Genomic DNA, 284,203 nt, shown 5'->3' on the forward strand with positions numbered 1-284,203 from the left:
AGCTCGGACTTGTGTGTGATGGGTCCCTGCCCCTCTGCAGGTCTCAAGCCCTCTTCTCAGGGCTCTTCCCCTGCCTTCTTTCACACCATGCCCGCTGCAGGGCAGGCCTCTGAGGCAAGGTTTCCTGCCTGTCATCACATGAAGAGAATTACCTCGGAGATCCAGCAGCAGCCGCGGGCAGCCCCTCATCCCATTCCTCGCCCCACGCCCTCGCCCCCACCATCGGCCTGAGGGCTGCAGTTGACAGGCTGGCCCTGGGGAGGGGGCTCCCGAGATGTTTCCTTAGATGTATAATTGAAATTGCACTGCTTGGTAATTAGGAGATGTGGCACACTGCTCTATAAATGACTGTAATTATAGTTACTTTCTGCAGCCAAACCAGGAGTTTTGGGGATCACCTGGGGGAACCAGGTGAGAGGGGGAGGGCAGGAGAGGTGAAGACTTGGTTGAGGAGGGTCTGCCATGGGCCAGGCCCTCACCTCCAGTTGACTATACTCACAAGGTCCCTTCCAGAGACCCCTAGGGCTCTAGGTAACTGACTGGCCTGGAGACCATGTAGTTCAAGGCCCCAGTTAGACAGAAGGGAGAAGTCTGGAGAAGAAGGTGATGGTTTGGTTTAGTTGCTGAGTCGTGTCCAACTCTTGTGACCCTATGGACTGTCATCACCAGGCTCCTCTGTCCATGGGATTCTCCAGGCACAAATGCTGGAGTGGGTTGCCATTTCCTTTTCCAGAGGATCTTCCCAACCCAAGAATCGAACCCGGATCTCCTGCATTGCTGGAGGACTCCTGCATTACAGGCAGATTCTTTACCGATTGAGCTACAAAGGAGGAGACTTGCCCAAAATGAGAGCGGCATCACCCGAAGAACCTGCACTGGATCCTAGCCTTCCCTCTGGCAGACTGAGCCTCTCACTGGGGGTTTTGGTCCATGCCAAGCACTTTCTCCTCTCCTGGTGTTTCCCCTCTACCTGCTTCAGCCTCACACACTTCCCTCCCTTCTCTCTGGGCTATATCAGGTCGCTGTGTGATGGCACCTCCTCTAGGAAGCCTTCCCTGAACTTCTGGGCAGGGTCAGAGCCTCCTCAGTTCTCCATGGCCCCAGTGCTTCACTCTGTCCTCCAATGACAGTCCTACCCTGTGGACCTGTCTTCCTTAGAAATGATGGTCTTGAGGTCATGGATCCCATTCAATTCCCAGCAAGGAAACAGAGATGGCTTGGACTGGCTTCTGAAAACTGGTGGTTAAGTGTTCAGGAATTTTGTGAACTGGGTGTGAAATGTAGCCATTGTTAGTGATTAAATTATATAAACCTATAATTAATTTCATTAAAAGGGGAAATACACATAAAACCTCATCACTTTCTAATTATTTTACTGTCTCCTATGCTCATAAGGTAATAGGGTGGTGGGGACACCCTCTACTATGGAGTGAACCAACCCAGCCTTCAGCAACATCACACTGGTGACTGGACCCCGGCCATGGTAGGAATTTTGACACCACAGAAATGGGTAAATTCCACACATCTCAGAGAACTGGTTGTGAAACATTTTCCAGCTTCCCATTCAATTCATCTGTGACCGCCTGCCTTGGCACACAGCAGGGGTCAGTGGAGGGCTGCCCAACAAGAGGGGAGAAAGAATTATCTGCTTCCAGCACCTGCCACCATTGCTGACTCTGGCCACTGCCCTGTTTTCCCCTCAGGGCTCTCAGGGAGGAAGGCACAGGCAAGACCTAGGGCGGGGGCCTGCATCTTTGGGCACTGGGGCAGAGAGGTGCCATATTGCCCAAGACAGGGCTGAGGGGCCCCAGAGAGTCGGCAGGTGTGGGCGGCCTTGGCAGGGCTCCTGGAGAACTGGGCCCAGAGGAGATCCTGCTATTTCCTCTCCCAAACGGTCATGGCAATGTGCCACCTTCCTGCATGCCTTCCAGCCTGAGCAGGAGCTGGCTTCAGAGAGGGTGTCTGAAGTCCCATCTCCAGCCGCACTTTGGGTAAGAGTTGGTCCTTTCAGGTTCTTTCTTTAAAGTGGCACTCCTGGACTTCCTTGGTGGGGCAGTGGATAACAGTCCATCTGCCAGTGCAGAGGACACGGGTTCGATCCCTGGTCCAGGAAGATCCCACGTGCTGCGGAGCAACTAAGCCCCTGCACCACAACCACTGATTTTGCACTCTAGAGAATGTGAGTTTCAACTACTGAGCCCGAGGGTCTCAACTACTGAAGCCTGTGCACCTGGAGCCTGTGCTCCACAACAAGAGAAACCCCTGCTAGCCACAACTAGAGAAAGCCCACGCAAAAGCAACGAAGACCCTAGTGTAGCCAAAGATGAAATAAATAAATATTTTAAAAAAGAGGTACTCCTCTCTTTGAGGAGCAGACCCTTGAGACTCCCAGGTCAGGGATGAGGAAAGCGGGGAAGCTGAGCACTGCCTACCCATTGCCTCACACGCAGCAACCCTGCTCTACCCACAGTCTACAGAGGGCGGTACTGACGAATTTGCTGTTCAGCAAATTCCAGGATTTCCTATAGTTCTGCAATATAGTGATTCTCAACCAGGGGCAACCTTGCCCCACCTTCCACCCCCAGGGCACATTTGGCAATATCTGGAAGCATTTTTTTATTGTCACAACTGGGAAGGTGGTGTTGCTGGCATCTATTGGGTGAAGGCCGTGGATGTTGTTAAATATCCCACAGTGCACAGGAAATGTCCTCACAGGAAAGAATGATCCAGACCAAAATGCCAATCATGCCGAGGCTGAGGAACCCTGACCTGGAAAAATGTACCTGGGCACACATAGGCATAATGTCAGAGGCCTCTTCAGGTAAACAGCTTGTTCAAGGTCACCCAGCAAGTTCTCCTTATGACCCATGCAGTCAGCATAGAAACAGCACACAGCAGCAGCTCAATGAATGGTTGTTAAATCAGGAAGAAAGCCAAGAAAGGACTGGACTCTGGCCGAAACTCCTCTCTAGGTGGTCCTGGACAGGACCCCCAGCAACGTACTCTTGATTCTCATTGGACCCCAACTTCTGAGCAGCCATCACCACTCTTGACCAGCCCCTTCTTGACTGCGGTGAGGAAGACTGAGCCAGGCTGATGGTGGGGCAGGTAGGGCTGTCTGAGGATGAGCAGAAGGGTGGGTCGAAGCCAGCATCACACAGTTGAACCAAAGAGGCCACGCGGTATAGGGGTACACCGTGGAGGTGGGCACCCAGGGGTAAAGGAGGGCTGGGCCTTGTTGCAGGTGGTGATGAGAACTGGTGTTGCCTCCCCATGGCCCTGTAGAGGGAAGCTCGGACTTTCTGACTTTACCCGACAGGTGCCCCAAGGTCCTTAATTAGCTAGAAGCCTTGTCTGATGCCTGCATCTGGAATGCACCTTGGAAGACACACTGGGGTTATATGTGTAAGGACCTCAGCTGCCCCCTCCATTCTCCATCCTCGTCACAGAAAGAACTGCACAGTGTGAGGCATGCAGGCTCCATAGCTCTACTCCAGGGATTATATCTGGGATTTACTCTCTACTGGCTCTGTGACCTCAGGCAAGTTACTCAACCTGTTTCCTCACCTGTAGAATGGGGTTAACACAACTGTATCGGTCTCATTGGAGAAGGAAGTGGCAGCCCATTCCAGTACTCTCACCTGGGAAATCCCGTGGACAGAGGAGCCTGGCAGGCAAGAGTCCACGGTGTTGCAGAGTCGGACACGACTTAGTGACTAAACAACAAGCTGTCTCACAGGGTTGGTGGGAGGATCGAATGAGGTAGTTCTTTACAAAGCACTTAGAAGGATGCTTGGCCTCGAGTAAGCACTCAATGAATGTGAACTATTGCTATATTTTTTTCATTACAGGTGCAGGTGGAAACTAACCAATGGCTCTTCCCTCTGGCATCTCCATCTCTCTGCTGCCCTCTAGTGGCTACTGACTGCACTGTTCTGAAGGAAGGCAAGGCGGTTAATTTGCTGTGTCCACAAAGACAATGTCTTCCTTTGGATTTCAAAAGAAATCTGCTTTTCATTGATTAATGATTGATTCTTGGATAGAGTCAAACAACTAATTTCTTCCCCTTCCTCCCACAGATGAGTAACTCATCTGTGGATTGGCATTTGCGTATTAGTTTGCTTGAAGCAGTACCCTGCTATAAGAGGGCACTGTATATCTTCTTGATAGTTAAGATAATTGACCATTTTCTGCTTTTACAGGTGTGATAAGCTTTGACCCCAACACATTTCTGCAAACGTCCTTATCCACCGGCTAAGGCTAACATTGCCCACCCACACCCCCAGTGGTGGGGCTTACCTGTCAGTATCCTTAAATTCTCTCTCCCCGTCCTACAGCTTGATGTGTAAAATAGTAGAGAGAGTGTCTGTTTTGCTCAAAGCTCTATCTCCGGTGTCCGCCCACCACAGGCTGTAGCACATAGTCGGTGCTCAGTACATGTGTGTGGAATGAGTAGTGCACTCATAGTAACCAGGTGGCCATGTTGTTCCCCTCTCCATCCTCCCCCTCTGCAGACACTGTGAAAAGCGAAAGGACACCACTGAAGGTAGGGGTTCTGTGCTGGGCGCTGGCTGTGCAAAGCCAAGTACGATGTATCCGTGAACCCTGGGGAAAGATTCTTTTAAAAGGGAATGATGAAGGTAAAGGGAGGGCATGGCTGCTGTAAGAGGTGGAGGGCAGGTTGGAGAAGGTCTGGACACCTATCTGGTTCAGCTGATGGTAGGTCAGTGAGATCAAGGAGAAGGGCAGGCAAGAGATCCAGGGGAGCCCCCTAGTTCTGGAAGTGACAAGGCTGCCAGAGGGAGTCTGGAGCTTGGTCTTCCGCAGCACACCTGTGCTTGGGGACAACGTGGCCGATGCTCACCCCAGGTGCGGATCAACTCCTGTATCTCTGGCCTCAGAGCAACACCTGAGGTCCGTGCATTGTCCCGAAGCGTTTTTCTTCGGGTTTCACATCTCTCAGCCACGCCCTTGATCCCACCCCCTCACCCCCAGCCAATGCGAGAACCCCAGCAACCCCCCACGCCCAATGCGGAGCTTCTAGACCGAAGCCCCGCCCCACCGCCTCCACCTGCCGCCGAGGCGTGTGGATTGTTCTGATTCTGGGTCAGCCGCGGTCTTTCGCAGAAGCTCGGGCCTTCGCTTGCGCCACCGCGTCCCACCCTAGGGTGGCGGAGGGCCCAGCATCCTTGTGCCTGTGCCAGTCGTAGGCCCCGGGGCCCAGCGGGAGCTGCCCGGGATTGCTCTTTCTGGAGGCGGCACCCTCTCCACCGGCAGGACACAGATTTCAGGAGCAGGGCAGGGGAAGGAGCTGTGGCGCGCGGGCTGTAGCTTCAGCCGACTCCTGGATCCCTTTGACAGGCCTCAGGCTTGTCTGACAAATGGGGTTTTTCGGCTGCCGGGATCCGCTCTGGGACCATATAGGCATTACTGCTAGAGCAGACTTCATAAACCAAATAGGCTGGGACCGGCTGTCCTGTGCCCTCCCTGGCTCTGCGTAGACTCAGCCTCTCTTCTGTCCTCTGCCTCCCGAGCCCACCGTCCTAAATCCTGGCCACTGAGAAGTCCCAATCCCATGCTGTTGCCGTGGGCTTTGGCTCCACCTAGTGGCACAGTGTTTAACTTCAGAGGTGCTGACGTTCTGGGGCGAGGGAAGCGGCTGGTACACTGGGTACCTTAAAGAGATGGGGGGAGGACAGAGTGACGTTTCTCTGCCTCAGCCCTGGCTGCAGACCTGGCTGAGGGCTGCCTCAGCCCAGGCCCTCCCTCCTGTTCCGAGGGGAGGCTGGGGTACTGGGAGAGGTTCTTACCAACCCCAGATGCCCCTGCAGACCCCTCTGCCTCTGTGTGGAGGAGGCTTGGGTAACACCACGCGGGTGTTCCGAGAACTAGTGCCCCTGCCTTTCCTGGCTACATCACTGCCACCCCCGCCTCCATCCCTGGGTGACACCTAGCTGCTGCTGCTGTCCCAGGGCCACCCCCAGTTCTGGGAGATCCTCCTTCCCTTCCCCTGAGTACTGGCACACAGTCCAGCTCTCTTCCCACCTTTCCGCCTGCCCTCATTCCAGCTCCTTCTCAATGATTTTCTCTCCCCAGCCTCTCCCTCCTCTCCTCTCTGCATCTACCCCAACAGCCCTTTGTCTGTCAGCCTTTCCACATCCTCCCTGTAGGGCACTGCCTTTGTGTCAGGGAGAAACCTCACAGCCCACTAGTCCTGATGTCACCTTTCTGGAACACGGAGGCCGTAGTCCCCAGATACGTTCAGGCAGCTGATCTGTGACTGGCTGTGAAAACCAGGGCAAGTGGTCCCCTTCCTTCTGCCCCCTCTACTCACCCTCCTTGGGAGGGAGGAGGCACCTGTGCCAGCTTCCAAGGCTGGCTTGTCCCAACCTCTGTGCCCTTAGCAGGTCCAGCCACTGGTTGTAGTAAGGAAGTTCTTTCTTTTATGATGTATGATGTGACATGATGTGCCCCTGCTTCCATCTCTGCTCTTAAGTGGCCCGTTGTCTTCTTCATTGGGAGCTAGACTCTGACTTCACAGTCTAACCAAGGTCATGTTTGTCGTGTGTGTGTGTGTGTGTGTGTGTGTGTGTATACAGGGATGTATGCTTCAGGTGGAGGATAGGCAAGATGTATTGGCCCAGGTTGCTCATATATTGCCCACAAGAGCCTCCACAGGGGCATTATTTGAATATTTGACAGCCGGAAAAAAATTACCTGCTCTAAAATAAGAACACTGCAAAATTGAAATCAATAAATCCTTAATCAAATGTCCAACTGTAACATTATATCAACCTCATTAATTGTTAAATTTAGTATTCATGAAACTTTCATTACATTTGAAGGAATGTGTGGGTTGGGTTTTTCTCATTTTACAAGAATTCCCCAATTGTAATTTAAATCAGTTACTCCTAGCCAAATGGTTTCAAGAGCAAAATTATAAATATCCTTTCAATAATTTTACAGAGGATTTTTAATATTTTAATATGTTTGCACTGATGTGGGGTGAAGCCATCAAAAATAAAAAATGTCTGGTCTTATAAAGGTCCAAAAACTGCGCTTTGTCTTGCAGGAGGCAGTGAGGCTGCTGGGGTGGGGGTGGGGCACAGGAAGGCCTGGGGACGCAGGGGGTGGAGTGGGGGGATGGGGGCGGGGGAGGGGTGGCGAGGTGGGGGGCGGACAGTGATGGTGGCAGAGAATCTGGCAGGGAGTACCCTGGGCTACTTATTCACCTCTGGAGTTGGGGTACAGGGCTCCTCTATTTACAGGAGTCTTAGGGGTGCTAGAAGGGGCCCACAGGGTAGATGAGGAAAGAGCGGGGCTCAAGCTTGCGCTCACTGCATGGGAAGTCCCTGTGGGCTCTCAGTCCTTGGGGAGTATGTTCTTATAGAGGGCTGTGATGGTTGGCACTGGGGAGAATCAGTCCTCAGAGATGCACTTTGCAGGGATCTCCAAACTGGAAACCTTCCTCTGTTGAGGGCTCTGGGCCCCTGGCTTCCAGGTCTCATCTTCCCTCCTCCACCCTAGTTTACTCTTACGCCCAAATTTCCATCAACTCTGTCCCATATTTTCCTTCATTTCACTCTCTCCAGTCAAAAAGAATAGCCCAGGATCCATGAATAGAAACAGTTTTCCAAGTGGGGTCCCTTTCCTCCAGGGCATGAAAATTCAGTCTTTGTCAACCTTCATGGCCAGCCTGGGTGGGGAGGACAGATGTCATTCCTTCCTGGGAAGGTCTCCTGACCTTCAAAAGACCATATGACCCCTCCTAAGGTGAAAAAAAGGCAGGAAAGAAGCGGGGGAGGAAGGAAGAGTAAAAGGAATTTAATGCTAGTTTAGTAATAATAATAAAAAAATGTTCGAGTCATTTTCCATTCCTCAAGATTAGAAAGGTCATAACCTTGAGACTTGTCTCCATGGCTGACTTCTCTCCAAACATCTCTAGGTCCTTCCCACCCTCTAATCCAGACTGTTTAAACTATTAGAGTCAGGGTGGGGTTAGAACATAGAAGATCACTCTGAGGAGGGAATGAGGCAGCAGTGGGGTATGGTTTGACTTAGTGACAATTTGACACAGCCTGAATCTGCATGTGAAAGAAACACATCATCCTCATGAATGACATCCACACCCGAAGCTAAGTCACAGCAGGTACTAGAGTGCTATCAAATGCAAAGAAGTTAGGTGGGCTACTTTGAGAAGCCATGATATTCGAAGTGCTTTATTATCTTACTTACTTACTTCTTGCAACAACACTGAAGAGCAGAAATGATTATCCCCATTTTTTAAAAAAGAAATTTTAAGTTTTTATTTATTATTTTTTGGCCACACTGTATGACTTGTGGGATCTTAGATCCCTGACCAGGGATTAAACCTGGGCCATGGCAGTGAAAGTGCTGAGTCCCAACCACTGGACCACCTGGCAACTCCTGATTATCCCCATTTTAAAGATGACAACATGAAGGCTGAAGTAGCTTGTCCAAGGCCACATGTTCACTCAGTGGTTAACCTAGGATTTAAACCCATGTCCATTTGGCTCCAAAATTTTGCTTGTTCCACAGTGCAAAATAGTATCACTGTGCCTGCCCAGTGCCTCCTTGCATTGGAGACTGTTTGATCCCCATCCTGAGGCCCCGTCAATCACAGAGCTGCTGGCCCCTGGCTGCAGAGCTGGGTGGTGACGCATGCCTGCCTGTCAGGCTGGGTATAGTGGCCCTGTCCACTATGTTTGACCAACAGATGGACATGTGACCCTGGTTGGCCAATCAGACCTCTACTGTAAGAAGTGTGGTTGTTGAAGGGGGCAGGGGCATCCCTCTACCTATAGGCGGGTGAGCTCTGAGGATCATGGAGTCTGGAGTCGCCTTGGCTTCTTCTTGCCCTATGATGGCAGCCACAGGAGGGCACAGGCAACATGGAAGAAAGGAGAACCAAGAGTCAGGGAAAGAGCTGCAGAGAGAGAGTGTGAGCCCTGAAACGCCATCAGATCAGCAGGTTCTGTCCTGACTTTTCAAATTTATGTTCGTGAATTTTTATTTATTTATGGGTTTATTTTTGTTTTAGCCAATTTGAGCTAGATTTCTGCCACTTGTTACTGAAAGAATTCTAACAAATACCATTCTATAATTAAATGTGTTATAAATTCGGAAGCTGTTCCCTGCTAGAAAGGGAAAAGCAGTTAGAGTTATTGATGGCAAGTGACAGAAACCCAGCCTGAGTTGGGTGGCACAGACAGGGGTTCGCCTGAAGAAAAGAGGCATATCTGGGCCTCTGGGGCTCTGGGAACAGAGACGAGGTCTTGGCCATGACCTGTGTGTTCAGAGTTCTTCTCTGAGTTTCTCTGACGCTTTCATTTTCACTGACTTCTTCTCTCCCTCCCTGACTCCTCACTGGTTGGCCACCAGGGAAGGACTGTTGCTCTCTCCTCACATGGGCTTCAGAAAGTTCTGGAAGGGACCATGAATGGCTCAGTCTAGGTGAGTCGATACTCAAGTAGAACTGTCCTCTGTGGCCAGAAGGGAGGGTTACCCATCTGTGTGTTTTTGGGGTCTTTCCCAGAGAAGAAGTGGTTCTCATCAGACAGGGAATTACCACACATTGTCTACCACAGAAATGAAAATGTCATTGTTCAGAGCTCAGTCATGTCTGACTCTTTGTGACCCCATGGACTGCAGCACACCAGGCTTCACTATCCTTCACCATTTCCCAGACTTTGCTCAAACTCATGTCCGTTGAGTTGGTGATGCCATCCAATCATCTCATCCTCTGCTATCCTCTTTCCCTTCTGACCTTAGTCTTTCCCAGCATCAGGGTCTTTTCCAGTGAGTCAGATCTTTGCATCAGGTGGCCAAAGTTTTGGAGCTTCAGCTTCAGCATCAGCCCTTTCAATGAATACTCAGGGTTGATTTCCTTTAGTATTGACTGATTGGATCTCCTTGCAGTCCGAGGGGGACTCTCAAGAGTCTTCTCCAGCACCATAGTTTGAAGGCATCAATTCTTTGGTGCTCAGCCTTTTTTATTGTCCAGCTCTTATATGTACATGACTACTGGAAAAACCATAGCTTTGACTATATGGACCTTTGTCAGCAAAGTAATGTCCCTGCTTTTTAATATGTTGTCTAAATATTTGTCATTGCTTTTCTTCCAAGGAGCAAGCATCTTTTAATTTCATGGCTGCAGTCAACGTCCACAGTGATTTTGGAGCCCAAGAAAATGAAGTATGTCATTGTTTCTATTGTTTCCCCATCTCTGTGCTGTGAAGTGATGGGACCGGATATCATGGCTTTCATTTTTTGAATGTTGAGTTTTAAATTAGATTTTTCACTCTCCTCTTTCACCTTCATCAGAGGCCCTTTAATTCCTCTTCACTTTCTGCCATAAAGGTGGTGTCATCTGCATATCTGAGGTATGAGAAATGAAAATACTGTTCATCTATTCTGTGCCAGGCATTGTACAAGAGGCAGGGGATTTCTGAGTTTCCAGGCACATTCCTGCCCCCCACCCACCCCCGCACACAAGTTCTGCAGTGATTAAGCAATAGACCCAGATGTTAGACAGGGTCAGATTTTCAGCTTTCTTTTTCAATGAAAGAACCAGGCTTCCTTCCCATTCTTCCTCCAGTTGGCTTAATTTACTGCAGCCAAGACTTGGTATGTTACCACCAAGATAAAAATTACATTTCCCAGTCTCCTTGTAGCTAGGTTCAATCATGCAGGTAAGTTCTGGAAAATTAGAAATAGCTGGACTTGTGTGGGACCTCCAGGAAGCCTGCATAGATGGAGCTGGTTCAGCGAGGATGGGAGGGCTCTTTTTGTCTTCTTTAGTTCTTTCTCCTTTTCTGGCTAGAAGCCTGAGTAGAGTTCTGGCAGCATCTGGGACCATGACATGTGGCCACGAGGCTACAAAGCCGTTGCTGTCATGCATGGAGACAGAGCTTGGGTTTTCCACAGGACTGACAAACTAGACCTGGACTGCCCTATATGTGAGAGGAAATCCACTCCTCTTTTGTGTGAGCCTGTGGTTTGGATTTTCTGTTTATCTATCCAAATCTGATCCCAGTCAATATATTCACCTTCTTTGTCATAGGCAGAATTTTGCATGCATGTCCAGTTACTTAGTCATGTCTGACTCTTTGCCATCCTATGGACTATGCAGCCCACCAGGCTCCTCTGTCCATAGAATTTTCCAGGCAAGAATACTGGAATGTGTTGCCATTTCCGACTGCAGGGGGTCTTCCCGACTCAGGGATTGAACCCACGTCTCCTTCATTGGCAGGTGGATTCTTTACCATTGAGCTACTTGGGACGCCCAGGCAGAATTTTAGATGGATCTAAATGTGTACTACGCCCACTCTGAGAACTGCAGGGTAGTTCTAGAATGTCAGAGGTGATGGGAAAGGAGAGAAAAAGAGCTTGGTGAGCCCTGGCTGGCTCTCCTGAGAGACCTAAGAGGGGTTTGAGCTTGCCTGCCCATGAGTCCAATTGCACCCCTCACATACCCCTTGTGAAGGACTTGGTGAGGATGGACCTTAACTTCCTGTCACTTTCAGTTTGAGCACTGGCAGAAACAGAAAAGGAGTGAAAAAATGATACAATAGCCACATGTATATATAATATATATAGGATTTCCTTATTTCCTGCAATAGTTGGTGAGCTGGGTGCTAATTTTTCCATGAACAGATGAAGCGGCTAAGCATTTGCCCAGGGCCCCATCCCTGATTGGGTAGATAGGAATTCAACTATATACTTGTCAGTTCTTAAAATTGTTTATGAATTCCCACTCCATGCAAGTGTTGAACTGAGCTAGTAGTTGAAATCATATCTAGAATGACCTTCTGGAATTTGAAGGATCTAGGACCCATCAAGGCCTGAATGCCCCAAACTGATCTCATTGCTGGGATTCAACTAAGAGGTCTCCCAGGGTTTGGTTTTTGATCTTAAAAATCTAGTGTTTGAGCATTCTGTCTGGGAAACAAAGTGAGCGCATGCCAGCTGTGTGAACGTCCTGGAGTTTCTTCTTAATCAAGTCTCTCCATCAGGTGGTGGGCGCTTCTAGGCTGATTGGTACTTAGGAAAGAGTTCACTGACCCTGGTGTGCAGGGCAGCCCAGGGAGTGGCTGGGGCATGTCCTGAATCCCTGCTCAGGTGCTGGAGCGGGGGATTGTCCTTGAACTATACCCCGAGTTTGGAATTCCCTTCCAGGGAATTCCATGCCCTCACTGCCTGGATTAGGAAGCATTCAGTTTCAGACAGTAGAAACTATAGTTTTATAGAAAGTTTCCAAACTAGCTGAAACTATAAAGAGGACTTGTCGGCTCATATAACTGCAAAGTCTCCAAGTAGACTTGGTTTAGAGCTGATCTAATTCTGCATTCCTACAGTGGCCTCAAGGGCCTGATTTCTTTACATCTTTCTAAAACCTGGATCCCCCTTTGTAATTGTGAAGATAGCTGCCCAGAATTTTGGGAGGTGCAGGCTTCCTCAGTGAGATTTAAAATATGTCTACAAATTTAGAAGGTACAAAGCCAATCCCCTTCTCTTTGAATGGGGCTAGACTTGGGGGCTTGCATCTAACAACTAGGAAAAAGCAGAAGTGACACTATGTAAGTTCAGAGACGAGGTGGTGCGAGAACACAGCTTTGTGCTGCTGTCCCTGAGATCACTTGCTCTGGGGAAAGCCAGCTGCCGATATGGTGAGGACACTCAAGTGACCCTGGAAGAGGCCTCTGAGGTGAAAAACAGACCTCTGACCAATAGCCAGGGAGAACTTGAGTCGCCTTACCAACAGCCACTGAGAGGTCTTGAGGAAGGGCCGGTTTAATCCAGTGAGCTTGGAGGCCAATCCTTGGCTCTGGCCAAACCTCAGGTGACAGCAGCCCCTCAAAACAACCTCTGAGCTAGCAGAATTATTCCTGGATTCCTGGCCCTCAGAAACTGTGAGGTAATAATTATCTGTTGTGTAAAGCCACTAGGTTTTGAGATAGTTTGTTAAACAGGAATAGATAACTAACATAGTTATCCTTGCCCAAGGAGAAAATACGCTTCTAGAAATTCTTTCAGGAAAGTGAAGAAGCCTTTGTCCCAGAAGCGGCCAGCAAACCCTTCCTCATGTCTTATTGGCCCAGACTGATCACAGGCCTATTCTTCAAGCAATGACTGGCCAGGGGCTCAGAGGAGGCCAATAGCCTCTGGCCTGGGCCACTCCTGGGGTCAGTGCCCAAGAGTATGGGCTGAGGGGGAGGGGTGGAGGCCTGACCAGAGTTGGGGTGCTGCCAAGAAGTGGCCATTCATGCTCCTTCCACAGAGGACTGTGGGGCCACTTAAAGAGACTGGCTTCAAGGCAGAAATCCACAAATTTCACCTTGGTTCTGAGAGTCTATGAAGAGAAACAAGCTGACTGCTTTTCTTTGTGAGAGTTCATTGCTCCAGTGCCGCCTATAAGACTTGACCTTCCTGGGCTGATGTCATCATTCCAGGCTCAGGGCCATCGGTGAGGCAAAACAGGTTCCCTCCAGACTCTCTTTATCAGAAAGTCATGCCTGGATGGGGCAATGGTTACCCCCCCTAGGAGACAACAACCACTCTTGATAAGTACAAAGAGAAAAAATATATAAATGCAAAATATACAAGTATAATATAAATATAAAATTTTAAAATATATTTTTTTCTAAAAAAAAACACCAAAAAACTGCTGCTACAAATTTGTTGGAAGTGGTCCAACACTGTTGGAATCCTAGGTCAAGTGACTGTGTGAGGACAGCTTTCACTGTCCGAAGTGATCTATGGGCTGATAAACATAACAGAAGGGTTTGGAGGATGTCAGCTTGTGAAGGTATTAGTGTGTGTGGTAACAGCCTCGTTGAGATGTCACTCACATACTACACCATTCGCCCACTTGAAGTGTACAGTTCCATGGTTGTGCAGACATTACAGACATCATTTTAGAACATTTTCCTGCTCATCACCTGCCAGAGAAACTCCATTCCCTTCAGATATCACCCTCTCAGCTGGAAGCAACTGCCCCTCTTTCTCTTTTATGTGTGCTTTACATATATGCTTTGCCAGCAGATAAGATTTGGGGGGAAAAAAAGAAGAAATATATTGTCCATTGTAAAACATAAGGTACAGTGTAGATATAGTTATCAAGTGCAACGCGTGGTGTGTGTGCTTCCTAACAAATATACGTTTATCAAGTGGGCTGTAGTTTTTCTAAAAAGAAGATTTATTTATTTTTATTTTTAGTTATTTTGGCCGTGCTGGGTCTTTGCTGCTGAATGCTGGTTTTTTCTAGTTGTGGTGAGCAGGCGTTCTCTTCCTTGTGGGGCACAGGCTTCTCATCGCAGTGGCTTCTCTTATGGCCGAGCATGGCCTCTGGGCACGTGGGCTTCAGTAGTTGCAGTGCGTGGGCTCAGAAGTTGTGATGCGTGGGCTTAGTTGCTCCTCAGCACATGGGATCTTCCAGTACCAGGGATCGAACCAGTGTCCCTTGCATTGCAAGAGGGATTCTGAACCACTGGACCACTAGGGAAGCCCAGGTTGTAGTTTTGTTGACTGATGTTGTACGATTGATCCTTGTTGTCTGGGGAAGTGGTGGATGCAGGGGGAGGGTGTGTGTGTGGGGGGGCTGGGATGGGTCTGGGGTGTGGTGTGATGGGGAGGGTTGTGGAGGCAGGTCAGTGAGGGAAACAACAGAGCCAGTGCATGGACAGGAGTTGACATCCTGACTTCAGTGGTATGCCAAGTGGTTGGCCTGATTTGCCAAGATTTTGGAGTAAGTTCAAAGTGGCCTGACCGCAGACCTCAGCTCAAGGGACCCAGAGCTTCATCTGAGTCAGCCATGTTGAATCACAGCCCAGATCAGGGCCAACTGGGGAGGGATGACACAGATTGAAGTTCAAGGTGAAATTCCTTTGTTCAAGTTCTTCCAAGGCCTGGTGTAAGAAAGACTTTCTCATCACCTCTTCCTCTTGCTCTGACCTTACCGCCTGTCATCAGCCAGACACCTACTCTCTGGAAGTCTGCAGTGGGTGCCCAGCTGGCCTTTCACAGGGCAGGCTCAGGGGATGGGCCAGCCATTCCTTTCCAGAATGGCCACTTCTGATTGGTCCCTACAGGCTCTTTAAGGGGCTCAAGGCCTAGTTTCAGGCCTACTTCGGCTCCTGCCTTGCTCTAGTAACCCAGGGTAGGGCTCTGCCCTCTCTGGACCTCAGTCTTCCCATCTGTACAACAGGAGACCAAAGAGATGACTCCCAAGGGCCTTTGTAGGTCTTTCCGCCTAGACCAGTTAGAGTAACGTCATCATCGCTCTGTGGTTTGCAGGGTTTTGTCACATTATTATGCTCTCACTGGTGTCCTCAGGCTCACTTCTCAGGGTGCGGAGAGCCCAGGCCTGGGAGAGGGATAACCTGGGTTTGAAACTCGACTCTGCTTCTGGTTAGTGCAGTGTCTTTGAGCAAATACCCATTCTGTCTATGCCTTGGTTTCCTCATCTGTAAAATAGGGAAAGTATTAAAACCTACCTCATAAGGGAGGTGTGATGACTAAGTGGATTAATGCATGTAATATGCTCTGTGCACACTACACATTCACTGTGTCCTATCAATACCGATAGGAGGCTGGGATGAACATAAATATATTACTATGTACAGTAGGCTTCCCTGGTGGCTCAGATGGTAAAGAATCTGCCTGGCAATGCGAAAGACTGGGGTTCAATCCCTGGGTTGGGAAGATTCCCTGGAGAAGAGAATAGCAACCTACCCCGGTATTCTTGCCCAGAGAATTCCTTGGACAGAGGAGCCTGGTGAGTTATAGTCCATGGGGTCACAAAGAGTTGGACGTGACTGAGTGACTCTCTCTCTCTCTCTCTCTCTCACACACACACACAGATAAAATAGTTAACTAATGAAAACCAACTGTATAGCTCTGGAAACTCTACTCAGAGCTCTGTGGTGACCTAAATGGAAAGGAAATCCAAGGAAGAGGGGATATATGTGTACAAATGGCTGATTGACTATTCTGTACAGCAGAAACTAACATAACATTGTAAAGCAACTATACTCCAATAAAAATAAATGAAGCTTATATGTGTACCACTACCACCACGGTACCACCAGAAAAAGAAAAAAATACAGACAGGAAAACTTACAGGGCTTGTCCAGGGCAGAAATGGAAAACCAGACTCTTACTGATTTTGCTTGGGTGGCAGGCTGCCTGGGGGCACACCTTTCTACTTCTGCTGGGGCTGTCTGCTTGACCCCCATCAGTAGTGTGCTGGAGGGGGCTGTGAAAAATTCTGGAGCTGTGGTCTTGGAGGTCAGGATGACACAGAGATGTGGGGGGCCTATGGGGTGAGTGTCAGGCAGTAAACAAGGCTGTGCACTGCTTGCTGGGGACTGAGTCCTTCCCTCTAGTTGGGGTGCCGTGTGGGGAGGGCAGGGCCCCAGTGCCCAGGAAATCATTTCCTTCTTGCAATTGGTTTTTCCCCTCCTTTACCCTGATATCTTTCACTGCTGGACATGGCGTGACTCCAAAAGAATATTCTCTGGAGCTGATCACCTTCCTTCCTCACTGGCCTTGTCCCCACTCCCTCAGTGCCCTGGCACCTGGTCTCAAGGCCCTGCCTCCCTCAGCCTCTCCTTTTCCCTCTGGTCCTCTCTGCCTACACAGGTTTCCCTTATGCTGTGCTAAGTCGCTTAAGTCATGTCTGACTCTTAGCAAACCTATGAACTGTAGCCCTCCAGGCTCCTCTGTCCATGGAATTCTCCAGGCAAGAATACTGGAGTGGGTTGCTGTGCTCGCCTCCAGGGTATCTTCCTGACCCGGGGATCGAACCCATGTCTCCTGTGTCTCCTGCATTGGCAGGCGAGTTCTTTACCGGTCCCTGGGTGGTGACTTAAGCGATACCTGGGAAGCCCCATTTTTTTTTTTTGAAGTCGCTCAGTCGTGTCTGACTCTTTGCGACCCCATGGACTGTAGCCTATCAGGCTCCTCCATCCATGGGATGTTCCAGGCAAGAGTGCTGGAGTGGATTGCCATTTCCTTGGTTTCCCTTATTTTGCCCCAAAGAAGGAAAACAGAAAACACCCTGACTGGACCTGTCTGCCACATCTGGGTCCTGTCCGGGTTCCTTCTGCCCATCACTTCACTGCTCCGAGGGAAGGTCCATACCCACGGTTCTAGAGTGCAAGGCTTCTGCAGAGGGCTCTGAGTACTGTGTTCTGACTGCAGATGACCCTTTCAGATGGCTCATTTTACCAATTGCAATTGGTTTTTCCCCTCCTTCACCCTGATATCTTTCACTGCTGGACATGGTGTGACTCAAAAAGAATATTCTCTGGAGCTGATCACCTTCCTTCCTCACTGGCCTTGTCCCCACTCCCTCAGTGCCCCTTTACTCACTCTCAGCAAAGATGCATACATGTCGTGGGTCACCAGCTGGTAAAATGTAGAGCCATAGTCAACCTGGTCAGCTTGATGCCAAACTGTGATCTTCCTTCTCCCTGTCTCTTCTCTCCCATTCCCTTCTCATTAGTTCTCTGGAACTGATCCTTCATCTGTTGCCTTGGAGAGGAGGAAATTGGCATGAAATCAGCAGGCAGTGGGTGGCCCTTCACTTAGGCAAACCCCTCGCTGATCTAGCCCTCCATGAGACTGTCCAGTGTCAGGAAACCAAAGGCACAGACATTCGAGGAGTGAAAAATGCCAATACTGGGACTTCCCTGGTGGTCCAGTGGGGAAGAATCCACCTTCCAATGCAGGGAACATGGGCTCGATCACTGGTCCAGGAGCTAAGATTCCTATATGCTGAGGGGCAGCTGAGCCTCCATACTGCAACTACGGAGTCCATGGTCTGGAATCCATGCGCCACAATTAGAGAGAAGTTCATGTGCTGCAACGAAGAGACTGCATGCAGCAACTAAGACCCAACACAGCCAAAAATAAAATAAATCCAAGCTGGGAAAAAAAAAACCCCAAGAAAAAAAGAAAAATGCCAATACTGACAGACCCAGACCATAGCCCCCTCCCTTGGGGAGGTTTGACCACCTTATCTGCTCTCCTCATGAAATCTGCTCCCCTTGGCTTTCTCCTGGTTTTCTCCTGCCTCCACTACATGCTTCTCCTTTGTTCTCTTTGCAGATTCTCATCTGGGAGCCCATGGGGGCCACCAAGCCTCAGCCCACAAATCCTACTTCAACCTCCTCTTTGTAGGCCAGAGTCCATCTAGTCCTTCCCTCCCTCAAGGCTTTCTCACTGCCTCCCCTAATTGTGCCCTCCATGGGGTAAGGGCCCACATGGCCTTTGGACCACCCCCCTCTCCACCGCAAACCATTGCCTGGCCCAGTGTCTGGAGCAGAGATGTCAAATGCTGCAGGTGGCAAATAAGTAAAAGCGCCAGCTTCCCCTCCCCCACCTCTTGGTTGTGACCTGGCAAAATCTGGCCCCACCTAATCACCCAAGTAGACCTCTGAACCTCAGAGTTTTGAACTTAAAAGAACAAGACACGGATAAACTCACTCACAGAATGTGATGCAACTTTTCTGAGAGACAGTTCAGGGGCATTTAATAACAAATGAGAAACGCATATGAAGATGTTGACGACCATGTGGCAGCACAGAAAATTGTATAAACATAATGATCATAGCTGGGTGCACAGGATATCTGGAGGGTTTCTGGGTCAATGTGTTGAAGTTTACTCCTTGGATTCATTGAACCAAGAAGGCTCTGGGCCTGGGGATACCAACTGCAATGAAGTAAGTGAGATGTCTTGTACTGAAAATGTACAAGATTCTTCCTTAGGGAAAATGATCAGCCTAAGTGAAAAGTCTTGTAACCGCTGACACTGGAGATCTGTCAGAGTCCTCTCTCATGACCTTGCCCTGAAGCCACAGCTTGGCAAGCCTTGTTCACCTGCTCCAAACTGGACAGCCTTGTGTGTGTGTGCACGTGTGTGTGTATGCTCAGTCATTCAGCTGTGGCTGACTCTTTGCGACCCCATGGACTGTAGCTTGTCAGGCTCCTCAGTCCATGGAATTCTCCAGGCAAGAATACTGGAGTGGGTTTCCATTTCCTACTCTAGGGGATCTTCCCAACCCAGGGATCAAACCCAGGTCTCCTGCCTTGCAGGCAAATTCTTACCCTCTGGGCCACCAGGGAAGCCCCAGCCTTTCGGGTCCTGATCGTTAAATTTGGAGTCAAGGCAGGACTCCTAGGGAACTGCCAAAAATCAGTAGACATTTGAGGAAACTTCTGACATGAAAAGTACAGACTGAAACAAATAGAAAAAGGAACTCAGAGGAAACAGAGATAGTACAGAGAACAAAAGGAAATTGAAAACAAAAAAACTTAAAAAGCAACCCTGTGATTAGTATCTTCAGAGATTAGAGAAGCTGTCAGGTCCGTAATGTGTCCACATTCAGACACAGGAAAGGGCCCGAGGGAGCTAAACAATTGACTGTTGTTCAGTTGCTAAGTCATGCTGACTCTTTGCCACCCCATGAACTGCAGCACTCCAGGCTTCCCTGACCTTCACTATCTCCCTGAGTTTGCTCAAACTCATGTCCATTGAGTCAGTCATGCCATCCAACCATCTCGTCTTCTGTTTCCCCCTTTTCCTCTTGCCCTCAATCTTTCCCAGCCTCAGGATCTTTTCCAATGAGTTGACTCTTCTCATCAGGTAGTCAAAATATAGGAGCTTCTTCAGCTTCAGCATCAGTCCTTCCAAAGAATATTCAGGGTTGATTTCCTTTAGGATCAACTGGTTTGATCTCCTTGCTGTCCAAGGGACTCTCAAGAGTCTTCTCCAACGCCACAGTTCAAAAGCATCAATTCTTTGAAGCTCAGCCTTCTTTATGGTCCAACACTCACATCTGTACATGATTACTGGAAAAACCATAGCTCTGACTAGATGGACCTTTGTCGGCAAAGTGATGTCTCTGTTTTTTAATATGCTGTCTAGGTTTACCATTGCTTTTCTTCCAAGGAGCAAGCATCTTTTAATTTCATGGCTGTAGTAGCCATGAGACTGGAAGTTGAAGGACAGAGTCTCTCATTGGATGGAATGAAGAGACAGAGAAATGTAGTATGGGAGAGAAAAGATAAAAAAAAAAGAGAGATAAATCCAGGAGGTTCACATGTAACAACTAGGAGATCTAGAAATAGAGAAAAGAGAAATTGAAAGGGAGAAATTATGAAATAAATTATACAAGAAAATGTCCAGGAATTTGAGGATGTGAGTTTCCAGATTAAAAGGGCTTACCAAGGATCCAGCCCCAGAACTAATGTGACAAGATGCATTGTGAAATTTGAAGCAACCAAAATAAAGAGAAGGTTCTATGAACAGTTGAGGTGGGGGGTGTAGAAAGAAGGCAAATGTGAAGGTTCAGGAATCAGAATGGCTTTGGACTTCTCAACAACAGTTCCAAGATTCTATATCCAGCTAAACTTGCCATCAAGGTTGAGAGTAGAATAAAGGCATTGTCAGAATAGCAAGATCTCAACATTTAACCTTCCATGCACTCCTTCTAAGGAAGGTCCTGAAAATCGGATGAGGAGCTAGGAAACAGGACTAAAGGAAATACATCAAAGTGTTTGTCCACTATCAAGTTCTACCTACAGTTCATCCTGGAAGGAATTCAGGGCAAAGATCAAGAATGAGGCAGTCTGTGGTCTGGGAAAACAAGTATAGGAGGCCTCCAGAGGTTAGATATTTTGAGAATAAAATTGTCTGAACACAGATTCCTCCACCTTGCATACTTACAAAAGAACTAATTTACTGAGATAACATTCCTCGTGACTTAACAGTAGCCTTCTAGCGAAATGTGTGTTTGATTACATGTACCCCTTCTCTAAAATCACTTATACACTGACTTCTCTCCTTACCTCTTTGGCACAGTTCTTCAGAGCTGTCTGAGAGGCTGTGTCCTGGGCTATAGTCCTCAATAAGTCTCCCAATAAAACTGACCTCACAGCTCTCATGTTGTGCATTTTTTTTTCTTCAGTGGACATTTGGTTTATGTTTATCTTAGTTAGTGTGATAGAATGACAGGTATTACAGTGGCAGTCCCCATGACAAACCCATGGCCCCCTGTTTTCATCAAACACCACTTTGTTTTGCTTCTTGGCATTTTTTTTTTTTGGGCGTCCCACAACATGTGAGATCTTTGTCTCCTGCATTGGAAGTGCAGAATCTTAACCACTGGGGCACCAAGGAGGTCCCTCAAAAGTACTTTGTTATGAGACCTTCTCTCTTTGGTTCCCGGAATATCTCCATAACAAATCATAGGGGATAAATTAAAAGTAAGATGATACAAAATGGTCCAACCTAGCTTTATTAATTTAGGTGTAAGTGACAATTGACATGTAGGAGTGTGATGGACTTTTACCAATATAGTTCAGTTTAGGTCAGTCGCTTAATCATGTCCAACTCTTTGTGACCCCATGCACTGCAGCACACCAGGCCTCCCTGTCCATCACAAACTTCTAGAGTTTATCCAAACTCATGTCCATTGAGTTGGTGATGCCATCCAACCATCTCATCCTCTGTCATCCCCTTCCCCTCCTGCCTTCAATCTTTCCCAGCATCAGAGTCTTTTCCAATGAGTCAGCTCTTCACATTAGGTGGCCAAAGTATTGGAGTTTCAGCTTCAACATCAGTCCTTCCAATGAACACTCAGGACTGATGTCCTTTAGGATGGCCTGGTTGGATCTCCTTGAAGTCCAAGGGACTCTCAAGAGTCTTCTCCAACACCACAGTTCAAAAGCATCAATTCTTCAGTGCTCAGCTTTCTTTATAGTCCAACTCTCACATCCATACATGACTACTGGAAAAACCATAGCCTTGACTAGATGGACCTTTGTTGGCAAAGTAATATCTCTGCTTTTTAGTATGCTGTCTATGTTGGTCATAGCTTTTCTTCCAAGGAGCAAGCGTCTTTTAATTTCATGGCTGCAGTCACCATCTGCAGTGATTTTGGAGCCCCCCAAAATAAAGTCTGCCACTGTTTCCACCGTTTCCCCATCTATTTGCCATGAAGTGATGGGACCGGATGCCATGATCTTAGTTTTCTGAATGTTGAGCTTTAAGCCAATTTTGTTTACTATTGATTCATTGAGAGTGCTTAGTTGTCAAGAATAGAATTCACTCCAGCTAGTATTTCTCAGGGAAAGAACTTATCAAGGGTTACTGTGTCATTCACAAAATCTCTCAGAGGGAAGTTAATCAAGCTTGGATGCCACAGTGTCAGAAACATCAGTTGAATCATATCCCAGGGCTGCCTTGATGGCCACCCACTGATCCCTGCCCATGCCCTTCCTCCCCCTGCACTCCCCTCTGCCCCAGGCTCACACACTGCAGCTGCCCAACCTGGAGGTCTCTGCCACAACAGGTGCCAGATACCTTCCACATGGTGCTACCTGTCCATGTCACTAGCTTCTCAACTAACATTTCACAAAGGTGGCATTTGATTGGTGGAGCCCAAGTCATTGGCCTGCCACCAGGCACAAGGGATGCTGGGAAAGGGAGCTTCTGGCTTTTGCCTCTAAACGGGGTGTGGGTTCTTAAATGGAGAATCTCTAAAAAGAAAGCAATGTGTGGGCATTTGTCCCTGGGACAGCAAAGCCCTGGATGCCCAGCAGTTATTTTGTTTTTTGGCTGTCTTGAGTCTTAGTTGTGGCAAATGGGATCTTCCATCTTCACTGCGGCATGTGAGATCTTTTTATTTTTAGTTGCGGCCTGTAAGCTCTTAGTTGCTGTAAGTGGCATCTAGTTCCCTGACCAGGGATCAAACGTGGGCCTCCTTCTTTGGGAATACAGAGTCTTAGTCACTGGGCCACCAGGGAAGTCCCCCAGCATTTTTTGGATAAAAGATGGTTTTTGATTCATTGGCTCCATAAACAGTGAGTCTGATGGCCACTTTCTGGGCCAGCAGGACAGATGTTCGGGTAGGGCGATGCTGTCATCCTTGCTGGAACCCACTGGGTGAACTGCTGCCCTTCCATACCAGAAGGGCGGTGCTGGGCACAGCTTCTCAGGACCAGGGCTTCCACTACCCTCCCCGGTCTGATCGTCTGTGTTCTGTCTGCAGTGCTCACCCTCAGCCAAGGACTTCCTTCCACTCTGCCTAAGGATCTGGGATCTGCTTGATTTGGATTTAACTCCTACTCGGTGAGGCAGTTTCCTCTTTGCAAAGGCCCATTCTTTTTCTTTATATTTTAATTGTGTATATTTCATATAATACTAATGTTGCAAGTTGTTGGCTCAGGTGAATTTTTACAAATATAAACACACAGATTAAGACAGATAACATCCCTGGACCCCAGGAAGTTCTTACATTCCCTCTCCTAGTTACTATCCCACAAGAGAACCACTTCTAAACGGCACAAATTCTTTTTGCCAATTCTTGAACTTTGTCAAAATGGAATGCAACAGTATATACCCTTTCATGTCTGGTTTCTTTCACTCCACATGAAAGGCTCAGGAGATTTCAATTTTTCTTGTTTGTCCTTTTCCTTAGTGTTCTACAGTGAGCAAGCATTACTGTAATTAAGTTTAGTTTTTACAGATCATAATATCTTTAAAAATAATCACAATACCTGTCAATTACAACATTTTCAGAAAGTATAGGCATTTTTTTTTGTGAGCAGAAAAAGTAGAACTTGAAAAATCATAGAACTATACAAAAATAGTTGATAATCATATGCATAGAAATAATGAGGTGGCAACTAAGATGTATGTCATCCCAAAGTTGCAAGGTGGCTCCAATCTCCTCTTGGGCCCCTCATCATTAACCCCAACACCAGGCTGTCTGCACAACCTTATAGATTCCTGCAGCAGCTAGCATTACAGAACCAAATTTGGGTCTGCCTGCCTGACTTGCACCAAAGCCAACCTGCTGACACCAGGCTGTGGTGAAAGAAAGTACAGTGGTTATTTCAGGGTGCCAAGCAAGGGAGTGAGATACAAGCCTCAGAGCCACTCTGCTTGGTCTTTGAGTTAGCGGTTTTTATTCATTTTGTTAATTAACTAATTAATTTTAGTTTGGGTTGCCATAGGACTATGTTGCTGTTCACGGGCTTTCTCTAGTTGCGATGCATCAGCTTCTCCGTGCAGTGGCTTCTCTCATTGCAGAGCCTGCACTCTAGGTGCACGGGCTCAATACTTGTGATGCTTGGGCTTAGCTGTTCCTTGACATGTGGGATTTTCCTGGACCAGGGATCAAGCTTGTGTCCCCTGCATTGGCAGGTGGATTCATATCCACTGTACCACCAGGGAAGTCCAAGTTAGAGGATTTTTAAATGGGGACAAGCAAAGAGGCTGGAATGAAGCATGGTCTTGTGACACTTATGTGGCATTTCTTGAATGTAGTTTTGGGAATCAAGATGTCCCTGGTGTATAATTCTCTATGGCTTGGGGATCTGTTAGCTTATCCTGTCCTGAAGAAACAACTTGAGTTTTTACGTTGATGATGATATCTAGAACAGCAGATTTTAGTACATTAATGATGTTATCGACACTTATTCATTTAACTCTGTTTAGCACAGGATTGAGGTCAGAGGGGATAAAGAAAAGGAATAAAGTTTTAGGCATAAAGATTAATCAGGGACTTTCCTGGTGTGGTCTAGTGATTAAGAACCCACCTTTCAATGCATGGGACTCAGATTTGATCCTTGGTGGAGGAACTGAGATCCCATATGCTGTGGGGCAAATAAACCTGCACGACACAGCTAGAAAAAAGCCCAAGCACCACAACGGAGATCCTCTGTGCCACAGCTAAGACCTGACGCAGTCAAATACATTAAAAAAAAGAAGATTAATCATAAACTCAGTAAGGGAACTCAGTTTTAGGGGGATTCAGTTCCAATAGGTCCCACAACAGAGATGGTTAGCAAAGGGCCCCAGTAGAAGACAGGCGTAAATCTGAACCATTTCTGTATCATTACAAGGGCCCACTGGGGCTGGCACTGAGTTTAGAGACACAGGGGTCTCCTGTGCTTTGCGGAGCCTCTCTGACTACAGGAATTCCAGGTCAAGCCTTTGTACTATCAACTGAAAAAAAAAAAAAAAAAGCACACACACACACACACAAGGTGAGAACAGTGGATTTCAGTTTTATTTTGGGACTTACCTGAAGACTGTTGAGAGGAAGAAATTTTCCTTTACCTTTTTAAGTTCTTCTGCCTGGTATAAGAATGAAATTGACATGAGACAGATTAAGAGGAGAAAATAAAAAGAAGTTAGTAACATGAATACATGGGAAAGACCCAGGAAAACTGAGTAAGTCGCCAAAATGGCTGAAACCTTCACCATAGATACCATCTTCAACTGAAGACAAAAGAGGATGCTGAAGAAAGGAGTTTAAGACTTTGAAGGGGCAGGGAGATAGAAAAGCAAATGCTTGGTAAATAAATGTTTGATGGGCCATATGGCAACCCACTCCAGTACTCTTGCCTGGAAAATGCCATGGACGGAGGAGCCTGGTAGGCTGCAGTCCATGGGGTCAACACAGAGTCAGACACGACTGAAGCGACTTAGCAGTAGCAGCAGCAGAGACAATGGGATGGAGTGGTCTCCTATCTCCAAGCATTGCCCCCGCCCCCATGCACATGCTGGTGCTTGCATGCGAGCCTGCCCAGTTGTTCAGTATTGTTGGACTCTGTGACCTCATGGTACTTAGCCTGTATTCTTTGTAGATGTTTCTGATAATAAGTCTGTTTCTGAAACAGACCTTCTATCTAAATTCTTCAGGGAATTTGGGAGAAAATTAAACACTTCTACCTGAGTCTTCTGTTTCCATCTTGAAACAATATGCATTTCAGAGATATTTTGGGCATGTTTTGCTTCCTTGCAGTCCTGCCTTTGAAATTTTTCAGAAGTTTCACATTCCAGAAGCTGAGTTGGTGGATTGTTCCATCTCTCTTAGTCCTGATAATAGGACTCATTTTAGGAGATGCTGACACAGGGGGATTCTCAAACTTAGGTGTATAATGTGCTAGCAATCAGGTATTTAATAAGAGACATTTCTGTGGAGGAAAACAAAGGTTAGTGATTGGAGCAAATTATTAATATAAACCCTGTGTCTGAGTCCCGAAAGCTACCCGTCAAGGTTTCTAGGTGTGAGGGTCGAACCACCTGCTGAAGTTTGAAATGTCTGTGACGATGCTGTCAGGTATTTAGGTAAACTTTCTGAGTGGCCCCAACAACAAGAGAAGTGAAAGCTGTTGTGGTGATTTCTCTGAAGTTTCTATCCAATCATCGAGCTTTAGTTTGCAGGGCTTCAGGAAAAAGGACGGTTTTAGTTCTCAATGATTCCAAGTCAAAGTAGGAAAAAATTGGAAGAGTGTGGAGAGCTGTAGTCAAATATTTGAGGAAACCCTAAGAATTCAGGATCCAGTCCAGCTTACTGATGGAAAAACAAAAACCTCAAAGATAATAAACAGAACCGGAATCTAACATCCACAACTGCTGTGTTATAGTTTCTGCTGAAACACTTTTTTTCTCTCTGTAAAATCACCCATCATCCCAAGCGATTTTTCATGCTGATAGATTTTGTAACAGGGATAGCATAAGCTTATTTGGCTTGTGGTAAGCCTAAGTACAATAAAAGTTTTACATTTAATGCTGATAACAGTAAAAACATGCTTATTTTAATTAAGCCAATAATTTAACATTTGCTTTTATTTACTAAAGATTAGTCCTAGAACCCTTGGAGTAGGAAATGGCAACCCACTCCTGTGTTTTTGCCTGGACAAGTTTATAGACAGAGGAGCCGCAGTTCCTGGGACTGCAAGGAGTAAGACACGACTGAGCACGCACGCGTGCACTAGTCCCAGAACGTGTGAACCTGAAAAACGTTTGGATTAGTTTCTGTTACACTTTTGAGATTTAGAGTTATTTGATTTGTAAGTGTTTACTTTGAAGCCCATTAAATAGAGATCTTTTACAAATTAATTTTGGCAATACATCCAGAGGTAGAAAACTACCACATCTATAATGTACACATTTAGACTTAAAGACAGACACAACCAGAGACCTTATAGCTTGCATTTAAAACTTTTAGTCGTGAATCAGACATAACAGTATAAAACTCATTAGTTTATAAATAGCAATTGGAATAAGTTAAGTTTATTTGCTCTGATGGCTAAGGCTTTTCACTATTTGTGGAAAGGAATTTTAATATTTGTATTTGTCCTGAATAAATCCTTACGTAGGCTGTGAACTAGTATTTTGAAAATAATTTCATTTATTTGCTTTTGGCTGTGCTGGGTCTCCGTTGCTGCGTGCAGGCTTTTCTCTAGTTGCGGCGATCGGGGTCTACTCTCTAGTTGTGGCGCGAGTGCTTCTCTTTGCAGTGTCTTCTCTTGCTGCAGGGGGCTCTAGGTGGCCCAGTCTTCAGTAGTCATGGCTCATGGGCTTAGCTGCTCCTCAGCAAGTGGGATATTCCCAGACCAGGGATCAAATTCACTTCTCATGCATTGGCAGGTGAATTCTTTAGCACTGAACCACTAGGGAAGCCCTGTGAACTAGTTTTTGGGTAAGGGAGAACTCCAGCAATTTATATTTTTTAAAAGGTCTCTTCTTTGCTTTCAAGTTTTACCCGATCCAAGTTAACTAGGCTCAGTCTAGTTATATTTCTGACTTTGTAGAGTTTTCAAGACAAAGACAGTTACTTTCAATTCCCCAAAGAAGTGGACTGATGTCTAAATGATATCAAAAGATTGATTTGCCCAACTACGTTTTTTCTCACTTTGCTTCTTTATATTAGTGAGAGTTTCAACTAAATGGGAAATCAAAAGATTTTTATGTTCTAAAACTTTAGAGCTCAGTGTACTATGCCTTCAAAAGTTTGCACAAGGCATTCAACAAAGACCCCTTTTCCAAGCACATAAATCAACCCCAGATCAATTCACCCTATGGGCAAAAAGCTTTCATTATTGCTCATTTTAACCCCTTGATATTAGTAGGGGCAACTGAACCCACACAATGTGAATCCCCAGTTTTTACCTCACATTGTATGGGTTCAGTCATCCCTACTAGTTTCTTCAGCGTGTTTAATTAACATTGCCTGAGGCTGGATTTCTGCGCCCTGTGTTACAGGTGGGGAAACATTTCCCAGTGAGACACAATGTCTGTCCCCACGACTGTTGTTGTTCAGTTGCTCAGTCGTGTTTCACTCTTTGTGACCCCATGGCCTGCAGCCTGCCAGGCTCCTCTGTTCAAATCAGGCAAAAGAGATGCCATCTTACAAAGAGCCCATTCAGATATTTCAGTTTCCCTAGAAACTTTCATCTCAATTCTGTTAACTCCTACTCTTTTAACCATAGCCTCCATTAGGACCCCATCAGCAGGTCCTGGTCTTACAGCTGCTACTGAACCAAATTTGGGTTCCTTTGCCTGACTCCACTGGAGAAGGCAATGGCACCCCACTGCAGTACTCTTGCCTGGAAAATCCCATGGACGGAGGAGCCTGGTAGGCTGCAGTCCATGGGGTCTCGAAGAGTCAGACACGACCGAGCGACTTCTCTTTCACTTTTCACTTTCATGCATTGGAGAATGAAATGGCAACCCACTCCAGTGTTCTTGCTTGGAGAATCCCAGGGACGGGGAGCCTGGTGGGCTGCCGTCTATGGGGTCGCACAGAGTCAGACACGACTGAAGCGACTTAGCAGCAGCAGCCTGACTCCACAGCAAAGCCAATTTACTGACATTGGATTGTTGTGAAAGAAAGTACAGAGTTTATTGCAGAGCACCAGGCAATGAAAGCGGGTAGTTTTTGCTCAAAAGACCTGAACTCCCCAAGGGCTTTCAGGAAAGTGTTTTGAAAGGCAACATTAGGGGTGATGGGTGCAGCTTGTGGACTTTCTTCTGATTGGGCTGGTTGTGAGGCAACAGGGTGATATTTCAGGAATTTTTATCATCCACCTTCTGATTCCAGCAAGTCTGGGGTCCATGTCCTTGTGGTCAGTGAGTCTCCTTCCTTTGCCAGGGGAGGGTTTTAGTTTCTGCAAAACAACTCAAAGCTCTGAATCAGATGGTTATCTAGAGCCCTTGAGGAAGAGCCAAGATTCTTTTATTACTGAACTATTTGTTTAAGTTACCATTCTTTTTCTTGATGGACAGCTTTTCATTTGATTTTGCATTCCCTCACTTCTCTAGTTACTAACTTCTTGAACCTGCTGTTTGGAACTCAGGGAAGGTCTAGGAGATGAAAACTTTTTCTACAAACAAGAAGTGGGGGACACAGAGGGGTCTTGTCACTGGGAAGGTCTGACAGGATCTTGCTCAGTTTTAATCTCCTCTTTTCTTTGATATTCCTCAGTTGTGGGGGGAACAGGAATGGGACAAGAAAGAGAATAGCGTTTTGGACAGAGAAGTTAATCAAAAACTTGGTAGAGGAACTCAGTTTTAGGGGGGACTCAGTTTTGCAATGAGTCCCAGAAAGTTTTATCCTCTGGCTATTTTTAAAAAACTTTTTAAAATATTGGAGTATAGCCAATTAACAATGTTATGATAGTTCCGATGTCCCCTGGTATTTTGTCTACTCCAATGTAAAAGGCTTTGGGTCATCACTGAAGGATGGAGCCAAGGGACTCAGGTTCTTTGGTCAGTCTTTAACTTGACTAATTGGTCTAGCTGTTGCTGTAAGTAATTCTGGTCAGATGTTTCAGTGTATAGTTTTTTCTTCCAGTTTTTAAATTTTTCTAAACAAGTCCACTCTGTTTACTCCCATTTTAGAAAAATTTAAAAACTGGAAAAAAAATACACTGAAAAATCTGACCAGAATTTCAACCTCAAAGAAAGGCAATGCCAAAGAAAGCTCAAACTACACCACAATTGCACTCATCTCACACACTAGTAAAGTAATGCTCAAAATTCTCCAAGCCAGGCTTCAGCAATACATGAACCATGAACTTCCAGATGTTCAAGCTAGTTTTAGAAAAGGCAGAAGAACCAGAGATCAAATTGCTAATATCTACTGGATCATTGAAAAAGCAACAGAGTTCCAGAAAAACAGCTATTTCTGCTTTATTGACTATGCCAAAGCCTTTGGTGTGTGGATCACAAGAAACTGTGGAAAATTCTGAAAGAGATGGGAATACCAGACCTGCCTCTTGAGAAACCTATATGCAGGTCAGGAAGCAATAGTTAGAACTGGACATGGAACACAGACTGGTTCCAAATAGGAAAAGGAGTACGTCAAGGCTGTATGTATATTGTCACCCTGCTTATTTAACTTATATGCAGAGTACATCATGAATAACGCTGGGCTGGAAGAAGCACAAGCTGGAATCAAGATTGCAGGGAGAAATATCAATAACCTCAGATTTGCAGATGGCACCACCCTTATGGTAGAAAGTGAAGAGGAATTAAAAAGCCTCTTGATGAAAGTGAAGGAGAAGAGTGAAAAAGCTGGCTTAAAACTCAACATTCAGAAAACTAAGATCATGGCATCTGGTCCCATCACTTCATGGGAAATAGATGGGGAAACAGTGGAAACAGTGTCAGACTTTATTTTGGGGGGTTCCAAAATCACTGCAGATGGTGATTGCAGCCATGAAATTAAAAGACGCTTACTCCTTGGAAGGAAAGTTATGATCAACCTAGATAGCATATTAAAAAGCAGAGTGGAGATGGTCCTAAGATGGCGGAGGAATAGAATGGGGAGACCACTTTCTCCCCGACAAATTCATCAAAAGAATGTATGAATGCTGAGAAAATTCCACAAAACAACTTCTGAATGCTAGCAGAGAACATCAGGCACCCAGAAAAGCAGCCTATTGTCTTTAAAAGGAGATGTTTTATCAATGGTGCTGTATAGATGGAGAAGTCTTGATGCTACTGTAAAAATAAGACTGAAAAGCAGAAGCAGGAAGCTTAAGTCTAAATCCTGAGAACACCAGAGAACTCCTGACTCCAGGGAATATTAATCGACAGGAGCTCATCAAATGCCTCCATACCTACACTGAAACCAAGCACCATCCAAGGGCCAACAAGTTCCAGAGCAAGACATACCACTCAAATTCTCCAGCAACACAGGAACATAGCCCTGAGCTTCAATATACAGGCTGCCCAAAGTCACTCCAAACCCACTGACTTCTCATAGCTCATTACTGGACACTTTATTGCACTCCAGAGAGAAGAAATCCAGCTCCACCCACCAGAACACCCACACAAGCTTCCCTAACCAGGAAACCTTGATAAGCCACCTGTACACCCCACCCACAGCGAGGAAACTCCACAATAAAGAGAACTCCACAAACTGCCAGAATACAGAAAGGCCACCCCAAACACAGCAATATAAACAAGATGAAGAGACAGAGGAATACCCAGCAGGTAAGGGAACAGGATAAATGCCCACCAAACCAAACAAAAGAGGAAGAGATAGGGAACCTACCTGATAAAGAATTCCAAATAATGATAGTGAAAATGATCCAAAATCTTGAAAACAAAATGAAATCACAGATAAACAGCCTGGAGACAAGGATTGAGAAGATGCAAGAAAGGTTTAACAAGGACCTAGAAGAAATAAAAAAGAATCAATATATAATGAATAATGCGATAAATGAGATCAAAAACACTCTGGAGGGAACAAATAGTAGAATAATGGAGGCAGAAGATAGGATTAGTGAAGTAGAAGATAGAATGGTAGAAATAAATGAATCAGAGAGGAAAAAAGAAAAATGAATTAAAAGAAATGAGGACAATCTCAGAGACCTCTGGGACAATGTTAAATGCCCCAACATTTGAATCATAGGAGTCCCAGAAGAAGAAGACAAAAAGAAAGACCATGAGAAAATACTTGAGATAATAGTTGAAAACATCCCTAAAATGGAAAGGAAATAATCACCCAAGTCCAAGAAACCCAGAGAGTCCCAAACAGGATAAACCCAAGCTGAAACACCACAAGACACATATTAATCAAATTAGCAAAGGTTAAACACAAAGAACAAATATTAAAAGCAGCAAGGGAAAAACAACAAATAACACACAAGGGGATTCCCATAAGGATAACAGCTGATCTTTCAATAGAAACTCTTCAGGCCAGGAGGGAATGGCAGGACATACTTAAAGTGATGAAAGAAAAGAACCTACAGCCCAGATTACTGTACCCAGCAAGGATCTCATTCAAATATGAAGGAGAAATCAAAGCTTTACAGACAAGCAAAAGCTGAGAGAATTTAGCACCACCAAACCAGCTCTCCAACAAATGCTAAAGGATCTTCTCTAGACAGGAAACACAAAACAGGTGTTTAAACTCGAACCCAAAACAATAAAGTAAATGGCAATGGGATCATAATTACCTTAAACATAAATGGGTTGAATGCCCCAACCAAAAGACGAAGACTGGCTGAATGGATATAAAAACAAGACCCCTATATATGTTGTCTACAAGAGAGCCACCTCAAAACAAGGGACACATACAGACTGAAAGTGAAGGGCTGGAAAAAGATATTCCACGCAAATAAAGACCAAAAGAAAGCAGGAGTAGCAATACTCATATCAGATAAAATCGACTTTAAAACAAAGGCTGTGAAAAGAGACAAAGAAGGCCACTACATAATGATCAAAGGATCAATCCAAGAAGATATAACAATTATAAATATATATGCACCAACATAGGAGCACCCCAATATGTAAGACAAATGCTAACAAGTATGAAAGGGGAAATTAACAATAACACAGTAATAGTGGGAGACTTTAATGCCCCACTCACACCTATGGATAGATCAACTAAACAGAAAATTAACAAAGAAACGCAAACTTTAAATGGTACAATAGGCTAGTTAGACCTAATTGATATCTATAGGACATTTCACCCAAAAACAATGAATTTCACCTTTTTCTCAAGTGCACACAGAACTTTCTCCAGGATAGATCACATCCTGGGCCATAAATCTAGCCTTGGTAAATTCAAAAAAATTGAAATCATCCCAAGCATCTTTTCTGACCACAATGCAATTAAGACTAGATCTCAATTACAAGAGAAAAACTATTAAAAATTCCAACATATGGAGGCTGAACAACACGCTTCTGAATAACCCACAAATCACAGAAGAAATCAAAAAAGGAATCCAAATATGCATAGAAATGAATGAAAATGAAAACACAACAATCCAAAACCTGTGGGACACTGTAAAAGCAGTGCTAAGGGGAAGGTTCATACCAATACAGGCATACCTCAAGAAACAAGAAAAAAGTCAAATAAATAACCTAACTCTACACCTAAAGCAACTAGAAAAGGAAGAAATGGAGAACCCCAGGGTTAGTAGAAGGAAAGAAATCTTAAAAATTAGGGCAGAAATAAATGCAAAAGAAACAAAAGAGACCATAGCAAAAATCAACAAAGCCAAAAGCTGGTTCTTTGAAAGGATAAATAAAATTGACAAACCATTATCCAGACTCATCAAGAAACAAAGGGAGAAAAATCAAATCAATAAAATTAGAAATGAAAATGGAGAGATCACAACAGACAACACAGAAATACAAAGGATCATAAGAGACTACTATCAGCAGTTGTATGCCAATAAAATGGACAATGTGGAAGAAATGGCCAAATTCTTAGAAAAGTACAATTTTCCAAAACTGAACCAGGAAGAAATAGAAAATCTTAACAGACCCATCACAAGCATGGAAATTGAAACTGTAATCAGAAATCTTCCAGCAAACAAAAGCCCAGGTCCAGACGGCTTCACAGCTGAATTCTACCAAAAATTTAGAGAAGAGCTAACAGCTATCCTACTCAAACTCTTCCAGAAAATTGCAGAGGAAGGTAAACTTCCAAACTCATTCTATGAGGCCACCATCACCCTAATACCAAAACCTGACAAAGATGCCACAAAAAAAGAAAACTACAGGCCAATATCACTGATGAACATAGATGCAAAAATTCGTAACAAAATTCTAGCAATCAGAATCTAACAACACATTAAAAAGATCATACATCATGACCAAGTGGGCTTCATTCCAGGGATGTAAGGATTCTTCAATATCCGCAAATCAATCAATGTAATACACCATATTAACAAATTAAAAATAAAAGCCATATGATTATCTCAATAGATGCAGAGAAAGCCTTTAACAAAATTCAACATCTATTTATGATAAAAACTCTCCAGAAAGCAGGAATAGAAGGACCATACCTCAACATAATAAAAGCTATATATGACAAACCCACAGCAAACATTATCCTCAATGGTGAAAAATTGAAAGCATTTCCCCTAAAGTCAGGAACAAGACAAGGGTGCCCACTTTCACCGCTACTATTCAACACAGTTTTGGAAGTTTTGGCCACAGCAATCAGAGCAGAAAAAGAAATAAAAGGAATCCAAATTGGAAAAGAAGGAGTAAAACTCTCACTGTTTGCAGATGACATGATCCTCTACATAGAAAACCCTAAAGACTCCACTAGAAAATTACTAGAGCTAATCAATGAATATAGTAAAGTTGCAGGATATAAAATCAACACACAGAAATCCCTTGCATTCCTGCACACTAATAATGAGAAAATAGAAAGAGAAATTAAGGAAACAATTTCATTCACCATTGCAACGAAAAGCATAAAATACTTAAGAATATATCTACCTAAAGAAACTAAAGACCTATATATAGAAAACAATAAAACACTGGTGAAAGAAATCAGAGAGGACACTAATAGATGGAGAAATATCCTGTGTTCATAGATCGGAAGAATCAATATAGTGAAAACGAGTATACTACCCAAAGCGATCTATAGTATCAATGCAATCCCTGTCAAGCTACCAACGGTATTTTTCACAGAGCTAGAACAAATAATTTCACAATTTGTATGGAAATACAAAAAACCTCGAATAGCCAAAGCAATCTTGAAAGAAGAATGGAACTGGAGGAATCAACCTGCCTGACTTCAGGCTCTACTACAAAGCCACAGTCATCAAGACAGTATGGTACTGGCACAAAGACAGAAATATAGATCAATGGAACAAAATAGAAGGCCCAGAGATAAATCCACGCACCTTAACTATGGACACCTTATCTTTGACAAAAGAGGCAAGAATATACAATGGATTAAAGACAATCTCTTTAACAAGTGGTGCTGGGAAAACTGATCAACCACTTGTAAAAGAATGAAACTAGAACACTTTCTAACACCGTACACAAAAATAAACTCAAAATGGATTAAAGATTTAAACGTAAGACAAGAAACTATAAAACCCCTAGAGGAGAACATGGGAAAAACACTCACATAAATCACAGCAGGATCCTCTATGATCCACCTCCCAGAATATTGGAAATAAAAGCAAAAATAAACAAATGGGAACTAATTAAAATGAAAACCTTCTGCACAACAAAGGAAATTATAATCAAGGTGAAAAGACAGCTTTCAGAATGGGAGAAAATAATAGCAAATGAAGCAACTGACAAAGAATTAATCTCAAAAATATACAAGCAACTCCTGCAGCTCAATTCCAGAAAAATAAACGACCCAGTCAAAAAATGGGCCGAAGAACTAAACAGACATTTCTCCAAAGAAGACATACAGATGGCTAACAAACACAGGAAAAGATGCTCAACATCACTCATTATCAGAGAAATGCAAATCAAAACCACAATAAGGTACGATTTCACGCCAGTCAGAATGGCTGCTATCCAAAAATCTACAAGCAATAAATGCTGAAGAAGGTGTGGAGAAAAGGGAACCCTCTTACACTGTTGGTAGGAATGCAAACTAGTACAGCCACTATGGAGACCAGTGTGGAGATTCCTTAAAAAACTGGAAATAGAACTGCCATACGACCCAGCAATCCCACTGCTGGGCATACACACTGAGGAAACCAGAATTGAAAGAGACACGTGTAAGCCAGTGTTCATCACAGCACTATTTATAATAGCCAGGACATGGAAACAACCTAGATGTCCATTGGCAGATGAATGGATAAGAAAGCTGTGGTACATATTACACAATGGAGTATTACTCAGCCATTAAAAAGAATACATTTGAATCAGTTCTAATGAGGTGAATGAAACTGGAGCCGATTATACAGAGTGAAGTAAGCCAGAAAGAAAAACACCAATACAGTATACTAATGCATATATATGGAATTTAGAAAGATGGTAACGATAACCCTGTATGTGAGACAGCAAAAGAGACGCAGATGTATAGAACAGTCTTTTGGACTCTGTGGGAGAGGGAGAGGGTGGGATGATTTGGGAGAATGGCATTGAAACATGTATAATATCATATGTGAAACGAATCGCCAGTCCAGGTTCGATACATGGTACAGGATGCTCAGGGCTCGTGCACTGGGATGACCCAGAGGGATGGTATGGGGAGGGAGGTGGGAGGTGGGTACAGGATGGGGAACACGTGTACATCCGTGGCGGATTCATGTTGATGTATGGCAAAACCAATACAATATTGTAAAGTAAAAAAAATAATAATAATAGAAATAAAAAGCAGAGACATTACTTTGCCAACAAAGGTCTGTCTAGTCAAGGCTATGGTTTTTCCAATAGTCATGTATGGATGTGAGAGTTGGACTATAAAGAAAGCTGAGTGCTGAAGAATTGATGCTTTTGAACTGTGGTGTTGGAGAAGACTCTTGAGAGTCCCTTGGACAGCAAGAAGATCCACGCGGAGCATCTTAAAGGAGACCAGTCCTGAGTGTTCATTGGAAGGACTGATGTTGAAGCTGAAACTCCAATACTTTGGCCACCTAATGCGAAGAACTGACTTATTTGAAAAGACCCTGATGCTGGGAAAGATTGAAGGCAGGAGGAGAAGGGGACGACAGAGGATAAGATGGTTGGATGGCATCACCGATTCAATGGACATGAGTTTGGGTAAACTCCAGGAGTTGGTGATGGACAGGAAGGCCTGGCATGCTGTGGTCCGTGGGGTTGCAAAGAGTTGAATACGACTGAGCAACTGAACTGAACTGAATGTTTGGGGAGACCAGTGGAGGGGGGATCTCATTGACCCACCCAGTGTTAGGTAAACCTAACACCTTTGTTTTAATCCCATCAATGTCTGTTTTATTTACCCGATTAGTTAATAAATATCTAAAGATTTTCATTCTGCCTGAGGGGTCCAGTAACTCTTCCCTTTTGATTTCTCTTTATTCTACCACTTACAATATTTGTTTTATTTATCTTATTTTTAAATAACCCCTTAAAATTTCCACCTTGTTCCCCATGAGGGAAAACTGAGACACCAAACTCCTTAAGGCTTTCCAAACTCTTTTTGGTTTTGTTTTCCTTTTTTTCTCATCAAGGATTTCTTAAAGTTAGTTGCTATATTTCTTTGTATCTACCCTCTTAATTTATTCTTTTTAATAGGTACCAATAAAACAGGTACTTATGATGAGCTCTGTAAAATATTTTATCACTTTAGAAGCTTTTCCAATTTAAAGGATCCATCATCTGGCCATTGACAAGGATCTTAATAGTGACTCAAACCAACAAAATGCAAGAGACATCCCCACAAGGGAGTGTAGAGAATTCAGTCTTCACAAGATCCAGAAAGTTCAGTCTCAAATATAGTCTGAGAAATTAAAGACTTTTGTTACCTCACTAATAAAGCAATGAGGGTTGAGATAACACAGGCCCGTATGGACTAAGACTCCATATGACAAAGTCCCCTGAGAATTGGCACAGCTGGACCAAGAGACTGCTAAGAATCCCAGTCTATTCAGCTGGCTCCCAAGTGCACACTGGTAGGTGCACCTTGTGAGAGCTGGACCATAAGGAAGGCTGAGCACCAAAGAATTGACGTTTTCAAAATGAGTTGCTAGAGAGGACTCTTGAGAGCCCCTCGGACTGCAAGGAGATCAAACCAGTCAATCCTAGAGGAAATAAATCCTGAGTATTCATTGGAAGGACCGATGCTGAAGCTGAAGCTCCAATCATTGGCCACCTGATGGGATGTGTCCACTCATTGGGAAAGACTCTGATGCTGGGAAAGATTGAAAGCAGGAAGAGAAGGGGGAGATAGAGGATGAGATGGTTGGATAGCGTCACCAACTCAATAGTCATGAATTTGAGCAAACTCCAGGAGATAGTAGAGGACAGAGGAGCCTGGCATGCTGTAACCCATGGGACCACAAAGAGACAGATTAGACTTAGTGTCTGAACAACAACAGCAAAAGTGCACCTGCCAGAGATGGTAGAGAAAATAGAGAGTATTCTCACTGGTTTACAAGCCAAGCTCTCAAGACACAGAACAAGACGAAAGGAAAACCTAATCAGATGAATGATTTTCTTCCTTAGGACAAAGGACACAAAAAACAGACAAGGAGAACAGTGACAACTTCTGAGAGGAAAAGAATCAACAAATCGAGAGTACTCTGCCAAATTTCAAGCCAAGAGTCACCAAATCCAGTTAGCCCTATATCTGTTTTCTCCAGATAATCTATTTTAGGAAAGAGAAAAACTTACCACTCTTGTTTCCAATAGATCTAGAAGATAGAGATTCAGGAGACAGGCATCGTAAGAATTCTTAAATTTTGTCAGTCATCCTAGGGTCTCTTAACTGTAGCAGCTTTGAAGTGAGTAGTGTCCAGCCAGTAAAGCTGCATCCCACCCTTGTTGCCAGCTCTTGGGGAGGAAGAAATTTCCCTCTGCCCTTCTAGGTTCCTCTCGCGGGTCTAAGAATGAAATTGACATGAGAGTGAGGTCTCATCAGAAGAAAATAAAACGAAGTTTAACAACACACATAAATGGGAGAGATCCAGAAAAACTAACACTCTGAAATACTTGAAACTGTCACCTTAAATACTGTCTAATTAAAAAATAGTCATAACCTAAAAGTTGAGAAATATGTTTTTATTTGGTGGGAATTTTTAGGACTTTAAGCCTGGGAGACAGCATCTCAAGTGACCCTGAGAGAACTTCTCTGAGGAGGTGAGGCAAGGAGCCAGGTTATATAGAAGTTTTGTAACAAAGGGCATGTAGTCTGAACATCAAAATGATATAATTAAAGGAAACCAGATATCCTAAGTTAATGAATTTAGCACTTTTCTATACATGGGAAAGTTAGAGTCTACTTCTGCTTCACTGACTATGCTAAAGCCTTCGACTGTGTGAATCATAACAAACTGTGGAAAATTCTTAAAGAGATGGGAATATCAAGCCATCTTATCTGCCTCCTGAGAAACCTGTATGCAAGAAGCAACAGTTATAACCGTACCTGGAACAATGGACTGGTTCAAAATTGGGAAAGGAGTATGTCAAGGCTGTATATAGTCACCCTGCTTATTTAACTTATATGCAGAGTACATCATGTGAAATGCTGGGCTGAATGAAGCACAAACTTGATTCCCGGAACCAAGATTGCCAGGAGAAATATCAATAACTTCATATGTGCAAATGACATCATCCTCATGGCAGAAAGTGAAGAGGAACTAAAGAGCCCCTTGATGAAGGTGAAAGAGAAAAGTGAAAAGCTGGCTTAAAACTCAGCATTCGAAAGATGAAGATCATGGCATCCAGTCCCATCACTTCATGGTAAATAAATGCGGAAATCATGGAAACAGTGAATAACTTTATTTTCTTGGGCTCCAAAATCACTGAGGAAGGTGACTACAGCCATGAAAATAAAAGACACTTGCTCCTTGGAAGAAAAGCTATGACAAACCGAGATAGCCTATTAAAACCAGAGACATTGCCGACAAAGGTCCATATAGTCAATGCTATGGTTTTTCCAGTAGTCATGTATAGATGTGAGAGTTGGACAATAAGAAGGCTGAGTGCTGAAGAACTCATGCTTTTGAACTGTGATGTTGGAGAGAGTCCCTTGGACTGCAAGGAAATCAAACAAGTCAATTCTAAAGGAAATCAACCCTGACTATTCATTGGAAAGACTGATGCTGAAGCTGAAGCTCCAATATTTTGGCCACCTGATACGAAAAGCTGACTCATTAGAAAAGACCCTGGTGCTGGGAAAGGTTGAAGGCAGGAGGAGAAGGGGATGACAGAGGATGAGATCGTTGGATGGCATCACCGACTCAACGGACATGAGTTTGAGCAAGCTCTGGGAGATGGTAAAGGACAGGGAAGCCTGGCGTGCTGCAATCAAAGGGCTTGCAGAGCTAGACACAACTGAGCGGCTAAACAACAACAACTATAAGAGTCTGGGCTCACTGAAATAATTTTTTTCATTTGTATCTCAGCTATCTGGGGCCAGTATCTTGTGTTTTTCCCGTAAAAGAAGATGTTGGAGGTAGGGGCTTAAGGGGTTTGAAGAGGCATGGAGATGGAATAGCAAATGTTTGGTAAATAGATGTTTGCTGGCCCATGCAGAGATAATGGGATACAAAGGGGTCTCATCTCCATCTCTAAGCCCATATTCTCTGCAGATGTCCCTGGTGATTCCTGAAACAGGCCCTCTGTTTAAATTCTTCAGGCAGTTAGAGGGAAGGTCAATTTTTCCTAAGTCTTTTGGGCTTTGATTGTTTTCGTTTTTAAGTAATCTGCATTCTAAAGAGATATTTTGGGTGGCAGATTTTGCTCCCCTACAGGACTTTGGCCTAGGAGACTGCTCTCAGCCAGCTCCAATGATCTGTTCCAAAGAAGTAAGGGAAAAGATAGCATTTATATCAATCTTTTTTTTTTTTTTTTGCCGGGAGAAGGGGGATGAATATGTAGTCAAAAAAAGATTACTGCTAATCCCAAACAACAGACACCTCAAGTGAATGATTTTAGTGTTTTTCTATATATGATGTTGTTCAGTCACTAAGTCCTGTCTGACTCTTTTGAGACCCCATAGACTGAAGCCCACCAAGCTCCGCTGTCCATGGGATTTTCTAGGCAAGAATACTAGAGTGGGTTGCCACTTCCTTCTCCCTGGGATCTTCCTAACCCAAGGACTGAACCCTCGTCTCCTGCATTGCAGGTGGATTTTTTACTGACAGCCACCAGAGAAGTTATATGTGCAAGAATCTGGGGTCATGGAAATTTTCCCTTAGATAAACATCTTACCTAGGGACGAGTACAATGCAAATGCTTTCTGTTTTTCTTCATCCTGAAGTCTCCTCAGGGTGCACTGAGGGAGGGAGTTCCCTCAGGTAGGTGACCACTGTGGCTGATGCTTGATGTTTGTAGAACTGGAATGATGGGCTACATTCTTTCCTTTACAGTACCGAGTCTGGGAGGAGCTGTGTGGGCTGGAGTCAGCTGGAGGAAGCTGACCGCCCTGTCAGCTTCTCACTTAGCCTTGAGCTGGTGATTATAAGCTGGGTCCCAGGGCCCCAGGGCCAGAGTCACATGCTGCAGTACGGGCAGGGACAGCGGCAGCTGTAGGGGCAGCATGCTGGCCAGGGGGCTTCCCCTCCGCTCAGCCCTGGTCAAAGCCTGCCCACCCCTCCTGAACACGGGCAGGGAGGGCTGGGGCCACCACAGGGTGGGCACTGGAGAGGGAGCTGGCATCTCCACGAGGACCCCTCGCCCCTACAGTGAGATCCCCTCCCCTGGTGACAATGGCTGGATTAACCTGTACCATTTCTGGAGGAAGAAGAGCTCACAGCGAATCCACTTTCGCCACATCGAGAACTTCCAGAAGTATGGCCCCATTTACAGGTAAGCCTGGCAGAGGATGGGGGCTGGCGGGATAGGGAAGCCGGTGGTGGCCCCCTCCCTGAAAGGTCTGCCTTCCCCTTCCAGGCTCTGGTTCACCTCTGACTTTATTTCTTCCTGCCTGGGGTGGCAGGAGTAGAGTTAATGCTTCCCAGACAGTGGGTTCACTTTCCAGCCCTGAGGCCTCAACAGTCCCCGGGCTCTACACCTTTAGAAACTTTGGGGAGGTGGGGAGGCCAAGAGAATAAGCCCCGGTACCTCCATTATCTGCAGGACACTTTGCAAGGTGTGGTTGTCATCCCCATTTTCAGAGGAGAAGGAAGTTCAGAGAGGTTAGGACTCTAGCCCTGACCACTCAGCTAGAAGCCCGTCCTGCTAGGGTGCTGGTCTTGTCACCCCTGGGCCTGTGGGGCTCTGAGTGGCTGATTGGTCCCTTCCATTAGGCCTGGCTGCCGTCCCTCTTCCCCAAACATCTGCCTTGCATCCAGCCAGGAGGGAGGGCCTTTGGTCTTTTGGCCTCGCTGTACCCCACCTTCTTGCCCTGGGGTGGGGGTGAGGTCTGGGGGCTGCCCTTGGGAGGGAGGCCTCACTTGTTCTGGTTTAGCAGTTTCTAAGGTAGGTGGGCTTCAAGAGACATTTGGGTTCCTTTCTGAGAGCATAGGTGAGGGGGATTAGAGGTGGCAAAGGTGATGGTTGAGGGCAGGGAGGGGATATGAGGAAGGATAACGCTTTACTTTTACTTTATTTACTTATTTATTTTTTGGTGGGGGGGATGCACTGTGTGGCCTGTGGGATCTTAGTTCTCTTCAGGGATGGAGCCTGTGTCCCCTGCAGTGGGAGTGCTGAGCCGTAACCACTGGACTGACAGGGAATTCCCCCTTTTACAGTTATAAGCGCTTTTTTAGAACTGGTTGGAGACAGGGCACCCCCTTAGCCCCAGGCTGAATGTTAGGTTTGGAAGAAGTTTGCTCCTTAGTCTCTCTTCTTTGTCTGTCTCTTTCTCTCCCTTCTAAGCCTCTCTCCCCAGTCTTACTCCATGGATTTTTTCATTATTCCCTACTTCCTCCCCTCCTCCTCCTTCCTGTTCCTAGCCCCTTGTAGGAACTCTTTATTTTATAAAGCCCTTATTTTCCGAGTCACTTTCATTTGAGCCTTGCAACCTGTCCTTAAATTTGGCATTATTCCCAATTCACAGATGGGAAAACTGAGACCCAGAGAGAAGGGTCTTGCCAAGGTCACACAGTTCATCAGGGCAAAGCCAGGGCTGGAACCCTGATTGTTTAGCTTCCAGTTCAGGGTGTCAGGCTTTCCAGGGGGCACTAGTGGTAAAGAATCCACCTGCCAATGCCAGAGATGCAAGAGATGTGGGTTTGATCCCTGGGTCAGGAAAATCCCCTGGAGGAGGACATGGCAACCCACTCCAGTATTCTTGCCTGGAAATCCCATGGACAGAGAAGCCTGGCGGGCTAGAGTCCATGGGGTCGAAAAGAGTTGGACATGAGTGAGCACACATATTATTATATTATTCAGGGTGTCAGTATTTTAACTAGAGCCTGGAAATAAAAACTTCTAAATGAACATGAGGAATTTACAAGTTTCATGGACTTTCCCTTAATACAAGTCTATTCCTGTTCTTTATTCAATAGTTTAGAAAAATTGATATCAAATACAATCTCAGTTTTGATAATATTTATGTACCATTCAGAATGTGAATGTATTTATATGCTATTTTGTGTTGTCCTATAACAATGTACCAAGGACTTCTTTTCTCTTTTCTCTCTTCAATATAATTTTAAAAGGCAGCATATTAGCCCATAGTATGGATAAGGCATATTTTTTTCAGCTAGCTTTTTAAAGTGGATATTTAGACCACTCTTTTTTTTTTTTTTTTAACTATTAGACATCCTTATCCATTTTTTTTCTCTATGAACATTTTCATCCATCAGGCATCACTGATGTCAGATAGCTGCCTTGGGCTAGATTCCCAGAGGTAGAATTGATAATAACAATAGCATTTCAAGGACTCTGCTTAGCTGTTTTTAATGGAGTCAGTGGTTTGAGGATGTGTGGCAGCTGGAAAAACACTGAGGGGATTTTCTGGGAGGACATGGTCGGCCAAGGAGACTTGGGGAAGATAGGCCTGGGCTCTGTGGGTTAGTGGCTAAAGCCATGCTCTCTCCCACTCCCCAGCCTCGCCTTCTCCCCTTCCCCTCTCTCTCCATTCTCAAGGGAGAGGAAGGAAGAGAGGGGAAGGAGGGTAGAGAGAGGGAGAGAATAAGAATTTGGCTTATACTTGTATGCTTTTATATTTTACCTTGAAGTGTATCTTGAATTAACTTTCTTATGCAAAAGGCAGATACAAGTGAGAAGCAGAATTTTCTGTTGTTTCATGACAGTTGTACATTAATACTATGCAAAGTGTCTTCAGGTATATTTATACCTGGGGCTTGATGATTTAGCTCTGTTTTATTTTAATAGTGACAGAGTACTTTGTTGGGCGTCTAATTCCTGGGGGAGGGTGACCAGTCCCAAAACATCAATCCTAGAGCTTAGAAGGGACTGCCTGGCCTGGTGTGTGACCTGCTAGCAAGCTACGTGGAGTCACTCTAGCCCAGGGTTACTCCCAGCTGCCATGGAAGTGCCATGTTTCTGAGCTCTGCATAGGTGAGAGGGTGGAGGGTGCTGAGAGTGTAGACACACAGGAAGAATGAACACTGGACGGCCTGATGATCCAGGGGAGGCCCTGGGTAGGGGTGGCCTTGGTCCTGAGGATGTCTAGGAGTCACTGTGATGATAAGATGAGCACGAAGCTGTTACTTAGAGTATGTCTTCCCAGGTGGCACAGTAGTAAAGCATCCGCCTGCCAATGCAGGAGACACGAGGAACAAGGGTTCAGTCCCTGGGCAGGAAGACCCCTTGGAGGAGGGCTTGGCAACCCACTCCAGTATTCTTCCCTGGAGAATTCCATGAACAGAGGAGCCTGGTGGGTTACAGTCCATAAGGTCACAAAAAATCAGACTGAGCACAGACACACGCAACAGCAGTCACACTCATAGATTTCATATCATCCTGTTCCTCAGCAATCCTGTCGGGCAGGTACTGTATTTATCCCCACTGAAGAAACTGAGACTCGGAGGAGGAGCCTCAGGTCGTACAGCGAGGAAACTAGGGGCCAGGATCCACTCCCAGGCCCGTCCGCGCTGTGCTGTCAGCCGCAGGGTGGTTACAGAGGAGCTGAGTCCTGTGCCCTGATTGCTCAGGGTCTGCGGGACTCTCCGCAGATCCTGACTTCACAGCGCCCCTCTTCTGCCCTTCTAGGGAGAAGCTCGGCAATTTGGAGTCAGTTTATATCATTCACCCTGAAGACGTGGCCCATCTCTTTAAGTTCGAGGGATCCTACCCACAGAGATATGACATCCCGCCCTGGCTGGCCTATCACCAGTATTATCAGAAACCCATCGGAGTCCTGTTTAAGTGAGTCCTGGGCCCTCTCCCAGGGGCTGGAGGGAGATGCTTGGTGGCTGGGGCAAGGGCAAAGGCTGGGGGTGAGATGCTGGGGCCGTGCTTGTCCTGCCCTTTCTGTTAACAGCTGGGCCTCTAGACAAGTCCCTGTCATCTTCCTGCCTCCATCAAACAGATGATGGGGAGGATGAACTGCCCTGCCAATCTTCAGGAACATGGTCAGGAAGAAGATCTTACTGAGTAATTAAAGACCTTGAAAAGTTCTCATTCACTGGTTCATCCAGTAAGACCCATTTTATTGAGTGCCTCATATGTGCCAGTCCTGGTGCCGGACTCTGAGTGACAAGTAGGGCAGGGCCCTGCCCCTAGGAGAGTCCCTTATAGTCTAAAGGAGCAGTAAGAAGCATGAACAAATCAGTGTATCTAAATGCAGTAGATACCATTTTCCACCAAATTGCTCATCAAAAAAAGAAAATGTGACCATAACAAATGTTGATGAGGATATGGAGCAACTAGAGTGCTCCTAGCTTGCTAGTGGGACTGAAAACCGATGTCACCACTTTGGAAAATGGTTGGACATTACTTCCTGCTGTTGAATGTTTATAATGCAGCCATTATAAACCCATACTTAAAATGCAGTCATTCTGCTCTCAGGAATATACTCCAAAGAATACCCCCACCCCACCCACCGAGACAGATATGTACTAAGATGTTTGCAATGCAGTTGTTCATAATAGCAAAAACCGGGAAGTCACCTAAATGCCTAACAGGAGCATGAAACGAGTGACGGTGGCAGGCCCCAGTCAACAAGAACAGACTCAGTGTCTCACAACAATACAGATGATACTTAGAGATATAAATTGAGTGAAAAAAGCAAGTCATGACAGCTTTTATAAGAAATTGAAAACAAGCATGCATTTTTTTAAAAGCACGTTTTGGAAATATATGTTGATCAGATAAAACTATTTACAAAAGCAAAGAAGAGATTCAGGTTGGGAGGCAGGGAGGCAGGATGTGGGGGGACCGGGTTGGCATCTGAAAGTTATCATCAAGCTTCTAGTATTCATGTTGGATTGTGAGTTTATAATAACATTCTTGTAAACATAAAAAGCCCCCAAATAACAAAGAGGGCTTTGCACGGATCTATTTTCAAGAAAGGGCTGTAAGCTGTGAATAGGAATGGGTATTAACCCAATTCTGGGCACCTGAGATTCCCCACCAATGAAAGTAATGAGACGTGCTGGGGGTACAGAGGTTGGTCAGTTGTGCAGGGGCCAGAAAAGGTGATGTAGAGGGAGCCTTGAATGGTAGGAGGTGAGATTGACCAGGAGGAAGCAGAAGTGGTGGGGAGGGCAGATCTGTAGCAGAGGCCAAGACTAGAGGGCTTGACAGTTACTTAAAGGCTCTAAGAATAGGATTTCCATCTTGTTTAAAGCAGCAGCAGCAGCAGAGGCAGTCGAGCACGGTTGGGGGTTTGATCTTCAGCTTTTTTTTTTTTTTTTTTTCTGTCACACAAGCCTCCCTATTCCCTCCCCTCTGTCCTGCCTAGGCCAGGCAGAAGCTGGGAGGAGGGTAGGGCAGGGAGGGCTGTGGATGTGAGCGCTGGACTTCGAGCTGTGGCTCAGCCTCCTGGGAAAGCCTAGTCAGCCCCCTCTGTGTTTGCTAGGCCTGGGGTTTGTGACCATGAGGGCCCGAGGGCCCATGTTTTTCCAGGAAGTCAGGAGCCTGGAAGAAAGACCGGGTGGTCCTGAACACGGAGGTGATGGCTCCAGAGGCAATAAAGAACTTCATCCCACTGCTGAATCCAGTGTCTCAGGACTTCGTCAGCCTCCTGCACAAGCGCATCAAGCAGCAGGGCTCCGGAAAGTTTGTAGGGGACATCAAGGAAGACCTGTTTCACTTTGCTTTTGAGTGTAAGGAACTGGAATCTACCTGGCCACAGTCCTGGGGATGGGAGAACCTAGCATCTCACCTTGAGACCCAGCATAGACTCTGAAGAAGTGTCAGGATTGGTTTCTGGGAGGAGCCGCTGAACACATTCTCTGTCATCAGCTACCCGGGGGAGAGCTGCACACTCTCATCTGATTCATGATATGGGGGCAAGAATTTCTAAAATGTGGGTCCCTGTCACCAGTTTCCTCCAAAAGCCAGGGTTTGACTTGGCCTTTCATTCAGCAAATCTCTCTCTTGGGACAGAGCTTCCCTTCGAAGTCTGGGAGGAGAGGGGAGGGTTGGGTGGGTAATTGAAACAGGGTATTGGAGGATGTGTAGGAATTTTCCAGATGGAATAAAGAGGTTGGACAGTGCAGGCAGAAGGAACAGCACATGCAAAGGCCCTGTGGCTTGATGGGGGTCATGTGGTCACTGCAGGAGACTTGGAGTGCCCAGGGTTTGGCATAAAATTCCTGACCCAAGAGGCAGGAAACCCTTGAGGGTTGTTGTGACTTCTTATGACCAGCCAGAGTAGGCCCTGGATGGCCAGTTACTGGGGACTAATGTCCCCCCAGGCACCCATCTGACCTGTTCCAGGAAGTATTTAGCCACTCTGGTCAGTTGTAGATGAGAAGTCTCTCTTCCCAGGAGGAAAGCTGAGAGGCTGCTGGGGGGCGCTGGTGGAAGGGGGACAGAGCAGTTTCCGCCCAGCCTGAGCCTTTTCTCAGCCGTGCTGGAGGCTCTGCCTCCCACTTGAGGGATCCTTTTTTAGGGTCTGTCCTATGACCCTCTGAAGGGCCTGATTGACTGCCACAAAGGCAGCTTTCCTTATTCCTACAATCTCAGCCCTTTGGGACTCAGCTCTCAGTTTCTTTACTGAAGGAGGCTAAGGTTGGATGCAAGGGCTTCCATGTGTTGGGGAGGGGCGGGGGGCGATAGTTTCCTGGGAGCTGAGGCTGTCAGATGGTCAGGTTGGATGAGACTCTTCAACTTTGCAGCCATCACCAATGTCATGTTTGGGGAGCGCCTGGGGATGCTGGAGGACACAGTGAACACCGAGGCCCAGAAGTTCATTGATGCCGTCTACAAGATGTTCCATACCAGTGTCCCTCTGCTCAACCTCCCTCCAGAACTGTACCGTCTGTTCAGAACCAAGACTTGGAGGGACCATGTAGCCGCATGGGACACAATTTTCAATAAAGGTGAGGGCTGTACCCTGGGCAGTCATAGGTGGGAGCCAGGAGAGTCCTGTCTGCCTCTGGAGATGGGAAATCCAGGCCTGGGTTGGAAGGTTGAGGGTTGGGGGAGTGGGGAGAAAGACACAGAGGGAGAGAGAAAGTCAGTTGGGAGCCTCAGACCTTGGCCTGCCGCTTTGTCCCAAGTTACGACTTGCCGCATAGAAAACCCACGGATGGCCATCAGGAAGGACCAGGAACCCCTGAATGTGGTAGGCAGAAAGCTGGCTCCTGGGGATGATCAGATTTTTCTGAAGAAAGAGGATTAAAGAGGTCTATTGTATTCTTCCAAGGAGCCTGGGATTCCCAACATGGGTTAAAGATCAGCATTTCAGACACAGCTGTGCTTAGTGACAGAGCAGGGCTTTGGTGACAGGGTGGAGAAGGCTGACTGGGATGTGGTGATGATGCCAGGTCTGGAGTTAAATCCTGCCTCTGCCCGGACACCCTTGTGACTTTGTGCAAGTTATTATCTTAGATGGACTTCTGTTTCCTTATCTGTAAAATGGGCATGATAGCATTTACCCTAAATAATTAATAATTAAAAAAAAACAAACAGGTATGAGGAACTTTATAGAGCGTGCTCCTCAAAGAAACAGCAGCTAAGAAAGTGCAGGGCTCCAGAATCCTCAAGCCCTTGTGCTCCTTCTTGCCCCTCTGCGAGAGCCTTGCTGCTTTTTCCTTTTCTTCTTTTGGCCACCTGGAAACATGTGGGATCTTATTTCCCTGCCCAGGGATTGAGTCTGTGCTCCCCTGCAGGAGAAGCATGGATTTTTAACCCCTGCACAGCCAGGGAAATTCCTGGCCTCTCTCTGTTTTCTTTCTTTCTGCCCCACAGCTGAAAAATACACTGAGATCTTCTACCAGGATCTGAGACAGAAAACAGAATTTAGGAATTACCCAGGCATCCTCTACTGCCTCCTGAAAAGTGAGAAGATGCTCTTGGAGGATGTCAAGGCCAATATTACGGAGATGCTGGCCGGGGGTGTGGACACGGTGAGGACCCAGTGAGGTGGCCGTAGGGGTACATCCGGTCCCTTCCTGCGCCCCTTCCCCACAGCCTTCCTCATTGTCTGAAACCCCTGTCCATGAAGGCTCCATCTCCCCCTCCTGACCCCACTTCCTAGATGCTAATCTTCTGGGAGAGGGAGCTCAAGTCAGTCATCCACTGAGCGTGCCTTGAGGCTGATCCACCATTTTTCCTTTGCTAATGAAGAGGGCGTGACTAGGTTCAGGTGGGTGACACAGCTCACTTGGTATCAGGAAGGCAGGCAGGTCTCTGAGCAGCTGGGAGCCAACCAACCAGTGGAATTTGCCCTGGGCTTGCCCTCCAAATCTTTTTGTTGCCTTCCATGCCCCCTCTTCCAGACCTCAGTCCCCCTTGATGCCCCCAGTGTCTGAAGGCATCATGCACGGTGTCTTCCAGAGGTCCACAGGTAGAATAATATCCAAGAAACTTCTTTTTTAGTATTTATTTTACTGTATTAATTTAGCTGTGTCAGGACTTGGTTGTGGCACGTGGGATCTTTAGTTGTGGCACGTGGGATCTTTAATTGTGGCCTGTAGGGTCTGGTTCCCTGACCAGGGATTGAACCCGGACCGTCTGCACTGGGAACGTGGAGTCTTAACCATTAGACCTTCAGGGAAGTCCCAGAAGCTTCTGTTCTTGAATGTCAAAATTTCTCTGTCCTGTGTGCCTTCCCTTTTCCTAAACCTTAAACTTCCTCAAGCGAATGTGATGGTGAGGGTTAATTCATTAGCGTTTCTTGATTGCTAGTTATGATTCAGGCCCCAAGACTATAAAGATGAATACAGCAGACCTCAGATATCCTAAATGGCTCAGACAGGAAGCATGTATAAGTTTGTGAGAGGTACCATGATAAAGTAGTACAGACTGGGTGACTTAAACCACAAAAGTGTAGTGTCTCATAATTCTGGATCAAGGTATCAGCAAGGTTGCGTTCTTCTGAAGCCCCTCTGCCTGGCTTGTTGATGGCTGTCTTCTACCTACATCTTCATATGATTTCCCCTATTTCCTTCCTTTTCTTTTCAAAAAAATATTTATTTATTTGGTTGAGCTGGGTCTTAGTGGCAGCATGCAGGATCTTTAGTTGCAGCATTTGAACTCTGATTCCTTGCTTTCAATGTAGGGGGCCTGGATTCGATCCTTGGTTGGGAAACAAGATCCCACATACCTCAACTAAGAGTTCCTGTGCCGCAACTAACATTTCCTTTTCTTCTTACATGGACACCAATCCTATTCGATTAGGGACCCCCCATATGACCTCATTTTACCTTGTTTAGTAGCTAAGTTGTGTCCGCCTCTTTTGCAACCCCATGGACTGCAGCCTGCCAGGCTCCTCTGTCCATGGGATTTCCCAGGCAAGAATACTGGAGTGGGTTGCCATTTCCTCCTCCAGGGGATCTTCCTGACTCAGGGATCGAACCGTGTCTCCTGCATTGGCAGGCGGATTCTATACTGCTGAGCTACCAGGGAAGCTCTTGTTTTACCTTAGTTACCTTATTAAAGGCCCTCTCTTCAAATACAGTCACACTGTGAGGTGCTGGGGGTTATGACTTCAACATATGAATTTGGGAGGGACACAATTCAGCCCAGGACAAGGAGGCAGCATGGGCCCAGACGACCACCTCTTCACCTTATAGGGCTGGATGACGAGGTACTGGGTGCTGACAATGCTAAGAAGAGGGGAGAGACCATCGTGGCCTTGCAGGACAGGGAGAGCACTCCACAGAGCAGTCAACGTCTCTTCCCTCTTGTGCCAGGAGGAGAGAGAGGAGATAGCATTTCAGGACTGGGGAGAAGCCGGTGACAAAGCCCCTGGGTGAATAACTTCATTTCCTAGGTATTCTATTTACATTGTGCTCTAACCTCTAATGCAGGAGTTTCCATTCCTGGGCTGCAGATGGAGACTTTGAGCATATTTTAAACATAGTTCATTGTCAGTCATGTAAAAGGGATTCCCCGCTAAAAGCTCACCTGCACCAGAGCAGCTGTTATTCTTGGGTAACATTTATAAAGCAAGCACTATACAGCAAGCAGGAGCCTAAGCTTTTCACATTAACTCTTTTAACTCGTTTAGCATTCACAAACAACACTTTGCAGTATGTTACTGCTCCCCTCTGTTGAGATGAGGAAACTGGGGCACAGAGAGGTTAAGGAACTTCATTAAGGTCACACAACCAGTAATTCAGGTGAAGGTGAAAAGTGAAAGTGAAAGTCACTCAGTCATGTCTGACTCTATTCCACCCCATGGACTATAGCTCACCAGGCTCCTCTGTGCATGGAATTCTCCAGGCAATAATACTGGAGTGGGTAGCCGTTCCCCTCTCCAGGGATCAAACCCAGGTCTCGTGCATTGCAGGCAGATTCTTTTACCATCTGAGCCACCAGGGAAGCCCTAACTTAGTTGAATACAGCCAGTAGTCTCTCTCCTCATTCTCCAAAAGCCATGTCGGTCTCCTCTTTTCTCAGTGTTGTCAGTACCTGATGCCTTGTGATTCAGCCCTGTTGCTTATTACACAAGTATCTCTTGAGTACCCACGCTGTGTCAGGGCTTGGAAGGAGTGAGACAATTACATGCATTTGATCTGAGCCTTAAGGGAGGGGTACACACCTGCTTCCAAGGCTGGGGAAGGGAACTGTAGGAAAAGGGAATGGCATGAGGAAGATTTCTGGGCTTCAGGAGCTGCGTGTAGCTCAAGGTGGCTGGAGCATGCTGGAGAGAGGTGGCAGTGGGCTGGGAGCAACCGGCAGCTGTTGGAGGGGGTCCATGGGTCTGGTCACAGCCTCTGGACTTGATCTGGGGACTCCAGGGATCCAGGCAAGGATTTCAAGCTGGGAAGTGACTGGATGGCATTTTTTTTTTTTTTCACGATTGCTTCCACTGAGAGGAAGAGGAAGCATGTCCAAACCTCTTGGACCAAAATATGATCCTTGGCAAGTTAATATGCCAACACTGTGTGTCTAGCCCTAGGACATATTCCAGTTCCATCACTGAAGAATCTGTACTATGGGGCCTGAGGAGGATCACTCATACCTCCAGTGAAAGTTAACACTCACTACATTAGCTCTGAGATTAGCTGGTCAGTCTCAGTATAGACCACATGCTAATTGCAACTCTGACATAAAAGAGGTCTGGTTGTTCTGGTTTCAGCATTTTTGAGCATCATTTTATGCTATACTACTATAGGCAGATGCTACATTAGAGGGAAGTTCTGCTGGAGAGAGGGCTGCTCATTTAACAGGCATTTCAAGAGGAACGGCAGTCATCAGGAGTACAACCATTACAGAAGTAGGATTTGGCCTCTTAAGGCCTCTGGAGTCCTTTGGAAGAAGGCATTAATTAGGGGATGACCCTCTACTGGCTGGGAAGATGAGAGGGCTCTGGTGATGTGAGTAGGGAGGGCAGGGATAAGTGCTGCCCCAAACATTCCTGCTTGGACCACAAGAAAAACTTCTTGGACATTTGCCTTAAAAAAAAAATTTAAAAAAGTATTTATTTGGCTGCACCAGGTCTTTGTTGCAGCATGCAGGATCTAGTTCCCTGACTAGGGGTTGAAGCTGGGCCACCCCTGCATTGAGAATGCAGAGTCTTAGCCACCAGATCACCAGGGAAGTCCTGACATTTGCCTTCTGAATTGTGGTTTGCTTTATGTGGATAGTGGTTTCTAGGTCCCCAGACAAGGGTGAGGGGAAGTGTTTGGCAATGAACTAGATGCCGCATGAGTAACCAGCCCTTTGGGTTTTCTGCACCCCCACACTCTCCACCAGACATCCATGACGTTGCAGTGGCACTTGTACGAGATGGCACGTAGCCTGAATGTGCAGGAGATGCTGCGGGAGGAGGTTCTGAATGCCCGACGCCAGGCAGAGGGCGACATAAGCAAGATGCTGCAAATGGTGCCACTTCTCAAAGCTAGCATCAAGGAGACGCTGAGGCAAGTCCACTCCCACCTATGCCTGCCCTGCCCCACCCTACTCCCTCAAATCCCTGGGCAGGGATAGGGTGCTGCCTGAGCACAGGGTTACAAGGATGGGCTGGTGGAGAAAATGGGTAGCAGAAAGTGAGGAGTCTGGGGAAGACAGCTGGGAATGGGGAGGAGGGGTCCTGCCTCCAGAACACCACCCCCTGCCGGGGTGCTGCAGCTGGAGCTGAGCTGCCATGCTGGGGGCCGGGCCTTTGTCCAGGCCTTGGGGCACCAGCTTCTGAATGCTTTCCACTGGCAGACTCCACCCTATCTCCGTGACCCTGCAGAGATACCCTGAAAGTGACTTGGTTCTTCAAGATTACCTGATTCCTGCCAAGGTAGGTGTGGCAAGAAGGCTGCAGGCTCTGTCAATCAGACAGGGGAGGCCAGAGGCAGACTGCAATTGCATAAGATAGTGGCAAGGAGGGCTTCTGTCCTGCCTTTCTTCCTGGGGCTGGCTGGTGGGGTCCTTGGCAGCAGTGGTCCAAGTGTGAATGAAGGGCAGAAGGGATGGTCACAGTGGACGGTGGTTTTGGGATGTTGCTGGACTTCTAGGTTAGGAGGGAGATTCCACGGGCTGCCTGGGTTTCTGAGGGTCCTCTGGGACTGAGGAAAGGGGCACGACAATCCCTTGGCCCATCCCCAGCCTAGTGTCTTTGGTGGTGCCCGTTGGATGGGCGAGGCTCAGGGAGAGGTGGGGCCTTATTCAAGATCACATAGTGGGTAATATGCTGTGCTGGTATTGTTCTGGGTGTGAGGAGGTAAGGCCTACTCAGACCTCAGCTCACCTTGTCCTCAGACACTGGTGCAAGTGGCCATCTATGCCATGGGCCGAGACCCTGCCTTCTTCTCCAATCCGGACAAGTTTGACCCAACCAGGTGGCTGGGTAAAGACAAGGACCTCATCCACTTCCGGAACCTGGGCTTCGGCTGGGGAGTGCGGCAGTGCGTGGGCCGGCGGATCGCCGAGCTGGAGATGACCCTCTTCCTCATCCACGTGAGTCTGACCTGGGGACATCTGTCTCCCAGGACTTGGTCTCCCCTCCCCCACAGCCTCCTGCGGTCTCCTTTGGGGGCAAATCCACTCACCATCCACGGGGGCTCCCTGGCCATAAGTTCCCACAGAACTTATGATGGGAGGAGGGTGGGGTGGAAAAGGTTTCGTAGAAACCAAAGTGAAAGCCTGAACCAGGGGGACAGAGTGCTAGTGGTATTTTCAGGCTCTGCACAGGGTTGAGTAGGAGCTGGAGGCAGACCCACTTGGAGCATCTCACATCACACGCAACTGCTCCCAGGTGAATGAGCCTGGGCTGGGGGAGACAGACCTGCCCCGCCTCTCCCCTAAGCCCACTACCCCTCTTTCTCAGATTCTGGAGAACTTCAAGGTTGAAATGCAGCAGATCGGTGATGTGAACACCATCTTCAACCTCATCCTGACTCCGGACAAGCCCATCTTCCTTGTGTTCCGGCCCTTCAACCAGGACCCGCCCCAGGCGTGACCGGAGAGGGCGGGCACTCCCCTTTCCACCAATCCAGCTAGCCAGGGTGTGGGAGGACGGCCCGAGGGGGTGGGGCCATGGAGGTACCCGCACCTCCATTGCTCACTCAGTCCACACCCCTTGCACCTTTCTGGCCAGCTGTGACCAGATGGAGCTGGCACTCAGGGGTCAGCTGCTTCCGCTCAGCTGAGGCACCCCTGTCTCACCCTACCTCTTCCCCCTCTTCACCCACCCTATGAAGGCAATAAACGGGTGAACGCTGCAAAGTGCTTTCGTTTTCCTTCTGACCCCCTAAGGCAGTCATCACTCCTGGAGAGATGCTCTCTGACCCAGGTCAGCAGATAGATCTGAGCATGAATGGAGAACTGCTGCCCTTGAAGCCTTTTCTGCCGGGACCCACCCACCTATATCAGCTCCCTGTTGTCCTGCTGCTTATGAGGCAGAGCAGATGGAGGGCTATTGCCATTGCACCCCTGGAGCAGCTGGCATAGGGATAAAGAACTTGGCAGAGTTCTGCTGAGAGAACAGAGCAGCCTGAGAGGTGTGGGCCAATCCTGGCTCCTGGGGCAGGCCCGCTTATCACGGATGAGGCGCCTACAGTGCTCTGCTTGGCTGAGCCTTGGGTGGGAATTGCCTGTGGGGCTATGAGGACTTCCTGCCAAGGGCCAATGAGAGTCTCGAGCGTGATATCTGGGGATAATGTGGTGAAGAGGATGTGGGTGAGGGGCTGGTGTGAGGTGACTGACTCTGGGAAGAAGAGGCAGCATGCTTCCTCTACCCCACCTGACTACCCTTCTCTGGGCTTCCCCAGGCCTTAACTTCCAGCACCAGTGGGATGGGCCCACAGGTCCAAGCTCTGGGCATTAGGCAGGGAGACTGGGGCAGAGCCTCTGGTGCATTATTTGGACTGCCCGAAAATGGTCTCATTTTTAACCCCCTTGGCCCCCTCTGAGTTCTGTGACTCCTGACTTGACCAGGTACCTGCTCCTCCCTGGCCCTTGGCTACCCAAGTCCAAGTCAGGCAGACATAAGGGGCTAGTGCTGCTCAGGATAGCAGCACAGATGGCTTGGCCTCTTCTACCAGGATCTGCAGGTTCTGAATTCACTCTTGGAGCCCTTCTGCTTTTCCTCATCACAATCCTCTTCCTTGTTGTCTTTCTCTCTCCTTCCTGCTTCCTTTCCTTTCTCCAGGCTTGAGTCATTTTTTGCTTGGAAATGATAGAGCTGGAGGGCCTTACAGTCACAGATGTTAGCCCAGACAGGTTGTTTGGGTCACACAAGGTCACACAGCATGCTTGTAGCTAGAAGCCAGGCCTCCTAACTTTCAGTGGAGGGCTCCTTCTTCTAGCCCCTTCTGCTTTTCTGTCCCTGGATGTGTTTAGACACAACACTCCCAGCTCAGCCTATCCCTTGTGAATGGAGTATTTCATACTAACATATAACTGATTGTCACAGGCAGGCTTCAAGTCTTTTCCTTCCCAAGAAACAGATAAACCAAACTTGAAACAAAGGATTTCAGATGTGATACATGTTGAGGGGCAGGTAGAAAACCCCAGCCTCTCTTACCAGCTGACCTCTGGTGGTCTCAGTTCTTTTGGAGGTCTGAACGGGGCTTGTCTCCCTGGTTCATGCTTTGAAAGGCCTCTTCCCTCTCCCTGCCCACCCCTGTCCTGAGTCCACTATGGCATTTGACTCTTTAAAGAGGGTAGCTCCTGGGACAGGAAGGAGGCTATAGGGCTACAGCAGAGGGCCCAGACCCAGAGTGGGGTCTGGAAGGAGGAAGCTTAGGTACCCCAGGCTGCTCTGCTCTGGGAAAAGGGTGAATGCTCACCGACATACAGCATTTAATAAAGTCAGTTTAAGGGGGTGGGGCTGAGACTCCAGCACACAGAGAGGGAGGCTTGCTAGGAGTCAGTCTGTTGAGATTTCGAGAGCTTGTTGAGCTTAGTCTCTGAGCTGGGCATCAGGGATCCAACTTGGAGGGTTGTGTTTGGTCCTTGGAAGGGTTCTGTGGTGGCAAAGCGAGATGAAGTGAGTATGCCCCTGCTCCCAGAGGAGTAATCCAATAAAATGCATCTTTCCTGGAAAGTCATGCCTCAGACAATCCGAAATCCAGTGGGTCATGACTTCTCAAATATTTCCAAACCCATTTAACCACAGTAGGTCATATCTAATTTCTCTCAGAGTCTCCAGGGCTCAGTGGGTGAGTCTACTAAGGTAGCCCGGTATTCCTTCCAGCCCCCAGCTCCCCCATCCTTTTCAGATCTGTCCAGAAGCCAGGAAAGAAGCAGAATACTGATAATTCAAGAGCAGGAGCAATCAGGGGGTTTGCTTTGTGGGGCTGGGTGGCCCAGGGCCGAGCTTGAGGGGCCTATTTGTTCTTGGGAAGCTGGCGAGGTTTCTCTCTGGCAGCACGATCCCATCTCTGGCAGGTCTGCAGCACTGCACTTGCCTGAGAAGGGCTTGTTCATGGGTGAATCTTAGGCACTGTGGGGTGGGGTGGGGCCACAGCTACTCTGCCCATGAGCAAATCCAGTCCTAAGGTATAGCCAGTGCCAGGGCATTCGAGAAATGCCCTTGTGGGCAACCTGTCAACCACAGCCATCTCATTGGTGATACTCATCACTACCTGAAGGGGAGGGCATATCTTGGCAGGACTCACTATTCCCCTTAGATCGGGGCATTGAGATGGGGCAAGAGCTTCAGCTGGCACTGAGCAGAAGCTGAGCCTGGGTCTTCTGACTACCAGCCAGGAAGTAGGACCCCCTGGACAGTTTTTATCAGGGTCCAGTGACTCTGGAGGTGGGATGGCTGTCAGACCCACCACCCAAGCCCCAAGAAGCTCCCCCATGGGGATCACTCACGGGCATGTCTGTGGCGACCATGTTGGAAGGGTGCCGCAAGCCATATTCTTGTTCCTGCAGCCGTGTGGCCAAGTCCTGCTTCTCTCGTCCCCAGCGCCGAGCTGAGTCCTCTAACTATAGACATGAAGAGGCATAGATGGAGAACCACTAGGCAGCAGGGCCCCTCCCTGAGAGCTAGGACAACCTACCTGAGCCTGCTCTTTGGGGAAAAAGCAAAACCCTGGGTCATGTGGGCTAGCTACCCTCCTTAGAGACCTCAGGGTGACAAGAGTGGGTGAAGAGGGACTAAGTGACAGCTGGACTGTGGCTGATGGATCTTCTCTTAGTTCCACCAGCAGACTGAGCTCAGACACTATTACAATGAGTCCAACCAATCCTCCACCACAGCGCTCCAGCCCTCCTTATACGTACGGGAAACCCTGTCTCACCTCTACCATTGTCACGAGTTGAGCCCCCAAACTCCTCATTCACTGAGCCCCAAACCTGGTCACACAGGGAGCCCTGATCCTGATCACAAAGTGAAAGTGAAAGTCGCTCAGTTGTGTCCAGCTCTTTGCAGCTCCATGGACTGTAGCCTACCAGGCTCCTCTGTCCATGGATTTCTCCAGGCAAGAATACTGGAGTGGGTAGCCGTTCGTTCCCTTCTCCAGGGGATCTTCCTGACCCAGGGATTGAACGCAGGTCTCACCACCAAGGAAGCCCCCTTGATCACAAATGGAGCCCCAACTCTCTTGACACACAGATCCCAGACCCTCCTCACAAACTGAGCCACCACCCTGATCACACACGGAGCATGGACACAGTCATACATCACACTCGGACCCTGGTCTAAATGGAGCCCAGACCCTGGATACAGATTGAACCCTGACCCTCCTCATGGAGCTCCGACCCTGGGTGAGCACTGAGTCCTGAGCCTGGTCACACATGGAGTCTCCACCCTCCTCACACTGAGCCCCAACCCTCCAAACACATGGAGACCTGACCCTTCATACAAGGAGCCCCAAATCAGGTCACAAACGGCACTCTGACCCCAGATGGAGACTGAACCCTGAGCCTCCTCACTGAGCCCAGACGTGGTCACACAGAGAGCCCTGACCCTGGACAAACACTGAGCCCAGATCCTGGTCACATATGGAGCCCCGACACTGGTCATATACAGAGACCTGACCCTCCAAACACACAGAGCCCCCGCGAGGCTTTACACATGGAGCCTCAACCCTCCTCACGCCCTGAGCCCCAACCCTCTTCTGACATGCAGACCTGACCCTGGTCACCGGTGGAGCCCCAGTTCTTCTCACAGAGCTCTAACCGTCCTGAAACACAAATCCTGCTCACAAAGCAAGCCTTGACCCTCTTCACACTTGGAGTCCCAACCTCCTCATACAGGGAGTCCCGACCCTAGCAAACACCGATCAGCAGTGCTGGACACACACAGAGCTCTGACCCTGGTCACACAGGGCATTCCCACCCTGGTCACGCATGGAGACTGACCTGAGCCCTAGCCTACTCTAACGTGCAGCCTTGACCCTGGTCACAAAGGGAACCCCGACTTTCTTCACACACTGAGCTCTGACACTCCTCACACAGGAAGTCCAGACCCTAGACCAAAACTGATTACTGAGACACCAGTGTCATCCAGCAGTTGAGAATCTGCTTTGCAACGCAGGGGACGCAGGCGAGCTAAGCTCCCACATGCCTCGGGGCAACTAAGCTCGTGTGCCACAACTACTGAGTCCATGCTCTCCACAGCTAGAGTCTGTGCCCTGCAAGGAAAGATCCCGCATGACACAATGAGGACCCCGTGCTGCAGCTGAGGCCCGAAGCAGCTGAATAATAAATATTAGAAATAAAGCCATCCATCACCAACCCTCGACACACACAGAGCCCCCACCCTGATCACACACGAAGCCTTGACCCTCCTCTCATACAGAGCACTGACCCCAGTCACACACCAGGCCCTGGTCACAAAAGGGAGCCCCCAGTCCTGGTCACAATGGACCCCTGACCCTGGATGCAGATTGAGTGCTGACCCTACACATACACACTGAGCCCAAATGTCATTAAATAGGGAGTCCTGATATCTAAATACAGGGAACCCCAGTCCTGGTCATGAATTCAGTCCTGACCCTCCTCACACATGCAGCCCTGATCCTTTTCAAACACAGAGCCCCGACTCGGCCACAAATGGACCCAAACCCTCCTTGAACTTGGAGTTGACCCTCCTCACACATGGAGCCCCAGCCCTCCTGAACTATAGAGGTGGAGCCAGGTCTCTGACTGCGTGGAGCCTCCCTGGCCTGTGAGACCCCTTCGCCTCACCTACCTGGCTTTCCAGGGACAAGATCCGGCTCTGAGCTCGTTCCAGCTTGGCCAGGAGGTTAAACTTGTCTGAATTACTGGCAAGGAGATCCTGTGGGCACAGCAGAAATTGGCACATGGTCCCCGTCGGGGGCTGCAGCTGTGTGAGCTCGGGAGGCCAGGTGATGCTGAGGGGGAAATCAGCCAGGTCCAAGCTCCAAGTTCAGCTCCCAGTGCAGAGCCCCGGCTGTGCTCTCAGTCGTGTCCGACTCTTGGCAGAACCTCAGACTCAGGGCCAAAGCCCCTGTCCAGGGTTTCACACTTAGCATGTGGCTTTTTCACAGCTGTTCTCCCCACGTATTTTGAGTGTATGAAATTTTTGTACATCAATTAAAAATGTAAAAATATACTAGGGAGGGCTTCTCTGGTGGCTCAGGGGTGAAGAACCCACCTGCCAGTGCAAGGTGCACGAGTTTGACCCCTGATCTGGAAAGATCCTACATGCTTGGAAGCAACTAGGCCCATGTGCCACAACTATTGAGCCTGCGCTCTAGAGCCTGGGAGCTGCAAATACTGAGCCCACGGGCCTAGAGCCCATGCTCTGCAGCAAGAGAAACCACGGCAATGAGAAGCCCATGCACCACAACAAAGAGTAGCCCTTGCTCACTGCAGCTGGAGAAAGCCCACACACAGCAACAAAGACCCGGCACAGCCATAAGTAAATGAATAAATCCTTTTTAAGAAAAAATGTATTAATACTAGGGAGCACTAGGTTAGTGCACAGAAGGGAATCTTGAGCTGGTGGGGGGGTGGGTCTTTGTAAAGTAAAGGATCCGTTTGTAAAGTGAGGGTTCCCCGTCTTCCGCACTTTACCTGGATGTCCACACATCGAGGGTGCTTTCAAACAGAACTCACCTCCTGCAAATCCTGGGATGAAGAGAAAAACTCTGCTGTGCCCAGCCCATCTGGCTTGTAATTCCAAATGTTCAGTCTCTGGGTTTGCATAAAGCACGGACACCTGTAACAGCCTTGGAAGGAGGGAGGGGCCAAGGACACCCACCTGTGTGGGCAGGGTGCCCCTGGAGTGGCCCGGGGCTTCTGTCTCTTGTAGGCTTTCTGCCAGGTCTCCTCTTGCTCCCAACTTCCCAGGGTCCACCTGGAATCAGGGAAAGGTCTCTCCAAGGTTGTACTAATCCCAGGAAATGCTCCAGGATGGAGTTCTGAGAGCCCTGTGTGGAGCCCACTGCAGGCCAGCCAGTGGCAAATGGGCTCAGGGGTCAGCTAGGGGCTTGCTTGCTCTCCCAGGATACTAGATGAGGGTAAGGGTGAAGCTTTCAGACTCGTAGTGTTCTCCAGGGGAAAAGAGCCAAGGCCCGAGAACTAGAGACTCTCCAGAGATTCCAGGCACACTGAAGACCCTGGGAAACCTAGCTCCTGGTCTGGGGCTTCGCCTCGGATTGTGTGGTGAGCGGTTTCTGGGCACCTGGTGACCTGGGTAGGCAGGCCCAGGACCACGCTTGTGCTGGTGGCTCTTACCGGCAGGGCTTGCGGCTGCAGAATGATGGGGGCCGACTGGTGGCGGTTCTTATCCAGCTCTGCCCGCAGTCTCGAGTTTTCCGTGAGCAGCACTGAGTAGACGTCAACAGGCAGATTCTCGCCCGTAGGACCCAGAGGAAGGCCAGAGGCCCAGAGCATGGGGAAGCCTGTGAATGTGGCCATAGATGTGCATGAGATAGGCTTTCCTGCCTCCATGTGCCTGGTCCAATCTGCCTCAGTGTTTTCCTTCTTTCTGCTCGTCCTCTGCTCCCTAGCCTGCTATGGCTCCCTACTGCCAGTGAGATCAGGTCCACACGCCTCCAGAGGCCATCGTTCTAGGCTCTTTAGAATCTGACCTGGGTGATCTCCCTAATCACTGCCCCACCCTTTTTCCTGGGTCTGTTTCAGCTCCTCATCTCTATCTCTCCTCCTTTCTCTGCTTCTGGCATCCTTACTCCCTGAGCCAGGGCCTGGCTGTTTCCTCTCCCAAGATTGCCTTCCCATCTCTCATGCTAACCTCAGGGTTCCTGAAAGGCGGGCTCAACTTTCATTGTTTGTTAAAGGCCTTCAAAAATGCCCCCTCCCCACTGACACCTCCATGCAGTGAAGGCTGTCACAGGGCTGGGCTTACGGGGGTCCCCAATGAGGTGGCACAGAAATCCTCTGCTTGGGCTGACCTGATCCCGTGTGACCTGGTTCTCTTCTGCTCATCAGAGCTGCCTCGGATGGGCAGTTCTGGATGGCTTTGGTTAACATTGATGGAGAAAGCAAATCATGGACTTCACCAAAATATTTTTTTTCTGTTTATTTTATAGAAGCAGACTCTTTGAAGATACAGGGAGATGAACTTATAATTTGAAGGGTCCTGGAGTTAAGAAGTTGGTAACTGCTGCCTGGAAAAGCCCCACTTTGCAGGTAGCCCATCTCTGTTCACTTCAGTCTCAGAGCTGCTTCTGGAAGGTCAGAGCCTCTTTCTAGCATGTTTCACATGCTGTGTCCCCTCCCTTGTGTTGAGGGGCTCCCTGGCAGGAGAAGAGAGTTCAGGGAGCCTCTGAAAGTGCTGAGTGTCTGAATGAATGGGGAACTAGCACCCTCTGGGCAGTTTGAAGGTGCTGCTGAAACAGAGGCTCCAAGAAGGCAGGGCCTCCAGGGGCGGGACGACAGCTGGGGAGCAGACTCACGCATGCTGGGCTTTCCCTGCGGCTTGTCCTGCAGGGGCTTGCCCCTCTTGCGCAGCTTGTCCTGCAGCACTTGCTCCATCTTCTCGATCACCTGGAGGGCAGAGCACAAAGGCTGGGCTGGCCCGGGGGCACCACACCTTCCCCTCAATGGCCAGGTCGGGCAACCTGGCCTTTCTGACACCTGCCTTCTCCTGGTGCCTCACGGTCTCCTCTAGTGCCTTCATCTTCTGCAGCTTGTCCTGGTAGCGCTTCAGCAGTGCAGCCTGTGGCTGCTGAGCCTGGTGTAGGAGTAGCAGCTCCTTTTCTCGATCATTCTTCTGATGGTGGGGGGCGGGGGAAGAGAGGGGAGAGAAGGGGGAACAGGGGTGCCCCTGGCTCCGAGGGTCTACCCTAGCCCCCTCTGCTCAGTCTTCCACTGCCCTGGCCCCCTGGCCCCTATGTCCCTCTCCCTTCTACTTTTAGACACTCCCTCCTGAGCGCCCTTCCCCTCTGCACTCTGAGCCCTGGCTTACTAGAATCAGTTCATTCTGCAAACGCTGCACCTTGTCCCTCAGCTTCTTCATGTCCAGCTCACTCAGCAGCAGTTTCTGCTTCATGGATGCTAGTGGGGGTGGAGGAGCTGGCTCAGGGAGGAGGCACCTCCCTATTCAAATTGGAATACTTGAGGGTGGGCAGGTGGGGAGGGCAGATGTCTCTCAGTCCTGGGGCTTGAGACAGGACTGGACTCTCAATTTCCTTCCCTGAAGAGACCCCAGACTCCTATTGGTTAGCCTGTGTCCCGCAGCACGCACACCTGGGAGAGGCCCCCACCTCCCTGTTCCCTAGGTGGCCTGCACGCCCTCACCCAGGTTCTGGGCCTTGTCAGGGCTGGCTGACTCCTCTTCTACCTCCTTCTGGGCCAGCTGGTTTCTCAGCATGCGGTTCTCTGCCTCCAGGATGCTGGTCTGTTTCCGCAGTGACAGGATGTCCTCTGCCATCTTCTGCATGGCCCGCCGGTAGTTGTTCATCTCCTGCGGACCCCGGAGCTCAGAGCTGAACCCCCAGCCCCACTGTGGCTGCCACCCAATATCGACATTCACACTTAGAGGTCAGCGGGTCACTCCCGAGGCCAAAGAACAGAGAGAATCCCAAGCTGTGCCCTCAAGTCTTAGCAACTCCTTGGAGAGGTGGTCATGACAGGGTCTTCACCCCTCCTGGTCAGTGAGAACAGCTGTGTAAATGTGCTCTTCTGGGGGCTTACATCTTTTCATGAGATGCCTTCTAGGGGGGACCCAGGCCTCAGACACCATTGAGGAAGCCCCTGAGCGATGGAGACTTGAAAAGCTCCGGGCCAGCTCTCCAGGGCCTGGCTAAATTTGGGCCATTCTCACCTTCTCCTTTCTCCTTTCTTCCTTCTCTAATCCCTCTTCTTCTTTGTGTCTCTGAGAACCCAGGGAAGACTCTCTCTGAAATCTCCCTGAAGGCCCCTTGGGAGCTGCCCCTGGGCACCAGCCTCCCAACCAGCCCAGGGGTCTTGAAGGGACCCAAGGTAAGCCTGGGAGACCCAGATAAGGACTCAGGGTCAGCGCTGGGATCCAGCTATAGGATCCAGGGTATGAGGTGGGGCCAGGATGCCAGGCTCTGTCATTAGGATTGGATTCACAGCAATACTAATATCTGGTGTTCATTGAGCATTTACCATGTTCTAGGTCAGGCCCGCCTCCTTCATTTAGCCTGTGAGGATGGGTTCTCTTATCATCCTCATTTTACTGATGATGAAGACAAGGCCCAGAGAGGTGAGTAGCCTGCTCAGTCACAAAACTAATGAGCGGCAGGGTCAGGGTCTGAAATCCAGGCCTGCTGGCCCTTGAATCCTTGTTCTTAAGCACTGTGCAATCCTGTCACGATGCCCCATATAGGGAAACTTCACAATATTTTGAGAAGTGATGAAAACAGATTGTTACAAAGAATTATGATTTCAACTTGTGAAAAAAATTCATGTTTACCCTTGTGTGTACATAGGAGAATTCATAGGTTATATTTACACTATTTGTTTTATAATCAGAAATTCCCTACTGTTATTTACAAACACTTTTGTGAAGGTAGCTTCTTAAATATAAACAGTACAACAAAATAGAAAAGAGAGACTCAAAACGTGAAGCCAGAAAGTTCCATGGAGGGGGAGGAGGGAGGAGCTAGGTTGGGGGTGGAGCAGGAGGAGGGAAGCAAGGCCAGGGGGAGCTTGTGGCCTGTGACCTTCCTGAGACTGTGCAGGCCTTGCAGGCAGGGGGTGGGGATTCCAGCCAGGAAGGGGCTCCCAAGTCCTCAGGAAGCAGAGCTCGGTCCCCAACTCCCACCTGGGCCCCATGCTGACTGGGGATATGGCCTGGCTCCCAGTCACTGCCTCCAACCTGTTGCATGGTGGGCTGCTGGCTTCCCAGGGCAGGGTTTCCAGACAGCAGGGGCTCATCAGATACCACTTGTCACCTGTTGCTGTCTAGCCTTCTGGCTAGACTGCCTCTGAATGGTGCCAGCGCTGGGTCCGTCTCCCCAGCACCTGCCCCAGTCAAGTTTCAGGTCTTGGCTCCTGTAGATCTGCCCATCTGGTGCCCTCAGACAGCTACGTTAACTAGGACACTCAGCCCAGAGACTGCACCCCCTCAGGGCTTTGTGGTCGGGCCCCAGGCAGAAGCCCAGCTTGGCTACTGACTCACTGAGTGAGCTTGGACAAGCCCCTTCATCTTGCTGCCTCAGGTTCCTCTGGCAGGAGGAGCATGGAGTTGCTGCAAGGTCAGAGTTCAGGGTCCCTGCCTCAGGCAGGCAGGCCTTGGAGGCAGCAGTTCCCATCCCACCCCATCACTGTTCTAGTACCAGCTTTAGGTAACAGGCCAGACCCCTTCCTCTTCGTCCTTGCTACCCCCAGCCTGGGTTCCCTTGCTCCCTCCCCTGCTGTGCTCTACATCTTCAATGTATAGCAGCCCCTTGATGGACAGGGGTGTGGGAGGCTCAGCAGACCGTCAAGAGGAATCACATGATATTTTTGAAAAAGAAAATTCATCTCTCCTTTCCCTCCCTAGCCTAGTTCACGCTCTTCTCATGTCTTCTCTGAACAGTTACGGCAGTATCCAAGTGGGTTTCCTTGATTTAGAATTATCTTTTAGAGAAAACACAGCTTGTCCAAGAAAACAAGTTCAAGGATGCTCCACACACTGCAATGTGTGATTTTATTCTAGGAAATGCTCAGTCTCTGGATACAGGCCGTACTTACAAGGAATGACCTAGATTCAATTGTTCTGAGGCAGAGTTGTCCACACTGTATTTTTAAGTTAAAAAAAAAAAAAGTAGCAATGTGGCAAATTAATATGATCACATCCACAACTGGTATGTGTATATGTGAATGCATGTGTGTACATGTGTGCATGAGAGCATACATACAGATGTATAGTAACAGTAGTAACTGCTCAGTTTGGGAAGGAAAAGGAACACTTGCTTAATCTCTGCATTTTTCTAAGAATTTATTCATGTTATTCATCTAATTAAAAATAATTTAAACCGAAATACATTGAGGGCTATACCATGTTCACAGAGTGGAAGACGAAATCTTTAAGGAGTTAGTTCTTCCTTACACTGATTCATAGACTCAATGTATTTTCAATTAAGATCATAACCCTCTTGTATATGTGGAGAAACAGATGAACTGGTTCTATGAGAAATAAAAAGAACAAGTATCGCCAAAATGCTTTTGAAGAGAAACAGGTGGGAAGACTTGCTGTATCAGCTGTCAAGGTTTATGATAAAGCTACAGTAATTAAGACAGGGTAATATAACTGCAAAGTCTGACAAGCAGGCCAAAGCATGAGAGAGCCCGAATACAGATCCACGCATATATGGACCCTTAACATATGGTGGTGTTACAGGGTGGTAGGGAAAGGACAGTCATTTTAATAAAAGGTGCTGCATCGATTGATATCTATCTGGAGAGAAGGGAAACTTGACTCCTATTACATACCATAATTAAAAATAAATCCCCCCCCCCAAAAAAATCCAGAGGGACTGTAGATCTAAGTGTAAAAGGTAAAACAATAAAGCCTCCAGGAGATGAGGATAAGAACATCTTTATGAACTTGGGGTAGGGAAAGGTATTTCAAAACAGGATATCTCCAAAAAGGGGAGACTTCCCTGATGGTCCAGTGGTTGAGATGCTGGCCTTCACCACTGTGGACCCAGGTTTAATCCCTGGTCAGGGAACTAAGATCCTACAAGCCACACAGTGTGGCAAAAAAACAAAACAAAACCCAAAACAACAAAGAAAACCCCAAACCAAGATATGCCAAAAAAGCACAAATCAGGATGGAAAAGATTGATAAATTGGTACATTTAAATTAAGATATTGTATTCATGTAAAGACATTATTAACAGGGTGAAATGCGCAAGAAAAGTGGGAGAAGATACTTGAAACAAACACAACCAAAGATGAGCTCATATTCGGATATAAAAACAACTTCCAGGCTTCTCTGGTGGTTCGGTGGTAAAGAATCCACCTGCCAATGCAGGAGACACAGGTTTGATCCCTAGTCCAGGCAGATCCCACATGCTGCAGAGCAACTAAGCCTCAACTATTGAGCCTGCGCCCTAAATCCCGGGAACCACAACTACCGAAACCCAAGCACCCTACAGCCCACGCTCCACAACAAGAGAAACCACAGTAGAGAGGAACCCATGAACCACAACTATAGTCATCCCTGCTGAAAGCAACTACAGACAACTCTGCACAGCCACTAGGACCCAGCGTAGCCAGTGAATACACAAGACATAAATACATAAAATTATAAAAAAGCAACTCCCACAAATCAATAAGAGAAAGACAGACTATGCAAGAGAATAACAGGCAAGAGATTTGAACTGACCCTCAACAAAATAAGCCAATAAGCATCGGAATCAGTGGCCACCCTCATTAGTCCTTTAAAACCAAAAAGATTCTGCTATACGCTGCCACACTGACTAAAACAAAAACAAAACAACCCCGAGCATACCAAATATTGGTGATGATGTAGCACAAGTAGGACTCTTAGTCCCTGCTGGGGGAACATGAAGTGCCACCATCCTTTTACAGATCTGTTCAGAAACTGGATCCTACTGAAGCCGAATGCCTGCATAGCCTATGATCTGGCAATTATACTCCTGAGTATATACCACCCCGCAAAATGCACATGCAAATGCATCAAGAAGCTGGTTTAAGAACATCACTAGTAGTATTATTTGTAATAATCTTAAGCTGGAAATAACACAAGCACCCATCGCAGTAGAATGGTGGGAGAGTCATACAGTAAGATGCTACTCAGCAACACAAATGAATGAATGGCGGTCATGGAAAACCACATGGAGGAATCTCTCAAACTAACTGTGAGCAAAAGAAGAAAGACACAAAGCCCCTGCTCTACAATTCCATACAGATTTTCTCTAAAAGCAAGTATACTTGGACGAGTTAGAAATCAGGGTATTAGATCCCCTCGGGAAGGTAGAGAGATGATGAGGGCATGAGGGAGCTTCTGGGGTGCTGGGAGTGCTCTTCTTGACCTGTAGGACCTGTAGGGGGTTACATGTGTGTGTTCACCTTGCGATGATTCATTCCTTGTATACCTTTATGTTTTGCGTGTTTGTTTGAATGGGTGTTGTACTTCACATTAAAAAGTTAAAAACGTTAAATGAATTAAAAAAGAAAGGAAATCCTGGTCAACTTCAGTTAAATACAGGAAGCCTCCACATTTCCACCCCTTTGGAGATCATCCTGGTTCTCAGCAATAGTGGGGTCCTTTCCAGCCCTGAGCTTTGGGTGCTCCCTGTGGGCCCTGGTTCTGGGCCCTGATCGCAGCCTCTCCACCCTGTGAGGCTTATCCAGTCCTGCCCGGGAGAAATGGCCAGATCTGCTCTATCTCCCTGGTAGGGCCCTCTGAGAGCAAGCAGGCCGCACGCTGACCCTTGTCGAGGGCCTAAAGGATGCCTCAGAACATCCTATGAGACTCAGATTAATTCACGTTTCCCATTGCCTGCAAATGTGAAGCGAGCCTTTGCACCCAGACCCTGCTAAAACCTGTGCTGTTTGCACCTACTGGATTGAGGCAGGTTGGGGCTTCACCCAGAGGGAAGAAGACTGGGATCCTGCCTTGACAGTAGCTGAGTCTGTCTACAGAAATTGAGGGGCACTGATGGGGGTTGTGGCCAGCACAGGCACCGGTGTCCATATGATGTCCCAAGGTCCCAGGGTACCCTCTGTCCCTGATGCCAAGGCTGCCTGGCATGGAGATGGAAGAAGGGCATCCCCAGCCTGCTCCTCAGGGAGCCAGAAGTGCCCAGGTCTCCCTGCATTGGGACAGGTGGGCATGCAGCCTGCTTAGCACAGTGAGAAAACTGCTGGCCTGATCCCATTGCTGCTTCACCAGCTTCTCCTTCAGTAGGTGCTGCTCAAGGTAGAGGGGCAGCGAGAGAGGCGCTGGGCAGGGAAGAACCCTGCTAGATGCTGAGGTCCGGGTACCTTAGTCTACGTGTGTGCGGATGGGGAAGTGTGAGATCATCACGGCTGTGGTTCAGAATGAGTGCCTGCGGTTTGGAGCAGCTTTCTTCCTGCCCTACTTCAACTTAGAGGCAAAATCTGAGGCTAGGCATTCAAGGCCTCTTACAAGCCATCCCCTTATGCCCATCAACCCCGCCATTCCCCTCCAGCACTCTTATCTCCCCCTTCACATCTCTACTCAGGCTGAACTATTAATATCTGCAGAGAACCTCTCTCCCATTTCCACTACCTAATCTTTGATCTTTTATAGTCCACTCAGTAATTTGTAGTCTAAGGGACTGCAAGGAGATCAAACCATTCAGTCCTAAAGAAAATCAATCTGGAGCGTTCATTGGAAGGACTGATGCTGAAGCTGAAGCTCTAATATTTTAGCCACCTGATGCGAAGAACTGACTTATTGGAAAAGACCCTGATGCTGGGAAAGATTGACGGCAGGAGAAGAGGATGAGGATGAGATGGTTGGATGGCATCACCGACTCAATGGACACGGGTTCAAAGCTCCAGGAGATGGTGAAGGACAGGATGGCATCACCGACTCGATGGACATGGGTTCAAAGCTCCGGGAGATGGTGAAGGACAGGGAAGCCTGGCTTGCTGCAATCCATGGGGTCGAAAAGAGTTGGACATGACTGAATGAACAACAACAATAGTAATTTGTAATTGCATGAGGACTGGTAGTGTGTGTGCTCCTGAGTGTGCATGTGTGTGCACCTGAGTGCACATGTGTGTGCACCTGTGCACGTGTGCGTGGAGGGAGTCCTGGGGAAGGGGCTGTGACCTTGGCCTGCCCCACGGGTCTAATCAGCTCCTCTTCTTATTGGGCTCACCCTTTCTAATGCTCTATTACCTCTCACTCAGGAGTCTTGAGGGTGAACAAAGTTCTATTCTTAACACCCCTCCTCCTTGACAAAGAACGAGAGATGAGGTCCAGAGGAAGGGAAAAACAGAAATGGAGAAGGACAGTGTGGCTCCTGCTGAAGTGGGGAGGCCTTACATCAGCCACATGGCTGATGGGTTCTTGGAGGCTCCATCCCTCGGAGGTTAGCCCTATTGAGCTTCCACAGGCCCCACCACCACCCCCAGCCAAATCTCCCCTGGAGGGGTGGAGAGGGACCTGGCCCTGGATCACCCACCCTCAGGCTTTACTCTTGCTGGCTTCCTCTATCCCAGGGGACCCAGAGGGGCGGCAACCTCCCTTCCTCTCCAACTCCACTCACCCCCACAGCTGAGCTGTGCTTCTCGACGGCAGCCCTGACCTCTCCAAACAGATTGGGCTGGGCTCCCGGCTCAGGGCCACGTTGTGCGTCACAGTGCAGCCTTGAGAAAACCCAGGACACCACGACCCAGATTCCTGTGGTGTGCTGGCCCTCCACTTGCCCCCTCCCCCTCCAGCTCCCAGGCTGCTCTGCTGTGGGGGTCGTGGGCAGGACGTCAGCCTCACTCCTATCTCTCTGGGCCTGCACATCCTCTAGAGACAAGGACTCTACCTGTGCCCGACCCTGAGTGCCCACTGTACCCCCCTCACCCACTGAGACCCCAGCTCTCAGCAGCTGAGGTGAGAGGCACCAGGTGGCCCTGGGTTCATAACTCCCTTGCTACAGGGTGTTGGTGGCCTTTGCTGCATGCACCTCCTCTCTGACTCTGGAAGGGTAGTAACTATGCTCTGAGCCTCAGTGTCCTCATCTGTGGAATGGGAAAATAGTCTCATCTCAAGCGGTGGTTGTGGAATCAGGAAGTGTGATGAGGGCCTGCCTGGCTCTGGTATATAGGCTGCCTGAAGACACCACATCCCATCTTTGTTTTTTTGGCCACCTTGGCTTGTGGGATCTCAGTTCCCTGACCAGGGACTGAACCTGGGCCACAGCAGTGAAAGCCTGGGATCCTAACCACTAGGCCACTAGGGATCTCCCTCTACCTCCCATCTTTGTACCACTTTTGATAACCTACAAACTGGATACAAAGTAGAAATCACCTTACACATATAAACAGCAGGTGAGACAATGAGGAATTATTGGACATAGATTAAAAAAAACTATCTGTGTGATAGCCCTGAGTACCGAGTCCAGAAGGTACGATTATCTGACTGCTCCCATTTTACAGAAGCTGAGGCCCAGCATCCACCTCAGCCTCCCTCACCTTTAATAAAAGAGGAGGGGTGGTGGTGATCTTTCACAAAAGCCTGAAGAGGGCAATGCTTGCCCCTCTCCCCCACAAAGAACTTTTTTACGGTGGAATCAGAGGCACTTCAGCCATTTGAGGTTGTTCAAATACCCCTGTGGCCACAACCAACTATGTGGGCCAAAGTTGACAGTGAAAGTCGCTCAGTTGTGTCCGACTCTTTGTGACCCCATGGACTATACAGTCCATGGAATTCTCCCGGCCAGTATACTGGAGTGGGTAGCCTTTCCCTTCTCCAGGGGATCTTCCCAACCCAGGGATCAAACCCAGGTCTCTTGCTTTGTAGGCGGAGTCTTTACCAGCTGAGCCACAAGGGAAGCCCAAGAACGCTGGAGTTGGTAGCCTATCCCTTCTCTGGCGAGTCTTCCTGACCCAGGAATCAAACTGGGGTCTCCTACATTGCAGGCAGATTCTTTACCAACTGAGCTATCAGGGAAGCCCAGGTGCGCCTTATACCTTCACTGTTCAGATGGGGAAGCGGAGGCAAGAAGGCGGCAGTGTGCCCAAGGTTGCAGAAACTCAGTCATAAAGCCTTGACTGGAAGCAGCTCAGCAAACATCCAGTCAAACAGCACTTGCTGAGTGCCACATGTGAGCTATGCTGGGGCCTCAGAGCCCAGAAGAGTCCAGACTGTTCCAGGAACGTGGTGGGCTCCCCTCTACACTGAGGAGGTGGCAGGAAGTGCCTGTGACAGAGGGAAACTCAGAGTCTTATTCCAGTCTCGGGGCAGGGTGGGGCAGGAAGGCTTCCTGGAGGAAGTGATCATCTGAGTTGACTCTTGGGAATGAGCTCTCTGGAGGTGGAGAGAGGGCTCTCCCGGCAAAGGCGTGTACACTGCTCAGTCGATCAGTCATACCTGAGTCTTTGGAACCCCATGGACTGTAGCCTGCCAGGCTTCTCTGTCCATGGGATTCTCTAGGCAAGAATACTGGAGCGGTTGCCCTTTCCTCTTCCAGGGGATCTTCCTGACCCTGGAGATGCAGAGTCTCTGCATCTCTTGCATTGGGAGGGGGATTCTTTACCACTGAGCCACCTGGGGAGCCCCTGGGCAGAGGAGATGCTGTGGCAAAGACAAGGAGGTGAGAGAGTGAGATTAGGAACAAAGCAGGTGAGAGCAGGGTGCAGGGAGGAGAAATAGGGGTTCAGCTGGAGAGGTAGTTGGGCAGACAGAAGACGGCCTAGAAGGCCAGTCTCAGGGCCTGGGACTCCGTTCTGAAGGCCACGGAAGGGCCTAAGCTGTGGGGCAGGGGGTGCCTGTGATAAGACCTCTCAGGATGCTGAGCCCAGAAGATAAATCAGGAGAATGAAGGCTAAGAACAGCGAGCCAGGTGAACTTGTTAGGACCTGTATCAGGGGTACGCAGTGGGTCTTCAGGGGAGGAGGCGCGCACATGGAGTATGGAGGCTGAGGAGTTGGCCTGAGGTGCAGTCAGGCTGGGTGGGAGGTACCTGTGTGGCTTCCAGGTGAAGGTGATGGTGGTAAGCTAAAGAATCTCAGCTGGAGATAAAGGGGTGGGAAGACAGCCTCCCAGGTGTGATGGAAACCTTGACGGGGAGGAGATTTTCCAGAGTCAGAGGAAGTGTAGGGTGGGGAGAGGGATTCAAGGACAAAGGAAAAGGGTGGTGGTGGGACAGGAGCCTTCAAGTTCAGGGAAATTGCCAGAGGGGTGGGAGGAAAAGGGGTGGGTGCAGGCTGACTTGGTCAAGGCCACAGAGCTTTAGAAAGGAGGGGAGATAGCCTTCTGCTTTGGCAGGTCAGGAAGCAACAGTTAGAACTGGACGTGAAACAACAGACTGGGTCCAAATAGGAAAAGGAGTACGTCAAGGCTGTATATTGTCACCCTGCTTATTTAACTTATATGCAGAGTACATCATGAGAAACGCTGGGCTGGAAGAAGCACAAGCTGGAATCAAGATTGCCGGGAGAAATATCAATAACCTCAGATATGCAGACGACAGCACCCTTATGGCAGAAAGTGAAGAGGAACTAAAAAGCCTCTTGATGAAAGTGAAAGAGGAGAGTGAAAAAGTTGGCTTACAGCTCACCATTCAGAAAATGAAGATCATGGCATCCGGTCCCATCACTTCATGGCAAATAGATGGGGAAACAGTGGAAACAGGGTCAGACTTTATTTTGGGGGGCTCCCAAATCACTGCAGATGGTAATTGCAGCCATGAAATTAAAAGACGCTTACTGCTTGGAAGGAAAGTTATGACCAATCTAGACAGCATATTCAAAAGCAGAGACATTACTTTGCCAACAAAGGTCCATCTAGTCAAGGCTATGGTTTTTCCTGTGGTCATGTATGGATGTGAGAGTTGGACTGTGAAGAAAGCTGAGTGCCAAAGAATTGATGCTTTTGAACTGTGGTGTTGGAGAAGACTCTTGAGAGTCCCTTGGACTGCAAGGAGATCCAACCAATCCATTCTAAAGGAGATCAGTCCTGGGTGTTCTTTGGAAGGAATGATGCTAAAGCTGAAATTCCAGTACTTTGGCCACCTCATGAGAAGAGTTGACTCATTGGAAAAGACTTTGATGCTGGGAGGGATTGGGGGCAGGAGAAGGGGACGACAGAAGATGAGATGGCTGGATGGCATCACCGACTTGATGCACATGAGTTTGGGTGAACTCTGGGAATTGGTGATGGACAGGGAGGCCTGGAGTGCTGCAGTTCATGGGGTTGCAAAGAGTCAGACACGACTGAGCGACTGAACTGAACTGAACTTGGATAATGGCACATGCAGCAATATAGACCAACTATCCCTGTAGATAAGCTGCAAAGCTGGATACAAAGTAGAAATTACCTTCTTAAACATATAAAGGACTGGTGTGACAGTGAGGAATTAATGGAATAGGTAAGAGAGGAGGTTGGGGTGGGGTGGAGGAACCCATACAATAGAATACTATACAACAATGTGAAAGAGGACCCACAGCACCCCGCAACCATACAGATGACTCTCACACATAAAGCTGAGCAAATGAACCATACACAAAATAAAACATACATGACATGATGCTCTTTATAGAAAGTTAAAAACAGGGCCTATTAGGCCATAGCGATGAGGCAGATGTACGGAAGTGTCGATAATATAAAGAAATAAAGCAAATGGGACTTCTCTGGTGGTCCCGTGGCTGACTGAGCTCCCAGTGTGGGGGCTTGGGTTTGATCCCTGGTCAGGGAACTAGATCCCATGTGCGGCCAACAAAAAATCCTCATCCTCCAGAAAACCCCCTCTCCATCCCTAGGTCTCTTTTCCACCCTGTATCCTCAGCTAAGGATGCCACATGCCACAACTAAGACCCAGCGCAGCCGAATAAATTTAAAAAAAAGAAGCGGGAGCAGCAGAGTAGAAGACATGAGCGGGTCCAGGGGTCACGTCTAGGAGATGAGCAGCACCAGGGCCTTGGGGTGCTGGCGATATTCCATTTCTAGACCTGAGTGCTGGTTTCATGGATGTTTACTTTAAGATAATTTGGTTGTGTTTAATTTTTCTGTTCAGCACAACTGTCTCCATAGGGGTTGTATTTCACAAATTAAAAGGGTTTTGATAAAAGGTGGGGTTTACTAGCTTTCCAATCTGTACAGGAAGCCTCTGGGCGGGACCTGAAGGAAATGGCCCCTGGTGACCTTGGCCAGCACTCTGAGTGCCAGGAGGAGGGTGTGCAGGAGGAGGACAGAGGATGAGAAAGGACAGAGGTAGCTGGGGATACTGGGTAGAAGAGAGACCTGGGGATGGAGAGGGGGTTTTCCGGAGGATGAGGAGACATGAAGGGAGAGGTGTTTAGGGGTCATGGATTGGAGCATGGGGATTTAGGGCATTGGCGGGGGCTTCATGCTCCAAGGGGAAGGAAGAATCCTGGGGTGTCCAGATCAAAGGTGGCATGGGTGACAGGGCTCTGCAGGGGGTGGAGTGGGTGCAGAGGGTGGGTAGGGAGGCCCAGCCAGGGGGTGGGTTTGCAGGGTTGGGCATGCACCCTTCCAACTTTGCCCTTCCCTGGGGAACCACCCAACATCTGGGTCCCCAGGCCTCAGGGATCCCTGACTGGCAGGCTACCTGCAGTGCGGTCTGCCTTTGCAGCCGGCAGAGGGCACTCGCCTTCCACAGATGCTCTGGCTTCGGCCTGCAGTGGGAAGTATGGCCTGAGTGGGCCCCGTGCTCTTGGGGAGCATGTCTAGGGGTGCTGTCCAGCCGCAGGCACACACGTTCTTCCCCCCCGGTAGTCTAACCTGCCATCTCACACCTCCTGCCCCAGAACTCTATCTAGGAGATTCTGCTGAGAACTACCCATGGAGACCAGAGAGGTGCAGTAATTTACCAGAGGTCACACAGCAAATCCTGATCCTCAGCTGGGACTTCTGTCCTGAGCCAGCCCCAGGGAAAATGATGGGGTTGAGTAGGGAGAGATGGGACTTGAGACAAGAGCCATTTCAAAGCACTGAAGCGACCCTGACATATATACACATACATAGCTGACCATTGTGGCAAAGGAACAGTTGAGAGGGACTTGGGTGCAGTTTAAAATGTGTACGCCACGCCCTCACGCACACACCCCAAAGCCTAAATCTTTACAAGTCCTCCATCCACCCAGGAAGATACACAAAGCCCAGGTTGACCTGTAAGGGTCACGGAGCCTCATGACAGCAGCTCCCCTTTGTTGAACGTGTGTCACTGGCCAGGCCCTTTATGTACTTTTTCTCTGACCTGAGCAATGAGTCTGCAAGGGAGGCATTTTCAGACCCAATTTGCTGAGGAGGAAGCTGAGGCCCAGGGTGGGAGGAGCTGAGTGATGTGTTCAAGGTTGCCCCACTCTCAGAGGCAGAGCTGCAGTTCTACCTGGGGCGCTCTGGGCATTGTGGAGGGAGGCTGCTATGGTGCCCAGGAAGCCAAGCCTGGGGTAGGGTTTACTGAGCTGCTGTCTCCAAGGGGACAGGACGAGCTGCCACCCTGCCCTTGACCTTCTCCATTCTCTAAGGACTGGGGCTATCTCCTAGGCAACGTGTCTGCCTGGGGGTGGGTGTGTGCACATTCCCTTCAAGCAAGGTGTTTTAGGAGCCCTTAGAAGCTGCTTTTTTGAGTCAGAGACAGAAAGATTCATTCCTACCCACACACCCCCTTACCGTGGTCTGGCCAGGCCTTGGTGTTCCTGGACTCCTACACAAGCAAGGAGGGCCCATTTCTGTCCCCTCATAATCCCTCTGCCTTTGTGTGTGTGTGTGTGTTCAGTCGTGTCTGACTCTTCACGACCCTGTGGACTGTAGCTTGCCAGGTTCCTCTGCCCATGGGATTCTCCGGGCCAGGATACTGGAGTGGGTTGCCATTTCCTCCTCCAGCAGACCTCCCCAACCCAGGGATCAAACCCGTGTCTCTTGCATCTCTTGTATTGGCAGGCAGGTTTTCTTTACCATTAGGACCACTTGGGAAGCCCCCGGCCCTTGAGAAACCAGCTAAGACTGTAGGTATATCCACCCTCCCCTCAGGAATTCCCTCTGCCCAGAAGGGCACAGGGATGGGGCAGCCTCCTCCACTGCTCCTGGCTGACTGGTCTGATCTCTGGAGCCTTCTGCAGGCAGGCCTCATGGTTCTCCGCTTCTCTTACATTTGGTCTTTCTTTGTGCTCCCTCAATACACAGCCTACCTCTCTGATCAATGAAAGAGGGCTAGAAAGGCTGTGTTCCTCCTCTTATTGAATCTAATCTCCCTCCTCGTGTAACTGGATGAGCTTCAGAGACTTTGCAGAATGGTACATTGCAAAGTTCTGGGACTTCTCAGGCCAGGTCATCAGAATCTTCATAGCGTCTGCCCTTCCTCCTGGAAGCCTTGCTGTTCCCCCAGAGAAGAATGTCCACTACCCTGAGGTGGCCATGCTGTGAGGAAGCCCAAACTAAGTGTGTGGGAGAGAGATACCTGCCTGGCCCCAGCCTCCCTGGGCTGGGAAGTCATGGCGGCTGGGAACCCACATATCATGGATTGAGACCAGGCCTCCCTGTTGTGCCTTGGCCTAGCTCCTGACCCGCAAAACTGAGAATGATAAAAGAAGACATTACTGCTTTAAATTCGGGATGCTTATTATGTAGCAAGAGGTAACTGGAACCTTCTGCCTGGCCTCAGGAACCCTCCAATGGCTCCACGTGCCTGCATAATAAACTTCCAACTCAATTTCAAGGCCATCTGTCATAGCATAACCATATCACCTGGCCACTAAGTTCAGGGGCCAGCCTTCCTGGGCTCCTCCCTACCTCTGAAATCTTACTGCTCTGTCTAGAAGACATCCTTGACCTCCACCCCCACTCTAGTTTGGCACTCCTTATCCTACCAGTCTCTGCTTAGCTCCTGGAAAGTGTCAGTAGTTCGGTCATGTCCAACTCTTTGTGACCCCACGGTCTGTCCATGTGATTTTCCAGGCAAGAATACTGGAGTGGGTTCCCATTCCCTTCTTCAGGGGATCTTCCCAATCCAGGGATCGAACCTGGGTCTCTGGCACAGCAGGCAGATTCTTTACAGTGTGAGCTACCAAGGAAGCCCTTAGCTTGTGGAAGATCCTGACTTATGGAAGGACCTCTCCTCCTCTCCACAACCTCTGGTTGCCATTCTGAGTTGGGGAAGTAGGGTCAGGAAGACCCCCCCGCCCCGCCCCAACCCTGGCGTGGTGGCCAAGGACCCTGCCAGATTGGTCATCATTTGATGGGCAGAGCTCCTATAGGTCCCCTCAGGATGTCTGAGAGGTCACTCTTAGCTAATCTGTAGCTTTAAGGGGAAATTAACCACATTTCTTTAAAATGGAAACACTCAGTTTGTACAAATTGGTGTCATTTCTGTAGTTCCTGAGATCAGAAGTCTGAGCAGGGGAAGCAGGGGAGAGGACAGAGGTTGTGCCTGACCACAGCAGTCAACAGCAATTCCGAGATGCTGGACCTGATCTGTGTGATTATCTATAGTGTTTTTGTGGTCTTGAACTTTTGCATATGAATCAGAAGTTTTTTCTACCATGAGCATAAGCCTATGAAGAACTTCAAAATTAATCCAAGTGTTGGATTTATGGTCAATTACCAATATGACCAGTACTTCTTGGTGGATTTCTCCTCTCTGAGGCTCTAATTGGATAGCCCTTAGGAAATTTGTTCTAGAAGAAAGAAGTTGTAGTTCTGTCTGAGTCACTATTGATCTTACTAGATGGAACCCACTTGGCCAATCAATCACACTGGCTTTAAGCAAGATCTTTAAATTTACTCAGGCTCAATCAGAGAAATGACCTAAATTTCAATCAAAGAATACAACTTCTCGATTATTAGGAGGGACCCCCTCCCTCAGTTATGGGATGGATTTATACATCAGGCTATTATGGCTTAAATTGAAGGGACCCCCCCCTCCCCTTATGTCAGGGACAGTTAAATCATACTAAGGATAATCAGCCTAATAACACTAGGAAATTGGGGCTGGATGCCTTATGAACAGGACCAATACATCATTGCCCTTAAAGATAGAGATGGATACTAAACAGATTGGGTCAGCTGACCCGGGATGTACTGGGCAGCATCTAATGGAGGTTCTTGGCTTAAATTCTTACTTATGACCTTATAAAGCCTACTAGTTATATTGGAGGAGGAAATGGCAACCTACTCAAGTATTCTTGCCTGAAGAATTCCACGGACAGAGGAGCCTGGTGGGCTACAGTCCATGAGGTCTCAAAGAGGTCAGACACAGCTGAGCAACTAACACTCACTCACATATTATTATATTCTACCTATTTTACAAGATTATTATTTCTTGTATTCTCCAGTGTGTGACAGCTACTGATAAAAATGATGGCTGGTGACTTGAAATGACCGACCAGATAAATAGATCAATGATTGCAATAGTGTAGTTGCAGATATGGGAAGAAGCAACAAGAGGGAATCTTCTCCCGGACCATAACAGATTAGTTAGACATGTCCAGAGACTTCTGGGTGTGTTTAACAGGGTCTAGTCCAGTAATAGTCCATCGAGGGACCTAGCAATGGAATCCCTGCCCGACTCAGCAACGACGATATCTACTAAAAACTGGTCATGCAACGCCTCCCAAACCTTGGTCGAATTTGTGAATGTCCCTAATCCAGTTCCATGATAGTACACCCTGAAAGAAATTCAGGGCAAAAATCAGGAATGAGGCACTCTGTGCTCTGGGAAAAAGAGCAGAAGAAGCCTTCAGATAGTTAGGTACATTTTCAGGAGAAAATTGTATGAATCCAGAATCTTGCATCTTCCCCTACTTAGAAAAGCACTAAAACCACGAACTGAGATATCTGTTCCTCGTAACTAAGAGCAGCCTTCTACCGAGGTGAGTGCTTGGTGGCACGGACCCCTTTCTCCACAGTCACATATGTGCTTGCTGACCTCCCCCACTACCTCTCTGAAGGAGCTCCATCAGAGCTACGAGAGAGGCTGTCTCCTGAGCTATCGTCCTAAAACCCTACATAAAACTGAACTCACAGATCTCAGCTTGTGCAATTGTTTTTCCAGTTGGTGCCTCCACCCGACACCTCCACACCTCAGATGTCAGCTGAGCCTCCCAAACACAAGCAAATCTGTGCAAATTGCAGTTCAAAACAGGTTCCCTGAGGGGGAGGCAGTTGCCTCTTTGTTCAGCCCAAGGTTACAGCAATGAAACGAAAGGAGTGAAATTTCCTTTCCTTCTGCTCTTTCTTTTCCTTCCAGTGGCAGCAGAGACGGCGCCTGGAAAGCTTTTGTGTTCAGCACAGTGAAGCTTGGAGGGGTGATGGCAAGGCCTTGGTTGCTGACCCCAAGCTCTGCCTAGGTGGCCCCTGCCGAGTCAGCCGGCTAATTGAGCAGGGCCTGGACAATGGAGGGGGTGGGGCTGGCTTGGGGGAGGAGCTTCCTGAAGGATGCTTTCTCCCATTCCCATTTCCCTTCCCAGGCCTCCCTGTGGACCTTCAAGGCTCCACTCTGGACCCTCCTCCTCCAGGAAGATCTCCTGGGCTACCTCCATTATACCTCCTCAGGTCTGGAGATCAGAGACCTGCCTCTCCTAGACTCAGCTTGGGGGTGGCCTTTGACCTCAGCCCAGGGAAGTTGAGGAACAGGCACTCACGGCATTGGTGAGCAGACAAATCCCTGCCCTGGCTTTACAGGCTCTGCTTACTCTCCCATAGGACCCCTTCCCCTGAGCTCATGTCCTGCCAGCCTCCTCCCTGGTTAGAGCTTTGCTGTCCCTGAGTGCTCCATGTGGGGTGTGAGGAGAGCCCTGGTTGGAGGCCACAATCTTGGGTTTTAATCTAGCCTCTGCTCAAATCAGCTGTGTGACCCTAAGCAAGGCCCTGACCTACTCCAGGTCTCCTGATCTGTGGGCTGGAGATATGCTCCCTCATGGGCCTGCTCTGGGTTCTTTCCATGAAGAAAGAACAAAGGCTTTGGCTCCTGGAGTCTGAAGGAGAAAGGTGTCCTATCCCAGGCAAGGCAGGCCCCTTGGCCTAAGGCTGATTCCCCTCCTTTTGGATGACCCCACCTGCCTCTGATGCTGGGTAAGATGGAAGGCGAAAGGAGAAGGGGACAGCAGAGGACGAGAAGGTTGGATGGCATCACTGACTCAATGGGCATGAATTTGAGCAAATTCCAGGAGATAGTGAAGGACAGGGGAGCCTGGCATGCTGCAGTCCATAGGGTTGTAAAGAGTCTGACATGACTTAATGACTGAATAATCTGCTTTGTTCTTCACCCTCACTGGCCCTTATGAGCTCTGGCCCTATCAACAAGACCTCCTGGCCTGACTGCCCCAGGCTAGCCCAGCCCCAGCCACTTTCTAGGATATAGGGCTAGACCTCCAAGAGACCAGAGACAAGCCCTGAGTTAGCAGGATGCAGTGGTCACTTTAAGGGGTGTTTCCAGAAGTCCTTCTCTCTTCCCTTTCTGGGTTCCCGGGTGTGGGCTCGGGTAGCCTGGGCTGGGCCTGGGAGCCCCACAGAGGTTCCAGTGACCACAGGCATCCAGTGGCCAGTGACTGTGGGAGCCTGATCTTCTAGTCCTCCCTCTACCTTGCTCTGGGAATACCTTTACTGGTTGCTAGGCAACACACCCCAACACACCTGGCTGCTAGGTGAGCCAACCCATCCTCCCAGAACCAGCGGTATGGGGGCAGACTTACAGAGTGGCTGTCCAGGAGGCCTGGGGCAGCCTGGGGGGCTGGAGGGGATGGAGACTCTGGTTCCCCCATCTTTCCTGCTAGCAGTTCCGTTCCCCACGATGGGCCCCCAGGGACCGTTGCTACAACAAGTGCCTGCCTGGTGACTAAGCCCTGCCCTGCACTGGAAGCAGGCAGGCCCAGGGGACCACTCCCGCTCTGTTCCAGGGTGAGGGCATCTGGGTGGGGTGGCTGGAATCAGGCTAGGCTTATTCCTTAGCCAGGGAACTGCAAGGAGATGGCAGGACCTGGAAGGGCTGTGGGGCCAGGAGACCAGGAAACGGGCAAGACCCTGAAGGGCTCCGACCTTCTGTCTCCCCAACCCCAGTCTCAGCATCCCCCCCGACCTGCCCTCTATGTAGACCTCAGTCTCCTGTTAGTCTCGCCATCCATTCCCACTGTCTCTGCCTTTTGGTTACCCCGTAGCCTAGTCTCCCCTGTCCTCTTCCCTTTAGCCTCCTCCTATTTCTAGCCCTCAGTCTCCCTTCTCTCTGGCCCTTGAACCCTCAGCAGTCCTTCTGCAGTGGTCCAGGCCGGGCTCACTTTTCTCCTGCAGCTGCGTAGCGAGGCCTAGGGCCCCAAGCCTGCCCCCCGGGCCTTCCCATCTCCGCTGTCCTGATAGTCTGGACAAATTCCTTTCCTGTTAGTTCAGTGGAGACAGCATGGGTGGATGTCTTTAAAAGGAACTCCCTGGGAAGCAAATGGAAAACAAACCCAAACAAGGCAGCCCACCACCTAGAAACGGCCTTGGTCTCTAAGGCAAAGCCATCTGCTACAACTGCCCTTGGCCTGGGACTGCCGAGACACCCTCCTAGGGCTTGGCGTTTTCTGTCTGGCTTTGCCCCAACTGAGCTGGGTCCAGCCTGTCTATCTCAGGCAAGCTTGGTCCCAAAGCCTTCTCTGATAGCCCCACCCCTCCATCTGCCCCTAGCAAGATGTCTGCATGAAGCTGGGACTCCATATATATTTGCTCATCTATTTAATAAATGCATGGAGGAACGATGGGGGTTTCTGGGGTTTCAGTGGTGGTTCAAGAAGACAGTCCAAGACAGACAGCTTGACCTGTTTCCAAAGCTCCAGCCTGTCTAAGGCACCCCCACCCCCGACTGCTGGGTGCTAGCCCAGGGTTCTGTGTGGGTGGGGGCCCCTGTCAGTATTGTAGGTGGGCTCTTACTCCTTTCCTTGGCAGGCCTCATTTCTCATTGAATTTACTCTGAGACCCTGTAGAATTCACTCGTTCCACATGGGGTTTCTTCCTCTCTATCATCGGAATATGATATCATAAAGGCAGGAGTATGGAGCAGGATAAGCTCCACACAGCTCTGGGGCTCATACCTGAGCTGGCTGGGAGCTGTGGGAAGGCAGTGGGCTTTGTGTTTGCTCAGCACTGTGTTCGAGTCCCACCCTGGGCCTCAGTTTCCTCCTCTGTGAGGTGGAGAGTGTGATCACACCCACCTCCCAGAGCTGCTGGGGGGCAGGGATACTGAGGCTGGGGCAAGGGGGTGGGTAGAGCTCTAATCAGAGTGCCTGGCACGTGAGCAGCTCTGGAAATGTTATCATCTCCTCTGTGGGACCCCTGGGGGTTCTAACCCTTCTCTAAGGAAATGAGGCTTGTGAGGGATTTGGCCACCCTTTCTGGGCAGCGCCAGCCTCTCAGATGGCATCCCAGATATGGGCCTAGACCTTCCTGGTCCTGCCCCTCAGCCTCCCCACAGGGGAAACAGGCTGCTGCCTTCTGGTGTATCTCCCATCTCCACCCACCTCCATCCCAAGGTCCCGGGGAAGAAGCCTGGGATATAGGCAAAGCCAGAGTAACATCCTCTCCCAGCCCGGCCTTCAGCCGCCCGCCCCCTCAATGAGAGGGGCCCTGGGCTCGCACGCCTGCCGCGCTGCCTATCGATTGAATCTGCTCCCATCCCCGGGCGTGCCATGAATTTTTCATCAAAGGCCTGTAGACTTTGGGAAACGCACAATTAGAAGCCCCATCAATAATGCACCGTGCAGAGGCATTGCTGAGCTCAGCCAGGCCCCAGACACGGCTGTCTTCCAGTCTGCTCTGGTGGGAGGTGGGAGTGGAGCCCTCGGGGGTCCGTCACTGGACCCCATAAATGTGGGATCCTGGGAGGTGGGAAGAAGCTGGACTCAAAGACTTGAGCCTGCCCCCTTGAAGCCTTGTCTTAGTCACTTCATCCGTAGAATGGGTGCTGAGGAGCCCCCTACTCCTTAAAACATGGTGAGGCATAGCAGAGTTGCTAGGGGAATTCTAGGGTTCTTTGTGGGGCTGGGGGATATCCTTCCTCTGCGGATTCCAGGAAAGCAGGGTAGGCACCAGGCTGGGGTGGGGAGGCAGTTGAGGGAAGAAGAGGGAAGCCTGGTGGCACTGAGGCAGAGGTTATTCACTCAACTCCGTGGTCAAGGTCCAATGTGGCCCCGGCCCTGCCCCTTCCAGCCTCAAAGCCCAGCTCCCCTTCCATGAGCGCTTCTGTCGTCTCAGAACCAAGGCTGGGGGAAGAACAGAGGCTCTGTCCTGTTCTCCCCTGAGCCGTTACAGTTCTTCCACAGGCAAGATGGAGGCGCCTTCACCCTATCTCTGCAGATCCCTTCTTAAACAGTCTCCCTCCTGACAAAGCCTTTCCATTCTCCTTGGCGAGAAGCGACGGCAGCTTCCTTTGCTGAGTTTCCAGAGCTTGAACCAGACCCGAAGCGCTCATCATGGGCAGGCTCTGTTCTAAGTACTTTGTAGAGATGAATTTGATTTCATCCCTCTAGGAACCCAGTGAGGCAGCTGCCACTACATCCATTCTACAGAGGTGGGCAGTGCAGCAGGAACCTGTCCCAGTGGAGGAGATGGCTCGAGTCCACTCTCTTAACCACCTGCTCAGACTCTGGTGCTGGCTGTCCTGTCCTCAATTGGCCTTCGGGTCCCCTGAGGCAGGGCTTATGCTCCCCACTTCCTCACTGACTAGGGCTGGGATCTTGCCACTGCAGGGCCTAGGGCTCTCCGGCTCCCAGTTCAGGGGAACTCAGAGCAGGGCCTGGAGGTCTCATAACACCCACCCTGACCTACTCCCCCCACCCTACAGGCTCCAAGACTGGCTCCAACATCCTGAGGCTGTCCTGGGCTCTGCCCTTCCCTGCAATAAAGCACATCAACACACGGGAGAGGAGGAGGCTGGGACCGAGGTGATTTGTCCCATGGCTTCTGGCACGTTGCCGTATTTCTTCGGGCCCTGCCAAGCTATGGGCCTCTGCTTCAGCCTGGGAGGGGGCTTGTGGGCACCCCAGGCTCTGTGTCCCTGCACATGGGCTGTGTGGGGCCTCAGACACCAGCACCTGGAGGCCTGGCATACGCCAAGCAGGTGTGGGTCTCCATTTCTAAAAGCCTCTCCTGGCAGAAATGCCACCAGTGGGTCTGAAATACACATGGAAGCCATGAATCACACGTCCCTCCCTTTCTGCCGCCCAGACAAAACCCTGCTCCAGGAGCCCAGGCAGGATAAGCTTGGAGCTGTGGCAGGGAACTCACTATGACTCTAACACCAACATCTACATGGGGTTCTTGTGCTGGGCCTGCAGCTAGATCGGGCTGGGGGAGCTGGGTGGGGAGCTGGATAGAGCCCCCTCCTTGGGTGCCTCCCTGGTGGGGCACTGCACTGGGCCCTAATGAATCCACAGCCCCCTCTGAGGCCTCCAGAGTTCTATTAGCAGGCAGCCCAGGGAGAAGGCACATAGCCCCCCATCTGTGGGGGAGGCTCAAGTATCTCTCTTCTCCAAGCTGGGATAAGGGCACTAGGGTCCATCTATTCAGCACACACTGCCCAGCAGCCCCGTTTGACCAGGCCTGTACTGCGCACCAGGGACACGCATGTGACCAATGCTTGGGGCTTATACTGTCCCCGGGGAGCCTGTAGTGGATATGGCAGCAAGCAGAGTGTGATATGACACACAGGATGGTCAGCGCATAAGTGGGGGAGCCCCTCAGCCAGCCCTTCCTCACCCCAGGATGCATGCAGGCAGAAGAGTAAAGAGAGGGTATCCCGGAGCTGAAACGAGTTTTGAAGGGTGAGTAGGAGTGTGTCAGGTGAGAAAGGAGTGAGGAAGCAGTGGGTTCCTGCAGAGGGAGCCACAGGAGCAAAGGAGGGAAGGCGAGAAGCAGCCTGGCACACCGGCTGAAGGGCAGACAGTCCGGATGTGTGCTGAGGAGGGGTGGTGAGAGATGAGGCTGGTGTGGCTGCAGGGCCCAGTCATGGGGACTTTAATGCCAGGCTGGGATCTAAGCCTATCATAGTCAAGAGAGGTGGGCTGGGCTGGAGCTAGATGCTGACACCAAGCCTGATGATGAATTTCCCAAGACCTTTGGGTGTTTCTCTGGTGGCTCAGATAGTAAAGAATCTACAATGCAGGAGACCCCAGTTTGATCCCTGGGTCAGGAGGATCCCCTGGAGAAGGGCATGACTACCCACTCCAGTATTCTTGCCTAGAGAATCTCATGGACAGAGGAGCCTGGCGGACTACAGTCCATAGGGTTGCAAAGAGTTGGACGTGACTGAGTGACTAACACTTTTACACTTTTCCCAGGACCTGGTTGCCTTGTAACCATGCCCAGCGAGCTGCAGAGGGCACCAGAGCCGAGAGAGGGCAGGGAGTTGCCTTGCCTCCTACAGACCTCAGTGGCAGAGCCAGCTTGGCATTCATAGCTCATCAGGGTTGGGAAAGCCAGGCTGCTTCAAGATCCATGCTGAGGGCTGGAGAACAGTCTATCAGAGTTGGAAGGACCGAGACCTTCTGGAGGAGAGAGTGGCCTGAAAGGGTTGGGCTGGGATGTTGGCCGCTGAGAACCTGGGGATGATGGGGAGCCAGCCTCCGGCAGGTGAACTTAGGATGCTGCCCTTTCTCTGGGTGGGCCACCTATCCTGACATCTTGGAGCCACCAGGCCAGCCCCACCTCACCTCACAGGAAGCAGACTTGGCTATGACTTCTCAGCCCCCTCCCACCCTGTGGCTCCGCGATGTCCCTCTTCTTAGAGCAGGAACCTGAAAACCTCAGGCTGTGCCTCTCAGGTTCCCCCGGGGCAGCCAGCTTTCTGGGGGACAGTTTGATTGGGATGGGAGGACCAAGGCCCTGCCTGGTCGGGGAGGGCTCAGAGGGGATCTGCAAAGACCTCAGGTCAGGCCCGGCTCATCAGCTCACCGGGGTGAGGGGCTAGAGGTGGGGAGGGAGATGAAGGAGAGGAAGACTTGGTCCTACCTTCAGGGGGATGGTCCTAGGTTGAGGGAGGGGACGGTGCCCCTGCCTGTGGAGCCCCAGTCTGAGGGGGGAGCCATGGACCTGCTCAGGAGCATGTCTGGCAGGGAGGCAGGACCCACACACTCCCTATAAGGACACATGAAAGGAACAGATGGTGCCAACAAGTGCAAATTAATTGAGCGAAGCCTGTGTACATAGGCGCCGTGAACAGGCAGGCTGACAGGCCTGGGAGGGATGGAGGGGGCGGTGAGGATGGGTGAGAAGCTGTAACGAGCACTTATCGATGTCTCTCTGGGTCTGCAGTTGCTAACGCGGTTATTGACAAAGCCTGTCTATAAATCTCCTGGCCGTGTCTCCAGAAACCTTAATTACGGGGCCTCATTACCCCTCACACCTCTAGACACAGGGGACCAGCCTGAGCCGTGGCGGCTGCTGACACTCTGGCTGGACTGTGACAGCGAGTTGAGCTGCTGCAGCAAGAGACGCCCAGCTGGGATGCCTAGGGGGACACGACTTAGGGTCCCAGGCCCCAGAGAGTGGGCAGAGGTTCAGCCTCCAGACGAAAGGCAGCGGGGTGGAAGAGACTTTGAGGCCAGGGAGCTCAGGGTTCGCCTGCCAGTTACTCTTGGCTCTGCCAGGCACTTGGCCACTCTGAGCCTCAGTTTTCTCATCTGTACAGTGGGAACAGGACTGGGGTGAAGATGAACTGGGCAGTGTCTGTAACAGTCGAGCACCAGGCCTGGCCCTGGTGCATGTGCAACACAGCCCTTCCCTCTCCTCTTGGTCAGTCTGCTTGAAGTCACCGAGACAGAAGGCAGCAGCCCCTTCCATGCCAGGAGCTGGCCTGGCACACCCACCTGGGCCTTGGTGTTCTCCTATTGAACATAATTTCACAGCATCGACAAGGCTACTCTCCGACCAGCAAGACCCTCCGTAATTGTGTCTGAACACAGCTGAGATGTGAACATTGCCCAAACCACAAGGGTGACAAGACAGCAGCCTTCCCTGGCTAATACAAGTGCCTTCTGCTTCTTTACCAAGAACAGTTGTAGTTTTCGTTGTTTCCCCTCCTTCTGGATGAGAATCACTAAAATCCTTGCTTATAGAACTATCCCCCCTTCTGAGAGCATCTGACTAGAGAAAAGCCCTCTGTCCTTGAAGTCTCCCCTGAATCACCCAACGGGAGCCTGAGTCCTTCCTGTCCTTTCCCAGCACAACTTCCTGAGGTCCCCACCCACCTTCTCGGTCATCTTTGGCTAGAGGAGTTGAGATTATTAGTAGAACATCATTTGTTTCGATTAGCGTGCTCTACGCCTGAATTCTAGACTTTCATTTTCAGAACCCCTCCCCTCCACAATTCATCATTTCTGTGAAGGCGTGTGTGTCCACTGCTTCCCATTCAGTGTCCCCTCCCTAGGCCAGAAGCAAAGATGCCCTGGAGCAGACTGCAATAGAGAGAGGTCCTCAGGCTTCCTGCCAGGTCTCTGGTGTGGAGGAAGGAGCCCTAGGCTGGATGTCTGGACCTCTTGTGTGATTCAAGGGTACTGAGACAATCTGGAGCTGAGAGAGAGACAGTGAATGGGGAGGGGCTGGGGTGACAGAGGAGTTGGAGGTAGGGTCTCTCTTCCTTCTTTCCTGGGCTCACCTTAGCCTCTGGAAAGCCAGGTCCTCTACTCCAAATGCCTGGACCTGATGTGCCCAAGGGCCAGACTCCCAGGGCTTTCTGGGGGAGGCTGGCATGCCTGGACAATGCCCCAGGGTACTTGGGGATGGGCAAGTGTAATTCCCCACCCCTGGGAGCTCACCGACCTTGTCTCTGCCTCTCTAGCCGTATCGAGTTTCTTTTCAAGAAACCTTTATGTCGTCTGCCCCACGCCCTCAGTGTCTGGACCCTTTCTGGCTGGTTGTCCTCTCCTGTCTGCAAGCCAGCCCAGAAGTGCTAGACACTGGGCTCCATTTCTGCCAGGCTCCAGGCTCATCCCCTAGCGTCACAGAGTTTTTCTGCTTTCAGCCTCCTGGGTGGTGCTTCTGGACAAGGCTCATCCCCTAGCTTCACAGAGTGTTTCTGCTTTCAGCCTCCTGGGTGGTGCTTCTGGACCACCATGTTATGCTTTGCCTTCAGAGGCTTGAGCCACAAGGCAGTGGGTCCCTTCAAAGCTCCTTCTCACCTGACTGGTGACCCAGCCTCTTTTAGGCACTTTGTCCTCATGACTTGCCCCCTCCCCATCCTGGGAATCCCACTCACCGCACACCAGGCCCTGGTCCTCACAGACTTAGGCAGGAATGAAGGGATGGGCTTCATGGGGCGGTGGAGGTGGGTGGTGGTGCTGCTGCTGAGGGCTCCCTCTCTACCCAGTCTCTTGGGGTGCCCATGCCCCTGGCCAGCTAAGGCCCAGGTTCAAATCCTGACTAGTCAGACTTGCTCCAAGCACAAGTCCTGCCTCAGGGTCAGCTCCCCTCCCACTTCTAATGTCAGGTCCCAAGTCCCTCCTGCTGAGACAGCAATAAGATCACATGCTCCAGAGGATTTGGGAAGGTCTGGGTTGGGTAAGGCAGAGATCCAAACACAGTGGGGGACTGGATTCCCCAAGGGAGTGGCTATGTAGTCTGATATGAGGGTCTTAGAGGGGCTGAGAGAGAGGAAATCTGCCCAAACTCTCCCATACTGTCCTCACTTCCTGCTGCGAATATTAAGGCACTTGAGCCCCTTCACACCTCACAGAACCCTTTCCAGGCACCATGGGATTCTTAAAGCTAGTGTGTAGCGTTAGCGTGAGCATTATCATTATTCCCATTTCACAGCTGAAAAGACTGAGGTTCCTATAGGTGCTGGCTGGGTACTGAGTGGGAAGCAAACTTCCTATCTCTGATCCAGACCTGTGTGGTTGCTTAGGAGGGACATTTTATGCACCTGTGGACCCATTTATGGAGCATATATCCAGGCTCCCCAGAATGTGGGCAGAGAGAGCAGAGGAGCAAAGGCCTCGAGCTGTGAGCAAGCATGAGTAGGGTTGGGTGTGGGTAGAATATCCTGGGTTGGGGCACAGGCTTCAGAGGTTGCAGGGGTCATCAGGCCGAGGGGCTCACGCAGCAGGTACGGGAACTGTGGAAGGCTTTGGGAGCAACACGCCGGGTGGCTCTGTGCCAAGGCAGAGGGGGTCAGGTGTACAGGAGAGTTCCATCTGGACTGCTGGCTCCTGGACCCTGAGCTGGCTTCCCGAGGGAGCCCCTCCGGCACTCCACAGGAGCCCCCACCTCTGAAGGAAGGTGAGAGGGAGGGGCTTTCATCTTGGCCTCCAGGAGACTCTCCTCCAGCGGGGAGCAGGACTCAGGGACCGTGAGATGCCGCCAGTTGCCCACATCAGTCCTCTGAGGCGGTCCAGCTGCCAGGCCCGTGCCCTGGCTGGCCTTTCAAAATCCCTGAGCCGCTATCTGGCCATCCCCAGTGTCCACACATCAAGGTGGATTTGCATATCTGAGGGTGAAAAAAAAAACATTCTGCCGCAGAAGCTTAGCGCCACCAGGGCTTGGAGCCCCCTTTTGTCTGTTTGAGTAAGAGCTGAAGGCTGAAGGATAATTAGTCCCCTGTGGGCAACACTGCCCCCACTCCTTGAAGATTTAAAGGCACAGCCCACCTACTCAGCCCCTTCTCCTCTCCCATAGTTCCCACCGGCCTCTCAGCCCTCCCCTTGCTCCCCTCCCACCCTGTCTGCTTGGTCCTGGCTGCAGCGCTGAGGAGGGGAGGGCTGCGGCTGGAGGAGCGATGAATGGGCATTTTATCTGATTAAACTGGGAGTGAACTGGCCCTTCTCTATTATCTTTGGACCTGATTGGATATTTAACACCAAGTGTAGTGTGTGTGTGTCTGTGTGTGTGTGTGCACGCACATGCATGAACTGGGCTTTTCTAGTCCATGTCGGGAGGAAATTGGATTGTACTGAAAAGCATTTAATCTGAGCTCAGGAGCCCACCCTAATAGAGTCACTGAGCTGGGGGAGAGACAGTTCTGCCCTTGACCCTGGACGAAAAGGGGCCCTGCCCTGGGCCCTGTGTCTTATATGGAGTCCTACTCCAGCTCTCCTAGGGCCGAACCCTCCCCGTGGGGTGGGAGGAGATGGTGGGGCAGAGGGCCTGTGCCCATGCAGGGTCTGAGTCCCGCACTAGACCACGCCCTGGTACAGGGGACCCTGGAATCCCTTCCTGCTTCTAGTGCCTGTCCTCCTAAAGGGGACGGTGCACCCTGACACAGGTGAAAGGCCTCCCACGGTCACTGGGTCAGTAGGGTGTGGGGCTGAAACTGAGCCTAAAGGGAAGGAAAGGGGGTGCCTCCTGTGTAATGTGGGGGCACTAGGGGCGGGGGCTGGGAGCTGTGCTCCCCATGTCGCCAGAGTCCAAGGTGGAATCTGAGAATCCTCTGAGGTTGTTTCTAAGATATGCATATATAAGACATATATTATTAACATATGCAAGATAAATATATCTAAATATACATATATATATTATATATATCTGTCACGATAGAAGAATAGAATGTATGTAAGAGTTAGGGGGGTCCGGCTTGATTTACAAATTTTCATTATTTGGGTTGTAGGTAATGTGATACATAGATCTCCACATGTATTCTCAAGGGTCTGGGATGGGCTTGGGGAGGGGACCTGCAGCCACAAAGCTCTGTTTTGGAGTTTAATTGAGACCAAGGCAGTCCTCCCACCCAGACAGGCTGGGAAGACGATGAGTCAGGCCCTTGACTTTTGAGTCACGAGGCTTGGCCAAGGCAGCTGCAGGAGCAGGCCCTGGGCGGAGAACCCAGACCTGCGCTGGACCAATGAATGCTCTCACCCTGCGGCCCTGAGACAGTTATCGAGCTTCCAGCAGTTTTCCCAGCTGGAAAATGGGGATGATCATTGTACATCCTTGATCAGATTGGTGCAAGGATGAAATAAGATTATGACAAAGATCTGGGAGCAGAGTAAGGACTCAGTAAAAGATTGATGGAATAATTAGTAGTATTAAAAGGAGGGCTGAGCTGGCTGTTTGTGGAAAGGGGTGGGTCCCATTTCCCAGCTTAGCAAATCTCTCCCAGTCTCCCCTGGTTCTGCAGTCCCCTCCTACCCTCTGCAATCGATGATTGGAGTGCTCAGCAATTTATGGCCTCATCATCTCGGCTTTATTTACAGAGAGAGCTGCACTCCTGCCCCACCCACCCACTGTTTAATCAAGGGACTGAGATGGACAGTGATACAGGGCAGCAAGAGCCGTCTCACTAAGGAGAGAGCCAGAAGGCCATCCTGCCCTCTGCCTGCCTTGTTTGCCGGGATGAAGGAGGACATCATGAAGACCAGGCTTCTCACTCCACAGAGGAGGGAGGCGGAGGCCCAGAGAAGGAAGGAGTCAGCCAGGGTATCTCCTCCAGTCAGTGGCAGAACAGAAACTGGGCCCCAGGCCTTCAGATGCCTTTCCTGTCCGGTGCTCTCTCAGTTGTTAATTTCCTTGCTTCCCGGTGGCCCCCTCATCTTCTCCCCTTCTGAGCCCAGTTCTTGGGTGCTTGGGGATAGGCCCTGATTTGGCCAATTTCCATTTTATAGATAGAGAAATTGAAGTCCAGAGAGGGAAGAGACTAGCCCAAAGGCTCCACAGTACCTCTTGGTGAGATACTAGGCCAGGGTCCCACTTGGGGGATATGGAGACACACACACACACACACACACACACACACACGTCATCGCCACTCAACAGACTGCTCTTGCAGGAACAAGTTCACTCACCTACACTTCTCTTCTACTGGCAAATCAATGATCCGCCACGGTTTTCATACCAACAACTCCTGACAGCCGTGCCGTCTGTGGACCATACCTGGCATTCTCTATGAAATGTGCCCTTCCTGGCACTGAGGTTAGGGTTAGGTATACTCCCCTCTGTGCTCCTACAATCCCCTGAGCCGACTGTTCCCCAGCCCTGGACATACTCTCCTCCTGTGAATTCTGATGTGTCTCTTCTGTCTCATCAGAAAAGACCAACTCATTAGAAAAGACCCTGGTGCTGGGAGGAGAAGGGGACGACAGAGGATGAGATGGTTGGATGGCATCACCAACTCAATAGACATGAGTTTGAGCAAACTCAGGGAAATGGTGAAGGACAGGGAAGCCTGGCATGGGGCAGTCCATAGGGTCACAAAGAGTCGGACATGACTGAGCAATTGAACAATGACTCTTGTGTTGAATTGGGCTTCCTGAGGACAGGGACCTTTGTAGGGGGTCATTATCATGTCGGGCTTCCCTTGTGGCTCAGCTGGTAAAATCTGCCTGCAATGTGGGAGACCTGGTTCAATCCCTGGGATGGGAAGATCCGCTGGAGAAGGAATGGCTACCCACTCCAGTATTCTGGCCTGGAGAATTCCATGGACTGTATAGTCCGTGGGGTCGCAAAGAGTTGGACACGACTGAGCGAACTTCACTTCACTTCACTATTATCATGTTACTGTCACTTAACCTGGGGATAAGCTTCTGGAAAGGGATCAAAAGGGAGGGTCTGGGTGAGTTGTGCCACCTCCCTCTTTCTCTCTCCATCTGGAAGGACCCCATGAATGCAGTGACTATTAATAAGTTTTCTGCAAAGTGGACAGCCCTTTACAGTTTCCCATGTACCGCCATCCACTCTCTTATAAATCCTCTCAAAAGCCTCAAGGGTCGGGTGGGGGGCGAGGATTCCTCCCTTTTAGCAGATGAGGTGGCCTAGAGAGGTGGAGTGACTTTTCCAAGGTCCTACAGCTCCTGAGTGGTGGGGACAGGACTCAAACCTGTTATAGCTGCGCAGATGAGTAGATGGGTCTGCAGGGGGAGATAACAGGGCTTGGCACAGAGTAGATGCTCAAAAACCTGGTTGAATGAATGAATGAGTGAATGAATGAGCAAGTGAGCTCATATGCCTGACTGCAAAGTCCACTGGGAAGGGGAGTGGCTCAGGGCATGTGGGGTGGGGGAGTGCCTGACATTTTTGTTCCCTGTGCCCACATGCCCTTGTCTTAGCTCCTCAAGCCCCACTCAGACTCAGGACAGAGCTCTTTCCCCTTTGCAGTCCCTGGGGAAGCGCTGTTTTCTAACTCACCTACCCAGGCTGGCTCACTTCCCTTGGCCTCTGCAGGCTCCTCCCAGTTAGCCTGGGGGCCTTCTCCATGGAATCATGTCTCCTCATCTCTAGGTCTGCCCCTGACATCTGTGAGGCCCAGGATAAGGGCATAAATAGAGGCTACCAGCAGGTGCCCACACTCCCTGATAAACAGCTATCTCCTGGGCTTATGGGCATCCCCAAAAGTATTGGATCTTGGGAGGATAGACTTTGCAAGAGGTCTGCACAGCCCTCAGAAGCAGGCTCAGGTCCATTCAGGCAGGGAATTCTGAGGTCTTGGATACCGAAAGACTGGTCTAGACTGCGAGGTTTGGGCTCCAGAGTACATTTATCTGGCCCTGTGGACCCCTTGCTCTCTGGGGAGAGACGAGGCTGGGGGAAGCCCAGAAAGGGCCCTTCTAAAACCTCAGATATGCAGATGACACCACCCTTATGGCAGAAAGTGAAGAGGAACTAAAAAGCCTCTTGATGAAAGTGAGAGAGGAGAGTGAAAAAGTTGGCTTAAAGCTCAGCATTCAGAAAACGAAGATCATAGCATCCGGTCCCATCACTCCATGGGAAATAGACAGAGAAACAGTGGAAACAGTGTCAGACTTTATTTTGAGGGGCTCCAAAATCACTGCAGATGGTGATTGCAGCCATGAAATTAAAAGACACTTACTCCTTGGAAGAAAAGTTATGACCAACCTAGATAGCATATTCAAAAGCAGAGACATTACTTTGCCGACTAAGGTCCATCTAGTCAAGGCTATGGTTTTTCCTGTGGTCATGTATGGATGTGAGAGTTGGACTGTGAAGAAGGCTGAGCGCCGAAGAATTGACGCTTTTGAACTGTGGTGTTGGAGAAGACTCTTGAGAGTGCCTTGGACTGCAAGGAGATCCAACCAGTCCATTCTAAAGGAGATCAACCCTGGGATTTCTTTGGAAGGAATGATGCTAAAGCTGAAACTCCAGTACTTTGGCCACCTCATGCGAAGAGTTGACTCATTGGAAAAGACTTTGATGCTGGGAGGGATTGGGGAGCAGGAGGAGAAGGGGACGACCAGGGATGAGATGGCTGGATGGCATCACTGACTCGATGGACGTGAGTCTGAGTGAACTCTGGGAGTTGGTGATGGACAGGGAGGCCTGGAGTGCTGCGATTCATGGGGTCACAAAGAGTCGGACATGACTGAGCGACTGAACTGAACTGAACTGAACTGAAATCATCTAAGGATGGTATTCCTCCCCTGTCCTGTCTAAAACCCTGGTTCCAAGGGCCCTGGGGACCTTTCCTGTGGCCAAGCCACTTGCCACTCTGGTCAAGGTGTTTAGAAAAACAATCCCACTCCAGCAGCTAGTGGCTTTCTCTGGACTGGCTACTAGTTGACCCTGGGCTCCCCAGCAGCTCCAGGGGCCTGGCAGGGCTGTGGGATGGTGTGGGAGGGAGTGAGCCCACATGCGAGAGAGTATGTGCACTGGGGGAGGTGGAGCCAGCCTGCAGGGGGCCTCGCTCAGCTACACACACACACACACACACACACACACACACACACACACACACCAAGACAATAAATCGACAAACACTTAATCTCTCTGCAAATTGAAACGAAGCTGTAAATATCTGCCTCATCCCAGCAGCTGAGTTATGAGTCTCGTTTATTAATCTCTTTAGTCCCAGGTGATGGATGGAGGAAGAGAATGGCCCACTGGGGAGATGCCGGAGATGGGGGGAAGGAGGGAGAAGAGGGTCAGGGGTCTGGGAACAGCCCTTCTGCAGAAGGGGTCAGAGTGGGGAGGCCTGGGAGATGCGTGCTTCCCCCCTTTCATTCTCTGTCTGCAAAAGCCCCACCAACACAGTGACTATATAAGCCTCCTGTAAAGTGGACAGCCCCTTACAGTTTCTAATGCACCGTACTGTCATCCACTCTCTGGTTAACCCTCTCTACAGCCTCAAGAGGTTGTGTATGGGTGGGGAGGGGGTGGATTTCTTGCACTTAACAATAAGAAGACAGGCCCAGAGAGGTGGAGTGATTTATCCAAGGTCACACAGCTCTTGAGAGGTGGAGATGGCTCACGGCTGAGAGAGGGGGGAGAGGAGGAGTCTGCAGAGGGAGATAACAGAGGCATATAGGATGAGATCCTTGTTTCTCTCAAATGCTTGGTAAGCACCTTTTCCTCTCTCGCTCTGTAGGGACTGGAGGAGGAAGAGAAGGACAGAGAAGAAGCAGAGTGGAGCTGGTGACGGCTTTCAGCCAAGCCCGGGAGCTGTGACTGCTGCACCCTCACAAGATTTATTTTTAGACAGCCCCCGAGTGCCAGCATGCAGGGCTTACCACTCGGGCTGCAGGAGTGCAGGGGAGGAGCTGAGGCGGGCTGGAGTCCCGAGAAGACCTTCTACCTGCAGGAGCTGGGCTCGGGATGGGAGTGGATCTGGTGCCCGTGTGCGATGAACACGTATCCTTAAATGAGCCTTAAGCCAGGTGGACAGAACAGCGGTGCTTGTAGAGTCAGGGACAGGAGCCTGACCTGGCAAACGGGGCCATGGACACTGGGCAGTGGAGGCTGAACTGCGGAGACTGGGGTGTTGGAGCAGGAGAGATGGGGTGACAGTGATGTTTCTGGAACACAGCTGGTGGTCCATGGGGGCACCAGTCAGGGCCATCTGACGGAGGCTGTGAGGGGCACCAGAGGCTTGCTCTGTCTCTGCCTCCATCTGTCTGCTTGCATCTTTCCTCCTCCTGTGGACCAAAGATCTGGGTGGGGCTCCGACTCTCAGGACCGGGCAATCTGCCTCCCAGGGGGGGCTCTGTGTCACTCTGCTTTCTGGGGGCTGACCCCAGGCTCTTGGCCTCGTGATGCTCACGACCTGAGCTGATGTTCCTGCTACTAGCTCCCACTGATGTGCGTGGCGTCCATACTTGGGGACCACTGTCGGCAGCTGCCTCCTACCCAGGACGCATCACCTGCTACCACATGGTGCCCGGGGAGCCGAGGTTGTTGCTGAAACTCACCTCATCAGTCTGCAGTCCTCTTCCTAGGCCAGAGCCTGGGGGCAGGACCAAGGCTCCAGTCACAGCCCAGGGACCCCAGGGGGCTTTGGAACATCTGCTCCAACCTCCTCTGCAGACAGAGGAAGGGACTGGGGCCCAGAGAAGGGAAGGGAGTTCAAGGTCACTTCAAGGAGGAGTGCTGTGAGTGTGGGGGGCACAGTGTGGCGCTGGGCTGACAGGTGGAGGGTACATGTCCTATGGCTGTGGGGGGCTGAGGGGGCTACTACCTTGAAAGCAGCAGGGCTGGGGCAGAGGCAGGGGAGAGCCCACGCCATGATCCCATCCCGATTTGCCTGGGACTCAGGTTTAGCTCTGCAAGTCCTATGTCCCGGGATCCCTCAGTCTTGGGCAAACAGGGACTGTTAGACTCCATAAAGGCCATGCCAGGCAGACTCGCAGGCCCAGGCTCACAGGTGTCCCTGCTACATGCCAGCCCTTTCTGATGGCTCCTCACCAGTTCCATTTGACCCTGAGAGGCAGGCAAGGCAGGTAAGTGGTTCTCTTCAATTACAGAGGGAGAAATCAAGGTCCAGGGACACAAAGGGCTCCAAGTCACCCTGGGAAGGCACAGCAGAGCCAACCCCTCTCTGCCTGGCTGGGAAGGAAGCCGTCCCTGGGCTGGGAGGTCTGCCCTCGGTCTCCCGAGCCACCCCCTCCACAGCTGTGTGACCTGGGAGGAGCCACAGTGCCTGCCGCCTTCCTTCCTTACCTCATCCTTGAAATGGGGGCCCTTTGTCTTGGGGAAATGATGTCTAGAGGAGTTGAAGTCAACCTACCAGGTTAAATGGGGGTGGGGACAGCTGGGGAAGGGGACACAAAGGAAACGGGGTAGGCGGAGATCAAGGGATCATTCAGGGTTCAGCAGACTCAAGAGAGGAAGAGAAACAAAAGTGTGATGCTCGGAGCAGGGCAGGCATGTGGGGACCAGGAAGGGGAAAGATGAAGGGAGGGGGTTAGGCTTTCAAACAGAGAATGAAAGAAATGAGTTATTCCAGTGCGGTGAGGTTGGAAAAACTCCACTGAATCTTTAAACAACCCTCGTCAATTATTCATTCATCTGCTGGTATGAGGGCCCTCTGGTCTGCCACAAATCTCCTCTGAGCAGTGGAGGAAAGGAGGGAGGGAAGGAAACAGAGGGGGCATGGTTTGGGGGGGCACTGGAGGAGAGAGACAGAGGAAAGGGCAAATATTTCCCGGCTACTGTGTACCTACCCTGCTCCTCCTACCTGCTGGGAACTCCCAGCTCTTCTGGGCCTCTTCCCACCCTACCTCCCGCCACTACCTTCCAGGCCCCTGCACAGTTGGGCACACGGCTGGGCACCTGGCTCTGGGGCAAGTTCTTTTTTCCTGGCTGGTTGGAGAAATTGCTATTGGAGCTGCTGGGGAACAGAAATCTGGGCAATGGCAAGGGTTTTACAAGCCCCAGTGAGTGGAGCTGCTCTGTCTGGAGGCTGCCTGGGGCCCCTCATCTATTGCTTGGCTCAGCAGGAGGTGGGCTCAGGGTGTCTAGGGAGCGAGCAGGGAATGCTTACAAGTTGTTTGGAATTTGGAGAGTTAGCATGTTTGGGATGGCTTAAAAAAATTATTTATTTATTGGTCTGTGTGGGTCTTAGTTGTAACATGTGAGATCTAGTTCTCTGACTAGAAATTGAACCCAGGCCCCCTGTACTGGGAACTCAGAGTCTTAGCCACTGGACCAGCAGGGAAGTCCCCTGGGATGACTCTTAGTATCTCATTCTTCACCCTCACTCAAAAGCCTACCTCTTCCAAAGAAGGCTCCCTAGGCTGTTCAGAAAGGAGGTGAAGGCTTTCTTTAGCTCTGCCCAGGACTAACTCTGGACTCAAGGTCACACTCACAAAGGCCCTGACCCGGGTGGGTCCACTCGGGACTGGCACTTTGCACCTCTTGGACAGAATGGAACTTGAAAAGCCTGTGTCAAAATCAGGTGTCTTGAATGAAGGGAGGAAGAATTGACTGCCCTGAAGGCAGATCCAAGGGCACACTAGGGCACACTAGGGCACACCAGGGCACACCAGGGCAAGCGCGGCCAGTAAGGGAAGAGGGGTGTGGAGTTGGGACAGGCAGGCCCAGGGCGGCAGGGAGCATCAGCAGTATCCTCCTGGAAGAGGGGGCACAGACCCTGTTCTCCTCCACTCCCTTCTCTGTTCCCAAGGTGATCCTTTCTCCAGCAAATGTTCAGTTTCCTATTAGGCTCTGGAGGAAATCAGCGGCAGAATCATTTCTGGGCTCTGGGGAGTGTGCTCAAGACCAGACACAGATTAATGACTCCTGGAATCAGGTGGTGCTGAGAGGCTCCCAGTCCAGATATAGCGGCTGAGAGCCGAGGGACACAGTCAATCGTGAGCCCACCGCTGTCCGCCAGGCTCCGCTTCTGCTGACCGCTCCCTGACGGCATATCCAGGAGTCATGCACCCGTGACGGTGCCATGGCCACCCAGATGTGTGCTAGTGCAGTGAGGTGTCTTTCCGCATTCTGTGGCTGTGTCTACAGTGTGCACACTGTGGCCTTTGCCCACTGCCGTGCTCCGTGGCTGTGCCTTCCTCTACGCTGGCTGTGTGATATCATTGTGTGGCTTGGGTCTATTGCTGTGCAACGACGCTCCACAGCCCCCTGGCCGTGGCCTATAGCTTGTCATTGTGTCTCTCGGTCACATGGCTCTCTGATTGCTATGTAATTTTGTTTGGTTGCTATGGAACCCATTGCTACACGCGCCCTGTCACGGAACTGTGCACAGTTGCTACCCACCCACGGTCTAGTCCTTGTTCCTGGGCTCTGCTGGCTGCATGAATGCTTGTCTGGCTCCTGCGCTGGTCCTTCGAGGCTCTGGCTAAAGGCTTGGACCTGGAGCTGGGGGCTGAGTCTCGGACTCAACCAAAGCAGAGGTGGGAATAATCAGCATGGTAAATCTGTGCTGATAAGAGACAGAGAGAGACAGAACAATGATGCACTGGAGGACGGAGGCTGGGCTGGAGGGTAAAGGGAATGGAGACAAAAGTTAGCAGAGAATAGGCTGGAAGCTGGGTCTGGGACAGGATGAATGGGAAAGAGATACAGGCAGGCCTGTTGCCTGAGTACTCTGAGTGTCTGAGGGATCCAGTGGCATCAGGGTGGCCAAAGGGCCCAGGGCTGGATGTGTGGGCCTCTGCAGCCATCTGGTGTTCACTTGGCTATGTGCAGGACACCCTGGGGTGGTGGAGTCAGAAAGCCTCGGGCAAGGGTGGTCCCACGGCTGGGCTTCCTCACTGACATCCTTTGCAAAATTAGGAGACTGTCCTGGATACTCTCTCTAAGGTTCTTTCTGATGCCCTTGTCCAGCTAGGAATTCTCTCACACGGTCCCAAAGCATTTACCTACATCTGTGTAGAACCAGGCCTGCCCTGGGCCCTGGAGCTCAGAGATGAGGAAGCCAAAGTGCTCTTAGTTCAAGTTCTGGAAGGTGGTGGCTGAGGGTACCGAATTCAACAGGAAGCTAGGGCGAGAAGCCAGTGCTTGAGACCTTGCCACGTACCCAGCAAAGGGGAGGATAGAGGACTGAGTCCACCAACGAGGGTGCTGCGGTGATACCCAGAGAGGGCACGCTGGAATTAGTTCTCCATATAGACCCAGCTCACACCTCTGACAGGGTACAGGGCAGCCCTGAGCCCCCTTGTTCATACTCAGAGCCTCCTCACATCCTGCCTTAGTGCCCTCGGGCCACTTATTTCTCCTCCTACCCCCTGTCAGTCATGATATTTATTCAACCCCTCGCTCAAAAAGGGTTCCTCCTGGTGGCTAGCTTTGACTTCTCAAGTGCAATATGGACTCATCTCCACAGCTTAATGCTTTAGAGAGGGTCAAGACTAGCTGGCCACTATCCAAGTTATTATCCTTTAAGTATTAGAGGACATTAAATATATATATATAAATAAAATGTTTAAATTTGCCCACCTATTGGATCCATCCTATATGTAAAGGCCCTTTCCCCTCAGCTCTTTTTTTTTTCTCCTTCTTACCCTCATCATTGCCATTAACACCAATGCATTTTGTATGCAGTATGAGAAGTCCAGCTCAGCCCATTCCAACACTTTCTATTAATAAGTCATACCCTCCCCAACCAAACACAAAGACCATACTAAGTTATCTCTGTCTTTGTGCACGGGTGCTAAGTTGCTTCAGTCATGTCCGACTCTTTGTGAGCCTATGGACCACAGACCACCAGGCTTCACCGTCCATGGGATTCCCCAGGCAAGAATAGTGGAGTGGGTTGCCATTTCTTCCGCCAGGGGATCTTCCTGACTCCACGGATTGAATCCGTGTCTCTTATGTCTCCTACATCGCTAGTTCTTTACCACTAGCGCCACCTGGGAAGCCCCCATCTCTATCTAATTTCTCTCAAATAATCCAGAGCCGCTGACTTCAACTCAGACCTCAGATCCTCTGCCAAGCAGAAATGTTCACCAGACTCCAAACCAGAGAGGGCTGCCATGCACAGCACCCGGAGTGGGGCCCATACGGCTCCCTCCTTGGTCCCACTGGCCCAGCACCTAGTTCTACTCCCTGGGACAGTGTGAGGTCTGCATCCAGCAGTAAGTGGGGCCTCACTGGGTGATGACCGAGGCTTGGCTGGCTCAGCATCCCCCAGGAGACCCCCGGAGCTGGAGGGGTGAGGGGAGGAGAGTGCCCTGGAGGGGTGAAGTCTCTGCAGGGCAAGACCAGGGACGGAATGCCTTTGCCTTTCTCCTTCCTCCCGGTCTACCTTTCCCCTCCTGTGGCGCCTTCCCTTTTCCTTTCTTCCCTGTTTCCCCTCCTCCTTTCTCCCGTGCACATCCTCTGCTCAGAGACACAAGAGGGGTGTCATGAGGCCAGGCTGTAGGGGCAGCAGGCATTGGATTATTCACACTACCCAAAGTCTCCAAAGTCAGGCCTGAATCTTTATTTTCAACCCAGCTGATGGGTGGGCTGGCAGGTCAGGCCTGAGCGTCGCTTTCCCGGGGGCAGAGGTGAAAAGAGTGAATGTAGAAGATGGTCTGAGTGCTCTGGGTCTCCAGGAGGGCACCATTGGGGGTGGGCAGGGGCACTCCACGTGGGGGCATCCTGGCACCCCCAGTGGACAGCTCCCTCCCTATTGGTCTGATGGGACGTGTTCCAGGAAGGTGCAGAAGTGCCAGGGGAAGATGCGGAGGCTGTCGGTGGCGAGGGGTAAATCCTGGGAAGAGGAGGCCCAGGGCTCCCCTAGGGGCCGGTGGCCTCGGCTCGGGCCTTTCCTCAGTGTCTTCCAGAGCAGTGTTCCCCATGGGATGCGCTGGGGGAGAAGGGAAGAAGCCATGTGTGATTTCACCCATGGTGGCTGGGGCAGGACTTCAGTGGGGGCCCTGGACGGTGCTGTCTTTCTGGTGGCCAGTCTGGAGCTTTCCGCCTCAAGGGGCTGGGACTGGGCCATGACCCCTCATCCAAGGAAGGCATCATTTCAGCCACCTGCACCATCCCTCTCCCAGCGTCTGGTCAACAGGAAGCCAGACCAATTCCCGGGACTAAGGGCAGAGACTCTGTGACCCAAGACCGAGTCTCTTTTTCTCTGAGCCCCAGTTTCCTCTTTTGAAAGTTCAAACTCTCGGGGGCTTCCCATTACCCAGAGGGCGAGCTCCCAAGGAAGTTCTGTGTTGATGGCAACTTGAGTCAGAGGAAGGAACCCAGTCTTACAAGTGTGGCAGGGGTTTGTTTGGGAAGAAATCCCTGGTGTGTGTGTGCCCAGTCGTGTCTGACTCTTTGCAACCCCCTGGACTGTAGCCCGTCAGGCTCCTCTGTCCGTGGAATTTTCCAGGCAAGGATACTGGAGTGGGTTGCCATTTCCTCCTCCAGGGGAATCTCCCTGACCCAAGGATCAAACCCAGGTTTCCTGCCTTGCAAGCAGATTCTTTACCACTCCACCACCTGGGAAGTGCAAATGGGAGTTCCATTCAAAAGGAAAAGAGACTAGGTAAAATGAAGAATTCACCCATTTAGGGTGACTCACATACAGAAGGAGCCTAAAGGGAAGGTCCACTGGCCACCTAGGAGTGAACAGCCCACAGGTGGCTGGCAAGCCCCTTCCCCAGGCCCAATCCCCACTCTGGCCCTCCTAGCCTGGCTCGGAGGGGAGACATTCACCGTTTCTCGGGACACCTTGGGCACCTGAGACTTGGCCTCTGTTTCCTGCCAAGTGGATGTGATGGACCCAATCATGCAGCTCACCGTGGCCTTGGACCAGAACTCACGGATGACACCCAGCTTCTCATCTAAAATCTTGGGGTCCAGGACGGGCAGGCCTTTGCTGTAGTTTGGTGTCAAGTTTTCTGGCCTTTGTGGAGAGAAGGTGCAGAGACGTGGCTCTGTGACTTTTCTACCATAACCGTGCCATTCCACACCCCCAAGCCACTCTTCATGGCTCAGGAGGCCTGCATGCCTGGCCCCTGTCTACCTCCGACCACCTGCCTCCTGCTCACTGCACCCTAACCACACTGTCCTTGCCTTTCTTCCAACGAGGAAAACCTTCCCTGAAGCTCTTTCTAGCTTCAGGGCCTTTGCATCTGCTGTTCTCTCTATCTGGAGAGTCCCTTACGTCTTTACATGGCTATCCACTTCTCATCATTCAGGTCGCAGCCCAGATGGGCTCTTCTCAGAGGGGCCCTGCCTTGGAGAAAGAGGCCCATCCCACCTAAAGTAACACTTCCTCCAATACATTCTATCCACACTATCCCATTTTACTGTCTTCACAGTATTTACCAGAAAATTCATTTTCAAAAAATGTGTTTCCTTGTTGACTGTCTGCCTCCCTCCTCCATTCTCCACACTAGAATGCAAGTTACTAGTGAACAGGGACCCCATTTATCCTTAGTGTCTGCCTGATTGTAGGTATTCAAGAAGTATTTGTGGTTTTTTAGTATTTATTTTATTTATTTGGTGTGCTGGGTCTTAGTTGTAGCACATGGGATCTTCGATCTTTGCTGCAGGGTGTGAGATCTTTAGTTGTGGAATGTGGGATATAGTTCTCTGACCAGGGATCACACCCAGCCCCCTGCATTGGGAGCAAGGAATCTTAGCCACTGGACCACCAGGGAAATCTAAGAAATATTTGTTGAAGGAATAAATAAATTGTGCCATCTGTGACTCCAACCCTTGGTGTGATAACAGCAGATTTGAAAGCCTCTCTGCTCCTTTGACACCCTTTGCTTTGTAGACTTGCTTTCCTTCCCATCTCCTCATCTCACCCTCTCATCTTCTCTTCTCTGATGGGCCTCTTTCTCCATCCATGTTGTTTTTCCTAATTCTCTTCTTCCTCCCTTGGCATGACTAATACTCCCATCTCTGCTTATCCAGAATTTAACCCCACTCAAATACCAGCCCCTCCAGGAAACCTTGAGAGTCCCTTGGACAGCAAGGAGATCCAAGTAGTCAATCTTCAAGGAAATCAACCCTGAATATTCATTGGCAGTGCTGAAACTGAAGCTCCAACACTTTGGCCAACTGAAGCAAAGAGCTGATTCATTGGAAAAGACCCTGATGCTGGGAAAGATTGAGGGCAGGAGGAGAAGGGAGCAACAGAGGATGAGATGGTTGGATGGCATCACTGACTCAATGGACGTGAGTCTGAGCAAACTCAGGGAGACAGTGAAGGACAGGGAAGCCTGGCGTGCTGCAGTCCATGAGGTTGAAAAGAGTTGGACGTGACTTAGCAACTGAACAACAGCAACGAGCAGCAACAACCCTTGATGGCCTCCACACACACTTGCTCGAAGCTCTTCTGGGTTCTCCCAGCCCAGCAGCTGGCTTTTTCTGCTCTCACAAGCATGTGTGTTAAGCCAGTTGCGTCCAGTTCTTTGCGATGCTATGGACTATAGCCCACCAGAGCCCTCCGTCCATGGGATCCTCCGGGCAAGAATACTGGGGTGGGTTGCCGTGCCCTCCTCCGGGGGGTCTTCCCGACCCAGGGACTGAACCTGCATCTCTTGCACCTCCTGCACTGGCAGGCAGGTTCTTTACCACTGGCGCCACCTGGGCAGCTTTCTGCTCTCACATTTTCCTCCGATTCTAGGTTTATTTGCCACTTTTGTTTTTCTGGCAAAACTTTAAGTTGCTCAAGCTTAGGGATATGTCTCATACTCCCTTTGGGGAGAGATTACTTGAAAGCTCTGTTGAAAATCCATGTTAGCCTCCAAAATGTGCCCACTGTTCAAAGAACTGTGTAGTCAGTCTGAAGTTTGCAGGTACCTCAACAGTGACCCACTTCCACCCTACTTCAGCTGTTGGGATCCTGTCTTGGCCACACAGTGGACAAATTATTCCACTGTCTAGAGTGTTGTGCTAGGAGCAAATTGAACAACGGGCACCATGCCAACCAGGACAAACGTGCTCAGCGTTAGACATGCCCGAATGTCTGACCCTGAACAAAACAGAACGAATGCAGGTGGTCCTCTCTTTAAGTGGATGCTCTGTATGAAAGTCCACACATATGGACCAGTTGAATTAGGACAACGACCCTTCCCATTACTTGTGCATGCATGCACGCTCAGTTGCTAAGCTGACTCTGACTCTGTGACCCCATGGACTATGTAGCCCACCAGGCTCCTCTGTCCATGGGATTTCCCAGGAAAGAATACTGGAGTGTGTTGCCATGTCTTTCTCCAGGGGATCGTCTCAATCCAGGGATAGAACCGCTTCTCCTGCACTAGCAGGCAGATTCTTTTACCACTGAGCCGCCAGAGAAGCCCATTACCTTTAAAAATAAATTTGGTGGGGATTTCCCTGGTGGTCCAGTGGTAAAGGACCACCTTCCAATACAAGGGACAAGGGTTTGATCCCTGGTCGGGGAACTAAGATCCCACATTCTGAGGGGCGACTAAGCCCAAGCATCACAACTACTGAGTCCCTGCATGATGGAATCCATGAGACACAACTAGAGAGAAGCCTGTGCATCACAATGAAGATCCGGTACCCTGCAACTAAGTCACAATGCAGCCAAATAAACACATAAATAAGTAAATGCTTAAAAAATAAGATAAAATAAATTTGGTGCACAGAACTTCATTAACAAGAAGCATTTTCAGGCTTGCATCAGCAGATTAAGGGACATTCATACAAGTACAGAGGTATCCTGTCCAGTCTGGGCCTCACCCCCCCTCCCTCCATCAGATGGGTACCAGGAGAAAGTTGCTGTATGAAGACTCTGGGGATGGGAAGAGTGAAGCACTGGGTGACCTCGAGGCTGACGTCGGCACTGACTGCACTTCATAACCAAGACTTCTGGGGCTGTTTTGTCCCTGGATATGAGGCCTGGCTATCTCTCTCATCAGCTCCTCTCAGTAAGTTTCATTCATTCAGAGACTCCCCACTGAACATGCCCTCTGTAAAGCATCTGAGTCAGATGCTTTGGGGTTTTCTGGTCGTCTGTGTGTTTTAGGTAGTAGAAAGCACCACGTCTGTCTCCTGTTTGGAACAGCTGAACACCAGACTGGCTGTAGCAGAAAGATGGCAGAATGTGTACCGGTTGGATGGATAGGTGGGAGGATGCAGGAGAGAGGGAAGGAAAGAATAGCTAGCCAGAGCAAAGAGCAACTCCCATTTGACCAATTGGCCCCTGGGACTGGGGTGAGATGCTGATTCAGGACCTATAATGACATTTCTCCTCATTTCCAGGCAGAAAGCCAATCTGGATGCCCTGGATTTCATAGACTGCCATCTAATCCAGTTAGGGGAGGAAGTAGAAGTAATGAAATCAAAGGCGAGGTCTCCAGAGGTACCCCCGTCGGTTCTGAAAGCAGGGACACATTGCTGACAGTGTCCCTCCCCCCACAGCCTGTCAGCCTGATATCCACCCTGTGTGGTCCCAGTACCAGGTGGGTCAATTTGGTGACCCAGAGCCAACACTTACTGGAACCCTGATCAGGGCTGGGCACTCACCAGGTACTACTTTTATGTGGATTCGGAAATGTATTATGTATAATTCATTTAATTTCATCACAAAGATAAACGTGCGACAGACCCCTCAGTCCAGACCACCCCATCAGTTGCTGGTGGGCAGAGGGGTTGTTCCAAGGAGGAGGAAAGGAAAGGCAGGGTATTTACGGACTTCAGTCATACCCCCTGTGGACTCCCCGCGGCTCTTTCTATAGCCTCTGCCAGACTTGGTTCCCGCTCTGTCCTCTCCATGGCTGGCCCTGGCCTCTACCTGTTTCCACAGCTGCTTCATGCCAGTACCTCCTCAGCCCCTACTGCTGCAGGCCTACTGCCCACATTTCCAATCCTTGCCCCCATCAGCTCTGCCAAGATTCCTCCCTTCCTGGGGGTTGGGGCAAGGCGGGTGGGAGACTTTTCTAGAAAAATCTTTTTCACTTCCGTATAACGCAGGCTCTAAAGGGAAGGTCAGAGGCAGCTGTTCCAGTCATGTTGATGTAAGGGGCCCCAGGACCACCATAGCACCTCACATAGTGCTTAAATGCTCCCCAGTCATTCCCTTTCTTTAGGGCCAACACTGCCTGCCCACATTTTGGGGAGGGGGTCGTGCCCTCCTCTCCTTGCTCTTCATGGGATGGAGCTTGTCTGACACTACAGGTAGCAGTGAGTCAGGCTGAAGCAGTGCTAAAATGGGGACGGAAAGAGGGTGGGGCTTTGGGGACTAGCTCTTCCGTATTCAGGTCCAGCCTTGCCTTGCTCTCCTTCCCTTCTTCTAGGTGGGGGAGGAGGCTGCTGGTTCACCCCACAAGCCTGCTTATTTGCTCTTCTGTTGGTAAGCTTGGCCCTGCCTGCGGAGGAAGCCTGGGGCTGACAAGTGGCCCCGCGCTCTGTGGCTCCACGGCTACAGCACGTCCTGCTTCATTAGGGCTGTAATTAGGAGACTTACTCTGAAAGCTCAAAGTGATGCACAGCCGTGCACTGGCTCAGACTCAGCGCCCAGCCCACCGCTCCTTGTCTTGCTGCAGCTGCCCCACACCACATGAGCATGGAGGGGAGAAGACACCCCTTCTTTATCCTTCTCAGCCCTCGCTGTTGCCTGCAGAGGAGGGTCTGTTGAGACAGACCAGGCCAATAGCATTAAGAGGCTCAAGGCGTCTTGGGTCACTTGTCTCCCCCCTCCCCCGCCCCCCCCGCCCCAGCATCTTCTGCCTCCCTCCTACTCAGTTCATCCCCTAGATCCCTGATCATGCAAAATGCAACAGTTCCAACCTGCCCTGGCAATTACAGACTAGCCGGGTTGCAGCTGCTGTCCTCGGTTCTGAAAGTGCCCGTCTTGAGGCCTGCCTGCCTCTCGCCCCGCCCAGAACCTTCTTGCTGGAGCGCACAGGCCTCTTAATTCAATTAGCTGGCTCTGAACCCTCCCCAGGGATCCTGAAGCGGAAACTGACAAATTCTGTTTAACAAAGACATTTGTCCCCCGCCCTACTGGCTTTGGGCTCTGCCCGCCTGTATCCTGCTCATTAGGTATCTAACAAAGTGCGTCCCGAGAAATCTGCTTCCAATCGCTAGTAATTCACGAGGCCTGATGCAATTTTCTCCCTGATAAGGGTGTCTCGCCCGCTGGCAAGCGCTGTAATGAGCCCTGTGCCGTGGATCCCCCTCAGTCGCCGCTTTGTCATTTCCTGTGGCTGCAGTTGTAGGTTCTTATCTCTTCAGCTGAAGGCGAGGCTCAGGCAAGGAGTCCCTCCAAGAGGGCTTGCCACCTCCCTTGAATATCGAAAGCCTCATTTATGACAAACCATGTGGTCTGGCAGCTGCAGTGGGGTTTGAAGTTCTGAGTCTGTCTGCCAGCCAAGAAGGGCCCAAGTGTTAATCCTCACTGGGGCCATGATTCATTCTCCAGAAAATGGTGTCAGAGGGTTAATCTAAAAGCAAGTTGCGGGGTCAGAGGAGGGGAGCCAGTGATAAAGATTTTTAAAAAATTCTGGCAGAGATTTTAGTATTAAATAGAGCCCTGCCTATGGCTCAGTGGATAAGCTGTGGGCTTTCTCTTGTTAGCCTGAAACCTTGTCTTTCTGTGCTGAATCTTTCCCCTTGGGTTCCCTCTATTCGTATCTAGAGAGATCCGTCCAATGTATAGATCAAATCACATCTTACTGCTGATCAAACCTCTTCCTCAGCTTCCTATTGTGTGTCTGCGTGTGTTAGTCACTCGGTCGTGTCTGACTCTTTGGTACTGTGGACTGTAGCCAGTCAGGCTCCTCTGTCCATGGAATTCTCCAGTCAAGAATATTGGAGTGGGTTGTCATTCCTTTTTCCAGGGGATCTTCCTGAACCAGGTATCAAACCTGAGTCTCCAGCATTGCAGGCAGATTCTCTACTGTCTGAGCCACCAGGGAAGTCCAGCTTCCTACTGCTATATGACAAAGTCTAAACTTTTTATCCTGGCATCCAGACACTCCACAGTCTAGGCCTCATCTAACTCTCCAGTCTTGCTGCCCACCACAGTTCCCTCATGTCCCATGCACTCCAGACATGCTTCTGGGGCTTTGCACTTGTGGTTCCCCTGTCTTGCCCATTTCCAAGCCACTCTTTGAGGCAGAGTGTAAACCATGCTTCTCTATGACTCTTCCCCTGTGCTCAATGCATCTACCTTAGCTAGAACCCTTAGCGAGGTGGATACTGATGCTCTTTTGGAGTGCTTTACTGCTTGTGCAGGTGAGGGATCTAATAAACGGCTGATGAATTCATGCCTGAATGACCTTGGCTGGACCCACGGCACTCATGGTTTGGCTGAAAGGAGGTCTAGGCTGCTGTAGTCTGGCTTTGAGATAGGGAAAAACCCAAGAGCAGCCTCCACTTTCTAAGAAGTTTGTTCTGAAAGTTTCTGCCCAGTCTTACTTCCCCACCTCCCCTTCTTCAATCCATCAGCTATGCATTGGGCTCATGGGAAGAGGAGAGCAGGCCAGAGGAAGGCCCAGATGTCCAGTTTCCAAGTCTGTATCCTGACTCAATCCATTCCATCTGTGGCTGGGAGTCGTAGGCTCACACTCAAGGCAGCACGGGGTGATCAGGGAGGCATTCAGGATGAGCCTGCAGTGTGGCTCTGGGTTCAGCTCTGGCTTCCCTGACCTGGGAGCTCACAGGTCTTCATTTTCTCTATCTTCTCTCCAGCCCCCAGCTCAGGGCTCTGGCCTCTGGAGACATGATTGTCTGTCTGTTCTGCATTTCTTCATTCCCTGAAAAATTGCTGTGAGACCAAATGTGGTGTTGGTGACGTTTATCTTCAGCACTCGGCAAGGCCTCCTGATGTCCTTATGGATGGGAATCTGGTGGAGCAGCTGTCATGAGGGGCGGGCGCCGAGTGATGGATTAGCAGGGCTCTGTCGTTCCCCTCCCCCAGGAGCCCTGTCCTCATCTCTGATGAGTTCAACGTGTTTGTCAGCGACTTGGGTGAACAATAGGAAGCACTCGCTTTACTGAGCGTCTGCCAGACCCTGTGCTGGGCACTTACACACGCTCCCTCGTTCAATGCTCACTACATTCCTGGCCGGTAGGGATCGCAGCCCCTTTCTATAGATGAGTAAAGTAAAGCTTAAGGTGGCTAAGATCAAGTGGAAGATTCAGAACTCAAACCCAGTTCTAAGGATGCATCTTTTTTTTCACTGCACGTTGCAGCAAAGTGTCCTAACCATGTCAACAGATGACCTGGAGCTTGGGGTGGGGTGGAGGCGGGGCTGTGAATGTGTGACCCAGGATGAAATCAGAGTCCAGGATGATCTCAGGTCCAGACAATATGCCGAGACACAGAAGGTGAAATACCGCAGGGAAGAGAAGCCCTGCTTAAGCTCGAAATGGAGCAGCAGAAGGTCAAGGTGAAGATGTGCTGCCTGACAGTGGCTCGCATCCAGACTGGACTTCTTGGCTCTGAATGGGCCCCCACAGCCTTGGTCAGTAATCAAATAAAGCAAACGATAGACTTCGGCTGCACCAAAGGGGAGAAAGTATTTGCAGGAAAAGGGTGCTGGTCCTATTCTACCCACCGATACGGAACGAGTTCCACAGTTTTCAGGGGACACTTTACGGGGGGTGTTGGCACGGTGAGGTGAGCAGGAGGGTGAGAAGCGAAACACTCAGTGTGACTAAGGACAGTCAGAGGAAGGAGAGTTGGTCAGGCTGGAGATGACGCCAGTTTGCAAACAACAGGGCTGACCTGGGCATGGGAGCTGATTTCTCCAGAGCTGATCTCAGAAGGGAAAAGGCAGGACTGGGAGAGGCAACTGGAGAGAGGTAGGGAGAAAGAGGCCTATAAGGGAACTGATGGAGACTGGAGAGGGCTTCCTGAGAGGTAGTGAGCTGCCTGTCATGAGAAGTGAGCAAGCAGAGTCTGTCAAACCTTGTGTGTTGCAGGGAGTGTCAAAAGTCCTCTCTGAGGCAGGGAGCAGCGTGGGAAGGTTGAATCATAACCAACAGCCTGTGCAGGGAGTATGGAGCACCTCTGGGAGGGGTTGAGGCACTGTGAAAAGCAGGCAAGAGCCTCTTATGGTGGGATGGTGAGCCCTGCCCCAACACTGAGCACCTGTGAGCCAAGGGCCAGGCGGGCCCTGGAAAAGCACAGGCTCTGCCCTCTCACGCATCTGTCTCCAGCTTCCTTTGGTTGTATGGGAAGATCTCTGAATTGGGCCTAGAGTCTGAGCAAGTGGGGAAAGGGTACCCGGGAACTGGAGACAGACAGACAATTTCTCTGTCTCTTGCCATGTGGCCTGGGAGAATGGGAGGACAGGGAGGGAGGGGGCTCAGGGTGAGGTTCGGGGCTGGGGATAGGGCAGGGAAGACAGTCAGGGATGTTGTGAGGTTGAAAGAGGGGAAAGAGTATTTTATTTCTGGATTCACCATTGTCCTTACAGTAGCATTTCCAGAGCTGAAGTCTTGGGGGTGGAACTGAAGCTCCCAGAGGATAGAACTGATTGAGGAGGCAGCTGTGCTACCCTGGACACTGGGTCTTCTGGGCAGCTGGGCTTGGTGAGGAAATAGAGATGAGCTTGTGTTGGGGCTTCTCTGAGGACCAGCCCCAGGGCTGTCATGTGTCGTTTCCAAAAATCCATAAAAATTCATCAGATGTCTGCATGGTTCTGCCTGTCACCTGCCCTCCACTCCACATTTGCGAAACAGCCACTTGTCCCCACTCTGGGCTGGTCTCCAGAGAGATCTTTGTAAGTGGGTTGAATAAAGGCACCAGGCAGCCTTTTGCATGGCCTCAAAGCCCTGCCCCCCACCTTGAGGAGAACAAGGAGGGGGAAGGTCAGATCAGATGAGACTTTGGGAGCCACCCTCAGTGGGGAGAGCAGGGGCCACCTCTGCCTCTCCTTCAGTGCACCCTGTCTGTGACAAACCCAAGGAAGCAGTGGGCTTTGAATCCTCCAGCAACTCTCAGGGCTGTGGGCTAACGAGAGGTGGCTACCCACCCGAGAGGCCCTACCTTGCCTGGTGACCTGGCACCCTGCTTTGGCAAGACTCTAGGTCCCAAATCCCAGCCCCAAGAGAACACCCAGATGACAGTAAGGATTTGTCCCACATTGGGCGGAGGCGTATTTCCAGGCAAGGAGTCAGGAGCTGACACAATGAGCTCCTACTGTGTGCAAGCCAGGCTCCCATCCACATAGTCAGCTTAGGAAACCCAGTCAGTGATCTCACTTCAAAGAGGCTGTCTGCAAGCTGCAGGGCACCCAGGATGCTGTGGGATCCAGAAACCAGTTCATTAAAAGCGGCAGACTGCTTAGCCCGGAGAAGCCCAGACTCCTGGGAGACAGATTGCACTCTTCAAAGAGTAGAGGCCAAGATCAGAGAGGGAGGCTATGGGTTTATTCATGTATGTATATGTGGAGTGGCCATTGACTCCTAGGTTCTCAGAGTTGAATAGACCTCCAAGGTGAACTCCCACTGAATAGGCCATGAAGAGAAGTTTTCCATGTATATGCAGGTGTCCATGTTTTCCTAGGTTTTGTATCTGTGTGTAGTTATACGTGTATGCACTCATCTACACACACACAACTCCAGCTTAAGGCAGGTCACTCTAAGCAGCAGGTGTCCATTGAGGAGTTCCATCGGAGGGAAAAAGCTTAACCCGTCACCAGCAGAACCAGCTTCAAACCCAGTACCCCAACCTAGGAAACAGCTCTCTCTTGCCATTGACTGTGATGGCAGGCTTGGTTGTGTAGTCTGCCCACCAGCGTGCTGGAGGGCTTGGAAGGAGGCTTGCTGGGGTTGCACAGTGGCTCCAGAGGGCAGAGTCAGCAGCCTGGGGCAGAGGGAGAGCCCCTAGAGGCAGGGTGGGCTCAACGTGGAGAGAGCACTTCTATCAGCTGTAGCCACTGAACCATGGGACTGGCTGCTTCTGGAGGTAGTGAGCTCCCGACTGGGCAGAGCAAGAGGAAGAGGCTGGGATGACCATCGTGGTGGACAGCATCACAGAGAGTCCTGTCCACGTGAGCTGTCCAGAGAGACACTTCTGTGGTCTCTGCCTATTTGGAAGTTCCACAGTGGTGTTGTTCCTGGAGCTCTGAGAATGGATGATATGAGAGCTGTGGCTGCGAGGAAACTGTGTTTACCAGAAGGTCAAGTAACCAGGATGGCCTGTGCCCAAATCTGCAGGGCATGTACGTTCTCAGGGAAGAGGCTGGAGTGCAGAGATGAAGGCTGCGTGACTCCCACCACAAATTGGTGGGCAGCACATTAGGTGGACCAATAAGATGGAAAGAACCCAGTCTTCCTTGATATAGCAGCTTGGCTGGTAAGCTTACTCGGAGAGCCCGGAAGATGCAAAGAGCCTGTCCAAATACTCCCTATCATGTCAACTCATTTGGGGTTCATCAGGCCTCGTATCCTGAGCTGATATCTGCTTGTGAATTGATTTGCTCATTGTCTGGTCCACACTCCCTGCCCTCTAAGAATACAAGCTTTGTGAAGACAGGGCCTTTTCTCATCTTTTTCCATGTAAGACCCATAAACCTAGGACAGTATTGGTTACATAGCAGGTGCTCAGCAAAGACTTGCGGTTTTGTGGAAAACGGTGGCGGTGTTGCAGTAAAGACAATGGTGAGGAGTGGAGCCGGGGACGCGTCCTTTAGGTGGAGCTGCTATACCCTCTGATCTCTTCATCAACACTCTCCTACCACCCTTAGGGAGGAGGACGCCAAAGGGCTCAGACACTAGCAAAGAGCCATGTCCACACCTGAGGAGGGGGAATTCAAGGCAGGCGGGCAGCATGTCTGCCGGCTCCTCCCTCTCCTCATTGCAGTCCACAAGGGCCTCTGAAATTCTAGTCCTCGTCAAATATATGTGGGATAAAAGAAAAAGTGATTGGGTTACCAAGCCTGCAGGAACCTTATGCCAAAGCCACCCATGTTAGCTCTTCATATTCAGGCCCCCACATTGGACTTCAGGATTCTAGAATCAAAGCGAGTCAGTTATTGGCCAATTCTCAGATGGTTTCGCCAAGAAACAGTTTAACCACAAAAAGATTGCGCTTCTGCGTGCGCCAATGCCGGTGTGAAAACATCTGTGTGTCAGTTTGCATGTGTGTGGGGGGGCATGCATCTGTACGCATTAAATGTGCACACCCTTGCAGAGAGGTGTGTAAGCTTGTGTGTGTGTGTCTCTGCATATGTGGTTGTCTATGTGTGGGTTTTCAAATGCGATCTTGTGAGAGCATGTGTAGAACTGTGTGTGTATGAACACTTGGCTGCAGAATCTGAATTTCCTTCAGTACTGTTTTCCTGGTCCACACCCAATCTTGATCCCCTTTCTTGTCCTTTCTTCTCGGAAATCCATTACCGAAAGGTTTTTTTTTTTAAACCCGCCTCCAGGGGGAGGGGGCTGGGAGAAGGGGAAGCTAAAATCACAAGGCCCAGATCAAAACACTCAGCAGCTAAATGAATTCGGCAGCATTTTCCCGCATGACTTGGAGGGATAATTTAGTGAGGCCGCCAGCTGGAAGGAAAGGGATTAATTCTGCACTTAGCGCAGCTCCAGTGAATAATTCATCACTGGGACCTTTGTGCCCAGCCCCTGGGCGATGGAGGAAACATCCTGCCCACCTGCCTGTTGCCTGCCTGGGTCCCCCAGTGCCCTGACCAGCAGCACGTGACGCTCCTTTCGGTCCTCAGGACACATGTGCTCCAGTAAATGGGTAGAAGGTGAGGCGGGGGCGGGGGTAAGGAAAGGGCTGGCGGTGGCCGGGCACTGACTGACTCCAGACCCTGAGAAGAGCCGTGGAGGGTTGAGCTCCAGTCTGGGACATTTTTCTCCGAGGACTCTGCTTCCCCTTCCTTGGGGTCTTTTGTTGCTTCTGTGTCCTCCCCTCTCGGTAACTTCTCCATCTGTCCCTGGTTGGGTGGTGGAGGGAGGGTAGACATCAGGTGGTACCCAACAAACCCTCTGTGACCAAGAACCATAGGAGGGCGATGCGGAGCCTTCCACAGTGGGGAGTGCTATGGGAGGTTTCCAGCATTCACCAGAGGGCTTGTGGGGAGACACTTTGGGGCTGGTACCTTCCCAGATACCCCCTCAGATGCTCCCACACGGAAGTCCCTGGGTTCTTCACAGGTAAAGTCACAGGACCAAGTATTACCCTAGAGCAGGTGGCTCTTTCTCCTGGCCTGGGAAGCCAGCAGGGGTGGGCTGATTCAGCCATCAGCCCCCTGCAAGCATTTCCGGGGTTCATGGTCCTAAACTGCCCACATTCCAACCTCCTGCCTCTCTCAGCACCTCAGAGGGAAAAGTAGAAAGTGTTCAGCCTATCATGTGCCCTGGTGCCAAGTGACCCAGGTTCAAGCTGGACTCAGAGCTCAGGTACAGCTGCTGGAGGAAGAGAACCCGTCCATCAGACAGGGCTCAGCAGTGGGCAGGATTCCAAAAACGAGCCTCCAAGATTCCATACCCTAAGCCCTGAAACCTGTGAATACGATGAGCTATCGCTCCTAAAATTATGTCACGTGGCACCGTGGACCTCAATATAGAACATCAGCAGAAGCCTGATCGAGTCACAGGAGCCCCTTTACAAACAGAACATTCTCTCTGGCTGCTGACAGAGGAGAAAGTCAGAGTGCTTTGCTGTGGGAGGGGGGTTTGACATGCGGGTGTAAAGACGGAGGAGGCATTGTGAGAAAGAATGTGGGTGGCCTACAGGAGCTGAGAGAGGCCCCCGGCTGAGCCCAGCCAGTGAGGGAACAGGGACCTTAGTCCTGCAGCTGCAGGGAACTGGATTCTGATGACAACCTCAGTGAGCCTAAAGTGCCCCCTTCCTCGGAGCCTCCGGACGGGAACAGGACTCTGCCCGTATCCTGTATGCTGATTTCAGCCTTGCTGTATTGGACTCCCTAGCTGCAGAAGTGTGAGCTCATATATGAGTGTTGTTTTAAGCCACTAAGTTTGTGGTAGTTTTTACACAGCGACAGAAGCGAATATCCTAGTTCATTCACTCCTGTAGCATCTCGATCCCAGGGAGCCAGGCTTGGCATGGGAGGAGTTAGAGGCTGACTCCCAGGTCTGAGTGGCCCTCTGTTCTCAACTCTTTCCTCCTAATCTGTTTTTTTCAAGCCTAAACTCCCCATCAGGAATAGCAGCCCTCTCCTTCCAAAAGCTCCTGAACAAGGTCAGCAATTGAGAAGGAGGTTGCAAGCCACTGAGAGGCTATACAAGCTGACGTGTGGGCTGCCAGGCCCTGAGCTTTCCCTGACCCTGGTCTTACATCAGAGGAAAGCACCTGGAAGGAGAGCTCCACCGCGGGGCCTCACTATTTATGGTTTTCAGCTTGGTGTCCTGGGGAGGTAAAGGGAAACATTGGTCGCAGTGGCCAGGGCAGGCAGCTGCTGCCACTGCTCTGCCCGCTGTCCCAGGTTCCCTAGGACGGTGCCTGGTGGAGGCTGTGCCCAGAGGGTGGAAGGGAGGCAGGAGCTGGTCTCCTACCTCTGGTCACCCTAACTGCTTCCGTACCCCCCTGAGCCCAAGCCCGCAGGAGAGTTGACTGGCTCCTTCAGGCTTGCCTCCTGGTGGAATGGGGAAGCTCTAATTTGTTGAGGTCTGTTCGTGACTACCCACTCCAGTATTCTTGCCTGGAGGATTCCATGGACAGGGAGCCTGGTGGGCTACAGCCCGTGGGGTCGCAGTTAGACATGACTGAGCACCTAACTCTATCTATTATGTCAGGGTGGCCAAGATATCTTTTTAAAATTACTTTTGGTTGCCAAATTATGCTTCTTTGTTTTTTATGAGTTTAATTTTTTGGCCATGCCACATGTGGGATCTTAGTTTTCTGATCAGGGATCAAACCCAAGCCCTCTGCTTTGGAAGCTCAGAGTCTTACTCACTGGACCAACAAGGGAAGCCCCTTGACCATAGTCTTTTAGGGAAAAACATGGCATAGAAATAGACAGTGATGATGATAACTCATTGTTATTGAGTATTTATTCTATTCTAAGTGTTATACAGGTGTTTCCTCAAAAACAAAACAAAACAAAACTTATAGCAACCATATGAGAAAAGTACTGTTATTATGAACCCATTTTATAGACAGGGAAACTAAGGCACTGGGACCAAGTAATTTTTCCATGGTCATATAAGCTGATAAATGCTAGAACCAGACAGTCTGGCTCCAGACTGTCATGATATACAGAGAAATCATATCCAGCATGCTGTCTCCATTTCAGAGATGGGTGCTCTATAGGTTCAGAGAGGTTAAGTAAACTGTTCCAGGTTCTATTGTGAGGACTAGGGCAAGTCAAGATTTGAACTCAGGTCTGGCTGGTTAAAAGTCTGCTCTCCCCCAGGGCCTCCCTGTGCCTCTCCCAAGTTGCTCAGGGGCAATTTCATCACTAGCCTGGGGCAAGACTGAGTTTTGGTGTTGGAGGTACTCCTCACATCTGACAGTGGTCAGATGCCCTGGTGGAGGCCCTGTTGGAAGTTGCTGGAGAAACCAGATTTGCTCTGTTGGTGGGGCATGGTGGAGCAGGTTGGGGAGGGGTGAGGCCAGCGGGACCAGCCATGGACTCTGTTCAGGGGATGAGCCAGGGGGCTACTCACAGTGATGGGGAGCCTCTCTACGCGCAGTCCATTCAGGCCTTGCCTGTCAGCATCTTGTGGCACAAGGGCTCTTTAGAGGCAACACGGAGATGCCCAGGAGTATGTTAAGGGTCCATGGTTCACTGCTTTTCACTGTGGGGGAAGATCAACTGGGCTCCCACTAAAGCCCCCAACCCAGGCTTCTTGGATCCCAGCATCTGAGGCCCCACTGGGGCCCGTCTTTTGGTCAGTACTGAGTGCTAAATTGCTTCAGTCATGTCCGACTCTTTGTGATCCTATGGACTGCAGCCTGCCCAGCTTGCTTCCAGCTGGGAATCTCCAGGCAAGAACACCAGAGTGGGTTGCCATTTCCTTCTCCAGGGGATCTTCCTGACCCAGGGATCCAACCCGCGTTGCCTGTGTCTCCTGCACTGCAGGCAGATTCTTTACCACTGAGCCACCAGGGAAGCCCGCTTTGGTACCTGACATCTAATTCTCCCATCCCTCACCACCCACCAATTTCTTGCCTCCTGACCTTTCCCTGCGCAAATCTCCTCTGCCCTTCAGGGCTTCCTGAGTGCAAGGCCAACTTCAAGCATATTCCATGTCTCTACGTGTGTATATGGTTCTCCCTTGGCTCTGCGCTTTGGGGGCTTCAGTCTGATGGTGCGGAATTGACTGTGGATCAGCTGGTCTCTGAATCCTGTATCCCTGTCCCCAAGGCTGTGAGATCTAAGGGTCCCTCTCCTCTCTTGTCACTGACAGACTCAACTGGAGGCAGGTGGTGGTGCAATAAACACATGGATCTAGTATGGGAATAGGGCCCCTGTGTCCTGGCCCAGGCCGCAGCGTGCTCCCCAATCTGTCTGCATACACCGGAGGCTCTCTTGGGACCCCTTCACCCATCCCCACAGGAGGCAGAGGCAGGATGGTCTGAACACCCTTTCAGACACGTGTCCTGGTGTGTGGCTTCCCTGAGGTGGCAACGGAGGTCACTCACTTGAAGATGAGGGGCAGTACTCCAGCACCAGGGCTGTGTCCTCGGAGAAGTTGGTGGCCCCATCTTGGTTTTGGAAGAGGAAGGACTGATGCCACAGGGGCAGCTCTGGGGGTCCCCCAGGCTTGAACAGCTGCGAGGAGAAGGTGGGAGTAGGTGGTGGGGTCACAGCTTCTCCTGAATCAAGGAATGTTCAGACATCAGCTTGTGTACATGTCTGTATACGTCACAGAGAGTTGTCCCGATTATGAAAGCAACACACAGTTTTGGAAAAATACAGAAAAGCAGAAAGATGAAACAAAACCTGAATTCCTACGTTAGAGAAAACTGTTCATAATACTGCATGTCCCTTTCTCGGTTTTTTTTTTTTGGCTGCACTGTGAATCCTGCAGGATCTTGGTTGCCCAACCAGGGATCAAACTCATGCCCCTGTGATCCTAACCACTGGACTGCCAGGGAATTACCTCTTTATATTGACAGTTTTTTTTTTTCCTATGCCTATTTTGTATATAATCGCCGTGTAATTGTCATCTTGCCTTTTTTTTTTAACATTTACCATTAAAACCTGAGCATATCCAGAGTCCTAAGCAACATTAATTACCCATCTGTAGTAGCTGCAGGACATTCTGTCATGTCCAAGCATCCTGGTTTCTCCCTTCCCATTTATCCAATAAACTGCATCAAATAATCTTTGATACATAGCTCTGTATCTTAAATTATTTCCTTAGAACAAGTACCCAAAATAGAACTGCTGAATTAAAGGACATACATATTTTAAGACACTTGATTCATCATGGGGAAACTCTTCCCCAACAGTTATACCAGTGTTCCCACCCATGGCTGGTGGTGTTCTAGATGCCAAGTTAGATGTGACCTCTGTCCTTGTCACCAGTCCCTCTCTGCCCTGCATGGGTGTCCCAGCCCCTCGCAGCAGCCACAGCAGGTCTTCAATAGGGCATTTGGGGGACTAAGCCAGTATCCAGGGCACACATGTGGCTAGTATTTAAACAACAAAATGAGACAGCATTAACGATAGCTTCCAAACAAGGGACTATCTGAGACACTCCCACGGGTGATCAGAAAAGCCTGCTTGAAGGAAGCAGGACTAGAGAAAGCCTCTAAGAGAAAGGTCTGGCAGGCTGAAGGGAGGGAGGCTGTTATTCTGGGTGGGAAAACCTCCTGAGCAAACGTGTGGAGGTGGCATCAAGTCTGGCATGTGTGGACCCCCTAGAATGAGGAGGGACTCCAAGGAGAGAAGGTCAAGCATCTGCAAAGGCCAAAAGGTGATGAGTGAGTGATGGGATCGGGTGTGTGTGTGTGGTGGAGGGTGGTGGTGGTGTCAGCCTGTAACACCCAGCAGGCAGCCCTGCATGGTCCCAACCCAGGGAGGTGCTTGGGGGTCATTGGCACAAACTCTCCAAGTAGCTGCCATGCCTCTGCCCCCAGCCTGGGGCTTTTAGGTGGGTGGCAGTTGCTCCCACCTCTGGCTCTCCTGCGGGAATCAGTCATCACTCGAAAAGGTCAGCACAAATGCACTGCCGGCTCCAGGAATTATTGACAGCAGGATTGTGAAGTACAGTGTGGGTCCCCTCCCCCACCATGGCAGGGCCCTGATGCCTGTCACACTAAAGTGTCTCTCCCATCCTCCCAGACCCGGCTGCAGGCTCAGCTGTGTCTGCCTCTGCCCCCAGGGAGATGAGCTGCAGTCACTTTGGGACCTGAAATCAGGGGTGATGGGAGTGCTCCTGAGAGCAGGCGCTGGTGGCAGCTCAGGGACAGTGACTTGGCCACCAGGTCAGGTCAGAGAAGCTGCTCTGGGTTCTGTGGTGCCCGGGAATGGCCTTTCAGGATTTATCCCCAAACCATGCCCATCCCAGAGCGACTATTCTCCCGAATCCCAGAGGGGCATCCACACAGCCTGGACCATCTGCCAGATACCAAGGCACTCAAGGAGGACCTGTGACAGCCCCCTCTGCTCCACCCAGGAAGAGGGGTGTTTAATGGATGCTGTCTGTGCTCTCTAGGGGCTATTAATGTGTCTAAATGGAGTCTACAAAGCAAGAAACAGTGTCTGCCTGGCCAGGAAGGACAGCTCCCTCCCTGAATGGTTTGCCAGATGAGTCCCCCAGGAAAGATACTTTTCAGACCTAGAACTGAGGAGGAAGGGACAGCCTCTTTCCTGTGTTTGTGGGGTGGGGGCAAGGAATCAAGGTTAAACTATCTCCCGAGGCTGATACCAGGGACCTGGTGAAGATGCTGGTAGCATGGGGTGGGGGCACCATAAGTGCGGAAGCCATTTCCCATAGATGCTAACGGCAAAGGCTCTGGCAGGCTGTGGAATAAGGAATGTGATTAACCTTCAGCTGTGATCTTCAGCAAAGCCATTAACCCCCAGCCACTGAGGCAGACCTGCCTTCCCCGGGGACAGAGCCTTCATTACATGGGCCTACGGTCCCTCCTCACATTTCCCCAGGGTCCACCACAACCACACCCACGCCTCCTGCTGTCTGCTCTGCCCAGACGAAGTGGTGGCCACCAAGGGGGCAGCTGATGCTGGGTGGCTGCGACACCTAGGCTCTGGGCCCGGGTCTGCTTCAACCTTGTGTGTGACCTTCAGCAAGTCCCTTCCCCTCTCTAAGACCTGGTTTTCATTGTTCAGTGAGAAGACATTTTGGGTGCCATTCTTTGACAGGCTGCTGTGAAGGCTGAAGGAGACAGCAGATGTTTGGCTGTGAAGGTGAAGGCTCAGTTCAGTTGAACTCAGTAAATACTAATTGGAGGCTTCTCCACGCTCATGGATACTGGGGTGCAGTAAGGCCTATGGGAGAAATAGAGCCTGACCATGCTCCCCCCTGGAGCTCATTGCCTGCCAGGGGGTTAGGGTACACACACACACACACACACACACACACACACACAAACACACACACACACACACTTACGATCCATGCAGAGGCCTAAGCAAGTTGTGGGTCGTGGAAGCCAAATGTCTGAGAGAAAAGCTATGACTTCCTGACTGGAGAGGGGAGGGCCTTAGGGATTGTGCAGGAGGTATAAGAAGGTGGAAGACCACTCCAGTCTGAGAGTATAGCAGAGGCCAAGAAGGGCAGGTGACAGAGGACAGCATGGCTATGAACAGCCAGTCATCCAGTGCAGCTAGAGAATGCCTGGGTGAACAGGGACAGAGACCCAGGAGGCTGGAGGGGACAAGGCCTGTGTATCTGGCTGACAGTGAGGGCTTTGCCCTGTCCGTGGTAGGGACAAGGAGTCCAGGGGGAAAGCCTAAACCTGGGCAGGGAGCTGCTGTGGCCACTTGTCACAGGATGGATGGGAAGGGCCCTGCTGGAGGCTGCTGCAATGGTCCAGCCAAAAGGAGATGCCAGCAAGGGAAAGGGGTCTCGTGAGAGCTTGGGTGCAGATCGGCTGTGGGAACTGAGCAGGGAAGAGATGCAAATGGGCACAGACTCCACTGCTTGCATTTCATCAGCTAGGAGCTCTATCAGTTCTGTATGAGGCCAGGGTAGGAATGACTCCTAAGTTCCACCCTCTGTTGGGTCCCACAGGCTGTGCCCAGTCGACTCATCAGAGTTCAGGTTTTGCTGTCATCACCAGGCTCCGAGAGGGGTGAAGCAGACACTGAGGGCTGCCTACCCCTCAGCCATCCCCTTCTTTCTGCCAATTCCAGAACCAGCTTTGGTCCAGGTGCCCCTTCTCTACACCCGTCTGCACTGGCAGGGTGATATGCCATGCCTTTTCTCCGTGATTGGCCAAGAGACGTGCATACAATCCAATTCTGGCCAAAAAGATGAGGGGGGGGGAGTCTTCTGAAGGGCAGCTGGAGGAGGTTGCCAAGTCCTCATAAAAACCACTTGTGGGTGTTGGCAGGAATGCAAGTTGGTGCAGCCACTATGGAAAACAGTATGGAGGTTCCTCAGGAAGCTAAAAAAAAAAAAAAAAGAGCTGCCGTATCATCCAACAATCCCACTCCTGGGTATATACCCAGACAAAACTATGACTCAAAGAGATACAGGCACTTCTACGTTCACAGCGGCACTATTCACAATAGCCAAGTCAAGAAAGTAACCTAAACGTCCATCAGCAGATGAGTGGGTAAAGAAAACATATATACATATACACAATGGAACACGACTCAGGCGGTAAAAAGAACGAAATAATGCCGCTTATAGCAATGTGGATGCAACTAGAGATTGGCCTACTAAGGGCAGTAAGTCAGAAAGAGAAAGACAAATACCGCATGACATCACTTGTATGTAGAATCTAAAATACGACAGAAATGAACCTATCTACAAAGTAGAAAGAGACTCACAGACACAGAGAGCAGACTTGTGGCTGCTAAGGGGGAGTGGGGTGGAGGAGGGAGGGAAGGGGAGTTTGGGATTAGCATATGTAAACTATTATATGTAGGACGATGGGTAAACAATAAGGTCCCACTATATGACACAGGGGTTAATATTCAATATCCTGTGATAAACCATAATGGAAAAGAATATATATAAAAAGCATGTCTATATGTGTAAAACTGAGTCTTTGCTGTTTAGCAGAGAATCAGCTACAGTTCAATAAATTAAAAAAAAACAACACTTGTGGGAAGGAGAGTTTCTCTTGTCCTCCTGGTCTTGGCACCTCTTCCTCTGGATGGGATGCCAGAACGTTATGTACCCATGAGCTGTTAACTGGCTGAAGATGGCAATCCAGGGTTGTTGAAAAGATCCTGAGTCCTTGAGCATGCTGCTGAGCCCACGCATCAACCAATTCTGGCAGCATCTTCATGGGGATCCATCCCAAGGGGCCATAAGGGTTTAAGTTGATGGGAATTAGGGTTCATGCTACTTGCAGCCAACTGTAACAAGGGCAATGGCAAGGCTGGCCTCAGAGGGGGCATTGCACTAGGGGAAGGGCAGCTGTGAAAGGGTCCGAATCCATTTCATTTCCACCCAGGATGTGGACATTTTGCAGAAGTTAACCCAGTAAGTCTTCCTAACAGCCTAGTAAGGTAGAAATTAGGAACTGGAGAAATCAAGAAGCTTGCCAAGTGGACTTCCCTGGTGGTCCATCGGCTAAAACTCCACATTCCCAATGCAGGGGGCCCAGGTTCAACCCTTGGTCGGGTAACTGGAACCTGCATGCTGCAACTAAGAAAAAAATCTTGCTTGTCACTATGAACACAAAAGACCCGATGTACCACAACCAAGACTCCATACAGCCAAACAGATTTAAAAAAAAAGAAGAAGAAGCTTGCCAAAGTTCACCCAGCCAGCAAGTCACAGAAGAGGGGTCAAACTCAGGTCTTCTAAACCCTCGAGTCCCCACCCACAGTGCTGCGTCATGGTGCATGACTGGTGGGACATCACTACACCCCAAGATGTCCGAGGGGCAGGTCCCAGCAGTGACCTAGTCCATCCCCCACCCCTGAACTCAGATGAGGGGACTGATAACTTTGAAAGAGGACAAGACAGGGATCTGTGTGAGCTGCTGACTGGTGCCCCTTCCAGGTAGGGCTCTGCTCACCCCCCTCATCTCCCTGCCTGTACCACAGAAGCCTGCCCGTGTCCTCTCACTGCTGGGACCTGGGCACCCCTTTGCCAGCTACCAGTGAGTTCCCAATCTGGCCCAACTGCCATGGCTAGGTGACCTTCAGCAAGTGTCCCATCATCGCTGGGCTTCTGGCCCCCAGTCCCACATGTGCAAGAGGCACTGGGAACAATGCCCCCACCCAGACTAGTTAGGCAGCAAAGGCAGCCAGAGCCCCCCAGGGTAGGGAGGGGGCTCACTCATTAAAGCAGTCAGCGCTTCCTTTCCCTCCGGATTGCTTGCTGATTGGTTCATAATTTTCTGGGCAAATGCAGGGCCATGAGTGAGATGACTCCGGGGAAATCAGGCCGAGGATTGGTTTGGGTTTGAAGCCTCTGTCCCCAGAGTCCCCCTCTGTCCCACCCCTCCTTACCACCATCACTCTTGTTCATGTCTAAGCCTTCTTCCAGTGTCTTTGCCTTTAAATGGAGACTGGGGCTCCAAAGAGGTACCTCATTCTATATTCATTATGCCAGACACAAACTCTGGTTGGCAGACAACAGGAAGCGCTTCCCAAGCACTCCTATCTTCTTCAAGACCCCAGGAAAGTTGGGACCATGGTGCGGGGCAAAGGGAAGACTATGGGAAGAGATCAGTGAGGCCGTAGCTGGACCCAGTCAGTCTGCACACCCCGCCCCCACGCTGTACTCAAACCTACCGCCCTCCCCTCCAGCCCAGATGTGTATCACGTCCTGTGCATTTTTGCCTCCACATCTGTGCTCTTGTTCTCAGCCATTCTACACCAACCCTTCCCTATTAAAAACTCAGTGGTCCAATGTCTGGGCACCTGTCCAGCCTTCACACCCCTCTCACCTTTGGTTAAAAAATTTTACTTATTGTAGTAAAACAGGCATAATATAAATTTATCATTTTAACCATTCTAAGTACATAGTTCAGTGGCATTAAGTACATTTACAATGTGGCATAACCATCACCACCACTGATTTCCAGAACTTTCTCATTATACAAAACAGAAACTCTGTACCCATTAAATAATAACAGCTCCCCCTTCTCTCCTCTCCCGGTTCCTGGAAACCATCATTCTATTGTCTGTCTCTATGATTTGCCTGCTCTAGGTACTGCATGTAAGTGGAATCACATAATATTTATCTCCGCTCTGATTTTTATGGCTCTGCCAGTCCCTCCTGGTTTGTTGCTATTATACATTATTTTGTATATTTAACCTTTTCACGTGTGTGACTCCTGTCTTCACCAAACCAAAAACTCCCTTGAGGGCTGCTTCTCCACAGCACAGATGGGCCTGCCTTGGGGTAAAGGCCAGGATCCAGTGAACTCTTATTTAACAGTCAAGTGAAGAGCTGACTGAGTGAGCAAATACATGAGTGGGTCAGCTACTAGAGATATGAGCCAGAGACAGGGCGAATGAGGGAAAGCGCCATACCTGAGGGCACCCGTTCTGGCTGACCCGAGGAGCGCCAAAGTTCATTCCGGACGGCGTGGGGAAGGAGAGTGGGGTGACGGGAAGCCCCGTGGTGGCCGGGTTCTGGTTTACCTGACTGTCCCTGGGGAGGCAAAGAGACCCTCCTCAGCACAGGAGTATGATGGGTGTTCAGCACTGCTGGCTCTGTGCCCAGCCTGGTGGCCGAGGACTCCCATGTGGGTGCTGGATTGATGTGAGAGAGGAAAAGGGTGAGGCAGCCCGCATCGTTCAGGTCTGGACCCCCAGACAGATGATAGACCCTGATCCTTCAGATCACTGGTCCTAGCCTTGAGAAAGCCCTGCTCAGGATACGGGCTGCAGTGCCCAGGTTCCCTTCCCCAGGACTCACGGTGGCCTCACTGAGTCCCCTCCTGAGGACTGGGAACCCACCAAACCCAACAGAGGCCTGGGGAGAAGGAGGATGGGCCAGGGATGCGGCCAAGGAGACTGCCAGGAGGATGAGGAAGGGGATGGGAAGAGGCCCCTGCCCGGTTGGACCGCACTCTCTCTGGCCCTTCTAGCGTTGCTTTCAGTGGGAAGAGAGTGTCTGGGAGTAGGGGCTTGCTCTCGATCTCTCTCTCTTTTCTCTCCTCCCTTTGTCTCTCCAGCGCCCTTTCCTAAGCCCCCCTGCCAGGACTCCTCCCAGCTGGCTGCCTGCTCACTCCACACAGGTATGAGCTGACAAGGGCTTTAAACAGTGATGAGGACCATTCAGCTCTCACAAGAGACAGAATCTCTTTACTAAAATCAAAAGACTGAATCTCTGATGGTGGCAATTTAAACTCTGGATGGAAGTGGGGTCAGGGCCTGAGGGACTTCACTGGAACTTGTTAGACTTTTACTCACAGGGACTTCAACAGGTGTAAGGGCTGAGACGGGGGTCTGAGAAGTGTGTGTGCATGGCGGGGGAGGTGTTAATTTCCAACTGTTCTGTTCTGAATGGTCGAGTGTGAATGAACAGCTACCTGCTCATGCCAACCTGAAGCAATTTCTTGCACTGTGCTCTCTGCTGTGCCATCAGGAGCAGACAGGAAGGACATCTGTGCTGGGGCAGGGGAGTGGGCAGGGGGCTGGCGGGCAAAGGGGCCCAGACTCTACAGGACGAGTCAGAGGGCTGGGGTGGGGGTGGGGCAGACCCACAGTGGGGGGCTCCCTGCAGGCCAAAGTTCAGCCTGGATATTACAGGTGTAGCCCCTCACTGAGGGGTGTGATCTGGGGACAGCAAGGCCAAGCTGTGTGTGTGAGCTGCTGGCTGTCTTCAGGGAAGACATGATCAAAGGGGGAGAGGGGTAGATGGGAGCAGAGGGTGTCTGCAGGTCTGACACCCTTAGCGTTCAAGGGGAAGCAGAGATGTAGGTCAGGAGCTCTGGGCTCCCATACCAGACTCCCCTTGGGTCTCAGTGTTTCCAGCTGTGAAATGGGGCTGACGAACACATCTTGCCTTACCGGGCTTACAGTGCTATGGGGTAGATCAGACCAGCCCTGTTGGGGCAGGGGAAGCCCAGAGCTTAGGTGGGAGCCACCTGTCTCCCACCCTGATCATACTCCAGCCATGGCTGGAGTTGAATCTGTCCTCCTGGGCTGTTTGAAGGCTGAGGGCGAGGGAGAAGGGCTAGGTCCCAAGACCACATCTTCCTGGAGCATTACCAGTCCTCCTGGAGCTACTGAAAGGTCTGGAGATAGAAGGTAATGGGGGGAGGGGAGCATGTATGGAAGCTAGGCCCAAGCTGGGCCTGGTCCTGACCTGGCTAATGGAAGAGGCATTCATTGAATGAATGAATGATGACCTAACTGGAAGACCAGCCAAATCTCTTCAGAAACAAGGAAGGGTAAGGAGGTCCCTAAAAATTTCCCTCAGGGTATGTAAGCCCTAGTTCAGGGGTCACTACCCTTGAAGGGACAGAAAAAGAGAGAGAACACCAGAGAATGTGGGCCACAGTAGGGCACTCTGCCTCACCTCATGACAGTCAGGGAGACATAGGTTTTGGGAACCTCCTGTCCTTCCTGCATGGTATGTGAGGAGCAGAGCAAGGTTAGGGCAGGGTCACATGCCTGGAAAGTGCTGGAGAAGATCAGGGATCATCATCATCATTTTTATTCCCATCATTCCTGCCATCCCAGGGCAGGTTCTATACAAACTACTTCGGCCATTTTTGAAAGGCCCAGTGCCTTTTTCTTTCTCAATTTCTTCCCCAGACACCCCTGCCTCACACCATCAGGCCAGCCAGAGGTGGCAGCCAAGGGCAGAGCCTGGGGCCTGCTTAAAGTTGGACCCCACCCCATGCCTGGGGGTCCCAGTGCCAACACCCCCAGAGCTGTGTGGTTGTGGTCGATGTAGCAGGGGATGAAGCTGCCCTTCTGAATGACCATTGCATACAGTTGGGTCTTGGCAGTGGCTTCATTGACTTTCCCAGACTCAGTGGGCTAGGGACAGGGTGCTGGAAGAAGACACACAAGAGGAAGCGTGACTAAGGGGCCGACCCTGGCCATAAATCCAGCCCTCTGCAATCATTTGGCATTGCTCTACTGGGGCTCCCAGCTGATAATTAAAGCTCATGGTCCCTGCGAGCCCTTCCAAGGAGATCAATATAATAAATCTTCCCTGTTCTATTTGAATATTTCATCACCCTCACAAGGACCACTGCCTGCCTGTTCTCTTTGTAAAGATGTGATAAGGGTTGTAAGTGGACAGAGAGTCAGGAGGTCTGCTGATGTTCCCAGTGTTATGGCTGAACTGCTCAGTGTCCCCGGTGAGGCACTAATCTCTCTGGATCTTTGCTTCCTCATCCGGAGGGTCTGGGCATGGGGCTCTCCTTGGAACCCAGGGAAGGTATGGACTTCTGGGGCCGTGGTAGAGGAGTTGCTTGGAAAGAAGTCAGTGCCAGGGCCTGAGGGAGGGAGGGAGGAGGAGAACTAATCTGAACTGAGCACCTACTATGTGCCAGGCCCCTTGCTATGTGCTTTATGCCCATCATGGCACTTGAGCTTCCTAATGTCCACACTAGGAAGGACAGTATCTAAGTTTTGCTGAGGAGGAATAGAGGCCTAGGGGGTTATGGATATACCACTGGTAAGCAGCAAAACTTGGACTGCAAGGAGATCCAACCAGTCCATTCTGAAGGAGATCAGCCCTGGGATTTCTTTGGAAGGAATGATGCTAAAGCTAAAATTCCAGTACTTTGGCCACCTCATGAGAAGAGTTGACTCATTGGAAAAGACTCTGATGCTGGGAGGGATTGGGGGCAGGAGGAGAAGGGGACGACAGAGGATGAGATGGCTGGATGGCATCACTGACTCGATGGACATGAATCTGAGTGAACTCCAGGAGTTGGTGATGGACAGGGAGGCCTGGAGTGCTGCGATTCATGGGGTCACAAAGAGTCAGACAGACTGAGCGACTGAACTGAACTGAACTGAAACTTTGGTTAGGAACCCAGGCTAACTTCACATTTTTCTTTAAACAATCATAGAGGTCTGTGATGTATACTGAGAGGGAAAAGTGATGCTTCTGTTCATCTCTTACCAGTGCTTGGCACACAGTAGGTGCTTAATAAAGTACTTGAATAATGAAAGACTGAATTATCCTTTCTATCAGTCAGCAATTGGGAGAAGGGTTGGGCAGGGGGCACTGGGGCAGGGAGGCTTGGGTCATGGACTGAGGGGTTATTGCCTTGCAATGCACCCCTCTAGGCTCTTGCCCTGTTGTCCACTAGAGAGGTGCATTCCAAGGAACACTGTATCTCCCACACACCCCAATTCTCCCGAGCCTTCCTCCTGCCAAGGCAGCATGGAGACAGCACAGAATGAGCTAGCGTGGGAGACAGTGTGTCCTAGGCTCACCCTTGACTCTGCTACTCACTTACTCTGTCACCCAGGATGAGAGGGTTCTACTCTCTGGGTCTGAGTTCTATGTATGCAAAATACGATTCACCTTGAGAATCAGAGATGGTGTGTGTGGTACCTAGCCCAGGACCTGGAATATAGTAGGTGCTCTGTAAATACTGTATTTCTTTGACTTTTAGGTAACTTCCCTTTCTTTAAATATGTGTGAAATGAGAATACGTCTTTAATTGGTGTATTCATTTAATGCAGTAGATGTTCTGTGCTCACTAGACTGTTCTATGGAGATGAACTCGAAGAATTCCAAATTCTTATGGAAATCATTCCTGTTTATCTGCTGGGAGCTATGTTTCTTGAGTCCCACATGGCCCAAGAGTTGCAATACTTCTGGGTCAGCCTGGGATGCCCAGTGTTGCTCTGAAGGAATAGCTGGGGTCATCTAGGTGGTGCCCACCTGCCCTCTCTCTACTTGTCCCAGGCCCACATGAGCCCAGAGCCCAGGGCTCTGCCTCACTTTCACCAACTCAAAGTGGTAGGGGCGGAAGACATGCAAGGACTTGATGGGGATTTGGAAGGGCAACAGCTCCTCTTTCTTTTCATTGTCCACCACCTTGAGAATAACTTCTGGAGAGAGAGAAATGAACACAGGCTCATAGCGGGGCTCAGCTGATCACTGTCACTGCAAGTGCGGTGAGACAGTGACAGGTGAGCAAGGGGCCCACACAGAAGAATCAACATGCGTGCACAGCTGTAGAACACACAGACGCACACAACTTCACAAGCACTACTGATGCCTGCACAGGGTAAGGATCTACTCCAGGCGTTGTTGGGACCGAACGATGCAGTTCTTTCCTGCTCCCCAGATTCCCAGCCCAGAGATGAACACACACAGAACGGAGCCCAGTCCCCTTAGCAATAGACTCATGGACAGACCCAGAGAGACACACGTAAGTACGGATAGTACCCCTTCCTGGGAATAAGGCCCCTTCCTGTGGTCACAGACACTCTTACTAACTCCTTAGGCAGGAGGGGGAGGGCTTGTCTCCCATAATTTGTAGAGTGGGAAAAATGAGGCTCAGTAAGAAAAAAATGTTCTAGTCAAGAAATCTTTCAATGCAAATATCAACAAAAGTCTGTAAATGAAAACTGATCTAAACACTGAGAATGATGTGCCATTTAGGAAACTCATTCCAAAGAGACTTCGTTTTGTCTTCAAATGCATGAACTTTGGGATGAACTCTGAGGAACACCACTGACCTGGAAATAATCATGGTGATCCTACTCAGTAAGCACTGACTGATTGCCAGGCATAGGGACTGGCACTCCTGACCCATTATTCCAAAAAATTTCCACCACAGACCCTCAAGGAGGAATCACCATTTCTGTTTTTTAAGTGTGGACCTGGAATTCAGAGAGGTGATCTAACTTATCAACATCCCATGGTTGGTAAATGGCTGATGTGAGAGGCTGGATTTAGTGACCCTGAACTCATCTTCCCACTCTGGAATCCTATGATTTGAGGAAGAAGAGGATAGCGGGGAGGAGGAAATAAATAAGTAGATGGAGGAGGGAGGGAGAAGAGAGATCTAGAGGAGAATGGGAAAGGGAGAATCGGGGTGGATGGATGTACTGGAGGGAGATTCTGGATAGCCCCTTGCCCTTTGCCTCTCTTCTTGAGACAAGGACGTTTCAGCACCAGGGACAGCTGCCGGCCCTGCAGGCTCACTGGGAGCACAGCGCTGCTGGGTCACGTGAGCTGAGTGGGTCATTTGGATGAGAGGGTGGAGGAGGAGCTGAGAGCTTTGCTGCTTTCTCTTCCTTATTTCCTCCTCCCAACAGCTACGGTGGAGGCACGGAAAGGGAAAGACACTTGCCAAAGTCCCTCTAGAGCCGGCCATATGGGATTCATGCTCAAAGGAAAGAGGAGGAAATAGGCACTGAAAGGACTTGAAGCTGCCTCGAAGAAAGGAGAATAAGGGACTTCTCTGGTGGTGTGGGCTTTCCTGGTGTCTCAGACGGTAAAGAGTCTGCCCGCAATGCGGGAGACCCGGGTTCGATTCCTGGGTCGGGAAGATCCCCTGGTGAAGGAAATGGCAATCCACTCCAGCACTCTTGCCTGGAAAATCCCATGGATGGAGGAGCCTGATGGGCTACAGTCCCTGAGGTAGCAAAGAGTTGGACACGACTGAGTGACTTCACTTCAGTACAGTGGTTAAGACTCGCTTCCACTGCAGGGGGTGCAGGTTCCATCTCTGATTGGAAAACTAAGATTCCATATACTGCACAGCCGAAAATAATAACGCAATAAAACAGAAATATAGGGCTTCGCTGGTGGCCCGGACAATAAAGAATCCACCTGCAATCCAGGAGAACAAGGTTCAATTCCTGGGTCGGGAAGATCCCCTGGAGAAGGGAATGGCCGCCCACTCCAGTATTCTTGCCTGGAGAATTCCATGGACAGAGGAGCCTGGTGGGCTACTGATCATGGAGTTGCAGAGTCAGACATGACTGAGCAAGGAATACTTTCACTTTTTAAGTGATTTATTTAAAAAAAAAATAGAAAGTAGAGTAAGGCAAGGGATGAAGTCAGTAGACCTAGTTTCTAGTACCAACATACTGACTTGCTTTGTAACTCGTAGCCAGTTACTTAACCTCTCTGAGCTTCATGTTCCTGCTCTGCAAACTGTTAATACTTTAAAGAAGAAAAACTGTCCCTCTCCTAATAACTGCTGTAGGGCAGGGGTATATGTTTTTCAACCCATAAAATTCTTAGCAAATAAATGTTCCTTGTAGCAGTCACCCTTTTCTTGCTCATTAACCGTCTGTAGTGTTCCATATGCCCACCCAGCCCTGAGCAGACTCAAAACACTCAGCTGGGGGATTCCAGTGCTCCCAGTCAAATTTACAAGAGTAGCTGTGAAGCCTGAAGCCCCTCATGGCCGTTACCCATGGGCCCTGAGTCCTCAAATCCAGTTGGAATTTGCTGAGGCCAAACAAGGGGTGAGTGCCTGCGTTTCTCATCACCCCCCTCCCCAATCTCTGGAGCTCTATGTGGGCAGCCAGCAGATGAGCTGTAATTGGGGGAAATGGACAGCCATCCTCCCTGTTCCTGTCTCCTTGCTACAAACACGCCTCATCAGCTTCTTTTCTGGGCATTGTGCCCCTCCGGCCTCCTACAGCTCCCTTTGTGTGGCCGACAAGCCATTTCTGCCTCCAGCCTGCTCTGGCCCTGACACGGGGTCTGCGACTCCCCTTTGCTTTTCATTAACACATCCTTGAGCTACCTCCCACCCTTCCCCCACCTCTTGGCCTGGCCCCCCATCTCCCCCACCCCCCACTGCAGATATCGCCACAGCAACCGGTTCCAACCAGGTTCCAACAAGCATCCAGCTCCTTCAGGCTGCAAAGAGGCTCCTGCGAATACTCCCTGCCTGCCCACAAGGTCTCCCCACCCTCTTGTCTCTCCTGCGCTGAATCCTGCTTCCCCCTCTGCTACACAGATGGGCCCCAAGGTCACTGACTCATCATGCCCTTTCCTGTAATCCCCCCAGATGTGGAGAGCCCAGGGCGGGATCACAGCCCAGGTCTACTCATCCCAACCTGCCAGCCTGTCAGCCACGGAGAGGTATGCATACACACACACACACAAACTATATACATTATGTATCAACAGGCTTACACCAGCTCCCAGGTAAATCTAGCTGCACACATAACACACTGTTGCAGCCAGACATGTGAATGCACTCACACATACAAGACACGCAGATGTGTGTGCCTGTAGGCACAGGCACGTGTTCACACATGCACCTGAACCAGCATGAAGGTGTTCATACGCAGGCGTACATGTGTACCTGCATGAGATCCTTGGTCAGTTTCTCCTCCTTTTCCACATTTGCTCAGCAGCTCCACTTATCCCTTCATAGGCAGAAAAGGAAAATCCTGGGGCTTGCCCTAGAACCAGCTTCTTTGTCCTGTTACTGGTGCTCCTCTCCCACCCCTCCCTCTAGCCCTTTCCACCGTCTTTAGCATCTGGGGGCCCGTCTTTGCAAGGTAGATGAGGAGCTCTGCCTAAGTCCCCGGCAAGGTTTCCAAGGGGAGGAGTAAGGCCTGTCTTCGGAGGCAGGTCGCCTGCAAGATGGGAGCCTGAGACTGACCAGATAAGACCGGCATCTGCAAGTCTGCAGTAACAGAGCCTGATGCCGGTGCCCACAGTTGTCCTGGCATCAGCCGGTCAATACTGCTGCGTGCCCAGCCTAAGCTCTCACCTGAGAATGGAAACCAGATGGGTCCCCAGTATGGAAAACACAAGTGTGCACACATATGTGTGTACAGGTGTGTGTGCATGTAAGCTGCTTCAGTCGTGTCTGACTCTTTGGGACTCTATGGACTATAGCCCCCCGGCTCCTCTGTCCGTGGGATTCTCCAGGCAAGAGTACTGGAGTGGGTTGCCATGCCCTCTTCCAGGGGATCTTCCCGACCCGGGGATTGAACCCAGGTCCCTTCTGTCTCCTGCATTAGCAGGTGGGTTCTTTACCACCAGCGCCACCCAGGAAGCCCATACGTGTGTACGTCGGTACCTTAAATTGCCTGCAGTGTCAGAATTTGCCAAAACACAGGGCCTAGAAAGGCTCCCGGGGGTGAAGGAGTGAGAACTATTAGGTAGCTTCTATGAACACGACCCCTGACCTTGGAAGCAGACATTCTACTGTCTGACAGCCTGCAGTGCCTGGGGAGGATGAGGCAGGACAACACAGCCATTCCAGGGAAGCAGAGGACCTCAGGAGCTACACTGAGATCACGGGATCCTGGGCCGGGTTCCCCCCTTACCAACCACTTGAGCTTGCGTCTGTGACATAAGTCCCCTGAACCTCAGTGTTCTCATCTCAGCACTGGGAGCAGCACTGCTCCTCTGGGGAGGGGTGAGCCAGTGAGCAATACGCGGGGACGTGCCAGGAAGCAGTAATGTGCCATTTCAGTGGGAGATGGTGGTAATAACAACCATGAAAATAATAACAATGGTCGTAAAAAAGATAAGCTTTCATTGTCTGGAAAATTCATTTATGTGGAACAACTCATTTTTCGAGCAGGCTGGGGAGATGAGGCATGACAGAATTATGACTTTTTTCCTCTAAAGTGCTTTCAGCTGAGCACAAGGAGGTGTTCAGGTGGCCTCCAGCTGTGCTGAGGGAGCCTGGTTCCGCCTCGCACTCTACCCCAGCACGCCAGCCGGCCTGCCCCGCCTCCCTCTCATGCCCCGCATCCTCCGCTTGGGTCTCCACTTTGACTGTGTCCCCCGAGATGGGGGCTTTGGTGAGCTCTGAGGGCACAGACGTGACTGCCTTGGAACTCAGGTTCTTTGCCCCCTTGGATGTGGTTTTCCTGGAGAGGAGGAGGAGCAGGCTGAGTCAGAGGGAGGGGGTCCTGCCTGTTGTTCCCCTTCTCAGACTCCACTGTCCATAAATCTGAGCAAAGGGTGGACAGAGCATGATGCACTCCCTCCCAGGCAGAGACACTCACGTCGGCCCAGGCCCAGGGAACGCCAGGCCTTGCTCCTTGGCTGCCCTGCCTACCCGGGTGACCAAGACATGAAGGCTGAGGGTGGGGTAGAACTGGAGGGAAACACCTTCTCTGTCTGACTTCCTGCCCCCTGCCAGGTCAGGGCGGCCCAGCAGGCTGCTGAGTGCATACACGCCTTTCTCCTGGCCCTCTTCTGAGGTTCTGGTGGGAGGGGGCCTTTGGCAGGGCAGCTGTGCAGTGCCCCCCTGCTTGGTCTCTCCTTAACCCTCATCCTCCCAGCTCCCCTGGCTCTGAACCTTTCCAATGGGACGCACACACACCACTGCCCTCTGCAGCAGCCACTGTGTGCAGGACCCCGGGGCTTGGCACTTGGAGCTGGGCATGGGGTAGGGCAGGGGGTGGTGAGGGGTTTCAAGCCCATGAGACCTCAAGGTCATGCAAGGTCAGGCTGTCTGAGGTGAGGCGGGAGCGTGGGCCTTCTGCATCCCAGGGCACCCCACAGCTATCTGGGATAAGCGGCCCTGAGATCCTGAGCCATCAAACAGTTCAGTGAGGGAATTAATGCTTCTTCTATGGAGGAGGTTATTACATCAGGGCTGGAACAGGTGCTGCTACATTAACTGCAGCGATCACGGGTGAGGAACCATCCAAGTGAGCCTTGGCAGCAGGACCGCACTCGGGAGGGAGAAGCATCAAATGGCACCTCAGGGTGGGAAGCAGAGATGGCGTCCTCACCAACCCTTGGCCCCCACCTGCAGAGGCCCCCACAAGGAGTGTGTGGCAGGGGAGTCAGCTCAGAAGCTCAGAGCCAATGTGTCCCCTGTGTTAGTAGCCCGACCCGAGATCCTTCCCAGCCCAGCATGCTCCTCTCCTCCAGGAAGCCTTCCGGGATGCCCTGGCCCTCACTGCTCCCTCTGTCCTCTCAACTTGAGTGACACAGGGGCCTGGAACTTTCCTTCGAACCCTTACAGCTCTACTACTATGGACACCCAGTCATATGGGAGTCCTGTATCCAAGCTCGGGGGTCCACTGAGGACTCCTCCCTCTGCTTCAGCTAGAGGTAGTATGGCATGGTGATGATGGCAACAGGCTCCCTGGAGTCACACCACATGGGCTGCAAATCCCAGCACTAACCCTGAAGTATGGGGCTTCCCAGGTGGCTCAGTGGTAAAGAATCTGCCTGTCAATGAAGAAGACACAGGAAACACAGGTTTGCTCCCTGGGTCGGAAAGATCCCCTGGAGGAGGAAATGGCAACCTGCTCCAGTATTCTTGCCTGGAGAATTCCACGGACAGAGGAGCCTGATGGGCTCCAGTCCATGGGGTCACAAAGAGTCCAACACGACTGAACACACAATCCTTAAGTAGCTGTGTGACCTTGAGCAAGGTTCATGACCTTGTTGGGCTTTACTTCCTTCATCTGTGAAGTGGGGGTGGTAATGCAGGGTTGTTGTGAACAAAAATTCATACATGTAAACTATCTGACATTGTTAAATACTACGAGAGTGTTAACAATAACGATAGTAGCAATAATTACAATAATTTTAGCTGCTCCTGGCCTGGTGTCTCTCCGTCTTGACTCCCAACTCTTGGTCTGCCACAGGAGGTCCCTGGCTCCTGTGACCAAGGATGCAAAAAGCACAGGCTCTGGAGCCACGCTGAAGTGGTTTCAAGCCCACAGTGCTCTCCTGGCCGAGCACCTCCCCTCTCTGAGCCACAGTTTCCTCTTCTCTAAGCAGCAACTCCCTCTAAGGATGGTTATCAGGACAAGGAAGAAAGTATAATAAGCTTTAGCACCGACCCCCCTGCCACCTCAATGAGGTATGAAGGGGTGCCCATAGAGCCATACCACGGAGCCCCCCAGACTCAGTGCCCACCCACATATGGCCATCACCTCCGCATGCCTGAAAAGCAGGTCCTTCAGGCCCAGGGATATGCGTGTGAGAGGCTGCCAGGCTGGAGAGGAGCAGGCAGAAAGGCTGGCGGGGTGGTAGAGCCCAGCCTGCCGTGCTCCTCAGTCCCTTCCTCCCAGCTCTGTGACCTCTGCTAACTGAGGGGTGACACCGGGACCTCTCCTCCTGCCGCTCTGCTTGGGTCCTCCCTCTGACAGCCAGCCCCAAGGTTGGAGGCCGCAGAGCTCTCAGCAGCCTCCCACCAGCTCCCATGCTGCCTGTTCAGTCTGTTTCCCATGCCTCCCTTCCTCTGGGAACCAGGAACCAGGCTCCACGGAGGACAGAAGGCAGAGCGAAGCAGAGAGGCAGAAGCGCTGAGCAGGGAGTGATGTAAGGACATGTGTCAGGAGGAAGTCAGAACTTCTCCACCCAAACAGCAAGCCTGCTTCTGCAGGGCACGTGGTATTGCACCCCTGGGGGCTTCCCTGAGCAAAGAGAGGACAGACCCACGGGGTGGGTGATGAGCTTAGGTTGCAGCAGTGCAGTGACACAATGCAGGTTTTAACCCATGACCCCAACTTTCCAGCCTGTCTTCCACCCTTCTGATGTCTTCAGCCTCTTGTCCCCTCCCCTCTTCTACATAAGCTCCTGGGCATCTGGCAGGAGGAATTCCAGGTGGAAAGACACAGGGAAGGGCAATAGAAAAGGCCAAGGGAGTCTGCTGGTGCTGACTCTGCTCAGGCATAGAAAGGGTTAAGCAAGCATCTCCCTCAGTGGGAGTACTGGGGTTGGGCAGAGCTAGGTGAGCTGAGAAGAAATAGCTCAGGAGGGGTGAGGCCCCAGGGGAAGGATGGAGGCTTTTAGCAGGTGGAGGGAGGCTGTCAGGGTAATGGCTTTTCCTGGCATAACTGACTCCTCCTGGTCTTGATGCTATTCTACAAATGAGAGCTAGAGGGGCCTCTGATCCTTCACACAGTTGCAGAAGGAAACCAGTTCACTCTTGGCTTTCAGTCCCCACTCTGGGCCCCCAGCTGGTACGAGAGAAGCTGAGCTCTAATATCCCCCAGGCCTCTGATGGAGTTCAGGTCTCCCAGTGCAGTCTCAGTACCCAGAGGACCTCTCAGGGACCTGCCTCCACACAGGCCACCTGCAAGCTTGAGACCCTCCCTCCCTGTTCTTAAAGCCCTGGCCTGGCTCTATCAGGGGCCCGTGGGGAGCTGCCAGCTGCTGCCCACTGTCCCGGGGCTCAGACTTCATCCAGCCATGGGAGCAGGGCAGCCACCCCAGGATGGAAGCGGGCTTGGGTTCAGAGGCCCAGTGCAGTAGTCCTGGGTCCCAAACTGCAGGAAATGTAAACCTGCCTCCATCTGGCCTACCCCTCAGGGCACGGGAGCGGGTGCTTGTGTGTTTGACAAAGTCCAGCCAGCTGCAAGTGGGAGGGGAGAAGGACTCTGCTTTGCTTCGTGAGGCCAGAACTAAGGGGAGAGTGCTGTCTGGTTCCAGGGGCCTCAGCTCTGAATGGAGGTGAGCTCCGAGAAGGTGCAGAGTGCTGAGGGAGACAGGCAAGTCCCTGAGATCCCCCTCAGCCTCCACTGTCTGTCGAATGCCCTCCAGGGCACATACCTTGGGGGAAACCTATGTGCCAAAGTCCCTGTGCCCAGGAAGGCTCCGCTGACTCCTTGGTTTCCCCTCTCCCATTACAAGCACATGTGTGGGTGTGTGTACGCGAGTGCGAGCGCACACACACACGCACACACACAGGCTGCCCCAGAGGTTTGTGTGACATGTTGTACCTGATCTTCATACCCAGCCTCCAGTCTGCTAGCCCTCAAGGTGCCTCTGTGCCTCTCAGCCCACCTCTTGCCCTGGCTGTCCTCTTGGTTTTCCACATTCCTCAAAATGAACAACTGCCAAGGTCTGGCCTCCTCCTAGGCAGGGTTTTGGAAGGATGTCAGCCACCTGACTTGACCTGAGGGCCATTCCCTGGGCAGCCCTTGGGGGATCAGGGGAAAGGGGAGCCCTCCAGTGTGGGTCTGTTCTGGCTGCTGGGGTCCCAGATGGGCAGGCTCCTGAATCCTGAAAGACCAGAGGTATATTCCCAGAAGCCCTGGGGAGGGAAGTGCCTGGGTAGATAGAGAGGGATGTGGTGGAGGGCAGAACTGTAGGTGGATGGGTGGCAGAGGAGGTCTTATGACCTTTTGACCTGTCCTCCATAGCCCTGCTGCTCTCTCACAGGGAACCTTAGAGGGAGGTGAGGAAACAGGTTCAGATGAAGACTGCTGCAGGCCAGATGCTGGCGTGCCATGACTGGGCCTCATTCTATTCTGAGAGGACAAGGAAACTGTCTTCTACCTGGACCCTCTGTGCTGGCCTCTGAGCCAGGAAGGCCAGCCTCCCCCACTCTCCAGAAGCCCAAGAGGCAGCTGGATTCCCAGGTCACAGGGCTACCCCCATCCCCGGAAGGCAGAGACAAACCCTATGACCGCTTCCTGCCTCAGAGGCCCAGCCTTACACAATGTGGACAGGATGGAAGAGCGGGCCTCTGCAGAGATGGCCATCTGATCAGGCTGGTCAGAGGCTGGATTCCTGTGTTTCTGACCCTGCCTGAGATGGACCAGGGAAGGAAAGTTTCCTGGAGGAGGCAGGGCTTGAACAGGTGGAAAGGAAGACCTTAGCAACTGGAGGTAGAGCCTGAGGCTCAAAGGAGCCGTGAGCCAATGGGCAGGTCGGGAGAGGGGCTGGCGGTCCTCTCTAAGGTCAGTGGGTTGGGAGCCTGAGTTGGAGTAGTCAGAGAGGAAAACGAGGCTTGTGGTCCTCCCTGATCTCATCTCCTCTCCAGCCTTCTCTTCACGCCCAGATGTGGTCATCCTCTGAGGCCAGACAGGTAGGAGGGAAAAGCCCTGTTCCTCACACTTCTAGTCTTGGCCAGGGGATAGCTGGGCAAGAAGATGCTTCCAGAGGCTCCATGAAGGAGGAGCTGAGATCCGAGTCAGGGAGTGTTTAGTCTGAATCTCCTCCTCTCGCGTCTCCCACATCACCAGATAACAGCCCATCCATGATGTCCCCCTCCCACTTCATGCTTGCCTCCCCCCACCCAGCTCCCAGTACATCTTATCCTTGTGGGTTCTGAGCTCCTGGAAGGCTGCCACTTAAGGCATAAGCGGGGCTGTTATTCTCAGTGAAGTGATGGGCTCTCATCCTGGGTTTCATTTCTTAATTGGATGCTAATGAACCATCACTAATTGTTGATGGTGCTACACCACCTCAGGGGGGCCTCGATTTAGAGGATCGAAGGTGTAAGGCGGGTGTAAACTGGAGGCCAGTCATCTTGGCATCCACACAGACATGGTTCCTTCCCTGCACTCTCCTGTGGGCAGCGGGGACTGCTCTGGAAATCAGAAATGGCACACTCCAAGAAACTCTGAGATGAGCGCTCTGGCAAAGGAAGAAGTCTTTCTGTAAAACAAGAATGCTGATCCCCACACCCCCACCCACACTTCATCTGAAATAGCCCGGCTGTTCTCAGGGGAGCCCCTTATGGTCAACAGGCACCCCTCCCCCTGGAAGCTCAGGGAGACAGCCAGGCAGGGATAGTCTTTCCATATGGCCCACAGGAAAATCAGAGCCCACAGAGCTTTGGGGGTGGTCCAAGCCAGACTCAAGCCCCAGTCTACCAGGCACCATCACATCCTTCATCCTCTCCTGGGAAGAATTTCCTTGTTTTCCAGAGACCCCTTTTGTCTCTGTTGAGGCAAGGGATGATAGGAGGCAAAGAAAGGCCTCTGCTTGTGCCATATGCCAGCCTTTGGAATGTCTGAAGTGAAAGTTGCTCAGTCGCATTCGACTCCTGGTGACTCTATGGACTGTAGCCCGCCAAGCTCCTCTGTCCATGGAAATCTCCAGGCAAGAATACTGGAGTGGGTTGCCATTTCCTTCTCTAGGGAATCTTCCTGACCCAGGGATCAAACCCAGGTCTCCCTCATTGCAGGCAGATTCTTTTCCTCTGAGCCACGAGAGAAGCCCTTTGGCATGTCCAGCTGTGGCCAATCCTGTGGCCTAGCTTGGTGAGGGACCCATTTCTCAGGCAGAGGAGAGAGGGCCCAGCTGTCCATCAACACCATGTCCTAAAGAATGCCATGACAGTCTCCTTGGGAAAGTACAGCCTTGGGAGAGACAACCCTGGAAGATCCACCATGACTTGGAACCTTCTCAATGGGTCTCTCTGTGCACTCCCTCTGAGAATCCCCTTTCTCACAGATGCTGTTTTAGAGCAGGAAGAATGTGGGCAGACATTTAAGTGAACTTCCCAGCTTCAGAAAAATGACTTGAGACACAGAGCCTGCCTCTTGTCCCCTTCCCAAGAGACAGCCTCCCTCAGGAGTTCTGGTTCCCAAGTGCTGGGGCCTGGAGCCTGCTCAGCTGCCTTCTGCCTTGGGAGACTGTGGGCACAGGGCAAGTGAGGGCTATCTGTTACTCACCACTCCATCTCCCTCCACTAGACTGTGAGCTCCTGGAGGACAAGGATCTGCCTTGTCAGAGTTGCAGTTGTTCCCAGCTCCCAGTCTGGGCACAGTGGGTCCCAGCAAGTGTTTGTAGCATGAAGAAAGGGGCCCCGGACCCTTGGAAAAGCACGTGGAGACAGAGGCAGCCCCTCCTCTCCAGCTCTGCTAGGCCAGCCCTCAGCCTGGACTGCTGGGACCCTTCTTTATCCTGGGGTAGCTCATCAGGACCACCCTGGAATCAGTTCTAGCCTAGAAGGAGAGTTCAGATCCCAAGTTCTAACCCAGAAGCGTGTCCTCACAAGGAGACAAGTGGAACCCAGCAGTAGGGGCTGGGACCTCTTGAGGTTCTGGTGCCTTGGGGCTTTGAGATCCTTGGTGCAAATTGGACCCTGGCCTCTCTGTCCCAGCTTGGCGCCCTGGGGCTGGATCCTGAATCCTGGTTCTCCTGGCCACACTGACCATCCTGATCACTGCCCACCGTAGGCATGGTCTGGCTCCCCAGGTCCAGCTTTTCCAACACCCACAGGACATCTCAGCATGCACACGGCACTCCCCACAAGCCCTGGAACTAACTGGGAAGTCAGCAAATGAGAGATGGGGCGGCAGAAGGTCAGGACCATGAGCCCTTCCCCTCACTCAGGGGCAGCCGCACCTCTGTCTCCAACTTTGTGGGAGCAGGAAAGAGGGAGGCCACAGCTCCCCTCCCCAGAGATAAAGCCTCTCGGCCTTCTGAGCATTCCCGGGCCAGAGAGGCTGGGTTGGTGCTCAGTCTCATGGGCTGTGGGTCTCTTGAGTCCTGGCCTCACTGCCTACTGGGGCTTCCCAGGTGGCAGTGGTGGTAAAGAACACACCTGCCAAAGCAGGAGACACAAGAAATGCAGGTTCGATCCCTGGGTCAGGAAGATCCCCTGGGGGAGGATGCGGCAACCCACTCTAGTATTCTTGCCTGGAGAATCCCATCGACAGAGGACCCTGGTGGGCTACAGTCCATGGGGTCGCAAAGAGTCAGACACGACTGAAGTGACTTAGCACACATGCACGCACGCACGACTGGCTACTGATTGTGCGGGCTCATCCTTTAAACATCTGTGAGCTCAGCTCCTCCCAACAGTGTAACTCACAATGTCTCTAATGCACAGGTTTCTGGATGGACAGTGAACCCCAGAGGAGGAGGGGATGAGAAGGCCAGTTTGCGGAAGACTGAGTCTGGCATAGAGTGTACACTGACTGGTGGGTCCAGGGGCTGGAAAGGTCTGAGCTGGACCCATACATTCTGGAACCCCCAGAATTGGGGTGGAGGTGGGTAGTCTGGGGTGGGGGAGATGTCTCAGGAGTGTAGAGATGCAGGGGAGGGTCTGGGACTGAGCAGGGAGCGTGGACATTCACAGGGTACAGGGAGAAAGGGCCCCACAGAGGAGTGGGCAGAGAGAGAAAGGGGAATCAGGACACCAGGTGTCCTGGAAGCAAAGAAAGAAGCGGCTTCAAGAAGTGGCGACTGGGGCTTCCCTGGTGGTCCAGTGGCTAAGATGCTACACTCCCAATGCAGGGAGCCCAGGTTCGATCCCTAGTCAGGGAAGTAGATCCCACATGCTGTAACTAAGACTCTGTGCAGCCAAATACATCAATATTTTTAAAAAAAAAAAAAAGGGGGGGATGCCTCTCAGACTTGTTCAAAGGATGAGCAATCATGGGGGAGTCTGTGGCCCCTGGGAGAGCAGGGCGGTCAGTGACAATGAATGTGGAGGTTGAGTCTAAGTGGGCTGAGGGTTCAGGAAGGGAAGACGAGGAGGTGAGACTCAGATCCAACTGAGCAGAGGTGCTCGTTCTGCCTGTCAAAACTGGCTGATTTCACATAACAGTCTGGATTCCCATCTTCTCTTGAAAACCTGAGAGCTCTAACCACTCCAGAATTGGGGTGGAGATGGGTAGCCTGGGGTGAGCGAGATGTCGTACACCTGGCTGACTTCTGTACCTATTAACTGGCATGGGCCTTGAAGGGGCTGTGACGGTGCCATTCCTGATGCCATTCCTTCCGGTGGAATCTCACTGTGTGTGTAGGGATGGGAAAGGACAGAGACGGGAGGGCACAAGGGCAGAAAGAGCCGAATTGGAACCCGAGTCCTGGCTCCCTGCCCAGTGGCCTCCCATCCTCTTCGATAGATGCTAGACTACAGGCGTGTGGCCCTGAAACCTGGAGGGCCAGGCGAGGGCAGAGTGAAGTCTGACCATGCCTGGATGGGGCACCAAAGCTCCGGGCTCCTCATGGTGTCCTGGGAGGAAGGAAGAGCCCTGTCATCAGTTTTGGTCATGCTCAGAAATAAGCAGACCAGACAGTCTGTGTCTAATGCGATGAGGACACCAGGAGGCCCCCCCGGACTGCCTCATCGCCTGAAATCACTCCACTAATACTTGCTTCAATTGGTAACCTCTGTCTTTCTGGGCTGCCCCTCTGGGATTTCAGCACCCCTGTGGGAGAACTCAGGCTTTGGGGGTTTGAATAAAAGTTTCAAGTATGAGAAGACCTCAGGAGGCCTTGGCAGCAGTGATGGGGGAACATTGGGAAAGAACCCTGTGGCTTCAGTCTGGCTTGGGGTGTCTCCCACCAACTTCCTTTTAAACACTGACGCCAGCTGTGTTTATAGCTCTGGGCCACAGGGATGTTCTCATTGAACAAAAATTCTGAGGCTCTGAGCCTCAGGGGACTGATGTCACTTGGAACAGGTGCAGGTAGGTCAGGCTGTGGCATAGGCAGGAGGCCCTGCAAGGAAGATAAAACTCAGGATTCCAGGGCCTTCTCCTCCATCACACGCCTTCTCCCACGGGCATCCTGCTGGGAAGGAAGGAGGCTTGGCCTCTGCCAGAGCAAATGGCTGGTGGCCAGATGGGGACAGTGTTCTTCATCTGCTCCACTCCCACTGGCCAGCCATGCGATCTTAGTCAAGTCCCTTCACTGCTCAAAGTCTTGGCCTCCTTGGCTATTAAATGGGGCCAGTGTGACTGGCCTCCCTGGGCCACTGTGTTAGAGCCAGAGTGCGTGGAGAACCAAGCGCTGAGTGAGCTCAGTGTGGGACCTTCCCAGCAAATGCGGGCTGCTTTTTAACTTCACATGACCCCTGTCACTGGATCATTTTTGTTAGTATAGTGTTATTTTTGTAAGTCCAATGCTCTGGCTGCTGAGACAAGCTCCCAGGGCACCTATGGGTCATATTGGGCCTCTATCCACTTCGCCCAAATTTCTGCCCTCTGGGGGCCTTGGCCAAGGCCCACAACTGGACACGGGCAGGTGTGAGCAGTCAAGTCCCAGGAGGGTCTTCGGAATAGTCACTGGATCTTCTCTGCAATTCTGGGACCCTGATACCAACATCACCTTCCAAGGGCAGCAGCTACATGAAGATCAAGGCAGCGAGTGAAGTGGAAAGCCCTTTTGGATTTTGGAATCCTGGCTTGGATACTCACTAGTTCTGTGATGTTGGGCAGTCATGAAAATGCTCTGAGCCTTAGTAACCTAAGGACAATGTTACCTACTTAACAAGACCAAGTGATGATTAAACATCACACACACATACACACAAACACACGCACACTCTTAGCCCATTTGACAGGTATATGGTGATGGTGGTGTAGTTGCTAAGTCATGTCCGACTCTTGTGATCCCATGGACTGTAGCCTGCCAGGTGCCTCCGTCCAGGGGATTCTCCAGGCAAGAATACAGGAGTGGGTTGCCATTTCCTTCTCCAGAGGATCTTCCCAACCCGGAATCAAACCCAGGTCTCCTGTATTGCAGGCAGATTCTTTACCGACTGAGCTATGAAAGAAGCCCTGGATACATGGTAGACACTTGAAAAATATAACCATCTTCAACTTGGCCTTTCTTACTAGGACCTTAGACAAAAGTGCCCTACTTTTAATACCTTCTTCAATTAGTCATCAGGGTCAGGCTCAGTCTGGGGCCAGAGTAATAGCTCTCAGGCTTGTCCAAAAAACCCCCAAAGATCCTGAGTATGACTAACTGGGCTGATCTGTGCCCTGTCTCTCTTACCCTGGCCTGGACCAAGCCTGTTCCATGTGTACAGAGGAAGCAGCCCGCCCCCTCCCAGTACTGGCTTTGTCCCTGCTCTTTAGCTCTGGGCAGCAAGCAGTCACAGAAGCAGCTGCCAACGGGCAGCCCAGCCATCCAGCCCTTGGCCAAGAGTCGGAACTCTGCAGGCCGTCTCCTGGCTGGTCCCCTCCCCACACTCTGCATGCTGGGATACCCCCCACCTGACAGGCCACTGTCTTCCTGGTCCCTGCTGTGCTCTGTCAGGCAGGTCTCTCTGTGCCAAGCTGGGAGGCAGGTGCTGGGCACTGCTCAGACCCCAGAGCCTTGAATCAAGCCACTCAGGGGAGCCCCTGGGCCTGGCCACAGGCCCAGCAGACCTCGGGGTGTAATCTGTTGGGGGGGTACAACTGGAGCTCTTGTTGCCTGTAAGGAACTGAGATGGTTTACCAGGCCAGAGCACAAACCAGCCCAGCAAGCCTGGAACTAGCAAGGATGCCAAGTCTTATATCCTGGCCACGGGAAGACCAGGACTCAGAGAGGGGCAGGGCCCAGCCTGGGGTCACACAGGGATTCAGGGGCTGTGGGCTCGACCCTGGGTTTTCCTGATTCCATTTTGCCTTCTCTCTGTTGCTCTGTGGCTTCCTCTGCTATGTCTCAGGTGCCCACTGTGACCCCTACTAAGGCTATCCCCTCACCCTGTGTAAGGCTTTATATCTGCCAGCATCTCCCAGTTGGTGGTCTGGCTCCCCCATTTCTTCAGCCCTTTGGGGCAGGTTCTCGGGTGAGGTATTCAGCTTCAAGAGGTAAAGTAACTTTCCCAGTGTCACGGAGCATGCTCAAAGTACAGCCAGATTCATTCTTTCATCTGTTTATTTGTTCATTCAATAATTATTGAGAGCTTCCTAAGCTCCAGAGACTATGTTGAAAGTAGGGATAAGATGGTGAGGGAAACAGAACTGGGGTTGCTCATGGAACTAGTGGGGCACGATGGGAGGAGGCGCTGATGAAGAATAAGTCACTAATCACATCAAAGCACATAAACCACACGAAACTGCAGCAGCAACCCTGGAGAAGTACAGAGTCCCGTGGAAGCGTGTAATAGATGAGGATCTGGTCTGGCCTGGGAAGTGGGGAGGGCTTTCTTGAGGCGGTGATGACTGATGATCCCCCAAAGAGCGGGGATAGAATGTTCTGGGGAGGGAGAGTGCAAAGGCCTGCTGTGAGAGGGAAGAGGGACTGCTCAGAGAATTGAGAGATGTTTGTCCATCAGGTATGGCTGGAGCAGACAGAAGGAGGTGGGGGGTATCATGCTGCTGGGGAGATGGAGGGACTGACAAAGACCTAACCATGTTGGGCCTAGAATTCTCTTTACCTTGGGAGCAATGTGAAAGCATCAGAGAGTTCCACTGGTACTGTGGCACCACCATATCAAATGACAACCTGTCTTTGAAGGGGGTTTGAAAAAGGGTCATGTTAGATGTACCAAGAGGTGAACAGTGCAGTAACCTAAGGTGGTGGAGCTGGGGGAGAGGAGCAGCCACAATCAAGATCACAGGAGAATTGACATGACTTGGCAGTGGATTGAATGGGGGAAAAAGAATGTGATTACTGATGCCAAGATGGGGAGGAGCTCACATGAACAGAGAGTATACAGAAATAAGAGAGAGACAGTGGGTTGAAACCTGGAACAGGCCAACATGTAATTTCAGGTAGACGAGATAGAGTTACACTTCAAAGAAAATAAGAGTAGGGCATCTTGGAAGCCAAGACAAGAAAGGGTTTCCAACAGAATGAGTGGTCATGAGGGGCTAATGCCACTGAGAGATTACAGATGATGAGACCCGTTGGATGGAGAGCTAGGCATGGTGATTACTGGTGATTTTAAACAAAGTTTTGGTTCGATTGCATCACTGATTCAATGGACATGAACTTGGGCAAACTCCAGGAGATGGTGAGGGACAGGAAAGCCTGGTGTGCTACAGTCCATGGGGTGGCGAAGAGTCAGACCCAACTTGGTGACTGAACAACAGTTCAGTGAAGAAGTGGGGTCAGGTTGGAAGCAGGTCAATGGCTCAGCTGGAAAGAGGCAGAACCAACCACAAGATGAGCCACGTGGACCTGTTGGTCTGGCATAGTCACCACTGGGGGGACACACTCTATTACTAGATTTTCTCAAGGCTAGAGCCTTCATGATGGAGGGAAGTGGCTAAACCCCGGACTAGCAAGGCCCCGTCTTTGGACCTGAACCCCACCTATTCTGCTCCTCGCTAATGAGTTGAGTGAGTGAATGGCTTTGGGGTGCTCTCACCCACTCCTCCTCTCTGGCCCCAAAATGGGCCTGCCTGCTGGGATTGCAACCACTCAGAGAGGAGGAGGGAACCAGACAGAGGTAGGAACCCCAAGGACCATATTCCCTATCTGAGGTGAGACCAATGGGATGGCAGGAAGTAGGGAACTAAGCCAGGTATCGAGGAGAGGGCACCCAAACACAGGCAACAAAAATCTGAGGGGGAAAAAAACTTTGAAAGGACATAAAATTCCATATATATTCAATATATATTATATAATATGATTTAATATATATTAAACATACAATATATATTTCAAGTATTGAAATATTCATTGTGAGAAAAATGAAAGCTTTGGTGGACACGCTCTGTTGCTGTGTATTTGAAATCAGGCGTGGAAGGGCGATGGCAGATAAGGTATTCTTTCCAGGGTGTAGGGCTTCTGAGGGTCCCAGTCCTCCCTCTGGGGCTCCTGCCTGGTGCCGGGGGCTCGCACTGAAAGCCCCTTTCAGGTTCTGACAGCTGGGCCTTCTTTCTCAGAAGCTCCCCCCCACCCTTCTGCTTGTCTTTGCATCTCATTAGCACCTCCGCTGCTGGTGGCAGCTCTGCCGCCTGGAGCCCTGGAACGCAGGCTGCAGGCTCGCCCAGGCCCTGCTCCCTGCCCCCTCTCTGGGGGGAGATGGGTGCAGCGATGCGCTCCCCCGCTGCCCACGTCCACCCCTCCACACCCTTCACCCTGGCGCCGCCGCTTGGCTCCCACTGCGCGTTCCCATGGCAACCGGGTGCCTGCGCGGGTCGCGGAGCCCTGGGCCGCCCAGCTCCCCGCCCCGCCGCCCAAGCTGGATCGGTGATAGGCAGGGCCTCAATCTCCCGAGATGATCGGCGATAATTGGTTTATGGAAATAGCGGAGGGGAAAAGGGAGCTCCCCGCCAAGCCTGCTCCCAGCCACCTGTCCTTCCTTACCACGGAAATGGAGGGGGGCGGGGCGGGCAGGGCTGAGGAGCTGGGCAGTGGAAACCCGGCTTTTGAGACAAGCAAGTGTGTCACCTGTTGGGCTCCAGCTCATCCTCTGTCCCACTCGCTGTGTGGGTGCCTGTGGCCGGCTTGTTGTCATAGTAACCTAGGATGTTTGCCTCAGTATTCCTTGACCCCTAAGTCTGCTCAGGCCTCTACTGGGCATATTGTTAGGGAAATGGAGAGGGGGAGAGGGGGTCTCTCCTTGGAAACCCCAGTGTGGGGGACAGAGGAGCAGCACCTAATTTTGTTTATATAAAGTATGTCAGACCAGTGTTGCCACTGCTGTGGGTCCCAAAGCAGGGACAGCTCAGGTAGGATGGGTGCCCCAAGGGGGAGGCGCACAAACCAGGCTCTGAACGTGGATTTCAGCAGGGGTAGGCACTCCCCCAAAGGAAAGGTGGGCAAAGCCTGCAGGAGGGGAGGGGTAGGTAGCCTGGTGGGGAGGCCTAAGGGCTCCCATTGTCTACAGAGGGGCTAAGGGATAGCAAGTTCATGGAGCGGTTACTGCACATGCTTTATATTCAAGACTGAGCAGATGTTACCCTCCGCCATCCATATAGATGTTTGGTTGGATGGAGACTCTGTCGCCCCTTGATGCCCTTCCAGCGGAACTGAGGTCCAGGAAGCATGCAGTGTACATGACATACTAGGTCTCACTCGGATACCAGGCTGCAAGAAGTATGCTTCCTGACTCCAGCTGGTTGGAGGGGAGGGAGCATGCATTAAGGGATCAGAAGGAACCAGGGAAGCCTCATAATAGAAATGACCAAAGAAGGTGGCGCTGGTGGTGAAGAATCTGCCTGCCAATTCAGGAATCACAAGAGACACAGCTTCCATCCCTGAGTCAGGAAGATCCCCTGGAGTAAGAAATGGCAACCCACTCCAGTATTCTTGCCTGGAGAATGCCATTGATAGAGGAGTCTGGCAGGCTATAGTCCATAGGATCAAGAGGTTGCAAAGAGTCAGACATGACTGAGCACCATACACATATGCAAAGAAGTGATGGGGACTGAGGAGGAGGATGGTCATGGGGTCCTTACCCCAGGACTGGGCATGGTAAGACGGAGCACTCAGAGGCCGGGAGAGGTAGGCCTTAGGCTTTCTCCTTCCTTTGACCATCACCTCCCACTGAGTCCAGCCCAGGTCTCTGCATCTGGGGGCCCTGCCTTGCTGAGGTCGATTTGTGGCCAAACCCTGGTGGTTGTGAGATCAAGGAGTGGCTCTTCCCTCCTCCCCAGCCATGGTGAGCAGCTTCCCACACAGCAGGGAAGATATGAGACCTCTGCAGAGCCCACAGTCCCTGGGTGGTTCACACTCGGCCTTCTTTCCTCTCTGGGTGTCACAGTCCCTGCCCTGAACCTTTGGGTACTCATATCCCAAATATCCACACGCTGGTTTCTGCTCCAGCTTGCACACCATCCCTGACCCTGCTCTCAACCAGCTAGCTATTTATACTACCATGTAGGGCCATGGTGCAGAGCCATCCTTGCAGGCGGGAAGGTTGGTGGCCCCATGGAAAGTGACCGCTATGGCCTCCTTATGAGGGGGAGCCAGGTGGCTGATGACAGAGTCCACCTTCTGGGAGGTATTCATGGGGTCTTCTGGGCCCTCAGTGATCTGTGGAGAAAGCCGGGGCTGAGTGGCCTCTTCCAGGGTGGCCACCTCTCTTTACTGCCTCTTGTCCAAGTAGCTGCTTCCCTCTGTCATCCCCATACCCAGTCTGCAACTACAGGGGCAGTCAACTTTGACCCCTTTTTCTCTGTGCCTCTGTCCCTCCCTCCACATCTCTACCTCCCTCTTGCCTCCCCCAGTCCTGATCCAGCACTTTCTATAGAATGAGACAAGACACTTCACCTTTCAAGTCCAGTCAGTCCCACCTCTAAGCCTTTGCTTTTACTGGAACCCATGTCTGTAATTTCGAAATCCTGCCTGCTTTTGAGATTCTGGCGATTGGCCCTCTTTGCTCTCTCCTGTAACTTCACCCTAATCCATCCTGTTACCTCAGGTCCCACCTGTGCATAGCGCTTTATATTTTTTTAGAATATTTATTTATTTGGCTGTGCTGGGTCTCAGTTGCAGCATGTGAGATCTAATTCCCTGACCAGGATCAAACCTGTGCCCCCTGCATTGGGAGCTCAGAGTCCCAACCACTGGACCACCAGGGAGGTCCAGCACTTTCTAGGTTACAAAGGCTTATCCACATCCATGAAGTCACCCAAAGCACTAGATGGAGATGAACGAATGTGCCTTTTCCAGATGCCTCATCCATCTTCTATCCAGAAAACCCCTTGGACCATGGAGGAGGAGAGGGGCCTGCCCGCACATCGGGTCTCTAGGCTGGTTGCCCCAAGCAGGGGCTCACACGTGCAGGGGCTCAACAGCTCAGCATTTTGTGGACTCACAAGCAGAGAGCAGAACCCTGAGCTGAGGGCAAAGAGGGCAAAGTGGGAAGGGGAGGGAGCTTCCTGAGGCCCAGGGCAGGCTCAATTTGACTCTGGAGGCAGCGGGGAGTCCACGGAGGGTGGCAGAGTCAGAGTACGGACATGAGGTTGCTGTGGTTGGGATGTTCATCCCTTGGGCTGCTGTAGTTGGGGTGTCCAGTTCTCGTCAGTTCCTTGGCACTGACAGCCTGGCCCTCTTTCCCAGGGTCTGGGGTTGACACAGTTGACCTAGACTAAACCTCATCTGGCGAGAGGTGCCCCCACCACTACCTTATGTGCCTCCTGCTAATTCATAAGCACCAGCTGATGTGAGAGGCCCCCCTGGCCCTGGGGGAGAGGCAGTGGACCTTCTCAGGTTGGAGAAGGGGTCCTGGGGGGATACGGAGGGAACTGGGGGCTGACCGTCTTATATGAGAAACTTGAACTATCAGATCTGCATTCCAAGGCAGGCCATGGCAGGGGATGAGGAGCCCTCAAAGGGGGAAATGTCCACAGAGACCATCAAGAATGATGTGAGACGCTGACTCACAGAAAAGCAAGGACGTGTCCTAGGCAGGCTTTGTGCTGATGGTAGCCTAGGCAGGCTGGGTCCCATGGCTCCCTCTGTCCTGATGAGCACTGAGTGCTGGAAAGGTGGGTTTAAACCAACTCTGCCTCTCATTACGGTGAGAAACAAAGCCACGTGTGCTCTGAGAATCAGTTTCCCTAATGTGACAATGAGTCCTTGGACCAGCCTGTCTGACACTTACCTGCTTCCTCTGTGAGGGTCCAGGTTCCCCAGACACTGCTCTCCCTTTGAGCCTGGGGGTCTTGGGCACATTTGCTCCTGGCTGTGGGAAGTCTCCAGGCAGAGAGAAAGGGAAGGGCTTTTATGCATGTGATTTCATGCAGCTCCTAGTGCCACTCCAATCTATCAGCATGTCCCGCCAGCTCTACCTTCAAACCGTGTCTAGAATTGGATCCCTTCATACCATCTCCACTTGGGTCTGAGACATAGGATTCCTGCACTCGCCTCATCACTTTCCTGTTCCTTTTGGCCCTCCTGCCACCCCGCCCCCTCTCACGAACAGCCAGAGCGATCCTCTGCCAGTTTCAAGCAGACACCACTTCTCTGCTCACGCTCCTGCAGTAGCTCCTTGTTTCCCACACAGCTGCACCGTGGCCTGTAAGGACTGCACGCTCTGGTCCAGGAAACCGACCTTGTCTCATCCCCGAGCCCCTTGCCCACTCGCTCTAGCCATGCTGGCCTTCTAGTGATCTCTCACGCCCTCCAAGCTGGCTTTTGCCTCCCAGGCTTGGCCCTGGCTGTCCCTTTTGTCTGGACTGCTCTTCCCTACAAATCCATTTCTGCGGCTTGTTCCCTCACTTCCTGTGCATCTGACTCTTTATCAGAGAGGCCTTCCTGGTACAGGCTGTGGTCCTTGCCTAACAAGATGGCTAATTGGGAGGTGAGAGCAACACTCCCACGCCCTTCCCCTAGCCCAGAAGGGCCTGCCCTACAGAGACTCTCCTTCCTTTCCTCTGAGGAGCCCCTCCCCCCAGCCCGGGACCCAGCAGGAGACATCACCATCTGCAGAGGTAACCCCCCCTCCTCCCCCATTCCTCTGCCAGGCCAGGGCGGGAGGAGGAGGAGGGAGGTTGTACTCAGGACTCCTGCCAGGTGGAGGGGGAAAGAAGGAAAAACAGCTGCAGAGCCACCCCCAGGCTCATAGATCAGTGTTCCACCCTCACTGCATGCTCCGTGATCCACTCACTCCCCAGCAGGTTTGACCTGGTGTGGTGGTCCAGGAGCAAGACAAGCAGCCCAGGGATTAAGAGACCTAGGTTTCAACCCATCCATGTCCCCAGCTCTTTGGAAAACCCCTGTGAGCCTTAATTTTTCCCACCCGGTCAATGGGGATGTCCGGAACCATTGGTAATTCAGTTCTCCCAATGATTTGGCCTAAGGTTCCTGTGGTGAGGTCAGGAGAGGTGACTAATGTCCCTCTCACTGCCAGGTTCCCAGGAACTGCCTAGGATGGTAGCTCTAGCGCCCTCGTGGCTGTCATGAGCTCCCAAGGTCCCTGGAAGTGAGCGCCCAGCAGCATGGCAGTTGCCCAGAGGCTCTCACTGACTTCCCGGCAACCCCAAGTCCGGCCAGGCATTTTGCAGACCAGGCCGTGCGTGGTGCCTCTCTATGTCCCCTGCATCCTCGGTACCTACCCTCTGGACAGCCATCTGGGAAATAAAGCTTGCAGGGGGGTTGGCAAGGACTGCTCATGCTTCACTTTCGGGCATGTGCCCACTGGGCAGGCTGGCCCAAGGCCTGGCATAAAGCATGACCTGGAGGAGGCACAGTGGGCCAACCTTTCTGCCTTCCCCTCTTCCCTCAGATGTGTGCCTGTATCGGGATCAAGGCCTTCCCCACCTCCTGCCCTTCCCAGGCCTACGCTGGAGACTTTATCAGGGAGTAGGGTATGTCCACATGCCAGGTTCCACGTGGGAAAGTGAACTGATGATGAAGCTAAGTCTCAGGTCCGACAAACCCATCCGTGAGGATGAGCTGAGCCCTGGGGAGGGAATTCACGTCCCCTGAAGACACTTCCTATAGGCCAAGGGGCAGAGCTGGATACACACTCACCATTGGCTTGCTCCGTTAACTCACCCAACACTGCCAGGGTGCAGAAATCAGTAGGCAGGATTTCTAGGCAGAGGTCTGGCTGGTTTGCATGCATGCTAAATTGCTTCAGTGTATCTGACTCTTTGCAACCCTATGGACTATAGCCTACCAGGCTCCTCTGTCCATGGGATTCTCTAGGCAAGAATCCTGGAGTGGGTTGCCATGCCCTCCTCCAGGGGATCTTCCTGACCCAGGGATTGAACCTCCATCTCTTATGCCTCCTGCATTGGCAGGTGGGTTCTTTACCACTAGCATCCAAGGCTACTCAGCCTGTACTGGCAGCGCTGGGTTATGAGAACCCAAACCTGCCTGATGCCAAAGCACAGCTCTCTCTGCTCCACCGCTGGGCTCCGGCATGTGGGCAGGCTCAGAAGTTGCTAATTCCAGTGTCTCACCCTCCAGACAGTCTGTCGTGCCCTCAGTAAGCCAGGATTAGCCAGCAGATGTCCTGAGGGACCTGTGACTGCCCATCGCTCAGGGCATTTGGGGATATGCGTGGTGGAGGGATGGGATAAGTTGGGGTAGGAAGATTGCACCAGCAGTGAAGCGGTTAATGGTCCATGTGGCAGGCACTTAAATTGGTTCTGGTGGGGAGGGAGGTGGAAGGAGACAGATTTCCAACCTCCCCTGGCCACTCCTCTGCTCCAGCAATCTGGGAGGCCATGGGAAGCAAGGAGGGCAAGCTCCACCCTCCAGGGTATCCCTGGATCTGAAAGCCTTGCCACTGGAGAGGCTCTGACTGGGGCAAGAGGAGGGGCTGCTGGGCTGGGAGGGATGGGAGGAATGCCCCGGATCAGTCGTTTGGGCTGATTCACTCCAGGGGCCCCTGTTTCTCCAGCTGCATCACAAGGGCTTGGAGTTAAAAATGCCCCCCGTGTTCCTTCTCATTTCAGCATTTAAACTTGCCTGGGAGTTATGATGGTCATGGTGAGGCCCTTTTAATAGGAGAGGAAGTAGGCTCAGGGACACAAAAGGCCTTTCACTGAAGCGCACAGCTTAGCTCATAGGCACAGAGCCGGAAATGCAACCAGGATCCATCCACCTCCACATCCTCTGTCTCTAGCCTGCTCTCACCAGCTGTTCTTTGGAGGTGACATGATTTCTCTGAACCACAATGTGTATATTCATGCAGGCTCATAACCTGAGGAGCCAGTACCAGCAAACAGTACTAACAGAAGGAGTTGTGGCACTTGGAGCAGGAGAGGTTTTTCAAAAGGACGTAGAAGCCAACAGTTATAAAGAAAGGGACTGATAGACTGATTATATTAAAAATCCACACCAGAGGACTTCCCTGGTCATCCAGTGGTTAAGAATCTGCCTGTCAATGCAGGGGACATAGGTTCGATCCCTGGTCCCAGAAGATCACACACTTGCCTAAGCCCATGTTCTACAACTAAGAAACCTGAGACCTTAGAGCCCTTGCTTGCTCTGCAACAAAAGAAGCCACCGCAGTGAGAAGCTGGCTCTCCCCAACTAGAGAGGAGTCCCCGCTCCCTGAAACCGGAGAAAGCCGTGCTCAGCAGCAAAGACCCAGTGCAGCCAAACAATAAAATAAATTTTAAAAATCTGTGTCATCTTCTATAATGGTGCAAAATTCACCACAATGCAAAAAAGAAAAAAGAGAAACTGGAGGTAATATCTGCAGTATATATAAAAGGTCGATATCCCTAATGCACAAAGAACACTGAAATCTATAAACATTACCATCTCAGAAAAAACATGAATGGAGGATGCGCAAAGAAATACTAATATGGATTATTAATATGTGACATGTGATTATGTATATTACAGACCTCCTTATAGGGGGTTCTAGCCAATTATCAAAAATGTTTCCCAAAGCTGTGAACCAAATAAAACACATCTGGCTCCTCCTCAGGGTTCCCGAGATCCCCAAATCCAGTTGCGGGGGCAGGTGGGAATGAGCTTCCAGAACCAGCCGGCAGTTCAGGGCCCCCCAGGTCAGTCCAGTTGGGTTCCTGGCCGCAAGTGGTGGCGACATTCCAGAAGGAGGCTTAAAGGGGGAGGGTGGAGCCAAGAGGAGGAACCAGCTGGGGGTAGAGAACACCAGGAACCAGAGACACCAAAGTCAAGGGTAATAAAGTAGAAACCGCACTGGGGTCGGGGTACCCTTAGGCCATCTGGTTTATTTGACCTGAGAGTGTAACTACAAAAAGCGTGCTCCCGAGTTAGCAAGTACCTGTATGCCTTTGCTAAGTGACACAGTGAAGGGTGTGGGCTTGCCAGTGAGCACGGTAAAGGTCGTGCTCCTCTGTCAGAGTCACTATGTGCCGTGACTGAAACAGACAAAAATCCCCTCTCTCCAGGCACTGGAGCATTTGGGGCCGAGGGAGAGGGCTGGGTCAGGGCTGGGAGGCTGTGGAGCAGAGGGGCATGTGCACTGCCGGGGCAGCAGCCTGGAAATCTCCCGGAAGATCTTGGAGGATGATGATGAACCATTGCAGCAGGCTCTCTGAGCCTCTGTGACCCCCAGCAACAAGAAAGCAGAGACTCCTTTCTAGACTGTGTGTGTGTGTGTGTGTGTGTGTGTGTGTGGAGGGGAGGTGACATACTTATTTCAAGCTGTGCTTCTCTCTGGCAAAAATCACCAGATTGCATTGATAACACCTGTAAGTGCACCTTGTTTCGGATCCCACATGTTCGAGGGGGTCTAGGAACCTCACTTGGAAAAACCACCAAAGTCACTTCCATCCCCATTTCACAGTTATGGAAACCAACGTCCAGAGAAAGGAAGCTTCTGTTGTGATTCAGGAGCAAAGGAAACAAAGAACTCTAGAAGAGATGAGTTCATGCCGGAGCACAGCCCATACCTTTCTCTTTCACCATACCATCCTCTTGGGGGCAGGAGTGTTTGGCCTTGTTTAACAGTCTTGGGGACCAGTACCTGGTATCGTTGGGTGATCAATCCTGCCCAGACAGCTGGCCTGGGCACCTTGGAGTCTTGCGGTTGGCTAACATTATGGAACGTCAAGGTGGTCTCAGGGGTGCCAGACACGGGCTCTGGGACCTGGGCAGGGGAAGGGAGAGGGCCACGGTCTGGGGCTTTCTCAACAGGGAGACATTCTATAAGCAGAGGCGCCGTGGGGACTCTGGGTCATGGCCGGCTGGGCAGGGTCAGCAGCTGGGCAACTGGCTCTTGGCACCCACAGAAGGTAAAGACAGGAGTGGCCCTCTCTCTGCTTAGACCTGGAAAAGAAGTGGGCTTTCCCACCCAGCTGGGTCACCTGGGCAATACTGTGACCTCACAGGGCAGGCAGAAGTCACACAGACTCCAAGGCAGGGCAATCAGAAGCCCTTCCCCCTATTCCTGGAGCCGCTCTCCAGCATTCAGTCCTCATCCTTCCTGCCCTTGGGACCCCAAACAGCCCACCAACCAAGATTCACCGATGGTCCTGTGTACCCAGCCACATGCTGACCGCTCTGCAGGAAAGGAGGAAACCCCGCCGCTGCCGGCAAGGAAGTTGCAACTCAATTGGGAAAACAGCTATTTCTGTTAGTGAATCTGCAGCCATCCTGCCTCTGTGGATGCCTATGGTCTTTTGTTTGTTTAATAATAATAAACACAAAGTTCAGGAGAATGGTTTCCTCTTGGAGGGTGGGTGGGAAGATGGGGGAGAGAATGGGAAATAGGTGGATGTGTTATTGTAACCTTGTCTCTTAGAATGGGTGGCCAGTTCATGAGTGTTCATTATATTCTTGAAAACAAATGACTAAAGAGGGCATGTACAGGTCAACAGTGGTTCTAGAGTACGAACCAAAGGTTATGACTAACCCAACTCTGAACTCCACAAGAAATGGTTACAAAGATAATAACTCTTTTTATCAAGCACTTACCACATGTCAGGCATGGTTCTGCCACCATGAGATGGCAGAATGAGGAGTGACTGGCCCTTGGCCTGAGGTGGGGTCTGCTCCATGGGGAGGCAAGGTCTGAACTGGCCTCAAAGGATGACCAGGAATCCTGGGCTAGCAAAGGTGAGATACGGGCACTGGGTAGAGTTGAGCGATGTCTGGAAGACTCCTGTGGCCTGCCTCATTCTTCTGCCAGCTGCTTTAGACACTGTACAGAGGGTTATTCACATTTTCCTTGGTTTGAGGGCCAAAAGCAGGCCCACTCTGGCATCAAGAGGCAGGAGCCATATTTTACGGTGGCCTCCTAGCCTACCTCCCATTCCTTACTCCAGAGCGAGGGGGGTGGGCTGGGAGGATGTTGGTGTTGTTCAGTTGCTAAGTTGTGTCTGACTCTGGGACCCCAAGGACTGCAGTAAGCCAGGCTCCTCTGTCCTCTATTATCCCCTGGCGTTTGCACAAATTAATGTCCACTGAATCAGTGATGTTATTCCTAACCATCTCATCCTCTGCTGCCCCCTTCTCCTTTTGCCTTCAGCCTTTCCCAGGATTAGTGTTAGTCACTCAGTTGTGCCCAACTCTTTGCCACCCCATGGACTGCAGCCCACCAGGCTCCTCTGTCCATGATATTTTCCAGGCAAGGATACTGGAGTGGGTCGCCATTTCCTTCTCCAGGGGATCATCCCAACCCAGGGATCGAACCCGGGTCTCCTACACCACAGGCAGACTCTTTACCAACTAAGCTACAAGGGAAGCCCCTTCCCAGAATTAGAGTTTTTTTCAGTGAGTCAGCTCATCAGGTGGCCAAAGTACTGGTGTTTCAGCTTTGGCAACAGTCCTTCCAATCGATATTCAGGGTTGGTTTCCTTTAGGATTGACTGGGTTCATCTCCTTCTAGTCCAAGGGACTCTCAAGAGTCTTCTCCAGCAGCACAGTTCGAAAGCATCAGTTCTTGGCGCTTAAACTTCTTTGTGGTCCAACCCTCACATCTGTACATGACTAGTGGAAAAACCATAGCTTTGACTATATGGACCATTGTTAGTGGGTGTCTCTGCTTTTTGATATGCTTTCTTGGTTTGTCACAACTTTCCTTTCAAGGAGCAAGCATCTTTTAATTTAGTGACTGCAGTCACCATCTGCTGTGATTTGTGGAGTCCAAGAAAATAAAATCTGTCAGTGCTTCCACTTTTTCCCTTTCTCTTTGCCATAAAGTGATGGAACCTGATGCCATGATCTTAGTTTTTTCATGTTGAGTTTCAAGCCAACTTTTTCACTCTCCTCTTTCACCCTCATCAAGAGGCTCTTCAGTTCCTTTTCACTTTCTGCCGTTAGAGTGGTATCATCTGCATATCTGCTGTTGATATTTCTCTCAGCAATATTGATTCCAGCTTGTGCTTCATCCAGCCCAGCATTTCACACGATGTACTCCGCATATAAGTTAAATAAGCAGGGTGACAATAAACAGCCTTGTACTCTTTTCCCAATTTTAAACTAGTCAGTTGTTCCATGTCCAGTATCTGTTGCTTCTTGACCTGCATACAGGTTTCTCAGGAGACAGGTAAAGTGGTCAGGAATTCCCAATTCTCTAAGAATTTCCCACAGTGTGTTGTGATCCACAGAGTGAAAAGCTTTCACATAGTCAATGAAACAGAAGTAGATGTTTTTCTGGGACTCCCTTGTTTTCTTCATGACCCAGTTAATGTTGGCAATTTGATCTCTGGTTCCTCTGCCTTTTCTAAATCAGCTTGTACATCTGGAAGTTCTCGGTTCACATACTGTTGAAGCTTACTTAGCCTGAAGGATTTGGAGCATCACCTTGCTAGCATGTGAAATGAGGGCAACTGTGCAATAGTTTGAACATTATTTGGCATTGTCCTTCTTTGAGATTGGAGTGAAAACTGAGCTTTTCTAGTCCTGTGGCCATGGCTGAGTTTTCCAAATTTGCTGATATATTGACTGCAGCATTTTCACATTATCATCTTTTAGGATTTTAAATAGCTCAGCTGGAATTCTGTCACCTCCACTAGCTTTGGCTCTGTTCATAGTAGTGCTTCCTAAGGCCACCTTGACTTCACTCTCCAGAATGTCCTGCTCAAGGTGAGTGACCACACTATCATGGTTATCCGGGTCATAAAGACCTTTTTTGTATATTTCTTCTGTGTATTCTTACCACCTCTTCTTAATCCCTTCTGCTTCTGTTAGGTCCTTACAATTTCTGCCCTTTACTGTGCTCATCCTTGCATGAAATATTCTCTTGATATCTCCAATTTTCTTGAAGAGCTCTCTAGTCTTTACCATTCTATTGTTTTCCTCTATTTCTTTGCATTGTTCATTTAAGAAGGCGTGCTTATCTCTCCTTGCTAGTCTCTAGAACTCCACATTCACGTGGGTGTATCTTTCCTTTCCTCCCGTGCCTTCCACTTCTCTTCTCTCCTCAGTTATTTGTAAGCTCTCCTCAGACAGTCAGTTTGCCTTCCTTTTTCTTTGGGATGGGTTTGATCACCTCCTCCTGTACAGTGTTATGAATCTCCATCCATAGTTCTTCAGGCACTCTGTCTACCAGATATCCCTTAATCTACTCGTCACCTCCACTGTGTAATCACAAAAGATTTGATTTAGGTCATACCTGAGTGGCTTTAGTGGTTTTCTCTACTTTCTTCAATTTAAACCTGAATTCTGCAATAATGAGCTCTTGATCTGAGCCACAGTCAGCCCCCAGTCTTGTTTTTGCTGACTGTACAGAGCTTCGCCATCTTTGGCTGCAAAGAATATAACCAGTCTGATTTCAGTAATGATCATCTGGTGATGTCCATGTGTAGAGCCAGCTTTTTGTGTTGTTAGAAAAGGGTGTTTGCTGTGACTAGTGTGTTCTCTTAACAAAACTCTGTTAGCCTTTGCCCTGCTTAATTTTGTACTCCAAGGCCAAACTTGCATATTATTCCAAGTATCCCTTGACTTCCTACTTTTGCATTCCAATCCCCTATGATGAAAAAGACATTTGTGTGTATGTGTGTGTGTTAGTTCCAGAAGGTCTTATAGGTCTTCATAGAATCGGTCAACTTCAGCTTATTCAGCATTAGTGGTTGGGGCACAGACTTGGAAGTTGAATGGTTTGCCTTGGAAATGAATCAAGACCCTTCTGTCATTTTTGAGGTTGCACTCAAGTCGTGCATTTCAGACTCTTCTGTTGACTATGAGGGCTACTCCATTTCTTCTAAGGGATTCTTGCCCATACTAGTAGATATAATGGTTCAGTTCAGTTGCTCAGTCGTGTCTGATTCTTTGCGAGCCCAAAGAACCGTAGCACGCCAGGCCTCCCTGTCCATCACCAACTCCTGGAGTCCACCCAAACCCATGTCCATCGAGTCGGTGATGCCATCCAACCATCTCATCCCCTGTCATCCCCTTCTCCTCCCGCCTTCAATCTTTCCCAGCATCAGGGTCTTTTCAACTGAGTCAGCTCTTTGCATCAGGTGGCCAAAGTATTAGAGTTTCAGCTTCAATATCAGTCCTTCCAATGAACACCCAGGACTGGTCTCCTTTAGGATGGACTTGTTGGATCTCCTTGCAGTCCAAGGGACTGTCAAGAGTTTTCTCCAACACCACAGTTCAAAAGCATCAATTCTTTGGTGCTCAGCTTTCTTTATAGTCCCAACTCTCACATCCATACATGACCACTGGAAAAACCATAGCCTTGACCTGACGGACCTTTGTGGACAAAGTAATGTCTCTTCTTTTGAATATGCTGTCTAGGTTGGTCATAACTTTCCTTCCAAGGAGTAAGCGTCTTTTAATTTCATGGCTGTAATCACCATCTGCAGTGATTTTGGAGCCCAGAAAAATAAAGTCAGCCACTGTTTCCACTGTTTCCCCATCTATTTGCCACAAAGTGATGGGACTGGATACCATGATCTTAGTTTTATGAATGGTGAGCTTTAAGCCAACTTTTTCACTCTCCTCTTTCACTTTCATCAAGAGGCTCTTTAGTTCTTCTTCACTTTCTGCTATAAGCGTGGTGTCATCTGCATATCTGAGGTTATTGATATTTCTCCTGGCAATCTTGTTATCTGAATTAAATTCACCCATTCCTGTCCATTTCCTAAGATATCAATTCCTAAGATGTTGGCATTCAGTCTTGCCATCTCCTGCTTGACCATGTCCAATTCACCTTGATTCACAGAACTAACATTTCATGTTCCTATGCAATATCGTTCTTTACAGCATTGGATTTTACTTTCATCACCAGACATATCCAGAACTGAGAGTTTTTCCCACTTCAGCTGCTTCATTCTTTCTGGAGCTATTAGTAATTGCCATCCATTCTTCCCCAGTAGCATACGGGATACCTTCCGACCTGGGGGGTTCATCTCCTGGTGTCATATCTTTTTACCTTTTCATACTCCTCATGGGGTTCTCCTGGCAAGTATATGGGATGTTTTGCCATTCCCTCCTCCAGTGGACCACGTTTTGTCAGAGCTCTCCACTATGACCCGTCCGTCTTGGGTGGCCCTAAACGGCATGGCTCATAGCTTCATCGAGTTACGCAATCCCCTTTGCCACAACAAGGCTGTGATCCACGAAGACAGGATGTGCTTCTCCCTCGTTTAGAACAGAAAAGCTGAGAGCTCACCTTTAATCAGAACTGAAAGGTCACCAGCCAAGGTTACTCAGATGGTTGGGGATGGAGGTTGTGAGTTCCACTCCCAGTTTTCTCCCTTCCCAGGCTGGGCCGACTGTCACGATCTAGTATGCATGGAGAAGGCCTCCGGGGATGGTTCCCCAGTCTCCCTAGGGTGGCTCCCCCTTTTATCAGGCCCAAAGCTTTGGCAGCAAGTTGTGGTGGGGGCTGGGGACCAGCGCTACTCCAGAGGCCATTCGTGGCTCAGTCCAGGGCCCTCCAGGAGGGCTCTCAGGGAGCAAACGTTTAAGAGGCACCGGCTCTCAGGTCTATGTGAGTGCTCCTGACACTGTACCTCCTTAAATTCTGCACCCTAACTGCTTTGCCTGCCCTGCTGTGGCCCCTGCCCTGCCCTGCAGCTCCTCCCGGTGACCCCTGGGCTCTCACCCGGCTGCCCTTCTAGCCTTTGAACTATCTGTCTCTGCAGCTCCCAGCCCGGTGACCTTCCTGCCTGGGAAGAAGATAATGCAATTGAGGGCTGGTTCCAGGCGGTCTGGCTCCAGAGTGCTAGTGATCCCTGCACACTCAGCAACGCCGGAAAGAGGGCCTTCCCACTGCCTCACGGGCTGCCCGGCTCCCTGGACCAAGGGCCTCTGGGACACTCACTCCTGTATTTCACTAACCTTGCCCCCCCAGAACTGCTTACTTCTCACCAGGGAGACGGCCACCAGCCAGGGGACTGGACATGGCTTTCCTGCGTCGCAACACTATGAAGCCCCTTCCCCAGCTACTCCACCTCCCCCACCCCCAGCTCTTCTATCTGCCTCATTCCCCTTTCCCAGTAAAGGGAACTTGGCCTCCCCCTGCCAAGGGACATGAACCTCCTTCCCAAGTGCCCAGAAGACCTTCTGCTCCCCTGCCCCGGGGGACGAGCCCCAAGCTTTGATGACTCAGGGAGATTCCATTGTGAGGGGAAGCAGGTAATGATTGATCTCACAGCTAATAGGTAACCCTACCCACCCCTCCCCCTAGCAGAGAACACTTGGAGCAGCCTCTTTCAATGGGGCCAGGGGTTAAACACAGCCATTAAGGAGCCCACAGCCACTGCTCCGGATCTGAGGCCAGCTCTTGGGGAAGGAGGGGTCCTGCTTCCTCCCTTAGCTTGGTGCTGGGCTCGCTGGGCAGCAGGAAGCGTCTACCCCTCCATCGCTCCCATTCTTTCCCCACCACTACTCCCCATCCCCCATCCCAACATTTTATCTCCATTTCTTCTGGGCAGCTGAACTGGGCTTCTGGGACAGGGAGGGGATAGATGAAGTGGGAAATTTAGTGGGTTTCATAGCAAATAGCAGCTGATAACTGTGTGACCATGGTTCAAATACTAACCCTCTCGGAGCTTCAGCTCTCTTATTTGCACAGTGGGGAAATCAGGCAGCTATGAGGACTGAATGAGACAGTGCAGGCAAAGCCCTTAGTGCTGATCCTATTAAGTGTTCCCAAAATGCTTGCTCTTTTCCTTGCTAAACAACTTTGCCTTGGCAGGTCCTACCCTAGAAGAAATGAGCCAGAGAAGTAAAAAGATGTCTGCAGGGCACAGTCTGTACATCTTTACCCAGCACCGGAGCCTTCAGCCCACCCCAGATATTCCAGCCCCCCACCTGCCCTCTTCCCCGACTCACTCTGTTCCCGGCTTCCAAGCCCATTCTCACAGCCACCATTCTCAAGGCAACCCCCTCGCCAGAAAGCTCTCCTCCTCTCCTACCTAAATCCTCAGGGTCCAGCTCAAGACATGTTATCCAGGAGCCCTTCCTGACCCCCTGCTCTCCTGCTCTGTACAGTCCTCTGTTCACGGTAACACCTGCCTGCACCTGCGCTGCTGAGTTCACTCCTGACAGGAAATAAACCTGAGGTCAAGTCCCTGCCCCTCCCTGAGTTACTGACAATTGTCAGCCAAGGCAGTTCCCTAAGAGGGTCTCTGCGCTCCAAATGCCACTTCCCCTGAGCCCCAGGGGCATGTACAGCAGGTGCTCACTTGTTGGCTGAAGGCTGGCAGACTCCAGGAGGGACCCCCTCCTCTAATAACAGTGGTGAATCCACAGCTGCTCTGACCTCACATCAGCTGAGGCTCAACCTGGACGTTTCTAGAGAGATTTGGGGGTGAGTAGGGGAGACTTGCTCTGCCTTGTGCTTCAGTTACAACTTCCACTGGGGCGCCTGGGGCCAGTTCACATCCTACCTGTTAAGGTGTTGGGCAGAGTTTGAGCTTCAGTCACTGCAGCCAGAGGTCTGCTGGGGGCACCTGGAACCCCTCGGTCTGTGGTTCCCTCCAGCCTGTCCCCATTCCTGCCCTCAGCCCCTCCCACACCAAAGAAGCAGCCCAAGGACTGGGCCGCCGGCTTCTTCTGAGAGAGTCCCCACTGGAGAGCTGGAGAGCGTGGCTGGAGGATGCCGCTGAGTCTCCTCTCCTGTCACCCACAGTGCCGGGTGTCTCCCATTCTCCCGCGTCTCCACCCTGCCCTGTGCCCAGAAGGCTATCTATGTCACTATTTCACCGGGTTCTGGTTGGGCTGGGTATATGGGAGGGTCATCAGGGAGCTTGGCAGATCCTCCTGGCTGGTTCTCTAGGTGGCTGCTCCCCTCCCCAGGGCCACGCGGCCTGACAGGCAGCACGCTCCTATAGCTGCCCTTCCAGGTCATCATTCCTTCTCTTGCTTGTTAAGGCTAAGGGGCAGTAAGGGGTCCTCTGACTTACTAGCTCCCAGGGGACTATACTGTCCCTTTTATTTTTCCTAAACATCACCCTCAACTTTGCAAACAACCCCTCTGATCAATTCCCCTCAAATGACTGAATTTGAATGCCTTCTTTTTCCCACAAGGCCCCTGACTGAGGCACCTGCTGTGTGAGCCCCTCTCTGTGGGCCCGAGCACCCATCTGACCCTGGTATCACTGCCATCCTCATCACCTCCGCTTCTTCACACCCAGCTACCTTCACACCCTTCACTCCCTGCTAATGAGGGAGCTCTTACTATGAGCCAGGTGCAGTGACCAGCACTTAGTCACTGACTCATTCCATCCTCACACTCACAGTCCCCAGGGGTTATTGCTGCTACTCCACTTTAACACAAGGAAACAGATGCTCTGCGAAATTAAGGGACTTATCCAAACTTCAAAGCAGCAGAGTTGGGATCTGGATGCAGACCTGCTGGCTCCAAAGCCTGTGCTCATAACCACCAAAGCATATTGCTTTTTCCTTACTCCATCCCTCACTCCTAAAACTGGGACAACATGAAGAAGGTCAAATTCACAAGGAAACAGCCTAAATGTCCATCAACAGATGAATGGATAAAGAAGATGTTGTCCATGTATACAATGGAATATTGCTCAGCCATGAAAAGAATGAAATAATGCCTTTTGCAGCAACATGGATGCAACTAGAGATGAGCATACTAAGTAAATCAGAACGAGGAAGACAAACTCCATATGATATCACTTATATGCGGAATCTAATATACAACACAAATGAGCCTGTAACATCTCTGAAGCAGCATCAGGGACATAGAGAACAGACTGGTAGCTGCCAAGCGGGAGAGGGGTTGGAGAGAGTTGGACCTGGAGTGTGGGACTGCAGATGCAAACTGGCGTATATAAATTGGGTAGACAACAACGTCCTGCTATATAGTTGTTGCTGAGTTGCTGTTGTGTCCAACTCTTTTGTGACCCCATGGACTGTAGCCTGCTAGGCGCCTCTGGATTTCCCAGGCAAGAATATAGTACAGAACAAGGAATTATATTCAATATCCTGTGATAAACCATAACAAAAAAGAATATGGAAAAGAATGTGTGGGTATATATGTGTATATATATATATATATATATGATAACGGATTAACTTTGTTATACAGAAGTAATTAACACAACATTGTAATTCAATTATACTTCAGTAAAAAATAAATTAGAAAAAGAAACAAGTGAAGTTCAGAGATGGAAACACCCGACATTTTGAATGGGTCCAGAGAGATGCTCTGTGACAGTGTGCCATCTGCAGACACCAGAGTCAAAGGAGAGAGAGGTGGAGGCTTAGCTGGGCAAGGTGGGCCAAGCCCCTATAAGCCAGGGCAGTAGCTGGGGTGCCCAGAGGAGCCCATTCTCTCTAGCACAAATGGGTGGCAGGGCTGTCTGTCAGGGTCCCAGTGTCCAGAGGCTATGCCTGGGATCACTGATGGAAGCTTGCTCCCAGCTCCAGCCATGCCCCTTCAGTGTAGCTTACCTGCTGACTGGGTGGTGGATCCTGGAGGCACTGGGGGCCTCCCCTTCCGACCTTCCTCTGGTGCTCAACTGTGTGGAGGTGACTTGGATCTGCTCAGTCAATGGCAGCTGGGCATAACGCATGTGCCTCCACATTTTGTCACGGAGTACTTTACAATCTCAATCCTGTCCTGCATCCTGTTTCCATCCTTCAGGCCTGACCAGACTGGCCTAGCACCACCACACTGGGCAGCAAAGAACTCTACCAATGGGCTTGAAATCTGCCAGGTGAGGCTTTAACCCTGCCTCCTCCAGGCCCCGTGGCAAGGACTTGGGCAAGTCCTCTGACTGCCTTATCAGGCTTCCCTGGTGGCTCAGATGGTAAAGAATCTGCCTGCAATGCAGGAGACCTGGCTTCGATCCCTGGATCAGGAAGACCCCTTGGAGAAGGGAATGGCTACCTAATCCAGTATTCTTGCCTGGGAAATCCCATGGATGGAGGAGCCTCGTGGGGTGCAGTTCATGGGGTTGCATAGAATTGGACACAACTGAATGACTGACACTTCACTTCACTTCTGACTCCCTTGGGCCTCCCTTCCTCATCTGTGAAACAGCAAGGATAATCTACCTTGTAGGGGTGCGGTGAGGATCAGGTGAGAGAATGGACACCTGGCTCATGGCAGACAGCCCAGAAACAAGCTTCCCTCGTGTTTATGCCCATCTGTGCCAATCTGGAGCCCCTGCAGCCGCAGCTCTGCAATGGGAGACTCGCAATGATTGTTATGGGTGTGCTGTTCTCCTTGTTGACTGACACCGACTCCGTGTCCCTGAGCTCAGCGGGCACATTTATTGATCGCTGCATCGAAGTCCTCTCAGCATTTGGTAACCAGAGCTCTTGTTTGGGGCAGCCCCGGTCCCATCATCACGCTGTGAATCACTTTGTTAAAGATGCAATGTGGCTTTGGGGCATTTTTCTTGGGAAAAATCAATAACTTGTTAACAAAGGACTGAATAAAGGGGTAAACAGGAAAGGCCTCCTGCCATTCCCTTCTGTCAGAAGGGGGTGGAAGAGGGACCCTGCCAAAGGGTCCGCTCAGGACCGAGCAGTGGGCAGAGGTGGCAGTAGGCTCAACCAGTTCCCTCAACCCTACTCTTCCCACCCAGAAATCTGACCATGTCCCTGCTCTGCTTTGATAAACATTTCCCCATTACTCTCAGGAGAGGTGCTGACTCAGGAGTCTCCCGGTCTGCTCACCCCAGCCCCTCCAGCTTCAACACAGCCAATCCCTGCCTCACACCCACGCTCCAGCCACGTTACATGCCTGAGGTCCCCTGAATGGGCATTGGTCTCTCCAGCCTTCTGCCTTTCACCTAAGCTCTGGCTGGATTGTCCTCCATCTACCAGCTAGAATAACTCATCATATTTCTTCAAGACACAAATGCAATAACCTCCAGCAAATCTTCCCCGACACTTCCCCCCATAGCTCACATCTCCACCCAGGGGCATCAGACCCACAGTCCCTGGGCCTCCCCCTGGCCTGGCTCATGACCCACTATTGACTTTTCTGTCTCTGAGGGCAGAGACTGTGCCTGGTGATGCCCTGTCCCCAAGGCCCAGGCTGTTGCTTGGTAAAGGATGAGTGTCAGGTGGGTGCTCATCGAATGTATGAGGGAAGATGTTAAGAATAGATGCCTTCTTCCTCCCTGCCAGTTCTCCAGATGCCCCCACTTCAGTTGGGATAGTGATGCCTGCTTCCCAAACAGCCCTCCCTCTTCCAGAGAGCGAGCCCTCAGGGGCCTTTTTCCCCAACTAGAGCATGAATATTGGGAGTGTGAACCTCATAAGCAGGCTTCCCAGGTGGCACTAGTGGTAAAGAACCCACCTCCAGGAGACATAAGATCAATCCCTGGGTTGGGAAGATCCCTGGAGGAGGAAATGATAACCCACTCCAGCATTCTTGCCTGGAGAATTCCATGGACCAAGGAGCCTGGTGGGCTATAGCCCATGGGGTCGCAAAGAGTCAAACACAACTGAAGCGACTTAGCACACACCTCCCAAGGTGTGTGTGCCAGGCACTTGTCTATGCATTTTATATATGTTCACTTAGTGCTCACAGCTGCGTGTGAGGTTAATACAACTGTAAACCCCTTTTACAGATGAAAAAACAGAGGCAGTAGCAGGTGCTGAAGAGCCAAGCTTAGACCCAAGCCATATGGCTATAGAGCCAGCATTTGTCATCACAGCCCTCTACCTTAATGCGGCGCTTGTGAAGAGTTTGGGGGAGACAGCCCAGAACACCCCGACTCCCAGGACAGGGCCTCAGGGGCTGCTCTGCAGCTGTAATGAGCAAGCAAGTCCAGGGAGCTCCAGTTACGAGAAACTGCTTATTCAGACCTCAACTGCTTGCATCCCTTGGTTCCCTCCACCTCATTCTGTGCTCAGCACCAGCCCCTGCCCCACACCGCCTGCCCACCGTCTCTACCAGAGAGCAGAGACTCTGGCCCTAATCTCATTTGCGGCCATGAAATCGCATTTGCAGCGTATTAAAGTAGCGCAGAGCTGGCCCAGCCCTGCCTGTCTCCTGGAGGAGAGGAGCCTGGAAAGCAATCTCATGGGGAGGTGCCTCCCAGAACACCCGCTGACAAAAAGCAATTATGCTTTAAGAGGAAGTTTAAAATAATATCCACCCCCAGCCCCACCCGGTCTCAGCTCTACCCAGCCTCCACCACCTCCCAACAGCAACAAGGGCAGGCTTGCTGCTGGGTTGCGGGGTGGGGCTGACTCAGTTCGCTCCCTTCTACTTGTGCTCCCAAGGCCTGGTCCCTTACCTGTCCCCATCCACCACTACTTACCTCCCTGAGATCCTAAAAGAACCCACGCCCTCTCAAGCCTCTGGGCCTTTGCAGAGGCTGTCCCCTCTGCCTAGAATGTAGCCCTCCAACCCCTGCTTATCCGGCAAGTTGCCATTCACTTGGTATAACAATCATCACTTAAGTTTCTAAGCATTTAGTATGTTTATTTTTTTGCCCATAATTTTAAAAATTTGAGTGTAATTGCTTTACAATGTTGTGTTAGTTTCTGCTGTACAATGAAGTGAATCAGCTGTACATATACACAGATGTATACACATATCCCCTCCCTCTTGCACCTCCCGTACCCCTCTAGGTCATCACAGAGCACTGAGCTGAGCTCCCTGTGTTATACAGCAGCTTCCCACTAACTAGTTTACACATGGTAGTGTATTCATGTTAAACCTAGCCTCCCAGTTAAATTTACTACTTATTCAATTCAATGATTCTGTCCAGGAACTATCATCATTATTTCCATTTTATAGATGTAGAAAGAGGGGGCAGCTTCCCATAGCTGGAAAGTGGCAGTGCAGGGGTTAAAGAACATTCCCCCCACACCCAGGGTAGGCCCAGCAGCTTCCCCTCCCATCCCCATGACTGCTCTGGTCTCTGTGGGAGTCTCACCTCCCTGAGAGCTCTGAGAGGCCAGGCCTAGAGCAGAATCAGGGTTTAACAGATAATTCTTGCATGAGAGTTGATGCACCTCCCTACAGGGACAGTAGAGGTGCTGATGTGCGGCCCACTCCTGCCTCCGAGGCTGTATCCTTCCAGTGGTGTAGTCCAGTTTATCTGTATTGGAACTGGAATCTATTTGGAATCCCCTCTCCTCCAGGGAGGACTCCTGGACTGCAGTCAGGCTAACATATTATTTAATCTTCATAGTCACACTGCAAAGTAGACATTGTCATCCCCATATTGCAGAAGAGAAAACAGAGAGTCAGAGAAGTGAAGTGACTTCATCAGAAACACGTAATACAAGGCAGAGCAGGGATCTGAATTCATATGGGAATACAAAGTTGATGTTTATCCACAGCATTTTCTTGGCTGTAACTCACTCTCACTCCTCAGATAGGGTGGGTAAGGGCTTAATTCTGTGCTGGGGCTATTTATGCAACACTTTTTTCTAAGTGTCCTCAGCCAACTCCAGCGGTCTAGGGAGTTTGCCTGGGGACTCTGAGTCACTGACTGCCCCAACCTCCTCCCCAGTCCGGCTCCCAAACCATCCGGGACAATGAGCACTTGCTGTTAGGGTCAGCATAACCCTGAGTAATCTGTCTTGGCTGGTTGTGGTAGGATATGGGGCGACAGGGAAGAAATCTCTTCCTCCAAGTGCTTGCCCATGATCCCGTCACGTTGTCTAGAAAGCCCACTGAGGAATGAGTCTCCCTGGGAAAGAACACAGCAACTCATTCCCACCTCTGCGCTGATTACTGTATCAGAAAAAACAAAACATATCGTGGAGACTGGGATTCCAGCCTGACTTTACTACTGAGTCAGTAGGAAGCCTTGGGTAAGTGGCTTACTTCCTAGTGACTCAGTTTCTTGCTCCAGGAAATGAACATTATCAAGGCTACCCTGCCCACCTCCCAAGATCCATGTGATGCTCTAATGGACTTTGAGCCCTTTGCACTTGCCAGCCTGGCTCCAAGCAGCCTGGGCAAATGTGACAGCAGAGGGCTCAGAGGCCTGGAGTTGGCACCGACCCTCCCTTGCTTCGGCATTCCCTGCCACTCCCCATTCCCACAAGCGTGGTCCCTCCACTCCATCCTTTCTCCCTGCTTGCTGTTCCTTCACACACCTCCATGTTCCGGCTCCCACGCCTTTGCTCACCCTGTCCTCTCCACTTGAAAACCACTTTCCTCAATCCCTACTGGAATCACACCCATTCTTTGAGGCAGGGATTAGATGCCCCACCCCCTGACATTTGTGAGGTGGATTATAATGAACCAAGAAATTTCCCACCCTCTTCCTCATCTAAGCCTCACAACCTCCCTGTCAGTGGGCACTGCTCTGCCCTCAAGATGAAGAACTTCAGGCCCAAGGAAGTAAGTGATTTTCTTGAAGTCATACAGCACTTACAGATATGGTTTTTCCAGTAGTCATGTGGAGATATGAGAGTTGGACCATAAAGAAGGCTGAGCAATGAAGGAATTGATGCTTTCAAACTGTGGTGCTGGAGAAGACTCTTGAGAGTCCCTTGGACAGCAAGGAGATCAAACCACTCAATCCTAAAGGAAATCAACCATGAATATCCATTGGAAGGAGTGATGTTGAAGCTGAAGCTCCAGTACTTTGGCCACCTGATGTGAAAAGTCAACTCATTGGAAAAGACCCTGATGCTGGGAAAGATTGAGGGCAGGAAAAGAAGGGGCAACAGAGGATCAAATGGTTGGATGGCATCACTGACTCAATGGACATGAGTCTGAGCAAGCTCTGGGAGATGGTGAAGGACAGGGAAGCCTGGCATGCTGCAGTCCCTGGGGTTGCAGAGAGTCAGACACGACTTAGTGACAGAACAACAATACAGCTCTTAAGCAACCTCAAGATGGAATCCTAAACCAAGGTCTTTTGATTCCCAGTCAGAACTGGCTTTCCTACGAGAGACTAAGTCCGTGATGACCACCCAACTCAAGCCCATCCCTCTTCCCCGAGCTCCAGGGCCCTCAGAGTGTGCTTCTTAGGCCATGATCTTCCAACTTCCCCTCTCTCTTCTCCCCATGTAGCCTGGCAGCTCCCTAAGGGCTGAGAGATCAGCTACCTTGCTTACTGCTGGGGGAGTGGATGGATGGATGGAGGGCTGGATGGACAGAGGACCACTGTGGGCTAAAGGAGGTTGGACCATTGGATCCAAGGACAAGGATGGGAGAAAGCATGGGAGAAAGGATGTCCTCAACTCATCCTCCATCCATCCTGCTGGCCTCAGCTGCTCCTCGCCCAGGGACTCTGCAGTACCAGCTCGGAATCCAGGTTGGGGTGTCTTGGCTGACTCCTGACAGGCCAAGCTCTCACCAGGACCAGGGCAGGCCAACTGGGCACTGTCAGCTTTCTTTCTCTCCTGCCCTCCTCAGCCTGCTGTTTCATCAAAGACCAGTTATTAAAGATTGTTTCACACAGGGTTTTAATTTCACCTCTTACATCACACATGTTGTGTCCCCAAAGCCTCTTTCTCATCTGGTAGAGGCTGCACTTGGAGAATTCCTACTGAGATAAAGCCAGAAGTTCCCCAAGGAGATGTGGGCCTGTGTTTGTGTGGGAGGCGGTGTGCCCCAAGTACGTCCACCAGTGAGCTGGTGTGAGTCTATTATTGTGATGTTGGGGTGTGGGGGGGTCTCTGCATGTCCGGAATGTGGTGGGTCCGTGTATACTCAACATGCATGTCCTTGTGCGTCTGCATGTCTGTGAGAGTGGCTGTGTTCCAGAGTGTTTGTTGGGGGAGCCTCCACTTTCCAAGGGTGTGAGTGAAGGAGAGAAGAGGAAGATGACCTTAAAAGGTCAGGACAACTGCGCCCTCCTGCCCCTCCTTCCTCCTTTCCCATGAAGGTAATTTCTGGAGATGAGAAGGCAATCACAGTCCCCCTCACTCCCACCCTGGAACCCATCAGCAGCTGGGCCTGGGCTGGCTGGGAGGACATCAGAGCCAGGTACCCCCTTCCTCTCCATCTCCCCGTCACCCCACATATATCACACACTCACACACACACACACACACACAGCTTCTAGGAGGTGTGAGTCAGCGACAGCCCCTGGCTGGGGTGAAGGAAGGCAGCGATGGGGGCTGGGCAGCAGGGCCATCTGGTGTGCTCAGATACAGCAATCTGCTAATGGAGTTTCTTCGCAGACCAGCACCCCAGGCTGATTCAGCCTCCTCCACCCAGAAACCTGGTACCTGGGTCCCAGAGACAGTGGGGTTCACAAGATCCCAATGCCCTCCCCTAGGGAGACCAGCTAGGCATAAAGGAGCTACCCTCTTTCCTAGATGCAGAAACTGAGGCCATTTCAGACCTATCTGCTTTGCCCAGACATCCCAACTCGTGACTAGGACAGCATTTATTAAACCCTGCCTGCAGGGCAAAGCTAACCATATTTAATTTCCCCGGCAATAGAGGGCATAGGAATGGTCCTACCCCATTTTACAGATGTGAAAATGGAGGCTGAGGGAAGTTATACAACTTGCACAGGGTCACTCAGCTACTACATAAATGCCAGAGACTGACCTGAACCCAGATCCACCTGACCCCACTATGCCTGCCTCTCACTGCAAGGTGGCTGGACCCCAAACCTCTCCTATACCCTACTTCTCTGAGCTTCAGGCACCGACTCCAGAGGCATATACAGAGACATGGAAATTGGCTAGGGGAGAGAAGAGACCAGCTTGGGCAAGGACCTAAATATGAGACCCCCCAAATAACATATTTTTAGGTCTTACTCAGGGACTTTTGAGGCCCTTCAGAGACCCGCATGGGCAGAAAACCTTTCAGTGCCACCCATGAGCACGAGGGGACAGAAGGCAGCTGGCAGGGTCATTGTGGTACAAATAGCCAAGAGCCTTTCGCTTCCCGAGGGGGGACTGGCCATGCCCCTCACCCTCGCCCTCCCTGGGGCCGGCCTGGGCCAGCCCCGCCTCTCCTACCAGCCTGGCCTCTCCAACTGGGTGATTGGTGACGGGTCTACACCCTTCCCTGCATGGGTGACAGCGCTCTCTGGGAACGCCTTGACAGAGTCTTTGTTCCCCAGAAATAAAAGAAAATCGAGCTACAAAGGGAAACCTCAGGTAGCTTTTAACGGAGCTCAGCTGCCTGGGGCAGAGTGTGTTTAAGCTGGAGGCAGTTGTCACAGGAGCAGAAGGGGGAGCTGCCCACATTCCCCTCCCGCCCCCCTTGGCCCCTTGATCAACTTTACACAAGGAAAAGATTCTTCCAAATAGCGGCAAAGGAGAAAATCAATACAAATTGAGAGAGAAATGTAAAGCAGCCGCGTGCGTCTGTGTATGAGTGTGTGCATGTGTGAGTGTGCACATGTGCACACGTGTGTGTGTGTGTGTGTGTTAGGCACAGCAGAAGTATGCTGCCTGGACCCAGGCTGACCTGCTCAGGTGCCCAGGCCAGGGGAGCAGGGATTGGGAGTCACTCCCTGGCACGTGCGGTGAAGGGATGCTGGTGGCTGGGGGAGGGGCAGCAGCCGAGTCTCACTCCAGTTAAGAGAGAGATTAATATATTCAATCCGCTCAGGGTAATTGAGGGAACAATTGGAGTGTTTTTCTAAAGCCCATAAAACTGCCTCATTTGCAAGGAGGAGCTGACCTGCTCACAGCTTCTGTCACGTGATGGAGCACAGGCAGGGAGAGGGGAGGGTGACATGGGGCCCCCGATACCGAGGAACTGGGGCATTAGCTGGGGAGGGGGCTGGCAGTCCTGACCTAACCTGTTCTCACCCTTTCCATGTTAGTAGCAGTGCAAGCCTCGGTTTCCCTACCTGTGAAATGGGCTATGGGCCATCCCCTTCCACCACAAGCCTAGGTACAGCTGGGCAGCCGCCCCTGACCCTAAAGGCCTGGCACTGAGGTGTAGGGGTGGGAGCAAAGAGGCACCCGGCTGCCCTGCCGGGCCAGCTACCCGCCCGCACCGCAGACGGACCGGGCAGGAATGTTAATGAAATCCACCAAGTGTGCCTTTCCCTACTAGAACCATTCCTGTCTCCAGGGCAATAGTCTCTGCAATAGCGAGCAATAAAAGGCAGAATAAATTGAAAAGCGGAGCAGAAAGGGGAAGAGAGTGAAGGCCTGGAGCGCGCTGGCCCGAAGGCAGAAAGATGCCTGGGGCTGGAAGTGTTCGGGGCTGGAGAGCCAGCCGGAACTACGAGCCGAAGAGGATGAAGAGAATCTGAGACGGGGCGGGGGAGGGGAGGAAGGCGGCAACAAAGGGAGACAGACGCCCAGACGGACAGCCGGCGGCAGGCATGCGGGTCGAGCCACTGACTGCTCGTTCCCCTCCTCTTCTTTTTAATGAAAGCCCCCCAGCCTGTTGGTGCCAAGGCTACAGCCAGAATCCGCAGGCTTAGAGCCAGGTGCTCAGCATTTGGTGATTGCTTTATTAGCTTTTTCTCCTCTCTTTTTTTTTCCCCCTCCAGGGCAAAAAAAAAAAAAATGTTTTAAATGGAAAGAATTAAAAAAAAAAAAAGACCCTTGAAAGCATCATTTAAAAGGCTCCTCGGGAACAGAATCATTTCCTTGAAACAAAACTGCGATTGTTTGCAAGAGGTACATGTGAGGGGAGGGAGCCCACCTCCCCAGCCTCCAGCTCCCATTCTCCCTCCCACCCCTGCGTGGGAGGAAGCTCCAGGGCCCAGCGCAGGAGCCCCCAGGATGGCTCACAGAGCCGCAGCAAGGAATTTTGAAGTTCATGTTTCCAGAAATTTCATCACTGGGAATTTCCAGGCCACAGTTTCCCTCTTAAATAGCTCCGCCTGGCTCGCAGGAGATTGTCCTTACACCTTCAGGATCTCTTAGAGAGGTGAGTGAGGTGCGAGGAGGGCCTGCGGCCCCTGAGGGCCCTGCAGCTCCCGGCCCAAAGCCGCAGTGGCCTCCTCCCCACCCCTACCCCGTCTCCTCCACCCCGTTCCCCCTAACCCTTATTTCCCAAGAGGCCTCATATGCCCTTAAAGGAGTTGAGCAGGAGCCCCCCACAAGGGCTCAGCAGGCAGATTTGGCCTGCACTGTGCTCCTCCTTCTGTCCTTCCCTGGTGGCTCAGACAGTAAAGAATCTGCCTGGAATGCAGGAGATCCAGGTTTGATCCCTGGGTTGGGAAGATCCCCTGGAGAAGGGAATGGCTGCCCACTCCAGTATTCTTGCCTGGAGAATTCTATGGACAGAGGAGCCTGGCGGACTACAAAGCCATGGAGTTGCAAAGAGTCAGACACCGACTGAGCGACTTAACACTTGCTGCTTCCCTCATCCTTGGGTACCTTACTCTGCCCTGCAGTGGACAGGCCACCCTCATTCTGCTCAGATCAACTCTCTCTTGCCCTGGGGAGAAAGGGCCTTGGGAGTGCTGGGGTGGTACAGCCTCATGGTCTCAAACCAGCCAAGAGGTGAAGGAGGCAGCGTCAGGGACAGGATGAGTCTGGCGGAGCTCTGCCTGGAAAGGAAACCGCCGGAGCACCTCTTGCATCTGGCAGGAAGCCTGGAGCTGGTTCCCTCCTGTGTGCGGTAATCTTTCCTCTGCAGCCACTGCCTGCACGTCCTGGTCCCCCAATTCGTGGGTCAGGCCCCGAGGGTCTGGGGTCTGCTCTGGGGTCTGTGGCCTGGCCATACACACTGGAAATACTCAGGGAGGTAAGCCCTCCCTACCACCAACCCCCATACCTCCTACCCCCACCCTTTTCCCAGCTCCCCACACACAGAGGAGGTAACTTGAGGACTGAAGAAAAGATGTTATTTTAGGGGAATGGATTGTCCCAGCAGAGTCTCCAGGATTTCAGGAAACCTGTGACTAGCCCCGGCATGGCCATTTAGGGCTATGTAACCTGTGGACCATGGCTGAGAAGCAAAGTGATTCAAAGTCAGTCACTGCAGCTTCACAGTGAGCCTTGCCACCCGCCCCTTACTCTTTCTTGCTCATGGCATTCCTAATCCCCTGCCCTCTGCCCCTTGCTCCACCCTTACCCCGTCTCTCAATCTATGACCATCATCGGTCCTGGCTTAAAAAAAAAAACCTGACACACAAGTTGGAAAACAACTTGTGAGTTTACAATAACGTTCTCAATTGAATAGACTGAATGACTGAAATAACTGATGCAGACAGGATGGAGGCTAGTTTGAAAGGAACAAAATTAATGCACGGAAGTCTTCCTGAAGGAAATGGCCTTGGGTCTATCCATGAGCATCTGGAGCCTAGAAATCCATTCCTGGCCTTGAACTGAGTATTGCTGACGTTGGGATGAATTTGAGAATGCAATTCCCTCCTCTCCTCTCCTTCCCCCCCTGCTCACTGTCAACCCCTCTAGATTGCTTTCTCCTCCTCTTCATCTGAGAATCAAAGAGAGCTGGGTTAAGTCCTTCCCTCCTGGGCTTCATTTTCCCTATCTACAAGGAGGGGAGAGAGGATGGTTTCCCTCCCTGTGGTTCTAGGCCTGATCCACTTCCCCAAGGAGCTGCCCACAGGTCCAGACGACCGCCTGCAAGCCCACCCCTCCCTGAGTGTCTGGTCATGCTCTGTCCCACCAGCTGTGTCTCTGAGCCTCCAAAGATGCCAGAAAGGTACCCCCCTTCCTCATGCTGAACTGCTGGGTGAGTTTGCCTGAGGTGAGACAGCCCTTCTCTCCTCTGGAGGACGCCTCTCCGTTGTCTGTTCCCCCCACTGGCTTCCTGGCCCTGTTGTCAGGGTTGTGATGGCTGACCCCTCCCCTAGGAGGGAAGTGATTTTCCTCTCCCTTGAAAGCTATTTTCTTGTCTTGGTAGAAGCAGACATCTGACACTTTAAGAGGGAGAACGGCAGGGAGATGATGGCATTAAATAACAGAAATTAGAGCTGCAGCGGCTGGCTCAGCCATCTCCCAGCCCCCCTTCCCTGCGGGAGTCCCACCCTCCCTCAGAGGCATTCAGAGGAGCAGTCTGCACCAAAACGGTCCACGTTGCCCCTGGATCAGGTGGTCAGGGCACGCAGGGACCTAGACAGCATGGGACTGCTTCTCCCTGAGCTCTGAGCTTCTTGCGTTATCTTGTCCTGTGATAACTCCAGAACATGTAGGAATCCAAGCCTTATCTATTTTATTCACAAGCTCACCACAGTACCCTCAGCACCCAGCTCAGAACTGGGCATAGACTAGGTGATCAACAGTATTTGCTGATCGACTGACTAACGAATTAATAAACAGAGGCCAAAGTAGTCCAGGTAACAAACTGAGACCTGGGCAAGAGAAGTTGGTCCTTGGTCCATTCTTCTGGTTTCCTGGCACAGTCTGCCAGATTACTCTGGCTAGACCACAGATCAGATTGTCTTTCTTCTGCACAAGCCCCTCTGGGGGCTCCCCATTGCCTCCTGACACGAATATCCGTCTAGCTCTTCTGTCACTCTTCCTTCCACTTTCTCCCACCCATCGGCCATCTCCCAGCCCAACTGAGCCCACCAGCCTGGGCTCCACTTTCAAACCAATGCATCATGGGATGGAGGCCCTGCAGGACAGCCAGGCACCTCTGGTTGCAAACTTTTGGTTTCAACCTCAGCTCATTTCTTCTGCCAGCCAAACCCTTTCCTTCTCAGTCAGCTTATTCTGGTCACTCCTCCTTGGAATATACTCCTCAAAGCCCACAATTACCATTACTAAATCTTACTCACCTAGCATGGAATCTGAGAGAGTCAGTACTTAACAAATGTTTGATGGATGAATGAATGGATCAATGAGGGAATGAATGAATGAATGAAAGTAAAAGTCAAAGTGGCTCAGTTGTGTCCAACTCTTTGCGACCCCCATGGACTATACAGTCCGTGGAATTCTCCAGGCCTGAATACTAGAGTGGGTAGCCTTTCCCTTTTCCGGAGAATCTTCCCAACCCAGGGATCGAACCAGGTCTCCGGCATTGCAGGCGGATACTTTACCAACTGAACCACAAGGGAAGCCCAAGAATACTGGAGTGGGTAGCCTCCTTCTCCAGCGGATATTTCCAACCCAGGAATCGAACGGGGGTCTCCCGCATTGCAGGTGGATTCTTTGCCAACTGAGCTATCAGGGAAGCCTGAATGAATGAAGGATTCACCTCGAATAACATCTCTTTTGAAAAGCCTTTCCTAGGCTTCAAATTCAGACCTGCACACTCCCTCATCAGAGCTCTCCTCCCAGCACATAACTTCTGGGCCCATAGGATCCCCACATTGTGCCAGGCTGTCTTCAAGCCAGATGGCACCTTGAACCCAGGGTTTGACCCAGCTTTGGATCCCATGCACTACTGTGCACTAAGGTCCCCAGGAAATGTGGCTGGCATTAGATGGAATCAAGCATCCTTGGGGGATGAGCCTCAGTTTCTCCGCCTGTGAAATGGGCTGCTAGCTCTGCTAGCTTCTACCTATACTGGCTGTGAGGCCCACCAGATACACTGTCTGGTTGCAGAACACTACCACATTGGGGAATGAATCCTCCTTAGCTTGGACGAAAGCTAGATCCTCTCACCTGGGCCTGAGGCTGCCAGGGTCCCAGTTCAGGGCTGAGTCCTGCCTGGTTGTGGTGGAAGCTAGATGGGGTTGAGGGAGGGAAAAGAAAGACTTCTGTCTCCTGGTCGCTCCAGGCCTCCCTTGAAACCCGGTGAGAACATGTGAGAGTGAGTTTGAGGACTGAAGCGTCTCTGGGGACACTCACCACTGGGCAAAGAAACCCCACCCAGTGATGTCCTTGATCTGTGTGGCCTTTGTTTGCTCCATTCTGTCTCCCACTTTAAACTGGAACTCCCCGTTCCACCCTCAGACTGCTTGTTCTTCAGAACCCAATGAGGCAACCTAGGCAAGTTCTGCCGTTCCACTCAGTGAAGGACTGTGGGGCAGCCAGGCTCATCAGAGACACAGGGTTTCCTAACTAGGGGAGCAGTGATGCTAGAACCTGATGGGCACCCAGGGAACACCTACCTGCAGCCTGGGCAGCTGGGGCTCTGCGTGCAGTGACATTGGTTCCAGCTGGCTGGCACCAGAATGGCAGTTTGTGGCAGGAGGCTGAGGGGCGAGGTGCACGTGGAAGGCCACCCTGTAAGCCAGGTCCCCTCAGTGGCGGGCCGTGGGGTCTGCACTGGCTTGGAGCAGAGCCAGGTTGCCGCAGTAGTGGTACAAGTCCTCGTATTCCTGTCCCGCGTGGAGCGATTCATGCAGGGCTGGTCTGGATGTGGGTAGATGGGGAGGATGGCCACGTACACCCCCTGGGCCACCCTTCCCGAGGCCCTGCCCAGGCTCAGCGCCTCCACATGCAGTTATGCGTCGTGCTGTCCATCATTCTTGCAGAAACCTGGGTAGGGAACGTGGGTCCCAGAGATGGACTCTGGAATCTCTCTCTCTGCCTCCCCCAGGGGATGAGGATGACAGGCAGGGCCCCTGGGAAACACAAGCGGCTTGGCCTTCGAACTGAAGCCAGGCTTGGCTAGGAGTTTCTGGAGGATGACCCTTTGTCAGGTCACACCCATGGCCTCCTCCCTTTACTCATGTGGGGAGCTGAGGGCTCCTAGCCTGTGAGATGATCCTGGGTCCTGCCACCCAGGGAGGAGTTCAACCTGACCCTGATCTCTGACCATGTGAAAGCCTGGGACTTAGTTTCCCCATTCTCTCACTGCCTCCTCCTCCAGGAAGCCTCTTTGGATGGCCTCACAAGCTAGGCATGGATTTTCTCCTCTTTCCAGATCAGTTAACTATTCTTTATTTGGAATTTCTGCCTTTCTACCTGATTGCTGGAATATTCCAGAAAGTGGGGCCCAGGTCTCCATCTCTCTGTCTACCCTGCGTGCCCACAGTCCAGTGGCTACTCAGTGTGATGCCCAGCAGGACTGGCCCCAGACCTGCTGTGTGCTCAGCTCTTACAGTTTCACAAAGCCATTCCTCACCTGTCCTTTCATTCCCTCCTCATCTGACCCTGACCAGCATCAGTGTCCCCAGGTCACCTTGAAGGAGGCGGGGGCTCACAGAGGGTCAGCTTTGCCATCAGTCATACCAGCAGAGCTGTGGGTTCAGTCTAGAGCTCTGCCCCTGCCCCTCCTGTTTCCCTTGAGGCTCCCTGGAGTCCCTGACAGGGGCTGGGCAGGATTTGCAGGGTCTCTGTTCCTCCCCAGCCACCACCTTTACTTCATACCTTTAGGAAAAGTAAAGGCTAATTTGTTCCTGGTGAGGGTGAGGCTCTGCCCAGGGTCTTTCGGCTCAACAACATCAGTGACAGCAGAGCAGGTGGGGAGGTGGTCTCCATCAATCACCTGCAGCTACACCCCAGCCCCAGAGCAGGCCTGCAGGGGGTCCTCAGTTGACAGCCGGAGGGCATACCTGCCCTCCTCATTAAACCCCACATTCAAGACTTCGAACTCCAGGTCCAGTGTCTTTGCCTCAGTCTTCAGCCTCTGACTCAGCAGGGATGTAGGGACCTGGGGTTCAGGCCCCCGGAAGGCCTTGCCTGTGTTGGGGACTGACTCCTGGGCCCAGTCTAAGAACCTACATGCCAGGCACTCAGGGCCACACTCCACCTTTCTCTGTTTGTTTGTGGAGAACCCAGGTAACAAGTTAGGAAGCTGGGCCTATCCCAGGGAACAAAGGCAACAGTAAATTCCTCCCATTTAGCTTTTGTTCATTCAACAAATATTTATTGAGCATGTCTTATATGCCAGGCACTATTTTCAGCATCAGAAGTGAAGCAGTAAGCGAAAGATTCTTGCCCTCCTGAAGCTTATCTTCTAGTCAGGGAGGGACGTGGGGCAGATACAAGTAAACACTAAATATAGAAAATAAGTAAACGGTGATGTCTGCTAGATGATGATAAGTTCTATGGAAAAATCCGACCAGGGTCAGGGTTAAGGAGTATTTATCCCTGTGTGGGGAGCATGTGGGTATGGGGTAATCAGGACTTCCCATTTCCAGGAAAGCCTGTTTCCACATGCCTGTTCATTCCTTGGAGATCTTGAGTTAGGGAAGTGTCTGTTCTCTGGGAACATACCCTTAACACCTGCTTCTAGAACCAGTTTGTTAACCTTCAAAACATAGAATATGGGGCACAGTTTCTCTTTACAGAGAGCCCAGAACTTGCCACAATTCTTGACCAAAGAATTGTCAAGCTGGAACCCATCCTTCCTCACCCTGGGTCTTGCTGATACCAGTGGGAGAGGGGGGATTCTGAACACTCCTCAGTAAAAGCCATCTCTGCCATCACCACCAATATAACCATCATCAGCACCACTATTATCATTCTCGTCCTTAGCCAGTATCATCACCATCATTTCCTCTTCATTGAGTGGCTACTGGGTACCAGATACTATATGATTCTTCATTGAGCAGCTACAGGTACCAGACATTATATGGCTCTGTGAGATAGATATAATTATCCTCATCTTACAGATGAAGAATCTGAGGCTGAGAGAATCTCAGATAATGTGTCTAGTAAGAAGCAGAGTTGAGATCTGAACCTAGAGATTCTAAATCTATCTACTTCCCCCTCCTAAACATGTCCTGGGACTGGCTCATGGATTTCAATCATACTATTCAGGACTTCTGTACCTTAAAACTCTAGAAGTAAAGTTCTGAGACTAACAAGTGGATTTATGGACAGCATAGATTTCATCCAAAAGCATTCATTTGAAGTCATCTTGACTGGAAGGCATCATTCTCAAAAAATAAGAGAACCAGTCTACAGGTGGGCTTTCCTGGTGGCTCAGATGGTAAGGAATCTGCCTGCAATGCAGGAGACCTGAGTTTGATCCCTGATTGGGAAGATACGCTGGAGAAGGGAATGGCAACCCACTCCAGTGTTTTGCCTGAAGAATTCCATGGACAGAGAAGCCTGGTGGATCACAGTCATGGTGGGTCACAAAGAGTCAGACATGACTAACACCTACAGTCTAAAGATGGTTTAGCCAGTCCAGCTAAGGGCCCTGGTGTATGTGGTAGTCTTCTGCAATGATTAAAATTCAGTTTCTTCAGTTCCTCCAAGGAGAAACTGAGACAGAGAGGGTTCATAAGGCCAGAGATGTAGTCACCTAACTTGCAGGTCATCTTGGGCAGATTCCTTTCCCTCTCTGGGTATCAGCGGACCAATCTGTATAATGGGTAGGAGTCAGATGGAGAAGTTTTCCCAGATGAATTCTGGTGGTCTAAAACTCTGGAAGTCATATTGGGAAAGGCCACAGTCTGGCCATTTTGGCTGGCAGAGGTTACCTAGAAACCATTGGTTCCACACCTGGGCCTGACCAACCAGCCTGAGTCCAGAAGCTATGGTATGCTTCTTCTAGGTCTGAAGTTTTGGAGGTTCAGTGAGCCTCTTCTCTTGCATGTTTGAAGTGACCCTCAGAGCTGTTACAAGATGGGAACCAGTCTCTTCTGCCCTCGGACAAACCTCTGTGCACTGCATCCAGACCCTTGCCCCTGCAGGCCGGCCCCAGGCACACCACTGTGCTTTGGACTGTCTTGAGTCCCTTCCTCAGCGCTTCCCTCTTTCCCCTTCCTCTCTTCTTTGCCTCCCTCCAACTTTCCACAGAGGATCTGAGATGACTGTGTCAGCGATAGTACAGATTGAGGGCCCTTTGCATCTGACACCCCACCCCCTCCCGTTTCTAGCCTCCCCTCCCCTCCTTAGTCTCTGGGTGAAACTCATGTTTTGGTGTGTATGTGTGACTGTTTTTTGTTTTTGTTGTTAACTTGTGATAAAATATATGTAATATCAGGGCTTCCCTGGTGGCTCAGACAGTAAAGAAACTGCTTGCAATGCAGGAGACTTGGGTTGATCCCTGGGTTGGGAATATTCCCTGCAGGAGGGCATGGCAACCCACTGCAGTATTCTTGCCTGGGGAATTCCGTGGACAGAGGAGCCTGATTGGCTACAGTCCATAGGGTTGCAAAGAGTCAGACATGACTGAAGTGACTTAGCACGCACACACGCACATATACATAAGATAAAACTGACCATCTTGACCATTTTTAAGTGTGCAAGTTCAGTAGTGTTAAGGATATTTACTTTGTTGTGCAACCAAGCTCCAGAGCATTCTTCATCTTGTAAAATTGAAACTACACCATTACACAACATCTTTCCACTTCCCTTCCCTTGGCCTCTGGCAAGCACCAGGCTACCTTCTATCTCTATGAATGAGATTACTCTAGGCGCCTCAGGTAAGTGGAATCACATGGTACTTGTCCTTTGGTGGCTGACTTATTTCATTCCACGTAGTGTCCTGGGGAGGGCTCACTCTTGCCCCAGGCCAGGCCTGCCCTGTCTCCCCTTCCTGTCTTTGCTGGGGCTGTTTTCTCTGCCCAGACTGCCCAGGCTCCCCTGATGTCACCCTACTCAACCTCCAGTCTGGCTAATAGCCTCCTCCTCTGGAATCAGGTTGTCGACCCCTCCCGGTTGCCACACACTGCATATTCCTCTCCTGTCTCAAATGATGTCTTGCCCATGCTCCACTGAAGGTTTTTCAGGAATCATGTCTGTGTGCCCAGGACAGGGCTGGGCAAAGGATAGGTGACTGGGAGAACTTAAAGCCTTGCAGAAAGAAAGGAAGGAAGGTAGGAAGGGAGAGTGGGAGGGGGTAAAGGGAGGGAGGGAGGGAAAGAAGGAATAATTGAAGGACAGACCTAACCCAGCTTTGGCTTGTGCAGTTGCACGCAGCTCTTTACGACCCCATGTACTGTAGCCTGCCAGGCTCCTCTGTCCATGGAATTTGCCAGGCAAGAATACTGGATTGGGTTGGCATTTCCTATTCCAGGGGATCTTCCCAACCCAGGGATCGAATCCTACATTGTCTCCTACATTGGCAAGGGGATTCTTTACCACTGAGCTACCTGGGAAGCCCGTGAGTGCATGAAAGACTAGGAAATAGTTCTTTTGGTCATTTCATCTGGAACCCATCTGTGATAATGAAGACCATTTTGGGCTTTTGACCCCCACTTGGACTCAGAGATGCATCCTGGTATCTCAGGGGACAGGCTGGTGCCAGGAGCGAGGGGGGCAAGTGGCAGGGCAGCAGGCCTGTTCCTAATTCTCAGGCTTCTCTGAGCCCAGCCTCTGTTCCACCAAGAAAGTCTGGACACCTCATGAATTTTATCTGGTCAGGACAGGATAGTACCCCCATTTTACTGATGGAAAAACTGAGCCCAGGATAGTAGAGCAGGACCAGATCTTGACTCCCTTCCTAGTGTTTTCTCTATTCCCAGCTGCCTCCCTGATTCAGCCTCCTGTGGTTTTTCAAAAGGTTTAAACTCTAGGAAGAAGCCTGACTCCCACAGAAGGAGCCAAGAAGGGGCAGGGGGTGTGGCGTGAGGAGAGGAGGCAGCGGGGCCGACTTCCAGGCTGCTTTCCACAGTTCCAGCCTGCAAGGCCTGCAGTGTTCTTTCTTCTCCAGAAGAGTGGCCATTCAGAGGCTGCTGGCTTTGTCTGGTAGAGCTGCAGCCTGTGATTAGCCCACTCCAGAGAGCCCCCTTCCTGCTTCCCACAATTGCTCCCCTGCTGACAGCCCCCATGGCTCCTGTGGGCCCGAAGACCCCCACCTCCCAAGGCCCACCGCCAACTCCCCCCTTCCTCACCCCTCACCTCCGCACTCTGAGCTGAGTCTTCCTGGCAGGGATCAGGAGGAGTTCACTGGGTCCTCCCGAGGCCTGGGAGCTGGGACTACTATCGCCTTCTACAGAAGGGAAAACAGAGACACAGAGAGACCAGGTGGATGAGTGAAGGGACAGATCTGGACCTCAGACTGCCTCATTCCCAGGCCAGTGGGATCATGTGATCATCACTGCTTCACACTGGGATTTCAGCCCCCAGCCCCTCTCCAGTTAGCCTCCCCTCCCCAACAGTGAAACCATCTGAGCCCCATACCCTACTCCCTTCAGATCCACTGTGCTAGAGATTCATGGGGTGATAGAATCACAGACTCAGACCAACAAAGTGAAACACAGCAGCCTGTTTCCGTCCATTGCACAGAAGGGAAAACTGAGGCCCAGGGCTGGAAAGGACTTTATTTGTGGTCACTCAGCTAGTGAGTGATAAAGGCAAAATTAGAAGCCTGGCTTCTTCCCTCCTTTGATTGTGGTGGTCAGGATTGGGGCATGGCTACCTTGAAACTCTCCTGTCTGAGTGGTGGCTGATCCAGTCCCCAAGCCTCCGAACCCATCAGTTTACATACTCTTCCCCTGGTGGTTTTTGCTCCAGGAGCCAGCATGGAACATTGGAGGGTCTTAGGTCATTCCTGAAGCCCTCTGGCTCTGGCCTTCAGCCAAGTGTGAGCTAGAGTCATACCCATGGTCCCTGGGCTTACCCCAATAGCCCACTCTGCCAGCCTTGGTAAGAAGGGATAAAGTTCTGGGGTCGCAGGAGGGAGCAGTTGCTAGCCTCTCTGCCAGCATCTGCAGCACTGAGCTTTGCTTTCTGCGTGCCCAGTTGCTCAGCTGCCCCACCGGCTTCAAGGACTCAAACCCCTGAGAGGGCGTCCAGCCTGCCTGGGGGCCACAGGCAGACAGAGCAGGTAGAGGGGGAGAGAGGAGGCAAGAGCTGGTGGGGTGGCACCGAGTCAGCACACAGTGTGACCGAACGAAAGGTACTGCCCGAAGTGTTGAGGAGAGAGGTGTGCTTCACAGTCAGGCTCGGAGAGAGGGAGATGGAAAGAGAGACAGTGCAGGAGCAGGAGCGAAACAGAAAGGGAAAGCCAGGAAGACCAGAGGGAGACAGAGATGGACAAGAGAGAACGAGGCAGAGGCAGACAGGGCAGAGAGCAGACAAGCAGACGGGTGCTCAGAGAGCGGGTGGGCTAGCCAGACAAAAACTGGGATGAAAAGAGGCGCTGATGGATGGGGACAGACAAGAAGACAGGACAGAGAGAGAGAGAGAGAGAAAGCAAGTAGGAGAAACTGACAGACCCACCGGTGGGCAGAGGTTCTGCTATGTCCTCACCAGAGTCCGAGTCCTGAGAGGTATGTCCCAGGCCGGTCACTTAAGCAACTGTGGGGGCCTTCATGCAACCCTAAGACTGGGCCCCAGAGGGAGTCTCCTAGTCACAGAACGGAGCAGCATTAAAGCTCTGGGGAGGGAGGTTTCTGGGGAAAGAACCATGAGCTCTGTGTATATGTGTGGGTGGGATGGGGGTGGGGGATCTCTGGCAAAGCTTCTGCTAGCTCAGTCACTGCCCCTGGCATATCACGTGCCCCCAGAGGTTCTGTTTCCTCTGGATGTGGGTTCAGGCAGGGGTCTCAGGTCTCCTCCAGCCCTAGGATGTGGTCCTAACTCAGACTCTGTTTTTGCCGCTAACTTATTGCTCTTTCCTACTTAACTCATGACCTCTACCTTATAGTCCAAGATGGCTGCTTGTGGGCCAGCCATCACAAGCACATTTCAACCAGTTGGAAGAAGGAAGGGCTAGAGAAACCACCCCTCTTTAAAAGAACACCTCTTTGGAAGTCACGCTCAGCATTTCTTTTTCCATCTTATTGGCTAATACTTAGAACACAGGGTTGCATCTAACTTCAAGGAATTCTGTGAAATGTGCAGTACTAGGTTGGGCACAGAATCCATTTCACACAGTTCAGTGACGGTGTCACAGCTCCTCACAGCAGCTTCAACACAGCCTTACAATGTTTTCCTTCGTTTACTAAAGACAGATAATAGTTTTCATTAGTGAAAATCGCCCTTCATTTCCCCAAACTCATCCTTCCCCTGAGTGTGATCACTGTGGACAGTTTGATGTGTGTTTGTCCATTTCATTTTGTGTTTACAGACACACAAACAACACACACACAAATGTGTACCTAGTTTAAAGGAACATATGTATATAGCGTTCTGCAACTTGCCTTTTGGTTATTACATGGCATTCTGCCTTGGAGCTCTTCCTTGTTGGTTCACGAGGAGGAACTTCATTCTTTATGACAGTTGAACAGTACCTTACCATACAGACTTACCAAAGTTTATTGATGAATATTGGGCTTGTTGACAAATTTTTACATTACTGACAGTCTTGGGCATCTTCTCTGCATATATATACAAGTGGTCCTTGAGGACAGATTTCTAAAAATGGGCCAAAGTTGATTTCTCTCCTAGTGTTGGGGGTTTAACCCTTTCTGTGAAAATCCTTCTCCACGGGGAAGATAACAGTCAGGTCAGAGACCCCTTCCGTCCTGGCTTGGACGGCTCCCTCTCCCTCCTGCCTTCCTTCCCTCCGTCCTGTGTGGCAGGCACAGCTCTGGCAACATCCTCATCTCTGTGCCCGCTGTTCTGGGGTCTTTTTCTTTTCAATTTATTTATTTGGCCGTGCTGGGTCTCCGTTGCTGTGCGCGGCCTTTCTCTAGTTGTGGTGAGTGGGGGCCACGCTCTTGTTGCAGAGCATAGGCTCGGCACGTGGGCTTCAGCAATTGTGGTGACAGGCTTAGTTGCTTCACAGCACGTGGGATCTTCCCTAACCTGGGATCAAACTCACATTCCCTGCATTGGCAGGTGGATTCTTAACCCCTGGACCACCACAGAAGTCCTGTTCTGGGGTCTGTGCCATCACCAGAAGCCAATTTCACATTCTAATTGGTGCCTAGGCCACCCCACCCTTTCATTGACTGGGTCCCCTTCCCAGGTTGAGGAGGCAGAAGACACCTCCCCTGGTATCCTTCTCTTGGGAATTGAGGGCCCTGCTTCTGGTCTCCACCTTCACTCCTTCCCTCCCTGACTACCATAGCACCATATGTTGGCATCTTCTGAGCCCTGTTTTCCTTTCCTATCTGGTTCACACTCTTCCAGGTCACCCCTCCTAGGGGGAGGGGTGGGGATGGGAAAATCTGACCCAAACATCTCCCCTTCCCAACTCAGGGACAGGGACGGGGCGACTGTCCCTGCAGCCTTGGGAGTTGTGCTTGGGGTGAATAGCAGCCCCCAGAAACCCAGCCTTCTAGAGTAGAGAGAAAGCTCTTTGAGAGATGCTTTAGGCTCTCCCCCCTGGAATGGGTCCTACCTGAATTTTGAGCCCCAAGGCTCCATGAAAGTGTGACAGATTCCCCTCTTCCCAGGGTCAGGGCCCTCAGCCCAGCTGGGCAGCAGCAGGACGCTGATCGGGTTATTAAAAGATTAGCTGGTGGTTCCCCTCCAGCCTGGTGCAATTCATCAGGCAATGGCCCCCCGGGAGTGATGGATGGTGACAAACGGAGGTAGGTAGGGGGTTCCTGAACCCACCCAGGGCCACAGCTGGGGGAAACTCAGCCATCAAAGAAAGCCCCGTGCAGGCTTCTCCACCGAGGTGACTAAGGGCCAAGGAGATCAAGTTTCGGGCAAATGGTTTGGGGGTTGGAGAGTCTCTGCCAAAAACAAGCCGCCCTGTGTGTTGTGTGGGGCCCCAGCCAGGCTGTGGGCCTGAGCTGGAGAGATGGGGGTTGGGTGGGCTTCTCTGATCCCCGGAATCACAGGCAGGAGGCTTGGGGGGTTGGGGAGGCCTGGGGGATGGGGGAGGCCTGGGGAGCGGGAGAGGCCTGGGGGGCGGGAGAGGCCTGGGGGGCGGGAGGAGGGGCAGGGCCAGGACTGGTGGGAAGGAGGGAGCTGCCTTTCCTGGAGGGAGGGAGGAGATCAAACACCTTTTAACGCAGGTGCTGGGGACTCTGCTCAGGGCCAAGTGCTGAGACGGCGGTACAGCCAGTTATCCCTCCGGGATCCCAGCCAGAGCTGGGGCTGGCGCTCAGAGGAGGAGGTCCCAGGTGGTGGGGAGCACTCTGTCTGCCCGGAGGCACAGGACTCCTGAGGGTGATCACTAAAGAGAAGGAAGAGATACGGAAGGGAGAGGTCAAGAGAACGCTGCGGCAGTGGGAAGGGAGAGGTCAAGAGAACGCTGCGGCAGTGGGGCTGGAGCCAAGCCTGCGGGCCAGGTAGGTTTGCGACAGGTTGGGGAGCAAGGAAAAGGTATGGTGGGGGGCAGAGCACAAATGAAGGCGTGGGGCAGGAAGGAGGCAGGAATGGTAGGGTCGAGCAATTCTGGGGGATGAGGTTGGAGGCCTGGAGATGGCTGGACTTGGGGCACCCTGAGAGCTCGTGCAAGCTCCAAAAGGCAGGGGCACACCAGAACAGTTGAGTCTGCGTAAAGTCCGCGTTGGATTCCCAGGTAGCTCAGTGGAATCTGCCTGTAATGCAGGAGACACCAGAGACGCAGGTTTGATCCTTGGGTTGGGATCCCTGGAGGAGGGCACGGCAACCTACTCTAGTATTCATGCCTGGAGAATCTCGTGGACAGAGAAGCCTGGTGAGCTATAGTCCATAGGACCACAAAGAGTCGGACACGACTAAAGGGACTGAGCACATAGGATTTGCAAGTGGGCAAGAGATTGATGGAGAGCCCTGTCCTGTAGTCAGCAGGCAACAAGGAAGGAGAACTCGGGATCTGCCAGTAGTCGGTGTCCTTAGTGAGGAAAGAGGGTAGCACAAAGCCCACATCTCAAGACCAGACCACGGTGGTCCCATCCTAGGGAGGAGGTGTTAGGAAGGGAGAATCCAGGCCTCTAAAACTAGGGGAGTCCTCATGGCCTTTTGACCAGCCCTCCTGTGAAGGCAGGAAACCCTCTGTAGCATCTTGATGTTACTAGCCAATTCTTGATTGCCTCCTCTTGTGGCGGGCTCACTACTCTGTGACATTAAGAAACCTACCTTTGTCTTGAGCTGAAATCTGCCTCCCTGCCTTCCCTCCTCTGAATCAGTTCTAGCCTAGCACTCTGGGAGGGGACGAACAACTGCTCCCCTGAAAGAGCTGGCTGCCCTCCTTCCCACCAGTGCCCACACTCATGCCAGCGCACTCTGGCTTCAGTCTCTCTTGCTGTGGTGATGCTATTGGTGAGGGGGCAGGAGAATTCCAAGAAGGGCATATCAGATGATGCTACTGATGCTCTCATGCGGCAAGGGAGGTAGGAGTAGAGAGCTAACCCACACTTTTCCTTCATAAGCTGAGCAGCCAGTAATGCTGCCTTCCAACCACTGAATGGGGTCAGGCTGGGTCTGGAGCCAGAATTAGGTATCTGTGTGTGCCGGGGGCAGTTCAATATGTGTTTGTGTGTGTGTGTGAGTGCACTGTGTAGATGGGGACAGACCCAGAGCTCATAGGTCCACATGGGGCTGAACCTGCCTTGGCTGCTTATCCACAGGCTCATGGGGGCTGGACTGCACAGGCAGGGGCATGGGCCATCCCCCTACTCCTTGGCCATTGTCTGCTGTGGGAGATTTCAGGCTCCCTGCCAGAGACTGGGGTGTTGCTGAGGCTCTGGGATGTTACTGAGGTTTCAGTGCTGTAGAAATTTTGAGGGTGCAGTTGGACTTCTAAGGCAAAAGCTGGGATAGGAATGTGGTGAGCAGTGAGGGGTCTCTGGGCCTTTTGAGCCTACCCACTATGATTTTGACCATCTTGCCCCACCCATGCCTGATTTGCCAGAGTTGAGGGTCCTCAGAAAGTAGCTGGAGTTCTCAGGTATTGTAGATGTTCTGGCGTGTTACTGAAGTTCTGGGGGCTCATAAAGGGTTGACACTGGGTTCTGGGAGTTCTTGTGGTGTTACTAAAGTTCTGGAGATATTGCTAAGATGCTAAGTGGGGGCCTCTGGAGGAACTGGGGGTCCTTGGGGGTGTGTCTGAGGTTCTTCCTCCTGCCTTCCGGCCCACTGTCAGCTCCTTTTAAGCTTAGCACTTTGCCCTTTAAGGATTTTGATAACCATGGGCTGCTGAAGGCACACACGTGGGCCTCTGTTCCTGGACGCAAAAATTCCTCAGATTTAATCAACTTGAACAAAAACACGGAGAGGAAGGAAGCCCTGTCCTGAGGTCTGCATGGGCCAACTCCAGCCCGAGGGGCAGGGCCGGGCAGCTCAGTGCCAAGGCCAGATGGCAGATGACTTTTGTCTGCTCAAGCCCAGAAGCTTTTAGTAACCCCCTCTCAGCATGAACACCCCCAGATCTGTATTCAGCTGGGAGCCCTGTTGGCCTTGGCTGTTCCTTGGGTGTTGGCATTGGCCTCATCTGAGTGTGCCAGGCACCTCTGACCCCTGCTCTGCACTCTTCTTGTCTCTCAAATTCCCCTTCTCAACTCTCCTATGACACACCTCATCTTTGCTGCCATTGCTGACCCTGTCTGACCTCAAGGCCTCACTCCAGGCCCCCTCCTCCAGGAAGTCTCTAAGACGGCTCAAGTGTTAGTCGCTCAGTCGTGTCCAACTCTTTGTGACCCCGTGGACTGCAGTCTGCTAGGCTTCTTTGTCCATGGGATTCTCTAGGCAAGAATACTGGAGTGGGTTGCCATTTCCCCCTCCAGGGGATCTTCCCGACCCAGGGGTCAAACCCAGATCTCCTGCTCTGCAGGCTGATTCTTCACAGTCTGAGCCTCTGGGCCTCGCTCCAGGCCCCCTCCTCCAGGAAGCCTCCAGGACTGCTCAAATCATCTCGTTATTCCTCCTCCCCTCTTCTCCCTTCTCCAAGATTTCACTGTCTTCCAAGTACCTCCACTCGACATCCCCTCCTCTCCTGAGGGCAGGTGCCGGCCTCTGACTCTTCTGGATAGAGTCCCGCTATACAGCCAACCCCAGAGGGCCTGCCCTGCCCTCTGCCTGCGGGCCTTTGGAGGAATTCAGGAGCAAGTCATTGCCATCTTTCTTTTCTCAAGACTTCCTCACCAGCTCACAATCTGACTGGGCTGCATCCTTCCTAACACCTCAGTGATAACCTTCCATTTCACAGATGTGAGCTCTCCTACCTTCAAGCTGGGGTGGTGCTTTGGGCTCAAGAAGTGGGGTTCCCTTCCTAGCCTGAGCTCCGCAACCACCCAATAGCCATGGATCTTCAATTCAGCCTGCTTCCCTCCCCGCCCAGAGTGGAGGCCACTCTATTGGGGGGCCAAGAGGGTGGGTGGGTGAAAGACAATGGGGGACCCTGGGCAATCGCAGCCGCTTTCTGTGGCTTTGACCTTCTTACTACAACCAGTGCCTGGTGTGCTGGCTTCACATTCCTGGGCCATGAAGTCATTGAGGGCAGGGAGTGGGGGCCTTGGAGAGAGGAGAGAGCCCACAAAGAATCTCCTGGCAGGATAACCTACCCCATCCTGCAAGAGAGGCAGGGCTGAGACTCAGAGAAGCCAAGGGAATCACTCACGGTCACACAGCCCGTCCCAGGGCTCAAATCACCCAGGTAGGTTGCCTGCCCAACCGGGGCACTTCTCCCTGCCGTATGGAAACCCAGCTCTTTTCTTCTGGACCTCCTTCCTACCATTTTCAGCCTGGCCCTGACTAGGGGAACTGGGCAGAAGGCTGCCCTCTCTCCACTGTGCCTGGAGCTGGGGAGAGAGGCGAAGCTCATCATTTCCTCACCTCTGCTGAGGGCCTTCCTGAAAGTGGTCCCTGCTTTCTCTGCATAGGCTCCGGGCTAGTCCTGGGAGGAGGCACGGACTTCACTTGAGGTCTCTTTGGAAGCAGAGCAGGCTTTGGGTGAGGAAAGGGTGCTATGGGGAAGGGGCTAAACCTGGACCTTGTAGCTTGGGCCCCTCCCTGCTGGTCTGGCTGCAGCCCCTGAGGCTGATGGAGGCCCCTCCAGGCAGCGTGAGTGCCTTTCCTCAGTGCCCATCTGGGTGCCTACCTTCGTTCAGGTGTCTGCTGAAACATCACCTTCTCACCTGGCCTGTCCTCAGCATCCTGCCGAAAACAGACTGCTTCTGTCTGTCTGTCTCTCCTCCCTCCTCTCACTTTATTTTCCCTTTCAGCACACGTGATGCGTGTTCTTTCTCCCCGCCCCCACTACACATGAAGGTCCCTGGGGTGCAGAACTTTCTCTCTCTTGCTCACTGCTCTGTTCTCAGCGTGGAGAACCTTGCCTGGCACATAATCGGCCTGCAGTTAGAGCTGTTGAATGAAGGAGGGGATGAACAAACCAGACTGGGAAGGCAGATTCAGCCTGCCTGCAGGGTAGGAAGCAGTTTCTGATGGGCATTTATCCAGCTCCGAACTTCTCTACCTGGTAGAGCAAGTGAGCTCCCCAGCACAGACCGGATTCCAGTTGTTGGAGGAATCAGGAGGGGGATTTAACATCAGAGAGTTAGCTGTTCCCTGAAAGATCCCCTGGAGGAGGGCATGGCAACCCAGTCCAGTATTCTTACCTGAAGAATCCCATAGACAGTGGGGTACAGTCCATAGGGTCACAAAGAGTCGGACACTACTGAAGCAACCTAGCGGGCATGCATGCAAGCTACGGGTCTAAGACTCCTGAGCAGTGAAGGGAAGGTGGGCTCGGGTGCTGGAGCAGAGGGCTCTGGAAACCTGCCTGGAGAAACAGCAGCGTGCATGAGACAGGCCCATGGAGGAGTCACGGTCACCGGAGCAGGCAGCGAGCCAAACCCAGCTTAGATAGCCTGTGTGGCCCCAGTCAACCATGCATCAGGGGGAAGGAGGGCAGAGGAGCAGAGACCCAGCTCTGTCCTTAGATCGTAGTGGGGCCTGGGAGGCAGGATTCACCCCCACATGCCTGAAATCAGATGGGCAGTGTGGGCTCCTGTGTTGCATCAAAGTTCAGGTTCAGCTTTGAGTCAGCAAGATACTGACGTCTCTGTGGGGGAGGGGAGGGGTGGCGGGAGCCCTCTTCCCGGAAAAGGAGCCATTGGGAAGGAGAGGGAGGAGCCAAGGCCAACAGGGCAAAATCACGTCCTAATTCTGGAAGGCTTGGTGGGCCTGGCTGCAGAATCTGGAAGGACACCTTTTAGGATCTCAAGCTCTGACCCTTCTGAGCATCACTCAGGCTGTTTCCTCTTTCAGGAACATGCTTCCCTCCAGCCCACCCAACCCGTCCTTTCAGACCAAATTCAGTTTCTTGTGGTGTACAGCCAGGCAATCTGCATTCCCTTTGTGATCTTCAGATTTGAGCTTATTTACCGGCTCCTCCTAAACTGCTGTATCCTCCTAAACTGTAGACTCTCCTGTCACAGGGCCCCAAACAGTGCTGGCACTTAGTAGGTGTTCAGTGAATTTGTGTTAAAACAATAAATAGATAAATGTCCTTTTCCAAAGCTTGTTGAATGAATGCCTTAGCTGGGTAAGGCAGTGGCTCAGGCACCTGTGGGGTATTGAAAGGACAGGGACCCTCAAAAGTTCAGGGACCCTCAAAAGTTCAGGGAGGGGGTCTGACTCCCACCCAGGAGTAGGGTCCTGAGAACCACTCTCTGCCTCGTCTGTATCTTGCTGTACTCCCACCCACAGTTGGGGACCAGGAAGGGGAGAGGAATCCCACTCCTGCCTTCCTCACCCACACCCCACACTCTGGGGGGAACAGGAGGCAGGCAGGGCTCTTGCCTACTCGCGGGTCTGGTTTGAGTTTAAAGGACTAATTTAAATGCCTTGTGGGGGTGAGTTATCTCCTTGTGAAATCTAGTTGGAGAAACAAAAAGGTTTTACCCGCGAGGGACACATGTTCCTCCAGGAGAGGGAAAGGACGGGCTCCCTCCCCTGCCTCCACCCCTGGCCCAGCCCCAGCAGTCTCCCTGGGTTACCAGAATGCCTGTCTTGTAAGTAGGGGCCCAGTAGATGTGCTGGGCAAAGGTGTGAGCGATTTGGGGCAGGCGCGGAAGGCAGGTATGTGGGTGCAGTGAGGTGCTGGCCCTCCAGGCCACGCTCTTCCCAGGCTCGGACCGCCGGTGGAGCCGGGCCTCCACCTTTGGGAGGGGGGCTTGCGAGGACCCTGGGTATATTCCCATCAGTGGCGCCCACAGGGGCCAGTGAGGGGCAGGCTGAGGCTGGGGGATGGTCTCCAGGGAACCTGAACAAAGAGGAGGGGATTGGGCTGGACCCCTGAGAGCGGGAGGGGACAGGAGCCCAGTTGGGAGAGTCCAGCCGGGTGTGCTGAGCCCGCCCGCTGCCCGCCCACCCTTTCATCTCCGCAGCTTCTTCCTCCCTGGTCCTTCCTTGAGTGTGTGTCTGTGGGTCCATCTGGGTGGGTGGGAGGAGGGGAAGGAAGGGGGGAGGTCTCTGTGAGCAGCTTGGATTGGATAAAACTTCCTTGAAAATGGTGCTTTGAGGCAAAGCCTACCGGTGGCCAGTCACAAAGAGACAGACAGGTGCTCTAGCAAGAGCCTAGGGACCCCGAGGGGGCACCGACCCCGAGGGATAATAGCCTCCTGCAAGACCACACGAGACTGGGCGGGAAGGGACAGGAGGGGACAGAAGCCCTTCCCTCCTCTTGCAGCCCTCACTCCCAGACGGGCTTTTCCCAGAAAGCTAAAAGCAAGAAAGTAACCTTTAGGATTAAAGAGAAACCTTTCTTTGTTTGGGTTTTCTTTCTTTCTTCTTTTTTTTTCCCCCTAAGCCTCTTTTCACATCTATAGTGGTTTTTTCCCTCTTGTTCGGGGTCAGAGGAGAAGGGTTTGAGGATGTCCACCCAGGCAGCAGGGAACCAGACCTCCTCCGGGGCCACTGACGATGAGGATTCCTATGACAGCTGGTACATCGACGAGCCCCAGGGTGGCCAGGAGCTCCAGCCCGAGGGGTGAGTTGTACTCTCTCTGGCTCTTCTTGGCCAGCATGTGGGGTGTGGCAGAGGTTACTGATATTGGGGGGTGGGTGGGGAAGACCCTGAGCAAGGGTTGCTAAGAGGGACTCTGTTGCTCATTTGCTCTGTGGACCCTTGGCAAGTCACAGCCTCTCTGGGTTTCAACTCCTCCCCTGTTCTGTGAGAACAGCCCTTGCGCTGGTGTTAAGATACTTGAGGTGGGGGACCTTGGCCAGGCTAGGCACCTAACTATCACCTGTGTGGTGTGTTTATTTTTTGACTGTTATTTTGGAGGGGATGGTGGTGCCATGCTACATGGCCGGCGGGATATTAGTTCCCTGGCTAGGGATTGAATCCGGGCTCTGGCAATGAAAGCGCTGAGTCCTAACCACTGCACCACCAGGGAACTCCCTGTGGTGTGTTTCAAAAATAGACTCCTGGGGCCCCTCTTGCAAAGTCAGATCCAACTGGGCTGGATGACTCTGGCTTGTAGCCAAGACGGAGAGTGCTGGGTGAGTGGCTGAGGGAAGTTGGTCCTGCCTTCAAGGGGTTACTGGTCTCTGAGGTGACCATCTTGGGTGCGCTGTTAATGAGCGTCAGTTTCTCTGAGCAGGCCCGGGTCAGGCAGAGGCCTGGGGGAACAGGCTGCCCTGTTGGAGCAAGCTGGTCTGAGGCTCTGTGGAGATAGGAGATCCAGTTCTCTTCAGCAGGAGTGCCCGGGCCAGGTCAGGGGAGGGAGGTGGCCTCTGCCCAGGCCTGTGTGGCCTGAGGACTCGGCCCACGGCTGCCTCTGCCCAGATCCCTCTATCTTTGTTTAATCTGGGCAAGCTGGCAGAGGAGCTGGACCTCCCTGTGCCCCCATGCTGCCAAGGACACCCAGCCTGCGTGGGCCCCAGAGCCCAGTTCTCTCATGGTTGTTCCTGACCTCGGCCCCATCCCCCACCTCCCTGCTCTGTCTGAGGGTTTGGGGAACTGGAAAGGTGAGGTAGGCCGGGGGTGGGGTGTGGGCGGTGTCAAGCCAGATGTGTGCACATCTGTTCTCCATCAGCAACCAAAACTGGAGAAGAGAAAATGCTCTGGTGCCTTCCCAGGGGCCGGGCTGCAGCCTGGCCAGGCCTGGGTCACCCGGCAGGGAGGGAGGCCCCACCCCAGCCTGGGGGAAGGAGTGTTGTTTGGAGAACTTGGGCTTCTGACCACCTGGGATGCAGTCCTGCGGTCAGCACAATGTACCCACCTCCCTTGCCTGAAAGCCCAGGGCTCCCCAGGTTCCTGCTGCGTGTGTGTGTGTGTGTGTGTGTGTGTGTGTGTGTGTGTGTGTGAGCTGAGAGAAGCAGAAGAACAGAGAGGGTCCCAGGAGCCCCAGGAGGACACAGACTTCCACCCAAGTTAAGGCCTTAGTTGGAAGCTGTGTCCATAGCCACCTCAGGACCCAGGCATTGGCTGGGGCCGGCTGCCTGCAGCCAGCTCCGTGGCTCCGGTATTTAGACATGGCCTTAAAATAAAATTGGAAGCGTGGCAGGGACTGAGTGACGAGCAGCACTACCTCTGAGGTAGGTGACATCTCGTATTTGTAGCTCCCTTCTCCCACTGCAGGTGAAAATGAAGAACTTTGTTTGACTCTATTTACTTGGCCCAACCAAGTCGAGCTTCTTGCTGAGGTGGGCGTGGGAAGCTGGGAGCCCAGGGGAATCCCAAGGAGGTGAATTTGGACTCACTTCTTCCCGTGTGAGTCAGACACCCCGGTGAGGTGGTGCCCCCAAACTTGGAGGAGCTCTGGACAGGGGTTCCCCCCGTGCTTCACTGGGCTGGAGTCAGGGTCGTGGGAACTGGTGACAGTGTCTGGGATGGACTCAACCTCCTGGTCACACTTACCCACGTGCCCCCTTGGCACCAGGGCCTGGCTGGAGAGGTTGGGGGTGGGGGTGCATCTGATGGGGATGGGATGCGCTGGCAGGGGTCTTCTCTGGACATAGGATTGATCTATGGAAGCCAGGCTGGCTCCTTCCTCCCCGCAAAGGCTCCTCCGGCCAGGTTACGGGCATTACTTGCCGTGTGCTCATGTGTCATCCACCCATCATCAATACTGAGCTCCCCAGCCAGAGCCTGGGGACACAAATACATCTGTGGCAGCTGTCCAGGATGTCAGTCACCTCCCCACCACTTCAAAGAGCTGCCTGGAAGGCGGAACTGGGAGGCTTCCTCCATGGCCTGCCCTCCTACCAAGCGAGGCCAACGCCAGGGTGATGCGCAGGTCACTCTGCTGTGGGAGGGGGACAGGGCCGGGGAGCAGGGCTTCAGGCCTCCCTGGACCCCAGGCCTGCAGACCCCCGCCCCAGACAGTCAGCCTCTTTGTCTCACCCCCAGAGCTGTGCTCTACCCTCTGCTCTGGGTGGGGCCCTGTGCAGCTTCTCGCTCAGAGTCAAACTCTAGAAACAGTGTTCTGGCTTCTCCTTTGTCCCGCTGTCCTCACCACTTGGCAGTCTGGCCTCTGTCCCCGAGTGCCCATCACCACCTCTGAATTGCCCAGTACCAGGCCTCTGCTTCCTTGGACTCCACTGGACGCTGGTTCTCAGTCTTCATCTTGGGATAAGGCCCAGGCCCCTACAGCCATCCCAGAAACGCCCCTTCCCTCCGCTCCTCCACATGAAGTCATGTCAATTCTTCCTCCTGAATACCTCTGAGACTGTTTGTGCCGAGCCATTTGAAAATGCTGATACTCAACTGTCTTTGATGTAAAGAAATGGCAGTTTCATATGGTTCAGCTTAATAGCTTCCACATATTCCTTATCTTTCACGTCCTGTTCACTTGCGGCTACCGGAGTCAGACTGCCTCAGTTCGAATCCTGTCTCTGGTGCTTTACTAGCTGTGTGATTTGGGCAAGACGCCTAGCCTCTCTGAGCCTTGTTTTCCTCGTTTACACAAGGAGGATCCTAATAGCATCTACCTCTTAGGTAACAGCTGAGTTAGCATGTGGAACAAGCAGTACATGGCACTTATTCAATGCTTAGTGAGTACTAGGCTGTTCTTTTTGTCTTTAATGTTTATTTATTTGGCTGCATTGGGTCTTAGTTGCTGCACACAGGCCCCAGAGCACTTGTGTGTGGGCTTGGTTGCCCCACGGCATGTGGAATCTTAGTTCTCTGACCAGGGATTGAACCCACGTCCCCTGCGTTGGGAGGTGGATTCCCAACAACTGAACCACCAGGGAAGTCCTTCAAATCTAGCCACAGAAATCTCCTAGAATCTGGAACACTGTCCTGCTTAAACACGCTCAGTGCCTCCCATGCCTGCTATAACCGACCCTCAGCCTGCCCTCTGGGCTCCAGTCAAGCTGAAAGCCTTGTGCTGCCCCAGCTCCACTCGCTGCTGCCCGCCACTGCACTTTCTCCTGTTCTTTCCTCCGCATGGATCTCCCTTGGCCCTTGTTTGCCTGAAGAGATGCTAACCATCTTCCAAACTCAAATACCACCCGCCCCGAGGCCTTGCCCCATATGTCTCCCCCTCTTCATCTTTATCTGCTTGCACTCCCTCAAGGAGCGTGCTCCCACCATCCCCACCATGGCGTTCTTTGTGTCTGTGCCATCTTGTCTGCCGCATAGCACGAAACATGGGTCCACGGGCCATCAGCCAAGCGTTTGCTCAGCCAAATTTCTGTTGCCCAGACCTCAAACATTTGAGGGTCCATGAGTCTCAGCCAAATGGAGGTAAATAAAGGGTAGATGGAGGCGGGTGCCAGGTGGTACAGAAAGGCCAGTGATTCCCCCAGACAGGGCCGTGGAGGGGTCCAGGGTGCCTCCTGGTCTAGGATGAATGGGAAAGGGTCAGGCTGCCCAGGAACAGTTTGCGGAGGCCCCTGCTCTGGCTGGGCCTGGGGGTGGGGGCAGGATTGAGTCGGACTTTGTCAAGTGATGAGATGTCAGCAGGGATGGCCAGGAGTGGTGGCTCTGGACTCTTGGGGCTGGTCAGGGAGCCTTCCTCACCCAAACCCCACCCCACGTACTCCAGTAAGGTGCCTCAGAGTTGTAAGTGGGCTGTGTGAGGCCTGAGCGCAGACAGAAGGAACCTGGTCCCCTGTGGCGCCTACTCTGCCACGAGCACTACTCTGCTGTGGAAAGAGGCTGGAGCTGCTTGGGCCAAGAAGTTGCACAAAAAAGGCTTATTCTGTACCCTGTACCCGAAGGACAAGCCCACAGGACTGGGTTCTTTCCTGCTGCTCACTGTCTGATATTTCCAAGCTCAGGAAGCCTGGGCTGTTCTAGTGCAGAGTCCTCAGGCTCACCCTTGAGATTCGTCTTGTCCACACAGGGGAAGGAGCCCAGCAGGGTGGGTGAGCCCTCTACCCCCACCCCTAGGCAGGGCAGGCCCAGCTGCAGCAGGGGCTTCCTCCGATGCCTCATCCGCCAGAACTTGGTGGCCCCGTCCACACTGGTGGCCTCCTGCTGGCGCTCCCAGGCTCTGGCTGGGCAAACCCAGAGGTCTAGTCCTCCCGCAGGAACCCAATCCTATCTGCCCTTCTAGGTTCAGGTCCAATCCTGAGCTCAGGGCTTCCACCTGATACCTTTCACTGACACAGTGCTCAGCCCTTAGCAAAAGTAAAACAAGTAGAGACATAAATCCTGGGAGACCAAGGTAGATCATTCCAGTCACAGACAGACCAAACTCAGATACCAGTGAGTGAAAGGCAGATCACAGAACCAAGTGCCTGACTGCTGGATCCAGGTGGTATGCTCAGCCGCAGTTTGGAGAAGAGGCCTTTGACACCTGGAGCAGTCTGGGGGGCTTCCTGGAGGAGGGAGGAATGAAGCGAGCCTTGATGGAGAGAAAGGCTGAGTCGACCCATTCTGTTTCTCCCATGTCTTCCCCTGGGAGCCCTCTGCCTCCTTCAGCCCTGTAACCTGAAGCCTTGGTATGGGACCGGCACCCCGTAGGGTCATGGGGCCCAGAACAGCTCTGAGAAGGTGGAACTGTGTGTGAGCGATCAGAGGGGTCAAGGGAGGTGATGAGTAGAGCCCCAGCATAAGGAGCCTGGAACCCCAGACCTCGCCGCACACCTGGGGTTTTCCTACCTTAGCCTGACCAGCCTTCACTTGCTCTGCAGGCTGGTCCCCTCCTGCCAGCCCAACGTGCCACCCGGCCTCTACCACACCTGCCTGGCCGTGCTGTCGGTGAGTCCAAACTGACCTGCTGCCAGCCTGAACAGGGGGATGTAGGCTGGGGTGGTGAAGGGAGACACTGGGAGCCTAAACATGGGAGTGGGGGGTGGTGGTACTGGGAGTTCTCCCAGGGTAGGGACCCAAACCAGGATGCAGACGGAGTCTAACCTCTCAAACTTCTGTCACCTCCGTGCCAGTCCCCAACATGCTGCCCGAGTGTGCATGGGGGTTAGGGGGTTCCCAGGGCCGAGGGCTCTGACTCAGCCCCTGGGGAAGGCCTGGGCACCCTAGCCCCGCCTCTGTGCTCTTCTTTCAGATCCTCGTGTTGCTCCTGCTGGCCACACTGGTGCGGCGCCGCCAGCTCTGGCCCCGCTGCGGGCATGGCAGGCCCGGGCTGCCCAGGTTGGTGCCTTGGCCTGGGCTCCCCTCTCTGGGGGGCCCAGCTGACAGGGCCACTCTGGGAGTGTGGTGAGTTGTTAGGTACCTGGGCCTCAGTGACACCCAGAACCCTCTCAGTCTGGAGGCTCTCCCGTCTGCCCCCCCACCGAGATCTCCAGGTTTGTTTGGGACTCCCAGAGAGAAGGGGAGGGACCCGCTCAGGGGCACCCACTCCTGTTCCAGACCCCAGGGAGATGGAGCCCAAGAGGGCCCAGCTCCAGGACACACCCCCTCAGGCAACCCATGGTCTGGACGGGCCAGGCAACCCATGGTCTGGACAGGCCATGATCACTCCGCGCCATCTTCGCCCTCTTCCCTGAGGGTGTTTCCTACTGACATAAGTTTATGAGGGACTGACCTCCAGCCCCTCTGGCTGAAATTTCTCCCCCTGCCTCCTTCAGCCTTGCAACCCCAGAGCCTGGGGTGGGGATGACTCTGAGGAGTTGGGACTGGGCAGGCAAGTGTGAGAGAAACTGAAGAATCGGGGGAGGTGGTAGGCAGAGCCTCAGTGTAGACAGCCTTGCACTCAGAACTGCACACCAAGGTGGGGCCTGCCATACTGGTTTTGATGGGAATGAGCCGGGGGTTTCTGCTGCACCAGCTGGTTGGAAAAAGAGCTTGCCCTGCCTAGGGGTGGGCCCGGGGGAGAACGAAGCAGGATAGAGCCCTCTGGGCATGGAGGCAAGCTAGAGCAAGCAGAGGGTCTCAGAGGCTTGCTCTGAGCTCAGAGGGGCAATGCCTGGGATAACCGTGCCCGCTGTCTGCCCTCTGCCCTGGGGCCACTCCCAGGCCAGGGCGGCGGCCGTTGCATAAGGATGTTGTGACTCTCCAGCTCTCTGAAGGTCTGCCAGCCCAGACAGACCGATTAGTGTGGAGGCGGCCGTTTCCTGAAGCTTCCAGAGTGGGCGGGGTGGGGGGGAGCAGTGCTTAGACTTGTTCCTTCTGCGTCTGTGTGTTGGGGGGAGGGGGGCGTGTTCCTGAGTCACTTGCCATAGGGCCCAGGTCTGGATCCGTAGGAGGCACTCCACAGATATTTGTGGAATGAATACATGAAGGGGCCTCAGTTTCCCCGTCTGGAAAGCAGGATTCCACCTCCCCCCTGTTTGGAACACGGGGTGGTAACGGGCGTGCAGGGCCTGAGTGACTCGCTCTTGTCTGCCCCTGCTCTGTACCAGCCCTGTGGATTTCTTGGCTGGAGACAGGCCCCGGGCCGTGCCTGCCGCCGTCTTCATGGTCCTCTTCAGCTCCCTGTGCCTGCTACTCCCCACCGAGGACCCGCTGCCTTTCCTGAGCCTCGCCTCACCACCCGGCCAAGGTACCCAGCATGGCTCCTGCCCCGGGCTGGATGGACGGCAGCAGGCGGGTAGATCTCCAGAGCACTGGGGCTCCTGATCCCAGTCATGAGCCACTGGCCAGAAGACACTGTCCCACCACCCTCGCCAACTGTCCCACCACAGTGCCTGGAATCTTGTCACTCCATCCTTGGGTCAATGCTGCTCTCTTGGCTCCTGTACAAACTCTGCTCCCCTGGGTGAGGGGGCAAAGGCTGAGTCCCCCAGACCCCAGACAGCCTAGTCCCGTGTGAACATGAAGGAGCGTGGGGAGGGGAATAGGGAGGGGTCCTGGAGAGTTGATCTGGGCTTAAGGAAGTGGTGGTAGAAAGCACAGCCACCATCCAGAGGAGCCACCACCCTCCAGCGTGGCCTCTTTAGGTCATCTGATCCTCACAACAACTCCACAAAGTGCAGATATTAGCTCCATTCTACAGTGGTGGAGGCCAAGGGTCAGAGATGGGAACACTAATAAAATAGTAGCTGAATTTATTTAGTACTAACTCAGGCACGGTGCTATGCACCCTACATATACCTTCTCCTTTGATCTTGGCTAATATGCTCTCTTATTTCCATTTTACAGATGGGGAAGCTGAGACTTCAAGAGGTAACTTGCCCAAGATCACGGAGGTGATACTAGTCAAGAGCCTGGCTTGAATGCAGGGCTGTTGCCTATTGAATCAGCTGAGGGGCTGGGGAGATAGAGACGGGAGGGAAGTGGGGATGGGCGGGACCCAGGCCCCACCTCTGCTCCTCCATCGTGTGTCTCTCTGCCTGTCTTGCCTTCCAGGGCCGTGGAAGATATTGGCTCTGCTCTATTACCCTGCCCTCTACTATCCGCTGGCTGCCTGTGCCACCATCAGACATGGAGCTGCCCACTTGCTCGGCAGCCTGCTGTCCTGGGCTCATCTGGGGGTCCAGGTCTGGCAAAGGGCAGAGTGTCCCGAGTCACCCAAGGTAACCACGGACTCGGGACAGCCTGGGACAGCGTGGCATGGGGGAGCTGCGTCAGCCGGCGAGGCTCCTTTCATCTCTGTCTACGTGCTTCCCTGCTGCCTTCTACTGGACATGGGCTTCATGCCTCTAGCCATGTGCTCATTCCAAGCTCGGCCCTTCTGTGGGAGAGACAGCTGGGCATGCCCTCAGGAGCTTCCTGTCTGGGAGAGGGAAGGGAGGGAAGGGGCAGAGAAGGAGGGAGAGGAACCCTGAAATCTCCCCATTATTAATTGCCCAGACTTCCCTTGGCCGGGCTGGAGAAGGAGTGAAGAAAGCTGCAGAATGCAAGCACTGAGTCGGGGGATGGCCTCAGAGGGCTAAAAAGAGAATTCCAGAACCTCAGACCCTGGTTCACTGGGCTTGGTTAGGGTGTGAAGCTGCCTGGTCCAGAGCCCAAAGGGTGTGAGTGTAACCTACATAGTCAGACAACCAGGTTTGAATCCAGCTTTATCCCTTCCTGCCTTAGTTCATTCCACAAACATATTTGAGTATATTCTCTGTCCCAGGGGCATTTCTAGGCCCTGAGTAGAGCTGTGAATAAGACGGATGAAGTCCCTGGCATCCCAAGAGCTGCCTTTTCTGGAAGGGGACACACAGTCAAACAAGCAAATATATGCAATGATGCCAAGTGGTGCCAGGTTCTTTGAGAACACCTTATCACCTTTCTGAGGCTCAGGTTCCCCCACCCACTCCACCCCACTCCCACAATGGAGCTGATAACACGAATCCTTCAGGGTAGAGTTGAAGCTTAGGTGGTTCCCGTGAGAGTAAGGACTTGGTTGGTCTTTTTCACCAGCCAGGACCTGGCACATACTAAGCTCTCAGTAAAAACATATGGCATTAACAGATAAATGAATCCATGCTCAACCCTAGGAGGGCCTCAGCCCCAGGAGGCAGGGCATGTTCTTCGCAGTTGCTCAGGTTGCAAACTGTCATAGAAAAAAACAAAAACAGGCCAGTGTCAAAGCACCAGGAACATAGGGATGTAGAAGGTGGCTGTCTCCTGTTTCAGGTCCCACGGCAGTCCCCTGGGGTGGGTAGGAGGGACTCACAAAACATCCTCCCTTTGGCTCCTGAAAGGGCCCGGGGAGTCTAGGGGCCTGGAGGAGGGGCAAGCACCTCTGTGGGGCCCGAGAAGGAGAAGTAGGAGTCGGTGCCAAGTGACCTAGGTTGTAGGATAGTAATAGAACCAGAAGCCTTCCCACGCACCCTCGATCACCTTCAGGGGCCCCTGTGAGCTGGAAAGGGAAATGAATCTCAGTCTTTGACTGGGGAAAGGAGGCAGAAGGCAGATGTATCTTGGTGTTTGTCCGTCCCTCCAGATCTACAAGCACTACTCGCTGTTGGCCTCGCTGCCTCTGCTTCTGGGCCTCGGATTCCTGAGCCTTTGGTACCCAGTGCAGCTGGTGAGAAGCTTCAGTCATGGGGCAGCCACGGGTTCCAAGGTAAAGGTGCAGGGCTGGGTGGGCTTGTACTCAGCACTCAAGACACCTTGGACTCACCCAGGTCTTTTGGTCTCCTACATGTGGTCATGCTTGGTGTATGGCCTAGAACATAGCAGGTACTCAGAAAACACTTGCTGAGTCACTGAGGAACTGGTGAGTCATCCTTCCCCAAGCAAAGGCCAAGCCAGACCCTTGGCTGGCACCCAGGATGCCTGGGGCACCGAGCTGTTTGCAGAGTGGGGACTCAACAAAGGAGAAGTGGGCTGGAAGACAGGGAACTCATAGCCCTATTTCTGGAACACAGAGGATCTAGCTGGAGAAATGAGACAGGCCAGGGCCTTGGGCCTAATAGAAGCTCTGTAGATGCTGACATGATTCAGAGAGCACCTGAATTACATCAACCCTAGGTTGGATAACTTTGGGTAAAGGGGAGGGCTGGAAGAACTAAGTCGTGCTTGGAGGGCTTCCTGGAGGAAGCAGACGTGGCAGGGGGTGAAGGACAGGGAAGATCTGGCTTAGGGAGAGAAAAAGAAAGGCACTGCAGGCATGGCAAAGAGTGTGAGTGGCAGAGACGGGCTGCATCTGTTTCACTCTTGCATGGTTTGCAGCATCGGGCAGGTCTTGGCACACTGTTCAGTGGTTCAGTGTGTCTAACTCTTTGTGACCCTATGGACTGCAGCTCGCCAGGCTTCCCTGTCCTTCACCATTTCCCAGAGTTTGCTCAAACTCATGTCCATTGACACAGTGATGCCGTCCAACCGTCCCATCCTCTATCACCTCCTGCTCCTCCTGCCTTCAAACTTTCCCAGCATCAGGGCAGAGATGGCAGACATGGTAGGCACTCAGCAAATATTTCCGAAGTTTTGGGTAGGTGTGTGTGGATGTCATGGCAAGGGAGAATTCTTACAAGATACGCCAATCATATTCTCCATTCTCCAAGCACCTATCCTATGCCAGGTCCTGGGCTGGGGCTATAGACTCAGCTGGGTGACCTGCATTGGACTTCCCAGCGTGCTGCGGGCAATGGATACAGAGATATACTTACAGTGCGAGAATTGCAATCCCAGAGCATGGGTGATGGAGGGGTCCAAGGTTTTTACTGGTGAGAGAGGGGGAGGAGGGAAACTACCCCACAGAGATGCAAAAGGCTGGTTGCTCTGCAGATGGGGAGGTTGAAGGAAAGGCTTGAAGGGTGGCATCCAGGACAGACAGCAGGTGGGTGGTGGCGCCAGTTCCTGGCGAGATGCCCTGGATGAGAGCAGGTGTGCGGGGGGCGATGTACAGCTGTGTGTGTGTGGTGCCGAGGGGTCTGGCGGGCAGCTGGACCCTGGGCCTGGAGCTCAACAGAGGGGCTGGGACTGAAACCAGAGAAGGAGTGAGGACCCCACGGGGGAGAAGAGGCGGGTGGGCTCAGTGTCTCCAGGGTGGCCCTGGATCCCCCGCTGGCCCCCTTGACTGCAGGTTTCATGCTCACAGGGTAGCAGTAGGGTCCTCAGTACTTGTCACTACTGCCCTCCAGATGCTCAGAGGAGGAGAGCGGCTCCCCAGGATACACCGGCATGTCTCTGCCTTGCTCAGGCCCTTCCCTCCTCTCCTGGGGATCTTCTCAGCCTCTCCTTCCACTGCACGCCTTTCCTCTTGGGAAGTCTTAGGAGAAATAAAATCCTCTTTGGCCCTTGGTCAAAGAGTTTTAATCCTCAAAGGACACAGTCATTCTTTGAGCTGATCCACACCTGCCCTGGATCCCAGGGTTCCCATGGCAATGGGTGACTTGGCCTATATTTTCCAAATGATCAGGGGCCAGGGGCTCACCGCATCTTACTGTGGACCTCTGCCACTTGGCAGGCAGCTTAAGGCCTGGAATGTGGCTTAGACAAATCAGGTCACCCTTGTGATCTCCCTGGAGTAGGAGAGGCCTGGGGCATCTGACCCAAAACGGCCCAGCCTGTGTCCTGGTCAGGGATAAACTCGTGGGACATAGTATCCCTTTAGCCCCCGTCTCAGCTAGCAAAGGCCAGAGGGCCAGGAGGAAGGCAGTGATGTGAAGAGACTGAGCAAAGCAGGGGAGGGTTGGAAAAAGCCCTTAGGAAAGACTTGCCAGCATTGGGAGTTCTTAGCTAGGAGACGGATTAGTCTTTTATTTAAGGAGGAGGGGAGGACAGCTCTGGGGGGCCCTTATGCCCACAAGGTGCCCTTTCTCTGTACTCTACCACAGCCAAGAGGTTTGTATGGAGCACCTACTGGGTGCCCAGCAAGGTACCCTGAGCCAGGGCCCCAGGGATGGCTCAAGACAGGTCCCACCTTCTTGTCCTCTGTCCCCACAGGGGCTGCAGAGCAGCTACTCTGAAGAATATCTGAGGACCCTCCTTTGCCAGAAGAAGCTGAAAAGCAGGTGAGGTTCCAGGCACATCCTTTGGGCTGGGGGACAGGCCTGGGCAGGCAGGTTTGTTTGGGAGGTTGGCGCTGGGCCCCATGGTAGGACAGAGTTGAAGAATCAGCCAGACCTTGGGGCCCAGGCTTGGGGCAGGAGCTTCTCCTGAGAGCTGCCCCCTGCCTGGGTCTTTCCTCAGCTCTCACACCTGCAAGCATGGCTTCGCGTCCCGGGCCTGGATCTACTTCAGACACTCCATCTACATTCCGCAGCGAGGTATGGGGTGGGGAGCTGAGGTCAAGAGTGACGGGTGACCGCACCCCTCATCCGCACAGAACAGCTGCTGTAGAAGGCCAGCTCCTACCTTTAGTACCGTTGTCACCAGGAGACAAGGGGAAGCCCCTGACTGGTCTTGGTGGTCCAGGATCCTGTGAGCCCTGGTCCTATTCCTGGGTCCTTTGGGCGGGATGGGGCTCCGGGGCCTGGGTGGTGCTGGGGTTCACCATACCCCTCCTTTTGGGGACTGCAGGATTCCGACTCCCCCTGAAGCTGGTGCTTTCAGTCACCCTGACAGGGACGGCCATCTACCAGGTATGTCCTTTCTCTGTCATGCCATTTGCCTCTGGACCCCTGCTCCCAACCCCCAACCCTGAGATGACTTAGGCTCAACTCTCCAAGAGCCCCACCCACAATCCTATCCTCTTGCTTCTGGCCATCTTGGGAATGCTGGCCTACCCAGAAGGGAGGGGATGCTAACCCTTGTTGGGCTCACACAGGGTCAGAGCATGAGTTCTGGAGTCATGTAAACATAGATTTAAATCCTCACTCTTCTGTTCACCTCAAGTGATGTTGGACAAGGTACTCAACATCCCTGAACGCACTAGTTTGTCTGTGAAATGGAGGAAATAGAATTACTTCCTTTCAGTTGGGAAGATTTAGTGAAATAATGTATGTTTGATAAATCCCCGCCCCCACCCCCACCCCTCCCCCAAAAGAGACAAAAAAAATCGGAACATCCTGGGAGGTAGGTATGAGTCTTCTCCCTTTCACAGATGGAGGAAATTGAGGCTGAGAGATGAATTTGACTTGGCCTTGTTCCTATAGCCAATATCTCGGGGTAGCCAAAATTCGAATCCAGGTCTGGCTAGCTTCAATGCCTGTGCTCATTTAGGGGACACTTTGCTTTCTCCAACATGGGAAAACTGGAAATTTCATACTAAATTTAGATAGACGATTCAGAGATGCACACGTGCACTTGAGTTGCTTGAAAGCATGTCTGGGGTCGATGAGGCTAAAGTCGTATCTGTAACAGGCTGATTAGAGGCTTGAGGATGCTGCTCTAAGAGACAGATAAGAACACTGTGATGAGTGATGGGCATGTGGCTGCAGCCCACGGGCTGCTGGAGTTTATCTCCTGAAGTCTCAGAAAACACTTCTCCTGGGATGGGAGTGCCTGGTGTGAGCACAGCCAGGCCCTGCCATCCTAATTTTGGGGTTCTTCCAGGTGGCCCTGCTGCTGCTAGTGGGCGTGGTACCCACCATCCAGAAGGTGAGGGCGGGGATCACCACGGACGTCTCCTACCTGCTGGCCGGCTTTGGGATCGTGCTCTCAGAGGACAGGCAGGAGGTGGTAGAGCTGGTGAAGCATCACCTGTGGGCTCTAGAAGGTGAGGCCTCCCAGGAGCCCCCGAGGCGCTGCAGTGGGGACCCAAGCTGGGATGCCTGAGCTCTATCCCAGGAGCCACGGACATGTGGGGCGCCTTGGGCATCCCCTCTCTGAGTCTCGGCTGCCTCATCTACAAATTGGGAGGCTGGAGCTTCCAGTTTCGAGTCTTGAGACCTGAAGGGGTCATCTCACTGGCCCCCTGTCAGCTTGTGTGGGATCTCTCACCTCCACCCCCACCCCTACCCCCAGCAACTTTGCCTTGCTCTGCAGGGGTGGAGGTGGAGGAGGGCATGGAGTGTGTGAGCTGAGGGGACAGCCGTGGGCTCTGAGGGAAGCAGGCAAGGGAGCAGTGTGTCAGGATGGCAGGCCAGGATTCTGAGTTAATCCTATGGCAGGTGGGTGGGGTCAGGAAGGGCGAATGCTCTCTCTTCCCAATCCCTGTCCTCAAGGCACCTCCTTTCTCCTTCCTTCCCTTGACAATGAGCTCCTGGGCTCCAAAACTATACCAGCTGCCCCTCGCCAATTCTGTGGTCTGATGCCTCCTCTAGCCCTTCGCCCTGTTACCCACTACCTCATCTCCACAGCCCTATGCTGGAGACTGAGACACATCCTCACTTGATACAGGGGGAAGAACTGGTCTGAGGTTGTACAACCAGGCAGAAATAGAGCCAAGAGAAGAATAAAGTCTCCTAACACCCAGGCTGGGACTATCCACCACCTTAAGACAGGGCCTGTTGGTCAGATGTCATGTGGCCTACACTCTCTTCTGGCTAGGGAGTCCCTGGCTGGCACAGGCACCCTGGCTCCTGAGGAGTAACATGTGATGGTCGGAGCTTAGGCTGCCATTATTGCAGGTGGAGGTATGACTGCTCTGCCGCTCTTCCTTACCAAGACCATCAGGGAGGGAATACGGGTGGGCAGAGGTGTGTGCAGTGACTGCTTCCTTCCCTGACCACCACTTTCCTGAGTGCATTTGCTCCCCTACCAGAATCTGTCCTGGAACTGTGGCTGAAGCCCATAGGTGACAAGCTCTGGATGGGCTGAAAATGACATCTCCAAGATTTTCCAAGTTGGTTGCAATCTGAGCCACAAGCAGGAGCAGACATGACCCTTATCAGTCCATATCCAAGCTCAGACCTTGCTCACAGCGGCCCTGTTGGGTCAGCATCATTGATCTCTCACAGAGCAGGAAATCAAGAGGCAGACATGTCTAGAACAGGGGATATGGTTTCTGGGCAACACACTTGACACTTACAATCACATGCTGCAGTTTCCAAGCCCAAATGCTCCCACTCTGAATCTCCTTAGAAGCGGGGGTTAAGTAGATCAGTGTTTACCTTTCCAGCTCACAGGCAAGGCAAACTGAGGCCCAAGAGGTTTAGGGATATGCCCTAAGCACAAGGCAACCCAGGGGTAGAACTGAGATGAGATCTGAGGCCCTTTGGTCTGTTCTCAGCCTAAGAAGCTAATGTCTTCTGAGCTTTGAGAGCCTGTTTTAGGGCTACCCATCCGACACCTGGACCATAAGCCCGGCATCTTTCACAGAAAGCTCGCACTCTGAGTCAGGCCAGCTAGGTTAGAATTTGTGCTCCATCACTTACCAGCTGTGTGTCCTGGGCAAGCCGTTTACTCCTTTGGATCTCAATCTCCCTACCTGTAAGATGGGTGTTGAAGCTCTAAAGGCATCTTTGTCCTCGAGACTCCTGATCAGGTGTGGGAGACAGACTGATCCACAAAACCCGGGCCTGGAAGGGGGAAGGTGCAGAGTTCCAGAGGAAGCGAAGAGCAGGAAGATTTTATGCCTGCATTGCAAGGCAGATTCTTAACCTCTGGGCCACTGGAAGTCCCTGGGCCATGGGAACTGAAAACTCCAGGTGATCCTAATACGCTGTCAGTGATAAGACCCACATCTCCAGTACCTGTGGCTGCACGGGCCCATGTGTGTTTGCTCCCCTCCTGAGTCTCTGCTGGGAACCAGGAACACTTTCCTCAGATGACTAATGAGATCAGGGTGCAGACCTCCCAGGCTTATCCTAGATCGAAAGATTGCACAGCCTGCTCCATAACTTCCAAGTGGTGTGGCTGGTGGGTCAAGCCCACCAGCTCTGAGTCTCAGCTTCTTTGTGGGTCCCACGTCTCCCAGGGCCTCTCCTGTGGGATTGTTCTGAGGGTACTGAGTGAGACTGGCTGTGGATATAGGGTGGAAGGGTTGCAGCTCTGCTATGCTTAAAGACCAGGCTTGTTCAATACATTTTCTCCCAGTTGCTGCTGATACAAGGAACTCCTGGCCAGGGTGGATGGGGAGTTGAGGAGGAGATGCGTAGCAGCGGTTATGTCCCTCATTCTGATGGACTCAGGTCACGCTGATGGGTGCTTGTATCTTCTGTGCTCTGAACCAAGGCCACTAATGCAGGCCTTGATGGGATTTTAGGGTTCACAACATGCTGGGAAATGGGCAGCCCAGCGGTGTGCCTGGTATGGACAAGCTGAGGCTGGGCAATGGAATGGTCTCCTGACGCCTCAGAGCCGGGAGGTCATGAAACTGGAGGCAGACACCAGGCAGACCCCCATGGAGTCCCTCACTGGGGGCCACACAGCAGTGGAAGCAGCAAGACCAGAGTGAGGGCCAGGTCTGCAACCTCAGAGCTGGCCTCTCCCATCCTGGCCATCAGATGTCACCTGGCAGTATGGGCCAACCAAAGTTGTCGACTTACACTGGATCTGAGAACAGGGAAAGTGACGAGAGGCCTCCGCTCAGTGTGGCTGTGGGGTGGGGGTAACTCCCACCCAGCTGTCCCTCGACAGCAGGTCAGAGATTACCCAGGAGACCCGCCCCAGGCCCTGACCTGCCACTTTGCTCCTTTTCGGCTTTCCAGTTTGCTACATCTCGGCCTTGGTCCTGTCTTGCTTGCTCACCTTCCTCATGCTGGTCCACTCGCTGGTGACACACAGGTCAGTGGCAGGCTCTGACACCCCCTGATACAGATGTCGGGGAGAGGTCGGGCCTGCAGGACCCCTGACCCAGGAGGGGAAAATCTTGGGACTAGAGGGAGGGAGAATGCCTGCAGGACCGAGCTGTCCCTGAGGCCAGCTGCCCTGCAGTGGGTGGAGAAGGTGGGGTGTCCCTGCCTGGTCGGAGAAACGTCTGTGACTAATGCAGGGCATGGCTGATGAAGAGCTGAAGTGTGGAGTTTGTCCTCTGAGGAGGGGTGACCTGGGAGAGCTGGCGTCCTACTGGGAGATGAGGGAGGCAGGGTGCTATGGGCGGGAGGAGCTGCGTGAGCAAGAGCAAATGTGAGTGTGGGTGAGGGGGTGGGCTGGCTGGCGCCTGGGGCACCAGAGAGATTCTTGTGGGATATTGAATGCCAAGCCGCCTACCTTGCCCTTTCATGGTGAATGGTAAGGAACACTGAAGAAGTGTGAGCAGAGAAGGAGAGAAAGTTCTGGTTGGGAGTGGGGTGGGTGGGAAGGGGAGGGCCAGGGACTTAGCAGGTAGCTGGTACCCGTGCTTTACATTGATCAGACCTCAGGGTTCCTGCTCCAGGATCTTTTCTTACTGGGTTGGCGCTACTTGTTGTTGTTGTTCAGTTGCTAAGTTGTGTCTAACTCTTTGCAACCCCAGGGACTGCAGCACACAAGGCTTTCCTGTCCTTCATCAACTCCCAGAGTTTCCTCAAACTCATGCCCATTGAGTCAATGATGCCTTCCAACCATCTCATCCTCTGTCACCTCCTTCTCCTCCTGCCTTCAATCTTTCCCAGCATCAGTCTTTTCCAGTGAGTCGGCTCTTCCTGTCAGGTGGCTAAGGCTCTCAAGCCTCTGCCTACCTGGAACCTGGCCTCCTGCCCTGGTGGCTGAGCTGCAAGTCATTTTCTGTCCCTACTGTTGTGTCTCACTTTCCTGACTTGGCTCAGGTTGAGTCTTCTGTTTTAATTTGTCTCCCTTGATCCCTGCCCCACCCCCTACCAACTTACTCTTATTCATACTTTAAAACTCAACTCAGGCATCACCTCCTCTGGGAAGCCCTCCCTGACCTCCCAGGCTGGATTAGTAGGCTCCACTGGGCTCCCACAGCCCTGGGCTTCCCTGCCCGTGGCTGTGGGTTAAACTAGGAGTTCAGCCAGAGGCTGGCCCAGAGCTGGGAATAAGGAAGCATGTGTGCACCCTGAGATCCCTGCCTTCCTCACTCCCACCCTAGGACCAACCTGCGAGCTCTGCACCGAGGCGGTGCCCTGGACATAGGCCCCCTGACCCAGAGCCCCCACCCCTCCCGCCAGGCCATATTCTGTTGGATGAGCTTCACTGCCTACCAGACTGCTTTTACCTGCCTTGGTGAGCCCCCCTCGCCCGCTCCACCTGACCTCAGCACTGACCGCCTTCCAACCCCAGACGCTAGCCTGAGTAGCGGAAGGAATGCACTGCAGGTCTTGGCTGCCCCTGCAGGTCTGCCTGTGCTGGAGCTGGCTCTGGGATAAAAGCAAAAGGAAGGAGCCACCTTGCCTCCCCTGCCCTCAGGGAGTCCGCACAGGTGGGATGAGAGGGAGGGGTTAGGTGCAGGAGCCCTTGGTGAAAGAACATCCCTCACTAGGTTGGCTCCTGGGTACTACCAGGTGTTAGCACAGAGGGTGACCCAGGGCTGGAAAGTTGAAGGAGGCACATTCCTGCTTTTGTAAGGGAGGGCTATATCATGATGGGCTCTCAGTAGGTAATGAGATCCCTGTCAATGGGAGTATTCAAGCATGGCTGATATTGACCAGTCGCTAAGTCACATCCGACTCTCTGCAACCCCGTGGACTATATCATGCCAGGCTTCCCCATCCTCCACTAGCATGGTTATATGGCCATTACTGGGGGCTGCAAAGGGTGTCCTACTCTGAGAGAATTGGACTAGTGGACTTCAAGGACCCTTCCATGCTCCAAGTTTCTGATTCTTCCCTTGGGCACTGCAGTGAGTAAAGTCCTCTCAAATGTGAGCGGGCTGAAGCCAGCAAGTACCTGAGTTCCCTTCCTGCTGCTTCTTTCAGTTCTCGCCCCTCTGGGTAAGGTGGGAAAAGATGATAAAGGGATAGAGGGACTATTAGCACTAAAAGTCATAATTCCTTGAATTGGTAAACTTTAAGCCTCTGAAGCCCTTTTGTACACATCCTAGGTAAACAATTAGCCCATCATTTTAATAGACAGCTTTCAGGTGCCTACCATGGGCCAGGCTCTGGCCAGTAGGAATGTAAACATTAATTTCAAATACTGTCTTGTCCTCAAGGATGCAGGAGCAATTGGGGGGAAAATAACATTTGCAAAGCACTTTGTGGTTTTCCAAGAGTGGCCACAGATTTCGTCTCACTGCCTCCTCAGCGCGTCCCTCCTGGGTAGGGGCTGCTTTCCCCTTTTTACAGAGGAAGAAACCAAGGCTCAGAGAGGTTAAGTAACTTGCTCAAGGTGGCCCAGCTAAACAGCAGCAGAGCAGGGATCTGAAACCGGGTCTACCTGATTCCAAAGCTTTGAGTGCCTGGGAATGGAGGGGGTGGGCTGATGCCTGCGCCCCTCCTCCCGATGCTGGCAGGACTCCTGGTACAGCAGATCCTCTTCTTCCTGGGGACCTTGACCCTGGCCTTCCTGGTGTTCATGCCCATGCTTCACGGCAGGAACCTCCTGCTCCTCCATTACCTGAAGTCCTCGTGGTGAGTGAGGAAGAGGCTGAGGGTTCTGAGACCCCTTCCCCAAGGGCCACTAACAGTGACACCCTCCCCATCCCCTCACCTCTCACAGGCCCTTCTGGCTGACCTTGGTCCTGGCTGTGACCCTGCAGAAGGTGGCGGCCCACTGGCTCTTTCTGGACACTCACCATGGACGCCCAGGGCTGACCAACCGGTGAGGTGGCTCCTGGGCTCGTAGCTCCCTCAGGCCCTTGGCCGCCTCTTCCCTGTCTTCCTTTCTGTCCCCCTCTCCCTCCACTGCTGTCTTTCCCCTTTCTCTAACAGGGAACCCCAGCGGGTGGTAGAAAGAGCTCGCCTTATCCACAGAGAGAGGCTGCCGTGGCCCAGCTTAGTTCAAAATGCCTCTGTTTACCTGTCACAAGGCCAGAAATACCCCCTTGAGTTTCCCTGTCTTGGGGATCAGCCCTGCTCCCCTCTTTGCAGGAAGGAGGTTAATAGCCATGTCATTTCTCCGCTAGGCTGTGGGAGATGCTGGCCCCAGGAGAGGCTTAGAGTCGTGGACAAGGGACCCAGAGGAGGGAGGTGGGAGACACCAGGATCATAGAAAAATCCAGGTGGACCTGGAGTGAAACCCCAAATCTGCCACTGACCAGCTAGGCAGCCTTAGCTAAGTCACCACATCTGTCTGGGCCTCCCAGATTGGGGGAATGGGTGAGCTGGGTTAAGAGGGCAGACATAAGGCACAAGGTGGGTGCACTGAGGTGTGCTCAGTAAATGCACGGCAGCTGTGGTCATCTCAGTCTGACACTGACCCGAGGAAGGGCCTCTGTGTGGGGACCTGCCTCAGCCCTCTTCTCCCGGCCCGCAGAAGAGCACTCTGTGCAGCCACCTTCCTTCTCTTCCCCATCAACATGCTGGTGGGCACCATGGCGGCCGCCTGGAGAGTGCTCCTCTCCGCCCTCTACAATGCCGTCCACCTTGGCCGGATGGACCTCAGCCTGCTGCCGCTTAGAGCTGCCACTCTTGACCCCGGTAAGGTCACTGGGCAGGAGCTGACGGTGGGGGATGCTCAGCCTGGCCAAGCAGGGAGGGAGGCTCTGCCCTGACCTAGTCTCCTTGGAGGATGCCCGTAACCCTGAGTCGTGGGCGTGTGCAGGGGGCCGCGCGCTCACATCCAGGGTGTGCAGGACACTCCCCGGGTCTGTGTTTCGGGGCATCTGGGCCCTCCCCAGCTAGCGCTGCACCCCCCACCCAGGCTACCACACATATTGCAACTTCTTGAAGATGGAGGTCAGCCAGTCACACCCAGCTGCGACAGCCTTCTGCACCCTGCTCCTGCGGACTCAGAGGCCCCAGCCCCGCGTGACCCCCCGGGATGGCCTCAGATTGGGGGAGGAAGAGGAAGGTACGCCCTTCCACTGGGGATGGGGGTAGGTGGAACCCAGCTGGCTTCTTCCAGGAGGAAGGCACGCCCCCCTCTCCAACACAGGCAAGGGAGAGAGGGCCAGGAAAATGCTTACTTCCTCTCTGGGCTGCCTGTGGGAGAGAAGAAGTGAGAATTTTCCTGGTCCATCTCAGGGTAACTTTTTCCTTGATACTAACATATACACACTGTCTGTCACATGTGTGCACACACACTTAGTCCTCACTTGGGCATGAGACCGCTGTCTTGCTAAGGGGCTCTGTCACCGCCCCACCCAGGCCACCCCTACTCTCCTTCTAAGCCGTCTGTCTTCCCCTGCCCTGCAGCCTGGGTGTAGTAGGGAGGGGGACACTGAGCTGCCTCCAGTCCCTGGTCCCAGCCCTGCCTTCACAGAGCTCCTCCTCTCCCTCTCCTACCGGCCACCCAGAGGGTGACCACCTGAGCTTGAACAAACCCCTTCTGCAGCCCCACACTTCTCCCGGCTTCCCACCCTGTGAAATAGCACCCGGAGCCCCTGTCTCGTCAACCTCCCCGACTCTACACGGGCAATTTTCAGATTCGGCCCCCATCTTGGTGCTGGGGTGGCGGGGGGAGGGCAGGGTTTGGCCGGGTGTTTGTTGAGTGACTCACAGAAGGCCTCTTCTCAGGCATTCAGCTGCTACAGGCCAAGGACCTGGTGGCCAGAGGAGCGAGGCCCAGGGCCCACCACGGCAGGGCTCGCTGGGGTCTGGCGTACACGCTGCTGCACAACCCAGCTCTGCAGGCCTTCCGGAAGACAGCCCTGCCAGGTGCTCGGGCCAATGGTGCCCAGCTCTGAGCCAGGGAAGGCCGCACTGCTGTGTCCCTGCCTCCCAGCCCGTCCCTCCCCGGCTCTCCCAGCATCATCACCATGGCCACGGCAGCCCCCTGCTTGGCCCCAGCTCTGCCTGCAGGTCCCGGGGATTTAGCAGGACCAGCCGGGGCTCGCTGTGGTTGGATGGAAGTCCGTCAGCACTATGAGCCTCGAGCCTTGGGAAGGCTCTGGTCTGCCCCTCTTGACCTTGGGAAGCCAGTAAGGGCTCTGGAGAAGGCAAGCTTGGCCCAGGAAGCAGGTCCAGGCCCCTCCCGATGCCCGGCCCTGCCACCAGCCTCCAGGCTTCCCTGAAGCCTTCTCCTGACCTGGGTTGGCGATTCAGGCCAGGACAGCCTAGCCTTCCAGCTTGGCCCCCTGAGCTTCTCGTCACCACCGTGATGAGACGCAGTGCCTCTTGTATCTTACAGCTTTACCCCTCTCACTCTGGGGGTTCTCATGGCTTGCAAGGCAGCCCAGGAGGAAGCCATGGGCTCCTATCCCACAGCAAAGTCATGGCTCAACCAGACCCCACACCGAGCTGGCCACACTTGAGAGCCTGATATTTTTGTAGTTGGTATGCCCTTAGAGATTATAAAAGAGGTTAGTGTGCTCTCTGTAATAAATTTGTGCTTGAGAAGCAGTCCTCCTGAGGTGGGGGGTGGGGGGGCAGGGGATATGTGGGGAAAACCACCCAGACTTTCAGTGAATCAACAGTGTGTTTGTGGGGCTTGGGTGGGGTTGGGGTATTCTGGTCACATGCTGGGCTGGGTGGAGAGGGCAGAGGGGAACCTGTGGCCTCATCCCTTTGGGTGGTGGAGAAACTGGGGACCCAGGGTGCCACCCCTGAGCTGTGTCAGTGTGGGCTTTGGAAGTAGGACTGATTCTGGGTCTTGAAGAATGGGCAATTTGGGGAGGAAGAGAGATTTCAGGAGAAAGCAATATGAATAAGAGTATGGAGGTCGGGGTGGGGGACTTCCCTAGTGTCTCAGAGAGTAAAGAATCTGCCTACAATGCAGAAGACCGGGGTGCAACCCCTGGGTCAGGAAGATCCCCTGGAGAAGAAAATGGCAACCCACTTTAATTCCATGGACAGAGGAGGCTGGTGGGCTACAGTCCATGGGGTGGCAAAGAGTTGAACAAGACTGAGTCACACACACACACACACACACACACACACACACACGGAGGTGGGAGGAGACTGGCCTGCAAAGGGAAGGGCCACTGAGGGGGCCCCCCACTCCTGCTGGGGGTTGGCTGAGGTGGGGACTACTGTGGGGCTGGGGCTACTGAGAGTGGGGCGAATGCAGCCACCCCACACACCCAGATCAGTGGGGCCTCAACAGATGTCTTACAGCTAGTGAAGACCACCCCCACCACATTCCCAATCCCAAACTACAGCCTCAAACTGGCAGGAAGCCAGGCAGGGCCAGGGAGCTCCAACTCACCTTCAAGGGTGCCCAGGAAGAGGGCAAGGGAGGCAGAGATGATCCCACTGAAGCCCGTTGAAAAATGTATTCCTAGCCCTGTGTCTGTGATTGACAGGGTCTGTCCTTCATATGGAAACAGTCATAAAAGTGTGTGATCAGACTGGGACACTGGACACTCAGGGCTATGTAAGCCAGAGGAGGGGGCCTAGTCCAGTCTGAGGGGGTGAGGGAAAAGCATCCAGGAAGGATTTCTGGAGGAGGCGGTACCTAAGCCGAGTCTCAAAAGCTGACTTAGTCAAGTGACAAGCAGGAGGATGTCCGGAGAGATGGAACAGTGTAAGTAAATATACAGAGGATGACGCATCTCAGAGCGTTCAAGGAACAATTAATTAGCTGTTCCCATAGGGGTGGGGAGGGGTGACTTCAGAGAGCCAGCCAGAATGGCCAGGAACGTCTGACCGGAGACTCCAGCTTCACCCTGAGGGCACGGGGGCTACAGGGGACTTTAGCTAGTTCAGGCAGGACACAAGTGTTCCCCAGCTGCCCCCAACTCAGGTCTTAGGCCCATATCCTACTGCAAGAAGCTAAGCCTGCTCAGCTGTGAACAGAGCCAGAGATGTCAAGGGGTCCATGCTGGGTTAGGATTATAAGGCCTTAGATACTCAGAGTCAGTGGAACCCTTAACATTACCATGTCCCACCCCATCCTTTGTTTTCTGAGGAAATCAAAGTCCAGAGATGGGCAGTGACTCACCCAAGGTAACACAGCACAGGGGACTTGGCTGCATCCTGCTGTTTTCCATCAGAGGTGCGGTCATCCTCTGCCTGTGCTCTGGCGACAGCAGCCTAGTGGGAGCTGCAAGCTGACAGAGGGATGAGGAGACACTGTGTGTAGAGGAGGGGGAAGGGGGGCTGGCCAGACTCCAAGTCTCACAGCTGCTACCCTATGTTCCTGGGCCTCCCTGTCTCCACTTTGCTGGTCTCAGCAGTTCTGGGGGCTCTGGTCAGAGGCTTCAGAGCTTCTTTCACAGGCTCTTGTCCCTAAGCATAGCACCCTTTGATCTGGAAAGGGGCGGGGTTGGAGGCAGCAGGGCTCCTAGATCCAGACAAAACTCGAGGCAGACACAGGGGAACATCAGAAATGCTATTTATTTCTCTGCCGCCCCCAGGCTGGCTAGCCTCTCCCGAGGTAGAGGGGAAGGCAGGTGATAGATGTGTACCTGGAGAGGAAGGCAGGGCAGGAATCCAGGATGGAGGGGCACATCAAGGGAGGAAGAGTTGGAAATGAGCACCATCCTGGGCCTTCTAGTCCTGTCTGAGGGCAGAGACTCCCCAGCCCTCAAGTCGTTAGAGAACATGGAAGGTCAGCAGGAGCTCAAGCAGATCAGAGAGCCTCCAAGCTACGCCAGCCACTTGCTCTGTGTCCTAATTCTACATCTCCCGTGCCCATCTGCTTCAGGCTACTTCCCCGCCCAGCCCCAAGCCCCAGGCTCTGACCGTAGCCTTAGAGAGCTTGTCAGTCCCAGTGCCTGGAAGTCCATCAGGGAGGCTCCCCCTGGGTGGTTAGGGCATCGCCTGGTCGGCATGCTGCCCCCGAGACAGAGGAGCATGTGCAGCGTGGTTAGCAGCAATTAGTACCTTAGACGGTGAGTTAGGGGATCCAATTTCATCCTAGTCACTAGCTTTGAGCAAGTCTAGAAGTGGGAGTGCTGAGTGTCCCAGAAGGGATGAGAAGGGGAGGTAGGAAGGTGGGAAGTCCCTGATGCAGGCTCCAAGAATTGCTACCCCCAGGCCCCTGCAACACTTGTGAGGGACAGCCAGCGGTCAGGGCAGGAGTCAGCAAGCCCTCAGGTAGGGGTGGGGCTAGAAGGAAGCGAGGAAGAGGAGGAGGAGGCTCTGGCCCAGCAGAAGCAGGCCAGGGGGCTGCTTCCCAGAGACACCTTCTGCTGTTGCTGCAGCCTCGGGGCCCCTGGCGCGGCTGAGGTAGATGATGACCACGTTGTCCTCCGGACCCGATGGCTGCACCTCGTTGTCTACCGTGTAGCAGACCTTCCCCTCGGCCGCCTTGCCCCGGAACCTGCGGCCCAGCACGTCCTCGCCACCCTCACCTGGTGTGGCCAGGGCCACATTCACCGAGCTCTCCGCGCTGCCCAGCTCGTTGGTAGCCAGGCAGCTGTAGGTGCCCTCCTCCAGCTTGCCAAAGTCAGGGATGAGCAGGCTGCCATTGGCAAAGGCTTGGAAGCGTGGGCGGCTGCTGGCCGCCAGGACACCAGGCAGGGCACGCCCATCGGCACCCACGTTGGGGCTAGCGATCTCCACGGTGCCACTGGGAGTCTGGATGTGCCAGTGGAGCTGAGGGGCTGGCTGCCCATCCACGTCACAGTGCAGTGCCAGCACGAAGCCCGGACGCAGCTCGGCCCCATCCTGGCTGGGCTGGTAGGTAAGCTGCACCGAGGGTGTGGAGCAGGGCAGCGGCAGCAGACGGTTCAGCCGCGTGCCCTTGAGCACGTGGGGCGAAGTGCAGGTGATGTTGTCCTGCTCTGGGATGGACACGGCTGTGGTCAGGGCCCACGTCTTGAACCATACGATGCCGCAGGTACAGTCAAAGGGGTTATCGTTGATCTGCAGGTGAGACAGTGCAGTGAGCGGGGCAAAAGTGCCCTCGGCCAGCGTGTGCAGGCGGTTATGGTTGAGCTGCAGCGAGCGCAGGGCGCGAAGGCTGCGGAAGGCGTCCCGGGGGATGAAGGTCAGCTCGTTGCTGTCCATCTTGAGCAACTGAAGGGCGCTGAGGCTATGCAGGTCGCTCCAGGCAAACTCGGAGATGAGATTGTGGCTGAGATCCAGGCTCTTGAGTTGGCTCAGAGATGCCAGGGCACCCGCGGCCACGCTGCGGATCTCATTGTGGGCCAGCCACAGCGACTGCAGCCGGGGCACTTCCCTAAAGGCGCCCCCTGGCAGGCTTGACAGCTGGTTGGCCGATAGGCTCAGCGTGGTCACGTTGGCCGGGAAGCCGGATGGCACAGCCTTCAGGTCACGGTAGGCACAGTCGGCAATGTGGAAGCCGTACTTCTCCCCGCATTCACAGGGCTCTGGACAGGCCCGTGCCAGGCCCACAAGGACCACCAGGCACAGCAGACGCAGCTCCTGCATCCTGCAGAGAAGGACATGCCTCCAAGGTGACCCCCAAAGACCCACAGAAGGCACCTGTCCCTCTCAGCACCCCGACACAGAGCTCTTCCCCATCAGAAGGCCCTGCCCACATAATCCAGATAAGACACCCCACACACCACCTAGCCCACCACCCCCATTCTACAGAAGGGGAAACTGAGGCCCACAGAAGGTCCAGGACTTGCCCGAGGTCACGCAGTCAGGAGGGGGCGAAGACAAGATGGAAGAGGACCCCAGCTCTTTCTCTGAGCCGAGAACTCTCCCTGCCTCCGCCGGCTCCTAGCTGACTTTGTGACTTGAAATCTGTTTTCCAGCCGCCGCCTCCCCCAGCATTTGGCAGAGCCTCCCTCCTGCCCTCCCACATCCTGGCCACAGCCCCTCCCCCTGGAGCCCCCCAAAGGTATGCTCTGCCCCCTGGCCTAGACAAGGCCCCTTGTGCAGTGCACACCACCCCCATCTGCCCCACCCACTGCTCTCCTGCTCCTACCAGCCGTGACCACAGCACACACCAGACCCTTTCTACAGACTCACACCCTTGGCCTTTTCGGTTCAAACTACACCAGGCAGCTGCCTAAATAAACTCCTGCTAGGACCTCTCAGCTGGCTTGGATGAGGCCAGTGGCTCAACCCAAATACTGCTGGGGTTTCCAGAGCTGTGGTTGTTAGAGGGATCCGTGGCCCCTGAACAGATCCAAGGAAGGGATTGTTTGAGCACCCCAAACCAACAGGAAAGTGTCCAGTCCCCATGCCCAGTAGACTGCTTTCTCCTCCCACTGGCCCTTAGAGCCCTTTTGCCGCTGACTTACCTTCAAACTACTCTTTCTTAGTCAAGCAGGGCTTCTTCTAAGATGGAACCAATAAGCAACAAAGAAAGAGTTAGTCCTGGACAGTCTGCAGGGCCAAGGCAAGATGACGATGCTGGAGGAAGGGACAGCCTGGTCCCTGTCCCACCTTCAGTCTGCACACCTGGGCCTGCCCTTATCCAGACAGGGTGCCTGAGACCATCTGTTGACACGAGGCTGCAGGAAGGGAACCCAGGCAGTCCGTATACTCCCTCCTTCCAGCAAAACGACTGCCTCTCTGCAGCAACAAGGACCCGTGTTTCATAAGTGACACCAGAAACTTGAGGGGGAAAAGATGCCAAATTTTTTGTTTTTTTCTTCTCTCTCTCTCTCACTCACTTTTAGCAGCTTCAACTTCCTTAAAGCCACAGCACTAGCTGGACAGGACCCAAGAAAACATGGGGCCAGAAGGATTTTATGGGAGGGAGGGGTGGGAAATTGAATCCCATGGAAGGTGGGGGACTTTTAACCTCACTTTGAACAGGAGAAAAAGGAGAGGGCATTCTCCAAGTTGGGACCACGTGAGGGACTGTGTCTGCATGTCTGAGTGTGGGTGTGACATCTCTGTGTGTGGATGAGTTTGTATGTGTGTGTGTGTGTGTGTGTGTGGATGTGGGTGTGAGATCACGTATGTGTGAATTTGTGTGTTTTGGAATGTTTGAGTGTGTGTGTTTGTGCGGGTTGTGAGGTTAAGTCTTTGTGTGTTTGTGTGGATGTGTGTGAGTCTAATTCGTATATTTAGGCACGTGTGTGTGTTTATGTGTAGAAATGAATGTGCATCTCTGTGACCATGTGTCTGTGTGGGTGGTGGGTGTGTTCCAGTGAAAAGCTGAGGCCAAAGTGTATAAAACACCCACCATGATGCAGAGTCTCAGGGAGAAGCCAAAACTTCAGACCTGTTTTTGTAAGAAAACACGTCCTCCTCACCAGCCCGCCGCCCCAAGTCACGGCTGCCTGCTGGCTCCAGGGCTGGGCTGCCCTAAACACTTAAAGTCCCAGGAGGTCTCCGGATGAGCCTGAGCCGAGCTGGGAGAGGAGGGCGGAGGCAGGCAGGGGTGTGACTGCACTCCAGTCGGGTAAAAGGAAGCTCCGGACAGGAATCAGCCAGGCTTCAGCTTTCTGATGGGGATTCTGAGGCACTCAGGCACAGAGACGGCTCTATCACCCAGGACTGTCCACCTGGCAGCCAGGTGAGGTTGAGGACCTTGCTCCTTCTGTAATATTCTCTCTGGGGTCTCCCAAAGGGCCTGAAACCCCACCGTTGGTGCTGCTTGTCTGGAGAGGCAGTATCACTCTTTGAACTCCACCGTCCCAACTCTAACTGCCTCCGGGGAGGAGATTTACACCCAGTTCTTGTTTTATGTATATATATTTTTTATTTCTCTGAAGCTAATAATAGCCTTTTTTAAAAAGTGTTCTTCTATCTGCGTTGTCTGTTTCTTTAAGTTGCCTTTTAATTTTCCCCTGTTAGTTTACTTGTTTAGAACTGTCTTTCTTTTTAGAGGTTCTCTCAGTTAATTCACTCAACATAAATGTACTCCCACGTGTTTAAAGGGAGACCCCTCTACTGGGGAGGAAGCCTGTTGAAGGCAGACAACTTGTCCTCCCAGTTGTTGCTAATCCCTGGCACAAGAGAAGATGCTCAATAAATAGCTCTTGACTCAACGAGTGGGTGAGTTGGGTGAGCATCAGATGCCGCAAATGAAAGCACTTTGGAGGCTCCCTTCTCCACACCCTCTTTTACAGATAGGGACTCTGGGTCCAGACTAGGTTCCTTAGGACGTTTTAAGGCTATCTCACACAATGTAGGGGACCCACTTCCCCGGTGGCACTAGCTGCCTGCCAATGCAGAAGACATAAGATATGTGGGTTCAATCCCTGGGTTGGGAGGGAATGACCACCCACTCCAGTACCCTTGCCTGGAGAATCCCATGGATGGAGGAGCCTGGCAGGCTACAGTCCACAGGGTCACACAGAGTTGGACATGACTGAGCGACTTAACATGAGCATGAGCGTGCGTGGGGGATCCGCACTCTGTTGGGTATGTGAGCATGTTACCAGCCTTCCTGAGGGTCCTTGCACCTCATTCCACATTGCCAAAGACCTTGATGGTAACCCAGCGCCAGGCCATCCTCAGAATCCCGTGCAGAACAGCTGGGGGTGGGGGTGTGGGGGGAACAGGAGCTATGGCAGGTGAAGCAAGAGTAACCTGCCCACCGAGTCTGCACCCATCAGTCACTGACAACCCTCCCCCATCTGCCCAGATCCCATCACCTCCTGAGGGTAAAAAGGGGGCAGCATGAGCCACCTCTCCCAGGAAGAACAACAGGACAAGGGCCACGGGGACGCAGAGGGCCTCTACTAAGAAGCGTCTCGCGTCCTCCAAGGTGCTTCACAGTGGGCCACGTGGGGCCACCCACCACAAAGCCTGAGAAGCAGTGGCGCGCCTCCAAGGGTGGGGCTTATCACCTCCTAGGCAGCCCCTCAGCTCTCCGGGTGCCATCATCTTATCAAGCTCTTCCTGCAAAGCCTGTCCCACAGGAGATGATGCGAGCAGGTAAGGACACAACTGGGAGTCAGCTCCCCTTTCTCTTCCCAGGCCAGGAGCTCCCTGGGGGCCTGGAGGTGGGGGTCCTTGGTGAGTGTGTGAACACCCTGACTATCCCTAGATCACAGATGCGGGCATAAAGGCCTAGGACTAGAGAGCATCTCCAAGACCCCAAACCTCTGCACCATCCCTGGATACCCGGCAGCCTTTCAACAGTGGAAGGGAGAATTGGAAGGTGTGGAGTGGGAGGGAAGGAGTCAGGTCTGGAAGCCCTTCCTGCCTGCCCCATCCTGGCTCCTGTGGGCCTCAGGGTAGAGTGCCCGGCAGTCCTGGGATGCGGGGTTTTCGGTGTTAAAATCCAGACAGTCCCAGGCCAGCTGGAACAGCTGATCGCCCTAACAGGGGAGGTGGTGCTCGCCTCTTCCCAGAGTTATTCTTCCGGCTCCCCCTTTTCCAGCCCTCCTTGGAAGCCCAGCCCTTTCTCCTCCCATCCCTCCAGCCTCTCCTTCCCACGGGGCGGCCAATCCCTCCCCAGCTGCAGCGGCTCAGCCCTCCTGAAGCCCCCACCCCAAAGAGGCCTCACTCCCGCTGAGTGACCAGAGCCACGTCAGCTTTTCCTGGAAGGCAAAGAAAGATCCTGGAGAGAGAGAGAAAGAAAATAGAGTGAGAGGGATAGAGCCCAGCAGAGAGGGAACCGGAGAGAAACTGAGAGACCAAGGAAAGAGAGACAGAGAGATGGGGGAGAAAGAAAGAGAAAAGCCGCAGAATCACTAAGAACCAGGGTTAGAGTGGAGGTAGAGAAAGGAAGACACAGCAAAGGAGATGGAGAGAGAAGGTCTAGTGGGCCTGGAAATCCGCTTTGAGAGGAAGGAGACAGCAGGCACTCAGAAGTGTGGGCAGCCGCGGTGCTAGGGCTTTGCCATCATGCCAAGAGGGCAGGTGGGTCTTGATCCCAACCTCACTCTCTCTCCACACAGCTTGTGGGAATAATTGGTAGGGAGCTCAGCTGCTCCTGGAGGGACTTGGGTAAGCCTGTGGGTCTCCCCAGAAGGAGAGTCTGTCCTGGGCCATTGAAAATACAGCTTCTCTTTTTCATGTGGGAGTCAGATGAGACTGTCTGATGTCCTTCAGCCTTGATGTTCTAGAATTTCTAACGAACGTCTGCCTTCGCAGGAGGAGTTTGCGTGCACATGTGTGTTCATGCACGTTCATTTCTATTTACATGCACTGTGCTGGTTTTCTATGTGTGCTTGTTGACACGTGCACACTGTGGGTATGAGGGGTAGACAGCTCCAGCGTCAGCTCCTCGTGGAGGCTCCCAAGGCTGTAACTGGGGGCATAGGCCAGGCCCCATCTTCTCGCCTCCTCCCAGAGGCCCTCGCCCAGACAAAGCATGTCTGGCCCCCGGCTGACTCTACTCCTGTTTTCTCTCCCACCCTCCACTTTCCTCTCCACACACCCCTCCCCATTGCTCAGGTGTGAGGGTTTCTCACCTAGAGCCAGACATCCTGGAATGTGAAGTCAAGTGGGCCTTAGGAACCATCACTACGAACAAAGCTAGTGGAGGTGATGAAATTCCAGTTGAGCTATTTCAAATCCTGAAAGATGATGCTGTGAAAAGGCTGTACTCAGTATGCCAGCAAACTTGGAAAACTCAGCCATGGCCACAGCACTGGAAAAGGTCAGTTTTCATTCCAAACCCAAAGAAAGGCAATGCCAAAGAATGCTCCAACTACCGCACAATTGCACTCATCTCACACGCTAGTAAAGCAATGCTCAAAATTCTCCAGGCCAGGCTTCAGCAATATGTGAACTTCCAGATGTTCAAGCTGGTTTTAGAAAGGGCAGAGGAACCAAAGATCAAATTGCCAACATTCACTGGCTCATCGAAAAATAAGAGAGTTCCAGAAAAACATCTATTTCTGCTTTATTGACTATGCCAAAGCCTTTGACTGTGTGGATCACCATGAACTGTGGAAAATTCTGAAAGAGATGGGCATACCAGACCACCTGACCTGCCTCTTGAGAAACCTGTATGCAGGTCAGGAAGCAACAGTTAGAACTGGACATGGAACAACAGACTGGTTCCAAATAGGAAAAGGAGTACGTCAAGGCTGTATATTGTCACCCTGCTTATTTAACTTACATGCAGGGTACATCATGAGAAATGCTGGGCTGGATGAAGCACAAGCTGGAATCAAGATTGCCAGGAGAAATGTCAATAACCTCAGATATGCAGATGACACCACCTTTATGGCAGAACGTGAAGAAAAACTAAAGAGCCTCTTGATGAAAGTGAAAGAAGAGAGTGAAAAAGTTGGCTTAAAGCTCAACATTCAGAAAACTAAGATCATGGCATCCGGTCCGATCATTTCATGGCAAATAGGTGGGGAAACAGTGGCAGACTTTATTTTTTGGGGCTCCAAAATCACTGCAGATGGTGACTGCAGCCATGCTTCTTGGAAGGAAAGTTATGACCAACCTAGACAAGCATATTAAAAAGCAGAGACATAACTTTGCCAACAAAGGTCCGTCTAGTCAAGGCTACGGTTTTTCCAGTGGTCATGTATGGATGTGAGAGTTGGACTATAAAGAAAGCTGAGCACCGAAGAATTGATGCTTTTGAACTGTGGTGTTGGAGAAGACTCTTGAGAGTCTCCTGGACTGCAAGGAGATCCATCCAATCCATCCTAAGGGAGATCAGTCCTGGGTGCTCATTGGAAGGACTGATGTTGAAGCTCAAACTCCAATACTTTGGCCACCTGATGCAAAGAGCTGACTCATTTGAAAAGACGCTCATGCTGGGAAAGATCGAGGGCAGGAAGAGAAGGGGATGACAGAGGATAAGATGGTTGAATGGCATCACCAACTCAATGGACATGAGTTTGAGCAAGCTCCGGGAGTTGGTGATGGACAGGGAGGCCTGGCGTGCATGGGGTTGTAAAGAGTCAGACACGACTGAACGACTGAACTGACTGAACTGAACTGAAGGGACAGAGTGACAATATGGTGACTGGGGAAGATCTGGAGAGTTGGTATCTGAAAGTCTCCAGAGATAGAGGAAGTGAGCCCTACAGAGTCCAGCTTGAGAAAAGAGCAATAGCAGGGCCCCAAGGTGGGAGCAGGTGATGTGAGCAGCTGAACACAGGGAGCAGGGTGGGGGGTGGGGCAGATCACGGAGACACTTTCTGGTTTTCAGGATCTGGGGAAGTGAAACCAAAGAAGAGAAGGAAGAGACCCTCAGTTCAGTTCAGTCGCTCAGTTGTGTCTGACTCTTTGCAACCCCATGAACCGCAGCACACCAGGCCTCCCTGTCCATCACCAACTCCTGGGGTTCACTCAGATTCACGTGCATCGAGTCAGTGATGCCATCCAGCCATCTCATCCTCTGTCGTCCCCTTCTCCTCCTGCCCTCAATCTTTCCCAGCATCAGGGTCTTTTCAAATGAGTCAGATCTTTGCATCAGGTGGCCAAAGTATTGGAGTTTGAGCTTCAACATCAGTCCTTCCAAAGAACACCCAGGGCTGAGCTCTTTTAGGATGGGCTGGTTGGATCTCCTTGCAGTCCAAGGAACTCTCAAGAGTCTTCTCCAACTCTACAGTTCAAAAGTATCAATTCTTCGGTGCTCAACTTTCCTTATAGTCCAACCCTCACATCCATACATGACCACTGGAAAAACCGTAGCCTTGACTAGACGGACCTTTGTTGGCAAAGTTATGTTCCTGCTTTTTAATATGCTGTCTAGGTTAGTCATAACCTTCCTTCCAAGGAGCAATCGTCTTTTAATTTCATGGCTGCAGTCACCATCTGCAGTGATTTTGGAGCCCCAAAAAATAAAGTCTGCCACTGTTTCCCCACCTATTTGCCATGAAATGATCGGACCGGATGCCATGATCTTAGTTTTCTGAATGTTGAGCTTTAAGCCAACTTTTTCACTCTCTTCTTTCACTTTCATCAAGAGGCTCTTTAGTTTTTCTTCACGTTCTGCCATAAAGGTGGTGTCATCTGCATATCTGAGGTTATTGACATTTCTCCTGGCAATCTTGATTCCAGCTTGTGCTTCATCCAGCCCAGCATTTCTCATGATGTACCCTGCATGTAAGTTAAATAAGCAGGGTGACAATATACAGCCTTGACGTACTCCTTTTCCTATTTGGAACCAGTCTGTTGTTCCATGTCCAGTTCTAACTGTTGCTTCCTGACCTGCATACAGGTTTCTCAAGAGGCAGGTCAGGTGGTCTGGTATGCCCATCTCTTTCAGAATTTTCCACAGTTCATGGTGATCCACACAGTCAAAGGCTTTGGCATAGTCAATAAAGCAGAAATAGATGTTTTTCTGGAACTCTCTTATTTTTCGATGAGCCAGTGAATGTTGGCAATTTGATCTTTGGTTCCTCTGCCCTTTCTAAAACCAGCTTGAACATCTGGAAGTTCACATATTGCTGAAGCCTGGCCTGGAGAATTTTGAGCATTGCTTTACTAGCGTGTGAGATGAGTGCAATTGTGCGGTAGTTGGAGCATTCTTTGGCATTGCCTTTCTTTGGGTTTGGAATGAAAACTGACCTTTTCCAGTGCTGTGGCCATGGCTGAGTTTTCCAAGTTTGCTGGCATACTGAGTACAGCCTTTTCACAGCATCATCTTTCAGGATTTGAAATAGCTCAACTGGAATTTCATCACCTCCACTAGCTTTGTTCGTAGTGATGGTTCCTAAGGCCCACTTGACTTCACATTCCAGGATGTCTGGCTCTAGGTGAGTGATCACACCATCGTGATTATCTGGGTCATGAAGATCATTTTTGTACAGTTCTTCTTGTATTCTTGCCATCTCTTCATAATATCTTCTGCCTCTGTTAGGTCCATACCATTTCTGTCCTTTATTAAGCACATCTTTGCATGAAATGTTGCCTTGGTATCTCTAATTTTCTTGAAGAGATCTCTAGTCTTTCCCATTCTGTTGTTTTTCTTATTTCTTTGCACTAATCACTGAGGAAGGCTTTCTTATCCCTCCTTGCTATTCTTTGGAACTCTGCATTCAGATGCTTATATCTTTCCTTTTCTCCTTTGCTTTTTGCTTCTCTTCCTTTCACAGCTGTTTGTAAGGCCTCCTCAGACAGCCATTTTGGTTTTTTTTGCATTTCTTTTTCTTGGGGATGGCCTTGATCCCTGTCTCCTGTATATTGTCACGAACCTCCAGCCATAGTTCATCAGGCAGTCTGTCTAACAGATTTAGTCCCTTAAATCTATTTCTCATCCACAGTATAATCGAAGGGATTTGATTTAGGTCATACCTGATGGTCTAGTGGTTTTCCCTAGTTTCTTCAGTTTCTGAATCTGCCCCCTCACTCTGCCTTATTTGTCCCTCTTCTTCTTCTTCTTTTTTTTTTTTTAGCTGCATGGCTGTGGGATTTACAGGATTTTAGCTCCCTGACCATAGATTGAACCCGGGCCACGATAGTGAAAGTCCTAAACCACTGGACCACAAGGAAATTCTCTGTCTCTCTTCCTAACACCTTTGATGTATCCGAGTATAATTCTTCTCCATCTCCCCAGTCTGAATATGAGCTCCACATGAGAGGGTATTTGGTTCTGTTCACTGCAATACCCCCAGTGCCTGCCAAGGGCCAGTCACCTAGTAGGTGCTCAATAAATAGTGTTGAATGAATTAGTGAAGAAAGACCTCTAGGCTCCTAGCAGGAAGCCTCTGCCCACAGCCCTCCTCTGTCTGCCCAGGGTCCCACCAACCCCTCCCTTCTGTGTGGCACTGCCCTCTCTGTCGCTGGACACTCTCTAGCTGGCCTTTCTGATCCCCACCTCCTAGCACCATCCTCACTGCCCTCTCCTGACCTTTCCCTTAGTTCACAGGGACCACTTTCAGCAGCAGTGCCAACTGGGACATATTTCATTGGAATTATTTTTGTTCTGCAGGTCAATCCCACAATTTCCAGAAATTCAGACCTTGGCCACTCACCCAGAGCACATAGCAGATTTCCAGTTTGCAGCCCCAGCCCTTCTCCAAGGCTAGAGGTGGGACTGGGGAGTGCTGCAAACGAATGAGGCTTTGAACTAATGTTCCAGACTGGGGCCAGAGTTACAGGGTCAGGATACCTGTCCCTAAGTAGCTCTAGGGTGCCAAAACAGGCCAAAAGCTATTTGTTAGGGGTCACTTTGAAAGGCTAGGTTTGGATGAAGGTGCAGGTTTAGAGGGTGGGACAGGAGTATTTTAAAACCAGGTCTGAAGCAGGGTCTGGGATCCAGAATGGGAGAATAGCAATGGTCCCTGTGCCTTATTGGAAGGCAAAATCCTTGGCAGTAGGCAGAAGACTATAGACTAATGTAAACATGCCAAAGGAGAAACAAGGAGACAAGGACAGAGAGAGAAAGAAGAGCGGAGAGGGCAGGCAGCACTGGAGCCATGAGAGAACAGGGTGTGAAAGGTGGTGACAGCTAGGAGGAGCGTGGAGCATCCTGCCAGCAGCAGAAAGCCCTCCAGGTTAATGCTTCCCATTAACCGGCCAGGCGGCAACACCGTTTCCATGTAATCCTGCTCCACACAAACCTGCAGAAAGAGGTTGCAGGCAGGGCAGCAGGCTTCTCCCAACCTTGAGAGGCTTCCTGGAGGGTACCAATGAGAGCACCACCCGGAAATGGAGGGAGGACAGGAGTTCCTGCTGAGGCTGCTGACCACTGGGAAGCAGGGCCACAGGGCTGTGCTGACCTCAGCCTGAGGCTGCCTCTCAGGGGAAGACAAGAAGAGGAGACAGGTGGCTGGCCAAGCTGGGGAGGTGGCCTCAGCTGCAGAGAACTCAGGGAGAGAGCCAGGCAGGACAGAATGCTGCACTACGTAGGGGTGTAGGGGTTGGGAGAAGGGGGTGTGAGCTGGGGATGAGGAAGATTTGAGGGAGGAGCTTGGAACTTGAATGGTGTTTCATGACAAGGAATGCAAATCATACAACAGAAAATCAAATGGACAGAGAGGCTTAATATAAAATATTACAGTTCTCTGCCTCCCATCCTTTCCTGCCGCGTCCTCCCCAGAGGCAACAAGTTGGGATGGTTTCTGTTTTTAGTTCTGCTGTGGTTACACACATCAGGCCTGCCCAGAACGTTTGCAGGGCCTGGGACAAGGGCACATTGGGGGCACACATAGCATGTGTCTAAATATTTAGAAGTTGTAAATCCTGCAAGCTACATAAAGTGTTCTATTCTCCTACCTTGAAAAATGTACTTTCATAACCACTTGAAGGCCAAGTTCAAATTTAGAATTCTTGTACTCTTTGGGGTCCTAGAACTAGACAGGCAGGCAGGGCCCACCCACCGTCTCCCACAGCCCCCAGCTGACAGCTGGCCTGTTTCTCTTCCCACCCCAGGCTCCATCCCGTACCACAAGAGGCCCTATGCAAAGAGAAGTGAATGCCCCAGTCCTGCCACCCAAGCTCTGTCCACATCCCCTGCCTCCCTCAAACTGATTCAGGCCTAAGGGGACACACACTCTGGTGTAGCTCTCCCTCAGGAGGAGTGGTTAGGGTGAGAAGACTTACAGATGCCCTGGAAGTAGGTTTCAGGCTGTTCATTTGGGCAGAGAATTCCAGGGTCCCAGGTCTAGAAGTGGGTGCAGGCTCTAGGTGGAAAAGTCCCTTTGAGAGGCATGTGCAAGATGGGATTGCTAGATAAAATACAGGAAGTCCATTGAACAGCAATAATTTTTTAGTGTAAGTATGGCCCCAATAGTAAATGGGAGCATACATATACTGAAAAAAAAAAAAAAAAGAACAAAAACCATATTTGTTATCTGAAATTCTACCAAACATGGCAACTCTAGGCTAGAGTCAGAGCAGAGCCTTCTAAAGTGCAGGGCTAGCTAAAATAGTCCTGGTTCTTCTGTTGGTTGCCTTTGTTCTCTAAATAGTACCCCTTCCTTCCTCCTCCATAGAGTGGTGCTCTGTGCTGTGCTTCGTCGCTCAGTTGCGTCTGACCCTTGGCTACCGATGGACTGTAGCCCACTAGGCACCTCTGTCCACGGGGATTCTCCAGGCAAGAATACTAGAGTGGTTTGCCATGCCCTCCTCCAGGGGATCTTCCCAACCCAGGGATTGAAACTAGGTCTCCTGCATTGCAGGCAGATTCTTTACCATCTGAGCCACCAGGGAAGGAGATGCCATCTAATGCCTCCCACTAAACAAAATGAGAAATCTGCCATTCCTTTCTCTCCTCTTCCCCTCCCCCACACTCATCTACCTCTCAACCTGTCTGTAACAGTCTGACATTTTAAAAGAATGATGATATTTAAATGCTGTGTTGAAGTCATAATTACGTCAGTTGCATTTTGTCTTTAGATCGGCTTTAAAAATTAAGAAAAATCAATAAACCAATATTACTAGGAGTACAGTTCACTGCTGAGCAAAGGAATATGTACCCAAGGATGATTTCCTTCCCTTCTGATCTGAGGTTGTGATGCCCAGGCCGTTTAAAGGGTGGCTGAGAATGCCCCAAGGTCACATGTATTCAGTTTTCTTAGGCTCCATCAAGTACTCAAAGGCTTGCCACATTTTCATTTGCTTTATATTTGGGTGATGGCTTTTTTTGTATGGCTTTTTATTTTCATGGAGTTTCTAATTGCTTTTTTTATTCCTATTGTCAAAAGAATAATGTGCCTTCACCATATTCTAAAAATGACCCTGCTTTGTATCCGTCTCCTTGTGCTGACATTGCCTCATATTAAAAGCCCCTACTTTCCTTAATGACTTGCTTTATTGATATACGAGCTGCTTCTATTTATTTTTGCTTTTCAAGCAGCTGGAAGCCCTTTGAAACCCTGATGCCTTGTTCAGTTATAGAGCCCAGAATGAGGCCAGGCTTGAGAGAGCACCACTGACTTGATGGACATGAGTTTGATCAAGCTCCGGGAGTTGGTAATGGACAGGGAAGCCTGGCGTGCTGCAGTCCATGGGGTCGCAAAAGTCGGACACGACTGAGAGACTGAACTGAACTGAGAGGGCATCTAATCAAAAGACCCCTTTAGAAGCCTCAAGCTCCTCCCTGATACTCAATCATAATGTTCCCTCTAGAACACCATCAATTCCGGGGAAGTTTTTACTCCAAAGAGGCCCATCACTTTGGAGAATTTTGAGGGTATCCTTCTTAGAAGAATTCCAAACATTATTAGTGGTTTCTGGAGCCCTGTGCCTAGCCCCAGTTCAGTGACTACCTTCAGGAAGCTTCCAGTCTGTTGGTTTATCTTGCCGCTACATGAGGCTCACACATAAAGAAAAACCCAATTGCCCATCCCAGAAAATGAGAGATCTTCTCTCGCTCTTCTCCTTACTGCTTCCTATTGGACACTGGAGACCTCTCTCCCAAGAAGGAAGGCTGGTTGCTGGTGGGAAGAGGGCAGAGAGGGGTTGGGAGGGCACATCGATTGACCCACCCCTCTTTAGGTTGTATGAACCATTAGGGGATACCCCAAAGGCCACGGTGGGGGCATTGAACTCAGAGGCAGTGTTGCCAAAATCTTGGCTCTTTGTGAACCAATGCCAGACAGAAAAAGGAGACAGAGTTATGGAGAAGAAAGAAAGGGTGCCTTTTTCACCCTGCCGGGCAAAGGGGGAACACAGTAGGCCAAGGCCAGCAGAACTATGCGCCCTGTCCCCAGTGAGTAGGGAGAGGTTATATAGTCAGGCTGGAGAAGGCAATGGCACCCCACTCCAGTACTCTTGCCTGGAAATTCCCATGGATGGAGGAGCTTGGTAGGCTGCAGTCCATGAGGGTCTCGAAGAGTTGGACATGACTAAACGCCTTCCCTTTCACTTTTCACTTTCATGCATTGGAGAAGGAAATGGCAACCCACTCCAGTGTTCTTACCTGGAGAATCCCAGGGACGGCAGAGCCTGGTGGGCTGCCATCTATGGGGTCGCACAGAGTGGGACATGACTGAAGTGACTTGGCAGCAGCAGCAGCATATACTCAGGCAGGAGTAGGCAGTAAGAATCAAGGCAGTAACAGTCTTTCATAAAGTTTCAAAAGGGTGGGGTTGCTGACAAGGAGAGGGTGTGTTTGGGATCTTAGGTGGTCCAGCCAATCTCCTAATCCTGATGAGTCTCTGGTCCTTTAATCTTGCCTCAGGTGGTTTCCTGGCTGTTACTCCTTTGATTGGCAGCAGTTTTAACCTTTGGAACTGAGAGAAGGTCTTGGGAGCTGGAGTCTTACCCATAAGAAATGGAGAACAACAATGAAAAAGTCTCCATGCCCAGGAGCTCACAGGGCCCTGCTCAGCATCAAGAGCAGCACCAATCCTTGAAACCCTATCTCTTCCAGGCGGTTCCTCTGATGAATTTTAGAGAAAAATATTCCAGTTTGCGGCTGGAAGGGGATTTGAAAAAAATTAATTACACCCCTGTTTTTGAAACCATTTACCTCAGATTGGGACTTGAACCCAGCCAAAGGCCATGGTACCTGGTTTCAGGACTTAACGAAGCTCAGGTTCTTGATGTCTCATTGCAGAAAGAATTCATTGAGAGACAAAGTGATAGATAAGAAGTGGATTTATTCAGGTTTAGAGAGGAACATCTTCCCTGGGGGCTCAGAGGTTAAAGCGTCTGCCTCCAATGCGGGAGACCTGGGTTTGATCTCTGGGTCAGGAAGATCCCCTGGAGAAGGAAATGGTAACCCATTCCAGTATTCTTGTCTGGAGAATCCCACGGATGGAGAAGCCTGGTAGGCTACAGTCCACGGGGTCGCAAAGAGTCAGACACGACTGAGCGACTTCACTTACTTACTTAGAGAGGAGCACAGACAAAGTGTGGGCCATGGCAGAGAGTGAGTGTGGCCGCCAAATGTGGTGTGGCTAGTTTTCATAGGCTGGGTAATTTCATATGCATTATTCCATCTATTTTGGAGAATGGGTGGAGGTTTGCAGGAATTGGGCCCCTGCCCACTCCTTGCTCTTTTGATAGTGCCTTGGAACTGTCCTGGCACCTCTGGGTGTGTCATTTAGCTTGCTGACTGAGGATCCGGGTCTAGTCTTGTCTGCCATCTTGGTCCCATTTGATTCTAACCAGTTTATGTTGTCTTGGGCTATGTCATTCTTTCAAAAGCTGTGCCCTGTCCTTTTCCCTCCTGTTACATTTTTAGCCTTTTTTTCTTATTTGAGGCAGGAATTACCTAAAATTGTACCTACCATTCTTTAAATACCATGTGCCAGACCTTTCATACAAACTATCTCCTTAAAACCACACAAAACATAGGCATTTTTATTACCCATTCTAGAGAAGGGAGGTCTTCCCTGGTAGCTCAGCTGGTAAAGAATCTGCCTGCAATGCAGGAGACCACGGTTCGATTCCTGGGTCAGGAAGATTCCCTGGAGAAGGGATAGACTACCGACTCTGGTATTCTAAGGCTTTCCTGGTGGCTCAGATGGTAAAGAATCCACCGGCAATGCAGGAGACCTGGGTTTGATCTCTGGGGTAGGAAGGTCTCCTGGAGGAGGGCATGGCAACCCACTCCAGTATTCTTGCCTGGAGAATCCCCATGAATAGAAGAGACTGATGAGCTACAGTCCATGGGGTCATGGAGAGTTGGACACAACTGAGTGACTAAACACAGAGAAGGGAACACTGAGGCTCGGGTTAAGAAATTCATCAATGTCCCCTTGCTTAGGAAATAAGGGGACCAGAATGCAAAATCTCTCTGTTTCTCAAGGGGCCTGACATTCTGGATCAACTGTGGCTTCATCAGGAAAGAGGAGGAGAAGAGACGTGAAGGTGGAATTTGACCAAAATCCCAGCCACCAGAGTGCCAGTGTGAGGAAGGGAGCCAGGCCCTGACAGCCCATTGACTTCTCTCGTGTGGGCACCTTGGAGCCGGTGAAGAGGCTTGGATGTGAGAAGTACAGGACAAGAGCTGCGATTTCTGAATTTGGCATCTGGAGCAGAGGAGATAGATTAGCAAGGCCGGAGAGAAGGGGGCTGGGGTGCAGGGAGAGTTGTCAGGAGGTTGTGTCAATCACCCAGAGGAGAAGCAGTAGGAAGAGGGCAGCAGTGGAGTGGGCAGGGGTGAGAGGCAGTGAGGAAATAACCAGATGGGAACAAGTTGGGCCTGTGCTTGGTGTTGTTTCAGGAAGGTGGACCCCTTCCAAGGCCCAAGAGTGGGTTCTTGTCTAACACTCAGAAATGAATTGTCTGAGGAGACACGTGTGCTGACAAAGCAAGAGACGTTATTGGGAAGGGGCGCCCGGGCAGAGAACAGAAGGGTAGGGGAACCCCAGAACCTCATGGCTTGCAGTCTCGGGTTTTATGATGGTGGGATTAGTTTCAGGGTTGTCTTTGGCCAGTCCTCCTGACTCAGGATTCTTCCTGGTGGCACACACATTGCTCAGCCAAGATGGATTCCAGCGAGAAGGATTCTGGGAGGTGGTAGGATGCGTGGTGTCTCCCTTTGACCTTTCCCAAACTCTTCCGGTTGGTGGTGGCTTGTTAGTTCCATGTTCCTTACCAGGACCTCCTGTCTTAAAATAACTCACACAAACGGTTACTATGGTGCTTGGCCAGGGTGGGTGGTTTCTGCTGACAGGACGAGCAAAGGGGCTTTCCCTGGGCTGGCAGAGAGGGCAGTCACTGCTTCACTGGTTCGCAAAGGGATGGTGAGAGGGAGCAGCTTCCGTGGCCCAGAGACCCTCATTCATTCACTCTGCAGCATCCCCTGGGCTCCTGTGATGAGGCAGTTTCTGGGGACAGAGGGCAGGGGATGAGGTGGACAGCAGGCTGCCTTCATAGAGTTTATGAAAGTCCCTGAGAGTGAACTCTCTGAGCAAGAGTTCTTCCCCTCTCCCCCATTCCTTCTTTCCTCTTGAGAATTTTTAGGGTTGCGGGTGTGAGCTTCTAGGGGAGGGGAGAGTCTGGCTGATCCCTCTTCTTGTTCCTCCCCAGTCACAAGCTGATTCTTTACCCAAAGTCACATATGTTCCCCAGGGCCCTTCCCACACCTGTCCCATTCTCCAGTTTCACTGGAGGACTTCTTTTCTTTATGTTTTCTTTTTGTCTTAGTTCCATTCAAGGCAGTTGTGCACGTCCATCAGAATGACTGCTGTGAAATGTTAAAGCAGTGAAATAGCACTATTCACCTATTAGAATGGCTGAAAAGGAATTAAAAAAAAAAAGCTCTAAAATAATCAGGTGCTTGCTGGGATGCGGAGCAGCTCGTACATGGCTGGGGGAATGCAAAATGGCACAGCCACTTTGGGAAACAATACAAGAGCTTACCTTTATATTTAGTGTACAACCTATCAATTCTACTCTTAGGGAGGTACTCAATAAAAATAAAAATACATGTTCCTACGAAAGCCTGCTTGCATATGTTTAAAGTAGCACTATTCATAATCACCCAGGACTGAAACAACATCAGGTAGTGAATGAATTAAAAGAAACACAGGCATACATCCATAATATGGAAGGTTGCTGCTGCTGCTAAGTCACTTCAGTTGTGTCCGACTCTGTGCGACCCCAAATTCAGCAGCCCACCAGGCTCCACCGTCCCTGGGATTCTCCAGGCAAGAACACTGGAGTAGGTTGTCATTTCCTTCTCCAATGATGAAAGTGAAAAGTGAAAGCAAAGCCGCTCAGTCATGTCCGACTCGCAGCAACCCCAGGGACTGCAGCCTACCAGGCTCCTCCATCCATGGGATTTTCCAGGCAAGAGTACTGGAGTGGGTTGCCATTGCCTTCTCTGATAATATGGAATATTTCCTAGCAATAAAAAACATTGAATAACTGATACACATGACATGGATGAATCTCAGAACCATTATGTTGAATGACAAACAGGATGACCAACTTTTCAGAGAGTCTAAGACAGCTATGCCATACCAGACCAAAAAATAAATGTATAATAATATCATGTGTAATAAATAATTAATACATATGAGCTATTACTTTCAAATTTTTACTATACAAGTATAAAAATAGTTTTTATTTGAAATTATGTATTATTCTATATTGTTTACTTTCTGTTACACAAAAGCTATCATTTAAACAATAGTAGCAATGGTGGAAACAGTGTCAGACTTTATTTTTGGGGGCTTCAAAATCACTGCAGATGGTGCTGCAGCCATGAAATTAAAAGATGCTTACTCCTTGGAAGGAAAGTTATGACCAACCTAGATAGTATATTGAAAAGCAGAGACATTACTTTGCCAACAAAGGTCCATCTAGTCAAGGCTATGGTTTTTCCAGTAGTCATGTATGTATGCGAGAGTTGGACTGTGAAGAAAGCTGAGTGCTGAAGAATTGATGCTTTTGAGCTGTGGTGTTGGAGAAGACTCTTGAGAGTGCCTTGGACTGCAAGGAGATCCAACCAGTCCATTCTAAAGGAGATCAGCCCTGGGTGTTCTTTGGAAGGGATGGTGCTAAAACTGAAACTCCAGTACTTTGGCCACCTCATGTGAAGAGTTGACTCATTGGAAAAGACTCTGATGCTGGGAGGGATTGGGGGCAGGAGGAAAAGGGGACAACAGAGGATGAGATGGCTGGATGGCATCATCAACTCGATGGACGTGAATTTGAGTGAACTCTGGGAGTTGGTGATGGACAGGGAGGCTTGGGGTGCTGCAGTTCATGGGGTCACAAAGAGTCAGACATGACTGAGCGACTGAACTGAACTGAGCAATGGTGGTCATTAATAGTAGAACTAGGCATGTAGTAAGTGTGAGAAAAACTATAAAAATATTTTTGTACTCTTTATATCCTCTGACATAGCAGTTTATCTTTTAAACTCTATTGGATATTTAAATTTTGTAAGTTAATCATATATTCTTAAGATACATACATGTAAGACTTCTAAAAGGAACACTCTATAAATATAATAGTATCAGTTAAACAAAACAGATATTACCTGTACTTAATAAAAAGTAACAAAGATGTTTTTCCTTCTGTCCCATGATATGGTAGCATATTTTTACTCTTTCAGCTTCTTTTACCAATGACACCTCTCTGAATTGCCTGCAGCCTTTATGACAGCCTTCTTTTTCTTTATGTGATGGTGAAATGGAATAGAGACCAATAGAGTTTAAACAGTTAAACACTTTGACCTGCAGTTCTGCTCTTCTCAAGCCTGCAGTATACAGGGTCCTAGTGTTGGCTCAATGTGACAACACTGTGCTAGGCAGCCTCTCAAGAAAAAGTGTGTGAGCCTGGAATACTTAGGATTTTACTTATTTGCATCAGCAGAAATTTGAACTTGTAGAAATTAATTTCCACCTCTCCAAAAATGCCCTTCCTCTTTGTACCTACAAGCTCATTTTAGGAGACCAGCTGTTTGACAGCCTTTTGTGTCTATAAATTCATCCCATATGTTCTCCGTGTCTAAGACATCCATCACTGTATTTTACTTTATTACTAATCTGATTTGTTTATCCGTGTCTGGTCTAAATGCAGCATGAGGGGTTTTTGGTTGTGGCACGTGGGCTTTTCTCTAGTTACCTTGCAGCATGTAGGATCTTAGTTCCCCGACCAGGGATTGAACCCACGTCCCCTGCTTTGGAAGGTGGATTCTTAACCACCAGACCACCAAGGAAGCCTTAAATGTCCATCATTTTAAAACATCTTGAAGCATATCGAATGGCATCACAAGTTAAACCTCTTTTCTCAGGAAAAGTGGTTCTAAACCACAGAGGCCATTTGAACTTGTGAAACTGAATTTGGGTTTCAAATGAGTGACGGGAAAGGAATTCAGAAAGTCCTGTTCAGCTCGGCTGTCCTTTACCGATGATAATTCTTTGAATTCCGAAGCAGTCTCACTTCCAAGAAATGAGTCGTTTTTTCATTGGATGAGCTTCTGTCCAACCTGCACCTGAATGGAACTAGTCAGGTGCACTCCGTTCATCCTTTTCTGCAACTTCTTCAAAGAGCGCCAGACAATTTTGGGGAGAAATGGCATATAGATTTCCATTCCACAGTAACCCCTTTCTCCACTCTCATCCTCAGTATATTTGAGGAGGGGTGGTGGTCAAGGGCATGCCACACAGCTTTCAGGATCTCAGTTCCCCGACAGGGATTGGACCCGGGCCGTGGCAGTGAAAGCTGAGAATCCTAACCACTAAGTCACCAGGAATTCCATCTCAGTGTATTTCTAAGTTATAGAAGGGCATTCTTCTGGTCCCACACTTGGAAAGTGTTATTTTATAGTAGGTCAATATTTTAACATCTATTCCATAAGATGTCTTGTAAGCGTATGCCTAAGGAGGCTATCTCCTTCTATTTCTATAAATTAAAAATCTCGTTGAGTGTTTATTCATGCTTTCAGGAAATGGAAAAGTGACCTAAACTTTCATCATGAAAATCTCAATATCCAAGGTAAGCAAATCAAACCTCCTTTTAGCAGTGTTATGTAAAAGGTGTACAGGATGTTTAGCCTGGTGAGATTTAAACATTTCCCTTTGGTGAGAAGTTCATAGACTAAATGGAATTTTTCAACATTTACTTTTGCACTGTTTGCCAATATGCCAACAGACGAGCAAAGTTAGCATTTAGACAAGATAACAATCTTTTGTTTCATATAATCTGTGATTTCACCAAGATCTTCAAAGAAATCAGGAAAACAATTTTAAACTCCATCTTTCAACTAAAAATACCACAGACCCCGGGAGAACCTGTTTGGGTTGCCGTTTTCAGCACATGGCTAGATGTGTTACTGAATGTGTGGATGCTGGAATAGCTCACAGAATCTGCTCTGCCCTGCAAAGGGCCAACACATCTGTTAAACAAAATTTCCCCCATTTGTTTCCCCAGAGAACATTTTCGCCACAACCTCTGAATCAGGAAATGTAACTTAGTTTCACAAGACAATTGAGAAAACAGCACCATAATAAATGATGTACCCAGTCTAATTCAGCGGCTGCCATGTTTAATTGAGCCTTGGTATCTTTGGGGAGATGAAAACTCTTGACTGATTTAGAAGTAACTGTCACCTCCCAGACTCATGAACAGATCCTTCCTTCCCTAGCCAGGCTGCTGTGCTTGGCCAGGGAGGTCCTCCATTACAGAGACCTCAGAAGAACATCTCTTAGAACAAAGCAAGAGTGTGTCGCCTCCCCACACTAGAGTGAGGTTTCAGGATGACTTTTCTAGACTGATGCACAGCTAGTCAACTGTGTGTCCGGAAAGGTAGGAGGTGATGCTCTAATTGGTGTAACTGCTTCTGGGCCTTACAGGTGACTAAAAGATGTGGGGGAGGGGAGGGTTTCGTTACTATAGTATCCTCAGTGCTCTGCACTGGGGAGGTGAGCAGGGAGGGTGAGCAGATGCAGTTATAGGGGTGCGGCCCACATTTGTGGAAGAGAGAGCATGTTGGGTGCGTAGATCAGTTGCACCTTTAAAAAAAATATTTATTTCTTTACTTATTTTTTGTCCGCTCGGTGCAGCATGTGGGATCTTAGTTCCCCAACTAGGGAGCGAACCAATGACCCCTGCAGTAGAAACGCAGAGTTTTAACCACTGGACCACCAAGGAAGTCCCCAGTTGCACCTCTGTCATCAGTTACCCGTGGGCAGGCCTCTCTCTGCTCCATTCAGTTGCTCCTCTCCCATCCTCCCACCGGGAATAAGAAGATGCTTGGTCAGATTGCGTGGACCAGGCAGAGGTCAGTTGGTTGGAAAGAGGCTAGGCCACCAGACTATAGGTGAGTTGCAAGTGAGCCCAATGAGAGGAGAAAGGTAAGCCCCAGCCTTCAATCACAGGGACCCCACACCAGGTGAGGGGGAATATCTCTTGCCATTAATAATTATGCTGTTTCCAGTTGTTCTAAAAACAGCTCAGAGAAGGAATAATCAACTAAAAATGGATTTAAATGATTTTTTAAGTAAAGGGGAGAGAAAAATCCATCGAAATTAATATCAGGGCATAAAAATGCATAGAGATGAGTAAGTGTCGGCAAAAGCTCACCGTGGGGAAAACCGGTGATTGGGGATGTTTGGTGACTAGGGACATTCACCTGTGCCCAACTTGCTTTGGACAAATCTACTTTTTTTGCCACAGTGGAATGCTGGTTCAGTTAGACGATGTTTTTCCACACCTCTCAGAATCTCAGACACCAGGGAGCTGGCAGAGATGTGGGATTTGTCTGGGAAATCCCAGATATGGGATCCCGAAATAGTCCAGAGCCGGTCAAGAGTGATGAAAAGATAAACAAGGCCTGACAAAGCCGCCAGGGGGTGGGGACTTGCTTTAGCAACAGCTTTGGGGGAAGGGTTGACAGATTTTAGCTGACTGGGTTTTGTCAAGAGCTGCTGAGACAGACCAACTTCCTGCCTCAGTCACTAGGGAGGGCTGAGCTGCTGCTGTTAACATATGCATCCAGCTGCAAGAAGTTAGGTAAAAGTGGAGAAAGCAAGGCAAACGACACAGGGAACTCAGTAAGTGGCAAAAATGTTTGCACCTCCAGCTATTGTTTAAGCTTCCTGTGAGACTGTCATCATTAACCATGTGACTCTGCCATTGTCACCCATTCACCGCCTCCTGCAGGAGTAAGGAGATCTGCTTCGAAACAATGTAGCTTTTTAAAGTAACTTAAAACTTCTCACTCTGATTACACATATTTCCAAGGTAGAAGATGTATTTCCAGAATCTCTAGCCGCTATAGATTTGAACAGGGAGAGCTTAACTTCTAGGGCAAAGAGGGACTAGGCACAAGGTGTCCCAATCTCTTCCTCTACCCCCTGAGTTCAGCAACTGTTCCTTTGTTCATTCCTCCATTTAGGAAACACCTATTCAATGCCAATAATGTTTCAAGAGCAGTCTAAGTTCATGGAAAGAAAAATAAGGGGCTAGTCCCACTCCCTGTAAAGAGTTTACCTTCCAGGTTTCTGATGTTATCCAGGTTTTTAGTTCAGCAAATGATAATTATGTCTTGTCAAATAAACAGAAATCTAGACTTAGATAAGAGACTTAGATAGAGACTTTAATTAGAAAAACTATTGCAATAGGGAGAACATTCATCTCAGAAATCTGCAAACATCTTAAAATCAAACAGAAAAGGGATTTTCGTTTATAGGGTAGAGGAGAGCCAAGAAGCGATAAGCAGAATCATTGGAGGGAAAGCTGAAACGCAAGGGGAAATACCAGTGAGGTTTGGCAGGAAAAGTGAGTGTTCCGCTGTGGTCTGGCAATTCCCAGGAGAGGCAGATGGGAGAGGGGGGCACATCCCAATGTTTCTGTGCTTGCGCAGGCTTGGGGGAACAGGGATCAGGGGCCTGGAGTGCAAAGAGAAGCCTGCCTGAAGTGTGGTCAAGGAAAAGCAGAGGGTAAGCAAGGGGCCAGTGTGGATGCTTGGTCCATCTGCAGACACTTTCAATAAGTGTCAGGTGGGCGGCTGATAAGTGCAAGACCAGAGCTGACGAGCTGCACTCCTGCCATTTTCCAATAACCATCCACTCGCACGCCCACACACAGAGAGGCTCACGGGGCTCCTATCCTGTTGTGATTTTGATTGCTTTACTCTATATTTTATATTTTTCTAGACCACAAGCAGTGGCTTCCCTTCCAATGGGTAAAATTCAACCTAATTACCCCCAAAGCATACCCGCTAGCCAAAGAAAAATGAAGAAACAGGTTCACATATATTCTTCTGTTTCATAGAAAAGCCAGAAGAATGGAAATAGAGTTTGTAACTTTTAAGTCATGAGAAGAAAAATACAATAAATAAAAAGGGACCAAATTAACAAAAGGCAAGACATGGGAAGGGGGGGAAAGCCAAAAAAAAAAAAAAAAAGCAAATCGTGGTGGAGAGAAGACTCAAAATAAGGTGCTAGGAATAGATATGAACGTATCAGGCTTCCCAGGTGGCCCTAGTGGTAAAGAACCCGCCTGCCAAAGCAGGAGATGTAAGAGATGCAGATTCGATCCCCGGGTCAGGAAGATCCCCTGGAGGAGGGTGTGGCAATCCACTCCATTATTTTTGCATGGAGAATCCCATGGACAGAGGTGCCTGGTGGTCTACAGTCCCTAGGGTCACAAAGAGTCGGACACAACTGAAGCGACTCAGCACGCACGCATACGTGAACATATCACTAATAAACTGGGAGCAGTTATCAATGAAAAGAAGGGCATTCAAACTGGGTTTTTTAAAAATCTAGTTACACGTGATTGTGTGGTTAACATGCAGTAAGTTATCTACTGCTCCCTGACAAACCGCTCCAAAATGTAGTGGTTAAAGACAAAAATGTTTCTCACCATCTTGTGGGCTGGCCATCTGGGCAGTTCTGCTGGTCTCGGCCTGGCATCGCTGATGTGGCTGATGTCACTGGACAGCTCGACTGAGGCTGAAGAACCCGGGATGTCCGCAATCCGTGCGTGGTCGTCGGTCTTGGCTTCGGCGGGGTTCCTGGGCTCTCTTCTCTGTGGCCTCTCATCCTGCAGGAGGTTGGCTGGGGCTTCGTCACAACATGATGATTGGGTGGTTCCAAGGGGGCAAAAGAGGGAGCTTCAAGGCTTCTGAAGACTCAATTTCAGAAACCACAGTTACTTCTGCCACATTCTATCCATCAAAGTGGTCCCAAGTCCAGAACATGCTGCTGGCCGGTGTTAGCAGTGACTGCAGGGATATCTGGGATCAGAATAAGAATGTATTGAGCTGGGGGTATGTCTAGTGTGAGTTCAGTTGACAGGGTAACAGTCAGGAAGGCCAGAGGTCCCCAAGCAGCCTGAGGAAATAAACTGCCAGTGGCAGGCATTTTATTCCTTCTCTACACAAAATTAAAAGAGGCTTCTTTAATTCTGTGTTGAGAACACTTGGTTCTGCCTTGAGCTAACCAATGCGTTTTTCTTACGGAAATGTTTTTCTTAAACTGTGTGATTGAAACTGTGTATTTGCTTCCAAATCTACCTTTCTTCAACATGGTTCTGCCTAAAACTACTTTTTTTTTCTTTTCCCAAACCTTGGGCTGATAATGGCTCAACAAACCAGGATTTCTGTCAATTGTTTTATGCCTGGGGAATGACACACCTTGTGCCATCATATCTCAAAAGTGCATATTGTGGGGGATGGACCTGGTGCAATTCCCTCAGTCTTGAGGTGTCTCTCTTATCTGATTGATTAATAGCTTTCTAACAGACATAAAACACCTTGCTAAAAACTAGCAAGGGGGCACTCTTTCTGTCCCCTTCTGATGTCTATGTCAGAAGCTTTCCCTATCTCTATTATACATTAATAAAACTTTGCTACACAAAAATCTCCAAGTAGTCAAACCTTGTCTCTAATCCCAAATCAAAATCCTCTCCTCTGGAGGTCACGAATCCTGGCAACACACAGCTCACAGCAGCAACCTTTCACAGTGACCTATGTATTTTTATGTGGTTTTAAGTCACTTTCTTAAGCAGTTGTGATTACTCACATCTAATTGTAAAAATGGTGTTTGGGGGTGGGAAGAACTGGGAGATTGCTATTGACATGTATATATTATTGACATTATGTATAAAATAGATAATCTACCGTATAGCACAGAGAACTTTACTCAGTGCTCTGTGGTGGCCTAAATGGGAAGGAAATCCAAAAAAGACAGGGGTATATGTATAGCTGATTCACTTTGCTGTACAGCAGAAACTAACACAACATTGTAAACAATTGTACTCCAATAAAAATTAATAAAGAAAAATCATGTTTGGGAATACTTCCATCACCCACTGACTTACCTGGCACTGACTTAACCTGGCACTCTGACTGGAAGGTGCAAGGCCAAATATTGAATCATAATATATTCTATGGCATCTGGCAATTACTGAGGTGGGCAGAAGAGAAAAAACAAGGTTTGAGATGCATGGAACAAAAAGCTAGTCTGTAGGAAATTTTTCCCATCATCAGATGTACAAAATTGTAAGGAAAGAGTTCATTTCTCACTGAAGCTTGGTCAATACCAATGGTGAATCCTATCAGGAATGTATTCAGTATTTGCAAAATAGACCAATAACTTCCAAATACTAAGGGAAAATAATCTCAAACTTAGAATTCCATACCCAGCCAAATTATTGATTAAATGTCAGGGCACTTTTTTTTTTCTTTTTGAGTAAGAACCATATGAAATGGAGTTTATCAGAGTCCGTGTCTGTGGGACACAGAACTATAATAGTATTGTAAATCTCAGGTCCAACTGTGTGAGGTCGCATGTTTTATGAATCTCAACTAGAAATACTAGAAATAAATTTTGATTGAACATGCTACAGTTAAGACTGTTGTTATTGTTCAGTTTCTAAGTCACTGTCTGACTCTTTGCGACGCTATGGATTACAGCACGCCAGGATCCTCTGTCCTCTACTGTCTCCTGGAGTTTACTGAAATTCATGTCCATTGAGACAGTGATGCCATCCAACCATCTCAGCCCCTGCTGTCCCCTTCGCCACTTGTCCTCAATCTTTCCCAGCATCAGGGTCTTTTCCAATGAGATGACTCTTCACATCAGGTGGCCAAAGTATTGGAGCTTCAGCTTCAGCAAAAGCCCTTCTAATGAGTATTCAGGATTGATTTCCTTTAGGATTGACTGGTTTGCAGTCCAAGGGACTCTCAAGAGTCTTCTCCAGCACCATAATTCAAAAGCATCAATTTGTTGGCACTCAGCCTTCTTTATGGCCCAACTCTCACATCCATACATGGCTACGGGAAAAACCATAGCTTTGACTATATGATTAAGACTGTATTACCTTTTTATTCTTTCAATGGAGAATATAAAATGTTACAAAGTCTTTAGCACTAAAGAAGCACTGGTGCCTTTGGAGTTGACTTGGCCGGGCTGAACTGTTTCCCAGAACTTCCTTTCTTGTATGTCTCCATTTGGGGTGGCCACAAGGGACACTTTGGAGGGATGTTTAGAGAGCTGGAGAGAAGCAGCAGCTACTTTGTAGCTCACACATACTGCTTCTTTCCAATTGGCTCACATCCTTGGTCTGGGGCAGCAGCCGGGGCGCCACCTTCCCCTAGAGCCTCTTCAACTTCTCCAACTCCTGAGTCAACTGTGTTTTTAGCTCTTCGAGATAGGGTACCAGCTTCTCCCCCAAGACAGCCACATCATCAAGGTTGGAGACAGTTCCAGTCAGTCCTTGTGGGTCCCAGCTTATGCTCTGGGGTGCCAGCTTGTTCATGGTATCCCCCATAACATCCAGCTTCCTTTTCACCCTCCCTGCCCTGCAGACATCAGGCTCCAGCTGAAGATGCAAAGGCAACAGCCTTATACATTCTGCTTAACCAGCTCCCATGATGTGCAAAGTCAAAGCCCTCTAACAGATCTATAGATAGATAGAGATAAGACACATAGATGGATAGATACATGAGAGGTGTATGGATAGATAGTTAAAAGATACATAGATGGATAGATGAATAGACGACTGATGGATAGATAGAAATTTTTCCTTCTAGTGAGATTGGTTTCTGATTGAACCTCAACTAATACAAAAGGCATCAGAGGCACAACTAAAATATCGGGAGGAAAACTGTTACAGAGGTATATCATACAGTTTAATGTTGGGCTTATTTCCTGGATTTTGTGTTGTTTGTGGTATTTGTTACCATTTTCAAAAAATGCAAATTGTTGTGATTTCTTTTCTCACACTATTTTCTGTTACATTTAATCTTGTATAATTATCTTAGGCTCCATGAAATCAGGATCTTCTCCTGCTTCTCTAGAGAAGGTGCTCCATCAAAAAAGAGGGACTATATCAAGAAGAAAAAGACCCAGGAAAGGGAAGGTCCAACATCAGACAGGGCAAACTTGAGGATGATGGTACAGGGAAGTCTCCGGATGGCAACTGTGCAGCAAGTGTAGGGAGCAAGCAGCCTGGCCTGGATGGGAGCAGAAGGAAGGAGAGCTTCAGAGGAATATCTCCAAGAAAACAGAAGAAACTGACCAAGTAACTCACTTTTAAGGGTACACTGAGGGAAAATGTATATTTCTGCAATAAGTTTTAGGGTATGCTCAGTTGCTAAGACGTGTCTGACTCTGCGACCCCTTGGACTGTAGTCTGCCAGGCTCCTCTGTCCGTGGAATTTTCCAGGCAAGAATATTGGAGTGGGGTACTATGTCTTCCTCCAGGGGATCTTCTCAGCTGAGGGATAAAACCCGAGTTCTTCTGCGTCTCCTGCATTGGCAGAGTAATAGAAACAAACAAAAAATAAACAACAACAAGAAAAAAACCCACCAAACAACCAAGGTAATTATCAGTTCCAGAGAGAACAAAAGGTTCTACAAGAAAAGAAATAGAAGCTTAATTAGTTACAGGAACCAGCTGTGAATAATGTCTGGGTAATTATCATAATGTAAACACTGAACGTTGATTTTAGCAAAAATGATCATTTATTCTTATCGGAAGATAGAGGAGGTTGAGAGAGGGTATGTAAGAAAGCTAATTTTTCAACTTCCATAGAAAGTCAATAGGTAATACACAAAATTGAAAGAAATAACACAAAAGTATTTTTTTAATACAGTGGGAAACGTTGGAAGAAGTGCTGAAAAAATTGAAAGTGTTTGCCTTAGAAAATTGAAATCAGGACTATTTTTCAACATAAGCCTTAGAGAATTATTTCATTGGAAATTAATTTTAATAATAGAAAAACATACATTAGGCATATGCATTTTGATTATTTTTTATTACAATTATTTATTACTTTATTTTTGGCTGCACTGGATCTTCCTTGCTGCACACGGGCTTTCTCAGCCTGTGGCAGTGGGAACTGTTGTCTAGTTGTGGTGGGCAGCCTTCTCATTGCAGTGGCTTCTCTTGTTGCAGAGTACAGCCTCTAGGCACTCAGGCTTCAGTAGTTATGGCGCTTGGGATCAGTAGTTGCGGCCTGCAAGCTGTAGTTGCCCTGAGGCATGAGGATTCTTCCCAGACCAGAGATTAAACCCATGTCCCCATTTGCAGAAGGATTCTTAACTACTGGACCACCAGAGAAGTCCTAGGTGTACACTTTTTTAAAAGTAGGCGTTGCAATATTAACATCTGAAAAAAAGGAGAGTCAAAGCAACCCACCTTAAAAAGGGAGTCTATTTCATATTAATAGATGGTATCGTCCATCAGGAAGATACAATTGGCATAAACACGTATGCATCTACTAACACAGCTTTGACAGAAGTATAATGAGAAAAATCTACAATCAAAGTGGCAGATTTTTAACACATCTTTCAGCAGATGAGATCAGACAGCAAATAAGTAAGAACACAGATGGTTTGATAATAATTAAGTAGCTAGATGGAAAAATTTCCTAAAATATTTTACCCAATAATGGGAAAGTACATATTTTCATCAAGAACACAGTAAGTGTTCTTCCTAAATTAAACTTTCTCAGGCCACAAAAGAAATCAATAAAGTTCAAATAGCAAAGCATACGTGATACCTTCACAAACCACATATAATAAAATTAGGGTTAAAAAAAAAATGGCCAAAAGACACAACAGCAACAACAACCACAAAACAAAAATTGAGAAATTTAAAATGCACTTAGGAAAACTCTCAAGTTAAAGAGGAAATTCAAACTGCAATTACAAACTTTTTTTTTAAACTGTGGTCAAATATATATACAACCTAAAATTTCAACCATTTTAAAGTGTACAACTCAGTGACATTAAGTTCATTCATACTTTCATGCAACTATCACCACTATCCATCTCCGGAAGTGTTTTCATAATCCCATAATGAAACACAGACTTTTTATAAGAACAAAAGCATGACATAGAAAACTTATGGGATTTATATGCAAAGGATCAAGGAAATCAAATAAATTCAAGGAATTTACTCAAAAGCAAAATTTTTTCAGAAACATAAGCCCAAGGAAAGTAGAAAAATTGGTAAAGATAAAAATCAGATGGCAACCCACTCCAGTATTCTTGCCTGGAGAATCCCATGGACAGAGGAGCCTGGTGGGCTACAGTCCACGGGGTCCCAAAGAGTTGGACACAACTGAGCGACTTAACTTAACTTAATTTTAATTAGCTTAAATTGAAGTAATCACATGTGGCTAGTAGCTACCATGGTAGACACCTTAACTTACACCATTGAAATAAAGACTCAGTTTATACTAAAAAAAAAAAAAAAAATCAGAAAATAATGAATTAAAGAAAAAAAATAGTAAAGTTGATTAACAAAAGCAAAAGCTGTTTGTTCTTTTTAAAAGTCCACAATTTGGGAATCAAGTAAAAAGAAGAGACATAGATAAACAACATTAGGAGTGATAATGAGGACTTGATCATGTGGATAAATAAATACAAGACTTGGCTATCAAAATAACATTAAAATATCTGCCTATTAAATTCCAAGGAATCTTAAAAAAAGTTCTTAGTGAGCTCAACAGGGTTGCAGAGTATAAGGCTGACATACACAAATTAAAAATAATTGAAGTAATTAATTTATTTTTGTTGTGCTGGGTCTTTGTTGCCACACATGGGCTTTCTCTACTGTGCAAGTGGAGACTTCTCTCCAGCTGCAGTGCTCGGCCTTCTTATTGTGGCGGCATCTCTTGCCGTGGAGCATGGGCTCTAGCGTGCACGGGCTTCAGCTGTTGTGGGGAACGGACTTATTTGCCCCTCAGCGTGTGGGATCGTTGAAGACCAGGGATCAAATCCATGTCTCCTGCCTTGCGAGGTTGATTCTTTGTCACTGAGCCACCAGCAAAGTCCCATCACATTTTTATATCCTGATAATGAACATGTGCAAGCCAAAATTAAAAACACAGCACCTTTAACAGAAACCCCAAAGAAAATGAAATACTTCTGTATACATTTATTAATGTATGTACAGAATCCCCATGCTGAAAATTACAAAATGTTCATGAAAGAAATCAAACACAGCCTACACAAATGGAGAGACATATCATGTTCATGGATTCAAAGACTTGATATAGTAAAGATGTCCATAAGTTTAATACAATTCCTATAAAAATCCCAGGGAGGTTTTTGTTTTCTTTTAATAACATAGACAAGCCTATTCTAAAAATTTCATGGAAAGGAACAGTTCCTAAAATAACAAAAACAATCGTGACAAGGAAAAGTAAAATGGAAGGAATCATTCTACATGATATTCGGTCAATAATCCATACATTATGGTATCAGTATGTGGAGGGATAGACACATAGATCAATGGAAGACAGCAGAGAACCCAGAAATAGACCCATTCCAATACACCCAACTGATTTTTAACAAATATGCAAAAGCAGTTTGCTGGAGGAAGGATACCTGTTTTAACTGATGGTGTTGGAGAAATTCACAGGCAATCTGCCTAAACCTCACACTTTATACAAAAGTTAACTTAAAACAGATCATAGATATAAATATAAAACCTATAACTGTAAAACTTTGAAGAAAAATATAAAAGAAAATCTTCTTTTAGGTTTGGCAGGGTTCTTCAACTTGACAGCAAAATCACAATTCACAAAAGCAAAGACTGTTAAATTTGACCTCATCCGAATTAAAAATATTTGCTATATGAAAACTCTTAAGAGAACAATAAGAAAAACTACAATGTGGGAGAAAATACTTGCAAACCACATATCCAACAGAGGACTAGTATCTGGAATATACAAAGAACTTTCAAAATTCCATAGCAAAAAATTCCAAACAATCTAATTAGGAAATCAGAAAAAGATATGAACATTTTGCTGAGAAGGATGTGTAAATGGCACGTAAACACATGAAAACATATTCAGCATCATTCCCCATTGCTGCTGCTGCTAAGTCGCTTCAGTCGTGTCCAACTCTATGCAACCCCATAGACGGTAACCCACCAGACTCCCCCGTCCCTGGGATTCTGCAGGCAAGAACACTGGAGTGGGTTGCCATTTCCTTCTCCAATGCCTGAAAGTGAAAAGTGAAAGTGAAAAGTGAAAGTGAAGTCGCTCAGTCGTGTCCGACTCTTTGAAACCCCATGGACTGCAGCCTACCAGGCTCCTCCGTCCATGGGATTTTCCAGGCAAGAGTACTGGAGTCAGGTGCCATTGCCCACTAGGGAACTGCAGATTAAAACTACACAGTGAGGTATCACCATACACATACCAGAATGACTAAAATAAAAAATAGTGAAAACACCAAATGTTTGTGAGGATGCAGAAAAACTGAATCACTCATTCCAGTAGGAAGAATAATGGACCTCCAAAGATATATTCATTGGAAGGACAGTTGCTGAAGCAGAAGCTCCGATACTTTGGCCACCTGATGCAAAGAGCTGACCCACTGGAAAAGACCCTGAAGCTGGGAAAGACATAAGTTTGAGCAAACTCTGGGAGATGGTGAGCGATAGGGAAGCTTGGCATGCTGCAGTTCATGGGGTTGCGAAGAGTTGGACATGACAGCTTCCGAACGACAACAAAGAGGTACATATGCTAATCCTTAGAGCCTCTGAGTATTTCAGGTTTGGTGGCAAAGGAGAATTAAGGTTGCACATGGAATTAAAATAGTTAATCAGCTGATTTAAAATGAGGAGATTATCCTGGATTATCTGGGTGGACTCAGCATGATCACAGAGATCCTTAAAATAGAAGAAAGACATAGAAAAGAGACACAAAAAGAGATATGATGACCAAAGTAGGATCAGAGAGTCCAGGAAAAAAAATGCACACATATATGGTCTCCTGCTGCTGCTAAATCGCTTCACTCGTGTCCGACTCTGTGCGACCCCAGAGACGGCAGCCCACCAGGCTCCCCCATCCCTGGGATTCTCCAGGCAAGAACACTGGAGTGGGTTGCCATTTCCTTCTCTAATGCATGAAAGTGAAAAGTGAAAGTGAAGTTGCTCAGTCGTGTCCGACTCTTAGCAACCCCATGGACTGCAGTCTACAGGCTCCTCCGCCCACGGGATTTTCCAGGCAAGAGCACTGGAGTGGGGTGCCATTGCCTTCTCCGATATGGTCTCCTAACCAATGATAAAGGTGCCAAAGCCTTAAACTGGGAGCTGAGGGGTTGGGGGAAGAACATCTTTTCAATAAAAAATGTGCAATCACCTGGTTATCCACCTAGAAAAACATGAATCTTGACCTCACCTTACTCCATACACAAAAATAACTTCCAGATGGCCTGTAGATCTAAATGTAAAAGGCAAAAAAAAAAAAAGAAGCTTTTAGAAGAAAACATAAGAGAATATTTTACCTTGGGATAGGCAAAGATTTCTTGAACTCCAAAAAAGTTCTAACCATAGAGAAAAAAATAAATCAACTGGAATACATTAAAATTAAGAATTGATAAAGAATTCGCCTGCCAAGCAGGAAACGTGGGTTTAGTCCCTGGGTTGGGAAGATCGCCTGGAGAAAGAAATGGTAAAATGGCAACCCATTCCAATATTCTTGCCTGGGAAATCCCATGGACAGAGGAGCCAGGCTACAGTACGTGGGGTTGCAATAGAGTCAGACATGACTTAGCAACTAAATAAGAACAACAAAAATTAAGAACAACTTTTCATTAAAGCACAGACCCCCCATCCACCCCCCCGCCCCCAACACACGAAGAATAGAAATAGAAGACATAAACAGGGAGAGGACATTTTAAATACAGGGGAGTCCTACCCAGAATATATTAAAAACTCTAGGAATCAGAAAGAAAAGGCTGGACAACCCAATAGAAGAATGAGTAAAAGACATTTTACTTAAGAGGATATCCAGGACTTCCCTGGTGGTTCAGTGGCTAAGACTCCATGTTCCCAATACAGGGGACTCCACTTCTATCCATGGTCAGGGTATCATTAGATCCTATATGCTTCAACTAAGAGTTCATGTGCTGCGACTAAGACTCAGTGAAGCCAAATACATACATATATATACATATATCCAAATGGACAGTAAAGAACAATGTTCATCTTATGAGCGAAATGCCAGTTATAACCACAGTGCGATGCTGCTACATACCTAACAGAATGTCTAAAACCAAAGCAGACAGTGCTGAGTGCTGATGAAGACTCATTACAGGTGCAAGTGTGAATTGGTACATATTGAAAACCTGTTTGGAGGTATCTACCAATGCTGTGTATGCACACTGTATTGTCTTGCAATTCTGCTGTTGCTGCTGCTAAGTCGCTTCAGTCGTGTCCGACCCTGTGCGACCCCATAGACAGCAGCCCACCAGGCTCCGCCATTCCTGGGATTCTCCAGGCAAGAACACTGGAGTGGGTTGCCATTTCCTTCTCCAATGCATGAAAGTGAGAAGTGAAAGGGAAGGCGCTCAGTCGTGTCCAACTCTTAGCGACCCTATGGACTGCAGCCTACCAGGCTCCTCCGTCCATGGGAAATTGCCTTCTCCATCTTGCAATTCTACTCCTACAAAAATGTATTAATTCCCCAAAGACATATACAGGAATGTATATAACAGGATTATTTCTAATAGTCCCACTCTGGAAACAGCATAAAAGTCCATCAGCAGTAGTATGAATAAATGAATTGTGGTGTATTTACATGCTGGAACACTATACAACAGTGAGAATGAATGAACTATATGCAATGACCTGGATGAAGCACTCTCAGAGACATACTGTACACAGAGGCAAAACTAGTCTGTGATGTTACAAGTTAGGATAGTGGGGGCAGGGGAGTGACTGGAAGAGAGTACGGGGAGGCTGTGGATGCTGATAATTTTCTTTTTGTTGATGTGAATGATGGTATACATGATTTCTGTTTGTGAAAATATTTTCCTGTATGTATGTTATACTTTGATAAAAATCTAACTGAAAAAGAATGAATCTTATGACATTGCCTCAAAAATACACAATGCAAAATAAGCAAAATACAAGGAAAAATGGATAATCATAGAAGGAGATTTTAATACATCTTTCTCAGAAATTAATAGAGCAAGCAGACCAAAAAACTGGTGAAGAAATAGAAGATGTAAATAATAAAATTAACAAATTGATCTAATGAACATATCATATAAACATGAACTCAACAATTCAATAACAAACATTCTTTTAAATGTATATAAACATTTACCTGAATTTATTACATACTATTCCTCAGAGCAAGTTTTAATAATTAATTAACCAACATTGCACCATCCTTATTCTTTGAATACAACTATTAGTATTAAACACAAAAATGGCAGGGGAAAATGCATACATTTGGAAATTTAAAAGTATATGTCTAAATAATTCACTAGTCAAAAACAAACTCATGGAAATAAAATATTTAAAACTAAGTGACAATGCAAACACTCTCTATCAAAACTTGGTAGATGTTGTTAAAGTGTCACTTAGGGGGACATTAATAGCTATAGATGCATATATTAAAATCAAGAAAATTTAAAATTTAATGAATTAAGAACAGAACTCAAAAGGTAAACACCGAGAGTTGCATTGGTCTGAGTCAGAGGGAGCCTGTGCCACAATCCTTGCAGTGCAGCTTGGAAAGAAGATTATTATGTTGGTACTAATGCGATCCTGGGCAGCCTCTCAAAAGAATTCCATGCTCCATCACGGTGTGAGAGTAGCAGAAGACCTCTGTGTGAGGCCCCGCAGTGGGAGCAGAGTCCTACCTGCAGACCTCCCAGGCTTTACCCTCGCAAGCACCACCATCAGTCAGGCTGGCCCTGGGCCACAGGCTAGCTCTCCGTACAGTCAGTATGGAGTAACACTGCCTGATTTATCGCCAGCTCTTTGTCCTGGGAGCATCCAATAGGAGAAGCACCTCTGGGCTGAGACCGTGCTTGGGCCCTTGTCTGACTTGCCCCGTGACATTTGTTCTTATGAAACCTCAGGATCACAGTAGCTCAAGAGGAAGGGGAGTGGAGCCCTTGACCCCTGGTGGGGTGTGGATGGTGGAGATAACATCCTTTACATGCACTAGAAGAGACTGAACTGAACCAGATGGAAGCTCCCTGAGCTGGGGTGGTGTTAATGACACTGCTTATATTTCCATACAGATACAAGCATGTGTGCCTGCTGCTTCAATTTTGTCTGACTCTTTGCGACCCCATGGACTATAGACCACAAGGCTCCTCTGACCATGGGGTTCTTCAGGCAAGAATACTGGAGTGGGTTGCCATGCCTTCCTCCAGGGGATCTTTCTCACCCAGAGATGGAACCTGAGTCTCATGTCTCCTGTATTGGCAAGTGGGTTATTTACCACTTGCGCCCATACAGATACATACATGTTTACAAGAGCATGCAAAAAGGGTGTGAAAAGCTACACGCTACCCCAATAAGAGTGATTATCACTGGAGAGAACGCTGGGATTGCAGCTAGTGGTCAAGGGGAGTTTCAATTAATCAGCATTGAGTTATTTTAGGATGAGAATGCATTCATACATCACTCATGTAATTTCAAAAAGTTTTATGTAAGTTTCATAAAAAATTTTTTAGAGCAAGCCTGGAAGGCATATAAAATGTTAACTATGATTTTTGTTGGATGTGGTACTATGAATACTGTTATTTTTCTATATACTTTAAAAAAATATTTATTTATTTGGCTGTCTCAGGTCTCCATTGCAGCACATGGGATCTTTCCCTTTGGTGAGGTGTGTGGGCTCAATAGTTGTGGCGCAGGGGCTTAGCTGCCCTGGGGTATGTGGGATCTTAGTTCTCTGACTAGGGATCAAACCTGCATCCCCTGAATTGCAAGGCTGATTGTTAACCACTGGATCACCAGGGAAGTTTCTATATATTTCAGCATTTTTCAATTTTCTATTGAAACACTACCAACAGAATTTTCCATGAGGATGGAAATGTTCTCTGTCTCTGCTAACCGATATACAGAAATCGCCGGGCAATTGTGGCTATTGGGCACTTGAAATGTGGTTAGGAACTGTGAAATTCGATGGAGGACTGAATTTTTCATTTCATTTTAATTAATTAAAATTAAATCTAAATAACCACATGTGGCTAGTGGCTGATGCATTGGTCAGGGCAGTTCTAACATAATGAGTACATATTATTTCGTTGCTTTGTTTCCAAGGGTTATTTTTCCATTTTTAAAAATCAGAGTATAACAAATACAATAAAGTGCACAAATTACAAGTTTATAGCTTGATGAATTTTCACATATGCACAGACCCATGAAACTACCACCTATCTCCAGATATGAAGCCACCACCAGGGGAATTCCCTCACAGTCCAGTGATTAGGACTCCAGGCTCTCACTGCTGAGGGCCCAGGTTTGATCCCTGGTCAGGGAACTAAGATCCCACAAGCCTCACGGAGCGGCCAAAATAAAGACAAAGAACACCACCGCTTGGATCCAGATGTGAAACCCTTTCTCACAATTCAGAATACTCCTTTGACCGCTCCCACTCCTAGTCAGTCCCTTTAGACACTATTCTGACTTCTTTCACCAAAAACTAGTTTGACCCATGTTTGAACTTCATGTAAATGAAATCACACATTACATATTCTTCTTTCACTCAACGTTATGACATCCATGCTGTTGTGTGTAATTGTATCTTTGTTCTTTTTCGTGGTTGTGTGGTATCCCATTGTATGAATATACTGCAGTCCTGGCAACCCCCCCCCCCCCCCAATTCTACTGTTGGTGAGCATTTGGGTTATTTCTAATTTGGGGCTATTACAAATAAAGCCAGTATGAACATCCTTGTGCTTGTGTCTATCAAAAGTCTCGCTTGTCTTTTGATGGACAGAAGCGTTCGTTTCTATTGGGTATTTGCCCGAGAGTGAAATTGCTGTATCATAAAGTCTTTGTATCTTTACCTTTAGAATACTGTCAAAGATTTGTCTCAGTGTGGCTATAACCATATGTATTAAATCATGCCTATCTTAAATTGTGGTGTGGGGCGGGGGGGGCGGCAATGCTAGTTTGAGTAATGTGAGAGACAGCAAGAGAAATCCTTTTTCTAGACAAATTCCATAATTAGAAGCAACTTTGGCAACACTATGTAAAATACATTACCCTTTGCTTAAACTGATTTATATAGGTATTGGGAGGAGGTTTGGCTTGGTGTTTTAGAGTTCTGATGTTGGAGCCAGATAACCAAAGAACAAACCTCACTCAACTCTGCAAGTAATAGCTATGTGACCTTCAGCAAATGACTAACCCTCTCTGCACTTTGGTCTCTGTCTATAAATGGAAATAATATCATCTTACAGGATTATTGTAAGGATTAATAAAATAAGGCTTACAAGTTCTATAGCATATGCCTTAAACATGGTAGTTGCATAAATCTTAGCCAGTATTGGTATTATTAATATTTTTATTAATGTTTGATCACCAGTAGCATTTCCAGCCAGTTTTAATACATGATAGTCCACTTTTATTACAAAGCATTGGTAATTAATTCTCCATTCCCATTCTTTTCTCCATTTCAACACTGATCAATTCTTATGAAGTTTCTCTCTGATCTCTATGATTGTGGCAGTTTTTCTCACAAATGGTTGGATGCTTTGAATGGCTTTTAGACTCAATTTAAGGACCAGTTTGCTAGCGTGTTGCTAAGAGAAAATGCGTCTAATTTGCCAAAACCAAATTAACTCATAATACACAAGGGGAAATGTTTAAGCAGCAAACAGTTGATAAAAATATAAACACTTTCATTCTCCTTATTCCATGTGGACTTGAACTTAATTATTGAACTTACATTCACATGTCCAGACAAAGCATATGCAATTAGCACAATTTAAAAAATCATACCATCTTCAAATTACCTAAATTGCTTATTCAACCAACAGATGATACAAAATCTTTCCAACTAATTTAAACCAACAAGTCTGCCCATCATGGGGTCTTTGGATGGCTTTTTTTTTTTTTTAATCCATATCAAGTCTCATTAGGAACACTGGCCATATTTTGAAATAAATGCTAATATTGTAAGATGTTTTATAATTCAATCTCTTTTGTATGCCAGTCACAGCAGATCTTTCATTTTCAATGTAATGTTATTCTCTATTGAGTCCTAAGGCAAAAGCTTGTCATTGAGCACATATGCGTGGGTGGGTGTGTTGTAAATACAATCAATTAATTGACACATTACAACTGAAGTGGCTTTGGTAGCTCCATCTTCAATTTTCCAGAATTGCTCTTGTCATTGTCTTTATGTTGGAGATTTACAAGGTAAAGGTATTTGTTAGGTCAAACTTGGCAATTTATGGCCTCTACCTGGGGCCTTTCTTATATCCTAGTATCTGAGCTTGCCTTTTCAGCAGAGAACACATATAATCCCTAGAAGGACAAGGTCCCCCAGTTTCTTTTTCATGCTCCTGCAGTCATGGTTCTTTCTTTATAGAAGATGCCTTCTTTTGTGCAGACAGAAGGTCCCTCTTTTCCTGTGAAGTGCCCTGCAATGCAGGGGATGTGGGTTTGATTCCTGGGCAGGAACTAAGATCCCATGTGCCATGGAGCAACTAAGCCCCTCGCCATGACTAAGACCTGACAGCCAAATTAAAAAAAAAAAGAAAAAAATTACTCCTTCAGAAAAATCCTCCAAAAGGAAAGTAGAGTTTAGAGAACTTATGTTAAAAAAAAAAAAAAAATCTGGGGCAAGGCAGCCATAGCAAGATGCCATCCATCCCCTTTCCTTTATGTACCAAAATGTATCACCCTGATACCCCAGAAGGAAATCCGAGGTTACCATCACCACCAGGGAATAGCAATTCAAACATTTACTGACTCAGGTAATCTTCAGAGATGTTAGCTTTAGTTGCGGATGTTATTCAGGTGTCATGGCGGTGGTGGGGGTTGCATCCCAGACAGGAGATCAGGACGCTGAGGACCCTGCACCAGCTGCTACTTCCTCAAAGAAGCCCTGCCTCCTTTTGTCCTTTTGTATTAATGGACTTTCTCTAATGATCTTCAAGATGGTTCTCATTCCAGCTGATCTTTAAGAGATGCTGGGCGGTGGGGAGGGGGGCACTCCTTTCAAATCACCTTTCTGCAGACAGTTTTCTGATCTGATTCAAGGCCACATCCTGGGCATCTGGTTTCTGTAGCTCAAAGAATTACTGCTCCTGATAAATTGCTCCGAGTTCCAAGGCTACTGCTGTCATCCTGCATTCTCTGACCATTTTCCAGGTCCCCTCATACACACTTAGATTCTCTCTCTCTGTCTGTCTCTTCAACCCATTACACACCACTCCCACCCAAACAAGCTTTATGACAAAATGCACTGGAGCTAGCTAGCTAGCACAGCACCCAAAGCATTCAGCAGAGGCTCACAAATGTGCTTTGCATGAGAAGCTGTGGAGCCCTGCAGTGAGGGATGGAGGCAGGGCTCTCACCTCCACACATCTGTAGTTCTCACAGAGCACGTGTCAAAGCAGTGTCAGGCCTGGGGGCTGGAAATGTAGAGGGCAGACATTTTAAACTGCTCAACACCGGTTCTTCAGCGAGAGGGAGTGAACAGTGAGTTCCCATATAGAGTGAGCACAACTACCTAATAGAGACAGTGTAGAAAAGAATCGAATCTCAGAGGGGGTAGTTGAATTAGTAAGTCTTCAGGGTCCCTTCCCATCCTGGGATTTTATGACATTCCTTGTGGAAGAAAAAGGGGAAAAGCAGGAAAGAAAAAAAAAATCAGAAAAGAGAGGGGGAGAAAATGAAAGAATAAAATATAAAAAGAGACAGGAAGGAAGGCTGGAGGCTGGGGACAATTCTATGCATGGGCCAAATATTCAGATAGAAAGTTCGGAGTTCCTGAGAGGCTGGTGTCTCAATAGGCGGTGGGCAGAGTGTCACAGCACCCTTCAGCACCCACCCATTCCTGTCCTGTGGGCCAAGCCTTTGGGCCTGGCCCCACCAAAGGGGCATGAGGCCCACCTGAGCAGTGTGTGTTCATTAGGAAGCTTGGCCTAGGACAAAGAAGGGCAGAACTCTCAGCAACTCTGCACAGTCTCTTAGGGGCACACAGGATCCTAGGAGTTCTCCAGGAGGGTTCTCAATCCTTAGAACAGAGGGGACAAGAAGGAGCCCTTCACTCTCCGAGCCTGCCCTCCCACAATGAGAAGATTGTGTGGGATTGACATCGATAAGCACTCATCAGCCAGGCCTGTGTCCAGATGCAACCGTGTGGTTGGATTCATGAACCATAGAAATCGGGCCAGTCCCTGCCCCCTGCTCAAAAGCAGCATTTGCAGGTAGAACAAAGCAGCCTGCTTCCTAAAAGATTATACTTCTGAGCTATGTCCCTGACAGTGGTGTGGACTACAGTGGCGGGGCTTAGGATTGTGGCCCTCAGAGGGGAATCTTTCTCAGAGACAGCTTTGCTGGCCTGGGAAGGGAAACTGGGCTCTGGCCCTGGGAAGTGTCCCAGCTGGGACAGAATGCTGGATGTCTGGACCTGGGCCTGGTCTCCAGACCAGCCTGATCCAGTTAGGAAGACCTGATACCCACAGAGAGGGTGAGGGATGAGATAGACTGGAAGCGAGAAGTAGGGAGCGTAGGGATGGACTCTTCACCTGCCCCACTCTTTTCTGTTCTTTTCCTCTTCCACCCTCCTTCCTACCCTGCGATCCCCCACCCCACCACCACCTGAGGAGGTGGGAGGACATTCAGCTGAAACACACCAGCCCAGTCCCAGCACTGTAAGCTGGACAGGAGGGTCACTTTTCATCCTTCTTCTCTCCTGTTTCCCACCCAAGAAGCCCCATTTCTAGGACTAAAATCAGTATGCTTCCAGTCCTGAGGGTACATACCTCAGCCCACACCAACATCACATGCCCTACCAGGTGTCCATGCATCACTTCACTGAGCATCATCACTGCCACCACCAACACACACACACACACACACACAGGGCTCCTGGGGTAAAGGTGCCAGCTTGTTCTTTGCAGTTTCCCCCCTTGCTGCTCTCTATCATTTGCCTGCTCTGTCCTGTGCATGACTTGTGCCAACTTTTCTGCACAAGTCTTGCCCCTCTACCTCCTCACACAACCCAAGCTGGTGCTGAGACACAGAAACTAGGCAGTCCTCACAAACAAAGCCACAGCCCATTACAGTGACAGGGTCACACCAGGGAGGGCTGTGCACGCTCTCACACTCACGCGCACACTCTGGAGCTCCCCAAGAGTTCAGTCTGCAGAAAACCACCCCTCCCTCCCTGCTAACCCTCCTCACTCACTTGCAGCCCCCCCCCATCCCACTTGGTCTCCCGGCTCCATCCTGGAGTTGGAGGCGCCCAGAGCAGGCACCGGGATGTAAACACCTAGAAAAAAAGTCACACAGCAGTCAAGCAAAAAAAAAAAAAATCACACAAAAGACCCCAAAGGGAGGATCCCAGGGGTTCCTTCCTTCTAAGGTTTCCTCTTGCATCCCCTCCCTTTGTACGCCCCCCCCCCCCCCCCCCGCCCACCCCGACAGAGTCACCAAGCCCAGTTCAAATCGATTGTTTATTGACTGTTTACATCATACAGACGCCTTTAGAAAAGGGCGCGGGCTCCAGGGGGCTATTCCACCCCGAGGCCTCACTTGTGCTGCGCTTCACCGACAGGTCTGGTCCCCGATGCCCCTAACCCCCCACCCCAACCCCTAGGCTTTTCTGCAAGAAGAACGAAAAAAAAAAGACCACCGCCCCAGTTGCCGCGCCGCGTCCCCTCTCCCCGCCCTCCCTCCCCCCCGCCTCCCAACACTATACTTGACACACTTTTACGGGACACAGACTTTTCTCCTACAGAGCACGCTCGTCTAGGACTACAGCCGGGCAAACACTATTCTCGAAGGAGGGGCGGGGCGGGGAGGCGCGAGCATCCGTGACTTTTCTTCATCCGGACCTCGCCGCAGTCACGCGCAGGCTTTGTGCGAACTGGAGCACTAGTCCCTCACGGGAGACCTGATCCAGGAAGCCAGAGCAGGTTTCCTGGGCTCCCCGGCCCTTCTCGAGCTGAGGTCCAGGCCTCGAGCAGCAGCGGAAGCGGAGCTGTCGAGTCTCCGGAAACCCCAAGTCCCCCACAACGAAATTGGCCCGGGACCAAGGCCGCACCCTCCGCGGAAAAGGGGTGCGTGGTTCTCCGGCACTTTAAGTTAGGGGAGAGGGCGAAAGAAGACGGATTCCTCCCAACCCAAGACACACACACACACACACACACAGTTTTCCCCAGAGGCAAAGAAGGGAGTGTTAGCACCAGACCCGGAGAGTCGCTGTCTTGGAACACAACGAAAATATGAAAATCGGAGTGCGGCGCTGAAATGCGCCCCAGGCACCCGGCTCGGCTCCAGCAGGTCCGAAGCGGAGAAGCGATGAAAGTACAGAAGCGTTTGGTTTCCAGTCAGGAGGGGGCTTTGAAACTAGAAACGGGATTGCCGCCGAATCCTGGCTGCTGGGATGCGCAGCCCCGGAAAGGGCAGAGTAGGGGGTTGAGGCGGGACGCCATAGCGCTCCACGCCAGGGACGTCTGCTGGGGGTCCTGGGCTGACCGCGAGCCACAGCATGACCATCAGATATTTCTAACGTCTTCTTCCATTTCCTTCGGCTTCCGAGCCCACAGTGAAGTGGGCTCCGGGGCGGGATTGCGCAGATAATTGGAGTGGGAATGGAGAGGCTTGGAGTTCGCCTCACGGTCAGCGGATGGTGTCTCACACAGGGCGGGTGGAGCCGGGGGGAACTGTGCTTGCATGGAGGGGAACTCAGCCCACAGGGACAACGACCGTCGTGGGTGGGACTGGTGAAATCGTCCCACTCCCCACTGGACGCTCCCAGTAGTCAGGGTAAGGGGGTGGAGTAAGTGAAGGTGGGGTTGGGGCATAAATCCTAACAGCCCTACGCCTCTGCTCCCAGATACCCGAGGTTGGGGACGGGGATGGGCTGCCAGCTAGGCTGGGGGTTCAGCCCGCCGTCTGCCTGTAGTTGCCGTTAATCTCCTGGGCGATGTCGACCGCTTCGGCACCCAGGGGCAGCCGGTCACTGTACTCGGAGCCTGCCTCGAACTCCTCTTGGTTGGCCTTGGACTGGGACTCCACCAGCGAGCAAGCCGCCAGGCTCTCCTCTCTCTGCAGGGCCCCAGTGGGGTCCCCCTGCTCCGCGTCTTCGTCGAGGCCCTCCCCGGGGGCCTCTTCCGGCTCCTCCCCGCCCGCCTCGCCACCCGCTGGGTAGCTTTTCTCGGACTCGAGGTAGGAGGCGCGCGGGTCGAAGTCGGCGGCGATGCGCTTCTCCATGGGGTCGGGGGCCTGCGGCCTCAGGATAAGGCGGTAGGGCTTGCCTGGGTGTTTGGCCAGCAGATGGCAGCAGGCGGCGCCCAGCAGGGGCACGGTGGCCAGCACCAGGAGGAACACGCTCACCGCCACGATCACCAGCAGCGAGGGCAGCTCTTTCTTGGTGGCGAACACCACTTGCACGTGGCAGGCCTCGCCTGCCAGCGCCAGGCACACGGAGTAGTTGGTGCCGGGCCGCAGGCCACGGAACCAGTAGGCGTTGACGCCCTCCTCGACACGCGACCACTGCACTGCTGCGCCGCCCCCCGCCGGGCACAGATAGAGCAGGCGCAGTGGCCGCCGCCCGGGTCGCCCTCCTCCCGCAGAGCCCCCGGGCCCCGGGCCCCAGCGAGCCGCCAGGGGCGTCAGCTGCACCCGCGCCTCCCGCTCCGCCACGTCCAGCGCGATGACGCCCAGCTCGAACACGTGAGGCTTGAGCTCGGCGCTCTGGTTGAAGGCGTGGTTGGACACGTACCGCGAGAGGTCCCCGTGGCCACAGCGCTGCTCCTCCATCGGGTCGGCGGGGACCTGGTCTTCCAGTTCTTCACCCTCACCTGCCTCCTCAGCCTCCTCCTGCTCCGGCCCTATCTCTGAATCCCCGAGTACGCTAACCCGGCCCGTGCCTTGGCCTTTGATTTTGCCTTCGGGCTTGGACGTTAGGACGCTGTTGCCCCGGGTTTTAGCTGTGGACTTACGCTCAGAGGTTGGAGCCTGCCCATCAGGGTCTCCCCCTGCGCCAGGAGCGTGCTTTGGGGGGCCGGCAGCTGCCACTGCCACGCGTACCGACGTGGAGTTGGCACCCAGCTCGTTGTGGGCACGGCAGGTGTAGACGCCTGCCTCCTTGGCACTCAGGAAGGGCACCAACAGGGAGCCATTGGTGAGGGCCACGAAGCGCGGGGTGGCTGGGGGAGCCGGCCAGGCGTGTGCTGGAGTCGGGGTTGGGGCCTCTGTCTGCGTTGGCCCGTCCCCATCTCCTTCCCCCTCCCCGTCTTCCGCCCCGTCCCCGCCGTCCTCCCCGCTCAGGACCAGCGGGGCTAGCATTACGGTGCCACCTGGGATCTGAAGTTGCCATTGCAGGCGGGGCGTGGGGTGTCCTTCGGCGACGCAGTGTATCATGAGCGTCAGGCCGGAGGGCAGGGGGCTGCCCGGCGCCTCGGGCGGCGGCTCCACACTCAGATGCACCCTGGGCGGTACACAGGACAGGGCGGGCAGGCGGTGCACCGGCACGCCCTGAAGCGCAGGAGGCGAGGCGCACGCGATGGAGTCGGGCTCGGGTAAGGAGACCCGGGTGCTCGCGGCCCAGGCCTGCAGCCACACAAGACTGCAACTGCAGTGGAAGGGGTTGTGGTAGAGTTGCAGATGCGACAGCGCACTTAGAGTGTCGAAGGTGCCAGGAGCCAGCGTGCGAAGCCGGTTGTTGTTGATGCGCAGGGAGCGCAGATCAGGCAGCGCACCGAGTGCGTCCCGGGGCAACGAGCCCAGGCGGTTGTGGTTCATCTTGAGCAGCTGTAGCGCGCTCAGGTTACGAAGGTCGCTCCATGGGAAGCTGGATATAAGGTTGTGGCTCAGGTCGAGGTTCTTGAGCTGGCTCAGCACGGCCAGCGAGCCCGGTTCCACCGTGCGCACCTCATTGTGCGCCAACCACAGCGAGGTGACCTGCGTGACGTCGGCGAAAGCCCCGCGCCGCAGTACGGTGATCTTGTTCGCCGACAGACTGAGCGTGGTCACGTTGGCCGGCAGTCCTTCTGGCACCTCGCGCAGCTCCTTGTAGGCGCAGTCGGCGAACTGGTGCGCGTACTTGTCCACGCAGGCGCACGGCTCTGGGCACGCTGCGGCCGCTCCTAGCAGCGCCCAAGCCAGACACAGGGCCCTCAAGGGTACCATCGCTGATCCTGCAGGTGGAAATGGGGGGGGGGGTGAGGGGGTGGTAGGCATGGGGTGGGGGTAGGAGGATAGGCATGGGAGAGAGAGGAGGGAGGCGTGGGACCGAGATGGGTAGGGGGAGAATGTGACTCACCCAGCTCTAGCTTCCCTCCCCTGCCAAGCCCTGCCTCCTGTAAACCTGTCTAGGGCAGATCCCAGGGCTCTGGTAACTTTCTGCTCTGGGCCCAGAGTCTCTCTTAGGCACGAGTTGGAGCTCAATAAGTCTCAGGATTCAGTGGGTGCTCCCTCTCAAGACTTCCTTTTCTAGCAGCCTCCCACCTCGCTCTTTTCTCTACCTATCCTGTCAGCCTCCACAGCTAGACCCTCCACAGGCTGGGCCGATACCCGGTCTGCCCTGAGCTTTGCATTGATCCCTGACTCTATTTCTAACCCTAGGTTTAACTCAGTGAAAGGGATACATAGGCTATTTTTGTCCATGACCGTCTGTTCTCCCCTGAACTCTTTGTGGAACTGCACAGAACTCGCCCACACACGCCCATACAGACGCTGGACAATACAACACAAGCCCAGGCACCTGCCATCAAACGGGGACTTCTGTTTAGGGGTTTAGGGGGTCCCAACACATTTCATAGACAGACAAACACAAAGACACCCAGACACAGGCACCATATACTCTGGAGACCTCATTGTTCTCTGAACTGAACACAGCCTTTGTACAGCGTTCTCCAGCACCGGGCAAGGCACTTTCCTGTTCATTGTTGGAACTGACAGACATCAGGGCACAGGTCCTCACATGGGCGGACCCACATACCGGGACACAGGCGGGCACTTGTGTCTGTAGACAGCCCTCTGAGACTGAAATCCCAGCGGTTCAGCAAAAGGTGTGAGCTTGCTGCAGGTGGCAGGAAGATGGGATGGGGATGGGGAAGCAGGCTCGACAGGCCCCTCTCAGGCTGCAATCAAAGCTGCTTCCCCGGGGACTGCAACTCCAGGGAGGGAAAACCATCAGGGCTGCTCAGTCAACCTTCCTTCTCCAAGCTGGGACCAAGAGCAATGGAGGGATGTCACTAAAGATTCTCACTTCCCCCTCAGGACCTCCCATGGGGTGAGGGGGTGTCCCTGGCCAGTGGGGTTAAGGCGCCTGTCACTAGCTAATCAAGTAGAAGGTTTAAGATTTGGCCTCTCTTCTGTAGCCCAGATGCCTGACAACGACCCCCTCCCCCCCTGCAAAAAAATATTCTTATCTCCAGTCACAACAAACGCACCTACAAACAGAATCCCGGCTTCCACTTAGGGCTCCTGACAGGTTGGCAGAGCCCCTCCCACACTCTGGTCTTTAGAACCGGCATCCCCACTCCCTCTTGTTCCCGAGGGAAGGCCCCTCCCCTCTGCTCCCCGCTGTCTCCTGCTTGGACGAGCCAGCAGGGTCTGGCACCCTGGACGGACTCTATCCCTTCCAGGGCCAGGGTTGTGCAGTGGTCTCCGAGGCTTACCGGCTGCTCTCCAACTCTCCGTGCGCTGCCCTCGGGTTGCAACCCCCTCTCCAGACTGGATGTCGCGGAGCCAGGACGACAGCCCAAGGGCGCTCCCCACATCTGTTGCTGCGACTGTGGGGGAAGATGGTAGAGAGGCAGAGAAAGGGACCGGTAAGTTGTGGATTCCCCTGGCCCTGAGGTCCCGCTTCAGTTTTCTCTTTCGCATCTGTCTCCCCGCACCTCTCATCGGCTGCAGATTGAAGTCCTCCCGGGCTGCGGGGCTTTGCGCAGCCTCTCCCACCTCCCGCATCGTCTACAGTTGTTAAAGCCGTAGAGATTCTTCCCCTGGTCACAAAGAGGCGCCCCCACGCCCACCGCCCTCGACTTGGCTCTTTCTAGTTCACCGCACTCCCCAAACCCACATTTCCCCTACCTCTACACATCTGCAGACATGATCACTATTCTTAATTATGCAGCCTCCTCCCCCCCGTTCAAACATGTTGGCACAGACACAGACCCTCACACCGTCCACACAGTTGCTCTTCAATATTAGAATTACCCATCATCATGTAATAATCGCGCCAATGTGTTGAGCTCTCGCTACGTTCACGCACATTTTCACTCGCCGGTCAGTGTTCACACCCGGGACACTCACCATTCCCCTCCGCCTGCACGCACACACATTCATGCGCACTCACCCTCACGCCCGAGTCCCGCCAGGGCCCGTTAGCTTTGCTGCTAATTGAATGCGAGCCTCTTTTACGCCCCGCAACACGTGAGACAAATCATCTTTGAGGAATTGGGGGAAGGAAAGGCGCACGCCTGAAGTGGGGGAGGCGTGTCTTTGCCTTAAAACTCTTTCTGCAAAGGCAGGCGGTGGTGCCGACGGACCTCGCCCGGGACTGGCTGAGCCGCGCGCCGCCCGGCTCGCGCGGACCCTTCCTTCCCGCACCCTCGCTGCTAACCGCCTCCTCCCCGAAGCCACGTTCAACACGATGCATAATTGATAGTGTTAGCAGAGCGTCTCACCCTCCCTGCTATTTTTGCCTGGATCCGGGCAGCTACAAGCCCCTGTCTTCCCCGCCCCCTCCCCACCCCCAACAGCCCAACCCGTAGACTAGAACGCACCGCCCTACTGGGCACGCGGAGAAGCGACGCTCCCCTCCCCAGCCCACCACCGCCCCATCCCAGCCTCCTCAGCTGGACTGCGTACGTCTTGTCTTTTGTGGCTAACCCAGCGCTTGAAGCCCACCGCCCAGCGTATGGGACCGTGCGTATCGCCGAGTGGGGCAGGGCGCGTGGGTACCAGCCTGCGCTCCCACGAACCCCAGAGCCTCGCCCTCTGGTCTTGCTAGCTTGGGGCTCCGAGGCTGCAGCAGACGGCGGGATGGAGAGGCATGGTTACAAAACGTCTGCTCCTTTTGAGCACTGTGCGTTGGGGATGTAAAGCTTGAGCATCTCTCTCCCTCCTCCGCCCCCACCAACGTCTTCACGGTCTAACCAGCAAACACACCATCAGCCACCCCACCCCCCCAACACACACACACTATCCCTGACAGCCTCCGCAGCCCCGATACCGCCCTACCGTCTCACACCCTCACACAACAGTCGGCCTCAGCAGACTCGAATATATGCTCTTCCTGTCTCTGGCGAAACTCCGACATTTCTTCTAGCGAGAAGAGAGTGGAGGCTCAGGGATGTCCATGCGTTTGTATAGATCTCGACTTCTGTTCCCCCAGTGCCCGTGACAGCCCTGGAGACAGAGTTGCTGACCAGAATCGGAAAGGGGGTTGCAGGCGGTGAACATGCAGAGCCCCGTTCCTCGGTTTTTCCGTAGACACTGAGCACTCTGGGGGCTCTTGGCCCCCGAGCCCTCACTCCGGCCAAGGTGGTCTCTGGAGGTGGGTCGGTTTTGGGGCCTCTCAGATCAATCTTCTTATTTGAATTTGAGCATTTTAATGAGCTGAGTAGGTGGGGGAGAGCGACGGGTGAGGAGGGCTGCATCTAAAGAGATCACCCCACCAGGGGTTCCGAGGAGGCTTTGTAAATTAAATATGAACAGACTGCTCCATGCATACTCCGCATCCTTTCCTCTCGCCTATTCCTGCGGTCGCTACAGGCAGCCCTGATGGGACCAGCGCATCTAATTAACCCAGAATTCAGAACCCTGAACTTCACTCCACTTGCCTGTGTCTGTAATCCCTACAGATGCCTCCGGGAAGGCGATGGGGGCACCCAGAGGGAGAAGGTGTCTTCGAGGAGGGAGGAGGGGTAAGGGGCAGCAGGAGCAGGTCCCTAGTTCAGGAGTGAGTTGGGGGTGGTGGTGGCTGGCTAGGTGGGGGAATGGCGCCGGCCAGCAGGCCTGGCACAGCTTCTTTGTCTGCACAGCAAGGGGGGTTTCCTGGATGTACAGTCTGAGCATCTTGGGAATCTTGAAGGGCAATTCCAGGAGCCTTGGTTGAATAAGAGGGATCTGGGGAGACGGGAGCCCTGCAGCCAGGTTGGAGAATAGAGTCCTGGATGGGGGATCCTGGAGACTTTCTTTGGCGGCGGGAGGGGTGCCTGGCTTAAAGGCAGTGACCTAGACTCAGGCTTGGAAGCAGGTGACTTGTGGACCAGTTTTCACTCCCTCCCCCCGTTTTGGTTCTTTTTGCCTTGGGCTAGGAAGCTTAAGGGGAGGCAGGGATGGAGTAACTCGGAAGGGTTGAGGACTGGAAGATAGAAGCCGGGGAATGGAAGGAAAAATGACCTGTCTCTCTTTCTGCAGAAGAATTTCCCTCTACCGTGGGGACTCGCCCCACCTGGGGACCTCTGGGGCCCGCGAGCCGAGAAAGACCCCCTTCCTTGTTCTTTTGCCAGGGATGTAGAAGCCAGGGGAATTTGGCAGGGAGACCGGGCTCCAGGCGCCTGGAGGGGGGCTAAGGGCGCAGTAGCCACCCAGGAGAGGGAGTCAATTCCCGCGGACCCTCGCAGCTCCCACCCACTCTCCTGCAAGCGCTTTTGTTCCCCGAGCCTGCCTTGGGGGAAAAGACAACCCTTACCCCCGCCTTGAACCCTGAAGAGTTCAGTGCCCGCCCGGGCAGGGCTGGCGCCCGAGTCGCCCCGGGGCAGAGTCAGCCGAGGTCTCGGTTGGGAGCTACGATTCCAGAATCTGCCTCCGAGCTCCTCTTGGAGAAGGCTGTGCGTATCTCCACCGGCGCCGCCAGGCGCGCAGGAGCCAGCCTCTCTAATGTTGGTAATGTGGATGATGGTACAGTTACTGAAGGGCTGGAGAACCGGGAGCGGGAGCGAAGATACCACCCCCACCTCCGCCTACGTCTTTTACGGTTAAAGAAACAGACACCTAATTAGGTGCGTGGAAATAGGGGAGAGAAGAGGTACAAGTTTCCAAGACGCCAGCGTGAAGGGCCCAGGTTTGAAATCTGCAGAATCTAGGCTAAGGTTTTTGGACCAGGCTGCGGTGCCGACCCTAGATAACCCAGAGAGGGTAACTCGAGCTCTGGGCACCTTTTTGTGGACTTTTAACTGTGACCTTGCCGACCCTCACGGTTCCGAGGGTAGGGTGACTTGAGACCCCCTGGATCCCGGCACTAAGCTACCCGGATTCTGTCTATTCAAAGCTCGGGCCCAGCCCTGGTTCGCGCGCGCCCCCTGCTGGAAACCGCCTGCTGGGCTCAGAGGCGCGGGGCAGCGGCTGGGGTACCTTGGGCCGGGAGGTTCTGAGGCTCGAACCTGTGGGCCGGGACCGAAGCTTGCGCGGCTCCCGATTCTGCATCCCGTGGTGCGACATTCCGAAGTGGGACATGCTAACCCAAGCACCAAAGCTTTCGTCCCCATGCCCACCACTCAGCGGACGTCCCAGGAATCCACAGCCTCTTCACCCCCACCCCCCGCCCCGCCCCGCCCCACACACAACACAGGCACAGTCCCCACTTTGCACCCCGCTGTTTCCCACGCCCAGGGCACAATTGGCACCCTCTGGATACTCGGTGAGCAACGAAGAAGTTTAGTTCTCCTGGGATGAAGCCACCCTGTACTCCTCCCCTACCTTCCCTGTGCAGGCTAAGTGCTTTCTCTTTGAGTCCAGTACCCAGGCTTAGACCGGAGAAGAGAATGGCACCCCACTCCAGTACCCTTGCCTGGAAAAATCCAAGGATGGAGGAGCCTGGTAGGCTACAGTCCATGGGTCGCAAAGAGTCGGACACGACCGAACAACTAACACACACACACACACACACACGCCTAGAAGGCCGACCTTAGGTCTTCTGATTTTGCCAGACCTATAAAATGCCTGTATCTGAAAAAGAAAATCTCTTTCAGGGTCTAAGAAGGAAATAGAAAACTGCAGAGTTGGAAGTAGTAGACGTTTGATGAAATGTTTAGGACATATAACACTGTGCAGACCATTCCACTGCAACTGCACGCAGAGGTGAACACGCCCTTGTATTTATTTACTGCCTTCCTAAAGAAAAGCTCAATGCTTTTTAAAGGAAAAGAACAAAAATCCAAACTTCCATAATGGGCAGTGTCCAATCAAAACTTACTGTACATGTAAAGAAGGTGGATATAGGACCCATAACTAAGAGAAAAAAATAAGTCAACAGAAATAGAAACCACAGAGATGATGAAATTAGCAGACAATGACTTGGAAATCATGCCCTTGTATTTAATATGACAGGCAGGCGATTTAATGAAAGAACAAGGGTCTCTGAGAGTAAGAAAGACAGAACCCAGAAGGGCATCAAGTATCTGCAGCATAGCAGCCTATTCAGGAGACCCTTCCCACTTGCCCTCCAGCCAAAATCTCTTAAACACACAGCTTCCCACCTTTCAGCTTCTGTAGTCCTTGCTTATAAAATCACACCACCACCACCCCCAGCCTGTCCCCAACCTTGGCTCAGATGATAAAGAATCTGCTGGCAATGCAGGAGACCTGGGTTTAATCTCCCTGACCTGCGTCAGGAAGATCCCCTGGAGAATGCATGGCAACCCACTCCAGTATTCTTGCCTGGAGAGTTCCATGGACAGAGAAGCCTGGTGGGCTACATCCTTGGGGTCCAACAAAGAGTTGGACACAACTGAGCGACTAACACGCTTCAGTCCCAACTTCCATCTCTCCTTCTCCTCATACACACTCTACATAGTGGTTAGGAGGGAAGGTGCTATCATCTGACTTCACCATGTATGTACTGTGTGACCTTGGCCAAGTTACTTAACCTCTCTGTGTGGAGTGAGGGGAGTGGAGTGGAGGGTATAAATAATAACTTTTTTATTGGGTTGCTGTGAGGATTAAATGAATCAATGCATGCAAAACACTGGCACTTAGGTGGTGCTCAGAAATGAGCTATTCCTCCCCTCCCAACAATAGCTAGAATGAACTATCATTATTATCTTCTAGCACTGGGTACAGGGATGATGAGATGTGCCACTGAGCATGCTCCTATATGCTTGTGTACTTCTCTCCAATAGGAAGAAGGGCCTTGGCCCTCCCCCCAAAATCTCTCTTCACTCCTCCTGTACCTCCCACACACCATGGCATAGGTAAAAATCAGAATTGCTATTATTATTATTTGTAAAGTCTTCTAATCTCAGATGCTTAAACCCAGGTTCTCATATTTGCAGCTGTCACCAGCATGCCTGTTTGGGAAGAGAGACCTGCAGCTGCAGGCTTGGAGAAAGGTTTTTAATTAAAACCACAATCTGTTTAAGTATTTATTGGGCTCTGTGACTTTAATTATTTTCTAGGGAAAAACAGAAAAATCCACATTTGCATATGGGAAGACTGTTGATTTCAGAGGAAAGTAGCAACCTGTGGCAGTTTGCTGGAGGCAACTGGGAGGAATTTCCTGAATGGTTCAAATGAAGCTCGACATTATTAATAAGCTGGAATCCAGTCCATGACCTTCCTCCCAGTGCTTTCATGAAATTAGCTTAACTTGCTGGCAAGGCGCTTTATTGCCGTCAAAATTAACGACAGCTTTTCCAGTGGCATATCATGTAATTATCTGAGTCTGTGCTTGTCTCACCAAAGATAGGAAACTCCCACCTGGAAGACACCACACGCCTGCCTGGGCAACATGCTTAGCTATTCTACCTAGTCCAGACATGACTGGAACCCCCAGAGCTGGAGTCCTGGGCAGCCAGTCTCTCCATGGCAGGGGGAAGCAGGGGCAGGGAGGCCAGGGAGTAATTTATGATGCTTCCATCTGCAGATAACAGAATGCCCATCTTCAGTTCAGTTCCATTCAGTTCAGTTGCTCAGTCATGTCTGACTCTTTGCGACTCCATGAACTGCAGCATGCCAGGCCTCCCTGGCCATCACCATCTCCCGGAGTCCACTCAAACTCACATCCATCGAGTCGGTGATGCCATCCAGCCATCTCATCCTCTGTCGTCCCCTTCTCCTCCTGCCCCCAATCCCTCCCAGCATCAGAATATTTTCCAATGAGTCAACTCTTCACATGAGGTGGCCAAAGTACTGGAGTTTCAGCTTCAGCATCATTCCCTCCAAAGAACACCCAGGACTGATCTCCTTTAGAATGGATTGGTTGGATCTTCTTGCAGTCCAAGGGACTCTCAAGAGTCTTCTCCAACACCACAGTTCAAAAGCATCAATTCTTCGGCACTCAGCTTTCTTCACAGTCCAATTCTCACATCCATATGTGACTACTGGAAAAACCATAGCCTTGACTAGATGGACCTTTGTTGGCAAAGTAATGCTTTTGAATATGCTATCTAGGTTGGTCATAGCTTTCCTTTCAAGGAGTAAGCGTCTTTTAATTTCATGGCTGCAATCACCATCTGCAGTGATTTTGGAGCCCCCAAAAATAAAGTCTGACACTGTTTCCACTGTTTCCCCATCTATTTGCCATGAAGTGATGGGACCAGATGCCATGATCTTAGTTTTCTGAATGTTGAGCTTTAAGCCAACTTGTTCACTCTCCTCTTTCACTTTCATCAAGAGGCTTTTTAGTTCCTCTTCACTTTCTGCCATAAGCGTGGTGTCATCTGCGTATCTGCCCATCTTAAAGTGTGTTAAACTATTAAGTGCATCATCTCACAAGCAGGAAGCAGGTCTGGCTTCAGGGCTGGCTGATTCAGTAGTTCAATGACATTGGCAGGCTTGGGTTCTTCTGTCTCTTCTCCCATTCTCCACAGGGCTTCAACTTGAGCCTCATGTCCCTCAGCATCATTGGAGGGCTTTGGCAGCAGCTGGGGTAACATGCTTATCAGTAGCAGGCCCCGGAAGAGAGACTGGAGATATTGCCTCTCCTTAGGTCTTATGGACACATATTGGCTTAGGAACTCTCCATCTTTGAGCTAGTCACTGGCAAAGGGGATAGGATTGATGGGCTTAGAGTAATCATCTAGTCCTGAAGTAGATGTTGAGGAGTCAGTCCCAAGAGTCACTACGAGCAAGAAATCTCCTTTCAATAGAAGTTGGGGAATTGCATGATCAGAGTAATCTAACATTGTGCTAAAATGAATTGAGGTTGACATAATTATGATGAACCAAAGTAGATACCTTTTATCTGGAAATAAGACCAGATTATGTCCACAGACTGTGACCAGGGTCAAGGCTCAACCTGTGACCAGGATCAAGGAGCTCTCTTGAGCAGGCATACAGACTAGAGGATTCTCTGCTTTCATAGAATTCTTGAAAGGATAAAAATCTGTTCTTGGAAATGCCAGCGCTGGATCCAAAGCTATTTTGGGAGCCGTGGAAGTTTCAGTCGTTAGTTGGGTATTTATGAACAGGAGATGTTTCTGAATTCAAAGACTGTTCCTATATGACTTCACATCCTGAACATGTCACTGGGTCCCATGGCAGGGGAGAGAGGCATTTTACTGTCGAGGTGGAAAACAGAAGGAAGAATTCTACTGGTCTTGTGAAGAACGCGGAGGTGGCACAAAGGTGCCAGCTTCACAGATTTGCTGTGTGATCTCAAGCAGCTCCTCGGCCTCTCTCATTCTAAGCCTCTACCGTTGGGAAGGTAGAAGAGTGGGCTAGAAGAGCTCGGAGGCCCTTCCAGAGCCACTGTCTGGGGGTGCTGCAGCTTAAGAAGCAAGCTTGCAGGTTGAATTGAGGCCTCTAGGGGGCGTCTGCCAGGGCTTCCTGCAGGAAGGGCTCTTCATAAAGTCTGGGGACCACCTCTTGCCCTCTTCCCTCATGCCCCCAGACAGGTTTTTTGTTCCCCTCCTACCACACTGCAGCCCACCTCATCTCTTGAGGCCATCAGCATCCCTGCGCCCAGGAGCTCACCCTTCCCCAGAGTGCTGTCCACAACTCTGTAGGCAGGGGGATTCCTGCTACAAAACACTTCCTGAAGGTCCTTCACATGGTAGGAGTCTGGGGGCAGAGGGCATGATATGATTAGAGATTAAATCCAATCAGTGAATATTTCAAGAGCGTGGCAGGTAGGCTCAGGAAGAAAGGCCAAGGTTTCCAGGGACTCCCTGGCTGGTGGGGTGGGGTTGGGGGTTGGGATGCAGAAGGGATTCCAACTCTTCCAGCAGCTGAGGCCACTCCTCTCTGTTCCGGGGCCCTCTCTCCTGCCTGGCGTTATCAGAGGACTTGGAGAGAAGATCTCAATAAATATGTTGTCGGAGACTCTCTGCCCCCCCAACCCAGTGTGGTCTCTGGCAGAGCCCACAAGGGCAAGCAAGGCCCAGGGAACCTCCGCCACCTCCATCCCTCAGACTCAAAGCTCCTGGAGGGTTGCCCAGGGTCTCTGCATCTGCTGTCCCCATCAAAGCCCATGGGGGTCATGTGGCAGCATGGACTAAATTGAATTTCCTCCTGGGAATCTTAAGTCTCCTGTGGCCAGCAGGCTTTTCATTTGTTTCTGAATATGGTTTCCTAGAGAGCAGAATGGAGACAGGGATTCGCACCCCAGTGATCCATTAAGGAAATGCCTCAGCAGAAACCAGCAAGGGACAGGGGAGGCAGGAGAGGAAAGGGAGGACGCCAAGCCAGGGTGTGATTTCAGGCAGGCTTAGCCCGATCCCAGGAAGCTCTAGGCATAATCACACCTCAGAGTTTGCCCTGATTTAGGGAGAGGAGCTTGGCTTCCACAGACACGGATAGTCACAAGCGGCTGCCCCTGGGGTTGGAAGCTTCCAGGCATTTCCCTCTCTGTGCCTGTAGGCAATCAGTTTCAGCAGCTGAAGGGCAGGCCTTGGAAGAAAGTTGCAGGTGTGAGCTGTCAGAAGTAAAGCGCACAGAAGCAGGGACTCTCCTGGTGGTCCAGAGGTTAAGAATCTGCCTTCCAATGCAAGGGACGCAGGTTCAATCCCTGGTCTGGGAACCAAGATTCCATGTGCCAAGGAGCAACTAAGCCCATGTACCACAACTACTGAACCCATGGGCTCTGGAAAGAAGCCCTCACCACAACCCAGAGCCCACCTCCACCTGCTGCAGAGACCCAACACTGCGCCCCCCACCAAGTAAGAGCACACAGAAGCAGAGGGATGGCAAGCAGAGACAGGTTTGTTACATCGTTCCTTCCACAAATATTAATTGAGTCTCCCCACCTCTGGTAGCTCAGCTGGTGAAGAATCTGCCTGCAATGCCGGAGACCGGGGTTCAGTCCCTGGGTTGGGAGGATCCCCTGGAGAAGGGCATGGCAACCCACTCCAGTATTCTTCAACCCACTTCAGTATACTTGTCTGGAGAATCCCTTTGGACAGAGATGCTTGGTGGGCTACAGTCCATGGGGTGGGGTGGGGTGGGGGGTGTCACAAAGAGCCAGACACAACTGAGCGACTATGCAGAGCCCCCCACCCTGCTACCAGGTGCCTTGCTTGGCCTGGGCGAGCTGTGAACCAGGCAGATGCTGCCTCTGCCCCAAGAGAGCTTATGGGCAGGTACCTCCCAGCATGATCAGATCTCCTGTGTGTATGAGCCAGCTTCCGGAAGGCAAGCATCCCTTGGACAGGCTCCAACAGGTCACCTGGGCCAAAGTCAGAAGGACTCTCTGAAGCCTGCACCTGCCTGAGATGAAGGACAGGATAGGGAGCTGTCTGGATTTGCAGAGCATCAGAGCTCAGGCCCTGGAGGTCCTCTCTCCCTACCTCTCCACTTTACAGAAGAGAAGACAGGCCAAGACGGAGGTCACAGAGCAGGCAGGGCTGGGAGATGCCCCCGGCAGGCAGCTTCTCTGAGATGCCCTCCCAGGGCAGTCTGGTCAAGGGCAGGCTGAGCTCAGTGGCCATCACTGACCTTGCTGGTTAGGAAGTCCTCGGACTCTCAGTAGGTGTGGCTTCTCCGACGGCAGGGGGCAGGTGTTTCTGGAGCGGGACAGGTGCTCCGACTTCTTGCTTGTATTAGTCCCCTGTCGTTCTCCTCTGGGCCCCGTGGTCATCAGCAGCAGAGCCATGCCCATGTCTGAGCCAGACTGAGGTTGTGCCCTGGATTGGAATAGCCCTGATTACAGCCCTCATCCCGGCAGCCGGCTGGGCCAGAGGTTTGGAGAAAGGAGAGCTCTCCTCAGTGGGTCTTGGCCTGATGCAGAGGGGCCTCCAATCTGTAGCCAGGCAAGTCCAGTTCTAATGGCCACCCCTTGGTGACCACCAGGTAGAGCTCAGCATAAGGGGATCCAGAACAGGAGGTTGGGGGTGGGGGGGCTGTACCTGCTTTTCCACCGACTTCCTCTGAGCCTTTTGGAAAAGTTACTCTCTGTTCTTGGATTCAGTTTCCCCTCCTGAGCCTTGGGGCTAACCATCCCTCCCCACCCACCGGCCCCAGTTGGAACAGTGGCTAGGATCCATCACATTCTTTTTTGTCAGGCCTGTCCCTACCAAATTCACCCCCAAGAAGGGACAGCCCCTTCCCTGCCCTCCAGCCCCCACCCCACAGTTCTCTGCGATGCCTTCTCTGAAGTTCCCCAAATAGGGTTTCCTGCTGCCAGCAAAACCAGGGTGGACAGGCTGGGAAGCGTGAACCGATACAGCGATGCCTCAGCCTGTCTCCGGAGCCCTTATCTCCAGACCCAGCTGGGAACTTGATGTATTTATTAGCTTCTCCCAGGACCTCCTCTGTCCAACCCACATCTTTGTTGGTACTACGTTGAAAGTGACCTTCCCGCAGAGGGCTGTGTCTGGTAGCCAGGTAGGGGCCGGGGTCGGGGGGAAGCTGTAGTAAATCCATCCAGCCTGCAGCCTGCAGGGTGACCCCATCGGAGTAGAGGAGAAGGTGGAGGAGGCTTGAAGAGATTCGGACAGAGGTACTAGTCAAAGGAGCTGGGGACAGAGTTGCCCAAATTCTAATGAACTGGAACCAGAAGAGAGGAGAGGGAGAGAGGGAGGTTAAGGGGAGGGGGAGGGGAGGGCAAGAGAGAGGAGTATTATAGACCAATCGCTTTCTGGGAGTCAACCCAGTGCCTTATCCTTTGTGGCACTGGATGTATAGTTATTTTTTACTGAGTATTGCTGCGTCTGACAGAGAAGGCAATGGCACCCCACTCCAGTACTCTTGCCTGGAAAATCCCGTGGACGGAGGAGCCTGGTGGGCCGCAGTCCATGGGGTCGCTAAGAGTTGGACACGACTGAGCAACTTCACTTTCACTTTTCACTTTCATGCATTGGAGAAGGATATGGCAACCCACTCCAGTGTTCTTGCCTGGAGAATCCCAGGGACGGGGGAGCTGGGTGGGCTACAGTCCATGGGATTGCAAGAGTTGGACATGACTGAGTGACTAACACTTTCACTTTTCAATTCTCAAAGTTAATGCTCTATGTATTTCATCTGATTCCCGCAATTTTCTAAGTATGTATTATCACCTCCAATTTGCATCTGAGACCTCAGAGGCTAAGTTGTTTGTTCAAGGTCACTCAGCAGAGCTGGGGTTTGACCCAGGTCTCTCCAAAGCCCACGTCCTAACTACTACTACTCATCTCCCGCACAACCCCCCCAAGCAGACTTGACCAGGGCACCACCATCGTGGGCCCAGGGCCACCCACCCCCTGCCTTCTCCTTGGTTGGTCTGCTTTACCCTACAATCAGTCCACTGTGGTGTCGGCCAGGCCTTCATGGCTGGAGAACTCCAGGAGAAAGTCAGCCCTCGGATAAACCCTACCCCCAGGCCCTCTGCATTTTTTCTGCACTAAGAACGCAATTTTAGACAATCAGACACGAGACACTGGATTTTGCGATATTTCCGGTCACAATTGTTTGGCTGGATAGCTTTGTGGAAATTTTCTGTGGTTTGCTAGCCAGCTTTTGTAATCTGCTTAGCTATCAACCTTGGGATATTTATAATATTTATCAATTGACTTCAGCATAGTCCAGGCAGCTGGTCTTTAAAGAATTCTTCTGGGCTGAGTATAAGGAAGTTCCTTGAGCCAAGAATGAAGGAATTCTTTCCCTCTGTTGGCAGCAAATGCATTCTGTAGGAGTGGGTAGAGATTTTCAAACTTTGGGTTTTGTTTTTTGAGAGGGGGAGTCAGTTGAAATTCTAGATCTATTTCTGCTTTATTCAGGTCCAAAAGCTTTGGAGCTGACACCTGGATTCCAAGATGAAATAAATAATGTTGCGGCTCCATCCCTCCTAGCCCCAGGCTCAGCCTGGATCTGGGCCTGAGTCCAGGACTAAGGCCACCCCAGGGAAACGTATCCTCAGAGACCTCTGCCCGCATTCCCTCCCATCTCCCTGTAGCCTAGACTCACCTCATCCCCACTGTGAACCAAGCCACGTGGAGGGGCTGACACTAATCATGACTTCTTGACTTGCATTATAACTAGAGATAGGGCCTTACCCTAAATCATGAGTTCTCAACAGGGGCCATATTGCCCCAGAGGGGATGAAAATTGGTTCAAGGTAGAGCGGGCACTAACACTTCAGATATTGCAAGGGTTTCTGACCTTCCAAAGGACCACAGAACATACACAGATATATAGGACATCTGTGTAAGGAAGAAGTAAAATGATCTCTATTTGCAGATGACAGAATATTGTATATAGAAAATCCTAAGGAATCAAGTATTAAAATTTCATGGAAGAGAGTCTCAACTAGGAAAAAACATTGTCTAAGAAGGCTCCTTGGGGGTGGGGGGTGTCAGGCAATAATGGGGAAAGAAATTGGAGAAGCAGGGTCCTTAAAGAAAAAAATAGAATTAGGATAAGTTCAAATCCTGGGACCCTGGGACCAGAAGGTTTTGGTGTGAGTTTTCTGGGCCTTTTGCATCGTGTGAGATCAAACAGCCCAGGAGGGCACCGGAAGGAGAGGGTGGAAACCCCCACCCAAATGCCTGGCAAGGCACCTGGCAGTGTGGGCTACAGAAGGCGCCAGTGTAGACACAGCCTCCCTGTGGGGCAAATCCCAACTCTGCCACATTCAAGTTCAATGACCTGGAGCAAGGTACTCAGCCTTCCTGCCTCAACCCCATCCCAGGTCCAATGTAAACTGCATAGGGTGTCTGGGGAGACTAGATACGGCTAGCTCTGCTGAGTGAGAAGAGTCTCCAGCACGCAGTCACCTTTCAGTCATGTTAGTTGGGAGCTTTATTCACCTGATTGTCCCAGGCACTCACACACTGGATGGTCATTGTGTCCTCCCCAGGGTTCAGTGAGCTCAGGTGGAATCCCTGCTGGGTGCTTCTAGAAGAGGATGACTACACTTAGCCACCGAACACGGGTACCACTTAGCAACTGAGAACAGCAAACCCAGTATTTCCCCAGATTAAGTCTTCCACGTCCACTGCCACAGGTTTTGCTGTTCCTGTGTTCCTTCTGAGCTTGTAGTTACTTCATGCTGCTGCTGCTGCTGCTAAGTCGCTTCAGTTGTGTCCGACTCGGTGCGACCCCATGGACTGCAGCCTACCAGAGTCCTCCGTCCATGGGATTTTCCAGGCAAGAGTACTGGAGTGGGGTGCCATTGCCTTCTCCGAGTTACTTCATAGTTGTCCTTAAATCAGACCTTTAAAGAAATTCTCTTTTAGCATCATTCTGAGCAGCCAGATTCCAGAAATCAGGGCATTGATGCGCTGGTTATATATTTTCTGATAGATGTTAAAATAAATATAAAGTTATCAACACGTTAAAAATGTTTCTCCATGCACCATCTACTGCAAGATACCTGCCACGCCACCGGCGGTACGCGTGGCGCTTTGGAAAAGATGCTGCCATCCCGAACCTGAACCCACAACCTGCTCCTCCCGGTCCGCGAGGAGCCGCAGCCTCAGCACCGGGTTCAGTGGGGCTGCAGCGCCCTCTGCTGGCCAGTCTGGGAGCCGCTCCGGCTCGACTCCCCTTCAGCCTGGGCTGGAGCCACCAGGGGGGACTCTCTCCGACTGGACGTTTGATGTCCCTAGCGATGTGCTTTTCCTTCGTTGTGAGGGGTGAAGAGAAGTGAGAAAGGACCCCTTGCTCCAGGTGTAGGGGCTGGGGCACTTGGGGTGCAAGGTCGGAGGTGGTGAGTATAGGGTGGGGGCTGGGCCTCGGGCAGGTGCGGGGTGAAGGGTCAACTCTGAGTTGCGGAGGATTGTCAAGGATGGGACTTAGGGATCGGAGTGAGTCTAGGATAGATGTTAAGGGCGGGGCCGGCCAGGGCTGGATGAGAGGAGGGTGCAGCTCAGGGGAGCTGCAGCGCCGGGCGGTGAAGCAGTGGCTTGGGAGTCGGGCAGGTAAAAGGCAGGACAGGTTGAGGTGAAAGTGGTGAGACTGGCAGGTGACCTTCCTGGGGGTGTCAGTGAGCTCCT

General features: G+C 51.0%; 5 protein-coding genes across 6 annotated transcripts; 2 read left to right on the forward strand and 3 right to left on the reverse strand.

Annotated features, from left to right (window-relative positions):
• The first annotated feature begins 41,273 nt into the window (after nucleotides 1–41,273).
• Nucleotides 41,274–54,656, forward strand: LOC128066929 (cholesterol side-chain cleavage enzyme, mitochondrial). Its single transcript, XM_052660055.1, has 9 exons — nucleotides 41,274–41,542; nucleotides 44,858–45,013; nucleotides 46,715–46,914; nucleotides 47,932–48,135; nucleotides 49,007–49,164; nucleotides 52,961–53,127; nucleotides 53,417–53,495; nucleotides 53,957–54,154; nucleotides 54,525–54,656. The coding sequence occupies exons 1-9, from the start codon at nucleotides 41,274–41,276 to the stop codon at nucleotides 54,654–54,656; spliced, it is 1,563 nt and encodes a 520-aa protein (XP_052516015.1).
• Nucleotides 54,657–57,436: 2,780 nt separating this feature from the next.
• Nucleotides 57,437–196,006, reverse strand: CCDC33 (coiled-coil domain containing 33). The gene is given in 23 exon segments (XM_052659526.1): nucleotides 57,437–57,634; nucleotides 59,844–59,930; nucleotides 61,355–61,530; nucleotides 62,545–62,626; nucleotides 62,721–62,852; nucleotides 63,048–63,136; nucleotides 63,380–63,545; nucleotides 102,990–103,183; nucleotides 116,523–116,555; nucleotides 116,558–116,591; nucleotides 117,852–117,918; nucleotides 117,920–117,983; nucleotides 118,831–118,960; nucleotides 125,822–125,942; nucleotides 128,139–128,284; nucleotides 130,215–130,324; nucleotides 133,153–133,160; nucleotides 134,954–135,079; nucleotides 150,394–150,601; nucleotides 180,307–180,463; nucleotides 180,466–180,617; nucleotides 181,452–181,884; nucleotides 195,803–196,006. Coding segments are annotated over 23 exon segments (3,117 nt in total).
• A 657-nt stretch (nucleotides 196,007–196,663) lies between these two features.
• On the forward strand, nucleotides 196,664–218,092 carry STRA6 (signaling receptor and transporter of retinol STRA6). Its single transcript, XM_052659527.1, has 18 exons — nucleotides 196,664–196,794; nucleotides 201,897–201,963; nucleotides 202,268–202,353; nucleotides 203,565–203,704; nucleotides 204,304–204,327; nucleotides 204,511–204,677; nucleotides 206,039–206,161; nucleotides 208,486–208,553; nucleotides 208,732–208,808; nucleotides 209,062–209,123; nucleotides 210,037–210,199; nucleotides 213,075–213,150; nucleotides 214,397–214,530; nucleotides 215,759–215,876; nucleotides 215,965–216,066; nucleotides 216,721–216,884; nucleotides 217,108–217,257; nucleotides 217,923–218,092. Exons 1-18 carry the CDS (start codon nucleotides 196,679–196,681, stop codon nucleotides 218,090–218,092), a joined length of 2,007 nt encoding a protein of 668 aa, XP_052515487.1. The 5' UTR covers nucleotides 196,664–196,678.
• A 2,578-nt stretch (nucleotides 218,093–220,670) lies between these two features.
• ISLR (immunoglobulin superfamily containing leucine rich repeat) lies at nucleotides 220,671–224,474 on the reverse strand. Of its 2 annotated transcripts, XM_052659760.1 has the most exons (3): nucleotides 224,440–224,474; nucleotides 223,508–223,544; nucleotides 220,671–222,684 (listed from the first exon to the last, which is right to left on the reverse strand). In XM_052659760.1, exon 3 carries the CDS (start codon nucleotides 222,681–222,683, stop codon nucleotides 221,397–221,399), a length of 1,287 nt encoding a protein of 428 aa, XP_052515720.1. In that variant the 5' UTR covers nucleotide 222,684; nucleotides 223,508–223,544; nucleotides 224,440–224,474; the 3' UTR covers nucleotides 220,671–221,396. The 2 variants fall into 2 exon arrangements, with proteins under 2 accessions (XP_052515720.1, XP_052515721.1); XM_052659761.1 differs by lacking the exons at nucleotides 223,508–223,544; nucleotides 224,440–224,474 and adding an exon at nucleotides 222,887–222,985.
• A 41,307-nt stretch (nucleotides 224,475–265,781) lies between these two features.
• On the reverse strand, nucleotides 265,782–269,949 carry ISLR2 (immunoglobulin superfamily containing leucine rich repeat 2). The gene is made up of 3 exons (XM_052660007.1): nucleotides 269,940–269,949; nucleotides 269,525–269,638; nucleotides 265,782–268,039 (listed from the first exon to the last, which is right to left on the reverse strand). Exons 1-3 carry the CDS (start codon nucleotides 269,947–269,949, stop codon nucleotides 265,782–265,784), a joined length of 2,382 nt encoding a protein of 793 aa, XP_052515967.1.
• Between the last annotated feature and the right edge of the window lie 14,254 nt (nucleotides 269,950–284,203).

Source organism: Budorcas taxicolor, chromosome 21 (assembly GCF_023091745.1).
Source record: "Budorcas taxicolor isolate Tak-1 chromosome 21, Takin1.1, whole genome shotgun sequence".
Lineage (NCBI taxonomy): Eukaryota > Metazoa > Chordata > Mammalia > Artiodactyla > Bovidae > Budorcas > Budorcas taxicolor.

Excerpts from the sequence above, each read along its gene's own strand:
- ISLR (XM_052659760.1), bottom strand. The coding sequence starts at position 222,683 with ATGCAGGAGCTGCGTCTGCTGTGCCTGGTGGTCCTTGTGGGCCTGGCA.
- STRA6 (XM_052659527.1), top strand. The coding sequence starts at position 196,679 with ATGTCCACCCAGGCAGCAGGGAACCAGACCTCCTCCGGGGCCACTGAC. Across the intron at positions 208,554-208,731 it reads CAGAAGAAGCTGAAAAGCAG|CTCTCACACCTGCAAGCATG; the intron begins GTGAGGTTCCAG and ends GTCTTTCCTCAG. Across the intron at positions 208,809-209,061 it reads CATCTACATTCCGCAGCGAG|GATTCCGACTCCCCCTGAAG; the intron begins GTATGGGGTGGG and ends TGGGGACTGCAG.
- ISLR2 (XM_052660007.1), bottom strand. Across the intron at positions 268,040-269,524 it reads GGAGAGTTGGAGAGCAGCCG|GATCAGCGATGGTACCCTTG; the intron begins GTAAGCCTCGGA and ends TTCCACCTGCAG.
- LOC128066929 (XM_052660055.1), top strand. The coding sequence starts at position 41,274 with ATGCTGGCCAGGGGGCTTCCCCTCCGCTCAGCCCTGGTCAAAGCCTGC. Across the intron at positions 45,014-46,714 it reads CCCATCGGAGTCCTGTTTAA|GAAGTCAGGAGCCTGGAAGA; the intron begins GTGAGTCCTGGG and ends ATGTTTTTCCAG. Across the intron at positions 53,496-53,956 it reads ATTACCTGATTCCTGCCAAG|ACACTGGTGCAAGTGGCCAT; the intron begins GTAGGTGTGGCA and ends CCTTGTCCTCAG.